At 35.6% G+C, this 288,358-nt stretch overlaps 2 protein-coding genes and 4 long non-coding RNA genes across 29 annotated transcripts in view; 3 read left to right on the top strand and 3 right to left on the bottom strand.

Moving 5' to 3' along the window:
* Positions 1-1,805: 1,805 nt before the first annotated feature.
* Positions 1,806-7,806, bottom strand: LOC147835041 (uncharacterized). Its single transcript, XR_015500987.1, has 2 exons — positions 3,492-7,806; positions 1,806-3,242 (listed from the first exon to the last, which is right to left on the bottom strand). It is a non-coding gene; the product is annotated as an uncharacterized LOC147835041 (long non-coding RNA).
* Positions 7,807-72,252: 64,446 nt separating this feature from the next.
* LOC147842032 (uncharacterized) lies at positions 72,253-76,352 on the bottom strand. Of its 3 annotated transcripts, none has more exons than XR_015500974.1 (6): positions 75,172-76,352; positions 74,976-75,081; positions 74,783-74,853; positions 73,411-73,595; positions 73,042-73,245; positions 72,253-72,608 (listed from the first exon to the last, which is right to left on the bottom strand). It is a non-coding gene; the product is annotated as an uncharacterized LOC147842032 (long non-coding RNA). The 3 variants fall into 3 exon arrangements; XR_015500973.1 differs by having other exon boundaries at positions 76,323-76,352; XR_015500975.1 differs by having other exon boundaries at positions 74,787-74,853; positions 76,323-76,352.
* Positions 76,353-104,809: 28,457 nt separating this feature from the next.
* LOC147835040 (uncharacterized) lies at positions 104,810-248,495 on the bottom strand. Of its 19 annotated transcripts, XM_087270433.1 has the most exons (8): positions 248,194-248,495; positions 238,215-238,400; positions 222,090-222,314; positions 219,869-220,003; positions 217,091-217,199; positions 138,933-139,057; positions 129,875-130,000; positions 127,749-128,372 (listed from the first exon to the last, which is right to left on the bottom strand). In XM_087270433.1, exons 5-8 carry the CDS (start codon positions 217,122-217,124, stop codon positions 128,361-128,363), a joined length of 297 nt encoding a protein of 98 aa, XP_087126559.1. In that variant the 5' UTR covers positions 217,125-217,199; positions 219,869-220,003; positions 222,090-222,314; positions 238,215-238,400; positions 248,194-248,495; the 3' UTR covers positions 127,749-128,360. The 19 variants fall into 19 exon arrangements, 6 of the variants coding, with proteins under 6 accessions (XP_087126559.1, XP_087126557.1, XP_087126561.1 ...); XM_087270431.1 differs by lacking the exon at positions 222,090-222,314 and having other exon boundaries at positions 127,749-128,178; XM_087270435.1 differs by lacking the exons at positions 217,091-217,199; positions 222,090-222,314 and adding an exon at positions 185,116-185,222.
* Positions 165,279-168,373, top strand: LOC147842031 (uncharacterized). 3 transcript variants are annotated; one of them, XR_015500590.1, is made up of 7 exons: positions 165,279-165,408; positions 165,533-165,620; positions 166,459-166,542; positions 166,663-166,717; positions 166,817-166,892; positions 166,967-167,143; positions 167,481-168,373. It is a non-coding gene; the product is annotated as an uncharacterized LOC147842031 (long non-coding RNA). The 3 variants fall into 3 exon arrangements; XR_015500589.1 differs by having other exon boundaries at positions 165,513-165,620; XR_015500588.2 differs by having other exon boundaries at positions 165,305-165,620.
* Positions 248,496-265,835: 17,340 nt separating the features above from the next.
* Positions 265,836-268,018, top strand: ppp1r3c2a (protein phosphatase 1 regulatory subunit 3C2, duplicate a). 2 transcript variants are annotated; one of them, NM_001366731.1, is given in 3 exon segments: positions 265,836-266,009; positions 266,118-266,181; positions 266,529-268,018. In NM_001366731.1, coding segments are annotated over 2 exon segments (1,089 nt in total). In that variant the 5' UTR covers positions 265,836-266,009; positions 266,118-266,167; the 3' UTR covers positions 267,604-268,018.
* Positions 268,019-278,683: 10,665 nt separating this feature from the next.
* The window catches only part of LOC147842030 (uncharacterized), an 11,829-nt gene continuing 2,154 nt past the window's right edge, over positions 278,684-288,358 (top strand). Inside the window, exons 1-3 of the long non-coding RNA XR_015500986.1 lie at positions 278,684-279,499; positions 284,851-285,355; positions 286,151-288,358. The exon at positions 286,151-288,358 is cut by the window's right edge and continues 2,154 nt beyond it. This is a non-coding gene — a long non-coding RNA (uncharacterized LOC147842030). The remainder of the gene's footprint in view (positions 279,500-284,850; positions 285,356-286,150) is intronic.

The raw sequence follows: 288,358 nt of genomic DNA, 5'->3' as shown, positions 1-288,358 counted from the left end.
ATTGCCTGTAAACACAGATTTCTTTTTTTTTTTCACCCTGTGTGCCTGTGCGTTTGGACTTCACACAATGAATGTGGACTTGTGGTACCTCACCAACAGTCAGTGTGGATATTGCAAATTTCAACACCAATGGACCAGTGGCTGGTTTTTGACTCAATCGGCCGTCTCTCAGGAGCCTTCTCAGGCCCCTTCAGAACTCTACGCTGGCATGTTTCTAACAGACACGGATCGATAAAAACTGCAACACTCCAACAAGACGTCACCGGAACAAGCCGACAAGGTAAGAAACGGATTTCACACTGTCACGTCTCAATCTCTTCAAGAGACCTGACGCTGTCAAGACGATCACAGACTTTTCCAAACGTGTCCTGGCGGTCTCCGGCACCAGTTATATCTTCGTATGTTTATCTTGTAAATAGAGAGTATAAAGAAACATATTGTTTTGCTTCTTTTAACACAGAGTTTTGTGCAAAGGACAGAAGCCTCAGCTGTTGAAACGTGCACCCTGATCAAAGAATACGCTTCTAGAGAGACTCGATATGACCCCTCATTTGGAAGATTGATATTTTTCTATCTGCCGTTCCTCATCTCATTAGCATCATAGATTTTCATTTTCTTTCTATCACTCTTCTGCTGACATCTGTTTTGGGGAACAGAGTGATTGATATCAGCGCTCATATATATAAATATATATAAATACTTTGATTCTGTGTGCCCTAACCATTGTGATCCAGCGTTCAGTGTTTTTTTGTTTTATTTTCCTCCCGTTTGTATTTCTCGAGACGCCCCGGCGAATTAAAATAATATCTTCTTGTTCAGTGAGAGTGGCTTGTACTTTGCTCTGAGGCTTCATGCATGATGTATCAAGTATAGGCTTGATGTTGTTAGGTAAATGCTAATAGGGTTACCTGCCCACCGCATTTCAATTCTGAGTAAGTCGCAAGAACTTTACAACCTCATAAAACGCTCCTTACAGCAAGACATTAGCTCAATGGCAGTGTTGCAGAAAATCCATACCACTTTCTGTGTCCTGAATCTGAAAGGCAATGTCAAGCTGTTGTGCAGATGGAAATGGAATATTTTAGTTGAATCATTTTTATTTGTATAATATAATGTTGATTATTATTTAATACTATTACTATATTTAAATCATTATCATCAAAAAAATCACTGTTGGACAGAAACCTTGCTGCTTTTCTGGAATTGAGAAAATCATTATATATATATATATATATATATATATATATATATATATATATATATATATATATATATATATATATATATATATATATATATATATAATTAAACACCATAATCAAAATTTGTAGTATGGTAACACAAATGTTCAGATATACCACAGCGTGGTAGGGGGGTGGGGGGTCAGTTGGTTCGAAAGACCCACCCCTCACCAAACAAAGGTCCAGAATTTTCCCATACATGAGTTCATTTGTCCTTTTTTGACTGCTATGCCATTATAAATATTTAAAATAACCCATTGAAATCCCATCAAATTAAAATTCATTTGAATAAAATTGTTGCTATCCATGAATTTTCAAATGTGCTTTTTTTACGAGAGGCTAGAAAAATTGTGAAGCTCTACATTATTGTTGTTATTTATTATTATAATCATTATTTAAATGGCCAAAATCTGACTGGGGTAAGTTGAATGTTCTGGCAGTTTGTTATTTGTAATCTGCCTAATGAATGACAATAGGCTTGTTTTTAATTTAAAACAGAGTTTTTTTCTTTCTTTCTTTCTTTTTTCTAATGATACATGGTGTAATAAATTTTTATTTTAAAAATGTTTTTTTTTTTTCATATTTCTTTATTCTAAATCTTGGAACAATTTTTGGGACATCAAAAAGTGTGCTCATGATGACCATGCAACAAGCTAATCTAACTAAAATAATGCTTAAAATATATTTAAATCTCATTATTAAATAGAAAATAAGACGTATAACTGCAAAAAGGTCCACTTTCTGAGAAAAACAGAACCAGCCCTTTCACGAAGCTGACATGACCTGCACTCAGTCTTTCTAATCTTTCCATGCATAAATGTAAAGTACATTATGGTATAAAAGCTGAAACAGTATGCAAAGGTTATTTACAGAGATACTCAACCCAAAAATGAACATGTATTCACTCTTTACTCACCCTCTCAAGTGGTTACAAACCCTTAATGTGTTTCTTTATTCCATTAAACAAAAAACACACTATTTTGAAGAAAGGTTAAAGCCTGTAATCATTTACTTCCATGTAGGAAAAATAAACAGTACTATGGATGTCAGTGGTTAAAGGTTTACAAAAAATCTTCCTTTGTGTTTAACAGAAGAAAGAAACTCTAATAGGTTTGGACTAAGTGATGAAAGGAACAATAATGAGTTAATTTTCAGTTTTGGGTAAAAAAAAAAGGCAATCCCTTTAGACAATCCTTTTAAATAAACTTTTCTTACTTAAAGTATTTTATTTACCACATTGGCAGATAATCTCTTTTTTAAAGGAAAACCTCTCTTAATTTGGATGCAAAAATGCTTATTATTATGTAGGTATTTGAACTAAAAACAAGACAAAACTCTAAGAACGAAAAGCATAGATGACAAATGCAAGATAGAGGCACAATTCTGTTCATTATATTCATAAAACATTAGCATATATTAGGCGTGTAATAGTTCAAGCTTCTCAAGGTTTGATATTTTCTGTGATTTTGTGTCATACTTTTGGTGCAGTTTGAGCAGAAGGTATTTCTTTATTATTTTATTACTCTACTAATTAATTAACCATTTAACTAAAACAGCTTGCTTTAACTCAAAAAGGGCTTTTTTTGAATGCGATAGAAAAACCTGCATCTTTATGCCTAGAATAACTATTTTGATAGATATATTTAAACATTGTGTGCAAAAAATGATAAATATCATTTTTTATTAGTTTTTTTAATTGCTTATTATTGTGCTAATTTCTGTTATGCTCCATAATGCATGCATGGCAAGCAAAAAATAGAGCCTGATTACAAATCCTTGATATTATGTCTGTTTATTAATACAACAGCATGAAACGACAGCTAAATTAAAAACAGAAATGCTGTAAATTGGGGAGATTAGAGGAGCCGACTTGGATCAAATATGTCTCATTACATCTCTGACATCCATTGACTTTCTGTCAGATTTGTGCAGAGACCATAGAAATGAATGGATGAAAAATCATAAATGTCCATTACTTCTGTAATAAAACAATAGGTCAAACTTTATTTTAAGGTAAAATTGAAGAGTTTAGATGCAAAAAAACTAAGTGCCGTCTGAAATTTCCATTGATAATGAACATTTTTCTCAGCCTCTTCTGTTTATGTTGATATATTTTACTTTAAAAACCAGGAAAAGGACTTATTTTTTGCCATAAAAGTGATATTAATGAACATGCACACAGCAACCTGATAAAAATGCTCATTTTAGAGAACAATTTCAGATGGCATGTAAAGGTTTTTGCATCTAAACTCTTCAACTCTTGATATTAACAAAATATTAAGATGTAGAATAAGATCATTTTGTACATATAAGAACTAATAAACAAACACTATATTAATGTTAAGCTGATTAAAATCCAGTTGTTAATAGTGGGAATTGGTACTGTGCAATCTAAAATAATCAATCCTGAATGAATGGTAAAGATAAACATTTCTGAAATTATTTATTTCACAAAGTTATTTTTTCCTGCAGCAATATTTCAGTCCAACAGTGGTCTATATTAGAGTATTAGATAGATCTGATACTCCAGTGGAGAAACTGGTATTCAGATGAATGGGAAGACGAAAGCTGAGAGCGTATCAGAACTGCATATAATTTTTCTGCCTTAAAATAATCTAGAAATGCGTAGGAACCATCTGATCCTATCAGCTATTTGGATGAGTTACCTTGACTAGATAATCTAAGCTCTTAAACCATCATTCAAAGCAACAATTCTCCTCCTCCACAAAGTCGCCAAATCATGAAGCCTTATGTAACAGTCTCTTCCTATTATTCTGACAATTTGCTGCTTTACGGTCATTTACGTAAGACTGAGGACGCCCATGCAAATTCTCTTTGCTTGTTGTTTGAGTATTTAACCTAGTTGTTTTTAATTTGTTGAAATGAAATCTAAAAAAAAAGAAAAAAAAAAACAGTTTTATTCATATTTGTGTGTTTTAACACACTTCAGTATTAGGGGAAATCAGTTTTGCTTAATAGAGTAATCCCTAATCAGGGATTCATGAATTATTAATAGATTTCAATGCAATCACATTTTAATTTGCCACAAGGATCATAGTTGGGCACAGTGTCTTTCGACGAAAGTAGGGTTAAATCAAAAACTGGGTTCCGTGATGTTTACAAAGCAAGATATTTGCAGAGGCTTTTACTAGAAAATATCCAAGCAGGTGCTGTTAAGCTGCGGAGAAATTAAATGAAAAATAAATAAATAAGGTAAATGCAAATTCTCCATCTCAGTCTGCAAAAGATGTTCTCTGAAAACAGACGAAGCTAGTGTAATTCGCTAATATTAAGAGAGCACTTTGCAGGAAAACAATAGACCAGTGCGGTTCATTCACATGAAAGCAAAATTACAGGAGAAAATATTCAGAGCTTCACAGAGTTTCCCCCTCCTGCTTGTTTGTCTTTTTTCCCCCTTGTGTTTTGGGTCCTGGTGTCTTCTGGGAACACATTTTTCCTCAAGGGTAGGATTTAAAGGAACAGAAGACTTTTATACTTCTGCGCCGACTCTCAAATGAGTGTCTAATGCAAATATCCAGAAGGACTGGAAGAAGCCTGCGAGAAAAGAAAGAAGAAAATAAAGAAAGTCAGAGGGTAGAAATTTCTTCTCTCTGCCCATATTCTATGGCAGCTGCTGAATAAATGAATCAAAACGGTAATTGCAGCATTTTATCTCAGTTTGTAATTCTGAGAAAACTAGATTGACTTGGAATTCTGAGCTTTTAGTGGAAATTGTTTATTCACAATTCTGAGTAAAAGGTCAGAAATCAGATTTTAAATTGCAGGTTTTTTTCTGAGATATTAATTCACATTTCCTGTGGCGACCCTTGATAAATAAAGGGACTAAGCCAAAGGAAAATGAACAAATGAAATACAGTAATTGATTTACATTTCTGTGGAGGTAGAAAATGTTGAATTCCAAGATCTTTATAACTTGAGATACCAATTTGCAATTCTGAGAAGGGAAAAATCTAAATTGTGAGATGCTGAATTACAATTGTAGCATTATAACCTGCACCAGTGAGGTGTATTTGCAATTATGTGCTTGCAATTATGAGAAGAAATGTTCAAAACGTACAGTTGTACAAAAGTCAAAATAAGTTTAATTGAACTTATCAATTCTGAGAATAAAAATAAAAGTTAAAATTGAAAGAGGATGTTGTCGTTACGGTTTGGAACTTCAGGGGGAAAAATATGAATTCACATTTCACAAATGCTAACTTGGAAAAACAAGTTTGTAATAGCATCCATTAATTTGCAGTTCTGACAAAACAAGTCAAAAATCGCACAAAGTTGACTCACAATTACTAGTTTGTAACTTAAAATAAGATATCAGTTTACAATTCTAAGGGTGCTTTCACACCTAGACTTTTGTTTCCGAATCGTGTTTCCGCGCGGTTCATTTGGCATACTGTATGTGAAACCAGCAATCGCCTTGAAACCAATGATCATCCGAGATCACATGAATGAGGTGGTCTCGGGCTTGATTGAAACGAACTCTGGAGCGAATCGATTGTAGTTAAAAGGCAATATGATCCAGCAAACCAACGAACCAGGCTATATCACAGTGTATTATGGATATAATAGGCATATATGGCTAAATGAAGAGGGAATGATCCCAGCAGACGTACAACATCATAAGACATTTTAATATTAGGTTAGATTTAGGTCATGACGTCAGGTGACCAAAATTTAATGTCTAGTCAGCATCAAACGTTTTTTTGACGTCCAATGATGACATCAAATTACGTTGATATTTGGTTGATTTTAGGTTTTGTTGGAAGGTGACCAAAATCCAAAGTCCGATAGATGTCATAATGCTAACATCCACACAAAGTCAAGGTGTAACATGATGAGACATTGATTTTTGGTTAATTTTAGATTGGACATTGGACATTGGCCTGATGTTTGGTTCTGACGTCAACTCACTTTTCATTTCCAAACAAAATCCAACATCCTCATGACATTGGGGTACAATGTCAATATGACCTCATGTTGATTACATTTAGAAACATTGCAGTATGAAAGCCAACTGCACTAAAAATAAAATGCAACATTCTAACTATTTTAATTCCTGTTTCGGAAAAAAGCAATCCATCTACAGATGTAAAAGCTTCTTAAGATTCCATTTCTAGATCTGTAATAATTTAAATGTTTATTAAATCACAATAATGTGACGTTGAATTGCCAAAAATCTATTGATATGAATTACACTCATAAGAAATAGCATACAAAATGTGGGATTTAAAAAGGAGGTTAGAATTGTGAAGATGCAACTATAATTATTTTAGTTTTTATTGTTTATTCCATGTGGACGCAAGCTTTCATAGCTTTTTCCTCTAATGGCCAGCCATTAAATATGGGGGCAAAAGTCTTGGTGAAAGGAGCTGTATACAGTACACGCACACACACATACACACACACAGAAACATACATCTGCTCATCTGTGCAGAAATTGGAGGAGAAACCCTTCGCTTATCTGCAGGCTTGCACATGGCTGAGAGGTAGCGCTGTTGTCAGTGTGTGGAGGTTGGCCCATGAGGCTCACATCTGCTGCTATTGTGGACTTGGCTCTGTCACCATACTTATTCTCTGTCTACTAAATCTGCCACATTTAACCAGAGCTCCAGCTCACAAAACTATCAACGCATCAAATGTTGTAGTTAACAGCTGAATGTTGGACTAAATGACCAGAATGGCAAAAATTGGATCAAAGAGCCGAAGTTTCTGTTCCAAAATCCAGTGAGCTGCCATTTCACCTACAACAGAAAGAATCCTGGAAATCAAGAATTATCTAGAGTAACCAATCGAAATGCTCTACAAGTAATTGTTTTGGCTAAACTTGACCTTCGGTTGTGGACACTGAGTCTGAATGAAAGACATGATTCAAGTTAGCTGGACAGGTTTAAATGAATGCTTTGTGGCCAAGACAATTATTATGCATTATGTTTTAGAAATGTTTATGTTTTTAAAGTATTTATGTTTTTAAAATCACTTTCAAACACTTTAAAGTGGTTCAGATGTTGACATCTTACATGACAGTAGAAACTAAATGTATTTTAAACTACACACATTGGTACTTTATTCCATTTATCTTTTTGCTGTAATTAGGAATTGGAAATTGTTTTAATTGAGATTAAATATTATTCTGGACACAATATTTTTAACGCTAAATTTTATGAATGAAGTGAATAAAAAAAAAATAGCTGAAATGTTAATAATTTACTGGCTGCAATAATTTACTAGTTCTTTTAATGAATGCAAAGCTTCACAGCAAAAGAAACATGGCTCAAATGGCTGTATGCAGCCTACACTAACCTAATTGTATCATTATTTATTAAGATGGCTTCAGTCAAGATCAGAGGACTAACAGATGTACATGAATATGTTCACTAACATTTAAGGTGATTTATAGTACCTGCATAAGCCTGTGTTGTTAGTTTAATTGGTTGTTAACAGAGAATGTTGTTATTGACCATTCCGAATCAAATATTCCAGAGTTAATATGGGGTAAAGTAATGCCAGACATCTTTTTTGAGATTCATTTTCACTTTAACTACACTGTAAAAAAAAAAAAAAATCAGATTTTCACAACAATGCTGTAATCTTTCACAGTAAATTACGTTAGGATCACTTTACAAGATTAACGGTAAAATTCACAGTAATGTGTTGTATTCATAATGTTATTGTGAAATTATTGCAGGTAGCATGATTACAGCAACTTACTGTAAAAAGGGCTATATCTTTTGCATGCTAGTTATATGAGTTTAAAGGCTGCGAAACCACATACTTCCATACTATACAGTATGCTAAAATTAGTATGCAAGCCAAGTAGTATGTCCGAATTCATAGAATTCGAAAATCAGTATGCGAGAAGTACCCGGAAAACTTATTACTTCCGGTGAGGTTCTAAAGTGCGCATCCCATGCATGCTGCGCTATCCCATGATGCCCCGCGAGAGAATTCATGAATTGGAGTAAAGCGACGCAACTGATGCAGGTAGATCACGTGCCCATGACAAAATGGCAGATGTAGTACGTTCAAATTCCATTCAAACTTTTCACATTCATACTGTATAGAACGTACTTTTCTAACGGCTGAGTAGTACATTTAAATTCAAATGCAGTACCTACTGAGTAGTAGGCGCTTCAGGACGCAGCCCATTTCTTTATTTCATTCAACATAGACATTAATAAAAAGAACTGTTTTGCTAGTATTGGCACTTTTTTGCCGTTTTTTTTTTTTTTTACTGTGAAAGTAATGCATTTATTAGCCAGTAATTTACTGTGAACTGAAGGTCATTTTTTTACAGTGTAAACTATAAAAGAACTAGCAGAAATATGAATCTTCATTGAATCAATTAATTGAATCATCTGAATGAACAATGGAATGAAACAAACAAAAAATGAATCAGGATTCCAGCCTCTGTGAAAAATAATATAACCAAGCAAGAACTGCCGAAATATGCTAGCACAGAAGGATTTAAATACAGCTACTTTTTTTGTTGAATCATTTATTTAAATGAATCGTTGGATGAATAGATTCACTCAAATATACACTTTCTTTTTTTTCTTTAAGCCATCTTAATAAAGAGATTCATTAAAAATAATTTGATCTCCAAAGACCATGATGATCTCTACAGTAAAGTAAAAGCAGCGATTCCTATAAATATTAAAATAAAAGGGTTTAAATAAACGGATGAATCAGATGAATTTGAAGAAACCTTCATTAGAATCAGATATTCCAGTTTATTTGCTCTAATGAATAACATATATTGAATAATAAAGAATTCATCAACACTGTCAACATGGTTTGTACTTTTTCACCCACTGTCTGTCACATTGAATTATGGTATTGTAGTGTTGGTAATATCTTTAAACTGGCCAAAAGCACAGATTTTGGAAAACATCTTGATGCTTTCTACCTTTTGGAACATCTTTCAATATTAGCAGTGCCTTACAATTCTGCCTACATAGGCATCACGCTAGCTTTTGGAACAGAGACCCAATTTCCTCTGAATATAGGATTTCATTACTAATATAAAATTGGCCATAATGCATTACAAAACCCACCCCAACCCAAACATATTATAATCAATGACCAGGAAATTACGTTTTTTAGGCAGAGAAAATGCCAAAATGACAGAAGCATAGTCTGTTCAACGCACTGTTCTCAGATCATCGATTTCCCCAAAAAAGCCATGTTTTCTGAATTCTTCTGTTCTGGAGATATAAATGTTTCATAATCTGAAAAACAGACACAGTTTAAACTGACAGTACTTCTATCCCATGCTGTTTTGTTTTTATGTTTGTGACATTTCCTGTCTTTTTTTTCTTCTTCTGTGTATTCCCATTGTAGTTATCTTTCTGCCACTTTTGAGTGTCATATTTGGGAAAAAGGCAGATTTTTGATTTGGTATTTTGTCTAGTATACAGTTGGCCTATTTGTTGCAGCAGCTCTCATATCCTTTCTCACTATTTTCTGAGCACTTGATATATCAACAGCAAAAGAATATATAAATAAATAAATGCTTTTGTTAAAATGACGTCTGTTTCTCAAGCGCATCCGGCATGTTCAAGGTTCCTAGCCTTACATTATTTGCTTTTTGCTTTGCTGCGTCTGTAAAGCAGAGCCACTTCATGTGAAAGAACAGATTCCTCAAACTCAGTCTTTTAAATGGAAAGTTTAAATCGAGTTTTAGAAGAGAGTTTTAGAAAGATTCGTGAAATCACTGCTAATTGCGTAGATATCAATGATCTGCGGTGTGATGATTTATGGAGAGCTCAAACTAACGATTTAAAGGAATTTAGGCTTTTTGGTTCTGATTCATTTCCCCCCACTCAATCTATTAATGGATTACATAGGGCAAAAACACAATGAAAAGCAATATTGTCTCTCATTTGTATTCTCCCCCTGTGTTTTAACCTTCCACTTCATCCTCCGTGGGCCCATTAACGTCCATGAAAATCATGTTTCTCTGGCTTTGCCTGGTCTCGGGTTATGGGTTATTGTTTTTTTTTTTTGTTTTTTTTTCTGTGGGATGTAAATATGCATTGTTATAACCCTTCTGTTAGTTTGCTGTTGTTTTCTTTTGTTTTCATTCTGTGCGCAGATTGAAAACAGTTTTGTGAAGACCTGCTCCAAATGCAAAAATGTGGCTCTTCTTTGAGTATATTATTGTCAGAAAAAAAATGTTTTGTAAAAATTTTGATGATGAGATCAGAAATAAAGTAATTTAACGATCTAATGTACAGGAGTTTGTCTGTTTGGATGTAATTTGTACCGTGTGAATGCATGATGCACTACATACCTAATGTGTTTTTAAGGATTTTGCTATATTTTGCTTTTCATTTTGATATTATAATTGGTTGCATTTGTTGTGTGTTGCAGTATTTCTAAAAACGCTGAAAACCTGATCTGATACCTGATGCTGAGCTTTTTGTAATCTATTTGGGGTGCGTTTCTGAAAACTATCGTTAGCCATTTAAGGTCGCAAGTTCCGTTGCTACAAACATAGTTCATTGATTTGGTGTTTCCCAAATCCATTGTTCCACTGAAGATTTGCAAACTGCATCGCAAACTTGTACGCTTGCAACCACACCTCTAGAGATGTAGTTAGAACATAGAGTTAGAAGTTTTTTTTCCCAGTTATCCCCCTATGCCCTATTCCTTTCGAACGCTCCAACATTTAAACTTAGAATGATATAAAAATAAAAAAATAAAAAAAACATAAAAGTCATCGCTCATTGGTGTTATTTGCTTTCAAAGTATTTTTTACAGTTCAGTTTTAGCAAACTTCATATTAACAATTCTGTACCCTTCACAGTGCACTTTAAAAACATTTCTGCCATTTTGAACACATCTGTTCATGATGAAAGGTGTAGGTGACCTATTATTTAAAAGTGTAATTTACTTAGTCTCCAAAGCTTGTGAAAACAAAAATGTATAGCACACACCAATGGTTTAAATTTATAGTTGGTCATTTATTATGAAATGTATCTGTACTGTAAATGACATGGGCCTGTTGGTTGGAACATTTCTGCAGTGGATGAAATATGTCAAATTGTAGACTTGGTAGACTTTTACAATAAATAAAAGAAAAATAAATAAATAAACAATATCCTACTTAATAATGATAACAATTTATAATAATAATAACAATAACAATAATAATAATAATAATAATAATAATAATAATAATAATAATAATTATTATTATTATTATAATATTATTATTATTATTATTATTATTATTATTATTAGATAGGATTTTGAAGTATAATTTTTTTCATTTCTTAATAAATACTATAAATTACATCCATTGACAATTTATATGATTTATTATTTAAATTAAAATGTGTGTTAGCTAAGTGGTTTTATGTTTTAGAAAAGAATATGGAATTTTCTCAATAATATATCAATAATATTTGTAAAAGATTCATTGGCCCTATATGTGCCATTTATAATTGTTTCAATTATTATGGAAACCAGGTGCATGTTTTTACCAAAACTAAATGACGGTTTTAGGAAAAGCTCGTAGCTACATCGTTCTTTTCCCAAACAATGCATTGTACTGATAGTTCAGCCGAGAGTTATGTAGTTTGGGAAACACACTCCTGAACTGAACCAATGTAGTGTATTGGAAAATAGAATAGAATTTCTTTATACTCCCCTTAAACTAAAATCATGAACCTAATTACTTTTGCTACTTTAAAGTGTGTGCTAAAAAAAAAAGAGTACATTTTTTACAACAATTAAAACTTAAAAATGTAACTTAAAAATACAATAAAAAACTGTTTTTCACAAAACAGCAGCTGTTACTACTGTGAAAGTAAAAGATCAATATAAAAGGAGCTGTTTGTTTATGTTAGATACTATTAAATATAATAATATTAAGGGGTGGTCCACTATGATATCATATTTTGGACTGTAGTTGATGTGTAATGTAGCTGTGTGAACATAAATAACATCTCTAAATGTTAGACGCTCAAAGTTTAATGGAAAGGGAGACCTTGGCTTTTACAGAGTTAGCTTAGCAAAACCTTCACCAAACAAAGTTTGGGGGCTACACAAAATACATCCGGGCTAGTGAGACCACTAACGCTTCAGGTTTCGTGCATTCACCACATGCATACACCCCGTGCAGCAAATGGGCGTAGAGGAGCTGTAATGTTATAAAAGAGAAAGCTGAAATGCTCTACAAATGCTGTTATTTCCACTGAGCTTCTTCTGTTTCTGTATTTGGGCTTTCAAAGGACATGACAAAGACTGAAGTGCTTACAGTTTTACTTTATTTATGTTCCAGAGAATTCTAAAAAATATATATAGCTAGCATTTGACAAAGGACAGCTTCCAGAATCTCTCCCAGTTCAGTGTTGGATTCGGCTAAAAACTCCTCAAAATAGTGGCAGCTAGAACAAGCAAAAGCTGTCGAATGTGAGCCCCAACCTGTAAGTATTTTTATTTGGATTTTATACATAAGGATGTAAACAATGGGAAATGCTGTTTGGCACCACTAACTATTTAGCTTCAAATTCTTATTTATCCATCAAACCGCTGTTAACACTCACAGTTCTCAGCAGCGCTGCAGTGTCTCTCTATGCAGCCACTTTTCCTGCATTCTACATCTCAAATAATGAACTCGCAAAAGATATGTGAACGTTTCATATTATTTACGCATACTTATTTTGAATATATGTGAAAGACATGTAACCTTGACATGTACCTTGAGTTAGGTAAAAAAAAAAATACAGGATAGCTCGCCTAACTATTGTTGCAGTAGAAAAATTATTCAAAGCTCACACATGTCGCATTCCATATCTTAAGCTTTACTCTCATGTCAACAGCGTCACTGTATTTTACAGAGAAATAACTTAATTCAAGCATCAGAGGAAATTTTAAATAAACAGAGGTCCCGCACACATACGGTTCTCGTATTACATGCGTCTACAGACTGTTCACACACACTTCACTCATCACTATCACTTGTCAGATTTTATTTTAGAGAACAGGCATGAGGTTTTAATTTTCTTTCTAATTAAGCCTCAAACAGATACTGCTAAGAGCTACACTGACTGACAGTATTTACACAGCAGAGGCAAAGCGCGTGTTTGTGGAGGCATGATGCTTTACTGGTGATGTGGAGCCAATCAGTGAATCACAGCACATTATGTTAGCTAACCAATCAGAGTCTCTTGAGGGCAGGCCTTTCGGAGGAACTAGGAAATATGACAGTTGTTTTTATGTTAGCTGAGTAGCTGTATATGAACAGATATATGGACAGAAGATATATGGAAAAAAACACATGATTTTCCACAAATGATGCATGAGCACACATTACTTTGTATCTTACAAACACAACCAAGCCTTAAAAATACACTCTGGACCACCCCTTTAAATAATTTCATTATCATAATTATTACATATGATATATAATTTATAAAAGCACAAATGATGTATCTATCACTTTTCTTATATAATACCCAACAGCAGAGACAGTACAAATAAAAACATCACAATGGCTTTTTTTGAGGCACAAGATTTTTCAATCCCCATTTTGCAGCAAGAGTTTTCTTGCATCTCAATTTGTCCCTTATATATGAACCATTGGTGAACCATTTCTTTTCAACTGGTCCTTTTTTTAACTGTCTCAACAGTGATCTGGTATCAGAGGTCAGTGTTTTCAATGCTCCTTCATGTTCTGTTCCCTTCAAAGAAGAAAGCTGTCAGTCCGCATGTCCTCATCTGCCCTGCACTGAAATGCCGGGATGAAACGGGGCAGAGGAAGTCCAGTGTAAAAGCTCTTCAGCTGAAAGGTTAGACGTCCTGCTGGGGCAGTTAAACATGAACTGGACCCCAGAGAAGCCTTAAGCTGCTTATGTAGTGAGCATTTCTTTTCCTTTGCTCGATTAGCTCAATCAGCACCACAATAACTGTTACCATTTCAGGTTAGCATGAGAGCCATGAGTTCGGCTGCAGTGGAAGGAAGCTTCTTTAAAACTGCTTCTGAGATCATGGCTTAATGTAGCGGCACTACAGACTGTATTATAAACAAAATGTGGATTTTTTATTTTTATTTTGAAGGATTAGTACACCCAAAAATGAAAGTTATGTTATTAATCACTCATCATGCTGTGTCAATCCCCTGAGACCTTCATTCATCTTCAAAACACAAGTAACAACATTTTAGATCTCTCATCCTCATATTGGTCATAGGGTATGTGCATCGTGGTCTGAACAATGGTGAACAAAGTTATTTTTTACAGGTTGTTTTTTCAGCGCAACAAAAGTGTTCCTGCAGTTGCGTATGATTAGTTGGACCAATTAAGTGACATTCATCAATTTGACTGGGATTTGAGCTTTGAACGTCTCTTGACTCTTTATTTCTATAAATAACGAGGAAGCTCATCTACAATTTGATTTGAAATATCTAAATTTGCGTTCAGAAGATGAATGAAGATTGGAACGACATGAGGGTGAATAATTAATTAATACCAGCATTTTCATTTTTGGGTGAACTAATCCTTTTAAAAATTAACTATAAATAAACAGATTTATCCAAGTGAGAATATGATTTCCCAATTCTGTACAGATGCAATTTATAAGCGAAAAAAACATGGTATTCCTAAAAAACATAAAAACATTCCTATAAAGAAAAGAAGAAGAAAAAAGATGCAAAAAATCCAAGTGATTCAGTAAAAATGCATCAGATTTCCCAAGTCACTGAGTAAGACACTCATGTATACAAGTACAGGTAGTAGCCTTACAGCCCATTCACACGGGTAGTCAGCATCAACGCTTCCCATTCACTTTGAATAATAATAAAATTAAAAAAAATAATAATAATAATAAATATAATAATAATTATTATTATAAGTATAATAATAATAATAATTATTATTATTATTATTATTATTATTATTATTGATATTATTAATATGTGTTTTTCTTAGACTCAAAGCACTACAAGGCAAAATACTAACAAAACAAGTCAAGCAGAAACAGCACAACAATAAAAAGATGCAATAAAACAATAAGAATATGAACCATATGATAGAATAAAAAGTTAACAAATTGATCATCTTAAGTTAAAAGCAATGCTAAAACAGTGAGTCTTAAGAAGTTTCTTGAATGGGTGACATCAGGTGTTGCCGAACTGCTTTGTGGGTCTGGAGCCGATTCAGTGGCATTGCTCGCTGCAGAAGTTGGGACTTTCTCAACTTTTCAAGCACCAACAGAATCGTTAGCCAATCAGATCGCTGAATGCAAATACCCCAGCTCAGACTGTAGCCGATTGCTGGCTAATTTAATTGGCTGACGCTGCAATGACGTTCACATCAGCCCCAACTTCTGACACACCCAACTGTAAAGCGTTAACATTGAAGCCCCGTGTGAATTGGGCATGTTGATTGTAAAACATAAAATAGAAAGGGGGTTCTCCTAAAAGTCCAAAAACATGTGGTATAGGTAATTTAGGTAAGCTAAATGAGTATGAGTGTGTGAGGAGGTTTCCCAGTGATGGGTTGCAGCTGGAAGGGCATCTGCTGCGTAAAACATATGCTGGATAAGTTGGCGATTCATTCTGCTGTGGCGACCCCAGATTATTAAAGGGATTAAGCAAAAAAAGAAAATGAATGAATGAATGAAGAAAGGTATAAAGGTATAAATCTAAGAATCCCTTTTAAACCATACGAACCACTGAAATAATAAATCAAATAAATCATTTCGACCAACCCCTGTAATAGTGACACAACATATATATATATATAAATAAACAAGAAACTGTAAAGGTTTAAATGAATCAAAAAATCATGAATGTAATGAACTAGAAATTAATTAACATATTCAATCAAATTGCCTAAGCCTCCATCTAAGGGATACAAGCACATTTACAGTACATAACCAAGTGAACAAAGGGATCACTATAAAATGATAGAAGGGTTTAAACTAATGTTTAAACCTATTCATTTAAAAGAACCACTTGAATGAACAGATTCACCCATATGAATCAAATATCCTTATTTACAACTGCTAATTTACTGCAAGTGAAGCCCGTGTTCCCACATCAAAGTTCATATCAAGTTCATCATTAAGTTCTTTTCCAGATGACCTGCTCTATAGGTGAGCTCATTCACGGACTCATTTCATACAGCACTAAACCATTAAAGCATGACCGAAAAACATATTGCAACTCAATAGACAAAAGCTCATTATTAAAGCGCCATGCTGTTTTGCAAACAACCATGCTCCAATGAACACCACTGCTACTTTTTGTTACAGCTACCTTTGCTTACATTTCCAAGAAAAGACTTTAAGATCCTCCATTAGAATGCATTAAGAGGTATTGACGAACGGCTGTGGCCTGAAATCAGGTTCCCTTTAAGTAAAGCCGTAAGACCCAATAAGCAAATCATAATTGAATTAATGAACCTGGTCATTTCTCTATGTTAAATTAATCTAAATAAATTAATCAGATTTCCCACCTCTATGACAATGACACACACATACAAATGTGTAGAAACAGATAGAGATACACATAGAGATTGGAAAAAAACGATTAATTAATTGGTTCATTGATTGATTGATTAACCAACATCAAAAACAATATTACTACTCGAAAAAGCACCAGTCTGTTTTACAAACAACATGCTCCAATAAACACCACTGCTACTTTTGTTACAGCTAAGTTTGTTTACATTTCCAAGAAAATACTTTAGGTTAGAATGCATTGAGATGTATTGATAAATAAGTATGACCTGAAATCAGGTTACGTAAATCAAGCCACAAAATCCAACAAACAAATTATATAGAATGAAATTATAGTAAACCTGGTAATTCATCTAAATTAAATTATTCTAAATATGAACTCAAACTAATCAGATTTCCAAGCTCTATAACAATGACACAGACTTACAAATGTGTAGAAACCGTATAGAAAACAGAGATCAGTAAAAAATAAAAAAAATGTTGATTGGTTGATTGATTGGTTGATTGATTGATCAACTGACATCAACAACATTATTGCAACTCGATGACCAAAAAAAGCTCATTATTAAAAAGCACCACTCTGTTTTGCAAACAACCATGCTCCAATAAACAGCAATGCTATTTTTGTTACAGCTAAATTTGCTTACATTTCCAAGAAAAGACTTCAGTATCCTGCATTAGAATGCATTAAAGAGGTATTGATAAACAAGAATGGCCTGAAATCAGGTTTTTAAGTAAATTAAAATTCAAAAAACAAATCATTTAAAATGAAATTAGTAAACCTAGTAATTCCTCTAATTAATCTAAATGAATGAATAAAATTGAATCAGATTTCCCAACTTGACAACAAAAACCCATACTAATTGAACAGTGTGTAAAACAGTTGATCTTCAAAAAATGATTGATTGATTGATTGATTGATTTACAACAACAAAAACATTACAACTCAATGAACAAAAAAGTTCATTCTTAAAAGTATCAAGTTGTTTCACAAACAAGATGCTCCAATAAACACCACTGCTACTTTTTGTTACAGCTTCGTTTGCTTACATCTCCAAGAAAAGGCTTTAAGATTGTGCATTAGAGTGTATTAAAAATACTGATGAACGACTATGCCCTATAAATCAGGTTTCAAGTAAATCAAGGCATAAGATCCAATAAGTGAATCACATGGAATGAAATTAATGAACCTGATAATGAACCAGATTTATCTATGTTAAATTACTCAAAAAATGAATGAACTCAAATGAATCACATTTCCCAACTCTATGACAATGACACACATAAAAATGTGTAGAAACAGTGTAGTGATCATTGGAAGTTTAAGTTGGTTGGTTGGTTGTATGGTTGGTTGTTTGGTTGGTTGGTTGACTGACTGACTGACTGACTGACTGACTGACTGATTGATTGAATTGATTGATTAACATACATCGACAACAACATTACAACTCAATGACCAAAAAAGCTCATTATTAAAAAGCACCAGTCTGTTTTGCAAACAACATGCTCCAATAAACACCACTGCTACTTTTGTTACAAACTTTAAGATCCTGCATTAGAATGCATTAAGATGTATTGATAAACGACTATGGCTTGAAATTAGGTTTCAAGTAAATGAAGTCATAAGAACCAATAAGCAAATCATATTGAATTAAACAATAAACCTGGTAATTTTTCTGTGTTACATTACTGTAAATAAATAAATGAACACAAATGAATCAGACTTCCCGACTCTATGACAGTGACGCACACATACAAATGTGTAGAAGCAGTATAGAAAGCATAGTGATCAGTAAAAAAAAAATATTGATTGGTTCATTGATTAATTAACCAACATCAATAACAACATTACAACTAACAAAATCCCCAGTCTGTTTTGCAAACAAGATGCTCCAATAAACACCACTGCTACTTTTTGTCACAGCTTTGTTTGCTTACACTTCCAAGAAAAGACTTTAAGATCCTAATTTAGAATGTATTAAGATGTACTGATAAACGACCATGGCCTGAAATCAGGTTTTAAGTAAATTAAGCCATATGATCCAAAAAACAAATCATATAGAATAAAGTTAGTGAACCTGGCAATTTTAAGTTAAATGAATCTAAAAAAAAGGAATGAAGTCAAATAAATCAGATTTCCCAACTCTATAACAATGACACACAAATCCAAATTTAACAGTGTACAAAATATAGTGATCTTTAAAAAATGATTGATTGATTGATTGATTGATTAATTGATTGATTGATTAGTTGATTGATTGATTGGTTAATTGATTGATTGATTGATTGACTAATATTGACAAAAAAATTACAACTCAATGAACAAAAAAAGCTAATTTTTTAAAAGTGCCATGCTGTTTTACAAAATATATGCTCCAATAAACACCACTGCTATTTTTTGTTACAGCTAAGTTTGCTTACATTTCCAAGAAAAGACTTTGAGATTAGAATGCATTAAGAGGTATTGATAAACGACTATGGCCCGAAATCAGGTTCCTCTTAAGTAAAGCTGTAAGATCCAATAAGTGAATCGCTGCTGAAATACTAAACTCTTCTCTTCTACAGATGTTTGCCAATGGCGAATGCTGTGCGAGCGAGAGGTCAGTGGCTTCATAATTATTCAGAGTGTGTTTTCGCTCGTGCCCTTTAAAGCTGCACGGTTGCCAGGTTCTTCTAAAGGTTTTGTGTAATAGAGGCCATCTGATAGTGAACGACTGAAAACAGACGCTGTCAAGGAGGAATCCAGAGGCCAGCGATTCCTGATGCCCCGCTACCGATTTTCTGTTACAAACATACATAGTTGTTAAACTTAATAATGGTTGCGAGATAAAGCAGGATGGAGGCGCTTCATTTAACAGCCGCGAGCACCAGCAGAAGAGGCCGTTTGAAAGCCAAAATGACCTTTTTGTGAACTTTAATAGTGGAGAGGAGTAGGAGTTGCACACACATGAAAGCATTCTGGAAAAGTTTTCTGCTTCTTGTTGTTAGAGCTTCTTTTTTTTTGTCTCTTTCTGTTCTCGCAATGCTCAACAATGTTTACCCAAAGCAAACAGGCCTACGGTAGCATCCCTGGAGAATCTGTTGTGGTAAATAATGCAGTCGTTCTTTATTCTTACCAGCATGAGCTCTTAACATTGTACATAATGGATTATGACTTTAAACAGATGCAATAACAATACAGGTGGAGCCATTCTCACTTTTGATATATATAAAGGAGGACATCGGAATATCAATGATTTGCTGCTTTTGTTGAGCTGTAAAAAGGCAAACATTTGCTCCATAGCTGAAATGCTGCGCTTCACATACATTAGGTGAAAAATAAGGCAGTTATGCTGCATCAACACTTGTTTCAGGGGTTTTATATAGAGAGAGTACATTTACACAATAATTCAACACTGTGCCATACTTTTTACGAGCCAGATGAAGTATGAAAATTATAAAAAAACAAAAAATATTAAAAAGTCAGCAATGTAATGTAGATTATTATTGCAAAATAACTATTAAATCAAGCTAATTAATATAATGCAATATGTTTGTTCATATTTATTCCTATACAAATAAAACAAGTTACAAACCATTTTTTAGGCATACACTACCTGACAAAAGTCTTGTCGCCTATCCAAGTTTTGGAAAACAACAAATAATACCTTGACTTCTAGTTGATCATTTGGTACTAAAAGTGGCTTATATGAAAGGCAAAGGCCTCTAGATTATGCTTATTTTACCCAAATAAAATATGATCATGCCTTGATTTTTAATTATTAAATTAGGACTGTAAGGTCAAACAAAAATCTTGTCACTTAACAGAAATTATTTACAGTAGAGAATATAAAGTCATGGTGCAGTGGAAAAAGAATTAATATCGTGTTTGACTCCCATGAGCTTGGACTTCTGTATCCATACATCTCTGCAATGACTCAAATAGCTTAATAAAGTCATCTGGAATGGCAAAGAAAGTGTTGCTGCGGGACTCCCAGAGTTCATCAAGATTTATTTGGATTCATCTTCAATGCATATATATATATATATATATATATATATATATATATATATATATATATATATATATATATATATATATATCTTTGGAATAATCTTCTTTGCTTTCAGGAACTCTGATGTGGAGGCTGAAGAATAAGAAGGAGTGCTATCCTGCTGAAGAATTTGCCCTCTCCTGAGGTTTGTAATGTAATGGGCAACACAATTTTTTTGATACCTAAGGCTGTTGATGTTGTTATCCACTCTGCAGATTTCTTGCACGCCCCCACACTGAATGTAACCCCAAACCATAATTTTTCCTTTATCAAACTTGACTGATTTATGTGAGAATTTTGCATCCACGTGCAGTTCCAATAGGTGTTCTGCAGTATTTGAAATGATTGAGTTCAACTGATGATTCATCAGAAAAATCAACCTTTCCAAATGATCAACTATAATATGTTGGGAAACACCAATACATTCTCACATTCACACTCATACACTACGGCCAATTTAGTTTATTCAGTTCACCTATAGCACATGTCTTTGGTCTGTGGGGGAAACCAGAGCACTCAGAGGAACCCACACGAACACAAGGAGAACATACAAATTCCAGTCTATGATTAAGACTCATGTATATGTAGTACAGCACAATGATGCCTAACAGCAGCAGGTTTCAGTGAATCTAAAAAAAATCCTTTTTAAATTACTGAAATGAACAATTTGAATCAATCAAACAAATAAATCATATTGATCAACTCTGTTATAGTTAAAAAATAATCAAAGAATGGTGAATCCAGTGAACCATCTTACTAAACACATTCAATTCTCCACATTCAATCAAAACTCCATGAACAGATACACAAGAAAATGTACATGACCAACTAAAAAAAATGTGATGGAAGGGTTTGAACTAAAAGCTATTAATTTAAAAGAATCAGAATTAACAGATTCATCCTTACAAATCAGATGAGTTTTTCAATGTGCTGTATATGGAGATTTCTGTTTAAATTGAATGTAAACACAACTAAGAATAAAACCTACTGACATCCCAGTTCTCTTTTTTTCTTTGCTCAAGGAAGATAATAGAATGACATTTAACAGAGTGTAATGACAGAAGCATCGCCCCCAGTCACAGCTGCAGAGAGCCCCCGAACGCTCTGGAGATGGACTAATTTATCAGCATAATAGGGCAAATTTATCAAGACACATTGGTCCCAGCAGGGCATGGACTTCACTGGTAGGGGTCTAATGACTCAGGGAAAAAAATAATCACCAACGCAGCATGCGGACGGCCATAGGGAGGCTACACTCCCCTGCACCATTGGTCATAGATGTTGTCGGCTGTCTGAAGAGGAGTCTGAAGCACCGACTGAAGAGATCTCTGTTCTTTAGAAGAATTATTGGAAAAACACTGTTTCAGAGAGCAATTTCCTTTAAGAATTTGCTACCACTTCTCTGCATCTTGACCACGTCCTTCATAATTCCTGTGGTTCATATATTGTATAAGACTTTTTTAAAACATGATTCTTAAAGAACAAGTTCACCCACAAATGAAATTCTATAATGGTCTAATTACTGTACTTTTTCCAAATGTTTATTACTCCCCTTTTTATTTGAAGGAAAAAAGAAGAACTTTTAATGTACACTCAAAAAATGATTTTTTGCAAAATTGTTTTGACCGAGAACACTGAAAAAAATTATTCATTCCTATTTAGTTTTTTTTTTTTTTTAAGTTAACTGGTTGCAAACAATTCATATGGGTTGAATTAAACAAAGAAATAAAATTAAGTAATGTTTAACTTTGTTTAAATTCAGCCCAAATGAATTGTTTGCAACCATATACCTTTTTAAAAAAATGTGTATTAATGAAAAACAATTTCAGTATACTCAGTCACAACAATTTTATCCAGCAAAGCAAATCACATTTAAAATGTTGGAAATATAATAATAATAATAATAATAATAATAATATACATACACACACACACATACACACAACTGTTCTGTCTGGTTCTTGAATCTGATTGGTGACTAATAACCATGCAACATTCTGCAAATAACAGCATGCGTGCAGCCTCTTCACCCTTCACCCTTATGTATTACTCCACCCACAGCGACAAGCAGAGGACACTCAACAGTTTGACAAATATTGCTGCTGTTGGACAACATAATGTATCTTTGAGGCTTTTTTAGGAGATAATGCAGTTGTTTAAATTCTGCTGATTGATGGCATTTCATGCCATTCAGCCTTATCTTAAAATATGAGCAAAAATGACCTGTTTTGTCATCACTTTAGACTTTGTGTCGGCACTGGTGAGGGGCACTGAGGCACTCGACTTGTGGTCTTGGACCAACGCATGCCTCCCAAACGTTCTGATATGCAGCCATATTGCACTGTTACTTGTGTGATATTGTATTATATATATATATATATATATATATATATATATATATATATATATATATATATATATATATATATATATATATATATATATATATTTACTGTATACACGAGTAGCAGTGTGCTATGGCTAAATATCATCACTGGTGGGAGGCCTCAGAAGGCTGCTTCTGGTCTGTGACCCCCTTAAGGAGATGACAAAACACCAAATTTTGCTCACATTTTAAGATTATAAGGCTGAAAGTGACATGAAATGCCATCCGTCTACAGATATTTCTCACCAGACTGCTGTTGTGTTTGCGATAAGGAGGGACAAGGCTTAATCCAGCTTCTTTTTCGCAGCTTAAAACCACGAGGCTTACACTTTCAGCTTTTTATTCGCGCTTAAGAGAACACACAAGGGCTTATTATGCAGTTCTTGTGGATAGACAACGTCAACTGTCTTTGGCCACCGGACAAGCTCTCAGAAATTGTAAATATTTTAAAATAGGCACTATTCTTACAAAAAACTGCATAGTTGCAATCTAAACAACTGCATTCTTGACTAAAAAAGCCTCAAAAGTAAATGTTGTTGTCTAACAACCGTAATATTTGTCAAACCTTAGCCTGCTTGTTGCTTGCTGTATGTGGGCGGAGTAATACACAGAGGTGAAGGGTGAAGAGGCCTTTGTGTGGTGTTACTGGCAAAATATTGCAGATCAGATTCAAGAACCAGACAGAACTATTAAATATTTATTATAATATTTCCCAGAGATGGGTTGCAGCTGAAAGGGCAAGTTGGATAAGTTGGCGGTTCATTCCGCTGTGGCGACCCTGGATATAAATATATATATATGGATATATATATACATGGATGTTTCAGCTATAACTATTATATATTTGCTTCTTTATTGATCCCGACTTATGTATCTAACATGGATATAAATATATGAGCCCTTTATGTATAGTACATATCCTTTAGGTAAAAATATGTTCCCTAGAAAAAGAAAAGCGTATTGTTCCAGTTAATGCTTTTGTATCTTTATTCCTGAGAGTGTACATTGCTGCTCTCTGGTGATTTGAAGTGCTTCTTTTACCCTCATTTGTAAGTCGCTTTGGATAAAAGTGTCTGCTAAATGAATAAATGTACATGTATTTTAGACGCCCCCTCTTCAGTGCTCGTCTGGCGGCGGTGTTGATGACACTTTACAAGTGTAAAACTGCATCAGAAACATTTTGAGCTTGTCCACTTTCGACAACTTCCAAAGGTAGTCCAAACACATTCATTCAGCTTGCTTCCACAGAGCTGATGTATTTGGTAGCATTCAAAAAAGCCACAACAGACCACCTACTTCTTGACAACTGATTTAACGCATTACTGCTATGAATAAAAAGAGAAAGCACACCAACACAAGGTATTTATACTTCACATTGCTGTACCAAAACACACTGATCACAATCACAGTTGCTATCCACATACTGCAACACCAGGTGGAAAAGTGTAGCTATTTGTATATGGAAGGTTACACAGGAGATGTTCTTTCTTTCCAAAATTGTGAAATACATTGCAAAACTTTCTATAACGGAATTACTACCGTTGTAATTTCAGTGTTTGGAACATCAGTGGAGTATATGTTTCACAATGGGGTGCTGAAAGCCTGCAAAATGGGTTTACATTCCTTGGCAGCAAAACAAGGTTTCAAAGCAATAGAAACTAACGGCACTCATGTTCTAGCGACAGTTAGTAATAATGTTTTGGGCTAAAAGCATTTCTCTTTATGTAAAGTTAACTTTGAAAACTTCTCCAAAAGCTTTTACTTTTTTCTGATGTCTAGGTTTTATGCATCAAGCCATGTTTTGTTGATGGCCTTGGGTAAAGTGGCTTTCAAATGTAAGGTCTGACAGAAATTACAGCTTTGTGAAGCTTAAATATGTTCATTTTCATTCAGATTGGTTAATTACCATTTTTTGAATCTAAGGATATTTTTTAAAGCTGCATTTCTATATTATTATTATTCAATAAGCACACCTGAGGCAATCTGCTTGTTGCTTTTTGATTGTTGTTGCTCTTTGTAAATAAAGTTTCACATTTAGCATGAGCTGTTGTTATATACCAGTCCGTTAACCTTGGCGCATCAAATAATTTCTGGTTTTGGTGACCGATGGACCTACGAGGCAATTTAACTTTAGAGACACGCAGTTGCTTCATGATGCTTTTTAAATCAGAAGTCTAATTGTTGGAGTCTTTTCCTGCTGACACATCCTGTTATTACAGACAATCAATTTAATATTGCTCACCTTTACAGACGCATGTGCAATTGTGCTTCAGTTCTACCAAGGTTCAGCTTGTCAGGTGAAATATTACTAAATAGCTTTTGCTCAGTTTGAGCTTTGACGTTAGTCGCTTCAAAAGGAAAGAAATCTTTTTTTTCTTTTTTCTTTATTAGAACCCTTTTTTAACTCAGGTTTACCACTTGTTTTCAAAAGATTTTTGATTTTTTACATAATTCCTTAATGGAAAAAGACCTTTTCAGAAATATTTTAAATAGACACTTATCTTGATTAAAAAAAAATAATAATAAATAAATAAATAAATAATAAAAATAATAACAACTCATAAAATAATAATAATTTTCTCACCTAAGATGAGCCTAGTCCAGAATAAATAAAAAAATGTTCATTCAAAAAAGCAAATCATTGTCAACTAGGGGTGGGACAAAATATAAATATGCCTATGCAATGTAATATTTATCTAAATGTACAAAAGATCCGAATAAATTAATCAGTCTTATGCTGCATTCACACTATGAGCGACTCACATTGACTTAATTTTAATGGAGGGCATGTGACTTCTGGCAACCTCCATCTACATGAGCGACAGCAACCATTTGCAACCTTTTTTCCATTGGATTGGGACCCCTAGGGTCTCATTTTGTTAGATTTAAGATAGGTTGATTTCATGGCACCAGGGTAAATTTTCTGACACCTTTACAACACTCACAAACATTAAAATTAAATACAGGCCTCAACCGAACATAGGGGATAACCTCTAAGTGCTGTTCTCCAAAAATTAACCAAGAAAAAAATTATACTATTAGTGCGAGTCAAGATACAAGATTTGTATATTTATAACCGACTATTATACTTATTATAACCTTGCTCTGGGTGCTGTTCTCCAAAATTAGAACGCGGGGTGGGCAGCGGGACAACAAATGCTGAATGTAAGCGGGAGTGGTCGAGTTTGGACTAAAACCTGGCGGGAGCGGGCAGGATTAAAAATGTAGTCCCATGCAGGTCTCTACTTGGACGCCATAACAATGAAAGTTTTTAAATTATCTAAGAAGAACTGAACTAATTAACAGATTTTAAAAGATAAAAGATTTATTTTAAATTTTTGTTGTTGTTGTTGTTTTGTTATTTGGGAGGTAGTTGGCTCACTCTCCAGTGTAGGTGGCGGGAATGCACCCTAATGTTGGTTGCTGACTGCCATTAAACAAGAAGAAGAAGAAGAAGGCCATTTTAGAAAGTTTTTTTTTTCAAATGCATGTGCATGTAAATCAATATAATTTGCACAAAGAAATTGTTTTTCTTTTTATTTTTTTTAGAAGTTGTTACTTCACCCCGTTTAGAGCGTCATTATGAATTTTTTACATTATAACGTGGTTCAAACGATGAATCCTGCAACAGAGAAACTACGGTTTTGGGAAACACTCGTCACTACATCATTCTTTTCCCAAACGATACATCGTACGATCATAGTTTAGCCGCAAGTTATGCCGCTGTTTGGAAAACGCACCCATGTGGTTTTAAACTATGCAAAAATTTATGTACTTAAGGTGTTAAATCACAAATAAACAGAAATAACTTTCTGTTATTGTGTTGTTGTTGGTGTTTCTAAACTTGCTCAAGTTTGAGTGATATAATGTAGTTTAACCCATGGAACACTGACATGAAGTCAATATAACAGATTACATTTACAGATCACATTTACATGCATTACATATATATATATATATATATATATATATATATATATATATAATTTTTTTTTATATGTACAAAAAAAGATGCAATTCTTAATATAATCAATCATCTCCCCTTGAATGAAAAAGCAAGTTCTCTTCAAAAGCAGATAAAAAGCCTGAAATTACTTCATTTGTTATCGATAAGATGATATTGCAACACACTGTTTTCGGAGTAAACTTGTTAACTTCAAAGCTGGTTGTGTGTTTTAAAGTGAAGGCGCAGCGGCAGCAGAGAGCTTTGCATGAATCCCAGATTCCAATCTCATTCTCCCTGAGAAATCACCAAAGACAAGATAGAGCCAAACAGCTTGATTTATCTGCTTCACTTTGTATCGCATGCCATATCAATAACACATATTTATCATTCTCACCGTGCTCTCTGACATGTGGATGACTGTGCAGAGCAAAATTGAGAATTGCTTTTACTTCTTGACCAATGTTGTGAAAATGAATCAACATTCATTAATGCCGAAGAGTTAAAAAGAAAATGTTTTCTCCAAAAAGAAAATCATTTTCTCATTTCTCATTCCAATCCCACTGGAGCTTTCAGGTTTCTAAAGAGACTTAAAATAAAATAAAATGAACTAGTCAATTATAACTACCATCAAATTATTCAAATGCTTGTTCAATGTTTTCCACATCATCAATATGATAGTTTTGTCTGTACAGGCTAAACGTTAAGAATTCCTCTGCAGAGGGGAGTAAATCATCAGCAGTAAACAGCAGTATCTGCTCCTATGGGCATTTCTGTTTGTTTCATTGAGGGCATCTGAGGTTAACAGCAGCTGTGTTCTCATTTCACTGATGTCCAGTTTTACAGCACTTTCACACTAGAGCTTGTGAGTTCAGTGTGTTTGGTCGGTGCATTGTAAAACTTTCCTGAAAAAGGATTTGATCGTAAATAAAAAGTTAAACGTATTGTGGTACATTTGAAGTTCAACTTTAAAGTATGCTTGAAGAATAAATACAGGTGCTGGTCATATTAATTATCATAATTAATATGTCATAGTCATAATTACAAGATCTTCAAAAAGTTATCATCAAAATCCTCAAAATTAAAAGAAATAAACACTAGCAACTGTCCCATTTAAAAAAAAACTGACTTCCATTTTAAAAAACTGCCATTGACTTTACATTGAACATAACACACCCATTCATGCAAACAATATACCAATCCATATTAGAAACATACTAACATACATACTAATCATATTAGCAACATGCATATTCATACTAAACATACTAGCAACATGCTAATTCATACTAAATTCATACTAACAACATGCTTATACTAGAAACATGCTATCAACACGCTAATTCTTACTAGAAACATAATAGCAACATGCTAATTAATACTAGAAACTTGCTACTGTATGTTAGCAACTGCATAGCAACTACTCAGAACACTTTAGCCACCACCTAGCAATGCCTTAGCAACCGCCTAGCAGCCCCTTAGCAACCACCTAGCAATCACTCAGAACACCCTAACAACCACCTAACAATGCCTTAGCAACCACCTAGCAACACCTTAACAACTACCTGGAATACCCTAGCAAAAACCTAGCAACACCTTAACAACCACCTAGCAAGCACTCAGAACACCTTAGTAACCATCTAGCAATGCCTTAGCAACCACTTAGCAATGTATTAGCAAGCACCTAGCAACCACTCAGAACACTATTGCAACCACCTAGCAACACTTTAGCAACCACCTAGCAACATTTTAGCAACCACCGAACAACTACTCAAAACATCCTAGCAACCACCTAGCAACACCAAGCAAACGCCTAGCTACACTTTAGCAATCACCCAGTATTGCCCTAGCAACACCCTAGGAACCACTTAGCAACATCTTAGCAACCCCCTAGTAACACCTTAGCAATGACCTGCTACGGACTTTACTTTTCTAGTTCATCTTTGTTAAAATTAGTTAATGCTATTTAAGTTAAGTGAAGTTTATTTATAACTAGTAACTAAACTAATGAGCTTATGATTGCTAGCGGCTGAATACACATTATCCAATTCTCAATGCACCAATCAGACGACTCCTAGACTACTACAAATACCCTGGGTTACCTTCCACTGCTATCTTCTTTTTGAAAATTCCCCCTTCCACCCCTACTCCTCCTTCTTCCTAGATGGGTGACACGGTGGCCCAGTCCTTAGCACTGCTGTCTTACAGCAAGAACGTCTCTTGATCCAGGCTTTATCAAACCAGCAGACGTTTCTGTGCGGAGTTTGTACTTTGTCCCCGTGCTCATTTGCGTTTCCCCTGGGTTCTCTGGTTTCCTTCCACCGTCCAAAAACATGCAACTTAATTTAATTGACCAATTCAAATCCGCACCATAGACATGCTCCTATACTGTGAAAATTGCCCGTGATTTCAACGGTAAAAAACTGTAAAAATGCTACAGTACAAATCCGTAACCTGGTTAACGGTATGTTTCCTTAATATATACGGTGAATAACCGTAAATTGACTTCCCCAGAATTCCCTGCATGGCACATAACTTTTTATGCATTTTGTTGACATTAATATAGATCTTTTTAGTTCTTTCCCAATCAGTTATGTACATTACAGATTTATGTTACATCTAATGTTGATAAACAATGTTTATTTCATGACTGTAATTTTATGCGCGTTACCATACTGGTGTTTAGTGGCTGTGTGAATGACACTGAGCATCTTCTATATGCTGATACTCTTTTCTGCTTGAGGGAAAAGAGGATTTGAGCATTGGCTCATTGTGTAACTTTCTCATCACCACCTGCATGTGGGTGTGCTAACGTGTCTAACTGTGTGACAAAAGATGTGTAGATGTTGGTCATTCAAAATATAGACATATTACCTCTATAAATGAATAAAATACGGTAGTTTACCGTAAAAATGAGAACTAACTTTTACGGTTTGTGTCGTGTTTTTAACGGTAAAGTACTGACAACCACAGCTGCCGTTTTTTTACCGTAAATTTTACGGATTTATTTTTTAAATGGTTATCGCTTAAGAGCAATCACTATTTGTGCATTAGTTACTACAGCAGGGGAGTTGAGATCTGAGCTCAAACTCCCCTCTCGCCTTGCAACGAGAGGGAGCCCCGGGCTCGAGGATCTTATGAGCTCAGGGCTCTCTCCCTGGACAGCATGCCAAACAAGCTTATAATCAATCATCAGCTAAGTGTGAACTCTTGAAATAATGGTTGTTCATGTTAACTCACCGTGCATCATCTAATGTTAACGGGCACAACTTTGGATTTGAATAATGCGTAAGTTAATATTGAACTATGATTAATAAATGCTCTACAAGTCTATTCACATTTAGTTAATGCTGGTAAATACATTACCTAACATTAACTAGTGAAATATTATTCTAAAGGGATATAAATAAATAAATAAATAAATAAATAAATAAATAAATAAATAAATAAATAAGACTATTACTAAAAACTGCAATGTTAAGTCAGTAATGCTAAAATAAAAGTGCACAAAAATATTTTGGCATATTAAAAAAAAGGAAAAACAAAAAATATATATATTTTAAAGGCTAACATATTCGCCATATTCCTTATTAATCAGACAATGTCATTATGACCATACTGTGTTTTAAAAAATTGTCAGTGAATTCTAACTAGCCTGTATATTACTTCATGTTTTAAATCTGCTGCTAGTATGGTTCCTAACGGAAACGTTCTTCACAAGACATGCCTGTTTAAAGAAAGCCATACAGCGCACAATAAACAATAAGCCATCACAGCAATCAAAGCACTTCATAACAGCCACAATAGCAAATACGCCATTGCATTTGCAGCTGCATGTTGCAGATTGCCATCGATGCGAGCGGTCACTGCATGAAAAGACTGAAGAGTGCTGGAAAACACAATTGTGCCGCTGAGTGATAGTGTTTCATAGAGAGAATGTGTAGTTTCTCATCTCCTGACACAGCTGACAGTCTGCCTCAATGTTTATTTAGAGGTGTTTGTGTCAGGCTGTTGATAACACTGAGTTTATGACCCCCTTCTCATAAAACCAGCGAAAACATTTCTCTGGCGGGTCGATTTCTGATGCTGCTTCTTCATATTGAGGCAACGGGAGCCAGTTGCACCAGCTGAGAGTAAATAACTAAATAATATTGTTGTGTTACTCCACTTGGCTTTAATTAAGGCTTAGCTTAAAAACTAAATTGATGCCTGATGATACTTTTTTTCTGATTTAGGAAAGATTTAAGGCATTTATTTATGCTTATGTTTCCAGAAGGGTATAATTCATTTGCTGAGTTATTTATTGTGCTTGCAAATATGAATTTTATTTTTGATTAAAATATATATATTTTTTTTTATGTAGGTGTTATTGCATATTATTTGTTAAATGTAATACAACCTACTTTGGCTCTGTGGTGCAATTATGATTACTATAGCTTTACTGAAGAACTAATACTGCAATATTAAAATAGCAAAACAAAAAAAAAAACTGTTACTACAGTTATGGTTTATGTGTTATGTGTTTATGTGTCTTAGTATAACTTAAATATTATTATAGCAAAAGCATAGTATTCACCAAAAAATACATATTTGCTACTATTTTACTATATCAAAACCATGGTTAATTTTCATAAGAAAAGATATTTCATCAAAAAAAATTTAACTTAAAAGTCTTAAGTTCAGCGAACAGATTCATTTCCCATTGGCCCAGTTTGCATTAATGATACAATAGAATTCATTGGAAACTGAATTGTTTGGATTACCAACATTGTTATTTGTGTTTCTTTTTTCAAAGAAAGTCATAACAAATTTGAACAGCTTGTAGGCAAGAAAATAGTTTTTGGTGACATATACAGTTAAAGTCAGAATTTTTTATTTTTTTTTAAACAGATTTTATTCTAGCCGGAATAAAACAAAAGACTTTCTCCAGAAAAAAAATATATATATATATTATCAGACATACTGTGAAAATTTCCTTGCTCTGTTAAACATCATTTAGGAAATATTTAAAAAGAAAAAAAAAAATCTAAGGGCGGCTAATAACTCTGACTTCAACTGTACCTTTAGTATAAGCTTATTCTGAGATGCTGAAACCTCAGGAGAAATAAAAGAGAAACAAATGAAATGACTGTTGATATTCATGGTTCATATGTGTTATCTTGGTGTTACTAAAATTTTACTATAATAAACGTTGTTTTTAAAAAAAACACAATATTCACCAAAAAAATATAAATATATTAAATATAAAAAACATGGTTACTACACAGTAGTCATGTTTGCTACAATTTTACTATATTAAAACCATAAATAATTGTCATTAGAAAAGATGTTTCATCATACCTTTAAACTTAAAGACCACCTTTGATGAAAATCATCTTTTGTAAGCTGTTTGGGCTGAAATGAATGTAGGTATAATGTATCCACTGTCATATTGGACTGATAGAAAGACAATAAGTCTTTTTAAGTATTTAAGTATTTAAGACAATAAGTATTTTTTTTCCTGATGTTATAAAAGGATTTAAATCCTTCCAATTTTGAGGCCCACCGCAAAACTTTCCCACCCACTGAATTGATTGACATCTGCGTAATACAGTTTTTCTCAGTCGCTTTGCTGCATTTCTCACAACACTACTTACATTTGCACAATAGTTAATGCATTTCTCAAAACATACAGTCATTTGTGCACATCATAGTAGCAGTTTCTCATTTCTTCCAACAAATTGCAAATGCCTTTGGACATGCATCAATTGCTTTCATGCAACTCTCTGCTGTTAATAAGATTATCATTTGCATATTTTATGTCAGTCTAAATAACTAAACTTCTGAATGCTGAATAGTCATTCCTTATGAAACTAACAATACTTATGTCATTACATACAAAAATGTTGTCAAAATCTGTCAAGCTAATTTTATTTAAAAAAATATATAATTATTATTATCTTTTTTTTTCCTTAAATATTTTCTAAATTAAACAATTCATGAATGATTTACTGACCTGTGTATGTTGTAGGTTCATTTCGAATATGTACTGCAATATTGTTTACAGTTGTGCACAGCTCTACCCAAAGGACGTTTGTTTGTTGAAAATAAGGGAGTTTTATTCTTTTGCACAATGCTGTGAATGAAATAGAATTGCAAAGAGCAAATGCAGTAAAAATGTGAAACATACATATTCAGTGTCTTGTACTCAGATACCTCACTAAATGCAGTGATGTCTAACTTTACTGTAGTTTTCAAATGCCTGTGCAAATAGTATACAATGCTGTCTTTAGCATTTCCAGGACGTGTCACCAAAATCTGACTTTTTTGCACTGGGAAAACTGTACAGAGTAAACTATCATAATGAAAGCATGACAAAACCATTTGACTATCTTGTTCATAAACAACGGTGTCAGAACTTTTCATCTTGATGACACTGACACTTTCATTGACATGCATACTTGCCTTTGAGGAATGAGCTATCTATTTTGAGCAAGTGACACACTTTTGCAAGTTATCAACTAGGTTTTGCAGTTTGTACTAAATGTTTTGAGAAATGTATTAACTGTTGTGCAAATGTAAACAGTGTTGTGAGAAATGCACGAAAGCCACTGAGAAAAACTGTAACATGTCTCCGTAGTAATGCATATAATTATATCAACAAGATAGGGCGTGTGCAAAGAAACTGGGATTAAAAGATCTGTTCAGCTCTCTGTGATCATCAGTCATCATCAAATGTGACCAAGAATTCTGGAAATAAAAATAAAAAAACAGTGCATGTTTGTAATGAATTACGATTTTATTGTCTTTACTTCATCACCACAGCCACATGTCAGTACAATAATAAAAGATGCTTCAATCCCGGTTTGTGGATATGAAATCAGTTTTTTTTTTTTTGTACATTAACATAAAGGATATCCATACAGCAGTCAGGGCTGACACATCCACAGTCAACTTAGGCAGCTACTTAGGGGGGCAGAGTAATGAGGGTGGTGTCCGCAACACCCCGTCCACCTAATCTGATGGGTTTTTTTGAGCAGAAACTTTACAGACATATTCTGCAGACACAAAAGACTTATCTTAAATCTTGAAAAAGGGGTAATATAGATTCATGGGTATATTTTTGGCAATAGCTAAAAATACATTGAATGAATGTCAAAATTATAGATTTTATTTTCTTTTGCCAAAAATCATTACAATAGCAAAGATTATGTTCTATGGAAAAAATATATGTAGTTAATTTCATACAGTGAATATATCAAAACTTAATTTTTGGTTGGTGACAATTTTTCATTAAAACAACTTTTTTTTTTTTTTTTAAACACATTTTTTTCTCTGATTTTAGATTTTCAATTTTTAATGCAGAGATTCCAGATTGAATAGAATGAAATATTATTTTCAAATAATATGATAAACACTTTTATCTTATCTTAATAGTAATAAAATGATATACATATGCACATAAAGACATATACATGTTTACCACTTATGACTAGCCCAGGGACACAAATAAATAACTCAAAATGAATATTGGCTCCTGATGATATATTGGGGAATTGAAACTTTACATAATTTATTACCTTTTCACAATATATAATTTTCACATTTTGCGCCAGTATATACATCTACACATAGTATTGCTATCTTGGCACTGTGTTACAGCAGTGAACATACAGCAACATGTCAAAAACTGACACTGTAGAGTCTGTGTTTGCCTTCACCTTGAGGGTGATCTATAATGGATCAATGATAAACCAGTGAGCAGTGGATACTGCATTCTCACCAAAGAAAATAAGCAATAAGCTACTGAAGGCTTCACGTCACACTCATATTCCTAGCTCAAGGCCTGTTGTGCTTCACATACCAATGTTTCATATGCCATCTTTATAAAGATAGATTCTTTTCCTAATAATAAGAAGAATATTCCAGATTCTTCCTGCAATTTTATATATTGTAAAAATACCTGTTATTAATAGTTTCTGTATTTAGTTTTGCCTTTATTTACAGTTTTGTTGATGTTGAAAATTCAACTCTACAATTTAACAACATGACTTTTGTTGACATGTTTGTACTTTGAAATAATATAATGTATAAGACAATATATAGAGAAATAAGTCTGTAAAATAACAGAAAATGTACTGGCAGTGTATTACAAAGATTTTGTACCATGGTGTACACGTGGTGTATGAGGAGATTCCCCTTAAAAATGTGTAAAGCACTTTGAGTGTCCAGAAAAGCACTATATAAATGTAAGGAATTCTTCTTCTTCTTCTTCTTCTTCTTCTCATTATTATTATTATATTATATTATATTATATTATATTATATTATATTATATTATATTATATTATATTATGTTCTTTTAGGAGAGAACCCCAGACTTCCCTCTCCCCAGACACTTCCTCCAGCTCCTCCAGGGGGATCCCGAAGCGTTTCCAGGCCAGCCGAGAGAGATAGGGCTCTATTTTGACGATCCATGCGCAAAGTGTCAAGTGCAGGGCGCAAACCCTTTCAGGGCGTGTCAGATTCCACTTTTGTTAATATAAGGACGGAAAAATCAGCTTTGCTCCGTGGCGCATGTTCTAAAAGAGTTGAGCTTATTATCTTAATGAGTTATAGGTTTGTTTTGAGAATAAACCAATCAGAAGCTCATCTCCCATTCCCTTTAAGAGCCAGTTGCGTCGCGCCACAGTGCATTTGCTATTTACATGACGAATTTCAAGTGGAAAAACTGAGCGTTTCACTAGCAAGAAAACATCTAAACAGAGCATCTGCAGCGTGAGAATGAGAGATAAGGATCCTCATCATATACTTTATTTTAGCTTTTGTAGATAGGGAAACCTCGTACGCACAGACATCAATTAGCCTATAAATAATAAATTGCGTTTGTTAAGCACATATATTTGTTTCAAAACTATTTCTAAATTCAGTTCTTATTTCCAGCAAACAAATAAATTAACAATAAAAACGAAGTGTGGTGAAAAAAACTGAGTTATAGCCTAATAAACATGCAGTGCCCCATTTGGTCTTAAACCTGACAGGTGGGCTAATCTAAGCTTGTTTTTATTTAAACACATATAAATATAGATATAATAAATAATACTGCTAATAATAATAACATTATACAAAAGCAAATTGTCACGAATAAACTGAAAAAGCCTCCCGAGATGAAGAAGGCATGGAAGTATGGTTTTTAAATTTATGCAGGCTAGAAAATAATGTTTTGTAATATTTTTATCCTTTATATTTATATCCTATATATATATATCCTCATTATATCCTATATATATCCTTAATATTTTAATCCTTTTTCATATGTAAAGATATTTGCGTATTGCTTTACATCTTGTGTGTATTAAGCAGTGTGTAAGCAAGGCGCACAACTAACACGCTCTGCGCTGGACATTAGACCAGCTGTGTTCTGGTCTATTGAAAAATCCATTATAGTTTCTCAAAATTGCAACGCGCCAGCAATGCGCCTCAGGATGCTTTCCTTTTTAGACCAGAACGTCTATGGGCGCACATATGAGCGCAAATGCATTTGCTATTTAAACAGCGTGGTGCAAAACTTCAAAACGACTCTTGCGCCAAGCTGAAACTAGCAAACAACAATTGCTTATGGGCACCCTTATGCTGGAACATGGAGTTTGTAATGGACAAACTGTGATTAGCACAGGAGTCCAATAACAGAACACCACCCGGGTTCAGATCAGGGAGGCCGTTCCTCACAATAACACCTCTCCTGGTATCACTGTCATTAACCATGTGGGCATTGACGTGCTCCAGTAGAACAATCGAGTCCTCAGTCTGAGCACCTTCCAGCACCCCTCCCAAGGACTCCAAGAAGGCCGGGTACTCTGCTATGGTTTTTGGCCCGTAGGCACAAACCACAGTGAGATACCTATCCCTGACCCTAAGGCGAGGAGAGGCAACACTCTTATCACCGGGGAAAACTCCAACACACATTGGCTAAGTTGGGGTGCTATAAGCAAATCCACACCAGCCCGCCGCGTCTCACCGTGGGCAACTCCAGAGTAGAAGAAAGTCCAGCCCTTCTCAAGGAGTTGAGTTAAAGAGCAACAGCTGTGCGTGTAGGTAAGCCCAACTATCTTTAGTTGGTACCGCTCCACCTCCCGTACAAGCTCAGGCTCCTTCCCTTCCAGTGAGGTGACATTCCATGTCCCAAGAGCTAGTTTATGTGCCCAACAATCGGGTTGTCATGATCTTAACCTTCAAACACCACCCTTTCCACAATGCACCGGCCCTTACGACTCCCCCTGTAGGTGGTGGGCCAGCAGGAGGATGGTCCCACATCGCTCCTACTTACTGAGCCCGGCCGGGTTATGTGGGAAAAAACCCAGCCTCCAGGCGCTCTCATACGTGCCCCAACCCCAGGCCTGGCTCAAGCGTGGTGCCCCAGCTGCGCCATACCGTGGGACATCACGGTCCTCAATGTAATTAAGTTCATAAAGGGTTTTTAAACCGCACTTAGTCTGACCGGTCACCTAAATCCTTTTTGCCTTGGGAGACCCTTCCAGGGGCATTAGCCCCCATCAACATAGCTCTTAGGATCACTCAGTCACTCAAACCCCTCCACCATGATAAGGTGGCAGTTCATGGAGGCGCTGTAAAGGGACATGATGATGGGAAATTAAAATGAAATGGAAAAATTGTATTTAAATGCTTTTTGAGTTCCTCCAAGTTTTTTTAAACTCCGCATTCACTGCATTACATCAAACTTAGTCACTTGCTAAACTTTTGCACCCATGATAAACTATAATTAAGCAAACAATTAAACTTCAGTGCTTTTGTATTCCCTCAGAAATATTGTGATTATTTGCAATACTTTTGAACTGCTGATAAACTTGTTCCCTCAAACACTGTGTGATTATTAAGTAAACCCTTGAGTCCATGACACAGTTTTTAGGAATTTCTAAGCAGCGCATTATATTTTTCTGCTCAAAAAGTATGTCATTATACTACTAATATAATAACAATTCCCCCTACACATCCACGCAGGTTATTTACATTTCAACTCATTAAATGTAAATACAGAACATTGCAGGTTCTAAGTTGTAGTGCCAATTTCTGTTGTGCTAAACATGCATGCATTTATGTGCTGTATTTACATTTTAACATCTTGTTTACAACATAAAATATCCTTACAAAAAAAGCTGTAAGTACATTTTTCATGTTTATTTTTTTTTTTATATTTGCTTTGGTTTGGGCCAATAAAATGGTCCTGTGATGACTTTTTATGCATTTCATCCCCAGACTCTATTCTAAAATAAAATAAAAAAAAACATAATTTTCTAGAGCAGAGATGCCCAAAGTAGGGCCCGCGGGCCAAAATTGGCCCATTGTGACCTTTGAATTGGCTTACCTTCCCATCTTAGAGGAGAGTGAGAATGATGGAGAGGGTTGGTGGGAATGCCTTTAACAGAGTACAGAGATCATCAACACCTCTTTTTGTTGGTTTTATAGCTGTTTTATTGTTTCAATTGAATGTTTGTAAATCTATCTGTTTTTTTAAAAATGTAAATATTACATTTACTGTTGTGCTGTTAAAATTAGTGCGTTAACTCATGTGATCAATCTGAAATATTTAATGTGTAAAAAAAACGCAATTAACGCAGTTACAGTTTTTTTTTTTTACTTCCTGTTGTGGTGGACGTTTGTTTAACGTGCGAAGAAATATGGACAAGACAAAGAAAGCACTTTTTGAAGGCAAGTTTTAGTATAAAACAATTAATTTCGCATCACCAGGCTCTCCAGAGTTTCGTGCAATTTCGAGTGTTTCATTTTTAACTTTCGACTTCTGTTTTAATGGAATTTGATACCGCTTGGCGAACGGAAAGAAAAACATCCACATTTTGTGACTCGGTGGTCCTTTAAAGTAATCAAAAATCGCTGCTTACATGGTAGACTCTTAATAAGACTATTATCTTAATCATATTAAAATCGGAGTATTGGTGTCCATGTACATGTACTCAGAATGTGTCAGATGAAGTCGTGAGTGTTCAAAGACAGCGCATTCCTCTGCCTTTCAGCATGAGCCCTAAAAAGTGTCACTATGTTTGACGAGTTTTAAACGCAATGAAAGCGTATGCTTCACGTTGTTGTGTCAGAATCCTTGTAAAATGTAGCCATACTTTAGAAAGCTTAGTTTAAGAAAATTTAAAGAATGCGATCATGCAAGTTGAATCTGAAGGGAATCGCTCCAGCTGCTCTATCACACTAGTTGACCTGCGCACATTGTGTGTGTGTGTGTGTGTGTGTGTGTATGTCTGTTTGTGTGTGTGTGTCTGTGTCAGGCCCTTGCACAAAGCACAGACCCTTACAGGGGCTGGTGCTCAACGCGATCACAAAGTGAAGAGCAAGTGTCTCCTGAGAGGGGCACCTCAGCCAATAAGGGCAGAGGGGCAGTGGCTCTAGCCACCGCGCCACCCCCCTGTGCACTGCCCTGGTCTGTGTGAGTGCCGCGCTTCTTAGCAACAAACCTGCCTAAATGTCGTTGTCTGTAGCCACTAAATCAAAAAGTTACGAAATGCCATGAGATTGCGTTGCACTTTCAGCTCACATCTTTCAAAAGAAAAGTTTCACATGGTCCCCCGATAATGTCATTAGACTAGACAGTCTTAGCAACTGGATGAATGTAAAGGAGGAATAAGCAAGATGTTTCTACTTTATAATTAATGTTCTGAACTCACAGCAATACAACTTTTCAATGAGTGTGTGACGGATAGAGGGATATTATTTTATATAAGGTGATTAAAAGAAAAAGTTAAACCCCCCCCTCTCACTCTTTACCTCATTTTTTTGTTTTATTCCTGTTCTAGTTCTTATGAGTAAATGAAATGATTCATGTAGTTCACCACCACACCTGTAGAGGGCAGTGTGGCGCGTTAGTGGGTTACCTAGGAGACCGGCAGCTCGAGGTCATATTAAACTGCACTCGAGCAATGCTATAACGTGTCTGTCTCCTTATCATTCACAGGTATGGATAAACACTCATTTAAAGTGGTTTGTGTGAAATATTTATCATCTTTACTCTTAAGAAATGTTAAGAAACTATGTTAGAAGGTGTTAGTTCTATGCATTGATTCGTTTTTGGTTTAATTAGATCGTAAACATTATAGCCACTCGTGGTTAGCAAAAGCAGCCGAAGCTAATGATGAGTTAATGGTTAACTCAAATGATGTGAACGGAGCATGTAGTGATGTATGCATTCAGAAATATGCATTAGATCCTTTTCTAAGCACTTTAATGTTAAGTAATTGTTGTAATTGTTACATTTGTTATGAATGTCAGCCAGATTAGGTTAATATGGGGCATATTTTTATATTGATTCTCTTCTAAAATGTTTGTGAAAGCATAACGCTGTATAGTAGTGTATAGTAACACAATAGTAATAAGTGATAGTACAAGTTTAATGTTTTATTGCTGGATTTTTGGTTTTATAACATAATAATTGGCTTTCTCAATAACTTAGGGTTATTACATGAGTAAAAGTGACATTTATTTAATCCTAAATTGTCGGTATTTCTCATAAATATATTAACAAGTGTTAATATAAATGCTGATGTAATGTAAATTGGAAATGTTGTGAAGGAAAATGTTACATTGAATTAATTATAATGATTAGCATCATTTTTGCATTTATACCAGTAGTTATAGATAGAGTAAGAAATGTATTATTTTAATAATTCTTGTAATATTACTTGAGTATCTCAAAGTAAGACCAAGACTGTATTCTGAGGAGTGTATTCAAGTGTATAAAGTATTTTTGTTCAATGTATTAATGCCTTTTGTTCACAGAGAAAATCTAGTTACATTGCATTGAGTGTGTATTGATATTGTGTATTGATATTGCATTGAGTAATATGATGTATTAATATCCATGACACATTTGAATTTTATATTATTGATATACGTTTGGTTTTATTCTGGAACACTGTGTACAATGTGTTAGCTTTAGCAATGCTATAACGTGTCTGTCTCCTTATCATTCACAGTTTTGTGCGTGATTTGGCTTGTGCCGGTCCAGATTCCCCTAGGTCTGGAGCCGGTAACAATTGGGGGCTCGTCCGGGATTCTGCATCGTCGAGTGGGGAGAGCTGTCACGATACGGGTAGAGGTTGGCGATCGAGCTTCAAGGAAGGCTGCTGTGCCCAGCGTCATCCAGAGTGTGAGCGTCACTGGTGAAAAATCGCGATGGCTACCGTAACCCCACGACGGATGTTGATTTTCCAGATTCACAAAAAGCTTCCTGTTCTGAGTACCAGTCAACTGCAGTTGGCTGCCAGGGCTATTGAAGATGGCAGCGAGAGTACAGAAGGCCTCAGTGAACCTGAGCTTTATGATTTCATCATCGACTACACCAGAAGTGAAAGGTTGAAAACAATGGAAGATGAAGGTATGGCTCAACTTCTCTCACTTCAGGAACTGTTACAGGAACTGACATCAATCGATTCTGGATCTGGTGAGGCCAATGTTCCTGCCGTTCCCATAGACAATGCACTTACCCATACACACAGACAAGTTTCTGCTTCAGCAGAGGACATACACACATATGCAATGGACAAACACAAACATGCACAACCATCACATACAGACTTTCATGCACCACCGTCCCTCAGTCATGATTCGCCTGCCCTGACATCACCTATAGACAGAACTATTTACACACCAGGCCACTTAGGTGACACTGGTACCCGTGACACCCAACAGGGTAGAGCAAGTCTATCTTCATCTGTCACTGATCAGGTTGTGAGACTGTCGGATGTCACAGCTTTGCTTCCTCGTCGGGAATGCAAATTTCATGGGGGTCAAATATCTGATACTGGGTCTGACATTTCTTTTAGTGGTCTCTGTAAGCAGATTGACACTGCTCTACAAGAGGGGTTTAGTGAGGTTGAAATTGTTAGAGCAGTGCTCAAGATAACTAAATCTGGTACGTTCAGAGAAATGCTCACTAATCATGACGGTTTAACAGTAAATGGGTTAAAGAGACTTCTCCGTGCACATGTGAGAGATAAAGGTGTAACCGAGCTCTTTCATGAGCTCAGTAATGCTAAACAACATGACAAAGAGAGTCCACACCAGTTTCTCTATAGACTTATAGGGCTAAAACAACGAGTTCTGTTTGAGTCACAGCAGCCTGGTGTAGAGTTTAACTATGATAAGCGACTGGTTCAAGGTACTTTTCTGCACTCCTTGTATCAAGGTTTAAATGACAAGAACAGTTATGTTAGGCAGGACATTAAACCTTTCCTTGCTGACACACAAGTTAGTGATGACTCACTGTTGGAACAGCTGACTAAGTCAACCATGGAGGAAGAAGCTAGGTTAAAGCGCCTTGGTGCTGTGGCCAAGTCTAGGTCAGTGACTGTGAGTGTAGCTCATTCTGACATAACTGTACCGACTGACGTGACAAAACAAAACCCAATTGATGCTGAGTTGCAGGCTAACCGTGAAGCCATCAGAGAGCTGACGGCTCAAGTGTCCTCACTGACTCAACATATGAAACTGGTGAATCAGCCTGTTGACCGTCCACCGACTGGAAGTTCTAGTACACCTGTTAAGCACCCGCCATCCCAAACAAGTGAGAAAAAGGGTAGATGCCCTGACTGCATAATGAAAGAGATAATTAACTGTCCCCATTGCTTTGCGTGTGGTCAGGCAGGTCACAGAGCAATTGGATGTTTGCAGAGACGGATGTCGGTAAACGGGAAGAGGTCGCTGGAGAAGGGCAGCCAGCGACCGTGAACAGTTCTAAGCCCACAGACATAGCTACCATGTCAGCCACACCTTGCCATTCAGACCCAAAGAAACGGGTGGCCCAGCTCATTGGAAATCGTTGCACTGTTTCCTGCAATATCAATGGTGTGCCAATAGAAATGTTATTAGATTCTGGAGCACAGGTGACAATGGATAGCAAAACTTGGGTAGATAAAGCATCACCCCATGTCAAAATCCAGCCACTTCATTCCCTTCTTAGCAGTCAGTCACTTGAAATTTCAGCAGCTAATGGCACTGAAATACCCCTTGAGGGATGGGCAGAAGTTGACCTACAGATTTCAAGCAGACACTAGGGTCTATAACAATAAGTGTACCCCTTTTAATCAGTCAGAACTGCCACTGTCCCTTGTTAGGTAGCAACGTAATCGCTGAAATTATTAAAGAGCATGGCAACACTGTGGATGTGACCGCTATCCTGACAGATTCTTTAAGTATACCAAAGAGCTCCATCGGAACACTAGTCTCTCTCCTTCAGATACCAACTTCTGTTGAACCAACTCCTTGTGTTGTACGCAGCAGTAAAAAAGGTGTAACCATCCCTGCTGGCAAAATCTATGAAGTTCGGTGTCGAGTTAAGGGGGCACCCGGGAACTGTACCATGCTGTTTCAACCTCTTACTGTGAGTACTTGCCCGGTGGGTTTAGATCTGTTTCCATCACTGGTAGACGTTCCCTTGGGGTCATCAAAATGTGTTAGAATCCCCATTCAGAACTCAACCCAACACACTATTTACCTGACTCAAAGAACAGTCCTGGGTACGCTTGAAGAGATTGCTGATTTGAAGCCTGTACTGAACTCCAAGCACAAGAATATTGAGTCCATTCAGACTTGTGGAGCCCAGTTATGCACTAACTCTCAGAGCTATCACAACAAAGAGCTTGATAGAGAGGCAGTATCAAAGGTCAGAGACAAATGGCACCCTCCAGTTGATGTATCCCACCTAGCAGAGGAGGAGCAAAGAATTGTCAGGCAAATGTTATATGAGGAGTCTATGGCCTTTGCCAAAGATGAGGCAGATATTGGGTGCATCCCAGAGTTGCAACTGAGAATCAATCTTAGGGATGACACTCCAATACAAAAATCATATAATGCCATACCAAAACCCTTATATCGTGAAGTCAAAGATTATGTACAGAATTTACTTAACCGTGGCTGGATTCGAAAGTCAACATCAGCTTACTCATCTCCAGTCGTGTGCGTAAGAAAAAAGGACCAGAGTTTACGTCTCTGTGTTGATTTCCGGGGACTGAACAATAAAACTATTCCTGACCGTCACCCACTGCCACGCATTCAAGACCTGTTGGATAACTTAGGAGGCAACTCCTGGTTCTCGATACTAGACCAAGGTAGTGCATACCATCAAGGTTTTGTTGAGGAAAGTTGCCGTCACATGACCGCTTTTAGCACACCTTGGGGGTTCTATGAATGGGTACGTCTCCCCTTTGGCCTTACCAATGCACCTGCAGCATTCCAGCGCTGCATGGAAGGCGTACTAGTTAATCTCAGGGATGAATGTTGTTTCCCTTATCTGGATGACGTGCTCTGTTTCTCCAAAACATTCCAAGACCATGTTGAGGACCTGAGAAAAGTGCTGTGTCGTCTTCAGGAGTGTGGTGTGAAACTGAGGCCGACTAAATGCGAACTTTTCAAACGTCAAGTGCGGTATTTGGGAAGGTTGGTGACTAATGAAGGTGTTCAGGTGGATCCTAAGGATCTGGAGGCAGTGTTGAAACTAAAAGAGAAGAAGCCAAAAACAGTCGGTGAGGTTCGAGCTTTGCTTGGGTTCTTGGGTTATTATCGCTCCTTTATCCAAGATTTCTCCCGTATAGCACAGCCTTTGTTTAAGCTCCAAGAACATCCTGAAGGGTCTCGCCAACGTCCTAGTCTTGTAAAATCTACCAAAAGGGGAAAGGGTGGTGACCACTTACCATCTAAGACACCTATCTGTTGGTCCTCTGAGCATAGTGCTGTGGTGTCTCGCCTGGTAGACATGTTGGTTAGTCCTCCCATCTTGGCCTACCCCAACTTTGACTTACCCTTTGTTCTACACACAGATGCATCAAATGAAGGGTTGGGGGCTGTGTTATACCAGAAAAAGAGTGGTAAACTACGTGTTATCGCATACGGATCAAGGACACTCACGCCTGCTGAAAAGAATTACCACCTCCATTCTAGTAAGCTGGAGTTCCTTGCCTTGAAGTGGGCCGTATGTGATAAGTTTCGGGATTATCTGTACTACGCCCCCACTTTCACTGTATATACAGATAATAACCCCCTGACTTATGTCCTTTCCACCGCCAAGCTTAGTGCTGTAGGACATCGCTGGGTTGGTGAATTAGCAGATTTCCATTTCACCATTAAATACAGGCCAGGCAAGACTAACATTGATGCAGACACTCTGTCCCGATTTCCAGTAAGACTCACCAACCACCTGAGAGAGTACACTGAAATAGTACAGCCTGAGGTGATATCTACCATCTGGCAGGGAAATAAAGCTGAGAGGGAAGAGCAGGTACCACAGGCTGTGGCTCTTCAGATACGGGTAGAGGAGGATCTCTCTGCTGCATGTATACCTGTATTTACCCCTGAGGATATCAGAGATGCTCAGAATAGGGATGACACCATTTGTGAAGTTGTAAAATTGAAAAAAAATGGATGGACTCCCAAGGACAAGGGTCAAAGTTTGGTGTCTGTTGGAGCACAGCGGCTAATAAGGGAATGGAACCGACTAAAGCTGAGAGAGGGGATCTTGTACAGAGAGTCCGGGCCCAATCAACAACTGGTCCTTCCAACATCACTTACATCGATGGTGCTGAAACATCTACATGATGACATGGGACATGTTGGTGCTGATAAAGTTATTCATCTCGCCAGACAAAGATTTTATTGGCCTTATATGCAGCGGGAAATTGAGGACTATGTTATACGCCAGTGTCCTTGCATTAAGCAAAAACGACCTACGGTCCCTGAAAAAGCACCAATGGGTTCCATTGTCACTACCGCACCTTTTGAGTTGCTCTCTGTCGATTACTTACACCTCGAGCCTAGTAAGGGTGGCTATGAGTACATACTTGTGCTCGTAGACCACTTTATTCGGTTCGCACAAGCTTACCCCACTCGAAATAAGTCTGGGAAGACAGCCGCTGAACGGATTTTCTCTGATTTCATTCCTCGATTTGGATATCCAGAAAAACTCCATCATGATCAGAGTCGGGAGTTTGAGAATACCTTGTTCCAAAGATTACAGCAATTGGCAGGCATCTCTCACTCCCGTACCACTCCCTACCACCCACAGGGGAACCCTGCTGAACGCCTGAACAGGACACTGCTCCAGATGTTAAGAACGCTTCAAGAGGAGAAAAAGGCAGAGTGGAAAGACCATCTTCCGAATCTTGTGCATGCCTACAACTGCACAAGACACGAGGCAACAGGGTACTCGCCATTTTTCCTCCTCTTTGGGAGACATCCTCGATTGCCCATTGATCTAATCTTCAACCTTAACTCAGACCAGCATGTGCGGACAAAGCAACAGTATGCACAGACCTGGGCTTTACGAATGCAGGAAGCATATCGAATAGCCGCAGAGAACAGTAAGAGATCTTCTGAAAAAGGGAAAAGGTATTATGATCAACATGTCCGAGGAGCTGTACTACAACCTGGAGATCGTGTGTTGGTCAGAAACCTGTCTGAGAGAGGGGGTCCTGGCAAACTCAGGCAGTACTGGGAACAAAAGGTCCACAGAGTCATCGAGAGGATAAAGGATAGTCCTGTGTATCGGATTCAGGCTGAAACAGGTGACAGAACTTTTCGAGTGTTGCACCGCAACCTGCTTCTCCCAGTTAGTGACTTACTCGTCAGTTCTGAGGAAGAAGATAAGGGTGTTGGGAAGAAGCCACCCAGACAAAAATGTCACCTTCGACGTAGAGAAACAGCTGAATCAGATATCAGTATTTCCGATGATGAGGAAAACCATTCCTACCACCTTAGACCCTTGCCTGTGTACGAAAGAAAAACTGTCAGACACCATCTACCAGACCCAAAACATCATTGTGGATTAAGGGCAATAGCTCCCGAATATCAGCCATTAAGTCAAACTTCAGAGTGTAACGATGCCACACAAATTGATCTGAGGGATTCACTCAAAACATCAGAGATAAGACCCACACCTACCAATGCTACACCACCACCATTGGTGGAGAGTCAAGAGGTGCATAGTGATAATGTGGTGGAGGATGGAATCTTTGACCCACTGGCAACAGATCCCACAACTGTTCTAGCACCAGTGAGGGAAATGGAACAACAATTAAGGAGATCCACACGGCAAGTCAAGCCCCGAAATCTCTTGATGTATGACCAGCCAGGAGCACCTTCTTACCAGCCTTGGAGATTAGGAGCAAATGCTATGTGCTGCGGCTTTTACCCAATGCCTATCCTACCAGTATCGCCTGAAGTGAGCTATTACCCCCACCCAGTGGCATGGGTTTATTGAAAGATTCCTGTGGATGAGACTAAGTCAGATATTGACATTGTAGACTGACTTTATATGCTGATTATGACTTTATGCAGATTGACACGAGTTAAGAGTGTTTACTGACTTGATAAACAGTTCAGACTACAGACTGATTCTCATTTAATTTACTTGACAATATTATAGTTAATGTGGTTTTGGATGCCAGGAGACATCCCATTAAAGCCGGGGAGAGTGTGACGGATAGAGGGATATTATTTTATATAAGGTGATTAAAAGAAAAAGTTAAACCCCCCCCCTCTCACTCTTTACCTCATTTTTTTGTTTTATTCCTGTTCTAGTTCTTATGAGTAAATGAAATGATTCATGTAGTTCACCACCACACCTGTAGAGGGCAGTGTGGCGCGTTAGTGGGTTACCTAGGAGACCGGCAGCTCGAGGTCATATTAAACTGCACTCGAGCAATGCTATAACGTGTCTGTCTCCTTATCATTCACAGGTATGGATAAACACTCATTTAAAGTGGTTTGTGTGAAATATTTATCATCTTTACTCTTAAGAAATGTTAAGAAACTATGTTAGAAGGTGTTAGTTCTATGCATTGATTCGTTTTTGGTTTAATTAGATCGTAAACATTATAGCCACTCGTGGTTAGCAAAAGCAGCCGAAGCTAATGATGAGTTAATGGTTAACTCAAATGATGTGAACGGAGCATGTAGTGATGTATGCATTCAGAAATATGCATTAGATCCTTTTCTAAGCACTTTAATGTTAAGTAATTGTTGTAATTGTTACATTTGTTATGAATGTCAGCCAGATTAGGTTAATATGGGGCATATTTTTATATTGATTCTCTTCTAAAATGTTTGTGAAAGCATAACGCTGTATAGTAGTGTATAGTAACACAATAGTAATAAGTGATAGTACAAGTTTAATGTTTTAATGCTGGATTTTTGGTTTTATAACATCATAATTGGCTTTCTCAATAACTTAGGGTTATTACATGAGTAAAAGTGACATTTATTTAATCCTAAATTGTCGGTATTTCTCATAAATATATTAACAAGTGTTAATATAAATGCTGATGTAATGTAAATTGGAAATGTTGTGAAGGAAAATGTTACATTGAATTAATTATAATGATTAGCATCATTTTTGCATTTATACCAGTAGTTATAGATAGAGTAAGAAATGTATTATTTTAATAATTCTTGTAATATTACTTGAGTATCTCAAAGTAAGACCAAGACTGTATTCTGAGGAGTGTATTCAAGTGTATAAAGTATTTTTGTTCAATGTATTAATGCCTTTTGTTCACAGAGAAAATCTAGTTACATTGCATTGAGTGTGTATTGATATTGTGTATTGATATTGCATTGAGTAATATGATGTATTAATATCCATGACACATTTGAATTTTATATTATTGATATACGTTTGGTTTTATTCTGGAACACTGTGTACAATGTGTTAGCTTTAAAAGAAGTAATTATCTTTGATATATTAAACTGCACTCGAGCAATGCTATAACGTGTCTGTCTCCTTATCATTCACAGTTTTGTGCGTGATTTGGCTTGTGCCGGTCCAGATTCCCCTAGGTCTGGAGCCGGTAACAAGTGCAATTGTTTGTATTCAATTCTTTATTGTTATTATAATTTCCTATTTTCCATATCTGCAATGCCTGTATTTTGGCATTTTTTGCAGTCCACTAAGAACTTGGAACTTGGAATTAACATGCCTGTGTTTTTATTTCTGTAATAAATATGGCTGTCAAGCCAGGATCTTGATGGTTTATTGTGGGTATGTTGTTTACATGAAGAAATCTGTGTGACGAGTTAAACAAAAATTCTAATAAACAATTATATTTTGAATTTAAATAGTTTTTGTCTTGCGTTTACATTAATATTTGAATAGCCAAAATTACAAGTTTCAGTCTTTTAAATGCGTTTAATCGCGATTAATAGCGATGAATTTTTTAAAAAATGTGATTAATTATTTAATTTTTTTAATTGATTGACAGCACTAGTAACTACTGTAACTCAACAGATGGAGGACTATGCAGAAGACATTGGCAAGCAAATCAGGGCAAAAACCTAGTGTAATTCTAATGATATTGTTTTTGCTTTTACTGTAATAAGTGTAATAAGTTATAAAATACTGTAGAAGCTAATATAAAGCAATCTTTTATAGTCATTTTTAAACATTATTAAATAAATTAGTGAATTACCCATGGAAACTATATTTACCTTCAGTCCTCTAGCTTCGAATCAAGTTTGGTTTTTGGCCCTTGAGTCAGAAAAAGTTTGGGCACCCCTGTTTTAGAGCAATAAACATTCACTGTGTCCACTCGGAAGGGCTCATCCCTAGTCATTAATCCCTTCGAAGTGTTTCTCTGAATGTTTAGGGCATAGGGATGAGCCCTTTTGAATTAAATGCAGTGTGTGATGCCAAACAACTTTCCTACTCAAAGGACCACAGGGGCCCAAAATGTCTATCATTTGTACCCTCCAGAATAATTTCATTCCAAAGGATTCCCTTCACAATGGTCAGGTTTGAGCTCTTTACTTTGGAACGACACTTCATCATGACATCAATGATAGTTTTCACTCTGAAGTGCTCTTCAGAGGGTGATATATACTATTGTGTGTTTTGTTTTGCTGCCTCTAAGGAATTTTGAAATAACAAAGATTATTTGACATACAGTAGTAGTAAAGAAGCGTAATGTATGGTCAGAACCTGCCGGAAATTACCTTTGCTCTGACCTTTTTCATAGAAAAATAAATCCAAATGATTGAACATTCATCAACCAATCAAACTCAAGCATTCTACAGCAGCAAACAGATTCATTTCTCATTGGCCCAGATTGCATTTGGCCATATAATAGAAATCATTGGAAACTGAATTGTTTGGATTACCAACATTATTATTTTTGTTTCTTTTTACAAAGAAAGTCATGACAAATTTGAACAGCTTGTGGCCAAGTAAATAGCTAGTTTTCGGTGACATATACCTTTAGTATAAACTTATTCTGAGATGTTTCTGCTGAAACCTCAGGAGAAATAAAAAAGAAACAAATGAGATAACTGTTGACAGAGCGCAGAGCAATAAAAGTCATTTGTACAGCTCAGATCATTTTGCCTTGCAAAACTTGTTCAAAGACTTGAGATCATATTGAAATCTCCAGACTTTAATATCATGTTTTTTTCCTCTTTTTTCTCAGAAGAAACCTCTGAGAAACTGCAGATTTGAGTACAGCCATTTTCCATTTAATCTTACTGATGTCTAGAAGCATCAAATGAGATATTAAAGTGTTCTTTTTGCGTTTTGACAGTTAGGTTGTGCATTCATTGGCTATTTTACAATACAGCTCGGCCTCCAGAGCTGTATGTGTTTCATATAGAACTGTTTTTCAGGCATGAAATATCTGCCTCACAATAATTGCAGGATCAGTGTCTTAATTACCATCTGTAATCAGCCGATGAAATTACAGTTCTTTGCGCTCATTACCTGAAGTATGTGTATGTCACAATAGATCCCTTTGTGCACTACACGACTGCAATCCATACGCACTCGCTTGAGTTACATAAAAGGCTCCTTTTTTTAAAGTTTGCAAGAGAGTCTCTCAAGACAGGACTGTTGTAAAGTGCCCATTACACAAGTCACTCATGAGAAAGAGAGGCGGCTGCTCACATATATATCCATTTTCTTCGCTAAATTTAGTCTTTACACTGCATCAGGCTGTTAGTAAGACTGTGAAAGTCCATTACGTTTCACCAAATTGGACTGAAGCAGCAGTTTTCATGAGGAATATGGATACTTGGGGATGTGTTCTTGAAATATGAGTGCAGTTACCCTTCATAAAATGCCTCAATAGAAAAGGTTAAATACACTAGTACATTTTTTAAAGAACAAATACTTGCATTAATAATTTCTGTCTTTCATGCTTCAAAACTGTACATTGAATTTAATGGTACTTTTTTTGTTCTGTCACTTTTCGTGATATAAATCTTAGCATGTTGAAACAAGCGGTAGATGTTATAACACTAATTGATTTATTGACTTGTATGCACTTTAACAGAGATCATTTAGTTTAAAAGATTTAAGTCATTTTAAAATCATGTGTAAAAATGCTGTGTAACATATCAAGATTGTGCAGTGATAATGCAAATTTTCACTTTTTTACTACGTCATTTACTAAAATGTTAAAACCATTTTTATAATTTTATATATAACATGTAGATTTTGTGAATCTTTTTGAATAACTTTACTTTTCATGCTCACGTTTCATCATTCAGGGTTATGATTTTGCCATTTGGTGTAATGCAAAATGTGTTACAATCCAGTGTCATCATTACACTGAATTGCAGTATCATTTTAGGAAACAGGCTTACTTTGAAAACATAGCCCTATATACATTTCTGGAAACCATGAATAAGTTAGTGAATTAAATTTTTTTTATTATTACGCTATGGGGCGGTATGACAACGTTCCTTTTTACACTTACCAGCTGACCATTTACTTCCGTATAGATGGCTTTCAGGCTGTTACTAATTTGTCCAGTTAGCTCACCATGCCAATCTGTGCTTTTAAAACTACTATTGGTTGGGTTTAGGGAAGGGGGAGGGTGGGTTGATCGGTCAGTCAGCCAAACAGTCAGTAAACAGAGGCCTCTGGTGTATTACGAGAGAACAGCATTGTTAAGGTACTGTATCTGCTACACTGTCAAAAAAGTGCTACCTTAATTTTTTTTTAGTTGAATGAATTTAACTTTTCAAGTCATCTCAACTTACATCAATCAAACTGACAAAAAATGTTGAGTTAAACTTTGTGTAACTTTAAAAAAATCACTTTTTGACACCTTAAAACTTGTTAAAGCAACATGGAAATATTTGTTGTCCTTATTTTTTTGTCATTATCAAAAAACAGACTAATTCTTAAAATAAATAAATAAATAAATAAATAAATAGGAATGTTTTTGATGATTGCAGTCAGAATAACAGGTTACTGCTGTTTCTGGTCTGAGTCTCTTCTTCCTACAGTCACAAAATTAAGAAGGAGCTGATTTTCCAAACAAAATACCTACCATATCCAGATAACATAATTTCTGTTGGAAAACAGAAAATATTTATAGCAGCAGAAGGTAATTTTTGAAGTACTGCAGAGGCAAAATGACTAGCTAAGCAAACATGAGAGAACAATCAGAAAAGCAGAATGAAATGATTGTTATTTTTCAAACTGGTTAATTAATAAAAAAAAAAATGCAACACAAAAATGACTGGTAAAATACACTTGTGTAGATGTGAAACTAATGTGCAGAAAGCTCATGCACTCTTGACAGCAAAACATTAATATTTTCATGAGTTTTTAACATTTACAGATGGAGGATATACCTTAATTCATGCACTGCAGACAACATCACATGGAAACACATTAAACACCACAAGTAGTCGATTTGTTGAGCTCACATTTGTATGTCAAAGAAAATTTATTTACATTTACTAACATGCTAAAATGTACTAACATGAACAAACACAGAACAAAGCTTTTATTACAGTATTTAATAATCTTTGTTAATGTAAGTAAATGACAACAAATTCGTTCTTGTTAGCAGTAATGCCTTTTGGTTTTAATATTGCATTAATACATTGTTAACCATGATGAATAAGTGCTTTACAAGTATTGTTCATTCTTAGTTCATGTTAGTAAATGCATTATCTATAATTAAACCTCACTGTATAGTGCAAACACACAACTTTACAAGTTATTTTAAAGCACTTAAAAGCAACACTGCTCTTGTTGTATTATGCACATTTTCCACAGCAGATCATTCTATCCTCTGTTATGTTTAAATGCACTCAAACATCAAAACAGTATTGCTGCATTGATTCATGGCTTGTTCTTGTTGTTCTTTCCCTTTAAGAGTTTTGAGCTAAAGGTGACGGGGTGTGTTTCCCCTTTAAGAGTGTGTGTTGGGAGATAGAAATAAAGCAATCGGTCCACAAAGTTTTTATTCCGCGTATAATGTCTCTTCTGTTTATTTTCTCCGCTTAAACGGCCACAGCATGCAATTAAAAATAGTCAGTGTATCAAACAAACTTAACCATACAGTTATATTGTCAAAAAAAAAATCACATTAATCATTTTGTAGTTATGTTTTTGTTATTTGGAGGTCCATACAGATTTTATTAATGCTTAATTTAATGTGATACATAAATGTATTTTCTTCATTTGCTAATTTTGATTTAAAGCGACACCTGTATGATTTGCATCTGCAGAATAGAACAAAAAAAGAATATTTGTAATTCTTGGTGTAATAAGTTACAAAATAACTAGTTGCTGCGCGAGTATTGTATTTTTTTTGCAAAATTTTTTTTTTTAAATAATAAAGGAAGGTAACATTTTACAAAGACAATTTCATATGCTTAAGAAACAATAATAAGTAAGAAATGTGTCACCATGCTATGTACAAAATGTTCTGTCATTAATTTTAAACGTTTTGATGTTGTTTAACATTTCTAAGTGTGTGTGTTTGTGTGTGTGTGTGTGTGTGTGTGTGTGTGTGTGTGTGTGTGTGTGTGTGTGTGTGTGTGTGTGTGCGTGTGCGTGTGTTTGTGTGTGTGTGTGTGTGTGTGGTGTGTGTGTGTGTGTGTGTGTGTGTGTGTGTGTGTGTGTGTGTGTGTGTGTGTGTGTGTGTGTGTGTGTTTTTTTTTTTTTTTCAAATACAAATAAAAAGTCCTGGTTAGAATTAAAAAAACTTTCATTTTATTCTTAGCCAGTTTCTATTGCCAATGCATTGAGATGTATATGTTGAGTATTTTAGGTCAAGCAACTAAATTACTCATTGAGAAATTAAGTAAATATTCTGACAAAGTAATTAAAAATAATTTTAATGCTATTTTAATGATGTCATTAATAATTAATTACTTTCTTTTTGCAATAACTTACCCAATACTGTTACTAATAGCAATGCTATTTACAGTAACTTCAAATAAATCAGTTCAAAATTATTTATATATTCCACAGAATTAGTAACTTCATATATGAGAATTAACAATATTTAAGTGAACTATAAATTTTACGAAACATTGCTATTATGTTGTCTTTGCTTTAAAATGTGAAACTTAATTCAAGGTGATGCTTTATACTTTTTAGGTGAATTTTCCAACCTAAAAATTGTTTCTGAGGTACATCTTTTCATACACGTATATGCAAAACGACTATTGGTTTACCAAAGATCACATGAAAGCTATATGAAAGAATAACCACCCTCTAATCACCTTACCTTGTTGCCATGGCATTAGATAAGGTCTTATGCTATAAAAAATTGTCCACCTCAGTCTTAACACATACATATCCATTTTCTGGGCCCAAAAGAAAGTATTTTCTTAGAGCAGTTATTGTTTTTTTTTCCACAGTAATCAATCAATGCATCAAACCGATCATTTCTGTCAAGACCAAATATTGTTTTGGCATCAATCATGCTTGTGAAGAAAAAAAACAGCAGGCGTATTGAGTCAACAGCCAGTACTGTGGCTTTAAAAGAGAATTTTTTTCTTCTCTTTTCTATTTATTTATATATTTATTTATTTATTTTGTTGCAAAGTCTTCAGAGATACTGTGAATGCAGGATAAAAGCGATCTGTGCTCACAAAGAGTGTGATTATGTTGATGTTCAATTATCCAGGAAATGACTGGCTTCAGGTGGAGATGCTTTTACTTTCATTATTAAAGAGGAATTGGTGTATTTGTGATGGGTTTTTGCAGAATCTTTGAGTTGATTATTAAAAAAAAAACCTTTTTGTGCATAAAATGTGTAATAGAGCATTTACCCACAGTGGGAACCAAACAACCCATTGCTGCTTATTTTGTTAAGTGTTAAAACATTTGTTGAGGGAAATGTTTATTTGATTTTATTTAATAATGCTTTTAGAGTTAGCGTGCCAGATGTTCTTTTAACTCGGAGACGACTTGAGATTTAATTTTTAATCATTAGCGGAGCTTGCTAAGGCACAGATTAGTATTTCAAACACTGTTATTGCTCATATGGGTGAGGTGGTTTTTTTAATATTCAACGTAAGTGCTGCAAACATGACTGATGCCACAAATTATGTGGCTGATTTGGGGAAAGATTTACTATTCATTTTCCAGGCACACAGATTTATGAGTTCTGCTTGGTGGAAGAGTAATCACAAACATTCTGTTGAGACTAGAAAATCATAGAGATTTTTTTATTGTATACTATAGTGCTAGTGCCAGTACAGTGGACATGCTTTAAATCACTGGATGTTTCAATACATGTTATAATCACTGCTGTAATGTAAAGAAAAATGTAATCAATTAATAAAATGAAACAAAATATTAGTTTTAAATCCAAGATATATACATATATAAAATCCTTAATATTAGAAATTAATAATATAATAAATTACTTTGCATTTGGATAACAAAGTGATAGTTTGTTTTTATTAGCATTGAGAAAAATAAATATATAGGCTTTTCTTAATACTTAAAACAAAATAAAATAAAAATATATATTAAAATATTAATTATTAAATGAAAAATCAATTATAAGACATGTTTTTAATTTAATCTTTAATCACCACAGTGGAATGAACCACCAACTACTTATACATATTTTATTTTTTAATATTAAATTCAATTTAATTTAATTTAATTTAATTTAATCATTAATTTTCCTGCTTAGTCCTATTTAGTCCTGCTTAGTCCCTTCATTAATCAGGGGTTGCCACAGCAGAATGAATCACCAACTTATCCAGCATATGTTGTACACAATGGACTGCAGGGGAAAATGGAGCACCTGGAGGAAACACACGTGAACCAGCAACCTTCCTGTTGTGAGGCAACAGAGCCACCGTGTCACCCTAATTTAATTTAATTTAATTTAATTTAATTTAATTTAATTTAATTTAATTTAATTTAATTTAATTTAATTTAATTTAATTTAATTTAATTTAGATTTAGATTTTAAATGCATATAAGCAGTTTTCTAAGAAGTGTTTAGATGCTATTCTGACTGAAACAACAAAACAACAACACACTCCTCTAAAATGTCAGAAATTACCAGTACTGTAAGCCTTACATGTTGCATAAACTAGAGATAGAGAACAAAGGGTAGGAATAGCTTGCAATTTCTATAGATAACTTCTAGAATAATCTAATGGCATCTCTGCTGTCAGTGCACACAGTAACAATGTAGCAACTTTAGCCCCATTAAGATGCTAATGAGCACATTCACAATAGACATTTAGAAAACATGTCAAAATATGAAGTGACATTCTTGTTCTGGATATAACATAATATCTTTTGTGCAGTCAAGTTTCTTATTTTAAATAGAAATAAACAACAGAAAGTGACATGTAACCGGTAAGACATGTTCTTGTCCTTCAAAACTTTTTTTCTAATTACCTAAATTTTTGAGTTCTAATGAAATAGATGTGCTAATTATCTGCATGTGCTCCTCCCTAAATCAGTTTGTAAATCTTCACTTGTATTTAGCAGTTTACATGAGTATGTTGCTTTGTTGAAAATATACACCTGTCTGGTGCCTCATTACAAATATATGCAGCAAATTTTACAATATACAGGTTAAACTAAACTAACTAAACTAAACTAACAAAAGATTAATTTAAACTGACCTTATCCCTCTTCAGGGCTGCAATGAATAAATTTATAATCAGTATGTTCTGCATTTTGTTTAGATGTGAACCAATCAGATGATCCGTGGACATGACAGACAACCTGCTTTACAGAAACTACTCTTCCTTAAAGCCTTACAAAACAAGAGCCCTAATACAGTCAGATCCACAAATATTTGTAGATAAAAAATATTGTCCATTACTTTTGGACCCTTAACAAGTGGGAGGCACAAATACAAACGATTGTTATTCCTACTCTGTTAAGTTATTCAGTGTTAATATGCATTACAAAACAGTCAGGAAAAAAAGTTTTATGTAAATTTGGACCACGAGTCCACATATATAGACACTAAAGATGATACTTAGGTTTTTATTCTAATTAGGTTTTGATAAGTTTAAATAGCAAAGAGAAATAAAACAAATGCATGTAAAAAACACTTTGGGCCTTAAAGCACATCTTGTTTTTTTCCATTTTTTTTTCAAATCTTTTGTATTGGTGTATAAAGCCAAAAATGTTAGAATTGTGTTAATGTCCAAATATTTATGGACCTACCTGTATGTTTAAAACAAGCTAAGATAAACTTAAAAATGACCAAATATTATCATTGTTGTAATCTCACTAAGAAATGTTCGAGCAAATCAAAATCTGCTTATAAAAACCTGTGCAAAATCTGCAATTATTTGGGCAATATATATATAAAATATCATAAAATATTATTTTGATTTAAAGTAATTGTTTCATGTTTAAAATATTATTTTATCTTGTGTTTAAAACATTTGTATTTACGCTACTTTAGTGTCTCAGTAAAAAGTTTTTATTACAACAGTTTTATAAACATGTTTTATACCATTTCAAATATATTTTTGTGCCTGCTGTATAAGTGAACATACAATTTTTACCCATAGTGTTTACATGGTCATAATACAGCAAGTAATACAACAAGCATTTAGTTTGGGCAAGCTTTTGCAGCTGGACATTGCTTTACAATGCGCTTGATGGGTGAACATTAGCCAGTGGGGGAGTGTCTTGTCTTTCCATGTGTGAATTATTCGTGACCATTGTCATCCACGCATACAGTATTCTGACCCAGACAGTGAGTTTACAAAATGTAAATCATTGTAATGTTTCCTTTGCATGAGAGAACAGAATAATTTTCACATAATTGTGAAGTAAATATTCTAGCCTACAAGACAAATTAAACATAAGTCTTATTCAAGCCCATTCAGTGTACTGTATTACTTTTTTTCTCCCAAACCTACTAACCACGCATATATATATATATATATATATATATATATATATATATATATATATATATATATATATATATATATATATATATATATATATATATATATATATATATATATATATTATTCTGAAAATAAGCAAGCATGTACATCAATATTTTTCACATATTATTGTAGCACAGTTTGTGCTGAACACAAAAAAATACATGTTGACCTCAGACCCCAGAAGGTTAATGATCGCATGGATCATCAGAGTTCAGTTTTTGTTCTGATTGGCCTGTTTTTCACAGAGATTTTACACTGAATTCACATAAGATTGAGTAAACAATGATGTTTTAAACAATATAATGTTTTTTATTAGTCAACTATGCCTAGGCATATCCAGATTTTTATTCTGATGTACTGTACCTTTAACACCTTTTTGCTTTATTCTGTATGTGTATTTTTGTACTACATAGCTCTAAAACATCATTAGAATCTTAATGAAGTATCGCTGTCTGATTAGCACATTGAATTACTGATGGTCGAGCTGCAGTTGCAAATCAGTAACATGTTGAATGTTGGACTCACATCGTGACTCATGACATAGTCAAGCCTGCGCATTTCAAAGATCACATTAGCACTCGTTGAATAAAGAGCCCTTTAGCCAAATAGCAGTGAATTGCGTAATATGTTGGTAATGTTGTGGCACCGCAGCCTTATTCAACACAGTTCATAATTAACATCACAAAGACCATACGTTCCTCAAAAACAGAACCATCTGTATGCTTGTCATGAGAATGACAATAAAACAATTAGCATTAGGCAAGCATGGGCTTAAAGAAAAACTAGGCTCTGAAAAAAAATTCAGAATTAATTCAATCAAATCTGAATATAAATGTGACAAAATAATACACACTCCTACTCTTTTTCATAGTGCACCATGTTGCTGTGCAAGAAGTAGTATGACTTAAAATAAACACGCATATCAACTCAGCATGAAAACAGGCGGCAACAAAGAGGAGAAGGATGTCGTTTCCATATGAATGAGTCACACTCTGTCATTTCAGAAACCAAATCTTGCAACATTTGAAAGTACACTGATAAGTGCCTTTGTGATAATGGCTGAAACACATACACTTTCACAAGGACAGGAGTTTAGTTATCCCTTGCGCTGTGCCTCCGTCAGCTGGTTTTCTACAGCAATGTGTGTGTGGCATGTTCCATTGCTAAGCAGTCAAAATAAGCAAAATAAGATCCAAAAAATATTTTAACTGCTAAAAAGTAAAGTGAATACTGCTGTCCATTTCTTCAAACTTCATTGTTGAATTCTGTGTACAAGAATTTATTCACAATTAAAATTTGTAATCATTCTCAGCGAAGTATATGTGTACATTTTTGCTGTATTTCATGCACTGTTTATATTTATTCCATCATAGTCATTTATTTAAGCCAATCTTATTGACATAAACTAATTAAAACTGTTCATACAAATTAGATTCAAGTATATATTTCACTGTATTTGTTTTTATTATTTATTTGCATTTTTATTTTGTAATTATTTGTGTCCACTATCTTTATTAAAACATGTTTTTGTATATAAAAGAAGATAAATATTGTTTTTATATTAACTCTAGAATATGTTAAGTCATCGGTTAAGGAAATCTTTAAACTAGGCTGATTTCCCACCTACATTCTTTTCACGCTTAAGATTGTTTCTTTGCTGTATGTAAGAAAAACTATTGCATAATATCATGCTAGCATCTTTATCATTGCATAACGAAGACAATTGTTTGCCTAAATTCGCCAAATACAATCTGCAGAGTGTGATAACAGAACATCATTTCAAGTGCATTTGCTTATCAATAAATCTAGCAGAGAGTCAATTAACGGAGAGTTGGACATGAATGTGTTTTTCTGTGGGACTGAAGTGACTGCCAGGCGATAAATGAAGCTGCAGAGATATGCATACGTTTATGGTGAGAGTTGTTTATTCAATTTGAAAGATAATAACAGAAGTGGTGAGAGGAAGAAGAGATAAGTAGAGGGGAGAGAAAAGGAAAAAGAAAGTACAAGTGTCAGTCATATTCTGGAAGGTTAATTGAGATGGAAAACATGCAGGAGAGACTGAGACATCAGCAAGATGACAGGACAATACACAGAGATCAACAGCAGAGATCTAGTCAAAATGGCCTTCCTTGTGTTCTTTACCCTAATAGTGTTCATTATTGTCTAAATAGTTCAAGTTTAATTAATAATAAAATAAAGATAGGTCTTTAATCTAGTTTTGTCCTGAGTGAGTGTGTCTGAGCCTTGGGCATTACCAGGAAGGCTATTTCAGAGTTTAAGAGCCAGATATGAAAACGCTCGACCTCCTTTAGTGGACTTTGTTATTCTGGGTACTACCAGAAGCCCTGTGATTTGACATTTTAAAGAGATTGTTGGATTGTAGAGAGACAGAAGGTTGGTTATAAACAGGAGCTTGACTCTTTAAAGCTTTATTGGCAGGAAGCAATATTGTATAATCATCACGGAACTTAATTAAAATTGGGTTGATATGATTATATTTTCTCGAACTGGTAAGAACTCTGGCAGCTGCATTTTGCACTAACAAAAGTAAATTAATAAAGGATACCAGGCAACCAGTGAACAAAGCATAACAGTAATCTAATCTAGTTGTCATAGAAGCATGAACTAGCTTGATCTGTATCTGAGATATGTATATCATGCTTCTTAGCTAAGCTTACGTGTGTGTGTGTGTGTGTGTCTGTGTGTGTATTTAAGAGAGAAAGAGAATATTTTTCAAATATTTACAAATGTAATTAGTTTAACTGAGCAAGGTATTTTTTCACAGCGGTATATATACAATTGGCTACAGAACAAATCACTTTGGTACAACTTGCCTAGTTATCATAACTAACCTAGTTAAGTCACTTTAATTGCACTTTAAGATGAACACTAATATCTTGCAAAAAATAACTAGTATTACGTACTTTCATCATGGTAAAGACATAAGAAATTCAACATAAGCTCATTCTGAAAATGTATCCCTATATACGTTTCTAGAGATTGCGAATTATGTAGCCAGAAGTATGTATGGCTGCATTTTGTCTTTAAAATAAACTCTACTGGGCGGTATGAGGCCGTTTCTTTTCTCACTTACCAGCTGACCGTTTACCTGCATGTGGATGGCTTTTTCACTGTTACCAGTTTGTCAGGTGGCTCAACCTGTACAATCGCAGACTTGAAATGCAGAGCGAAGTTGACCACGACGACAAGGTTCGAGTTCGATGAAGAACGGTGCCAGAAACGCAGCGGCCTCTGACGGATTTGTAAAAACAAAAACTTTAAAAAAAAACATAGCTTCTGGGACGTATTTTGCTCTCTTCAGAAATGTATATAAGGGTACGTAATCAGAACGAGCCTGCATTGAGTAAATTAGTTATTAGTTAGATTAACTAGTTATTAAAACAATTATGTTTAAAAATGTGTTGAAATAATCGGTAACACTTTAGAATATCTGTTATATCCGTTATAACTAGTTAATAGTCCATTAATAAAGTGTTAGTTAATAGGTTATAAACTCATTAACTAACCGTTTATTAATGGACTGTTAACTAGTTATAACGGATAGTTATTCTAAAGTGTTACCAAATAATCTTCTCTTGATTAAAATTATTATAAGCAAGTAATTTTACATTATTACACATTATATTTTGTGGGTCCAAGTACAGCATATAATTTTGATTTTATAATGTTCACTTTATAAAACAATACTAATCCTTGCTCTTTCATATATATATAAATATATATATATATATATATATATATATATATATATATATATATATATATATATATATATATATATATATATATATATATATATATATGTGTGTGTGTGTGTGTGTGTGTGTGTGTGTGTGTGTGTGTGTGTGTGTGTTTTCAATTCTTTTTTTTTTTAAATCTAGTCAAAGTGTGCAATGGTGTGATTCGTCATCTCAGAGCTGCTTTGGTTTGGGTTTTGTTCTTGTCTAGAACTTGAGAAAAATTATTTCGGATCCCTGTGGAGAAAATGAATACAAAAATATATCTGGAACCAAGACTGCTGGGGAAGTAGGTGGTCATTGTTGCGGCGGATTGCAAAAATGTTGAGTTGAAAGGATCTGTTCTCTTTGAAAGTTGCATGGTCTTGTTGTATTGTGTAATAATGGAAGTAAAACCTCTGTGATCTCTCCTCGGACCCTTTGATGCACTGTGCAAGGTCTCCTTCTCTTACAGAGTTATTTGAATAATTTGGGAATGCGAGCTTTTCTAATGCTTGATGGATATAAGTGTGCATTGCACAGATTGGCGGAATGTGTTACACTGAGACCTGAATAAACCAAGCAGCTCTGGCAAAAACAGATAATTAGTTCCTTTTCAGAATCAAATCAATTATTTGTAAAATGTAGAAGTATTTCAGATGAATTTTGAGTTTTCATTTCAGAATAAACTTGTGAGGAAAACAATGCTTCAGGATTGTTATTGGTGCATTATCAATGTATAATGCAGGATTATGTTATTGCTTTCGTGAGCACACACACATACTTTGATGTTTTAAAGGGCGACACCAAAACATATTTTGAGATGTTGACAGTCATTTATGTCCCACATTTGAGAAAACACCATTAGGACACATATATTTCACTAAATGAAGTTTCACAAACTAATTTCGAGAGGAGCACGTGATATGATCGACTACAGATGATCCTTAGCTAGCCTATCAGATCATTCTAAAACTACTATAAATATCCTGCCTAAACTTCATTCCATATCTTCGTTTTTGGATCCCCCCTATCCTTCCCTTCTTCTTCCTCCTTTTTTCATGATCGGGCAACACGGTGACTCAGTGGCTATCGCTGCCGCCTCGCAGCAAGAGGCCACAGGTTCAAGTTGTAATCAAGCCAGTCGGCACTCCCTGCACTGAGTTTGCATGTTCTCTCCGTGTTCGTGTGGGTTTCCCCAGGTCCTCCGGTTTCCTCCCACAGTCTAAAAACATGCACATAAATAAAACATAATAACAACAAGCACTTAACATATTCACATTGAATCAATTGCCACCACAATATTAGCCAGAGTACAAGAAACACCTGATCTCGTATCCCTCCTAATGCTCATTGACCAGGCGGGAACCTTGGGCCCATCTATCTCCGAGCTCAGGGTTCTCTCCCGGGACAGCATGCCAAACCTGCTTATCTAAGTGTGAACTCTTGAAAAAAAAGAGAAAATTACTTGTTTTTACGCTATTTTGAGCAAATTCGTTCTTCCAGTTTGAAAAGAAATTTTGAAGCTACGTCACGGCGATAAGATCATTGTGTAAATTCCAGCATCTGTACCGGCTGGTAGAAGGTGACGTCTTTGAGTTTTTAGCATTAATTTATAACAAACACTTGGTTCGAACCAATCAGTGTGCTCTATCGTGTATGAGGTTCAACTTCATTAATATGTATGATACAGCTTCGAAGACTGTTTGACCTGTTAAAGTGTTCAAATGGCAGAGAGACGACACATTGTGTTGCCAACCATAATTAAATCAAGTGGAAAAAGAAGAATTGTTTGGAGACATGGGTCGTCGGTGTTGCGCTTATAAATGTGCCGCAACAAAGGTTTTGTTTCCCTTTCCCCACGTGAGAGCACATCTGTAGATTACAGTGGTCTGCTAACACACAACAAAAAATATATTTGTAAGAAACAATTTTACCCGGGAGCTTTTCGAAACTGAAAATGCTAGAATCCGGACTCGCTGCTCGTCATCTTTAAAAAAAAAAAAAGACACGGCTCCATTTCATGTTGATTGTCCTGTCTCTACAGATTTGGTAAGTGTGCGATCAATGTTCTTTGTCTACAGTATGTTTATTCAGGTGGCAAAGTTAGTATTGTCTTTTAGTCTTTAAAGACATACCTTAGTCAAAATGATTTAGTTACTACGTTTGCAGTAATATCACTACAATATTATGGTCTAAAAGATTCATTGTAAATGCTGCTCTCTGAATGTAAACATGTAAACACCTTAATCAAAATATTACTGTCGTGTAGGATTTTCACTCCAAAGGATCTTCATCAAACTTTGTGACAGGAAAGTCTATATACATACACCACTCTCTGATATTATTTTCTGCACCTACAGAGTCAGTGAAGAACCACATACCCCTGCATCGCAAAATGTGGAGATCTATTTTTTTCTAAAGATTCCATTAAAATAACACTTTTCCAGCAATTCCTCACATCCAACCCCTCAGTTTGTCACGGAGGGCATGCATTAAATGTTCCTGAATGAAAGTGAAAGTGTCAACCTGCAGTTAAAGTCGACAAATTAAAAACGAATCACCTGAAATGACATGGAACTCCAGAGGAAATGTGGATAGCGTGGTGATGCAATGATGTTAATCGAATTATGTGCTATAACATGTAAAACGAGATCATGAAAGGAACATTTAAAAAGCAACTCATGTAAACACCTCAATCATATTATTTTCTTATTCAAATGAAGGAAAATAATTTGATTACTGATGTCCATGTAAAGGTAGTCACTATCTATCTCCCCAGCATCTGTGTTTGTGTTGCCTTTGTGAAAATCAGCGTGTGCACGTAATGAAACTCCCACTTTTCATGCAAAACCTTTCCTCTTTCACTACTCGCCACCCCATCTAAACAAAGCTGGACTCACCCACTTTCCCGACTTTTTTCAAACTAGAGCTGTGAAAACACCCTGCTGAGACAGGGGGAGGTTTCCTTTGATGGCCCTTTAAATATAAACTTGTTAGATTTATTTATGGGTTTTACTTCAGAAGCATACTTTAAAATAGTTAAGACTTATTTTTATATATATTTAGTTGTATGACTGGACCCATTTTCACTAATAAGGTTTTTTATGCAAAGCTTACTGAATATATTTTTGGGCAGTTTCTGTGTATGTAAAACTGTATTTTGCATATTCATGTTCCCTAAAAGAGTGCGAATTCTGTGAAATGAATATAAAATTTGTATACTCAGTGCAAACAATATACTGATGCATTATTAATGTAATAATTGATTTCAGTTTTTTTACTTAGTATGTGTAACTTTGTAAATAAAAACTTTAGAAACAAGCCACATTTCCTCATTGTATTTCATTACACTACATTGTATTATTTACACAATAACGTTTTTTTTTTTACTGTATCTAAGAAAACCTGCATTTAGAGAAAGACTGTAAAAACAACATTTTGATTTTCAGTCACACTTTACATGATAAAAAAGACTGCAGTCACCTTAAGTTAAACTGCAGTATTGCTGCTGGTTATTGCACATAAAGCTGCTGCAAATGATAAATAAGTGTGTCAGCAGGTATAAGTGTCTGCCATTTATTCTTACTGCATGCTGGCAACCTGTGGACTTCCATCAACCACTCTTGACAAAAGAAATTAAGGTCTTGCGTTGTGTGCCGTCATTTTACTTCAGATATGTTAAGTGCTTGAATAGATGTGGTGAGACACCGGAAATTAAAAAGCGTGCAATCATGCTTGAAGGACTTCTGAAGAGCAGTGAAAGGTTTTGTGGAAGATCTTTGAAGACTCGACTCTGAGAAATTACATGATACAAGTTACGTTAACTTCTGACTTCATATTGCATTTAAAATGAGTAATTCTAATGCTAAAAAGATATCTGCATTTCTTTAGAGGATCCTGAATTAAAACAAAGATGGTTGTGACTCTTACAAAGACAGGCTTTCCTGTATGTAATAACCTTCTTTTTTTCATTTGCATAGGTGCAGTCAAAAAAGCAATCACAGCGAAAACTCATCAATTTTTAATGTCTTGATTCATGTAACCCTGCTCTTCAGATGTGCTATATCATCTTTTCTGGGTCAGAAGCAGAGTTAAAGAATGCATGTGTGTCCGACTTATCAAAATTGCCAGTATAAACAGAATAGCTTATCTAACAATGGTGTTCTGAGTGTTAGGTTTCAATGATAAATGCTCCTCAGAAGCATATTATCATGCTAATATCTGTGCAAGTTAATTGTTTTTCTAACATTCAATGCGAAGGCTGTTGGCTAGTCTTTTAGGTTAGAAAAATAGAGTAGGTGTGTATGTTACACAAAGGGCTTACATTCAGATCTCAAAATATGTTTTTTATATATATATATATATATATATATATATATATATATATATATATATATATATATATATATATATATATATATATATATATTGCTTTGAAGTTCAGTGTACCTAAAAACTACAACATATTTTGAGGTATATATATATATATATATATATATATATATATATATATATATATATATATATATATATATATATATATATATACACACAGTATGTGTGTGTGTGTGTGTATATAAAGAGATACGCATCTCTTTTATATTTAAAAGAGATGAGCTGATCAGCTGAAATGACACCCGAAAGCTTTATACTAATCATCCACCTTTATCTGATATATTTATCCGCAACCCATTGTCACTTTTATAATTGAATTCTTTGTTTTAGGCATGCTAAATCAGTTTGTATATTAACAGCAGATACAGTGAGCTAATCTGCGCATCTCTGGTAAAATAATATGTTAATCGTAAATGTTTTTAAATGAACATTTATTTATAAAAACAAAAGTTTGTCTTCAGACAACATTTTCTTAATTTTCAAATAGATACAGAAAATAAAAATAAGACATTAGCCTTTACAGGTATAGGAACAAGATGACAAAAAGGGTGCCACTTCAGCCTAAACGGCAGCTATGTTGTATTAGTATCTACTATGCCTAAATTCAGTCGATTCCGCCTCACCTCCAAAACGCGGCCAGCTGTACAGAATGAGCGTTTGGTTGCATCGCTTGTTGTAGGAATGAACAAGATTCTCCTCGCAAGGTGCTGCAGTCGTAAAAATAAGCAATCTTGTTTCTCCCAGAACGATAGCAGATTTTCCTCTGGTGACTCCTCTAACAGAAACTTTGAACAGTAGGCTACTCTTGCACTTCATTTATTATTTTGGGCATCTCATCTTCTGCAAATCCCACTCTCTGATTTTTTGCTGGTCCAATGCCATGTCCTGCTACATCTACCCGCAACCCACCCGCAATTAATCAATGTATTTTTTAATTACCCGACCTGCCCAACCCACGGATTATCCGCAACACTCGCAGATATAACCGCGCATCACTACTATATATATATATATATATATATATATATATATATATATATATATATATATATATATATATATATATATATACATACTTTTTATTTTTACTTATTTTTTAATGATTGTTCAAGTCTAAAAGTTTTTTATTTAATATCTATTGATCTAGGCAGTTCAGAGGTTTGCACAACACTGGTTTTCTAGAAATTTAGTGAAATCCCAGGACATTTAAATTTAAGACTTTAAAAAAAACACCAAGACCTACACCCATTTAATATTATTAAAATTTATATTTGTTTGAGTAAAAACCATAAAATTCAAGTAGTTCACCAAGTGTTTTATATTAAATATTTAACACATGATGTGATTGACAGAAGTGGTTTCTGAGGCAAGGTTGTTCAGAATGAGGAGATTTAACATAGTAATGTGATGTGTATGCACAGTATACTGCATGATATGGCAAGGTTTAAGTAGGTGATAATGTACATCAGACTGATAAGTTTTCTCAGAAAAAAAGCCCAACAGGTGTGTCAGTTATTTTTAAAAACACAATTTTAATGAACATTGACCCTATATGGCTGCTACTGTAAATCTGACATATGCATAGTGTTTTACTTTTTTATTTGTATTTTTTGAGCTAAGGATCTCAATAATACAACAAAGTCATTTTGAAAAAATGAATATTTCAAAATGAAAAAAAATTATATTTTTACCCCAAAATGTAATAATATTAAAGGACACCTATTTGACCCCATTTCAATATTTTAAATTATTTATTGAGCCTTTTAGAATATTAAAATTTTCTGCATTGAACACAATGTAGCTGTTTTTGTTGTCTGTGCCTTTAATGCTAGTTCTCCCCGCCCACCATTCCCACATGCCTGTCAGATTGTGCCTCCATCTCCTGCAGGGTCAGACAAATATATCAAATCAAATCACTTTTATTGTCACATCATGATGAGTGAAAAGCTTAATCATAGTGACAGACATGAAGGAAGCAGGTCTCACGTAATGCTTGTAAGAAATACTACACTAAGAACTTTCCCAATAATTATTTGATGTATTTGTTGTGGAGTAAATTCATGTCTTTCTGCAACTAGTCACACACAATGTCATTACAGAGTTCACGCACACACACACACACACACACACACACACACACACACACACACACACACACACACACACACACACACACACACACACAGACACACACACACACACACACAAAGTGCACATTTAACTTTGCACTGTTGCAGCTGCAGTGATAAAGACGTTAAAACTGCTGTAATTCATTACAAACATGCAATGCTTTAAAAATGTTTTTAACTTGTAAAACTCATTCTTGATCACATTTAATGATGACTGATGATCACAGCAAGCTGAACAGATCTTTTAATCCCAGTTGCTTTGCACACGTCCTGTCTTGTTGATATGATTATACGCATTACAACAGACATTTTAAAACGCGGCTGTCAATCAATTTGGTGGATGGGGAAACCACACTCCTACGTCATGTTGCAGTGAGCATCAAAACGGGAGGGATTTGGATCCTATTTTAATCTCAGGAAATTAAAAAAAGCACTACTTTTATTTCTATCACTCCAATATGACTGTGGACACACTATACAGACACAAAGTTTTGTCTAAACAGCTTATAAAAGATAATTTCCATCATAGGTGCCCTTTATTATATAAATGTGGCCCTTTAAAGTATGTTTTGAAGAATATCTTAGTGTTCTGCTATTTATTGTAATTCTGAAAGAAGCACTGAAAATGCAGTATTAGTAATCCCTTAAAACATCCATATGACTCAAATCATACATATGTTCATTTCTGAGGTTAATATCCAATTAATTTTCATACTGTACTATAAACAATTAGTGCTTGGTTTAATAGTTTCCTTGAAAAAATTCCAGTCAAAAGGTTTAGTAAAAACATTTCCGCATCGCCACCAAGCTTTAACACTTGTCGACTTGGACATGAGATAGATCACAGCTTTTGCCATACTGTACAGTTTTCACTCAGGGCAGCTCACGCTGTAATGTTTAATTAGTCAGAATCAACATGATTAATTTCACTAATTAAAAGTTAAACGTATTGATGAATAAACAATGTTGACAGATTAAGACTTTAAATGACACCTATTTCGTGTTTAATTAAGGACATGTTTGGAAATAAGCTACAGTATCTTCATTCACACGAGGGGTTCTGTCAATTCATTAGGGTACCTGCTGCGGCGCCAAGTTAAACACTGGGCTTTTACATTTAGATGGAAAACAAGATTACTAAGAGCTGCTCTCGGCTCGCATTAGTGAATAGCAAATGCTAAAACTAGAGAATTGATTTTGCCTGCGCTCAAAATCTATAAACGTATAAACTGCCATCAACTAATTCAGAGGTCTCAAACTCAAATTACCTGAGGGTCAGTAGCACAGGCCAGTTGAATAGTCACAACAAATAAATGTTTCAAAGACCATGAATTTTTACTATTGGCATAGTAATATGATTATTGATGCATAGATGGGCCTTTTCAGAGCTGAATGCCTCATCTCATTCTCATATACTGCTCTGCATGTTTAGCGAAGTAATGGTCCCTGAGATGACTGCAGTTTTCTTCTGTGGATCAGGCAAGTTGCAGACATATTAGCAAACGAGGAATTCCATTATTCAGCTTTGTTCATTCATTTTTTTTAGGCTTAGTCCCTTTATTTATCAGGGGTTGCCACAGTGGAATGAACCGCCAACTTATCCACCAGGTTTTTTATGCAACGAATGCCAAGGCGGCTGCAATCCATCACTGAGAAACACCCGTACACATTCATTCACAGACATTCTCTATGGACAATTTAGCTCACCTAATTTACCTATAGCGTGTGTCTTTGGACTTGGGGGAAAAACTGTAGCACCCGGGGGAAAGCCACGCAAACATGAACATGAACATTGAACCAGCGACCTTATCGCTGTGAGGCGACATCGCTACCCACTACGCCACCACACCACCTTCCAGCTGTGTTTTTTTTTTCAACGTCAAAATATTTTTCTTGGCACATTTTTTATAGCATAGCATATAATGTAGCAAAGAGCGTGAACATTGAGTCTTTAGGCACCATCCAAACAATTAGAGATGTCCTATCAAATTTGTCAATTTCCAACTTGACCAGTGGCAAGAGTTTAAGCTGTGGCTACTGTAACAGGCAATCTGAGCCTGTGAACGTTTATCTGGTGTGAGGTCATCATGACTGACAGAAAAATTAATGTGAGTTATGAGATTTGGCCTTTTGTCGACATGAAAACACAGTATCAGGAGTCTGAAACCAAAACTTTCTGAAAAACTTTAGCCAGGGTTATGAATTTCCTAAACTCTGGTAACAGTGTGGTCATGTGGCCACTAAAAACAAAGTTTTTTTAATCATGACATCAGAACAAAAAATAAAATATACAAAATGTACAGAGTAGTGGGGTGCGAGGACTAGGATTGAAAAATGTCGCCATAGACATGGACCAGCTAATCTATCCAGGCATACAGGGTTTTTTATTTTTTTGCTGTCGCAATCTTTTTCCCATCAGGAGAAGTCGCATAAAATCACTAATGCTTGTGATGTCATGTGAGAAAAAAATTATGGTCACAAGCCCCTAATCATTTTTAAACATGATCAAGCAGTCAGCTTGTATTCATGAGGTGTGCAGTTGAGCGAGCTGATCTGTCAATCTATCTGAGGCCGACCAGTCAGGAGGACAATCTCTGTATGATTGCATGGGGTGACTGAAGAGAAAACAATAAAAGCAAAAAAATAATAATAGCTGGTTCCCAAATGGTACTGTACACGAGTGTTTCTCAACCACGTTCCTGGAGGACCACCAACGCTGCATGTTTTAGATCTCTTCTTTGTGTTTTACACCAATTACAGGTCTTTCAATATCTGCTGATGATCTGAATCAGGTTTGTTTGGTTAAGGAGACATGGAAAATGCGCTGAGCTGGTGGTCCTCCAGGAACGTGGTTGAGAAACACTGCTGCAGACTTTGCACTTTTGCAATATGTACTTATGCACTTACCCACTCAAAAGCATAGTATAGAACAGTGGTCCTCAACCACGGGGCCACATACAGGTACTCGTTCGTGAATCAATTGCTATCAGTAATGGTATCAATAATTATTTCCATTTTATTATCGGAATGATCTTTTATTTTGAAAAATCTTTTATTTTGAAAAATGACCGTATTCTCTCAATTACATCTCGGTCACTTGAGCACTCAAATTTAGCCTACAAGCAGCAAAATGAGTAAGTAACAGACACCTTTGGAAAGTTTCTTTGCTAAGGGGAAAAGGCCCAGTGAAGGGCCTGCGAAACTGCCAAGGAAAAGATCCACAGCCCACTTGTCAACAAATCAGGTAAATCCACCATGTCTCCCAGATAGCAAAATACACTCGGGCCAGTTCCGGCTAGATTGTCGCCTGCCGAAGACTTACCCCTCGGCCCAACTCCGGCTGCCGGACTCGGGCCGGATGCCTGTGGACTCACTGCCCGATTCCGGCCCGAATCAAGCGGGCCAGATGCGGCGGCCGTAAGCGAGCCGACGCTGCGCATCCGCGCCGAAATCGGCGCGAGGGTAATGTGCGCTGCGGCCCGGAGCTGGCGCGACTCCGTATTTATACACCTTATAAAACCTTTTGGTATTACATTGGTACTTAATATATGGTATTACAACCATTTGAATTTATACAACAGCAAACACAGGCTATAATGTAAACACAAAGTGTAAGCACTGTGTTTAACCTTTGAATAAAGTGCAAACTGCATACACATTCTGTAACGAAAATAATCAGACAAATGACAAAATAAATAAATGTTAAACGTTTATTAATTGCAAGAAAAAAATAGTACTAAAATTTTATAAATAATTTTGTAGTGCACAAGAATATCAATATAAAAACAACAATAAAACAACACATTAAAGACACACAGAAAGATTTAAACAAAAAATCTAAAAATTACACACAAACACAGATGTTTTTAAAACAACCCTGTTTTCCCAATAGACTTAAATTAAAAATTTGTACAAACAGCTAAATTTTATATAAACCTAAATATAGAAACCAATTTAAGATATAGCAAGAAACATCTTAAAAATACCAATGACAATCCGTAAAATATCCAAGTCAAACTTGTAAAAAGTACTGCAGAATTCTGAAGAAACATCTTGAAACATTTTTTTAATAAAACATTAAAATAATAATAAACAAACAAACAAATATATATATATATATATATATATATATATATATATATATATATATATATATATATATATATATATAAATAATTGCAGAAGTATAAAGTCAAACTTATTTTTAAATAAACTTGAACAAAATCAATTGCACAAACAGCAAGACATGAGTGAGATGATTATACATTTAATATATATACACGTCTTGTGCAATTTTATATTTATAATTTTATTTGTATTACGTTTATTAAAAATGTATCAAGATGTTTCTTCAGAATTTGGCGCACACACATACATACATACCTACATACCATACATATATACACACACACATACACACATATATATACATATACATATATATATATATATATATATATATATATAAATGCAAATGAAAGAAACAAATTGTTCAAGTATCAGGGAACATCCTAATACACTTAAAATGTTGTTTAAAAAATAAAACAAAATAGTGATGTAGACATTTGACACATTAGCTTTCTCTTCTTTCTTCCTCCATCCCTGTCAGGGGCAAGTTGTAGCTACCTTGTAATGCATTTTTCCACTTCTTTATCAGTGGCGTGGTATGGACATTTGTCCTCACTCCATCTGTGATTAAAAGATAAACAGATAATTAGTAGTGAACAAGTACTAATGTAAAAAAAAAAAGAAACAATTAGGAAAAAAGTAGGCTACCTACGAAGCAAAAAAAAAAACAATAAAAAAAACAAATAAACTTAAAACACTTTGAAATTAGCAAGAGCTTGAACTTACCAGTTTCTTCATTTGTTCGGGCTGCTCCTTTAGTTGATTTTCAAGCTTTTCCAAATCAAATTGGCCAAAGGAAGGTCAAATGTGTTTACATCTGGAATTTTATCACGTCTGTTTTGGTTTTGTGAGAATCAGGCCCAGCTGCTGCTTTATGACGTTGCATGATTTTAAAACTTCAGTCAGTCGTGCTAAAAAAGAAAAATAACAGATTAGTATAAATCAACCTGTAGCTTATTCTCATACAACTTCTGTAAATACAACAGTGGGTTAGACACTGCTGATATTCTCTAGTTGATCTTTACTTTCTAGCTGCATTAAACCTTAACAAATTTAGTGATGTCTTCAATTCTTACAAAGACATCACGAGATGCAATAAGTTCTTTCTTGATCTCAAACTGCACTAGAACAAAGACTGTAAATGTTCATAGGTGTACTGCAGGAGTGTCCAAACTTTTTGGGCCGAGGGCCAGATGCAAAAAAACAAACGTTGTCGCGGGCCAAATTTTACATACATCACACAGACACACACACACACATATATATATAAATGCAGTTGAAGTCAGAATTGTTAGCCCCCCTAAATTATTAGCCACCGTTTATTTTTTCCCCAATTTCTGTTTAACGGAGAGTTAAACATTTTTTTTCCACACATTTCTAAACATATTAGTTTTAGTAACTTATTTCTAATAACTGATTTATTTTATCTTTGTCATGATGACAGTAAATAATATTTGACTAGATATTTTTAAGACACTTCTATACAGCTTAAAGTGACATTTAAAGGCTTAACTAGGTTAATCAAGTTAACTAGTCAAGGTAATTAGGCAAGTTATTTTATAACAATGGTTTGTTCTGAAGACTTAAGGGGCTAATAATTTTGACCTTAAAATGGTTCATAAAAAAATTTAAACCGCTTTTTATTCTAGCCGAAATAAAACATAAGTCTTTCTCCAACATCATTTGGGGAAATATTTAAAAAAGAAGAAATAAATCAATGAGGGGCTAATAATTCAGACTTCAACTGTGTGTAGACAGACAGACAGACAGACAGACAGACAGACAGACAGACAGACAGACAGACAGACAGACAGACAGATAGACAGATAGATAGATAATAACAAGAACTGCTGCTTAATTGAATGCATGTAATAACGACACCCGGTGGTTATTTATTGAATTACGTTCATTTTTGTATAGCGGGCCAGATTCTATTGATATTTATAAAAAGCCTGGCCCGCGGGCCGTAGTTTGGACACGCCTGGTGTACTGGAATGTACAGTATCTGTGCATCTTCATGGTGGTCTTAAGATTTATGCCATAGTCATTGATGGTGATGGTACTTGTGGTGCTGCATTGATTTCTGAAATCTTCATACCTGCCTTTTATCCAGCCTCTTTGTTCCAAGTAATTTTTCTTCATCATGGTATAGATGCGTCTATACTGTCCCTTGATCAGATACATTTACAAAACAAAACATCACTTTAGTATAGTGCCAGGGCAAAACTCACAGGTTGTAATAGATCAATGACAATGTTGACAGTATGTGTTTAAAATAATAGCAAACAAACCTGTTCTGTCTTGGGATGTATGACAGGCAATCATCGTCCTCATCTGTCTACCAGTCAGAAATCACAGTTGCGTGTGGATGTTTGAGTCGAGCTTCCTCATATGCATCTATAATAAAACATCACATTGTTGTTAACCTCCCGTAAAGAAAAGTTCAAATCCTGAAATACTATCAAAGTTAATTAATGCATATAATACCTATAGTGTAAATAATCAGTACACAGAAGGTTGCACAAGATTTATTCGGAGATTCATGCAGAGTGACAGCCTTATGAATCTGAGACATAGATTTGTAAGATGGTCAAGCACATGCATTATTCTGTACCCATGAAGATTAACCTACCATTGTGAAAAATGTTTGATGATGATAGCCAATAACAATAAACCATTTCAGCTGTTTGTGAAGCAATTAGTAATGTAATGTCTGAAAAGCTCAATTTATGTTGAAAATGTATCAGCAGTTTACAGCTTATAATGGACTTTTAGCACACAAATATAACATGCCTATTCACGTTCAAAAGAGTGTGCCATTGACTTGGTCGTGATGTGCTGCAAAATGATCTCACTAACCTTTGTTAAACAAGAACAATGAGACTTAACCAACAAATATTGTTACCCATTCATTTAAATCAGAATTTATCACCGTCAATAACATAAAAAACAAACAAAAAACATCAAAATCTGCTTTAAGACGTTCAGTTTTACATTAACTGACCATTACAGCTTGAACAAAAGATATAATTGATTCACATAGGCTAACACATATGAATTAAAGTGCATAGTAATATATTTCTCTTGGATAATTTAAAGAGAATAGTAAACAGTCGAGTTTCGATCACTTTTCGTGACTAACTGCATAAACAAGATAAACAATAATATTTTATTAATCCAAAACGATTAGTTTTTATTTACACAATCACAGAATTAATACTGTTGGATAAGTTGTACGCCTGTACAATGATTTTTTCAACATCCACGGTACTTTATAATGTTAAATCAGGAAAAAAACACGTTGCCATGTTAGTTAATGGATTCGTCTACAGAAACTTTCTTTAACGCAAAGTTAGCATACACACAAATTCGTTTCATGTTTCTTTAAAATAATTAAAATAGTTTTCAGTTACTACACACGTTACAATCTAACATTGTGTTAAAGGAAAATGAACTTTCAGGCGTGTTTGTAACTGTTAGCGTTAGCATACATTAGCTCCAGTCGTGTTTCTTAAAGCAAGTTACATTTCGTATCAAACTGTATTAAATTACTAAACGCTGTTACAACCAAACACCGTGGAAATGTTTTAAGCTCTAAATTCGCTAATTATACAGTACACAAGCCGTAAAAAGCTTACCTTTCTGACCGGAATTCACGTGAAGTCTTTAAAAAAAAAACTTTTTCTTCTTGTGATCTTCGTGCCATGGTGGTTGACAACCAGCTTTTTGGAGCATTACCGCCACCGTCTGGATTGGAGTGTGGATCATGAGTTTAGTCACGCATGTGTTTATTATGAAACCAACTTCTGCTTTAAAACAAAAACAGTCAGCACAGGAGCGTGCTATCTCAAAAATAAGCGAATTTTACATAGTTTTTCTCTAGATGACATGTATAATCTATTTATAAATAATATTGTTTTGTTTGCGTCTAAACATTGCGAACATCCACACTAAATATTCTTTTTTTTTTGCTATCGTACCATGAATATTTTCTCAAATTATCATTAAACGTGGAGCTAACAGATTACTAGATAAATAAAGGACTTAATCGGTTGCCATCAGCCTTAATCGGTTGCCATATGGTTGACCGGAATCGGGCCAGTGCTTTACAGCCGCATCACAACCGCATGTGCGCGAGCGAGCTGCGGGCCGCACTCGGCCCGGATAACACTCGCCGATGCCGAGTCGGAGCCGGAGGCGCCGGAGGGCAGCCGAGCTCGGGCCGATTACTGCCTGCTATCTGGGCTGTGCTAGAAGATCTACTGCTGGAGATTGCAAATGATGATGGCCTTTTCTACAGCTGTTCACATATTGCATCTTTTCTAGAGCTCGCGGAAGTTCGCTAATTTTCAATGGAGGTGCACGGCTTGTGTGTGCAGGCGGCGTGACACACTCGTGCCTTCCAGACACACCCAGTTGAATGAATGCAGCGAGTGCACCACGGGTCACCTGACAAGAACTGCTTCAGCTTGTATGAAATATACACATTTTGGTAGACTAATTATCTCAGACAAGCACATAACACCCAAACACTGCAGTGCTTTGTCACTTTCTCCATAAATAAAACTTGTATTAGAGGTGCAACAATGTTTTTTCAGCTTGTCATCCTCTGAGAAAAAAGTTGATGGTCACCTAGCAATTTACGAACGAAGCTCTACACCTTTTTGCTGCGTGAGCAAAGCAGTGGCCGTTGAGAACATGAAGTGTCCACCATTTTACAGCTATTTTTAATGTTTGAAGAAGTACAGCACCCAGGTATTTAAAGTGAACTTTTAATTTTTTTTTTCAGTGTAAATGCACTACCTACACCAGGGATGGGCAAACTTGATCCTCGAGGGCCGTTGTCCATCCAGAGTTTTGCTCCAACACTAGTCAAACACACCTGAACATGCTAATTAGTGTCTTTAAGATCACAAGAAATCTATAAGCAGGTGTGTTTGATTAGGGTTGGAGCTAAACTGTGCAGGACACCGGCTCTCCAGGACCGAGTTTGCCCACCCCTGACCTACACTAATTATACTACAAAATGGCATACAATCGTGCGTAAGTATGCAATTTGGGACAAACCTAAATATCTTCTTCTTCCTATATTTGTGCTGCAGAAATGAATGTGATAACTTTGGATAAAAATAGTGTTGTATTTCTAGAAATTATTATAGTACATTCAACTAAAACTAAAGTGCTGGATAACTGAAGTTTGTTTGTTCGTTTGTTCGTTCGTTCGTTCGTTCGTTCATTCATTCATTCATTCATTCATTTTCTTTCGGCTTATGTTGCAACCCAGTACTGGAAACATTCATACACACTCATTCACACACATACAGTACACTACAGACAATTTAGCTTATTCAATTCACCTATAGCGCATGTCTTTGGATTGTAGGGGAAACCGGAGGAAACCCACGCCAACACGGATGGAACATGCTAACTTAACACAGAAATGCTAACTACCCAGCAGTGACCTTCTTGCGGTGAGGCAACAGTGCTAACCACTGAGCCACCATGTCACCCAGGATAACTTAAGTTAATGTACAGTAAATAGTATTGTGCAAGACAAAAATCACAGGACATCTCAGGACATCACATTTTCCAATGATCCCTCCAGCTAAGCATAGTTTCCCTTGGAATTTGAACAAAACAGTTCAAACAACTTCCTTTTTGAAACTCTTTTGTCACCTGGATTGCTGCACATACTGTAAAACAGCAGGCACATTTTTATATAAATCATAAATATATTTTAAATGCTATCTAATCAGAAGTTGTTTGTTTACTTTCAATAATCTTTTACTCAATATCATTTTAAGTGGTTTCAATATTTAAGCCTCATGTCAAATAACCAAGACAACCGTGCACTGACTCAGTAAAAATAGTCAAAGTTGTGTGTGGCCCAACACCCGAACATCACAGCATATGGTCTTCTGACCATCAGAATTCACAACATGCATGCCTGCCTCTAGGCATACTAGAAACTTCCTAACAGGTGTGTTGAAGGAAGTTGGTGTTTATTCTTCAGGAAATCAGCCCTCCAGGATCTAATTTGGACACCCTAGCTTTAATTAACTTTTTTTATTCATGTGCCCTTTTAAACGCATAAATTGCTCAAAAAGAAAGCTTGCTGTTTATTCAAATATTCACTTTCAGACCTTGTGTATTTTCAGATTTTTAGCTGAAACTGTGTTCCTTGTTGATGCAAAACGATGGCTACCAGCACTTTAAGAGTTATGAAATGGTCTTTTGACACTAAAAAACAGTCTGTGAAGAAGACTTTTAGTTTGCCTTAAAATGTTTAACGAGTCATAGATCACTGATTTGCCTAAAAATCTTTTTTTATAATTTAATTCAGGAACAGTTACTTAGATGGTCTGAAGATGATTCCATTAACAGGAAATGTTCATTTTTGGGTGAGACCATCCACAACATCTCATTTTTGTGTTAATGGTGTGTTTACTGACATGTGAGCGAGATCAAAATGTCACTCATGTGAGATTGACATAGTAAACCACAGTCATCTAACAATTCAATCAATTCCAGTTAACTCAAAAGCTGTCTAACATGTTTACACATCAAAAGAAGAAGAAAAAAAATGTAAGGCCTCTATTTTCATAAGTTTAAGTCCTCCAAAGTGATCTTGCAGGTGGGCTGTGAGCTTAAAATTTACTCTCAATATTATACTAGATTTTTTATTATAGAATAATAAAATAATCATATTCTATTATACTAGAATACCAGAATGTTGATACAAGAATCTTGGGATTCACAATAGGTGGGCCGCGAGATAGCATAAAATTAACTCTCAATATTATACTGTAATGTTTGGATATCATTATGTATATGCTATTTTAAAATGATCGGAGTAATGCACTTTTTCCTGTTCTCTGATTAATTACTTCAAACTCTGCGCAAAAACACCTTCATGATCACGTCTGCAACTAGTACACATGTCTGTTCATTCACAAAATATGCGTGAAGTGAAAGTGAAAGTCTCTCTTTAGCCCCTTTCACACATACAGACCTTTCCGGAGTTACCTGCAATTTAAAAAGGTCTGTATGTGTGAATGGGCTCTTTTTGAAAATACTGGTAAATTCGTTCCGGCAATTCCGATGTTGTAACATTACTGGTAATTTGCCGGAATGCTGCGTTGTGTGATTCCAGAAGGAAAATTGCCAGTAAGATGTCTACTTTAGCCTTTCAAAACACACAGACACATTCTCATCCACGGGGTTTATGAGAATAAAAGCCTTTGAATATTTTTCCAGAAACATTTAGCTGCTAGATGTTAGTCAGATAACGTTTCTATGTTCATTATTAATGCCAACTGTGTAAAAAAATTTTATAAAATGCTGTCTTATCTTCAAGCTATTTCTTTATCTTCAAGCTCTGCTTCAGTTGCTTGACGCGTGTGCATTTGAAGGAGCCAGTGAGTGCCAGCACACACATATTATGTACATTTTGACATGCGAAAGTGTTCCTCCATGTGTTTTCATCGAAGTTGTACACAATACCTATTCATTCACAGAATTTGTAATGTAGTCAAGTGTGTTTAACATTTAGCAGCGGTTCACGTTTCTGCCTTTTGATGTCTCACAAAGGAGCTGCATGAATGACAAAACTTTAAATAAAAGTGAAACCATCAAGAAAATGCCAACCCCTTTTATGTTTACAAAGCGCTGCTGTTAAGAGGTAATTTCCTGTTAATAATGTCAGAATTTACCAGTATTTTGGAATGGATGTGTGAAAAAAATACCGGTAAAAATACCGGTAAAGTCGTTTCGGAAATTTTTTGGATATTTACCAGCATCACTGTGTTAAAGGGGCTTTTGTGTATTATTGTGTGAACTATTTAATATCCGCATAGTTGTCTAAATTTATGTCCAGTGAGTGTTTTATAATGAATATGTGCCAATACAGGAGGATCTAATGAGGCTTCATAGTGTTTCTGCCATTGAATGTAAAATAAACTTGCATATGAGCTTTAGATGTACTCTGGCGGAGCTATTCACTGTTCCTGTTAGTGATCTCCCAATATTATCCAGCTGCAAACTCAACCGCCATCAGATCGATGCATTGAGAAACCCTGCTCTACACTACCTGACCAGAGAAGCAACAAATTACTTAAATTTTACTTCACCAAACTTGACGGATTTCTGTGAGAATCCTGGGTCCATGTTTGTTCCAGTAGGCCTTCTGCAGTATTTGTGATGATTGAGATGCAGTTCAACAGATGATTCATCTAAAAAATCGACTTTCTGCCACTTTTCCAAATGATCAACTAGAAATCGAGTTATTATTTGTTGCTCTTATAAATGAGATCGACAACAAGACTTTTGTCAGGTTGTGTAAATCCTTTTTTTATTTTTAAAATAAGTACACTACTTTGATTTGTTCAGTCAGTAAACAATATATCAATGCTACTTAAATATTTATCTTAATTCAGGATCCTAAATCTCAATTTATCATCAGAAGTATTTGTAAGGAGCTTTCAGCCATGAAGACTTCAGTTCAGATGAATAAAGCATTTTATTGTTCAAAGTGCGCAATTAAAAAAGCGAATCAGTTTTTTTTTGCCAGGGTGGGTTTTTTATGCTTAATCCCTCCTCGCTGTTATCATGATGCAGTTTTTAGTAACATTAGCTGGAACTTTTCAAAGCATCATTTCAGATTTCCTCAGCCATGATGCTTTGTGTATTATGATCCTGAGGGAATCCGCATTTTTTAGACTCAGAAACATGATCAAAGAAGCGGGTCGGTCAGGTTCAGCATTCATATTTCAAGAGAAATGTCTCAGTACCACCTTCAAAGTTACGTTTTCATCAGCATATGCAAGTCTGAACTGATAAAGCCTGTTTTTGCACATTAAAGCCAGCAACAATTACCACTCTGGGAATCATGTTCTCCTCTCTGGGAGTCTTTGTGAACCTACTGTATGTTGTTTTTATTTCATATTATGACACTGATTGGCTAATTATGTCCAATTATAAGTATTGTTTTTAAGATAAAAGCTTCATTCAATAAAAAAAGAAATAAAAAGCTGGACTATCAAATTGGCAAAAATGTGTCCTGCTGTGCCTCACTGTAGGCCAGAGCGAGCATATGACTAACATTTATGTCTCTATAATCAGTTTATTTTCAGAAACTTCCTCCAAAAAAAAAAAAAAAAAGAGAGAGAAATCGAGAGATTGTTCTAGAGGGCATGATGGGATAGCTTTTAATAAGCCAGCTGTTAGGCTATGACAGTAAGCGATCCACAGACTCCGTCCACAGTCATTGGAATGATGAAATAAATCTGCCCTTATTATTTTAATACAGCGCAGCCCCCAAGCAAAGATCAGACTACATGGGGAAGAGAGAGCAGGGTAAGATGTGTCAGTATGGAATCTAGCAAACTGCACAGTGTTTGTCATGCCATCGTTTCTTTGAAAAAGAGCCTTGGCTGAGAATTGCTGGGTTTATATGTGTATAACGTGCTGCGTTAACGTGAGACTCTTGTCGTGCGATAAAAAAAATATATCAGCGTTAATCTATATTCTCAAAGTTGGGTTGGGAGCTGGATCTATTCTACGCAGGCTATGATGACTTTCACCTTGATATTTTAGCACCTACAGTTTGTATACCTGACTGGTGAGACGTCTGACAAAAAAGTGCCCTTCTGAATCAAATCAGCAGTATGTCTGACTTAAACTGCAGTTCGTCAGTTTCACTTTAACTCATGAACATTTCATTCATTCCCCCTTTACAAACTGGGGTATTTGACGCAAATAAAGAGTAAGCACTGATGAGAGTGTTATGGAAAACTTGCGTAATTCACGGTGTGTGTGTGTTTGTGACTGTCAACCCTCCCGTTTTTACCAGGAATCTCCCGTATTTTACAGTTATATCCCGCTATCATCACGTAAAGGCATTTTCCTGTATTTCTCCCAAACTTTCAGTCTTTCTCCAAAGGATGGCAAATAAACATTAAAGAGCCGATCCTCCCTATTCGCAACCCATACCGCCGAACCACCAGGGGCTGCCCCTTGCTCTTAAATGTGAGTCTGTTCTATGCTTTCGCTTTGTTTAGACATGAAAACACTTTGAAATAAATGTAAAAATGGATGGCGTTATGTCTCTCAGCTGACACTCTCCATAGTGATAAATAGACTCTGTTTCCAAACAGATTCTGTACCCGCATTTTGAAGCGAAGAGAAAGTCTTTTTTTGGGTTTTGGGTGCGTTTAAACATATACAAATAACTAATAATAATAATAATAATAATAATAATAATATCTAATGATGTCGATCTTGGCGTTTTTTTTTTTTTTTCCAAACACAACTAATTTCGTACATACACAACAGGCAATTTAGTTTATCCAATTCACCTGTACCACATGTCTTTGGACTGTGGGGGAAACCCACACTAACATAGGGAGAACATGCAAACTCAACACAGACATGGCAACTGGCCCAGCCGGGGCTCGAACCAGTAAACTTCTTGCTAACCACTGCACCACTGTGCCACCTTAGTTTTTAATTACTCTGGATACACACAGACCGACCAACGATGGATTATAGAAGGAGTGTGATGTTAAACAGTATTGTCCAATGAGAACATTAATAATGGGTTTAATGCTGGATTCACAACATATGTAGAGCACCACATCAATCACTCAATACTCACGTTTGCATTGAGTTTGCATGTAATCTACTTACACAAATATACAAATTTGCTTTTGGTGTATATTACATACGTTTTGGGCAGTGGCATTGCACAAATCCATTAATGAATTTTCTGAAGTGAAGGTAAGATTTCATGTGTTCAGGTTAGTAGGGATTAGTGAATACCCCCTAAGCCTGAACACATTGAGAATCAGAATAATCAGCATATTCAGTTCATCGTAAGAATTGCGATTCACTGATGTAAAGCCCTGAAAGGCTTGGCTCCCCAGTGTTTAAGGAAGCTCCTTGTGTAGTATAGCCCCTCACATCCACTACGCTCAATTAATTCTGGACAATTGATTAGAGTACAGCTGATCCACATCTCTAATCATTAGCTAGCTAGATCATTCTAAAACTACTATAGATATCCTGCCTAAACCTTATCTTTGTTTTTGGAAAACTGCTCCGTATCAGCCAGCTACACCCACCACCGCCAACACCACCACCACCACCACCACCACCACTACAACAACTACTCCTTCAAAAACAACAATAACAACATCTCCAACAATAACTTCAACAACATAAAAACCTTTCTCTTTAAACTGCCTCACACAACACATGCGCCGTGTATTCAACTCTATTCTCAATCCAAAAACCTGATCACTGTCCACAAACACTGCCTAAACTCACAAGACGCCGGCAATCTACACCATTGCAACAAAGCCAAAGTCTCACTGCTCTCCTAGCGGTGCACCTGTGGTAACGTATATAGCATGCTTAAAGGAGAAGCCTCCCAAAAAAATTACTAACTTATGTGAATAGAATGATTTCAATGAAAGAAACTCACCTCTCAAGCCTCCCGTCTGTCCACAGATCCATAACATTTCAACAGCTTGTAAATTGACAGCAAGGGTCCTGGCAATTCATAAAACATTAGTCCACAGCATCTTTGTTTGTCGATAAACATCTATGGAAAGCTATGCCATCATCCAAACTAGTCCATGGGGTGCATTCACTAGAATAGTCTTTAAGCATAAACACTAGTGAAGTTTGGTCAACAAAATAGCTGCTGACCTTTTGCACTTTTGATTGACACTCCATTGAACCAATAGCTGAAAGAAGTGCCACCGTCCAATGAGCTACCAAAACTTGTGGTGGTCCCGCCCTCACTCTCGACAGTTATGAGTGGACTCCAAAAGACTTCAAATAAAATAAAATAAAAAAATACGACAATAATAATAATAATAATAATAATAATAATAATAATAAATTAATGAATAAAATAAATAAATAAAATAACAATAAAAAAATAAAAATAAAAGAAATACACGGCTGCTGTCTCGAGTAAGGTAGCATTTCGGGGAGCACTCAAGAAACACCTGATTTCCTCCTAATGCTCATTGACCAGACGAGAACCTTGGGCTCATCTATCTCCGAGCTTAGGGTTCTCTCCCGGGACAGCATGCCAAACCTGCTATCATATTTGAGCATTATATAAGTGTGAACTCTTGAAGTGAAGTTTCACAAACTAATTTTGAGAGGAGCATGTGATATGATTGACTACAGCTGATCCTCATCGCTAATTGTTAGCTAGCCTATCAGATCATTCTAAAACTAATATAAATATCCTGTCTAAACTTCATTTCTTATCGTTGTTTTTTGACACCCAATGCTTCTCCCTCCTCCTCCTTTATAATCGAGCAACACAGTGGCTCAGTGGTTAGCCCTGCTGCCTCGCAGCAAGTGGGCCACAGGTTCAAGTTCTAATTGAGCCAATTGGCACTCCCTGCATGAAGTTTGCATGTTCTCCCTGTGTTTGCATGAGTTTTCTCCGGGTCCTCCGGTTACCTCCCACAGTCTAAAAACATGTACATAAGTGAATCGTAATACAGTCACAAGCACTTAACGCAAACATAAATTATAAAACTGTTCGATAACAACCAGGAAATATTCCTGGCCAATGACATGATCACATTCACATAGTCAATAATATTCAACCAAACTAAACATTTGACTTTTTAGTGGGTACATATATTTGTTTTATTATGGGCCATACATGCCCATCAACACAATTCTGGTTCAATAAATTAAACAAACTACCAACCATTGGAATCAAGATCAAATATGAAGAGATACAAGATAAAAGGATAGTGAGGATTCACCAATCAAAGAACACACACAAGACAAAAGGAATATAGAGAGCTTTGATGACAAAAGCAAAGAGACATACAGCATCGTATACATAATTAATATCTCACAATACTTGATTCATATGTGTGCTAAAATGCTACGGTAAGACCCCATTAATAATGCCTTTTGTTCAGTCCACTCAGATTTTATGTGAATTAGTTGTTTTCTTACAAAATATGAAGCACAATAAAAAGAAAAAAAATCCCTGATGGTCTGTGGACAAAATGTGAATAATGTTCAATGAATGCAGAAATGCAATATTAAAGTGCTGGGGTCAGAATAAAGATGAGATCTACAGTAATTCAGCCTAAAAGATTTGATGCTTTCTTACATTAAGCTTAAGGCGGTTTTCTGTGTTTTTTTAGGTCTAATATGTTACGTAGGCTGATAAAATCCATTCAGATAGGATCATACAACTAGGATATGGTTTATTTGGACAATGTGTCTTGTTCAGTTTCACTCTAAATATTACATAGGGCAGTTTAGCAAGGACTCAACATACATATCTATATAACGGCACAACAGTAAAAATACTGGAAAATCCTTACACAGAAATGGCTGATTTCCTCAGATTGTTAAAGCCCTCGTTCAGTCAGTTTATTTTCTTATGTAAAATGTATGTATATATGTATAAATGTAATATATATATATATATATATATATATATATATATATATATATATATATATATATATATATATATATATATTTTTTTTTTTTTTTTTTTTTTTTAGATTTTAGATAACATAACTGTTAGATGTATAATAAGCAAGAGCTACTGTTGCTTTGTTTACCAAACAATAACTTCTAATTAGATCTACATTGTATACTTTAAATAAAAACTCTTTTTATTCTTTTTATTTTTTTTTATTATGTATGTGTTAAACTCAGCAGGAAACAGAAGGTACAATACTCCTTTTTGAGTTTAAGAAAAAAACTGAAATTAAGGAAGTGCATGATTTTATAATTTGGGAACCAGTTGGATTGATGGAAGATGGACGTTGCTTTCAAAATGCTGGAAGACTGACCAATGGATGACAAATACAGTACATGTTAAAAAGCATGAAGATGTGAAACAACTCACTACAGTGCATGCTTAAGCAAGTGTATCAAGTGTATACTTACTCCCAGATCTGTTCATATCAAAGTTGCTATTTGGCCGCACCATGTTTGTGTTTGGTAACATCACATTTTAACAACACTCAATGCTCAAACCCCAACCTTGAAGACCAGGACATACACAAATACTACAGACAATTTAGCTAACCCAATTCCCCTATATGTCTTTGAAATTGTGGGGAAAACCGGAGCACCCATAGGAAACCTACGGGGAGAACATGTTAATCGCTGGAGAACTACACATCTGCCACTATATAAAACAACTAAAGCTGCGGTCACACTAGAGTTTGATAATGCAAAATTCGTATGGCGCTGCGAAAAGGGGCGAGTATAAACAAGATTATTAGGCATTAAAAAAGCAAGTGACTGCTCTATGTATTAAATTTCTGTCCAGAGAGGTCATGTTTTGATCTTCGGTTGATCTCACACAGTCAAGTGATGGGATTTCGCAGGTCGGAGTTCACCAAGCTTGAACTTTCCACCGCAGCAACCTGCGAAACTTGACGCATGACCCTGCGTTTCCAGTCTAACGCATTTGCGTGCGTATGAATGGAAGTCTATGGAAGGAAAAGGCCAGTGTGACCGCACATCACACATATTCTTTGCTGAGACTTGTTATACTGTAAGTGTGCGTTACAAAGTGTTTCCTTGTCTTGCCTTGCCATGTTTTTAACCTTTGCTTTGTTTATTTTGTTTTGCCTGTCACATCCATTCATCTGTGACTTTGATTATGATTCAGATTACCAGCATGCTCCTGTCTATGCTTGTTTTGACTTTTGCCTGCTTGACATATCTCTTAATAAACTGCATTTGAATCCTCAACTCTGTTGTACTCAATACAATTACTTGACTATACACTAATTATAAATCTCACAGTATTGGAAAAAGTGTTGTAAAAATGTTAATACATACCCATTGTGACAACAAATAAGCTTTAGTCAACAAAATAAAAAAAAATTGTTGTTTTCTTCAGGACAGTGTGAAAAATTCCTTACACTGAAAACAATTGGTCAAACTTTTTATTTTAATTCCAGTTCAGTATGAAAATACATTTTTAATGCCATTTTTAAACAAATTTTAAAACAATTGGCCTATTTTACTTATTTACTTTTTTATTATTTGATTTTTTTCAGACCTGTAATTTTTGTTTTGTTTGTTTGTTTGTTTTAATTTCTATATTATGTATTCGTTTGTTCTTTTTATTCCAGGACAGTACAAAACTTCTCTACATTAAACCCTCTGCCTCATGGTGTTGCCATATAGCAACATGATGTATTTATGTTCATTTGCCTGCCTTTGTTTCTTAAGGACCAACCTTTGGTTAGGACATGCAGTGTTTTTCTGTAGTATGATTTTTGACAGACTGGCATTTATTTTAAGTAGTTGCTGAATGCAAATGTAAACGTCAATTAAATGAAGTTTCACAAACTAATTTCGAGAGGAGCACGTGATATGATTGACTGCAGCTGGCCACTCATCTACACTCATTAGCTAGCCAATCAGATCGATCCAAACTCACTATAATAACCTAGCTGAGATCTACACCCCTATCTTCGTTTTCCGAAGAAGCTGACGACAGGTCCTCTCTAGCTCCTCCGAAAGCTACTCAAGGACAAACTGACCTCCTACTATTTTCAACTACAATACCACACCACCATTTCCATCATCGTCAGCATCTACAAAAACGACAACAACAGTGGACGTCTGAGATCTCAAGAGCAACAACGCAGCTACAGACAAGAAGGAAAGCTCCGCGCTCCCCGAAACACCAGCCCCGCCTCAACAACACCCAGCTCAGCCGCGAAGTCAGCTCGAGACCAAGGCTCCAACAAGAGGTCGAAGGCCTATCCACTCCAGCCAGAACACAACACAATCTCAATCTCCGCCACGTACCTTCCCCAGCATCATCATGCGTCTCTCACATCCAACAAACGACTGTTATTAAATTCTTCCAATCTCCTAGACGCCGCAACCATGATTACAAGCCGCTGCATTAAACCCAGAAAGACCTTACGAATCCACGTCTTCACCGACTCCGCCCCCCTATGACATAACAACTACGCGCTCCTGCTACACCCATATCCCAAACAGACAATATCCCTGCAAAATCTTCCGGGGCAGTAAGGAAAGCATTAAAGCAATCTCGGAATCGGACATCCTGCAGTCTTCACTAATTAAATAAACATGAATAAGACTATATCCGGACATCAACGCAACTCCTGGATTTCCACCTCACCCTTCCAGATTGCAGCTCACCAATCCAGTACAACTCCAGCCCGCCTCTTTCAGCGATCCTGACCTCTTATCTATTCTTCCAAATCTCTTACATTAACCCAGCACTAAGAATTATCCATCCTACCTCGCTATATCCCCGCCTTCCCTCCTTTCACTTCTACACACTTGCAACTACGACGGCGATAGTCTCATGGAAACTGAAATTACTTGTCGAGTTCTGCCTATATGTTTAATCTTTTATTGATTTATGTTTGCACCCTAATCTAATTTTCTGTATTTCTCATTTCAGGTCTGTTTAACGGATCCCAGCCCGGTATCTCGGCGCTCCCTTTCCATACAACCTCACTAGCTCTCCACCAAAGCTGAACCAGAAATCAAAGAGCTTTTATCCGAGAAAGAGATCGAAAATTCACGATCGGTCCCTTTTTTTTTTCGATCCCAGTTTAGCACATTCATCAACCCTACTGGAAAGAGCATTAGAACGTTTCTAAAAAACGTCTAATTACGGCTCTTTAATCACCTCATATATTCCACCCTTTTTCAGTTTTAATAGCATCATTCCGCATAACATGACGCTTAAATTATCACAGCATTAAACAAGCAATCTCTCTGATGAATCTAGACGGCGGCAAATTGGCTTGCAAGTCAACATTTCCTTGTTTTAAATTAAAACCTGATTCGGGCATCTCCTCCGAATTTCGGCATTAATCGGAGATTTTAATTCTATTAAGCAGTCCGTTTAATATGCGGACGCAGAAGTAGCCCATACAGGCCCGGCGCCAGGATATATCCTTTCATTAAGGCCTTATTCACATTTATTATTACTTTGCATTACTGCCTGAGTTACTGACCTAAAGCAATTAAATATTAATATAGCCTACTTTAGTATTAATATTTTGCAGTTTGGCTAATTATTTAGTTATCGAAGGTTACGCAATACCTTAACGCAGATAGCTTCAGCGTTAACAGTGATTTTAATCATATTTTATTCACCTTATTTTCTTCATTTTATTTCAATAATAGGCCATAAACGTTGAAGTTTTAGGTAGATGCCCATGCAAGCTAATCCACGGTCAGATTCGTATAACCGGCAATAACTAATTGTGAAATCCGCATAACCGAGTTATCACGCCTCATATACAAGCCTACAATGTTTTCTGGGGTTTAATTTTGCATGAGCAAATAGCAGTATAGCCTTAAATATTTTATAAATGATCATTTAGCCTACTCACAGTAAAAGTGAGAGGATGATCCGCAAATCCACTTGCGCACTGATTTAATCTATAGCACAGTAACTCGACTTGCAGACCAATCACTTAAACGTAAAGGCATTTTATTGTGTCTTAACTGCTGCTAAATAATGGGATGTTTCTTTACACAACTGTAAAGTGCGCTTTAGCATGTCAAAATGCGCTTCGTCAATTTTATTAATATTGATAATAAAGAAAATAATACATTTAAACAATAATTAAGCCTATAGTGTAGACTACTATGGGATTATAGTGAACTAAACATTTTAATAAGCTACATAACTAAAAACTAATGTACAGAGCAGATTGTCGCGTTTTTGCTTAAATTAATTTAACGGCAATATTATTTTGCATTTCTCTTTAGATCTTCAGAGAATTGTGTTTAAAGATTTAGTTAACCAAAACATGTAATTACTTAGGCTGCCATAGCCTCATGTCATTCACTAGTCCAGTTTTTCCTGCGTGAGTTGAGTGCCCCTTCATCGCAGTGTGCACGTTTATACGGACGCACCTGACCTGATGCGGGGACCACATCTCTGGAATAGGAGCTCACAAATTCACAATTTAATTGCCATTTCATATTATACAATATTTAAACGTGTCTGAAGGTCGGGATGACGGGAGTGTTAATGAAATACTGAAATAATTTTTAGAGTGAATAATCCTTTATGAAAACTGAGGGGCTCAAATTCTTCTGAGGGGGCAATGCCTCCCTTCGCCCCCCGTAGCGCCGGGCCTGAGCCCATTCATCCACGCTTTTAAGCATTCGCTGAATTCTCACCAATAACCACGGCGTTTGCACGTAGTTCATCTATTAGATAATTTCCTTATATCTCCCCCATAATATCTTCGAGCCAAAACCTCGTGACAGGTTTCTAATATTGGCATCCCCATCGCGGATAAACGTCCGGCCAAGCCCGTCTAGAATTCTTAAGCATCAATTGAAATAAAAATAATAATTTACAAGCTTCTTAATCTAATTTAATCGACTTAAATTAGCTCTCTTTTATCCTTGAAGACCAAGTTCACGATAAGCTCAAACTGCTGTCCAACCTAGGACACTAAAAACTCACGTGCAGTATCCCGAAGGGATGGCTTTCCGTCACTCGCCTCCTTCAACTCGCAGCACCGGTCCCTGTAGTAGATGCAGTATCTATCCATTCTCGGCCGTAACAGTCCCGGCCTGAAAGGAGTAGCGCACCGGAGGTGCCGCATGGCGCTGCGACGCGCGCGCTCATGACAAGGGATGGTAGGCCAATACAAACCAGACACACATAATTAATATTTATTTAATGAAACTATTTAAATGTACAATAGCGCTCCGCGGCGCCGTAGAATACAATTGCTCTAAAGTGAGGCTGGGCACTGCGGACAACAGCTGGATATTAATGGCTGACGGCTGCGCCGGAGCACGCACCCCGACTGAACATGTCAAGAATTCCAAACACAAGGCGAGACGCAGCACGTCTCCGAGCGGCGCTAAAAACGCGGGGTCCGCTTCATGTTTTACTTCCTTAGCGCTGGAATAGCTGCCCATTCATTTATAAGCGATCCAATTCATCCCCAGTATATCCTCTTTACACAGCACCGTTACAACGAAGCCGCTGGTCACTACTCTAATAAGGGCGTTATCATTATGCTTAAAGCGGCTTCACCATCGCTGCATTTGGACTTTAACCAAAAACGATTCATTATAACGGCTGTATCATGTTCCTAGTTGCATAAGAATTGCTAACTCTCTTTCTTGCTTATTTCCAGAAACTGGTACCGGAAGCAGAGCCATCCCTCCTTTTGAGATGATATCACATAACCACTGCATACAAATTGGATCAAGATCCATATGTAACCCCAGAACATATCAATAGTTCCTCACTGCCCAGCTCATCCAATATCCCATTCCCCACTCAACACTTCTATTCCTGATTCCCCGCTTGCATTCAGACTATACACCTCATACCTCCACAAACACATCCAAGACAACTCTATCAAGAGTTATTAAGGGGAATTAAAAAATTGCACAACTCGCATACGGCTCCTTTTCAGATCCTATTGCTAATTCACAATGCCACCACAGCTGCACACAAGGGCTATCTTAACAACACATACAAACACTTGGAAGGTGGTCTTCTGACGCCTTTAATTCTTACATTAAGCTGAGCCACAGCCATCTCAAGGAAGCTCTGAGGACCCTTACCAGCAGACACGCTAATTTCAGCGGCCAAGGGCACAGGCATAATCCAGGGATATGACAAGACCCAGCTATGCCAGCTCCCTAGGAGTGGAAGAGCTACCCAACCACGCAAGGGCGCGGGCATGACCCAGCCTCCTAACTGCCTTTCCTTCTTATAGCTTGAGTTGCACTCAACTTTCTCTCCCTAGTCACTCCCCTAACTACAAGTTGAAGTTCCTCCTGCCCAAGCACCCCCCCCATCCCCCCCCCCCCCCTTGTCACCCCGCCCCCCCAGGCCGCTGCCACAGAAGTCTCCACTGCCCCCACCCCATTTTTAGGACTTCTGTAGGACCCCGCCCCAAGGCTCCGAACCCCGTACAATGTTACACAGAGCTTCGATTCCTGCAGGAATCATATTAGCCTTGCCCCAGCCCTAGCTTTTTATATATTATATATCATTTCTTATAATGCTATATAATATAGCCTTATTTATTTATTCTCTCTGTTTGATTTTATTTATATAAATTCATATTCATATGCACCCACGCATATAAATATTAATTTATATGTAGTGCTGCCACCCTCATGCTCTGTTCCCGCAGGAACACTCCCAGAGCACCTATTATGCCCGTCACCCTCCAGTAGGCGTCTCCATCTCCCCCTCATCTCTCCCGACTCCTACTGGAGTTGACCAAAATAGCTCACCCAACCCCGAGCTGTGACACGAGCACGAGTCACGTCACTGACCCTCCCTGGCCCTAGACCATTATTTTTCTTTATTCTTATTTATTTTTCACATTTATCTTTTATTTTTAAATTTATTTATATATCTATATATCTATATGCACCCACGCATATAAATATATATTTATATATAGTGCTGTCACCCTCAAGCTCTAACTCTCACAAGAGTTGCTCCCGAGCATTCGTCCCCCGCAGGGGTCATCGCCCAACTGCCACTCACCCTTCAGCTGGGGCCTCCACCCGCCCTCCATCCTTCCCGTCCCTAGCTGGAGATGGCACTTGCAGCTCTATCTCCCGCTGGAGAGCCCAAAAGAGCTAGACTCCCGCTGGAGTCAAGTAAAATCGCCCCCCCCCCCCAAGGCCTTAGTTTTCCCCATTATATATATATATATATCTATATACCACATATACATATATATTTATATATAGTGCTGTCACCCTCAAGCTCTAACTCTCGCAAGAGTTGCTCCCGAGCATTCGACCCCCGCAGGGGTCATCGCCCAACCGCCACTCACCCTTCAGCTGGGGCCTCCACCCGCCCTCCATCCTTCCCGTCCCTAGCTGGAGATGGCACTTGCAGCTCTATCTCCCGCTGGAGAGCCCAAAAGAGCTAGACTCTCGCTGGAGTCAAGTAATATCGCCCTCCCAAGGCCTTAGTTTTCCCCATTATATATATATATATATATCTATATATCACATATACATATATATTTATATATAGTGCTGTCACCTCACAGCTCTATCTCCGCAAGGAGTGTTCCTCGAGCAATTTCTCCTTTGGAGCCCCTGACTCCCCCCCCTCCCCCAACCCCCCCCTCGTCACCCCCCATCCAGCCAGAGTCCTCACTTCCAACTTCTTATCATTTGACTCCAACTGGATCCCCGTCCACCCCACAGCTCTGACCCCCGCAGGGGTTTCCTTAAGTCTCTACTCCAGCAGGAGTATTCATAGCCCACGCCTACTCTGCTCGGGTTCCCGCAGGAGCCTGTATCACCCTTGCTCCCATCGGAGCCCCCTTCGCTTTCTTTTCAACCACTATATCCAGCAGCCGGATATAGCATTTCAAGCCTTTCGGGGAGTTTCTTCGAATACACGGCTGCTGTCCCGAGTCTCATGCATTTGGGGAGCTCTCGAGAACACCTGACCTCGTACTCCCCTCACATGCTTTATGGACCTGGCGGGAGCCCTGGGCTCAACTATCTCCGAGCTCAGGGTTCTCTCCCGGGACAGCATGCCAAACCTGCTAACTTGCTAACAAGTTGTCAAACAGTATCTAAGTGTGAACTCTTGAAATGAAGTTTCACAAACTAATTTCGAGAGGAGCACGTGATATGATTGACTGCAGCTGGCCACTCATCTACACTCATTAGCTAGCCAATCAGATCGATCCAAACTCACTATAATAACCTAGCTGAGATCTACACCCCTATCTTCGTTTTCCGAAGAAACCCCCCATCCACCCCTTCTCCTCCTTTCCTCTTTTGCTGAGGGGAGCTCTCGAGAACACCTGACCTCGTACTCCCCTCACATGCTTTATGGACCTGGCGGGAGCCCTAGGCTCAACTATCTCCGAGCTCAGGGTTCTCTCCCGGGACAGCATGCCACACCTGCTAACTTGTTAACAAGTTGTCAAACAGTATCTAAGTGTGAACTCTTGAAAAACAAATTATCAAATCATGTCAGATCCATCAAAAAAAAAAAACTGAAACATCACCTCCAGTAAGTTATAACATATTCACAACTCTTTTTTTTTTTCCCCCCCAAGTTAGTTTTTTTGTAAATCGATCAAATGTATGTGTTGCCAAATGGCAACACTGTGCAATAACGTGAAATATTGCAATGGTTTGGCTAGCTAGCAAGGTCAGCTGTGAACTTTTCAGTTATAACACTAACAACATGAATGCTATTAATATAGTGTTTATTAGTTGTACGTTTATGGCATTTGCATTATTGATAAAATCTGGTTTTAATGGCAATACTACAGCTGAATAGATGTGAATACAGGGAACAGTGTATTAGCAAGCACCATGTTCTATCATAAGTGAAAGAAGAAAATGACAGAACTGGCTCTTCCTGCAGATGAAAGTGAGGATGAGATGGGTTTTAGTGATCATGAGAATGATGTAGATTGGACATTTAATAAGAGCAGTGATGGAGACAGTTCAAGTAAGTTAAATCTGAGGCAGATAAGATTTATATATATTTATTATGTTTAAATTTCTTTCCTATTTTTTAAGATCTATCATAATGCATGCAGTAGAGGTTAAAACAATTGGTCTAACATTTAATTTGAATTTTATCTAACTGTATTTATTTATTTTATTTTATTTTTTGCTAAAAAAGTACTAAGAAGTTGCTAAATTCCTTAGCACTGAGCCTTGTATAACATAAAGAATTCCATGTTTTCCAGACATGCAGGCCTCCATGCATGACTGAGTTATGTCGCATTTGGCAGGACATGATAGATTTATGGCATTCTATGATCTCATGTCTTCAGAAATGAAGCTGTCCCATGAGTTTCCTCCAGTTTTGGCCCAAGCAAGCGGAATAGGCAAGCGCAGACAGTGGCTGTTGTTGTGAACTCCCAGTGGTTTCATGCATGAGCAGAACTTGTAGGTCAGCGTGTCTTACCAACACCATCGCTGATACAAGCTTCTGTCTACGTTATCTCGAAAAGAGCAAGACCAGATACCAATAACTCTCAAGCGTCCCATAAATCATGCACAGATAGGTCATCTTTCCTCAAGCACGTGTTCAGTTTTAGTGTGGGATAAATGGGTCTGTGTGGAATATGAAGCACGGTGCATTTCCATATTTCACAAAGTTCCCTTGTGTGTTCATCTATTAAATGCTTTGGCTAATTTTATTGTACGTTCAGCTGCCACATTTTGTCCTTTTTAAATTCTGTCCATGTGTTTCCCCCTCAAATCAGCAGAAAAGGAGCATATTACATTATTGATTGCTTTTGAGGCAATGCTTCTTATTGAATGATGTTGAAATTGATTTGTTGTTAAAGAAATCAACCCTTAAGCTAAATCCTGAAGGTCTATGAAAATATTATAATACATTATATTTATACTATTGCTACACGTATTACTATTATAAATAAATGAGTGAATAAATGCATGTGTAAATGAATGAATGAATAAATTAAATAGAAGCGTAATAATAATAACAATAATGTTATGCGTGTCAAGGTGGCGCAATGGGTAGCACGATCGCCTCACAGCAAGGAGGTCGCTGGATCGAGCCTCGGCTACATTTTTGGCATCTCTGTGTGGAGTTTGCATGTTCTCTCTGTGTTCACGTGGGTTTCTTCTGGGTGCCCAGAGTCCAAAGACGTGGTACAGGTGAATTGGGTAGGCTAAATTGTCCATAGTGTATGTGTGTAAATGGGAGTGTATGGGTGTTTCCCAGTGATTTGTTGTGGCTGGAAGGGCATCCGCTGCGTAAAATATATGCTGGATAAGTTGGCGGTTCATTCCACTGTGGTGACCCCAGTTTGATAAAGGGACTAAGTTGAAAAGAAAATGAATGAATAAATAAAAATGTTGTGAGTGTATATTCTTTTTTAAAAATTATTTTTAAAAAAATGACATTTCATTTTAAATCAATTTATTTTATGTTATTCTAAATGTACAGAACAAAGAAAAAGCAAGAAATCAAGATAGGAATGTATCTTTCTCTTTAAAAAATTAGATTGAAAAAAATGCTATATGTAATAAAAATTAGATATGTAAATATGTACAATGTGCCAACAGTTAATTTAATTTAATTTAATTTAATTTAATTTAATTTAACACTCATGTCATGTTCACATCCTGCCTCTTATTTTAGTGTTCTTGGTCAAAATTGACCGGCCTGATTTAACCACTCTTATATTAGCATAAAAAAAAAAAATTCTCCACCAAATTTTTATTCAATATTCTTTAGCTGTGAACAATGACTCTAAGTAGTGTATAACATGAATTTATAGAATTAGAGATAAAATAACTGCTGTGAAAATACAAATAGGCACTGAAAATGTACTACAAAATGAACAATGGATGACAGAAACTAAAATACTTTGTTTCATTAAAAATAGACAGATAAAAATAACTATCACAAAGTCTGACCATGCAAAGAAATTGAAATTGAAATCCATCTGAATGATTTATCAACCAGTAAAGCACAAACAAAACGGTATTCTTTTCTTGTGTACTGAGTGCTCGAATATTCATTCATTCCTTCAATTGGACTATATTAGTGTACTTATATAGGGAATAGTGTCTAAGGGGGTATAGACGGTGAGCATAGACAGAACCAGCACTAGGTAAACTTTGATCATTTTCGAGAGAGATGCTAATGGTCTAATCTAGTAAAATAATTGATGCTAAGCACAGCTAAAAGTGCTCCTGCTAGACCCAGAGATAGGCTGAAAGAAAGAAAGAAAGAAAGGTTTACACAACAGACACCTGTCTGGTCTGTGTGAAGATATGATACATTAGCCCCTTTCACACAGTGAAACGACTTTACCGGTAAATATAAAAAAGTTGTTCACACAGGCACAGATGTTACTGAATTTTTCCAAAAAATACCATTAACACATCCATTCCAAAATACTGGTAAATCCTGACATCATTAACCAGAAATGAGCTCTAAATGGCCGCGATTGCATTTTAAATCACAGGAGGAGTTCGGTGTTAATAATAATAATAATAATAATATGTATATATGAAAACACATGGAGGAACAATTTCACATGTCCAGATGTACATAATACAGTATGTGTTTGTGCTGGTACTCGCACACAAATATTCAAAGGCTTTTATTTTCATAAACCACGCGGATGTGAATGCGTCCGAGTGTTCTGATTGGCTAAAGTAGACATTTCACGTCAGCACATTTTTTATGTGAATGCGCTCTTTCCAGCAATCTTCTTTCTTTGTTCACACAGCGCAGCATTTCGGCAAATTACGTTAATGTTACAACTTCTCTTTCTGGAAAATTGCCGGAACGATTTCACCGGTATTTTCAAAAAGGTCTGTTCACACATACAGACCTTTCTGGAAAAAGGTCTGTACAGTATGTGTGAAAGGGGCTATAGTTTTATCAGGAAGTTAACTCATGTTGTAGGTTGATTAGAGCACTTAAAATGCAATGAAAGAGGTGATCATCACTTTTATATGTTCAAGTGCACAATGGATATCATAAGGCCTTTATGGAATCATATGTAAAACACATTATTTATGAGTGTTTTAAGTTGTAAATTGATCACATTTGACCTGAACATGACAGGAAGGTTAATGTAATGTGGCATAATTGTAGACCAGCACACTGCTAATGAATTTTTTTTCTGATGCATGTGGCACATTTGCACAGTTCCAGCAGATTCACAAGTTTTTTTTTCCTTTCTTTTTTTTCATTGCTGAACAAGATCTTATATAGAGAACATTTGCAATGACAAAAGTTCACCTACACCATCAAAAGCCTTGGCCTGTTGCATCAATCCCGCGATGCTCTTATACTGAGGCAAGTCACCCACAATCTCCCTTTCACCTTCACAAGCCAGCAAATATGAAGCAGAAAACAAAGCGAAACAAAGAAACATCCTTCCACCAACCACAGAGGTCGATTCCAACTTGAGAAATCATCTTAAGAGGATGAAAAACAGCGCTGACGTTCACCTTACGCAGCCATGAGGACAAATGATAATTTCAGGGAGTAAAACAGCTCGATTTTCTAAATGAGAGTGTAAACAAATGATGGATGGCGATAATCTGAGCAGTCGGTGGAGCAGAGCGAATGGCTGAACGCCCACAATGCCATGTCTGAACACACCGACAACTGGAGCAGCTCACAAATAACCACTGCATTCAAGACAAGTCAAGCTGGAGAAGTGTCTTCACTTTTAAATATGTAGATGAGTAGGAGGTGGAGGAGGATACATTTTTAGGATGTAAATGTAGCGGTGTTATGCATATTGAAATTTGTGGAGCTCATGCACATACCGCTCAAACTTTCACTGCTACTACTGCTACTAATAATGAAATAAATACAGCTAATAATTAATATTAGAGTGATTTCTGAAGTAATGAAGCTGACAATTCATAATTAAAATCACTGGAATATATAATTAAATTAAATTCTAAACTACTTTTGAACAGTTGTTTTATAGTGCAGTAACATTTCACAATTGTACAAGTTGTACTGTATTTTTGATTAAATAAATGCAGCTTTGGTGAGCAGAATAAGCGTATTTTAAAACATTTAAAAATTCTACTGAGCCCAAACCTTTGACTGGTAGTATATGTATATGCTCACACATACATAGGCAGAATTTAACCTGCTTATTACCTATTTTATGATTTTGTTCTTTCACCTGACTAAACTCTTGTTTTTTTTTTTTTTTTTGCCCTGTCGCAGTGGCAATAAAAAATTTCTGAACTACACCAGAATAAAGCCTCACCTCTGCGAGCAGATCCAGACTGGGCCACCAGGATTACCTCAGATCTGCCCTGCTTATAATCACAGAACAATCCAAATGGATATTGCACTGACAGAAAAAAAGTCCATTTGCCTATTTTGTCAATGTTGGTATTAATCACATAAAAAGCCATTATGTGAATAGGGCTTTTTACATGCTTAAAATAATTCTGTTCCTTCCTCATTCATTCGCTCTCTCGCTCTCACACACTCTCTCTAATGCTCATACAGTCTATTCACAGAAAACAGACAAGTAAGGCAAGAATCACTTCATAAACAACAATTCAAATATTCTTATCCACATGCAGTCTTCTAAAGATTTCCCCCTATAAAACAAAGATGAAAAAATGGAAATGAACAGACATTTTGCTATTAGTGCACAAGAGACACCAATAAAGGCAAAATAGAAAGAGGAAAGAAAACTATTTGAAAATTAAAGTTTTAAAAATGCTAGAAACAAAATATATGTAAAGCTATTTGTATTTTTTAAAATATATTTTCATGTACTAGAAATATACTAATTTATAAAGCGCTAATGTCGTGTTATAACATGCTAGTAACATACTGTATTAGCATGTTAATTCATGCTAGCAGTGTGCTAATCATATTGAAACCATGCTAGCAATGTTTTAAACTCACAAAAAACATCATAGTAACATACGAATGTATTCAACATTAAACATTTTTTAAAACACGCTGACGTGGTCATTTATCCTAAAAGGCAAAATGTTTTTAAACCTTAGCAACACGTTAGCCAAGTGCTTAAAGATTTTAGAGACATGCTAAACACAGGCTAATTTATGTCAAAAGGCTAATTCATGCAAGTCATATAAGATAGTAACATGCTATTTCATCATAAAAACATGCTAAAACATTTTAGCAGCATGCTAATTTATGCTATAAATATGACAGAAATATATTAACAAAGTGCTAGAACTAGGATATGTGTTAGAAAACATGTAAAAACGTGTTAGAAATATATATTTTGAGAGGTGTCCAGATTAATTGTTTCTTCGGTGCAGACACGGACAATTCGATATCAGTTCAGTAATGGATTATTACCGGTTATTACACACTGACATCATTTATCTTTCAGTTGCGGTTGAATACTATGGTAATTAAAATGCAGAAACTCTGCACAATTCACTACGTGTGTTTGCTGAACAGTCATTCACAGACATGGAAGTTACAGCAGAAGCCCCTATTTCACTGCGATTTAGAAAACAAAAGTAAATTCCATCTCTCTTTCTCTCTCTCTCTCTCTCTCTCTTTGGCCCTTTGACCTGCTGGCATGACTTTTCCTATCCTCTCAGCTGTTACAGTGTTACTACTGGATCGGGACAAGAGCGTGCGTGCAGAGCAAGTTTTCTACTATCATGAATCAGCTGTGATCGCTGCTGCCGTTTATCAGTGTCACTCATCGGTGAACAGCACCAGAGTGTTAGAGCCAATGGCAGCCCTTTCTGTTGAGCGTGTGACCAATTCACTCGACAGGGCTCATACAGCAAACGCGATATTTTGTTTATTTGCCATAAATGTTTGTTTTTCTGTGCCGGTACTTGAGTTTTAAAAGATACAGCTCTGACTATTTGTATTAAAAGACATAATTGTATTACAAATAATATATAAATCTAAATATATTTATACATTTTAATAGAAAAACGTTTGTGCTTTGAAGTAAAATATAAAATTGTGTTTGGAAAGCATCATCAATGCACCAAGATATCCAATTGAACCGAATTGTTGACATAATAACCGTAACTGAACCAAACTGTTAGACAAGTGTAGGTTAACAGCTCTAATATTTTTACTTAATTTGAATTCTCTTAGTTAAACCTTTAAACATTCAAAGTAATGTTTGGGTGGTGTAAAGTGCAATGAGCTGATTTCTAGGTTTGTGACATCACAAACCCAAACTTTTATATAATCTCTACCCCAAGTTGTGACATCTCCTTCAATAAACTTATTAGGTCAGCTGGTCAATCAGAATCCGTTGTGTACTTCTGAGGGAAAACACCTGAAAGTCTGCTGAAATAGCGGTGTAGAATAAAGGTAAAAAATATGTGCATAATCATATGACTTTTTTTAAACAAAGCGTCAACACATTATAGTGTACCCAATTAACACAACCCAGGCTTCAAAAATAGCCAATTGACCAAGCACTTAATTAAAAAAGTTTTATAGAGATCATACATAACATTCAACTAATTTAAAAGAAGCATATAAAGTTTCAGCATTCCTCATAAGCATGTGGGCTGGGTCAGCAGCGTGTTATTCAAATAACATGCAGATCCTCCTTTGCCTGCTGCAGTCAGATGGTGACCAGACGAAGGAGGCCGCTATCGCTGAGGTTTGTCAGCAGATGGTGGGAAGTCAGACGGATCTGTGTGGGAGACGAGATGTAGAGAGACAGACAGCGAGAAATGCATAATGCTTGTTTTATTTGTGCAGTCTCTGCTGCCTCTGCCTTTGGGGCATCTGAAGGAACTGCAAATCAATACAGACCTCTCATTCACACACTAGAAAGCAGCACTGTTAAATGCAAACAAGAGGTGTTGTAGACATTTTCTGTCCTTTCCAGACTCCGGTTCATTTTCTTCATATACTGTCTTTGAATGATCTGTAACATTTATTAAAGGCCATCTCAACTGTTGAGTGCTACCTATTTTATACCCCTAATTTAATGAGTTTTTTCAAGTTAATAATGATATATTTGTTAATGTAGGATGTGACATAATTTTAGTTATTGTGTTAGAAAGTTGCTGAGACAGTTATTTCAGTATGTTGATGTACTTTCAACTGAAATGGAACACTGAGTAGTTGGCAGGGTTTTTTTTTTTCTTTTTTTTTGCACAACATGCCCTTATAGCAAACAAATAAGAGGAGCATAGGCAAGAATGTTATGGCTGAAGCCGTCAAACTGACATCAACATAGAAGGACCGCCACTTCAGTTGTGGAAGCAAATGGTCAGACTTTGATAAAAGATTACCAAAGCAAACATTTTATTTCAGTGGATTACATTCATGGATTAATTCTTCATATAAAGAATACTAATGTGCTCTAGCAAAATAAACATTGTAAATAGATTTTACATGGATTTTAAATTAGGCCAAAACAGCTTAAATGACTACACATATTTGTTTTATGCTTTTTTAATGAAAGAGTCTGTCTAGTAAACAGTTTATAAAGGCAGATAAATCTACATTGAGGAGAAGCGGCTAGTTTTTAAAAATTATTTAGAATGCGTAAGTAAATGATAAATAAACTATTAAAATTAATATTTATATATCTTATTATGTAGGCATATATCTATAGTTATGAATAAAGGGGTTAAGCCAAAAGGAAATAAATGAATGATTAATTAATAGTGACTTTGTATGTTAATAAATACTCAACTTCATTCAGTTTTGTGGCCTAATCTAAAGTAAGGACTATTTATGCTTTCTAAATCCCTTATAAATGACAATTAAAGGCTCAGTTAAATTCTATAAAGGAAAAAATAAAATAAATGACTTTATTAATTTTTATTCATTTTAAGGTACAAAAATCTGTATCAAATAAAAAATAAAAATTTTCAAGCTTAACTAAAATAAAATCACTGTACAGTTTAAACATTGCTTAAATGACAATGCAATTGTGTTATACTGTTAAATTATTATATTGTTGTTGTTTTATTAAATTTGACTTCTGTTATTCAGCAATGTTTAAACTTTACAGTAATTTTACTTTTTTAAATACGATAGCAAAGATGTATTGTTCACTTGATACCGAGCCTTTAATTTTCATTTATAAGGGATTTATAAAGCTTAAATAGTCCTCCCAAGATTACATCACAAAATTGGATGACATTGAGTTAATAAAGCATTTATTAACATACAAATTACATATTAATATATGCCAGAATAATAAAATATGTAAAGTGCAAAGAAATAATGGGTGTTTATTGATAAAAAATAAAAAGCAAAACAGCAAAACAAACTACCCAGAGAGGGAAAATATTAATAAAACAAATAAACAAATAAACAAATAAACAAACTAGACTGGGCAGGCTGGCAAACTGGAGAACAGGACAAGACAGGAAACGATGACATCTGATGACGAACTGGCACAGGACAGCAAACATGAGGGGTTTATAAACTGTAGGAAATTAACACAAACAGATGAACATAATTAACTAATAATGGGTTAACAAGGAGGGTGGGACTAGACAGTAGACGGGAGAGCGCATGACACAGAGACAAGACAAGCCATGCGCTCACATAACACAGAACAAGAACATGCAGCCAATGAGAGAACTCATTAACCGCATGTTCATGACAACACAAGCACAACACTGAAGCACACGACAAAAGCACGTGACCACAATGTAAACACATCTGCTTGTTAAGTGTGACGTCACGTGGAGCGGCTTCCGGGTCCAAGCGCTCTATTCAACTGAATGGGGAGATTCATGAAATGGTAATAATAAACGTTTACAAAGTGATTTAATACTTTCGAAAGTCACGATCGTGATATATATGTCCATGCCTAATATCCGATGGCCAGAAAGTGATTCATTGTTTTATAAATTGTTAAAATTTTAGTATTTGTTATGCAGCAAGCCCAGAGATTGTTATGTACACTATGACTTTATGTAAAATTAACTTTAACGTGTGATAGGAATAAAAAGTGATCATAAACGAATGATTTCTCCACTCAAGTGAATGGCGGCTTGGACCCGAAAACAGTATTACATACGTCACAAACATGTCATCACTTAACAAGTGAATAGCCACGTGCCTTGACAACAGACGCAAGACACGAGCACACGATGAATGAAAACACTCACCGTGCGCTCACACACGCAGCGTGCATGCTTCATCCCAGCGCCGACCAAAACCGAAACCAACTAGACTGAGACGCTGGGAATGAAACACCACGCTGCAGACAGACGAACACAAACACGAGTACAAGAGCGCGCGCCGGAGGCACGCAGAGCCCGCGCGGCCGCATCAAGCGGGAGTGCGCACGCTCTGCGCACACCCACGAAGGCACGCGCACACATGGAGACACACACAATGAAAGAAACAAGTGTTCGACCCAAGAAAACTTGAGCCGAGCACAACAGGACAGGACTAGACATGACTAGTGTCCGGATTCTGCCACCAAAACAAGAATTTACATGACCAGAGTGGCAGAACCCTGACATTAACAAACAGATTTTCACTGCATTAGTAACTATACAGGTACCTATAAACAAAAGAAGATGCAGCACAACATCAGATATGCTCAGTCCATCTTGGACTTGAACACAGATGCTACTATACTCCACAATGGTGACACAAAAAATGTTTTATTCCGGCAGCTGTGGTTATCTACTGTTTTTAACATTTTACATTAATAAATTCAATCCCCAGAATATTTCTGTTAAACATACATGGTAACACTTTACAATAAGGTTCATTAGTTAATGCATTTACTAACATGAACTAATTATGAACAACACTTAACTGCTTTACCGATCTTTGTACTGTGGGAGCACCCGGAGGAAACCCTTGCTACCACAGATGCTGCACATGCAAACTCCACACAAATGCCAACTGACCCAGCGGGGACTCGAACCAGCGACCCTCTTGCTGTGAGTGCTAACCACTGAGCCATTGTGTTGCCCTTGCTTAAAAACATATTATTAATAATATTCTAAGCCAAATGTTGGGCTGATGCCACATTGTTTACACGATCTCCGAAGTGATCCTCAGAACAGCTTACTTATAGTTGTCTCTGCTCATTACACCAAGATAGAAGAAAGTATTTTACCATCAAAAAAATTACACACTTCACCTTTAACACAGGAAATCGAAGCCCCGTGTGTCTAAAGGCTGCCGTAAAGAGTTAGATGTCTCTTTCTGTCTCGGAGATGCCTGTGGGACACAGTGGAGGACGAGTCGCATTGTCAGACCACACACATACATATATACAGTATAAATATACACCCTCGCGCACCACTGGTCATGTGCCTGGCAGGGAAGACAAGGAGAAAGCAAGGTATAAGCCATTCCCCTGCTACGAAACAGCACACACACACATATCCAGATGCGACTCTCAGCGTATATCATATATTCCCTCTACTGTCATCTTCATGGGCTTATGGATTTATTGAGGCTTTAGTTGGAGAGTTCCAATAAACCGTATGTGATAAGAAGGAATGTTCGACCTCGAGAGGGATGAGGATGAGGAAAGTGTTGCGAATGATAAAGGGGATTACATGCTAAAGGTGATAGCCGTAAAGGAAAGGTGAATAGGTTTCATGTTGAGGACGCTCTTGATGCCTATTTTTATTACGTATAGTCATGTAAATTGGGCTGCTTCATATATCATTTCCATTGGAAATGGGAGACGGTGCTCCCTGTGGAATCAGACCTGGAAGAGTGTGTTCGGATGCAGTTCCTTCCTGATCTAATTCCTCTCACTGGAATTTAAGCCCATTCGTAATCCTAACCTCAGCCCCAACTTGTTTTGTTTTTTTAAGCAAAATTCGCCAGAAAAATGACTGAAAAGACAGAACAAAGATGTGGAATAACTGGGGAAAATGGGGGGGTTGTATGCAAATCAATGTGAATAAAGTAAATAGCATGAAACGTCTTCAGATGCACACAGTAGCAGGTGTCAGTCTCATCCTGGCAGAAGTGTGCGGTGCATTATCATGGTGTTCCACCCCCTCATTGAAGTGTAAATCCTGAGGTAAATATGGATGGGGAAGGGACATATACAGGGATTAGGGAGAAAAATCCATTACAATCCTGGGCCTGAAACATAGTTACACTGACTGCTAAAATGTGTGTGTGTGTGTGTGTGTGAGCACGTGAGTGTTCTGTGTTTGACCTCCTGGCTATGCACCTTGATTTGATTTGATTGTTGTAGATAGAAAGAATTATATCAGTCTTAATCCAAGCGTGTTGTGAAAATCACATGCAGAAGGGTACAAACTATAAGTGTTTCATCTTGTGAAACTCAGACACAGCTTTAATGCTGGAGCATTTTTTAAATATTCATTGCATAACAGAAGCATTTGTGTTATGAGTTGATGCTATCTTTAAAAACATCACATATATCGGCTGCGTCCAAAAGCTTTTCACAGAATTTCAACAAAGGCTCATTTTAAAAACGAAGCCCTACATACATTTTTGGAGATCGCAAATTATGTAGCCAGAAGTACATGTGGCTGCATTTTGTTTTTTAAATAAATGCTAGGGGGCGATATGAAGCTTTTCCTTTTCATGCTTACCAGCTGACCTCTTACCTCCGTTTGAATGGTTTTCCCGCTGTTACCAGTTTGTCCGGTTAGCTCGCCATGTACGCTGGCGAACTTGATACACAGAGAGAAGTTAACAACGATGACAGGGTTTAAGTTCAGTGAGGAATGGTTCCAGAAAGGTAAGTAAGACAAAAATAGAAGGCAAAAAATAAAATAAACAAGTAAATAACAGAGTAAAAATGTAACAATAAAATATAAATGTTGATTTGAATAGTTTATTAATCATTTACTCACTTATCCTAAATGATCTTTAAAACCCCCGTCTACACTGCAAATTTTAGATAGTAGATTTAACTACCTTAGAGTTAAAACTAACACTCTCTCAGAGTTTATATAGGAACCACTATAAAAGTGTTAAAATAACACTTTTGAAAGAGTTAACATTATCAACACAGAGAGAGTGTTAATTAGCAAACTCTTATAGTGTAAAATATATGTTAAATTTACGGAAGAATACCAGCAGCAGTGGTTGCCAGAATGTTTCTGTAAAAAAATAACGGAAGTGGTAAAAAATGTGGTAAAACTCAGTCGAGGGCTTTTCTTTTTTTGGATTGTTTTTTAAATCTGATGATTGGGTTTAGGGAAGTGGGTGGGCAGGTCAATCAGTGCTTTTGAAGCAAAATTGGTTGGGTTTAGGGAAGGAGGAGGGTGGGTCAGCTGATTGGTGAGTCAGTCAATAGTGGCCTCTGGTGGATTTATTTGAGAACAGCAGGTGCAAATGGCACTCACGAGAGAAACTTGAGATCTGAAAAAGTGTACACAGTTGCCTCAAAAAAGAAAAGAAAAGAAAGAAAAACATTCTAGAACGTATTTGGTGCTCTCCAGAGATTGCAGAATTTCATGGTGGAATGTCAACATCTCAGTAGTTTTTATCTGTTTTTTTATGTCTTATTGATTTTTAATAACATGCTTCAGAATATACATAACTCATAAACTACGCTTACAAAAATGCACTTTTACAGCTATTTTGAGAACTTCAAAGAGAACTAAACAGCGACCCCAAAAATGTAGGAACATTTAAATTTTGGTTTGTGCTCTATTTTTAAAGCATTGTTTTGAAGGGACAGTTCTTCCAAAAAATGAAATTTTACTCACAATTTACTCACCTTCAAGTGGTTCCAAAACTTTATAAGTTTATTCTGTTGAGCACAAACAAAGTTAATTTGAAGACAGCTAAAAATCTGTAACTCTTTAGCATTTTACAAAATATCTTCTTTTGTGTTCAACAGAGGAAATAAACCCATACAGATTTGAAACAAGTAAAGTTTGAATAAATGATGACTGGATTTTCATCGTTGGTTGAACCCTACATGGTTAACATGATCAGGTATGAAACATGTTAAATCTTGCCGTTAACATCACTGCCATACACCCTCAAAAATAAAGGTAGAAAAGCTGACACTGCGATGGTAAAGTCGAAATTAAACAAAACCAAACTTGCACATTGCATATTGATACTTTAAAGGAACATTTTTAGTGTACTCTTCTGTACAGTATTTCTAAGGTACTATGTGGTACTCATTTGTACTTTTTAGGCATAAACATACAGCTGAAGTCAGAATTATTAGCTATCTTGAGTTATTAGCACACCTGTATATTTTTCCCAATTTCTTTTTACCGGAAAGATTTTTTCAACGCATTTCTAAACATAGTTTCATTAACTGATTTCTGATAACTGATTTCTTTTATCTTTGTCATGAAGACAGTACATAATATTTTACTAAATATTTTCCAAGATACTAGTATTCAGCTTAAAGTGCAACTTAAGTTAATTAGGCAAGTTAGGGTAATTAAGCAAGTCATGGTATAACAGTGGTTTGTTCTGTAGACAATCAAAAAGAAATATTGCTGAAGAGTGCTAATAATATTTACCTCAATACTGACCTTTAAATGGGTTTTTAAAAATATAAACTGCTTTTATTATAGCCGAAATAAAACAAAAATATGACTTTTTCCAGGAGAAAATTTTTTTTGGAAATAGTTTAAAAATATTTCTTGCTCTGTCAAGTTTTTGAAAAAGAAAATAAAGTTCACAGGAGAGATAACAATTTTTACTACAACTGTACATTTAAGGTAGAAATGTGTACCTATTTTGAATAAAAGTGTACTTTTTGAAAAGGTACCAACACAGTGACAGCTTTATAGAGCCCTTCAATTTTCACGTCATAGCATGCAAGCATATTAGGCTTCGGGTTTGCATTAGAATTTTAATTTATTTTAAGTTTAATAAGATATAATGCATGCGGTCTGGAAGCACTAGTAATGTCTTGCATATAGAGATTTCTAGCCACACGCAATGGAAAACATAAAGAGAAAAATTTTCAGTGGCAAATTAAAACAGAAAAATGCTAGAGAAAAGGCAAAATTCTGGTCAACTTTTCAAATAGTGTTAACTTTAAATAATGGAAAAAAAACTCCAAACATTTACTAAATTATTAAAAATAAAACGAAAAAACAAACTTTCTTTGAAGTCTGGTCTGTTTTAATGGCTGTAACAGTATAAGCTTTTTAGCAGGTAAATAACAGGCTTCGGGTCGGACTCGGGACAAAAGTTTTGACGAGCTGTTGGATAAGGGCCGGGCTACAGCCTGTGTGTCTCAGGCCAGGGGTGGGCTAGGCCTTTGATTTAAGGCCAGTGCAGAGCTCTACAGCTTTGTACCATTTTTTCTGAAAGTGTAGTGCACAAATGAATGGCAGTCAGCCTTGTTTCGCCCTTCAGGTGGTGTCACAAAAACTATAATTGCCATTCTGATCACCAAAGTGGATTTGTCGATTGGCGGTTTGCATAGCTTTATCTTGTTTAAGATGCAGGCCATTTTCATAAATAACAAGCACAGAATCACTGCTGCTCTTCTGAAAGATAATCCCAGTCCTACCACAGAGGATTTGTATACTACTGTTCTTGTACTATATTCATCTTAATCTTCTGTGCTTGTAGTAAATTCCTCATAAGCGTGTATTCCTCACGTTCATAGACTTATCCCACAATTGGGTGGAACAGAACAATGAGATGTAATGTGTAATCTCTTAGCACAAGATACCATAAAAGAGTTTTGTGCAGATGAAAAGATGCTTTCACTGTTTGAAATGCACAAAAGAATCCGGAGAAGGGACAATTGTACCTCCGTTTCATCATGTTGGCATTAAAGATGTGTGCTGTAACCCTTTGGGAGGCCGTGAAGAACAAATGCCTCTCTCTTTCGCTCTTCTGTTGTCTAGCATCTTTGGTCTTGTCAAGTACAGTAAGACTCAAAGAACTACAATGAGTGTGATATTATGTGCTAAAACCTTTCGTACGCCAACCTTCTCAGAACATTTGGTTATTCATTATTTACAAGTACACAAGTTTATGTCTGAAGTGGAAAGCAAAGTTTCATAACTTGCTTAACTATTCAAGAAGAAAATGCAATGGATGAAGCTTAATATTTTCATTGTCCTATTCACTGTAATTTTTTTTTTATTTCCAGACTCTGGATTATTATCTGCATTTACTGTATTTCAATGATCTGCAACATTCATTAAAGTTCATCTGAAATGTGACTGCTACCTATGTTACACCGTATAGAAGCTTTTGAAGTGAAATATACACAAATTACAAATGAAAAACTATGAATCTAACTAATATAATATAATTTTATGTAATAAGGAGTAAATAAATACAACTAAAAGCATTTTATAATGTATAATAAATAAATAAATAATTGTTGTTGTAACATTCCAAATATCAAATTAATAATTCTTTATATAAATAAACCTGGTATATTCAATAATCAACTCAACTCAATTTCTTTCTAGAGCACTTTCAACCAACCACAATAGCCGCATTTCCACTGCCGCGCCTAAAGTGATCGAGCCATTGTGAACCAGGGCCAGTCGCATTTCCATAGTCACTTCCAGGGCCAGATCGGGCCAAAGCGGGGCTTTCTCGGGGCCAATATTGGAGATAATACAAAAGATGAGTACAACAGAAAGACATAAAACCTTACAAATTACGTGTCCACTTTAGTTTCATAGATCTAGATAAAATAGGCTATATGCTACTGAAATCATTTAAAAATTACAAATATTGGATAGAATCTAAATGAATTAAATAAATATAAAATAAACAAAAGCTATGATAATATAGGTATTGAATACAAATAAATCAAACCGTTTTAAGCCATTTTGAACAAAATAATGAAAAAAGATTTTAGATATTTTGTAAAAACAAAAACAATGGAGGAGTTTTGAAATATTATTGTATTTGGACACAATGATTTTAATTAAATTGTGCAAACAGCATTTTTGGGTGAGCAAAATCATCAGAAACTACCTTTCAATTCCTTTCTGTCATCCAGTCCTGCACTGCTTTATAAACGGATTGGAAAAAACGGCACGTAAAAATGTGGCCCATGTCCTCAAACAAGTGTTTATGTTTTTATTTGACTTGGTGAAATTTAAAAAGTACATTTTTTAATGAAGAGCTTTATCAAAGGGATATTTAATATTTTAAATCGTAATTATGCTTCGGGGAGAATCAGTCTAGATATGCCGTTCTGAAATAGGCTATTTACCTTTTATCGAATGTATGAGAGGCTACGTTTATTTATTTTTTTTAAACTGATACAGATTATGGAAACTGCCGTACATGAGCACAACGATATAGTCTAGCTATTTATTACTTGGTCTCCTGAAACACTTAATGGTTTCCTTTACTTAAGATAACCAAATAATAGGCAACATCCTTAATTTGTTATCTTTATAAGTGTCATATAGCCTAGGGAAAGATTTACGTTTTAGGTCTCCCAAGAGCATTTAGGCTGAATGTTTGATAACGTTTACCGAAACAAGGATGTTATAAAAAAAAGGTTTATACTGAGTTATTAATGAATAAATTTTGTGGTTTTATATTATTGATGGTGCGCTGGGTCATCCTTCCGTTAGTGGCGAGACCATTCGATGTACCATGCCAACTGTTGGTCAGCTAGTAAACGAATATAATGAATGAAAATACAAAGGCCTATGCGTATAAACATAATATTGTCATGCTGTACAGTAACGTGTGATTTGCTTGTTTCAGTTGTCTCCATTTTAATCGTTGCAAGAAAATGCAATGGTGTGCTTTGTCTGCCTCATTCCAGCTGAACTGGGCGGGTTGTGTGACGTTTGATTCGGGGGACTCTCTGGGGGCAGGGTTTGCATGAGTTATTGGCCTGACAGTGGAACAGGTTTTTGGCCTCACTGCTCAAGCTCCCGAAAAATTGGCCCGGCTGACCCAATAAAAGCTTTGGCTCACACTGGCCCGACAGTGGAAATGCGACTAATGGGTACCAAAGTGCTGTACATACAAACACATTATACATGCAAACATGCGAGGAACCAAAATACATGAACGCACAACACAAAAGCTAAAGAAAATAAGCATGTAATCAGTGGCCTCTGAAAAGGACTCCAAAATTTGAGATGTTCCTAAGGAGAGTAGAAGATCGTTCCAAAGTCTTAAAGCTGCTACTGAAAAGCGACATTTCAAGCATGAAAGCGGAACTGTCAAATAGAGTCAATCCTTAGAGCAAAATCTCATGGGTGGGTGTATATTAATTAGCTCAGAAATATACTCAGGGGCCAGGGCATGGATGGATGGATTTAAAAACATACAACAATACTTTGTACTGAAATTTAAACTGGATAGGTAGCCAGTGTAGGGAAACCAGTACAGGTGTGATGTGCTCACCGTTTTTGTTCTGGACCAGCTGTAGCTGTGAAATTCTGCATGTCAGTCTTAGATTCATGTAATTCAAGCTGATCACCTTATAGGTTGTGATTAGATCTAATTTAGATGTATTAACCTAATAAATGCTTATTTTCAATTAATGGTTCATTGTTTACCAGAAGTCGCTTAGAGTCAGTATGCTGGCCAGTTACATCTGCTCACGAACACATCCTCGCCAGTTCAGATTCTTAGCAGATAAGCTAATTTCCTTTAAGTAATAATAGGCCGCCCCATGCTTGCTCATACTTAAAGAAAGTTTGATTTAGCTTAGTCAGAGAATATAACTGGTAGCTAATTTCCTTTAAGCAATAATAGGCCGCCCCATGCTTGCACATACTTAACCCTCCTGTCGTGTTCACATCCTGCCCCATAATTTAGTCTATTTTAACTGCTCTTATATTAGCACAAAAAATAATTTTTCTTCACCAAATTTTTATTCAATATTCTTTAGCTGTGAACAATGTCTCAAAGTAGTGTTTAACATGAATTTATAGAATTAGACATAAAATAACTGCACTGAACATAAAAAATAAAACAACTATCGCAGGGTCTGACCAAATAAATTGACATTTTAATCCATCTGAATGATTTATCAACCAAACAAAATGTTATCCTTTCCTGTGTTCTGACAGATTTAATTTTCAGTCCTTCAAGTGTACTAATATACTGTAGGGAATAGTGAATAAGGTATATACAGTGAGCATGGACACAGAACTATAGCACTAGTTATACTTTGGTCATTTTTGACCAAGATAATAACAGTCTAATATGATAAAATAATTGTTGCTAAGCTAAAAGTGCTCCTGCTAGACTCAGAGATTGGCTGAATGGAGATTGGCAGAAAGAAAGAAAGAAAGAAAGAAAGAAAGAAAGAAAGAAAGAAAGAAAGAAAGAAAGAAAGAAAGAAAGAAAGAAAGAAAGAAAGAAAGAAGGAAAGAAAGGACACATATGGATTCATATGACCGACACCTAGTCTGTGTGAAGATACACTTTTTTTTATCAGGAAGTTGATTCACGTTAAAGGATCCAACACTTTATGCCAATTCATAATTGGTTTAGTAGCTAATCCATATAAATTTGCCTGATCTCCTTCATACAGTTTCTTACAATTTGCTTATGCCCAATGATGATTAGGTTTAGGGGTGGAATTGGGTGCCACGCCTCTTTTTAAAAATAAAAAATAAATTCTCATCTGAATTAGCCACTAAAATGACAAAACATAAAATAGTAATGTTTCCTTATAAGATCAGGCTAGAGGATCGGCACATAAGTGCGTAAAGAAAGATGTGGACCTGCAAAAGACATTGTTCAGTCTGAAATGAGTGAGTGAATGAGTGAGTTACTATGGCGGTCACTTTTGTCCGGGAACACCACAGGTGTAACAAAGCTGATTAAAACACTCAAAATTCAATGAAAGAGGTGATCATAACTTGTATATGTTCAAATGCATAGTGTGGAGTATATCATAAGGCCTTGAGGCAATCAGATGTAAATCACAATATTTATGAGTGATTTAAGTTGTAAATTGGTCAAATTTGACCCGTACACGACAGGAACTTAAAGAAAGTTTGATTTAGCCTCTAGATTATATCATAATAAGTCAGTGATTGTCAGAAATTAACAGGTCTCTAATGCTGTGTCCATGCTTCATCCATTGAGCCTGAATGTATGACTAATCCTGGTCGTTGGCTGCGGAAACATCAGCCTAAACAATCTACTAGATTTATATGGATTCAGGAGATATTAGAGTTAAACAAGAATTTTACATTAATTTGCCAGGCAGTAATTGATTAACGTCTCACAATCAAAACATGCAAAAGAAGTACAAAATGATTACACAACAAGATCAGCATAAAACATTAAAACAATTTGTAAAATAAATAATTGTCAAAGAGTCATCATACAAAATTTACCCAAATCTGAGATCATCTATTTCGGTGTATGATATTGAGATAAAACTGAGATCACATTTACACCCGCACTGAGACCTTTAAAATGATACCAAACATGACAAGTTAAAATTAACAAATACTGCAAATATACATACTACATCATTTCACCATAGAAACTTAAAATCTGGTTATTCCTGAGAAACTTTTCAATGACCCAGGCCGTATAACTGGGGAGGGCAAGAGGGCCTGAGGATACGTGATGGGTCAACTGTCCAGATGGCTTTCTCGAGATCCTCTCCGAAGATTAGAAAGTTTATTGTTTTATAGCATGTTAGTTCTCATGGTCTGATCAGCAGTTTTCAGCATTTAATATTATGGAGAAATATAACCATCCTTACAATGCCATGCTTTTCAAAAAGTTTTCCCAACAGAAGTTAATAAAGGGGAAAAAAACAGGACCCAGTATCGAGCCCTGCAGAACCCCACACATTTATTGTATGACAGAAGAACATGAGTTGCCCAAACTAATTGAGAACTAACTAATAGTTCTATCCTTCAGATAAGAAGATAACCAATCCAAGACTAGACCCTGGATGCCAGCGTGTTCTCCAAGCCGATCAATGAGACTGTCATGATTAACATCCAATAGTAGAAGGACAACAGAATCAACCTCCAACAAAACATCCTTTGAAACGCTCAATAGAGCAGACTCTGTGCTTTGACCAGCTCTAAACCTGATTGAAATGTATAAAAAATATTTGTATTAACCAAGAAATCATTCAGCTGTACAGACACAATCTTCTCTAAAATCTTTGGGATAAAAGACATTTTAGAAATAGGGGGAAAATTGTTCATGTCTGATGCATCAAGATTGACTTTCTTAAGTAGGAGCTGAATAACACCATGTTGCTGCTCCTTCAACAGACATTCAACTAACTATTTAAAAAAAACTTTGCAAATACATGTCAACTTACACTAACCCTAACCCCAACCTAACAGTCTACTTATAATCTACTGAGAATAAGTTGGCATGTAGATGCAATGCAACTTAAATTCAACAAACGGACCAACAAAATAAAGTGTGACCCAAACAACTATTAACAATTAAAGCCACACTTGGACCAATTTATAATAACAATATTTGACTGTTTTGTATACAATATAAATAATATATAGATACTATTAATATGAGATTTGTTTTACATAAATAAAAGTAAATTATTAATGTGTAATGTCAATTTAGCCAAATGTTTGATGTCTAAGATAAATTTGTTTAAAACAATGTTTTTATAACAATAACTTTTTAGTATGTTATTATTTTGGGTTATGGATACTTTTTGGATTAATTCATTTATTAACTAATTCTATAATATTTAATAATAATAATATTACAGATTACAGTATTTCATGGTTCATTTATGTTTGGCGCAGAAAAAGTTTCCTCTTTTTAGCAACAATTTGATCATTTTAATATATAAAGAATATATAAAATATTTACATATGGTAATTGTTATATGCCAAACACAAACAGTGCATGCGGGAAGTATTCATAGCGCTTCACTTTTTCTACATTTTTTATGTTACAGCCTTTTTCCAAAATGGATTAAATTCATTTATTTCCTCAAAGTTCTGCACACAATACCCCATAAAGTTTTTTTAAACTGTTGCAAATTTATAAAAAATAAAAAATAAAAATAAAAAATACTTTTCCATAAGAATTCACAGCCTTTGCCGTGAAGTTCTAAATTGAGCTCAGATACATTCTGTTTCCACTGATCATGCTTGAAATGTTTCAACAGCTTAATTGGAGTTCGCCAGTGGTAAAATTAGTTGATTGGTCAGGATTTGAAAAGGCATACACCTGTCTACATAGGGTCCCAGGGTTGACAGTGCATGTCAAAACACAAACCAACCATAAAGACAAAGGTATTGTCTGTAGGCCTCCAAGACAGGATTGTCTCGAGGCACAAAGCTGGGAAAGGTTAAAGAAATATTTCTGCTATTCTGAAAGTTCCAATGAGCACAGTGGCCTCCATCATCTGTAAGTGGAAGATATTTGGAACCACCAGGACTCTTCCTAGAGCTGGCCGGCCATCTAAGCTGAGGAATCGGAGGAGAAGGGCTTTAGTCAGAGAGGTGATTAATAACCCAATGGTCACTCTGTCTGAGCTCCAACGTTCTTCTATGGACAAAGAAAAACCTTACAGAAGGAAAAACCATCTGTGCAGCAAACCACACTGGCCTGTACAGTATAGTGACAAGACGGAAGCCACTCCCCACCTGTAATATGCCAAAACACATCTGAAGGACTCTCAGACCATAAGAAACTAAATTCTCTGGTCTGATGAGACAAAAATTTAACTTTTTAGAGTGAATGCCAGGCGTTACGTTTGGAGAAAACCAGGCACCGTTCATCACCAGGCTAATACCATCCCTACAAAGAAGCATAGAGGTGGCAGCATCATGCTGTGGAGATGCTTTTCAGCAGCAAGAACAGGAAGACTAGTCAGGATAGAGGGGAAGATGAATGCAGCAATGAACAGAGACATCCTGAATGAAAACCTGCTTCAGAGTGCTCTTGACCTCAGACTGGGGCGACGGTTCATCTTCAAAGGCTGTGAATATTTATGCATGTGATTTTTCACTTTTTTTTAATATAAATTTGCAACAATTTCAAAAAATCTGTTTAACATTGTCATTATGGAGTATTGTGTGTAGACTTTTGAGGAAATAAATGAATTTATTCCATTTTGAAATAAGGCTCCAACATAAAAAAATGTGGAAAAAGTGAAGCGCTGTGAATATTTTCTGGATGCACTGTATGTCCACATTTACTGTTTATTTTACAGTTACTGTAGTGCATTAAAAAGAAATAAATGTCTTTCATGAAGGTTTTTTTAAATGCACTCAGAGACTAGAGTCAATGCATGTATAAAACATCCTGATAAAATGCTTTCTTGTGACCTAAGAATGAACCCATAAAACATTTGTCTGCGTAGGTATTCTAATCTGTTTTTTTTTACAGCATTGCATAACAAGCTCACTCTTCATTTGGGCATGAGGTGAAATATCTTGACCGCTTCACTGTGCAAGCGCTTTATGCATAAACATTAGAAGCACGGGCTTACAAATGGACATTAAGCCTTTGCATCGTGATGATATACAGTTTGGGTCAATCGTATTTTGTCACCAAATAGATTCTGACATATTCCCATGGCATTGCCTGCGAACTGCATTGTAAAAATAACCTCTTAAAATATGGCACAGGCATAGATATTCTCACCCTGTGGAGATACCATAACTTGATGCCAGACCAGTTAGCGTGTACACTTCTTGTATTATTATTGATTTAATATTAGACCTCACAACCCAGACCCCATTTATTTAATTAGAGTGCCCTTACATTCCTCTTTGGACGCGTGATTAATTGAATGTATACTATGTGAACTCGTACTATGATTAATGAAGGCCACACAAGACCAACATTTTCCAGTGTTGCCAAGCAGCCTTGAACTCAAGGTAATCTGGGTTTTGCATGAGAAGCAGCTTTGTTGCTTTTTTGCAGGGTTATTTTGTTTTTCTGAACACTACGTCCTTTTGGTTCTTGTGTTTAATTCCTGTCTCCTTACTTGTCATAAAGAACGTCCGAAATACTTTTCATAAAAAATGCTGGGCTATTTTAACCTGATTTAGCATTTTCAGTTTTATTTTACATTTGTTTGGCTTTCTGTTAGAATTGTTAGTTCTCTATAAGAGCTTTGACTGCTAGAATTAAAAGCTTTTTTTTTACTTTCTTGGACCATGTGAACAATGAAAAAAAAAGCTATACCTATTTGTCATTTTCTGTGACCTGAAGCAGCCATGAAAACAAGCCTAAAGCTTTGAAACTGAACACATAACTGACTAGTGGTAGAGCTACACAATTATTATTTAAAATATTGCATTCTCAATTCAAACAATTCATGATTTGGCTATGCCCATTTAAACTTTGACAATGATCACGTGAAACAAACGTGCATTATTGTTATTTTGCGACAAAAAAATTAATTATCAAAAAAATAAGGGGATTAGTTTGGGAATATCTGCATGCCAGGCCAGTGGTTAGTTCTGTTACCTTATGAGTAAATACTATGCGTGGTTCTAAAAAAAATAACAAACAAACAAATTATAACCAAGTTATATTGCAATTGTGTTAAATATTCATTTTTTTCTTTCAAATTAGCTAAAAGTATATTAAAAATACATAATGTGAGATATTTCATTTATGATACAGAGGAATTTTTGCAACATTGTTTCCATTTCAGATTGCACAAATTGAAAGATGAGCACAGCAAGTGTAATATTTAATCACATTTATTGTGATTTATTAACATGTGACTGTTAAAAATGTATTCAAATTCATTAAGTAGTGATTTAAGGCACCATCATACACCCGGCGCAATACAGCACAATACATGTTTGGCGTGACTTGTTGCTATTTTATATTGAAGGTGATTCCTGCTAATTTTTAATAAATCAATTAAACATTGGAAATTAAAAATGAAAACCAGATTAACAATTTCTTATAAAACACTGTTTGCAAAATATCTGCCAAAATTGAAAATAAAATCAAATTATTTATTTTCATTTTCACTTTGACAACACATCATTCCTGTCCAACTGATAAAAAAATTAAGTTGCCGATTTAACATTTCATTTTCACTGCATTTCCCTGTCAAGAATTAAAATGAAAAGCCAAACTGACAAATAAAGTGCAAACACAATTTTTACAAAGTGTGTTGTTAATGTTCACGCTATAATAGTGACATAATTTAAATGAAAATGTCAATTTAAGTTTTCCATTTATTGACACTTATTTCAGTTTTCATTTTCAATTTCATTTTCAACTTCAACCTGTTTGCAAAGCTTAAGCTAATCAGTGGAAGAGGTATGTTCGAGTTAAGTCCCAACAAGTATGAATAATATGTTTACTGTTGAAAATGAAGCTGTTGTCATTGTGATACTTCGTGTCTTTATGTAATTTTTGTTGTTAATATAAATAACTTTACATTTTATGTTATATGAGCAGCATTTACCTTCTTTTAAATATCAACCTTTGTATTGTATTGTATCAGTATCAAAGCTCCTCTAAACTTCAGAAAGACCTGGGTAGCATTACAAGGATCAGTGAAATGGCTGAGCTGACACTGAAGTCGAGAAGCTTTCTGGGGAGAAATCTAGCAGGACTCCGGAACAGCATGGTCATATCTGACTGTCCTATCAGCTTTCTTGTGCCAGCAAGATCACTATCTCTAATACAAACACCAGTACTGTTCTACTGCACAGGTCTTAAGGGATCAGTAATATTAAGAATGTATTAAAATGAAACTGGTAATGATGACCTTGCTTTATTGGATAAGGTAAGAGGCTGTAAATATTACTTGACTAGCCTGACAGTAAATTACATTGAGGGAACAATTTACAAGGCTCACCCTTCAAAAAAAAGTCTAGGGCTGTTAAAAATTGAAAGTCAAAATAAAAATGTGTTACAAGGTGAGATTTCTCACCAAAAAGTCTAGACAAGGTTAAAGGTCTAGGCTTAAAAAAAGGAGCCAATGGTTTGTTCTGACTTCCAAGAATTAAAATAGTTAGATTAAAACTGTCATTAAATGTAGCCATAAAGCTAAAATAACATCAACAGCAGAGGGCTAATGTGGTGAAATGGGAAATTGCATTGTGATTGATAGTTTTACAGTTTAAACTGAGCAATATTCTTTAGATCTTCATGAAAAACCTTTTTTATTTATTCCAGCCAATAGTGTGCAATACACTACCATAATAATTGGAGAAATGAAGGTTAATTGTATAATAATCAACAGTCATAAGCAATAAGTAAAGTTTTACAAAATCATTTTGACAGGATCACATGATGATTGATTGTGGCTGGCTTCTCATCTGTAATAAGGAATAATCTGATTGATTCAAGCATACAATAAAAAGACAGATTTCACCCTATTACCTTATCTTCGTTTTGGAAGAATCTCCCCTTCCACCCTATTTCCTCCTTTTTTTCCCCTTTACCACTTTACCATGGGGAGCTCTCGAGACCTACCAGACGGGAGCTCTAGGCTCAATTATTTCCGAGCTCAGGCTTCTCCCTTGGGACAGCATGCCACACCTGCTAATAGCATCAAGCATATCTAAATAGGAACTCGTGAAGTAACTATGCTGTAACATTTAGCTGAGTTACTTCTAAAACCATGCAAACCAACTGGCTTAAAATTTTCAGACTCATTATTTTTCATTTATTTTTTTTAATAAGTTGATAGAGGTTAATAACACTTTACATAAATATCTATTTTGTATTTTCTATTGTTAACCAGAAAATGTGATCTCTATAACTCAATTTGACACATGTTAAATAGCTCAGCCATCTTAAAAAATATTTAGTACTAAACATATCAAGTAAAACTGAGATCTTGGGTACTAAAATATGTGTTCTGTACTTATTTTTAGGCACAATGCTTTGATGACTAACAGAGTAAATTGTGGAATGAAGAAATTGCACACTAATCGCTATAATTATAGTTGTTATGATTAATAATTGTCTTTTTTCTGTTCTTTTTTGTGACAGCACAGATAATATATTTATAAAAGGTAATTTCTGATTTAATTATTTAATCAGTATACTGTAGTAAAGAATGTTTTACAGTGTCAAGGTAATTTTATTTATGTTATGTTATCTAACTTTGCATGCCTCTACAAAGCAAGCCAGACTGTAACAATAAATAAAATTTAAATAAAATAAATAGGACACCTCTAAATCATTGAGGAGCCCACAGTCTCATTTCCCGTTTAAAAGGAAAAACAACAACAAAGACGATTGACCAAAGAAATAATGTGAAGTTAAATTCATTTGACATTCAACTTTAAAGGGCACCTATGGTGAAAAATCTACTTTTTAAGCTGTTTGGACAGAAATATTTGTAGGTATAGTGTATAGGCAGTCATTCGTTCATTCATTTTCTTGTCGGCTTAGATATAAACACACCCAGTCCTTTTTTTTTTTCAATTTAACAGTGGTGGACCAATTGGAGCAGTTTTTTAGACCAACCACAACTTGACGCATAAACAACAACACAAAGAAAAACTCACAACTTTAAATAAAATATTTGTTGTTATTTATTTGTATTTTTTTGTGATAAATAAATCCTTTTTTTTTTTTTTTTTTTTTTTTTTACAAATTAACGATCTACTTTTTCCAATAACCTTTAGGCAAACAGTTAATATGACATTAAATATTTCATCATGTCTTTTGTCATAAAAAAAAACATAACATCTTATGATTTGCTGATTTGTACAAATCTGTACCATCTCATGTGAGCAATTTGGTTCAATCTGCTCACTCCCAAGTGATGGTTATCTGATGTTCTTTTTTCATATGCAACCCTTGTGATTTGAGTCTGGTTCATTTTAATCAATAATTAATGTATATACATCTTCTCAAAAATAAATAAAAAACACTTCACCAATTCGTTTAGTAACATATTTACTATGATTCTGGTCTGTTTATGAATTGATTACAAATTGATTCCAACATTTTATAATGAATGTATCTATTTAAAGTAGCATGAATTTCAAGTCTCAGATCATTTTCATCTTTTCGAGATGGTGACAAAAGCCAAATGAGCGCACTCAAATTTGAATACCTTGTGCTGTCAGTAATATGATGTAAGATTTTCTGTCAAACTACTACCTGGCATAACCCAAGCCGCCTTCTTACTTTAAAAGACAAGTGTTCTCAGTGAAGCCTGTTGTGCTGGCAAATCTTTTATCAAAAAAACTTCAAAAATCCTCCAAGTTTCAAAAAGGAACAGACATCCACGCAGCCCCCCGCTCACGATTGAACCACCTCGTGTTCAGAAAAAAATCTTAAGCGTCTTTACCATGCCCACTGGGAAATTTGCAAAAACCATCCCGACAAAAGGAGAAAAAGGATGAGCGCTGGAGTAAAAGCACAACAAAGTAGAGGGGGTTATACAATCAATAAATAAATGCTTCAAAGGAGATACCTGGGAGAGCGGTGAAGATCGCTACAAACAAGAAAAAGAGGATATAGAGAAAACGAGAGAAACAAAGAGAGAGAGAGAGAGAAATCGATTTTCTGTAATGGTTTCTGTGCCACACTTTGACACGATTATGATTTAGCTTCTCTTATTGGCACAGATTCAGGCCATGGTCAAAGCTCATCACTCAAATTAATTAAACTACACAATCAATTGCTTGTTTAAGAAAATCACTGTTATCCCGCATTTATTTTCCTGACAGAAGCTTCATGAAGAGAGTTTATTATCTTTTAGCATATGCTTCAGATGGGATTTTATCTCACGAGTCTCGAGTCTCTACTGAAAGTCATCCGTCTTATGCGCTAAAGGATTTGGTTTGACAAATATATCAATTCCAGAGTCAGATTACGCTGTTTGCCGGGTAGAAGGGCGAGATAAACCCAAAACGAATAACATCTGCTTACGGTGCAGTCTGCCTCCTCCGTTGTTTACTTCTTTCACATTCTTCTCATGGGTAACAATTCAATCTGAAAGCCCCTGTAACCCCTCACCTTGCCTAAGGACACCCACCGCACCTTCGCCCAGGAAACCGCTTCGCCCCTCAGGCTGCTGCTGGGATTTTTTTTTCAATCAGGTTAGTCCTTTCCCTCAGACATGCCAACATGACAGCTGACCTTCACAAAAGTATAGCCTTGGCCTTTTTCTCCCCAGAAAGTGGTTTTACTGTTATCCAGTGATGGAACGTTTTAGCTTCCGAAAAAGGAAAGGCGGAATGGACTGAGACGAGGGGTGTAAGAGTGACAGAAAGAGAGAGACCGACAGATGGAGGAAAAGAGAACGGTCTCCAGAATGATTAGCCTAAAACCGGCTTCCTTTTCGGTCAAAATTGGCCACTTGAAATTGCACTTTTCTCAAATTGCTTGACAGCCACTTCTTCTCCTGGGGACGTTGTTTTGAGAGGAAAAATGCACCATACAGTTTTGGGCAAACTGCTGTAATTCCACACCAAGCGGAATTCAGTTATATCACAATAGGTTAAACACTTGTACTTGAGGACTAGAATGGTGGATTGAATGAAAATCTAATGCATCTTATTTACTATAAGCAGTAGCAGATTATCACTAAATTGACTAACAATTGCTCTTTGAAATGTGATGATTAGCTAATCGCAAAAGCTGAGATAAACATATTTACGTACGCATGACCGAGAGCAAATACACGAGTGTCCTTTTTGTGAGAGGCTTACTTTTTGTAGTAAACAAAACAACACAGGCTCATTCTGAAAACATAGCCCTATATACATTTCTGGAGATCACAAATTATGTAGCCAGAGCTACATATGGCTGTATTTCGTCTTTTAAAACTAACGCCATGGGGTGATATGACGTCGTTCCTTTTACGCTAATCAGCTGACCACTTACCTCCATGTGGACGGCTTTTCCGATGTTACGAATTTGTCAGGTAGTTCAACACACATATGTCGGCAAATTTGAGATGCAGAGTGGATTTGATAGCGACAATGGGGTTCGAATCTGGTGACGAACAGTTCCAAAAAACAGGTACAAAAAAACAGAAGTCAAAAAATGAAATAAACAAGTAAATAACAGGGTGAGAATGTGGTAAAATCTGAAAATGAGGTAAAAATGGGGAGGGTGGGAGGATCGGTCGGCCGGTCAGTCAGTGAGTTATTCAACAGCGACCTCTGGTGGATTGATGTGAGAAGAGCAGGTGCGAACGGCACTCGTGAGAAATATTTGAGATCTCAAAAAGCATACAGAGTGGCCTCTGGTGGACATATATGAGAAAAGCAGGCATGAATTGCCCTCGCAAAAAAAAGCAAGCACAGTGGCCTCTGGCGGATTCGCGAAAACAAAAACTGCAAAAAAAAAAATGTAGCTCCTGGGATGTATTTTGCTCTCTCCAGAAATGTATATACAGTAAGGGTATGTAATCAGAATGAGCCTGGGTTGGTAAAAAGTTATCACACCTTCGTTATCCCCAATCAGCAGTGTCTAAACCAACTGTGGGTAACACTCATCATAAACAAATAGAAAAGCTTGGGGAGGAGATGATGGTGTCTCCAGAGTCATATTATTTGTCGATGACTGAGTTTAGACAAATACTTTGACTTTGGTTTAGAATAAGTTGGCACAGATACATTAAAACCCATCTGCTCCTGAACAGACTGAGTACAAAAGTTTCACTGTTCGTTTCTTGACAGTGCAGTTCATATTGATGAATTCACAGCAGACCTGATGGCCCACAAACTCCTTCATGAGCAGGTCAAGACCAAGCAGATCAATTTAACCAGCTACTTTTACCACAAAAATATTGTTGCACAGTAAGTATTTAATATAGGACATGTTAGATATTTCTGGTATAAACACTTCTTGCTATGCAAATTAGACTCATTATGGATTGTTCATCATTCACAAACTCAGCTGGATTACCTGGAAGTGTTGATGTTGTGCTGTTCATGCAGGTGGAACCGTATTACACATAATGTGTGAGGATATTGTTTAATTGTGTCTATTTAGAATATGTGTAATGCCAGCTGTGAAATTAGCCTGAGTAATACAAATAAGTTGGTCATTTTTTTTAAAAAGTACTGATATTTACTTACTTAAAAAAATAAGAGCAATGTACTTATTGTGTTCATATTGTACTGCAGAAGACTTCTGGGGCTATTAAGTTGGGATAGGGGTAGGATTAGGGACAGGTTGAGAGGCAGTTGTGAACTAATTGTTAGTGAGTTGGACTTACAGTATAACCCAAAGGTTGCAGGTTCAATTACCAGTCCCGGCAGGGACTGAAGACGGGGGAGTGGATGAATCACACTATCTCCACCTTCGATACCCAGTGGAGCTGCCCTTGAGCAAGGCACCTAACACGGGTGTTGAAAGCAATAGCTGCCAACAGTGTTTGTGTGCATGTGCTCACATCTCACTCAAAAAAAGTGTGTGTGCACTTGGATGGGTTAAAAGCAGAGGACCATTTTCGAGTATGGATAAAACTGCTTGAAAAGGCTCACTTCACTTCATGGGTATGGGTAATTTTAGTCACATTTAATTTAATTACAGAAATGAATTACAGATGTAATTACATGCAAATACGTAGTAAGTGCATTGTACCAAATGATTCATTTAAATGTACGTACAGTAGCACTTAATGTTACCTAAAATAAAGTGCAAGCAAAATGCACAATTTGAAAATGAAATATAATTAAACTATTGTGACTTTTCTCCAATATTGTGTCACAAGGGGCAGGTAATTTTACCCAAAAGGGAAAGGTTTTTCCTTTTTTATAATCATCATGTCCATTCAAATCTGAATTTCTTTCTGTCTTTCTTTAGATGCTTTAAATATTGCTAGTAGCCAAACATTGTTGGCTGTCATAGTTACGTTTACATGCACCCAAGTAATCTGTTAGTAATCGGATTGACGGATCGATCATATTGAAAAGCTTACATGCAAACATCACAATCGATCTGACTGAGCTCAATCCAAATTAAATTCCGATTGAATTTAAAGTGGGTGGTTTTTGCCTAAAATAATTCAATCAATAGAATAAAATGAATAATGTAAACACTTGAATCTTCTCAGCGAAAATGCACACATACAGTGTAAACACATGCACTGCATACATGTTTAACAGATCCTTTTGTGATAAGCTTTGTTTGCCTATCTCTTATAAACCAGTCAGTGGAGGAGACTGAATATTTAAAGAAGCTCTATTGACCTTTATTAGCTTTCCTGTCAATTATGCCAGTTAATGAAGATGAAGAGACTTTATTGTCATTGTAGTCATATAACGAAATTTGCTTGGTAGCTCTCAAAAACCAGCAGCAACAAGAAATGTATGAACAAACAAAAGAATAGACAAAAGAATAAGCACAATTTAAGCACAACACAATAAATAAATAAATAAATGAAAGTGTATGTTGGAGAGCTCAGAGCTGCTGCACCCACGTGTCACCAGTTAATATAAATTTTAAAATTATTGTACTCACAGGGTAATAAAGAACTTTAAAATTAAAATTTCACATAAATAAACTGGATCATCACATAAAAGACTTGCAAATAAGCAGCGTTTCCATCCAATGAGTCAAAGAGAACAAAATCATCATTTTCTGCCAAATATCAAAAGTAAAAATGAAAATGCTGCGGTAGGAAAAGCTGCGTCAATCTTTTCTTTATTCATCAAAAAATTACTTGCGCCTCAGAAGACAAATAGAAGCCTCATCTTTTGGATGAAACATTAAACCGAGGTTCTGACCCTCTGTGGCCATTAAAAATCCCATGGCAATTCTCATAAAGAGTAGGTGTATAACATCGGTGCCCTGGCCAAAAGTGCCTTCATTAGCCTTCCAACCATCCCCATTCACCAAATTGGCTTTATCACGGTCTCTCCATGCCACACAATAACTGGTGTGTGATCAGCGCACTGGCAATGTTGTCCTGTGGCTGCCGTTGCATCTAAGTGAATGCTACACACTGGTGGTGGTGTAGAGAGAGACCCCCTCATGATTGTGAAGCACTTTGAATGTATGGCCGTACACAAAGCAATATATAAATACACATTACATTACAAATGCCGACATGCGTTGAATGCATAGTGGTGTTTCAAGGCGTGAGACACGGAGCACAGATGCTCTTGACGGTTCAGGAGGCTATTAATAATGGAATAACACTAATACTGAAATGATTAAGGAATTTTAGAATGACCAAAACAACATTTCGGATGGTTTACAATGTGCTCAGGTTTGTCCATTCACACACATTTTTATCATAACATGATCTCTTATAACAAAATCAAATGACTTATTTAATGTGCATACTGGAATTTGTTCAGTATAACATCAAACAGTAGTTTATGCTCATCTTTTCTTATTGAATAAAACGTTTATCCTATTCAGTTATCCGTATGTTTATTATGCGCATTTTCAAAATTTATACGCATCATCATGTTCTCATCAACCATTTTTTATGCACATATCCATGCACATAAAAATAGGTTGACGGAAAATAGCTAGTGGCACTGTTGTCCAATCAAAAAAAAAAAGATAAATAAAATTAATAAAATTTTGTGTTAGGCATACCAGACCAGTAGCTGGCAACATCACTTTGAAAAACAAAGATCTTTTGTTAAAGATCACTTGGGAAAATAGGTTTTAATTAATTAAATTAAATTAATTATAAATGTACTTGAATGTTAAATGTCTTATCCTACTACAATACAAAGATACTTGTCAAATAAATCAACATGGAATATTATTTTGAATTTAAGGTATTTAATTAGCTTGTTTATGAAGACTGCAGAGGTATGCATGAAAAAAAAAAAGACTTCGAAAAATTAAGTAGTTTGTGATGCATGTTAAAGTGTGCCTTCTAAAACTACAAGTGGCCCCTGAACATTAGAGCATGTAAACGTACCTACTAGAAAAACATAGTCTTTTTTAGAATACATCATATAGTGTTTTCATTGTTTGGTGAACTGTCCGTTAGTAATTTAATGACAATTTTGTCTCATTGGAAACCAAGTACAGTAACATTTATATATCTTTGTTAAGACAAAAGGGGTGTCACGGTGGTGCAGATGGGTAGCACGATCGCCTCACAGCAAGAAGGTCGGTGGTTTGAGCTTCGACTGGGTCTGTTGGCATTTCTGTGTGAAGTCCTCCGCCTCCGGGTGCTCCGGTTTCCCCTACAGTCCGAAGACATGTGGTATAGGTGAATTGGGTAAGCTAAAATCGACCATAGTGTATGTGTGTGTGAATTAATGCAAATGGATGTTTCCCAGTGATGGGTTGCAGCTGGAAGGGCATCTACGGCGTAAAAACAAATGCTGGATAAGTTGGCGGTTCATTCCGCTGTGGCGACCCCAGATTAATAAAGGGCCTAAGCCGAAAAGAAAATGAATGAATAAATGAATGAATAAATGTTAAGACAAACCTGTTGGTTGTGGCAAAACTTACACAACAATATATGTCGCATTGGTGTAAACTCCTAAATCTAGAACTAATAAACATATTTAATTACATTCATCATATATTATCTAACTAAAAGACCAAAGACAGAATAGCAAATTATAGCTGTTTTCAGCAGTAACAATTCATTTAAATTCAATCTCCGAGAGACTTTTTATAGCTATTATAGTGCGCACGCCACATTAATGATCTCACACCACAGGGGTCTTTTATTTCAATCAAATACCAATGCTACAAAAGAGGAGTGTATAGATCTCTCTCACTGTGGACACTTGTTAGGGATTAAACAATCTATAGCACTCCAGATGTGACCCTAGTCGTTTCTGTCAGGCAGCAATTCCTGTGCAGAAGATTAAGGCTCTCGGAAAAAAGCATGCCAGTGTAAGGTCAATCGAATCCATCTCCAAAACACACTTACTGTCGCTAAATATCATGCTGAAGATATCAAAACATTGCCCGCAATCTAGCTCGGCAGATGTCTGCTTGTGTTTTGCTTCAGTACGGGGTAGTGGAGGAACTTAGATAATAAGCTTGACTGAAGTGACAACACACATTATGTTCAGCAACTGCACACTTTGGAAAGTTTTCCATATGTCTCAGCTAAATGTGCATTCAGTCCAGAATTAAGGCAAAAGCCGATGCAGGCTGTCGCTTTAGTACAAATATGGGCTGTTACTCATGAAGCTCCCCTTCGGCTATACTTCATTACTGACCTAATGAGCCCAAACAAACGAGTAGAGCTCCAGCCCCGCTACAACATGAAGCACACTTTAACCCTCCGCTGCATGAGTGTAGTTTGTGCTGAGTGAGCTGACTCAGCTTTCTGCAGAATTTGGTTGGCCTTATTGACCTGTTTTGGACTTGTTGCTATCCCATGATCCAGGCACATCTCCAATTGTGTTCCCTAGTGCTCGAATGACCTTTGAAATATGGTTAAAATTCTCATAGAATGCAGTTTTCTGCAAGCTAAGAAAGGTTGCAGTACATTCATAGAGAAACCTGAGGTAAACTGGTAAAAGTTAGCTACATCATACCAGCATAGTTTTGGCCTGTTGCAATGATTAAATAAAAAAAAATTAAAATAATAATTATTAAATCTTTTTTTTATTTATTTAAAATACACAAACAATAATAATAACAGTGGCTGCCAAGTTTCAAGAATGTATTGTTTTATTATATACGGTATCATATTATTCCATTGTCTGCTGACATTCTTGATTCTGATTGGCTAGAAGGTGTGCATTAAAATTGTTTCACCATGGTCTCATTGTGAAAACGTACCCCCGTATATATTTCTGGAGTTTAACAAATTTTATCACCAAAGCTGCATTTCAGCTTTAAAACAAATGCTACAGAGCAAACGACACCGCAGATGGCTTATTTTTCCTTTCATGCTTCCAGCTGACTACTTACCTCAATGTAGATTACTTTTTCTGCTGTTACCAGTTTGTCCAGTAGCTCACCATGTATGTCGGCGGACTTGAGACGCAGAGAGGAGTTGACTGTGATGACCAGGATCGAGTCTGGCAAAGAATGGTCCTAGAAAGCAGGTAAATCCAAAGGCAATAAATAAAAAAAAAAAAAGTAAAAAACAGCGTGAGAACATGGTAAATACATGGTTAAAATCAGGCAGTCGCCAGGGCTTTTTCTTTTTTTTAAATGCTTTTGAAAACACTGTTGGTTGAGTTTAGGTAAAGGGGTGATCGGGTTAACTGGTGCTTTTGAAAAGTTTATTAGTCGGGATTGGAAAAGGGGGTGGGTGGGGTTCAGTCAGTCAGTCAGTCAGTCAGTCGACAGCGGCCTCTGGTGTATTTACACGAACACAGCAGGCAAGAATGCCACTCGCGAGAGAAATTTGAGATCTGAAAAAGTGCACTCAGTGGCCTCTGGGGGAAAAGAAAAAAAAACTACAGAAAAAGTACCTCCTGGGATGTACTTCATGATCTCTCGAAATGTATATAGAGGTCCGCATCAATAAAGAGCCTGGGTTGAATTGTTTAATGCATAAGCAGTTCTGAATACAGTTTAAAGTAAATGTGCTTCCGCCCAAACATTAATGGTCACCATAGTAATGCAGTGGGAGTTGCCAGAACCTGATTTGTCTGTGTAATCTGGAGGACACTGGGGTCTGCTTCACTAGGGAGCCGATGGAGATTAACAGCCTGATGTCACAAGGAAACGTAAGTATTTTACGTTTTGTCAGTTTAGTGGCTAATTCGTATGAATTCGTACGAGTTCAGTCGTCTGAAAATGTACTATTTTAAAAAGGAGGCGTGGCACCCAACCCCACCCCTAACCCCAACCGTCATTGGGTGATGAGCAAATCATACTAAATTAGATTGTACAAATTCAAACGAATTAGCCACTAAATCAGAAAGTTAAGAATTGCCGTGAGATTGCCTTGGGATTAACCACCTTGATAATATACTTTAAAACATTTGCAAAGATGTAGCTACACATTATATGAGCTAGTAAATATTTTCATACATGCACACACACAATCCCTCTCACACATGCACTCTCACTGTCTGCTTTTGACTGTCAATAATATGTGGAACATACATATGGAGTTAATCTAGGGACATAAATACTTGCAAAATAAAAGAAAGTTTTGCAAATAAAAAAAATTATGTATAGACAAAACTATTAAAAATAAAAGCAAATCACCAAAAATCTCAAAGAGAAATCTATTTTTGAGAAATACAAAATAAATTTTGGTAACAAAAATAAAGAACTGCAATGAGAAAATTAAGTTTTGAGAAATAAAAATGAAATTTGCAGACAAAAAAAAAACATAATAATGCAAAATAAAAATCATGCAGTGCAAAAAAAAAAAAAAAAAACTAAAATATTTGCAATTAAAAAAAAACGAAATATATTTGCAAAACATTTTTTATAGCATTGCCTTAACAAAACCTGTCCAGTCAGTTGCAATGCTCTTTTTGATTTGCTTTTTAGTCAACCGTGAGTTTCTGATGCTGTTTTCACTTTGTACTTCAAATTTCTGTGCGTTTCACTTTGTGGTTGACAAGGGGGGCAGAGTCAAGGAAACTTTAAGCAACGTCATCACCTAAAGCAGGGATCACCAAACTTGTTACTGGAGGTCCAGTGTCCTCCAGATTTTAGCTCCAACCCAAATCAAACACAACTGAACAAGCTAATCAAGGTCTTACTTGGTATACTTGAAACACCCAGGTAGGTGTGTTGAGGCAAGTTGGAGCTAAACCCTGCAGGGCACCGGACCTCCAGGAACGAGACTGGTGACCCCTGACCAAGAGACACAGCATCATCGAGGTGGTCTTACAGCCCAGTAGGTCTGGGCCTGCTGTAAATGCCCAAATTCTCTTGACTCCGCCCACTTGCAAATCAGGGCCACAAAGTGAAATGCGCAGAAACAAGTGCAAAAAACAAATCAAAATGAGCATTGCAATCAACTGGATGGGTTTTGTACTCCAAATTTTTGGAGATTTGCATTTATTTATTTATGCTTAATACTTTATTTTTTGTTTGCAAAACTTTATTTTATTTTGCAAGTATATATGGCCCTAGAGTGACTCGTACATGCAGTCTCAGACACATGCATTCAATAGGGACAGAGTCAGGTGAACACTGTAAAAGCATACATGCTTTTTGCCAGACACTTATGTTGATTTTTGACTCAATGCAGGGACTAGGAGATTTAACATGTCAAAACTGACAAAAGTTTTTGATTAATATTGCGCTGCAATGAGTGAAAACTTGTTTATAACTTATTTTGAGTCCTTATTTTTGGTTCTTAGCCTCCACTTTGGGCATTTAATATCCTTTAGCTTGTAGCAATCTGTAGCTGAAGCTGCGTCACGGCCATGAGATCTCAGCGTGAATTCCAGCGAGTATATAGTGGCGAGTATACTGATGCAACGTCGCCTTGGTCCCTAATCTATACACATAGAGAATATATAATATATACAAACATATATCTATATTTGAGTCCTGATCGGGGGTAACGTCCGCTTCCGATCGAGTCTGAAACCGGATGATCAGGCACGATTTCCAATCATGTGATCGGATCTGGACATCCCTGATTATTACAGCATTATTACTACAGTCTTTGAGGTGATTTGATCCTTCCAGATATCAATATGATCAGTTATTATTGGTGCATAATTATTAATTTAAAAAAAATCTAGTCATCAATCAAGTTAAAAGTTTTTTTTTCTTCATATCTCTAGTGCATTTAACTTTTGTAACATTACAAGTTAGACTGTACTGTAGGAGGTAAAAAAATAATAATGTTTACAAGTCAGTTTTAAGCGTATATTTATTAAATATTAAATATGTAACAGAAATTATGCAACAGTTTTTTTTGTTTGTTTAACATAGTCAACCTCTGCTATAACAAAAATACATTTACTGGTAACACAAGACACAATACATTTCTTTTTGACAAGAAACTGTCTTCAAAATACATATCAATCCACCTCCACTTTGGCATAGTACGTAAGTACATTTTCCAAGCAAATATTTTCAGACACCCAAAATTCTCAGCCCTGCTCGCCTCCAGCCCACGTCTCATCCCAGAAGGCAACATTCTTCAGCTCAAGCTCCCAGAAATCCCTTGAAAAAGGCTTTGGTTTCTGTAGTGCTGATGCAGTAATGCTTGCCCTCTGCTCAAACACCGTATTAGCCCAATTGGCATTACCCTCAATAACACAAAGTACAGTGATTCATGTAAAGGGAGTTTTTTTTCTTTGTTTTTTTTACTTGGACTTGCCAGGGCCAACACTTGTTAAAGTGCAAAGCCTTTTAGTGGCTCCTTTTTCATCTTGACTTGACAAGTCAGTAGAGGCAAAGACTCTAGCTGAAGATGTTGGCTACATCAGAAAACAAACTGGTGTTGGCTGGAATGTAATGACAAAAGTTCTCTGACATCCATAATTTAGGCTCGCTCATGAAACATGCACAGTAATGCTAATTAGCTTGTAACAGTTTTCAGCACATTTACTGCTAGCTTTTCAAAATATGATGTTTCCTCTAGTGATTGCGTGTCATCTGAATGTTTTCAGCTTAATGTCTTCATAAACTCAGTACTGCTCTGTATCCCTCAAGAATAGAGGTTTAAAATGAAACAATCAAGAAGGTATTTAAAGTGCATAGTTTCAGCTTTAATGAGTATTATGCTTAGAGACTGTTTTGCATAAAAGCTGCATTTGGTTGCATCTAGATACACAGTCTATACACTTGATTTAAACAGCTGTACTTTTTAAATACTTCCACACTGGATGTGAACACTCAAATTAAATATCTGGATGTCCATATTGGTTACATATCGGTAATTTTGTAAATACCTAAAATGTCACAATTTGGTTCCACTGTATTTTAAGTTGTTTATTAAAGTGTAACTCTTCATTCCTAAGGAAACTACTGTAGTTCAACGACTGAGTATTATTAATTGATTACATGTAATTACTGTAATTGTTAGGATTGGAATGCTGGTTACAATTTGGGTTAGTTGTACATAATCATACATGATTCATGTTAATTACTAGGTGTGTGGAATATGTTTTACAAGAGCACCTTCAAATGAAGTATTACCCAATATTTGTCCCAACATATAGAGAAGTAACTGTAAATTGACACACTGGTTCACTACTGTAAATGACACTACAAAAGATTTGTTCCAATATTTATTTTCATATGATATCATTCATCTATTTCATACAGTTGCAATCAAATTTATTCAACCCCCTTTTCAACCACCTTTAAGCCTTTAAATGTCACTTTAAGCTGTATAGAAGTGTCTTGAAAAATATCTAGTCAAATATTATTTACTGTCAACATGGCAAGGATAAAATAAATCAGTTATTAGAAATAAGTTATTAAAACTATTATGTTTAGAAATGTGTTAAAAAAAATTCTCTCCGTTAAACAGAAATTGGGGGGAAAAAATCAGGGGGTTGAATAATTCTGATTGTAACTGTATATGTATATTCATAACCCAGAGAACAAGATAATGAGATGTTCTAAATTCCTGTTCCCTGTTCCAAGGACACCCGTTGAGATGCTACAGGCTTACACACATACATACACAGCTACAGATAGACTATCACTACCTACCACTACCTATTCCACGCCTTTAAGTGCTTTCACCCACCGGTGTGGGTAGGTTGGGTCTGTGACTAGCGCCCTATGGCTGCAGGACGGCTTTTCCCCCTTGATCTCACACTGCTCTACTTTAAGAATAGTCTGAGACAGGCTTTTTTTGCTTCCCTCTTCACTTATGTATCTTATTCCCTCTTTCAAAAAGCTATACCTCTTGTCTGACCTGTCTTCCCCTGAAATGTGTGATGTTTGTGTTTAGTCGGAGATGTCTAATTTCTCTACATGTAAAAGTGTATGTGGCAAATAATGGATTTTCATAATCATTATCATCGTCAAATATTTCATATTTGTACAATTTAATTTTTTTTAAATAATTGTATTTTTAGTTTGTTTGTTTTTTAAGAATCTAGCGAAATGTGGTTATTGCAGGTCAAATATTCATTTATGCAGCAGTCAAAATTAAATTTCCTCAAAATTTACTAAACTTATTGTATACTATAACATATACAGTTGAAGTCAGAATTATTAGCCCTTCTGAATTTTTAGCCCCTTTGGTGAATTTTCCCCCAATTTTCAACACATTTCTAAACACTGATTTATCTTTGCCATGATAACAGTAAAAAATAAATGACTAGATATTTTTCGAGATACTAGTATTCCGCTTAAAGTGGCATTTAAAGGCTTAATTAGGTTAATTAGGTTAACTAGGCAGGATATGGTAATTAGCAAGTTAATGTGGTTTGTTCAGCTTCTAATTACTTATTATTATTATTATTTTTTTTTTTGCCATGATGACAGTACATGATATTTTACAAGCTAGTATTGTCACGTTTGGGTCTTGGCATGGCGAAGACAAGGGAGGTACGATCCAAGAGCAGCTTAATAATAATTTATTAAAGAAGAAGTATTTGTGCAGGTAATCGTGGACAAAAATAAAAAAAATCAAGACTCAAACAGGTCTATCCAAAATCATAGTTAAAACAGTCATGGGGTAATAAACAAGGTATCGATCCAGAAGTACAAACAAAACAAACCACAAAATTAGACTAAGGCAAAAACAGGAACTATACGTGACAGCAAACAACAAAGACTCACTCCAGACTGATGTGTCTGAATATGTAGTCCAGATCAATAATAACAAGAATCAGCTGTACATGTGTGATTAGGGGAGAATGGTGACCGGTGTGTGTAACTACATGCAGGGATTTGTAGTTCATGAATGAGTTGTGTGACCTTACAAGAAGTGACTGTTGGTGATCATGACAAGTATTTAGTGCAGTATAAAGGTATAGCTACGGTAAGCAAATTAGATTAACCAGGCAAGTTAGGTGAATTGAGCATATAATTAGACAAAAGTTTCTGTATCCAATCAAATAAAAAATAATAATGATTATAAAATAAAAACTGCTGTTATTTATTTAAGTAATACTAACATAAAAAGGGTTTCTCTCTAAAAGATAACAAATTATGGGAAATGCTTTAGAAATTTCCTTGGACTCTTAAACATTACTTGTGAATATATATTAAAAAAAGAATAACTTCACAGGAGAGCTAATTATATTTCCTTGTGCCTTTATCATCAGTTCATTGTTTAGAGCCCATTTGGGTTATATGCTAATCTCTGAATCTCAACTCGTGTGCTTAGACTTTCATCTCGTCTTGAAGTTTCCCCTTGCCGAGTAGATATAAAGAAAGAGTTGGCCGAAAGAGTCGGGCCCAGAGGAGGCCACTGTCAGGATGCGTTAACCTCACCGAGACTGTTGGCTTTTCTTTGCTCTCAGAGGTGAAGGGCTTTATGCCGCAGATATAGTTCTGTTCCTCTGTACATTTAATGAAAAATCCTAGTCGGACAGAAAGCACAAGTATTGCATTTCAGTCCACCCTGGAATCATGAAACCGGGAAATAAAATCACTGAAGCTCCTGAAGTGTACTGTGTGTCACATGCATTCACATGGGAATTCACTAGGAATGAATTGCAGTCAGTCATTTTAGAGGCTGGTTTAAAAAGAACAAATACATTTTGAAATAAAATACAAAACCAAATGAGTTAGCAGCCTAAAAAGCAAAGCATTTGCTTGAAAAAAACTGTGCAGTAAAAACAAACCTTGACCTTGTTCTGTTGTAAATTATATCCAATAAATATAAGTGAAAACTAATTAGTGAAACTAATTTTTAAATAAGAAAAATGGTAGATTTGATTAGTCCTTCCAGAAAGATGAGAGTATGATGATTGCTTTTATTATTTATGAGATAAATTTGATGGATTGATGGATTGATTGATTAACTTGCACAGACTAATTTAAATGTAGACTTTATTTGTTTTATGTTAAAATAGCAGTATTTAGTCTTGTTACCTTCATTGTGACTTTAAAATATTGTTTATTTTTCTATTATTAATTTGTTTATATAATTCTGATTGTGACATTGAACAGAAAACCAGTCATAAGTGTAGACTTTTGGGGAAAGAGATTCCATTATCCAAAAGCTAAATAAACTAAAATAAACATTCCATTCATGTATACAATATTAGAACTGCTGTTCGTTCACACTGAAAGCTGCGAGAGCATCAAAGTAGCTGGAAGCCATTCATTTTCAATGAGAGCTGGCGGCGATAAGTGACGAAGAGCGGCATGAGGAGAGCTAAAATCAAGTCAACTTTATGGTAATGAGCTATGACATGGTTCGGCGGCAAGCAATTGGAATGATGAAGTCCTCTGGTTCAAAGGATTCCTGAGAACACAGTCCTGTGAATTTTGATTATGATCTCAGTTGTACTCAAGGGCTTGATTATTGTGGTCACCAGATTTCCAATTATTTACAATGTTATCTTACAGGGAAATACATTTTTAAAAAGTTACTTGCGAGTTGATGTTTATTATTGTCATATTTTTTTTTCTTTTAAAAAATATTGGACATATTGGATAAGTGGAGCAAAGCCACACCACACACAACAACTTGATCTTCCATAGTTAAATTAATTTGTTAAAGGGCACACAACATTTTCAAGCTAGAAAGCATGTTTTTTAAGCGGATGTTACTGATTTGCTGATATGCTGCAACAGGTCCTTTAAATATGAGATCAGTGCACTGAATAGTAGCTACGTTTCCATCTACCTATTTTTATGCACATTTTGGATATGCACATAAAAAAACAGTTGATGAAAACATCAAGATGCACATCAAATTTGAAAACGCTTAGTTAGTGGAGCAGTAAAGGCAGACAGCATTGTCACAAGGGCAGTCAGAGCGAACTTTGAAGCTCTCGTTTTGGTGTAAATGTACAGTAAGAAAATATTTGGCTGATACACAATTACTTAAAAATCTTGAATCTGGTGGGATAAAAAATGTAAATACTTAAAAAAGTATTTAAAAGTTGTCTGAATTAAGTAATCCACAATGTACATTACTAACCAAAAACTGAATTTTGATATATTTTTGGTGTGAAATTTACAAAATGTCTTCATGGAACAGGATCTTTACTTTATATTCTAATGATTTAAGGCATTAAAGAAAAATCTGTAATTCTGACCCATGCAATGTATTGTTGGCTAATGGTAACACTTTATAAAAGGATTATATTAATGTAAACTGTACTCACATAAATTAACAATGAACTAAACATTCATTACAGTATTTGTTTTATGTATTTGTTCATGTTAGCTAACAAGCATGAATTTGAATGTAATAACACATTAGTAAATGTTAAACAATGATGAATAAATGTTGTACAAGAATTGTTAATAAATAATATTCATTCATTCATTTATTCATTCATTCATTTTCTTGTCGGCTTAGTCCCTTTATTAATCCGGGGTCACCAGCAGAATGAATCGCCAACTTATCCAGCAAGTTTTTATGCAGCGGATGCCCTTCCAGCCGCAACCCATCTCTGGGAAACATCCACACACACATTCACACACACAGTCATACACTATGGACAATTTAGCCTATCCAATTCACCTGTAACGCATGTCTTTGGATTGTGGGGTAAACCAGAGCACCCGGAGGAAACCCAGGCGAAGGCAGGGAGAACATGCAAACTCCACACAGAAACACCAACTGAGCCATGGTTCAAACCAGCGACCCATCGGCCTTCTTGCTGTGAGGTGACAGCACTACCTACTGCGCCACTGCCTCGCCAATAAATAATATATTTTAGTAAATACATTAATTAACATAAATGAAAGCTAATTGCAAAGTGTAACCCCAAAAATGTACCAGTGCAATATAAACAACATAGATTCATTTAGAAAACGTAGCCCTATATACATTTCTGGAGTTCGCACATTACTGTATGTAGCCAGAGTTACATTTTGCCAGAGCCACAAATTGAAAGCTTTGGGGCGGTATGACACCGTTTCTTTTCTCACTCACCAGTTGACCTCTTACCTCCGTATAGACAGCTTTTCCATAGTTACCAGTTGGTCTAGTAGCTCGACATGTACATTGGCGGAATTGAGATGAAGAGCAGAGTTGACCATGACAACAGGGTTCCAGTCTGGTAAAGAACGGATCTAGAAAGCAAGTAAGACAAAAACAAAAGTCACAAAAATTAAATAAACAAGTAAATAACAGGGTAAGAATGTGGTAAAATCTGAAAACGTGGCAAAAATCAAGGGGCTTTTCTTTTTCTGGGTTGCTTTTGAAGTGGTGGACGAGTCAATCGGTGCTTTTTTAAAACACTATTGGTTGGGTTTAGGAAGGGGAGGGTGGGTGATCTGTCGGTTGGTCACTCGGTCAGTCAGTCAGTCAGTCAACAGCAGCCTCTGGTGGATTTACATGAAAACAGCAGGTGTGAATGGCACTTGCGAGAGAAATCCCATACACAGCGGACTCTGGTGGAATGTATATAGGGGTACGTTTTCAGAATGAGTGAGTATAGGACATAATGTTTTGTGGTGCAGGGTCACAATTTAAATGTAACTCAATTTAAATTTATTTAAGTTTTGAGAACTCAATTTTTTGTATACATGTATAATATATTATGTATGTGTGTGCATTTTTGATGTATAAACAAAAACAAAAAGTACTAAAAATACACAGTACACGAAAAGGATCTCTTTTTTGTGTTATAAACACTTTGCAGAAAGGTTAAACAAATGGTTAGTCTTTACCCTGAGCATGACTCGGCATGAGCAGTAACTTTATTGTGGAATAAAAAGATTTAGTGTTTATTTGTTTGCTTATATATTTATTTATAAAAGGTAAAATGATTTCAGTGCACCCACCACCTCTGCCTGTCACCTCATAATTAAAAAAGCAAAACAAATAAATAAAAGTAAAAAGAAAAGCAAAAGAGAAAAGAGGTGCATGTAAAACAAACACACGCACACATAGATACACACATTTCAATCCCAGCAAGCGGTGCATGAAATATAGAGCCGTCCTACTTTCTAAAGGTTGTAATTAATGTAATGCCCCATCCCCGATCCTCCCCGCGCCATTTCCACCCGACAAACGGGAGGATCCTGTTAGCTCTCCGCTAATCCAGCTCAGGGTGGCACAGTTCCCAGATCATCGAGTGGTTGGACACAGAGAGATTACCGCTAACTGAGGAAATGCGGGCCAGGCCTCTGACACGGCCGCTTTTCACACACATTCATGTCTCCTCCTCCTCCCCCTCTTCGCCACCTTTACACTGTGTCCCAACCTGAACTCCTGCATCAGTCACTCAGTCATCATTAAATGCTGCCAGTCTCCAAACATACTCAGGTTTATTTGAAGAACTACAAACGATTACCCATGTTATGATTCTCATCTCCTGCCTTGTGTTATTTGTTCGTCCTTGTTTTATGTGCTGCGCCCCGTCATTTGTCTTCTTGGTTTTTAATTGTGTGCTCCCCTTATTACCTGTTCCCTGTTGTCAGTCTTTTTTGTGTTTAAGCTCCTTTGTTTCTGTTCCTGATTGTTTTTTTGTTCAATGCAGTCATTCTTTCTAGAGTTTTGTCTGATTTCGCTGATGGTGCTTGTTTAATAAATGATCATACTGCACGTGGAGCAGTGTCTTGACGCAACTTATGTCTACAATTCAGTCATTCATTCATTTTAGTCCCTTCATTAATCTGGGGTCGCCACAGCGGAATGAATCGCCAACTTATCCAGCACGTTTTTACGCAGAGGATGCCCTTCCAGCCGCAACCCATATCTGGGAAACATCCACACATACTCATTCACACATACTTAAACACTACGGACAATTAAGCTTACCCAATTCACCTGTACTGCATGTCTTTGGACTGTGGGGGAAACCGGAGCACCCGGAGGAAACCCACGTGAACGCAGGGAGAACATGCAAACTCCAGACAGAAACGCAAACTGACCCAGCCGAGGCTCGAACCAGCGACCTTCTTGCTGTGAGGCAACAGCACTGCCTGGTGCACAACTGCGTCACCACCTATTGACTGCATCATAAACATTATCAGTAATGGAATATTATTACAGTAATTTTGTATATATAGAAGTTCAGTCTATTTATTCATTCATTTTATTGTCGTGTTAGTCCCTTTATTAATCTGGGGTCACCACAGCGGAATGAACCGCCAACTTATCCAGCATATATTTTTACGCAGCGGATGCCCTTTCATCTGCAACCCCTCACTGGGAAACAGTCTATTTATATTTATTGTTTTACTTTTTGATTGTTTGCTGCTTTTATTTATTTATTTATTTACTTATTTATTTATTTATTTATTTATTCATTATGTTGTTGTTGTTGTTTTTTATTTATAACCATGGATGTGAGGTGTTTTTTTCTCTCCATGAAATCAGTTGTGTATTTGTATGTATTGCTAATTATGAAAACGTACCTTTATTCTGGAGAGTGCCTAATACGTCCCAGGAGCTACATTTATTTGCAGTTTTTGTTTTTGTGAGTTTACCAGAGGCCGCTGTCTACGTTTTTTCAGATCTCAAATTTCTCTCGCGAATGCCATTCGCGCCTGACGTTCTCGCGTAAATTCACCAGAGGCCGCTGTTGACTGAATAATTGACTTACTGAATGACTGACCAATCAACTGACCCACCCTCCTCCTTCCCCAAAGCCAACCAATAGTGTTTTCAAAACCACTGATTGACTTGTCCACCCATTTCCCTAAACCCAACCGCAATGTGTTTTTTTTTTTTATTATTATAAAAAAAGCAACCCAGAAATAGAAAGGACCTCACCTGATTTTTACCACGTTTTCAGATTTGTAATTTTTCCTCCATACGTATGTCAAAACTTAAAATTTGATTACTAAAATGCATTGCTGGGAACTTTTTTTTAAATCCATAAATTTAAAGACAATTTCTAAATATTAGATTTTTCTGAACCCTCAGATTCCAAATTTTTAAATAGTTGTATCTCTGCCAAACACTGCCCTACAATGACAAATAGAAAGCTTACTTATTCAGCTTTTGTGGTTTGGGGTCAAAAATGTTTAACAGATGAGTCCTTTACAATTTTGATACATTTTTTTTTACTGTTTTGTCAATTGAAATAAACACATTTACATGACAACTGAAGTTGCCCTCAGTTCTAGTTACCATCAGATGTGCATTTCTCAGAATCAAGACCTGTAATATTATTATTTCATGTCCAGTTCTACCAAATCAGGTTAATCAGCTGTCAAAGTAAAATGACAGATTAGTTGTAGTTTACAGTATGTTGAATAGTAAATGTTTTGACAGAAATATAGTATAGAATAGAGTCCAAGCTGTGCCCAATAGCTGCCTACTGCTTTGTGTGTTTAGTACTGTGTGAGCACTTGGTTGCATTAAACTCAGAGCACAAATTTCAGGTCACCACTTGTACAAATGTCAGGACTTTCCTGTCCTAAATACTGATTAACGGGAATAATTATGTTGCAACTTGTGTGCTCTTACATTTTTTAGTACGCTGCAAAACCCAAGAGTCAACTTTATCAAATGTAATAAGTGTGGTTAACTCAAAATTTACTGGAAGTTAATTCTACTAATTTGTAAATACCTCAATATATATATATATATATTCATTTTATTTAATTCAAATGGTTTGTAGCAATCGGTTTCCTCAAATGCTTTGAGTTGCTTTAACTTGTTGGATTTTACAATACTCAGTTGTTTTAAGGTCTCCATTTATTGGGTTTTACTGTGCTCAAATTGCTTTATTTACTCAAATGGATTAAGTTCACAGTACTTATTAGGATTAGTTTTTGAATTTAAACGGTTTGTTGCAAACAGTTTTCTAAAATGGTTTGAGTTACCTTAACTTATGGGGTGTTACAGTGTAGTACTTCTTAATTTTCAGTAAGAGTCTACAGTGCTCCTACTGTTTACAAGTCTAAAAGCTGTCTATAGTCGTTTGGCTGTATATTCATAAACATTACATAATGTGCTTCTGAGAAAACTCACTTTTTAGTAGAAATATTTTCACCAGCATGTTTTTGAGTCGGAGTTGCTTTATATAAAGTAGATCCATTCTTTTACAGCTGAGTGCCATACATCATAACACTCTTATGTATACAAGAACCCCTTCATTGATTATTTATTGCATAAATCTTTTTTTACGTTTCATGTTAAGTCTTCATACAAGTTTAACTCATATGAAGCAATTTGTATGACATCAAGGCTGATGCTCGCTGTATGGCTCTCAAAACAACCAAAGAGATTTTTTTTTGTACATATTTTTTCCATTTCCCTGCATGTTATGAAGACCACCAAATGTAATACAGCGATAAATAATTCTGCACAACCAGGGATAATTCTGCAGCACTGTGAGCCATAAACTTTTAAAACATTTCCAGGGTTTGATTAAACCGTAATTAGTTACACTAAAATGTAGTATTTTGGAATACAATATGAATGCAGAATCAGCTCAGGCTTGACTATTTTCTGTCACGGGACAGGAAATTACTATAAAAATGACCGTATTTCATTAATGTGCTTCATTTGATGTCACCATTATGATGATTAGCGTTCCCTTCGGCTGGCAAGTTGGACTTGATTCACTTTTAATTTTCAAATTCTCACAGTCGATTTAAGGTGCCTTTTACACAGAATGAGTTTTTGCCTTTAAAAATAATGTGATATGCAGGTTAGTGCTGGGCTGAAAATAAAATAAAATAAAATAAAATAAAATAAAATAAAATAAAATAAAATAAAATAAAATAAAATAAAATAAAATAAAATAAAATAAAATAAAACAAAAAACAAGATGAAACAAAATTAGATAAAAAAATAAAAATAAAATAAAAATCAAAAAACATAATATAAAATTAAATAAATGTAAACAAAATTAAATTGAACATTAAAAAAATTAAATTAAATTAAATTAAATTAAAAATAAATTAAAACATTGAATTTAAAATTGAAATTTTAAATTGAATTTAAAAGTAAAATAAAATAAAAAAATTATATATAAAAAAAGAAATAAAAAATAAAATGAAAAACCTAACAACATAAAATTAAATGAAATAAAAAAAAAAAAAACTAATTAAGATAGAAAATAAATAAAAAAATAAAACAAAACAAAACAAAACAAGACAAAATAAAATAAAATAAATACATTTTAAATTAAAATGCCTTTAACTTGAGCTCTGCTTTTTAATTTCATGCTGGAAATCCTGAAAAAGATGTAAGCAAGTGGTCAGACCATATTTGCATAAAAGATGAAAAATGATGGAAAAGCGGAATAATAAGCACAATGATGATTGCAGTACTTCTCTTCTCTGTACTTATACCTGTCAACAAGGCATGCAGATATATTAATGGTATAATTTATTCATGTTGCAGTGCATGCTGGGAACTCAAGCTCCAGCACATTAGTTTGAACGTTGCACTCATGATTCATGTGAGGCTTGAGTTTATGCAGACACAGCTAATCGTTGTGATTCTGAAGTAAAACACTACTGTACATTACAGTCCTTTCAGCACAGGACTGTATATTATTGAATTATATAATTCACTGTACAATTATAACTTAATTGTAGAAAACCGAATTGAAAATTGCAGTGAAAGCACGACAAATAGTGACAAAGTAAACTCACACTGAAACTTCGGTGACATGAAAACTTTTGCAGTCTCTCTATGCTTTGACTTTTATTTTCAGCCTTTGTTTTTCATTTTTTCATATTCTTTCTAGGCTATTTTATACAGCTACTTCAAGGTGTAACAGGAACTTTTTCCAGCTTTATCTTTTTGATATTTATGTTTCTGTGTTTTTTTCCTGACTGTGCCTCTGACTTGTGACATTTAAAGGAGGCAGTTTTTCAGAGTTTGTTCTTTGTGCTTTTTTACCATAGGTTTGCTGTAGAATTACTGACTGAAGGTTCATTTTTTCATATTTTAGACAATCAGGCACCCAAGAGTGTTTTCTGGTAAAAGGATGCTTTTTTTTTTTACTGAAAGACTGGCTCTTTTCACATCCTGGGGTGTGTTTCCCAAACAACAGAATATATTGTGACTGAACTATCATAGTATGTTGCATCGTTTGGGAAAGGAACAATGCAGTCACGAGCGGACACACACACACGCACGCACGCACGCACGCACACACACACACACACACAAACAATATTAGTTTAGGCAAAAAAAATTCACTTAATTTCCATATTAATTGAAATATATGTAAACAGCACATATAGGGCTGATATTTCCTTTACAAATATTATTGATACCATCCTATTCTAAAACATAAAATCACTTACAAAAAGCTAACACATTCTATTGTCATATATAAATCATATAAATCACTAATGGTTGTAATTTACAGTACACTCAGAAATAAAATTATGTGAGCTGTCACTGGGGTAGAACTTTTTCAAAAGGTAAAAATTTGTTCTTAAAAGATCCAGATACCTCAAGGGTACATATTAGTACCTAAAAAGTACAAAAGTGTTTCTCTTAAATTTTTTAGGTACTAATATATACTTTTTAGGTACCAATATGGACCCCTTACAAATGTGAACCTTTTAAAAAGGTACGATCCCAGTGACAGCTCGCATTTTCTAGGCTATTTATTAAGAAAAAAATATCTACTTAATAATGATAAATATAGTAATAATTATTATTTTAAGTAGGATATTGTTTTTTTTTTTTTAAGTCTACATTTACAATTTGACACATTCAAACCACTGCAGAAATGTTCTAACCAACAGGCCCATGTTATATAGGCCTACAGTACAGATACATGTCTTAATAATTACCTATTATAAGTTAAAACTATTAACGTAGGCTATATATTTTCGTTTTCACAAGCTTTGAAGAAGCTTTTTCAGGTCACCTATAGCTTTCGTCATGAGCCACTGATGTGTTCAAAATGGCATAAATTATTTTAAAGTGCACTGTGAAGGGAACGCAATTGTCGATATAAAGCTTGCAAAAAATTAACTTTGGTGAAGCTGAACTGTAAAAATAGTTTGAAAGCAAATTAGGGGTAATGACTTTTATTTTTATTTTTTGCTTTTGTTTTTTTAAATAATTCCAAGTTTAAATGTTTAAACATTTGAAAGGAATAGGTACGGTGGTCGGGAAGTGCAAAACAACATTACAAAGTTTGAAACACTTTAACAAAGCTCGAGGCAAATTTACATTTTGAAAAACATGTTTACCTATCATCAGACACAATTACATAGGAAAAACAATTTTACCAAGGACGAAACAAATTTACATTTTAGAAAACAAATTAACAAGACGCAAAACACTTTTACAAATCCCGAAACAAAATTACAATTACAGATTCCCTACAGAAAGGGAATGTACCACACCGCGGAAGTGACGTAGAATGTAACACACACCGGTAGTGACGCGGGGGAAAGTTGTTGTTGCTGGTGAGCGCGGTAAATTCAAGCTGTGGAGAACATGGCGTAAACAAAGTTTATGGTGACCAAACATGGACTGCGGTCGAGGGTTGTTTTGCCCGTTTTGTGGCAAACACATGAGCAGCTTAACACGGTTTTACTTTGTGTGTGGTCGGTGTTTAGAGTTTATAAAGGAAGCGGATCAGACGGAAACGCCAGACCTTGCGCCAGACATGCTGCATCAATGTGTTCAAAATTTTAACGAGATCCACTCGTACAATGTAATCATGAACATGATGTCAAGTCTACACGGTGTAAACCTCTGCTTGAGGACTCTTAACAGTAAACTGAAGGAAGCCGGTGTTATGGTTTAACTGGTGTCCGTGTTAACTGAGGCCCCTTTTCAAATGTGCAAACTATCCACGTTTGCTGATTGGTCACTTTTTCACAGCAACAAAACATGCCCATACCGAATGAAGATTCTTATTACTTGGTGTCAGTGTATCATTGTTGATTTAATATTTGTGTGGCAGAACAGCATAAACCAAAATTAATCTAAAGAAATAATTATAATTGACATGTCATCAACGGGATTCGAACCCAAGTCAAAAGGTTCTGCTCTAGTATCAATTGACTTATCCAACTGAGCTACTCCGGTGTACTGGTCGAGTTCGGTTTTGGTATCTTTAATAGTCAACATATGCCGTGCTTTAATTGTTTCCATGTACTTGCATTTACATGTTTCTATGCACTCTTACGCTGATATTTTCTCAGAATAGCTCTAATTTATTTTATCGCAGTTAGTCAAGACTGTTGTAGACTTGTGGAAACCTGTGTGGTACATTCCCTTTCCGTAGGGAATCTGTAATTGTAAATTTGTTCCGGGATTTGTAAAAGTGTTTTGCGTCTTGTTAATTTGTTTTCTAAAATGTAAAATTTGTTTCGTCCTTTGTAAAATTGTTTTTCCTATGTAATTGTGTCTGATGATAGGTAAACATGTTTTTCAAAATGTAAATTTGTCCCGAGTTTTGTAAAAGTGTTTCACACTTTGTAATGTTGTTTTGCACTTCCCAGCCACCGTAAATAGGGCTTAGGGGGATAACTGGGAATAGAGGTGTAGTTGGAAATGTACAAGATTGCAACGCAGTTTGGTGTTTTGGAAAACGCCAAATCAATAAAATATGTTTGTAACAACAAAACTTGCAACCTTAGCTGTCTAACAATGGTTTTCAGAACCCACCCCTTGATTGGTAGTCACTTTTTGACACAATGTCACTAATACCTAAAATGTTTTTTAAAATACATGAAAGAAGATCAAATGAAATTCTAAATACATCTCTATGCTGTAGAAACACTTCTGTGCAAAGACTTTTCACACACACACACACACACACACACACACACACACACACACACACACACAAGCACACACGCATGAACGCACACACGTAAGGTGCTTGTCTCTGTAAGAATGTCTTGATTTCAACCAAAAATGAAAATGACCTCTTCATTTATTCTCCCTCAAGTGGTTTTAAACCTTTATGAGTTTCTTTGTTTTGTTGAGAACAAAAGAAGATAAATTGCTGATTGCTGAGATCCATCGACTTCCATAGTAGTTTCTTTATACCTACTATGGGAGCCGACGGTAACAGAAACCAATATTTTTCAAAATATCTTCTTTTGCGTTTTACAGAAGAAAGAAATTCAAATAGGTTTTGAGCAAGTGAAGGGCAAGTAAATGATGACAGGCTTTTCTACATTTACTTATACATATTTTTTAACCATTAAAACAGTCCAGATATCAATTGTATTGTTTCATTGATTTGACTGTGCTGGTTTGCCCAATAAGATATAGAAAGCTAATTTACTATATGGAGCACCAGAAGATCTGTTTATATTTATTTACTTGTGCCCAAAAATAAACAACACTTTTTTTTATATTTGGTCAGTAAGATCTGTTTTTAAAAATGATTCTGCATCCCAAAACTGGAGCATTCCTATGCTCCAAAGCATGAGCCAAAAGATGAATTTCCTTGGCACATTTCCCTGGCCTTACATGTTAGCCATCACATACAGGACAACTTTATTATTAAAAGCCAGCAAAAGACCTTTAAGCGAATCAGTAAAGTCAGCTGAAACTAAGCGGTGAACATCACATGTCTGCACAGCGTGAAAGCAGTCGTGTTGAAGGAGGTCTGCTCTGCTAGGCCGGCTGTGAGGTGTCGTAATCAATTGAACGTTCCACTGAGGAGAAACCCCTGAAGGCCCTCATACCCAGCCAGAAGTAGGCCGCTGTGAACTTTCTGCAACGCTGCCCTCAAAGACATGTGTCTTAATTAAAACCTGTGAGTTGTTAGGCCCTCCAACTTTCTCCTTCTTCTTCTCTAGAGCGGCATGGACTCTCCAAGGGCCAAAAAAAAGAGGCGCCTCTGGAGGGAACGATACAGTCTCAGTTTGCCAGTGACAGGACAATGCTGTGTTTCCAGTCTCAGTAATCATCTGATTTGGTTTGCAAAAAAGATCACCACAGAGAATGAGTTGATATCTGGAGGTTATGCTTGGATAATATAAATATAATTAAATATAATATAAATATGATATAATATAATATAATATAATATAATATAATATAATATAATATAATATAATATAATATAAATTGAAATAAAATCTAAATTGTGAGATGTGTCATGCACAGCTCGTCAGGGAAGCAATATTCTGTAATAAGCAGTACATCAACAGTTTAAGGCCAGAGAGTGGTTACCACTAATACATTCACTTCTGAATGGCTGATGAAAAACAAAATGAAGGCTTTGGAGTAGCCTAGTCAAAGTCCTGACCTAAATCCAATTGAGATGCTGTGGGATGACCTAAAAAGGGTGTTTCATGCTCGAAAACCTTCCAATGTGGCTGGATGACAACAATTCTGCAAAAATTAGTGGTCGATCTTTTTTTCCACAGTGCTGTGACAGACTCACAGCAAGTTCTCAAAAATCCTTGATTGCAGTAGTTGCTGCTAATGGTGGCTCAACCAGATAGCAAAAAAACTTTTTTTTACCATACATGGCTATTTATTTTTGTATTTTGTGTTCTTTAAAAATAAAAACTTTATAATAAAAAATATATTTTGGGCCAATTTTATTTCTATTTATATAAATGAACTTGATAAAGATGTTGAGTCAGCAAATATACACTTTTATGCAGACGACACAATTATTTACACTATGGCTTCATCTATAAAAGTGGCAATAGACTATTTTCAAAATGCTTTTAATTCATTACAAATCTCTCTTGGTTGCTTAATATTATGCAAAAAAAAATATGCAAAAAGATAACTAAACACATGTTCTTTACATGATCCAGATTATCAATGCACGATTTTAAAATCAAAACTTTAAATGGCACACAGATTGAACAAGTTCCTATAAATATTTGGGTGTCTGGCTTGATAATAAGTTGACTAACAGTTTTCATAATCGGACGACTCAAACGAACATAAGGTTTTTATTTTCATTTAAAAAAAATGTTTCTCCTCTGCAGCTCGAAAACATTTAGTTGAGAGTACACTTCTATCAGTATTGGATTACAGAAATAAACTTTATGTGCACGCACCCCTGAATGTTTTAAAAAAAAAAAATGGACATTGTTTACCATTAAGATTTGTCACAGGTTCAAGTGCACGCACACACATCACTGTGATTTATCACAGAATGGACTTTTTTGGAATGGATATTTTTTTTATTTTTTTTTTTACAAAAAATACACTTAGACATGGTCGAAAAGGGAGCGGATTGAAAAATTACCTTTTGCATTTTATCCTTTTTCAATCACCTCTATTCATTATTCTTTAATAATATATTTTTATACAACTATTAGAATTAATTCATATCCTGACATTGTTTGAGAATTTGTTCTAGACTGTTCTATAATTTTACACCACATAGACATACACAAACCTTTTAAAGTTGTCCTTGTTTTTAACCTCCTAAAATTTTGTTCTTCTCTCAGATTATATTCCCCTTATCTTTCTTCAAAAAACTTTTTTATGCATTTCGGAAGTAATTTATTCTTAGCTTTATACATAAATTGTGCTGTTTTAAAGCTTTAGTTGGTAAATTACCACAGTAAATATCTAATTTGCTGGAGTACTGTTCAAACACTTACAATATCAGATCAGCAGATATACTCTTACTTAAGATGCCATTGTTTCATCCATAGTTAGACCAATCTACATTCTCCAAGTATGCTCCAAATGTATGGAATGAGCGTCAAGACATACTACATATGAAATCCGTACCATCTATCGCTGTATTTAAAAATATTTTAAAGACTGTCAATTTAGAACAATGCACGTTTAACAATTGATTATGGTTTATACCATTTTGTGTGCATCTATGTGTTGTGACATTTATTTTTTTATTTTCTGTCCAATGCTGCCTGTCTTGACCAGGACTCCCTGGTAGAAGAGATATTGTATCTCAATGGCACATTCAGCTAAATGATAATAAAAAAATAAATAAATAAATAAATAAAAAAACAACATTTCTTAATTTCTACAACAACAGTTTGTGTGATGTTTACTTGTATTATCTTTGAATAAAATAGAATATCTTTGAATTAATTTAAATTTGACTGATAATCTGAAACATTAAAGTATTTTTTTATTCTGTGGCACCTTTAATTAAACATAGATTTAATACAAGTGTAGTTCTACAAAATGAGTACATAAGAAAAGGTGTTCATTCCAATACAATATATATATATATATATATATATATATATATATATATATATATATATATATATATATATATATATATATATATATATATATATATATATATATATATATACATATATATTTATGACTAGGGATGCACTGGATTTTTGGTTGCTGAAAATTATTGGCCAAAATATAATTTTCAATTTTCAGCTGAAAGAGAAACATGGATGAAAGCTGTAGTCACTGCATGGTGTGAAACTCTTTTCACACCGAAAATATCTATGAAGCCCTTTATTTTAATGGCTTGTGCTGGTGGTTTGTTGCAGCACCAAGTGCACCGTCAACTAGCTTGCACACATGCCATGACCAAAATTTAAAGTAGCTCAATATTCTATTCTGTGGATATTCAGCTCATGTACCTGTACACTTGTCTATGCATGAACTGCACATGCTCAAATGAAATGTAAAGTTGGCTCAAATAACACTCCAACAGGACATGTATACGCAGTATACTCAGGCCCGTAGCCAGCCTATTAAAAGGAGTGATTCTTTTTTTTATCAAAAAGTGGACCTTTTTGTTAGTTATTCACCTCTTTTTTTGTTAAATCATGAGGATCAAATACTGCATTTCAGTGACATTTTAAGCATTAAATTTTGCTGCATTTGCTTGTGGGATGGTTTTCATTACTACACTTATTGATGCAACAAAAATTTTTCCTACATTTTTGTCAAAATGCTTGGCATACTATTTTATAACTACAAAAAAATAAAACGTTTATTTACAAATGTGCATTTAAACTGTAAGTTATTACAGTTTTGTAAATAATGTAATGAGATTAGAATTTTAAAAATAAGAAACAAAAAACAAACAAACAAACAAACAAAACAAACAAACAAACAAACAAGCAAACAAACATAAAAAAACAATTAAGAATCTGGTAAGATTTATTTTAATTTAAATTTATTAATTCTGTTTTAAATAAAAACACTGTAGCCTGTAGGCAAATGACAGACTAGCCAGCTCATTTTGTCAGTCAGAATATGTCCATTTAAATAATTAAATTAGTCTTAAAGCCTTCTATTATTGGTTATTTTTACAATTTATGATGGCATACTGTCAAAAATGAGACAAATGAGCTCATAGGGGCCAAATTCTGGACTGTATATTTAGAACCACCCAAACCCCCCCTGGCTACCGGCCTGATACTTATTCCTGCAGCTTGCAATAGCACTACTGTCATGGCAACACTGGCAAAACAACACTTCTTGACTTATGTCAATAAAAATTCAATGCCATAAAATGTGGTTAATTATTGGCTTGTGTTTTCTAAAAGCATAGCACCTGCCATTAAACTTATAAAATAAGAATAGAGGTGCTGGTCAATGTAAATGCAAATATAATTCAGCTCAGCATTACAAAACCCATTGAGCTACTCACCAAACATGCAGAAGTTTACTTCTAGAATGATCTAAAATAATAGTTTAAAGATTTAAAATAAAAAATAAAAAAAGTGTCATCTTCAGGGATGGGCAAAACACATTAAAATGTATTTTAGAATAAGATACCAAATACATCAATTTTATGTGTATCAACATAAACCATAACATACCTCAGCCACAAATGTATCAAAATAAAATACTGTATTTTGTATTTAAAAAATACTACAAAATACTTTTACATGAAAGTATAGCATATACCAAACCTTTCATCAGGCATATTCGATCAATTCCTTCACCATTAAATTGACAAAAACAGCAACAGCGCTTCTTTGAGCAAGTTTAAGTCAGCTTTTCTGCCACTTTATTCACTTTTACTCCAGAACATGATGAGGTATTTATAAACGTTTGTTTCTCTATTATTTTAATATAAAATTTGTTCAAATTTCATACAGAAATTGTTTAGATTTTTTTATCATTGTAAAAACCATGTAATGCAGTTAATGAGTTTGGAATATATACTAAATCTGTTTATTGTGTTTCCACCAATTGCATGACCATCTTTTAACAGTCTTATATTTTAAAAGTGTGATATATGAAAGGTTATTTTTTTATTTATTTATTTTTTTGTTCACATAATTTGAAAAAAATAAAATAAAATCTGCAATATTTCATGTAAAAGCATGGTCTCTGAAAACTACTAAAATCTCCAGTTTTAGTTATTTAAGTTGTTATTTTTACTGCTGCCATGTAACAGGGGTCTGGAGTTTTTGACCTGTCTGTATAGACTGGAGTATTATTAAATATTTGTGTCTCATACAGTATACTGTATTGCACAGCATTGACATATTTAGACAGACATCTCTTCATTAACTATACAGTGCACTGCAGATCAGCTAATGGCATCTGAAACAGCCATTAAAGTATTGCAGTCATTATGTAGACTTCTTAGAGTATTTTACAGTATTTTAAAATTACAAAAATACAACACAAAAGTGTTTTGATAAAAAAAAAAATATTAAGCCATTTTTTTATAAAACATCATTTTGCATTTGAAAAACATGTTTGAAATACATATGCAGTTGAAGTCAGAATTATTAGCCCTCTTTGATTTTTATTAATTTTTTTAGATATTTCCCCACTGATAATTAACAGAGCAAAGACATTTTCACAGTATGTCTGATAATATTTTTTTCTTCTGGGAAAGTCTTATTTGTTTTATTTTATCTAGAATAAAAGCAGTTTTGAATTTTTTAAAAACCATTTTAAGCTCTATATTTTTTTAATTGTCTACAGAACAAACCATCGATATAAAGTAACTTGCCTAATTGCCATTACCTGCCTAGTTAACATAATTAACCTAGTTAAGCTTTTAAATGTCACTTTAAGCTTTGTAGAAATGTCTTAAAATATTTGTAGTAAAATATTATTTACTGTCATCATGGCAAAGATAAAATAAATCAGTTATTAGAAATGAGTTATTAAAACTATTATGATTAGAAATGTGTTGAAAAAAAATCTTCTTTCCGATAAACAAAAATTGAGGAAAAAAATAAACAAAAATAATTCAACTGTATCATAAATACTGCTCATATCTGTCTATATTGGCGTAAGCTGTGAAAAAACACACATTTCATTCAATTCACATGAACTAAAAGATGCAAAGTACAAAACTTTTCAGCCTCGGTGAAGGTATACAGTATATTAAGAGTAATTTAAGACAAATAGAAAGAAATTTAATGGAAGAGGTGCGACAACATGGTACAACATAACTTTAAACAACCGTAAGCCATTGATCTCATTTGATAGAACATCCATTTTGATCCACATGATACAACGATATTTCATAAAAAGTGGACCATGGAGCCATTTTAATCTTTTACGATCAAATATCACCATATCGCACAACCTTACTAGAGGTCATTCGGTCTCACATCTCATAGCTTTTTACACAAGAGTAGCCTTTGAAGACAAAGCAGAGGTCGAGCTCAGCGAAAAGGCAGAGGTTAAACATATATACTCTCTTTTGCTTTGCTTTATGAACTCGAAAGCAATAAGCTCCTCCGTGATGACCGCAGCTATGCATGCTGCTGGAATAAAAGAACACATAAATGGAGGCAGTGATGTTAAATCAAGTTGTCAGCAGACATAAAGTTGCCTCTGGTGCTTGAATGAGCCCCGGGCATTTCTGTTGTGGGTTTGAAGAGCTCGCTAGCTCATTTGCTAGCTTGTTAAGTTGTACTCTACAACACACCAATCAGTAAAAAACTTCATTGGCGTTGAAAGATCATTAAGTCCTGTTAGTCGACGTAGGTGTTCGGTTTCGCTACAAAGACTAAAAGGCTTTAAAGCTGCGGCTTCTGAAGTTCAGCGATCAGATTATCCAATCCAATAGGTCAATGCACCATGCTAGGCTCTTTTTTTCCCTTTGTAAAGCAGCGTGCCTGTCAGGAACTCATAATGCTCTTTTATCCCTGTAGATTTTCATACAAAAGGCTTTCAATAGCAATTAGCCTTTGATTAACACTATAAGCCCTTGGTGAGACAAGCTTTGATTGTAGCTCTTTTGAAAGATTTATTTTATTTTATTATTTATTTTTTACTGTTATTACAGCTGTTGCATGTACAGTAGATTCAATAAGAGATCTGTTTTTGTTTTAGGAGTTTAGCTTTAGTTTGTTGTCATGTATATATTTTTTTTATCTGTGCTAATTTGCTACAAATAATAATTGGTGATATAAATACATATTGATGATTAAAAAATGCTATTAGTCATCAATCTTTCTTTTCTTAATCTCACTAATGAAATATTTCAAAAAGAATTAAAACTTCACAGGAAAGCAAATACAGGTAATTGTGGCTTAAACTGTTTATCATGATACCCTTAATCACATTTTTTTATTATATATTTTTTTAAATTTTATAATTAAGATCGTCATTTGTAACATTGCGTACAACAGCCTTATCCACAAAAGTAAATGACATTTTAAATGTCTAATAATCTTGTTTAATCCCGCCCCTTTTCGCAGCGCTGCACGACAGAATATCGCACACACACACTCTAGTGTGACCGTAGCTTCATGCTAAGTTCACACCAGAGGTGGATGAAGTATCAAGCGTGAGTGATTTACATGTTAAGTCAATGCAAAGACGCAAACAGACATCCAGCGGTGTGCGGATAAGGTGATGCGTATGACTTATCGATTGGGTTGAAAAATCGGACCTTCAGCAGACATTCGCGCCATTTTAACCAAGCATGAGCTTGCTTTTGTAGGGGTGTGATTATGACATAGCACCTGTTGTTGGTGTCCCGAGGGGAACTCTTCTTGCTAACAGTTCATTAAACTGGGCTCATCTCAGTCAAAAGCACAGCTGAAAGCTTCCCTTATCCAGGTATAGTTTCTGGAAAAGTTGATAAACTTACAGAGCTGGGTGCACCTCTGAAAGGATCTAGTGCGCCGAACGAATATATACACTGTTTTTAGCCTTCTTAAAGTGCATAAACACAGCTATTCTGTCAATAAAATCTATGGTAGCTATTTACCAACAAAGCTAGAGTCACCGGGCAGACAAAAGCCCTGTCCATGACACAAAAAGTCTATTGTGAGTTTAATTTGATACATAAATGAAGCGAGTGAACTCAAAATGGTCAGACATCTATTCACGCACAAATAGCACGCTTTATTTGCGCATTTCATCGCTGTTGTGAACACAGAATTTGAATTTACCAACTGAAACTAAATTAATTATTAATTAATTATTTACATTTTTATGATTTTTTTATTAGAATGCAATGAAATTTACATTTTAATTAAATGCATATACCTGAGTTCACAAATATAATCACAATCATTGTTACAAAATAATTAACATAAAATCAACATAAATACTGTGACAAAACTCTCTTTTCTTTTCTAAAAGGATCTAGTGCACTCAGACACGGCACCAAACAAATATATACGTTGTTTTTTAGCCTTCCTATAGTGCATAAACACAGCTTTTCTTTTAACAAAATCCATGTTAGCTAATTAGCAACAAAGCTAAAATCACAGGGCAGACAGAAGCCCTGCCCATGATGCGAATCCCCAGCGCAACCTCACGGCAATTCGTAACTTTTAGATTTAGTGGCTAATTCGTATGAATTCGTACAATCTAATTTGTACAATTTAGTACGATTTTCTCATCACCCAATGACGGTTGGGGTTAGGGGTGGGGTTGTATGCCACGCCTCCTTATTAAAATCGTACATTTTCGTATGACTGAATTCTTACGAACTCGTATGAATTAGCTACTAAACTGACAAAAAGTAAAATACTTACGTTTCCTCGAGAGATCAGGCTGGAATCCCAGGTGAATTTGGTGCACAAATGAATCAAAATTTTCATAAGTCTATTTACGCGCAAATAGCATGATTTATTTGCACATTCTGTGTCTGTTGTGAACAGAGAATTAGACATTACTAACTGAATCTAGTTTAATTGTTAAATTAATTTGATTTTCTAATGAATATTTTATTCATTAGAATGCAATTTATTAATTGTTTTGCATGTCACTTCAATTAAATGCATATACCTCACAAATATTAGTTCACAAATATAATCACAATCATTGTTACAACACAATTAACATAAAATCAACATAACTACTGCGACAATACTCTCTTTTCCGTTTTTGTATTATATACACAAAGATAAGTGGAGTGCAAATAAAAAGAAAATAAAACAATTACAGAGCCCAATGACCTATTCTGTATAATTTCTACATGAAAATAATTAATCATCAGAGCAAATTATGGTTAACAAAGACTTCCAGTGATGCAAGTCTTTTAATTACAGGGTTGTGAAAACGTGCTTTCCACATTAGTGCAGCAATATGGAAATAATTCAAGCATATTTATCAAAGTGATAAGCCATGATTGGTTTAAATTGGTTTCACAGCCTCTCTCATCTCTTTCCCGACATCCCAAAACTATGTTCCAAGAATAACTCAAGTAGTTAAGACAGACAACAGCATCTTACGTTTGATGGAATGATTATATGTTTGATTACAAGACCACAGTGATGATTTGACAGAAACAAGAGAAAAATTCTGTTTCTGCTTTGCTGCTTGTTGCTGGATCTATTTTATGGTGCCCTGATGTGAGAAAAACAAAGTGAGGGCTGAGTCACAAGCTGCACAGATTAAAAGTCAACAAGATTCCTCTATTCTGATTGGACAGTTCGCAGGTGATTAGCAAAACATTAGAAACACTCATGTTTGTCGGCTGCAGCACACGGCCATGAAATTCATCAGTTTCCTTGTCCACATAAAGGAGGGGACTGAGAGTGACATTGCCAAAAAATACCATTAATAATAACAATGACTTGGTGAAGGAGATCAGCTAACGGCCATTTATCTAGAGATGACAGCCGAGGAAGCGCTGAGGAACATAAGTTTTATGAGCCTGGATGGTATTTTTACACAGATGCTACTTGGCATGCAGTTCATGGTGAGGGATCGCCCCGGACCATCAAATTATGTGGCTATTCTTGTAATCTTCAATTTCTTCATGCTGCCATCTCTGCAAACATGTCATATGCTTTGAGTTGCAAGCATGAAGACAAACCTGTATGCCGTTGCAGATGAATTATGAATCATTTCGGTAGAATAATGAGAAATTAGCCATTGGCATTTTCAATGTAGCTCATACTGTATATGACGTAGCATTTGACGTAGATCACATCAGTTATTATTATGCACATATTTGGATATCACATATATACAGTAAATGGAGACAATGAGAGAAACAACTGCGACTGTGTTGCTGCATGTCTCCAGTTGCCCACAGTTTAATCACTAGTGAGGGTTCCTACTACTGATTACCTAGTTAAATTTGTGAATTATCTTTCTGGGTTCACAAAACAATTCAGGCTCGAGTAAGTACAGCGAGTACAACGATTTGAAAAATTATTGGAAAAAAATAATTAAACAGACCATCTGCATCATGAGAATAAATCTCAGGATAATAACATCCATTCAGTCTCTTTACTTTTTTCTTTATTTTACTTTTACTCCTTTATTTTTGTGGATAAGGAAACAGTGTTGTACGCACTGCACTTTGTTTGTTAAGCGCAAAGATTTGTTTCGAAACATTTCTAAATTCAGTTCTTATTTCCAGCAAACGAATAAATGAACAATAAAAACTAAAATTGGACAAAAAAAAAAATATATATATATATCCTAACAAACGTCTTATTCTTATGCTCAATATAGTGATGCATACGACTCTAAAACCTGACAGACGGACAAATCTAAAAAATATATATATACAATTTAAAAAAAATAGAAACTTGCATATAACAATTAACACTGCTAAAATTAATAACATTATACAAATGCAAATTGTCATAAATAAACTGCAAAAAGCCCCCAAAGAGAAGGCATGGAGGCAGTGGTTTTCATATTTATGTAGAAAATAAATTTTTTTTTGTAACATTTTAATCCTGTATTTTTTCTTATATGCAAAGATATTTGTGAATCCTGTGCATCCTGTGTCTATTAAGCAACATGTACACATTTTGGACCTGCATACGTGCATAACTAACAAATGCTGTGAAGGACTTTAGACCAGCTTTTAGTTGGTCAATGGTGCAGTATATTTCAGCTCCACCAAACAGCAACGTGCCTTAATATACCTCTATATTAAACCAGCACACCCATGAGTCCAAAAAGTGGCGTAAATAGATTTGCTATTTAAACAACATGGCACAAAACATGACAATTACTGTTACACTGGTCTGAAAATAGCAACAAATCGGGCCAAACACCTCTTGCGCCTTATTGCACCCGGTGTACTATAGTGCCTTTTGTATAGTAACCTCCAAGATCTTACACAACCACTTCCACTAACATTAGGCACCTGCTTAAAAACACAAGATTACATGACAGTTGTTGTCATCTGCAACTCTGAGGTGCAAATTATTTACTTTAAAGAAAAAGATAATAATAATCATTTTTGTTATTCATATATTTCACAAATTTTCCAGGGAGTAACTATTAATTCTCTTGAAAACATGGGGTGGAGATTGTGATTTATTTTTTGTTCTTTTTTCTCCAAATCTTTTATGCAAGATGTGCATCTTTTGATGAGAACATTTGTCAATGAGCCTTTTTTTTATCTGCCAACAAATCCTGATTGGTCATCAGTGATTCTTAGTTTAATCCTGTAATCCATGGTGTGTTGAAAATAAGGTATGCTCATTCAGATGCAGAAAAAAGATGGAGATGTCTGATTGTCCAGATATCAAATTGAAAAAAAAAGAGAGAGTTCATGGTTCAAGCCTTAATTTCACATTGATGATGGTGATATGCCACCCTTGCCCTTTGTGGTCTTACTCTAACAAGTCATTCTGGAAGTTGCGGTGATAAGTCTTCCCTCCAGACACTGGGGAACAGATATGGATCTCTCCTCCTGGTATTTAGCTTTTAGCGGAAAAAAAGGGATTACCTGCAGTGGCCCAAAAGCTCTCCGGCTCTTCAGAGTGATTCCCCTTCTAATCGTCCAAATTGAAAAAGTATTTATAGTCAATCTGGCGGCCTGTCTGGGACCAGATAATCAGATCTGGGACGTGCTTTTGTTGCAATTTGTTTTAGGTTGGAGTCCCTTGTGCACATGCACCTGCTAGTTTGGATTAAGTTTGAAATTTTTACTCTGATATACTGTAGAGTGTGGAACCGTAGTGAGAATAGCTGGAGAAATGGACTGATTAATAAGATCCCTGAGCTCCTGAAACGCTGAAACACCAACTGTCATTTAAAGTAGGAGCGATTTTAAATGAAGAAGATGTGAGTAGTCCAAAACCCAATCTGTTTGCTAACACATAGGTTGGTGTTTACTTGTGTCACTACTTTGATCCTACCGATGCCTTTGCTCTGTTAGGCTATAGATTTAATGGATTTCAGATTTATACTGTAGATTTATCTGCCTGGGGAGAATTTTAAGTTCAATAGCTCAGAAAATTAAAAGCATACTTAACCTGTTGGATAAATGCCCACAGGATAAATGTAGGCTATCAGTGAAAACGTAATAGATGACTAACACTAGTGCAAAAATACACTAATAATCAAATAGACTGATTAGGTAGACGTCACATGGGCCATTGATAAGTGACTAATCTAGTTTTGTACTATTGTTAGACTATTAGATTTTCACTGACAGCTCAAATTTAGCTTTGTTTTAGCAAATACATCTATGTTTGGACATTTACTAGATGTCTTAAAAAAAATTCTGGGAAGGCACTAAAAATAGATTAAAGGCACTATGTTTTTAAGTGTTTCCTTAGAATTTTTATAAAGTTGAACAGATGACAATTTTGTCTAAAGTGATCCACAATAAAATACCATATTATGCATGCCAATTCAGTAGTTGTTCATCACACTTTTATATAAAGACAGGTAACACTTTACAATAACAGTACTTCAATAATGGTGTGTAAACTAAACATTGCTTTTATTAAGTTTAAGCTAAATGTAACCAACATGACCTCATAAGCTGTTAATCTATAATTATGTCATGATAATCACATTATACTTGGAGGGGCACATCACTATTAACTCATCCTTAACTACTCACAAAATCCTGTGTTTAAACTGTTTATGTTGATGTTGACAAAACACTTTTTTTATTGTTATTCAGAGTAAATGCACGAGACGGATGTGCTTAGGGAGTTTATGAGTAGTAGTAGACTGGGTTCACCAGGCTATGATGTGCCTCTTCAAGTAAAGTCATGATATAATTATACATTAAAGCGCCCTTATTTTCCATTATAAAATGTCAAATTTTGGTTTTGGGGGTCTCCAACAACAGGCTGATAAGCATGCAAGGTTAAAAAACACTTTCATTGTGTTATAATATGCATTTATTTTTACCTAATTATCCCAACAATTCCCATATGATAAGTGATTCACTTGTTCCCAAACCTCTCCTTAACGTGTTGCTAATCTACTGTGATTGGACTGAAGGGCCAGCCTGTTGTGATTGGTCAACTGGGTTCAGCGCAAGACAAAATAGAAGTGCCCAACATGGCTATGAAGTAGCAGAGTATGTGAGAGCCCAATGCAGTAATGCAATAAAGAAATGCAGTTAAACACCAGCATATTACTCTACTCTTAAACCTAACCCCAAGTAATAACAACACATATTCAGTATTAATTCACACAATGGCAAAAGTTGAACTGTTTTGAAAAATGACCGCGCCACATATGTGATGAACAGTTGATGGTGGCCATAGCAAAGACAAATGAAAGAGGATCGCGGGTTCAAAAGTTAAATAGTAGGGATGTAACGGTATCAGAATTTCACGGTACGGTAATACCTCGGTATGAATGTCACGGTACGGTATTTATTGAATCATTTACAGGAAAAAACAAAACTTATGAAAATACTCCAAAAAAGTGCCAAAAGTGTCAATGACATACAAATTTGTCATCTATCTGTAAGCTTTGAAACAGGAACTTCAATTTTAATAACAAAAAAATATTAAACCATGTAAAAAAAATTAAGTTTCAATTTAGTATTGTTGAAAACTCATCACATTCAACATTTAATCACTCACTTACTTAGATAGAGATGGCTTTAAAGGAAAATTATCATATAAATATAATCTGGTAAAAGCTGGTATCTCTGGGTATTTACAATGTCTCCTGCAACAGGAAAAAACCCTCTCATTTGGGACTGAGGTTTCAGGGACAACAGAGATATGACTTGGCCCAGGTTGACAGCAGTGGGTAACGTTGTGCATTGTCTTTCCCCCACTTGAGAGGACAAACCATGAGTGAGATAGAGATCTCATGTCTGCATCAATCTGAACAGTGTGCTGTGTTTCTGCAGTCCCCATGACTGATTATTAGTCGTATTCCCCAACTTGCAGGCACGTGCACACACAGTGCTCAACCTGTGCAGTGCACATGCCCTTTTTAGTCTTGGATAGAAAGTTCCCTTCCAAAATGATCAAAAGTGCCCCTGCGACGCGACATAACCTCCGTCCCTGCTTTACAGTACGCGCGCAACAACACCACTATTCAGTACGCGCGCGACAACACAGCTGATAAGAACTCGCGCGACAACACCACTATTCAGTACGCGCGCGGCGACAACACCCGCTTTAGGGTTTTCCAGCTCCTTTTGATCCCCGCTTCTAGCAGCACACTCCATTTCCGCATTACTGGATCTGTAGCGACATCAGACCGCAAGGGATTATGGCCAAGCCTGGGCTGATGGGAATTGTAGTTTCCGGTACCTCCCGTTCGCTTCATTCGCCTGAGCAAATTTTCTCAGAAGACCTATAGTTTTACCGAGTCATGCGACTACGGTAATATAGAAAAAAATTAATATTGCGGTATGACGGTATTTACAATACCGTTACATCCCTATTAAATAGGTAAAGGAAGAAGCACGCATCACGTTTTCAACATGGTTTTGGACACAATATGTAAATAGTCCATAGAGATTTAACCTGAGAGATACAGTACAAGCACTGATTGTAATAGAAAAGTGATTACGTACCTTGATCCCCCACACTCTGCTAATGTCTAAAGGGAAAGGGTTCACATTTTACCGGATCGGGTACTACATTTTTAGTGATGTATCATATTGACTTTTTCATTCATTCTGTGTTACACACACTGCATGGAAGGTCATTTTCAAAAAACCCATAATAGGGACGCTTTAACATAGCATGAGTTCATGATGGTTAAATTAAGCATAAACTAATGTGTTAATTAATACATTATTTAATAATCAAGCATGTACAAACAAGTAATTAAGATAGCCGTTATTCAAACATGAACTTATGTGACTCACGTTAAAGTTAGTTCATGATTAGCGCATAAATTACCTTATCATAAGTTCAAAACAATGTAATGTAATTACATCAGTAAACACATCAGTATTCATGTACTGTTGTGTTACCAAAAGACACAATGCACCTGCACATATAAGATCCTAATGTCTCTGAAAGTATGATAAACCTATGAATACAAACGACTAGAACAAGAAATATGAATTGGCATGACATCACAGTTTTTGCAAAAACATTATAGCAGTACAGCTTTCAATAACTTATCCCATTTGCAACCCATTTTCAAAACACAGGACTTCACTGTCACTCACTCTCTCCAGGACATTGTATATAATTTATGTGCATCAAAGAGATTCTATTAGTATGCAAGAGACATTGAGACCTTCTGGGAGAGGTGTTATGTCTGTCACTATTACATTTCAAATTTCCACAATGAAAAATTCTTGAACATATTTGTAGAATGCACATTAGTGCTGCTTGTTAACTCACAGACTGGAATGCAAAACTTTGTGGCTGAGTGCCAAAGGAGTGATGCTACTGCCTACTGGTGTGTACTGGTTCAATTTGAGCACTGAACCATCCCTTATATCAAATTTGTTTTCTTGATTTTGATGTCACAACTTCAACAGTATAAATGCTGTATTTTATACTGTGGATAAAAGTGAGTTTATTTCAAAAAACAAATAAGAGAATTTACTGTACACATTCTCCCCTAAAGCCCCTAAAAGTTTATTTCAGCTGTTTGTGTTATACAAATGCACTCTCCTTCTGACATAATTTGCATCAACAGGAATTTCAGCGAAGTCAAGTAAAACTTTATTTATAGAGCACTTTAAAAACACAGAAGTGAGCCAAAGTGCTGTATAGTAAATATACAACATAATTAGCATAATAGTAAATAAAATACAACATGAACAAGATAAAATATAGCTAAACTTCCTTAAAAAGGCATAAAAAAGTTATGTTTTACTTAATACTGTCACCGATGGAAAGAGAGCAATGCAGACATCGGCAAGCGGATCAAGGCAAAGGCAGGTGCAGTTTACTGTATTCAGCATTAAACATTATATTGATGGGATTGTTTATGTTTTTACTTTAAAAGTCATCATACTTTGTCTTAAATATTTACTGAATTAGTTAATACAATTTAAATCAATGTTTTCTAGTTATCTTAAAATACATGAAATTACTCAATACATGAAATTACTCATGGAAACTTTGATATAATACAGTTTGATATATTCAACTTTGGCCCACAGCCCACAATCAAGTTTGGTTATTAGCCCTTCATTAGAAAAGGTTTGGGCACCCCTCATTTAAAGGTTTAAAAACAAATAAAATAATGTTAAACTGAATTATAAAGTTCACACACTCTCAGAAAAAAAGGTACAATGAGGGTACAATTTTGTTCCTAAAGGGAACAAAATATAAAATTGTACCTTTAAAGGTCCCATATTGGTCTTTAGGGTACAATTTTGTACCCAAATGGGCTATAAAGGTACAAATGTCCAGATTTAGGTTTGAAAGGTACATTTTTGTACCTTTTATAGGACATTTGGATACAAAATTGTACCGTAAAGGACCAATTTGGCACCTTTAAAGGTACAATTATATATTTTGTTTCCCTATAGGAACAAAATTGTACCCTCAGCTCATGATAAGATCAAGACACTATATAACACTAATTTAAATGTATTAATACTAAACATTAATACTAAAATACATAATTTAAAAATATAATAAATAAATAAATTGATTGAATTAAATATTTTAATAATTAAATTTTTTTTCATGTATTTAAATTACATTTTTTCTCAAAAATGTTAATAATTTAATTTATAATTGAATGTAATTTTAATCATTAAAAACGTAAATACTGGTCTTTGCTTACTGTTTAAGACCCTATAGTTTATGGGATGTAGAAAAAGAACCATGCAGAGTGACAGCATCTTCATACAGGTGGTGATGTTGCTGTCTCTTTAAGAATTTGGCTTGTTGAGACGTTATAGTAGTGTTTGTTACTGAGGCGGTCCGTCGAGTATGCTGGCTGTTTACACAGAACTTCGCACGCTCTTCAAAGAAAAGTCTATTTTGGAGTCCACACTTTTCAGGTAAGAATGTATTAAAGATATATTTTCAGTCTCATTTTTACATGTGAAGCCGTGTTCTGTTGATTTTGTCTGACTCTCGGGTCTCGGCTTTCCCCCGCTTTAAGTGCTCCGGGCTGGCCTGCAGGATGGAGTTTGCTAAGATGTCTGCAGCTTATTAAAGAAGTTAATACAATGTGATATCGAAGTCACCGAGGGACATAACGTTATAGACGGTGAGTACTATATGCTGTTAGTTTTCTCGGTGTAAAAGTTCCCTTTGTCGCCTACGTTACGTATTCGCGCCTTATATCTTAAGTTACGTTAACGTTACTGCTTTATTAATAAGTGTTGCCACGGCGGAATATAATCGCAACCCAATTAGCAAAATACACTCGGGCCAGCTGCGGCGGCAGAAGCGAGCCGACGCTGCCGTATCCGTGCACCGGAATCGGGCCGTGACCCGTGAGTAATGTGCGGTGTGGCCCGGAGCTCGCGCGACTAACGTAAAGTCTTCATATAAGTTACCTTGATATAAAACCTTTTGTTATTAATACTGGAAATTTGTAATTATCGATAATGTTTTATATTTTGAGGCCATTTTTCTAGCCACGGTTGACCGCTGAAATGTAATTTTAGACGGTTAACTTTATATAAGTTATACCGCCATTTTGTGAAGAAAAATCACAATTTTGTCACCGACAAAGTGACTGATTATTTAAACGTGGCTAGTTACAAACGTGGCGTGTGTATGCTTGTACATATCTTCGTTTCAGTGTCTAAGTTACATTAATGTGGAGGAGTGTCCACAAACTCTCATGTCCAGAATTGTTGGTGCTTTACTATCGTTTAACGTTATACTTATGTTAATGTAGAATTATTAACATACCATGTTGTATTAATCGACGTTTTAAGTTATACTTTGTTCTTTAATGTAATAATTTGTCTTATCTGTTCTGAAACTGGTACCTTGAGCTATTTTACCTATTTTATTAATATCTCAAAATAAGTAAATAGTTATTGCTTTATCTTATTGCTTTCCAGAAGTTTTTGAAGTTTCCAATTGTCTTTCAGGACAAGATTGAACAACAGAATGCAGCCTAACAGCATCAGACCAATGAAGGCATGTCATATGAAAGCATGGCTCAGTTATAAGATGTAAGTATGTCTCATTATCTATACCATGGTTTTAATGGCTTACATACTATTTTAAAATTTTAGGTTTTTACTTACAAACAACAATAAATGTACACCCACGTGTTTAAAATTATTTTCTAGGTTTTCATCGAAAGATGAGAGATCAACTGAAGAATGCTATGGTCCTGACTCTAAGGTACTCTTTCTAAACTTTCTCCACTTGATTAATATTATTAAATTCTAGCTTTGGATGGATTCATTCATATTTGTTTGTATGCCACATCTTATGTTCCAGGAATTGATTTTACAGCAGCACTTCTCATGTTGCCAGCCTTGTTAAGCGAGACACTTCAACATTTCGTTGTGCTCCGGTGCGTATGTTGTTTTCTGTTTAGTATATGCTGTGATAAATGCATTTTATAATGCTTGATATTCTTTATATTAGGATGACGGAGTGGGTAGTGCTGTCACCTTACAGCAAGAAGTTCGCTGGTTCGAGCCTCGGCTGGGTCAGTTGGCATTTGTGTGAGGAGTTTGCATATTCTTCCAGTGTTCGTGAGGGTTTCCTCCAAGTGCTCCGGTTTCCCCACAAGTCCAAAGACATGCGCTATAGCTGAATTTGGTAAGCTTATTTGTCTGTATTGTATAAATGTGTGTGTGAATGAGTGTCTGGATGTTTCGTAATACTGGGTTGCAGCTAAAAGGGCATCTGCTGCATAAAACATATGCTGGATAAGTTGGTGGTTCATTCCACTGTGGCAACCCCAGATTAATAAAGGGACTAAGCCGAAAAGAAATTGAATGAATGAATGAAAATTATATTAGTCTTTTAATCTGTGATACTTTTTTTTTTTTTAATCAGTGAATATTAATTATTTTACTTTCTATGCATGTTGATTTTCTCTTCATCAGTGATAGAGTGACTGATATTAATGTAATTATTGTTTTGTCATTTACAGTGAATCATCTTCACCACATCCAACAGTTCAAGTTCAGGAGGACACCACCGACTGGACAACTGTGTTAACAAGACGAGTCACGGCAGTCTTCAGAGTTGATGGGATTGCGATTGGCCGGGCTAATGATGTGGACGAATATACATTTTTGACATATCCATCTTATTAGAAGAACACCTTGATGTTTCTGCAGTTGAATGTTTTGAATGAACGGTGGACGGTGACAAGCCTCGATCTACTCCAGTTACCAGAGTGATCAACCTTGTTTTTTGTTTCTCTACATGCTCTTGGGATAATCACAATCATCAAGTTAATCCAGCACACTGCTATCATTCATGCATAAAGCAAATTTTTAAATAATTTGTGCTCCTAATGACTATCAAAGAACATTTTCCAGATATGAGTGTTTGACTTGTCATGTTTATCAAAAGCATAAACACATATTGTGTTACAACAAATTACAACTCCACTTGAGGATGATGAGGAGTAATCTACTGATGTTGAGGAAGAGGCTACTGATGTTTTTGATTTTCTGCACTGTTGAAGCAATTTATAGAGAAACATTGCCTTCATTCTGAAATACAGAGAAAATTTTGATGACAAATTATTTATTATGACCGAGTATTCTGACTCAAGACAAATACTTTGGACTTTATAAAGTGCAGTACTTGTTGTAGCCTGTGTAATGTGTTTATAAATCTTAAACAGTATTCTTGTGGTCTTTGTATTAAGTGTAGATTATTCAGTTTTTATTTGTTATCTAAATTGTTCTTTTTACTGTTTTACATGTCTGCTTTATACTTGCTGTGTAATTTTATTTCTTAACACATTCAGTTGTGAGTTGTAATTAAATATTTCTACATTAATAAATAAAAATGGACATCTGTGAACCAAAATATTTTATTTATTTATTTGTGCATGCAGTCACCAAAGGATCAAAATGCCTGGGTCAGTACCCTGAAAATACTATATAATATAAAAAGGTACATTTTTGTACCTTCAGTGTCTAGGGTACAAAATTGTCCCTTAAAGGGTACAAATGTAGAAGGTACAATTTTGTACCTTTAAATAGAGGTACAAATTTGTACCCTTAAGGGTACCACCCCAGTGACGGGCCATTTGTACCCCAAAAGGTACAATTTTGTACCTTTTTTTCTGAGAGTGCAGGTAACCAAAGAAGCAAAGCTGACATGGGGGAAATGTGGTCATATTTGCAAATGGGCAATAGCTGACCCGCTACTCCCCACATACAGTGCATTAATCTAGCGGAATCGTTATGAAAACATAGATTACTGTCTCAAACTGCTGTTTTGGTATATATTGCTTTATTTTTGCTAGTTGTCTTAATTGAAAAAAGCTAGATTTAACCACCACTCTAATCTGATTGTCAAATTTAAAAGTCAAATTTCACCACTAAATTTGTGACTGTAGGCTTAATATGCTGAATTTATATATATAGATAGATAGATAGATAGATAGATAGATAGATAGATAGATAGATAGATAGATAGATAGATAGATAGATAATGTTCACTCTGGTTGAGTATACTTTATACGTTTTGCAGACACAGCTATGCATAGAACAAGTGGAACATGGAATGAGAAATCATCTTAAATATCCTAACTTAACCTTAAATGTTAAATTTAAATTTAAATTTCAGTTATGTTTGCTAACCTATATTCAGTTTGCTAACCTTTATTCAGAATCATACAGCCTGTTTCATTGAAAAGCACAAGCAAGCCTCTCTTATACTCGACAGATGTGTAGCCAGGATAGCTGTATCACTATTTTTCTAGCACATATAAATATGGTATTAGACTAGAATGAAAAAAAATACAGACATATGTGGGGAGGAGATGTGAGTTTCCCACCTATCTTGTTTACAGTGGATAATTTTCTTTGTAATTATTCACTCTGAAGCAGAAACAAGTTAAGAGTTCTGTAATCTCCACCTACCCGTGTCACCTTCTCTGCACCTCCACCTCAGATGCTGTAAAATATGTATATCTTTTTTTATGTTCTGCACTCATTATCCACACCGCCATGTTTTCCATGTGTCATTTACACCTTATATCCTAATTATTCATCGGTGTGACTAAGCAGAGGCACAGCACTCCTGTTTCCATCAGTGTTGGCGTGCGCATTTATTTCTCTGGTTCCTTCCATTACTGTTGGTTGAGAGATTTGGTATAGGGAGTCTGTTTTGCATAACATGCCAGCTGCTATTGTTCATCTGTCTGCAGAGCTTAAATCAAAAACCCTTCAGTGGGGGTGTGCGATGAAACCATGGTCTAAATATGTATTCATATTTGTATGAGTGATAAAATTAGCAGTTTTTGGGTATGGGCAGTGATTAAAATAGAAGTGTGTCTAAATTAAATGAATGACAGTACCGGCTTAAACCCCTTTGACTTCAGAGCTGTCCTAATTCTTCAAATCATAGATTTAAGGTGCAGGAAACATTACACATTATTGAGATTTTGGTCCATATTGATATGACAGCGTCACACAGTTACTACAGATTTGTAGATATGATGTGAATCTCCCATTCCAGCACATCCTAAAGGAGTCCTATTAGATAATAATAACCTTTATTTAACCAGGTAAGTAAATTGAGAACCAGTTCTCATTTGCAATAAAGACCTGGCCAAAAGACAACATTAAAATCAGATACATTACAAAGCAGTAGGGACAAAATACAATAACAATTTCACAAATGCAGATAATGACATATAAAAACAAGCACAGTGATCTTGTACTATTAACTGGATTGAGTTTTTAAAGGATGATAGTAAATGAAAGTGAGATCTGGGGACTGTGAAGGTCATTAAACAACAGTTTGAGATCATTGTGACCTGGCACATTATCCTGTTGAAAGTAGCCATCACAAGATGAGTATTATGTGGTCATAAAAGATGTATAATTCAGACACAACATCCATGCTAAATAAGATAATAGATAAAGGGCAAGGCAGAAACATGCTTCAAATTGTTTACACCAAATTCTGACCTTATCATCTTTATACTAAATAAAGTTTTTATTGTTCGGTTTTGCCTAATTTTAAAATTTTTCTGCTTAAAGGTTGAGCTTTTTGAAGATTGTTTGAACGTTGAGATGTTTGTTTTTTTCTTCTGACGTCAATTGTAACAAGTAAAAACACTCTTCTTTTGGAAAATAGGCTGATTTTACAATTCCCCCTTGAGTTAAACAGTTGAGTTTTACCATTTTTTTTTATCCATTCAGCCAATATTCGGGTCTAGTGGGAGCACCTTTGTCCTAGATTAGCATATTAGCATCTTGATAAAAAATTACCTAATATTTCCTATAATTTTCCTATTTAAAGCTTGACTCTTCTGTAGTTACATTGTGTACTACGACAGACAGAAAATAAAAAAGGTGCTATTTCCTAGGCTGTGATATGTGATATGTTAGTATACTTCTGTATACTCTCATTCCAGCATAATAATCAAGAAACTTTGAGGCCAAACCATGGCTGCAGCATGTGCAATGATAAACTAAGCTTAAAGTGCTACCACCAGACCTAGAGATCAGCTAAACCTCAAAACAGACCTGGATATCAGCTGAATCTCAAAACTGTTAAAACTCTACAATTTAACTCTAGATGAGCTGTAAAACGAGACGATTTTCAAAAAACGGTGGAGTGTTCTTTTGATGGTGTCTTGTGAACAGGCTAGATAATTTCTTGTCATTTACCTCCGACATTTTCCATTTGGTCAAAAATCTAATTTGATCAGCAGTTTCTGAAATACTCAGTCCACACCATAATCCGTAATTTGATGCTTGGTTTGAACTTCAAAAGATCATCTTGACTATGTCTACATGCCTAAAAGCACATAATTGCTGACTTGTGATTGGCTAATTCTATATTTGCATTTGCAAGCAGGGGTGTGTCTAATAAAGGGGCTGGTGAGTGTAATTGCGCCACAGTTCTGCACAAATCAGTCTTTAAATTTTACACATAGGCTCAATCCCAATTCTACCCCTTAGACGTTCCCCTTGTCCAAATTCTCTTTAGCTTGAAAGGGCAGGGCTAAGAGGAAGGGCTAGATAGCCCTCATAGGGGGCTTTTTTCAGGACCACACTCAAAACCAAGGTGTAAAAAATGTAAATGTAAAAATGTAATGGAAGGAGATGCACAAATTAGTATATTTTGTCATTATTATGAATTTTTACAACAATCAAGCATATATTTTAACATTAATAACAGTGTTTGTGTTTTACCGTCATGCTTTAGAAAAACTAAATGGCAGCTTTCGTGTGTTAACATAGATTACTATGGCCACGGTGCAATGCACAATACAGTTATGAGTTTATATCATTATGATACATGATATTGCTGCCTTCTGTGATTTCCTGAATATAAATACCAATAAATTACACAACTGGTAGCACAACTAAAGCAGCCACGATTGTCTGATAGAATATAAAGCAAGAGATTGTGATGACATATGATGACGTGTGCAGGTGTTGTAGAACTGTCCCATTTCTTAGGGGTAAATGTTAAAGCCCTTCCCTTCGCTTCAAGGGCCAATGAGAAGGGAAAGGGTTAAGAGTAGAAAAATAGAATTGGGCCTTTGTGTGCCAGATTTCTTCATAACACAATTTGCATACAACCACAAGCAGATGACAGCACGAGTCAGAGATCAAACTAACCTTGCACTTGCACTTCAAATCTCTTTTTTTTTTCTCCTGAGGAGCTTCTGGTTCTCTTTCTACTTCTTTACATAAGCCAATAAAGGCATAATGAGGCGACACCGTGCTGTCAATTAAAGGCCTAGTTATCTCCTCAGCAGGCTACTTGTTGCATAGCCGCAAGCACTGTTGTTTAATGCACCCGTGATCATTTTAATTCTCTTGAGAATGCAGGACCTCTGCGGAGACTACCAAAGGATAAGCTCTGATTAACTTTCGAGCTCCTGCCATTGAGCTTTAAGCTCATGTAAAATGCACACGGCCTTGACCACTTTTTGTAAGCGTATGTACGGTCACCATGGCAGCCGGGGTGTTTTGTCTCCAAATGCATCCTTTTTACTCGCATTGCCAGATAAAGGACGATAAAGTGGAAGTTTGTGTTGCTATGACGATTAGATTTCAAGCACTCAAAGGAGAGACTAATAGAAGGGAAAAGAAAAAACATAAAAGCTTTGCAGGGAGGATCTGGGGACGCCGTCGACAACATGCCTCTCCACATTGGACCCGGGGCCTTTTTCCCAATTACGCCGGCATCCAACGAACCCAAGCGGACTGACAAGGATCTTGATGGGCAAGGTTTAATTAAGCTAAAGCAAGCTCATTAAACAGCCAGGCTTAAGCAATGGCAAAGCTCTAAAGGACTTGGAATCGACAAGAGACTTGGAAGTATCCACAACGTCTTTTGAACTGCCTCCATTTTTCGCAGGGCTCATTTAAAAGACCTCCTGTCTGACTATCAATGCCTTGCTATACTCCCACACTTGGCATGTCAGGAAATTGAGCTCTCGAAAAAAATAAAAAATGAAGGAAATCTGATGAGAGAGTGGTGAAATTGAAATCACTGTTGTATCAAGCTGAAACGACTCCCTCCCGTTGCTTTTGTGCTATTCCCACGATAAGGCAGCTGAATAAGTTTCCAGACATGAAATTGTGCTTTGATCAGTAACTCTAAGCCACGTGAGACTGTATGATCCCATCATACATTTCTCCTGGATTGTTTTGTGTAAGAATGGATATGCGAGAAGCCCATACGAGTCTGAACGTGTCGAGGGACGTCTCCTCTGTCGCCCTCTTGGCTGAGAGCAGCAATGCAGTGGCATTTTGCACTATATGAGTGTGCGCGTCATTGTGAAACAGCGAGAGGTGATTAATCACACAGAGGCTCTTGGTCCCACAGCAGTGTCCACACAAGTTCCACTGGGGCTACAGCATGGTTCTGTGGGACGTCCAGACTGCGTTTGACACCAAAAGATAGTAGGCAGACACCTCACTTAAATCCCAGCTGTCACTTCCAGTCTCCTTCAACAACTCACATCCCCACACACAGCCTCGACAGGTCTGACACAATGCCTTACAACAGGCTTTTAGGACAAAACATATCTTTCAGAGGTGAAATTGAAAACACTGAATAACCGTCTTCTCGCTAGGCTAGCTCATATCATTGCTCCATCTTATCTCAGAGAAATGCTAAACTGATGTTTGAATATGCTTTTTAATAACGCCTCAGGGCACACAAGAGAAGGTTCTTGAAGAGATGCTATGGGAAGGCAAAATAAAACGAGGTGATGTCAAAGGTTTAATAACCTCCTCATGGTAGACAAACAGGTATGAATGACTGAAAATAACAGTGAACGTGAGATCTCATCCTTTGCTCAGAAGACAGCAGCCAAAGTGAAGTTATTCCAAGCAAACTGATTATTGCATTTCTGAATTTAATATGCTTCTGCATGTATGTAAACTGCATTATTCTATTTAAAAGAGAAAATACTCCGCAATTATTAGCCAGATCCTATTAATATTTATAAACATTTCAGTGATATTTTACTTGAAGGGTTCATGAAACTCTTATGACACCTTTATAAGCATAAAATTACATGTTACAAATATAAATAATATTTAATGAAATTTCATGCATACGATCCTACCAACATAGACTTATTTTGAAAATGTAGCCTTATATATATTTCTGGAAATTGCAAATTATGTAGCCAGAGCTACGTATGGCTGCATTTCGTCTTTAAAATGAATGCTACGGGGCGGTATGATGCCGTTTCTTTTCTCACTTACCAGCTGACTGCTTACCTCCATATGGACAGCTTTTCAGCTGTTGCAAGTTTGTCCGGTAGCTCACCATGTACAGTTGAAATTTGAAGCATTGGCCCCCCTTTGAATTTTTTTTCTTCTTTTTTTAAACATTTCCCAAATTATGTTTAACAGGGCAAAGAAAAAAAGATTAAAAGCAGATTATAAAAACAAAAAATTAGTAGCTCCTTTAAATTATATATTTGTTCAATAGTCTACAGAGCAAACCATTATTGTACAGTAACTTGCCTAATTACCCTAACCTGCCTAGTTAACCTAATTAGCCTAGTTAAGCCTTTAAGTGTCACTTAAAGCTGTATAGAAGTGTCTTGAAAAATATCTAGTAAAATAGTATTTACTTTTATCATGGCAAAGATAAAATAAATCAGTTATTATAGATGAGTTATTAAAACTATTATGTTTAGAATTGTGTCTAAAAAAATGTCTGTTAAACAGAAATTGGGGATAAAATAAAAAGGGGGCAAATAATTCAGGACTGTAATATATACTATATATATATATATATATATATATATATATATATATATATATATATATATATATATATATATATTAGTGTGTGTGTGTGTGTGTGTGTGCGTGCATGCATGCATATATGCACATATACGTTCACCTATATATTAGTACATTTATTAAAATCCATAGTTGCTAACCTAAATAAAAAGCCCATGTGCAAATTTAAATTTTTTTTTTTTTTTGCTTAAAAACAATTAAATAGTACAAGAAAAAAATATATAGTACAATAACAAAAATAAGGCAAAGATATTACCAGAAAAAAATGACATACCATTTTGTTATACATTTACTTCTTTTCCACTATCTTCATACAAGAAAGAATTGAGAAATGTTTCAGGAAACCGTGTAGACATCATAGCTGTCCATCTACTCTCACTTATTTACCATTGTTAAATTCCATCACATGCTAATTGCATGTAATACCAATTTCAAGTGTTCGCACATACATACGTTTATTAATTTTTTTTTAGTTCTTAGGTATTACCTTAATAGAAAATATGATGTAGGCAGCATGCATGACAGTTGCCAAAGTGAGACATGAGCTATATAGGAGACAAATGTTGTATGTACATATAGGGCTAATATGTGGATATGAAGAAGCAATACAGGAGACCTATTTGGCCTATATATGCGCATATATGCACCTCAATTTTGCCTATATATGGCATATATACACATATATATATTATCATATATATATACTGCATAGTTTCATATATCCGCATACATCCTCATATAGGTTCTTTCCATGTGGGTTTGAATTTGTCAGTAAAATGTTTCATCAAAACTCAAATAATTTAGATCATTGATATTTAATAACAAGTGATGACAATTTAATGACAAATTCAATTCACACCACTCGATTTGTGGTCAAAAAATATGTTTTATGACACAATTGTAATCATGTTTATGACACATTATGTTGTCTTGATTATGTGAGGTTGTCAGCTTATAATTCATTTATGTCAATTAGTCATTACAGACATTTCAAACAATGTCACCTTTGCCTTTAAAATGATTTAACTCAGTGAATGACACTTAACGGTAGTTGTCATAAGCATGCATTAAATCTCATTCACATTTATGGCATGTCGTGTCATGGTTATAAAGGTTTCAAGGTTTCTTTTGTGCACCTTCTTGAAGTCTCTTTAAAATCAACTTTCCCCAACACAGTACTGTCTCTAAAAACATTGACACATAAAATGCTTTAATTTTAGATGCTATTAGTGCTTAATGTGCATTTTAATGAAATGTGTTTGTGCTAAACACATTTCATTTTTACATATGAATATCTACCTACAGCAGAACTCATGCATTAATGTAAATCTATGTGCCTGTACAAAATGGAGAATATACTGTAGCTTTAAATGTAAGTGACAGTTATGTAGGAGTATGTGTGATTTCATTTGGCCTCAGCCTTTTAAGACCTATTAGCAGATTGAGAATAACAAGTTTGCAACTTTCTGCAATTACACTAATAACAGCCCATGAACACAAAGGCAAATGTGAAAAGGGCTGCTTTATGATATGTGCTAAATGTGACGTTATATGGTATTTTTTGCCGCCTGACACATTTGTTGAGTGTTGACTGCAAGTGATACACACATTAGCAGGTGGTCATATAAAAATAATTACAGAGAGCAAATAGTAGGTTTATAATGAAAAAGTTGTGAGATTTTGTTTCATAAGCATCCATTTTGTACCACAGATAATTCTCCAAAAACAAAGATGAACGTGAAAATACACTATGAATTATTTAATAAAACAATGTTCAAAATTACGGAGACTCTATGAAGACCCAGAAGGGGCGTAATGGTAGGGAATAAAAATAAATGGATGGAAGGAAATAAAATGGGTGGAAGACAAAAAATGGGTGAGAGAAAGAAAACTGTGTAATAGGAAGTCGGAAGATAAATATTTTTAAAGTTTTTTCATTATCTCGCAAACATGTTTTGCGAGGGAACACAAAGATGTTTTCCGTTCCCTGTTGTTTGACAAACACTTCCTATTCACTTCATACACGTCAACCCTCCTATTTCTGGGATTTTCCTGTCATTTTACCATTCTATCATCCTATCATTAAATATTTTCCAATGACTGTAAAAAAAGTATTTTCCCATATTTCTTCCATATTTTTAACCTTGAAAGAACATTGAAATTAATATAACAATGTCTTCATTCACTTTCTATTCATTAAAACTGTGAGTCGATTATCGGCCTTCATATGCAAATGCATGTACGAGCGCTGACTGACGGACACGCTCCGTATGATAAACTGATCCCAGATCATGCCATTTAAAGAGGAGCTAAAGCGCAGGACATGTCTAATTTTCCTTTAAATGAGCACAAACAGTTACTAAGGTAATGTTTTCATTATAGATCTGTGCATTCTTAAAGTGACACCTCTGTTATCAAACAAAACACAACGAGAGATTCATTTGCTCCTCTTCGGTTGTTTGATAACAGAGTTGTCACTTTAAATGGCATGTACAGAAGTTGACCTGGGATCAGTTTATCATATGGAGCACGTTCGTCAGTCAGTTATACAGATTATACATGCATGAATTAATGAAGAGTGAATGCAACCATTTTGATATTAATTCCAACGTGCTTTCAAGATTAAAATTATTAGATAAATGTGGGAAATATTTATTGATAAGATGATAATGAGATATAATGATAAAATACAGGAGAATCTCAACAAAAATGTGAGAGTTGGCATGTATGTAGTGAACAGGAAGTGTTTGTGGACGACAGTTTTGCAAGGGAACGCAAAACATTTGCAAGGGAATGCAAAAACTTAATATATTTTTCTATTACTCAGTTTATTTTCTCCCACCCGTTTTTTTTTTCTTCCACCCATTTTTGTGGAAAAAAAATTAGGTGGAAGAAAAAATAAGTAATAGGAAAATATTTTTTTAAGTTTTTACATTCCCTTGCAAAACTGTTGTTCAACAAACACATCCTGTTCACTTCATACAGTACATGTCAACTTATACATGTATTCTCTGATTCAGAAGTGCACATGAAGGGCGAAGATCGAAGAACAGCTTTGATGAATAAAAAGTGAATGCAGACATTTTAATATTAATTTCAACGTGCTTTCAAGATTGAAAATATATAAAAAATATGGGAAAATACGTAATGATGGGATGATATCAGGATAGAATGGCAAAGTACAGTAGAATTCTGGCAAAAACGGAAGGGGTTGACATGCATGTAGCGAACAAGAAGTGTTTGTTGAACAACAGTTTTGCGAGGGAACGCAAAGTCTTAAATATATTTACCTATCACGATTCACTTTTTTTGTCCCACCCATTTTTTTTTTCCCCCTCACCATCACGTCCTTTCTGGATCTCAGAAGAAAATAACAGCATTATTTATTGTTTTTTTTTCACTCTTTAACAAATGAATGCATCATTCATTAATAAAGACATTTCATAATAGTAGTTTTGAATGAACTGTAAAAAAACTACTTTCAACTATGATAATAAAAAATGTTGCTTCAACAACAGAACATATTAGAATCATTTTAAAAATAAATTACACTGAAAATGTAAAATTAAGCCACAGGAGCAAAGCAAATTTTAAACTATTTAATAATAAAACTATTATTTTAAATTGTAAGGATATTTCACAATTGTAGTAGTACTGTATTTTCGGTCAAATAAATGCAGCCTTGCTGAGCAAAACAGGCTTTTTTTTTTTTTTTGGTCGGTATACAGTATATACATATCTTTTATATCTGTGAAACGTTAGACTTTTAGTCTTGGTTCATCTTTTGGAGGCAGTGGATTCTTCATTAATCTGTTTGTCTGCAGTGTGAAATGAACTTATTATAGCCTGTATTTTCTTTTGTTCTGGCATATCCTCTAGATTATTAATGTGAAAGTCTGCCCTCTGGCACACAGAAAAGCTTGCCAGGAAACTTGCCTTCTTACCAGGGATCATTTGCTAGCTGGTTGCAGTTGTTGTTCATTTTTGGAAAACTCTTTCAGTATAACATGAGTTCCACAAGTGTCTGCAGTGTTGATTGGGACTAATTTTATTTATTGGGTTTTTTGGTCCATGGAGAAAAATGAGCTTAATTATAATGATTTATTATGGAGGCTTTGTAGGCCAGCAGTGGATTTATTTTTATTTTATAATTATGCATTATATTTAAATCATCCTTTGCCAAATCTTCACTTGTTTGGCTGATGCTATAATTGTCTTTTTGAAATATGAGCACTCGTTGTGTCTTGAGATATTTACTCTACCTGATATTAATTATGAGAACAGCATATTTTACATTGAAATTAATCACAAGAGTGTTCTCCTACCGTACATATACACTGCTGAATTAAAAGGATTTTCCATTTGTGCTCTAGTAATTAGTAAATATTTGGTGATATATCACAGTTAATAGTAATAATAATAATAATAATTATAATAATAATAATAATAATAATAATAATAATAATAATAATAACAATAATAATAATAATAACAACAACAGTTTTATTATTATTATTATTATTTTATTATTATTATTATTATTATTAATGTTGTTTTTGTCTTCATTATGTATACGTTTAAATAATTATTTTCTAATTACTAAATTTATTATTATTGTTATTATTATTATTATAATTATTGAATTATTATTAGTATTAATATTATCTTTGTTTTTTATTTTTGGTAATGTTATGAAAATGTATAGGTATTTAACAGAGAAAGTTGCATACTCGCATACATGTTATTTGTCATCACTATAATACAGTGATGTATTATGTAAATGTGTAAATGTGCATCCTGAACTAATCCTAAAAACAACAAACTTTTTAATAAAGTTGTCATTTTTGTTTTTGTACATACAAAGTAGATAAGTATTCTTGTAGCTTCAAAAAATTACAAATGAACCACGAAGACACATGGACTGTTTTGAAGATGTTTTTGGTACCATTCTGGGCTTTGAACATTTCAGAATCCTATGGATGATCAGAAATCGGATCTTAATTTGTGTTTAGAAGATGAATAATCTTACAGGTTTGGATTTACATGTGGGTGAGTATTTAATAACTGAATAAAAAAATGTATGTGAACTATACCTTTAAACAATTATCTACAAGAACAAATGCTACTGAGCATGAACAAAATGCCTAAATCCATACTCAGAAAAAAAGAACCGCTAGGAGCCAAAATTAATCCCTCCATTTAAAATGGAGAGGCTATTAACAGCTTGAGGGGGATTTGAACTGTGAGATGACATAATGGCTGATTTATTTGTTGTACGCCTAAGTGTTGTCGTGCATTTTGAACTGCTGTAGACCTTTCTGTTGGTCCTTGCATTATCTGACGTTCAAGCTAGTTTTACGCTGATCTGATCGTCATTCATTTGAGATGTTTCGCTGGAAGAATCCCCTCCCTCCTCTCTCCCCGTCCCGCTAGCTAAATAGAACAGAATTCACTCTGTTCCGCTATGAGAACCGGCCATCAAATCCTCTTCTCACCATCCACATGGCGGAACTATCGGACAATAGCACTCTATTCAAGGGAGCTTGGGCAAAAATGGTGTCAATGCCATCAAATTGATTCAACAAACCTGGAAAGCTGTAAAGGCAAGACACTGCAGGCAAAACATTGTTCTTTCATACACCTATCAATTTTAAGATGTTGTGCTTTTAGATTTATTTTACATTCTAAAGAAAAGATAACAAAGAACACAACAAAAATCTTTTGTGGCACTTTATCAATTTGTGTTGGTTGATTTTAATTACATTTTTTTTTAAAAGTGGTCCTCTTAAAATGAGCTTTTCTACTGCACACGTCCACTTTAGCAACACTGTTAAAGGTCCTACATGGGTCACCCTGATTATTTACAGTATTTTATTTAATTAAAAAATGGTTGCACTTTAGTTTAGGGAACAAATCAGACTATTAACCAATGCTGCGTCTCGATCAGCACCCTAGCTTCAGAGGTTGCTCAGGTTGTATCCACTGGTAAGGACAGTGATGAGATTGGTTCACTACACATTGGGACACACTGCGTGTGGCATAAGAACATCCTCATCCTCACAACATCAAAACTGGAGTAAATAAACAACATCAGAACTAATAATTTTCATATATAAGTTTTACAATGCTTTTAAAAAGTACATTAGAGTGAAATAATTTATCTGTTTCATATGTCCTTTTTATAAATGTAAGCTAGATTTTTGCTAACTCATCTAGCTATGTTGTTTCATGTTAAATTAAATAAATAATTGCTTTAAAAAACATCTGTCATTTGTCATTTTGTTTGATGATTTGGGTCATGTGATTCATATTTCGTGCTTCCAAACTTCCAAGGACACATAGTGCACATTGATGTGCTCTAATTTTCACGGTACATGCAGTGCACTGGAAGAATTTTGAGACAGTTCTTAAAATGGCTGATGCCCTGATTAGTACTGATGCTGATTGAGATGGACCCCAACTGTTTCTGAAATCAACATCCTATTTGCCGTTTATTAACAGTTAATTGGGTGCTGATGAATTTAAATATGGGCTAGAATAAAGGCATCTGAATTTGGTCATGACGAATAAAACATTAATTGGTCCTAATAAACAGGGGGTGTTTTAGAAATATTCTGCTAATAAGTGGTGTAAAAACAATGAAGTAAAGAGATTTCTAAAAAAAAAAAAAAAGTCCACTCTGCAAAACCCTTTGACTAATATGTCCTATATATAAGTCCTAATATGCCCCATATATATTTACATATACCTTCAGGTCTCCCAAGGTCATGAATCAGTGTGCACAGATGCAGCCACTGGTAAAGAGTGAAGGAGATCACTACATTGTTGTCCTGGTTGTAAAGCATTTCAATTAGTATACAAAAGAACTGAAATATATATATATATATATATATATATATATATATATATATATATATATATATATATATATATATATATATATATATATACACGCAGTATATTTTTATGCATTAAATAAAACAACCTTTTATTGTATGTATGTGTGTGTATATATGTATGAATGTATGTATGTATATATATATATATATATATTTATATATATATATATATATATATATATATATATATATATATATATATATATATTTATATATATATATATATATATATATATATATATATATATATATATATATATATATACATACATACATACACACACACACACACACACACACACACACACACACATACACATACACATACACATACAATAAAAGTTTGTTGATGCTAAAATATTAATTGAACCTTTCTTTTCTTTTTTTAACTGTGATATCACATGTAATGTTGGCAAGCTGATTGTGATTCATGTTTCAGGCTTGGAAAAATCAATTAAGGAAACATGGTCAGCACTAAGGATTCGTAGTTTTCATGATGTACTGTGAGATATTTCAAGGATTGAACACTTCAATGCATTGGAAGAATTTTGATTGAGGCAGCCCTGAAAATAGCTGACTACTTGATCAATGCCATGACCACTGAATAGGGAAATGATTGAGAAAGTTGTGGACAATATATGGACAGGGTCCAATTTTACTCAGCTAAGAACAATAAGAAAGAGTTAGGAAGAGTGTTAGCTAGTGCCATTATTAGCCATCATGTGGCAGCCCCCACACCTGCCACTCGAAGCGTCCATACTAGCTGGTCACGCAGACGGAGTGTGGGCGACTAATAACGAGAGGTGACACAGAGGCTATGTGAAGTGCCTGCTAAAGCTGTGCCATTTACATTCTCAACGCTAACCGCCAATCCGAAAGTGCTAACTTTGGTGAAACCTCCTCAACCGCCACATGGAATCTTACTAATAAAGCGTTTCAGCCTACATGCTAAATGGAAGGATAATTGCAGGAAACATTATTGCTTTGAAAAACATGGTGCGTTTTTGAAGGTGTTTGCAGAGAGTTTGACCCATTAATTAAGGCTCAAAGCAATCCTCAAGTCTGTGTGTGTGTGTGTGTATTTATATAATTTTTTTTTCTTTTTTCCTTTTTTTTTTTTTACAAATGTTTTAGTAGATGATGTGATTTCACCTGTTGCTAATTAAGAAAGAAAAGTCGGATTGGCTTGAGGAGGTAACTATAGAAACAGTGGGCTGTTCTCATGTTCTACTTCACAATCACTATAGATGTTAACATGCTAAGTGTGCTGTCATTAATAATGACATTATTAATCAATGACAAACAAATATATTAAAAAAACAAATGTAATTTATCATTTTCATTTAAAAAAAACATACATTTCCTTACACCTTAATAAATGTGCACATCTCTCTCTCTCCTTCTTTCTTTTAGTTTGTAAACATTTGTATTTGTCATCCATTTGTAAAAACATATAGACATTCTCCACAACTATCATTAATTCTCACTTTATAAATATATACTATGACGCAATATTTGCTTTTTTTATTAAAAATAACCAATTAAAATAGGAGTATGTTATAATTGAGAACAGGAAAATGTTTAAGTTGTATTTGTATATATGGTTTATTAATAATTAATTAATTCATTTTTATTTTCAACTTAGTCTCTTTCTAAATCAGGGGTTGTCACAGTGGAATGAACCGCCAACATATTCAGCATATGTTTTATGCAGCAGATGCCCTTACAGCCACAGCACTGGGCAACACCCATACACTTTCACACACATACACTATGGCAATTTTAGCTTATTCAGTTCACCTATATCACATGTCTTTGGACTGTGGAGGAAACTGGAGCACCTGGAAGAGATCCACATGAACACGGGAAGAACATGCAAACTCCTCACAGAAATTTGCCAACTGACCCAGCCGGGGCTCGAACCAGCAACCTTCTTGCTGCGAGGCAATCATACTACCCACTGTGCAACCATTTTGCCAGTTATCAATTCATATAAGTAAATAAATAAACACATGTACAAAAAAACAATGGTGAATCGGATAAATGCTGACCACAATTTCATCAGCTATAAATATTACTTGGGTTCTCCCTTGTGTTTGATTAGCAAATGTTTTCCTCAATATGCATATTTCTTCTTTGTTATCATAAATATTTTCACTCACCAAACACTACTAATATCCCTAGGAAAATTACTGATTCACTTTAACATCAGTATGTTTGAATAACAAACAAGTATATTCATTTCTTATGCCTGAAATGACTTTAGGCGCAACTGTGTGTTTTTAAGAAAGTAGCACCATGTAAAACTTGAAGTTGCCAAACATGTGCAAACATTTAAAATAATATTTAGTTTCCCCATATATGCTAATATTTATTTTATCGTGTAAAGTTATGTCTTTAAAATTTTAAAGTATTGTCATTTAGATCAGTGGTTCTCAAACTTTTTTCATTAAGTACCACCTCAGAAAAAAAAATGTCTCTCCATGTACCACCAAAATGAGCAGTATTGAAATACAGTAGCAACAACTCTGCACAGTTAAAAAAAATGTGGCAGAAATATAGGCTAAATGTCATATATGGCATATTATTAACATAATTTTTGGTCAATTTTGAAATGTGTGTAGCATGACATATTTCATTCCTCCGTGTACCACAAGAAGGAAGCCCGCGTTTGAGAACCACTGATTTAGTTCATTATTCTCTTTAGACAATGACAGTTGGTCAAAATAACACGTTTTCATATTTTGTAATTTAAAAAAAAAAAAACAAGGTTATTTCGCATGGTGGCACAGTGGGTAGCAAAATCACCTCACAGCAAGAAGGTCGCTGGTTCAAGCCCCGGATGCGTCAACTGACATTTCTGTGTGGAGTTTGCATGTAAATTCTCCCTGTGTTGGCATGGGTTCCCTCCAGGTGCTCCGGTTTCCACCACAAGTCCAAAAACATGTGGTATGGGTGAATTGGGTAGGCTAAATTGTCCGTACGGTGTGTGAATAAGTGCGTATGGATGTTTCCCAGTGATGGGTTGCAGATGGAAGGGCATTTGCTGTGTAACACATATGCTAGATAAGTTGGGGGTTCATTCCGCTGTGGCGACCCCAGATTAATAAAGGGACTAAGCCGAAAAGAAAATAAATAAATTATTTCTTAATTCTGAATTTGGTATTGTGCCATCAAAAATCAACAAACACAGTACATGTCTTGTCATGTTATATAGAAAACAAAGCCTGTAATTGACAACAGTTTTATTTAAAATTTGGAAGATATGTCATCTGTAGTTTACCAAATAAAAAAAAAAAGAATAATTTAGCTAATAAATGTCAAGGGGCATTATGCGTGGGCCATGCTCTTGATAAGCCAGCATACCACGCCATTCATCAAATTGTTCTCATATCGTGATGAATCATACCTCAAAGAGAAACTCCATTATGAAGCCAACTTCCAGCTCAGCTAGCTCTCCGCTCCCTGACATCGAAAAGCCACAGTATTGGACTTCCCTGCTGCAGCCATCTGGCCCTATATCAGAGCAATTTCCAGAGAATATTCCTGAGCAAATGTTATGTGTAAATTTCCAATAAGATTGCTGCAAATGTCATACAGTAAGTGTTTATCATTCAGTATGGCTGCATGACAATGATGGGCATAACGAGTGTGTCTCAGTCAGTCCCACACAGAGATGACACTCATCAATGCTTCATGCCCTCATTGTGCCCGGCCTCCCCGTGGAGAAAGAAACAGCGGAGCAGCATTCCTGTAATGCTGGTTCTTATTGAGCCCATTGAATTGCTAGATAAGTGGTAACTGCAAGGAGGCCAAAAGAGTCTTCCTCACCAAAGACCTAGCACCTTCTTGTTTGTTGTTCACTATGATCTCAACAAAACATGACATGCCTCCTATCCAGTCACAGAGGTGTCTCATTTATGCCTGCCCTCACCACTGTTGATGGGACCAAACAAATCAACTATTCCAAGCATTCTCTACTAAAACAGGCTGCCCATTCATATTTCTGCTTGTTTTCCACTATTGGCCCACAGTTCACACACCTCCATGCCGTACAAGACCAGCTCAGCACTTGTAAACAAGGCTTATGCAGAAACTGGCCAGGCTGGGCCAACAATGTGCTCCACGTTGGTACTTCAAGGGTTCCAAGTCAAGCTCCACTGGAATATGGTTGACCCTGAACACCACTATCAAGATGCTTTCAGCAAGTTCTGAACCGCCACATTCCTGGCACACTGAGCTACTAAAGCAACATTCCAGGTAATCAACAAAACAATGACCATTGATTTGTTTGTGCTCAACTTTTCTGAAGAAAATGATACAGAGAAAACACAGTTTCCTAATTTGCCTGTCTTAGAGTGTTTACAGAGAGGTTCTTAGAAGCTTAAGTCTCACAGAGGTCTGCCCAATGGTTCCTTATTCAGAGAACCCCCTTTAATTTTGGTTAAAAGCTTGTGTCTCCACCATGCCTGGGACAAGCTCCTATACAGATTAAACACTATTCAAAACTCAATGTGCCAATGCTGTGGTGCCCTGGACACCTTTTCTGATTGGTTATCTTACCAGAGGAAGGTGGTGATGACAGATCCCAGCTAGAAAAATGCATGTGGCCCAGATCCACACCAGGCACTTACATTTGGATCACATACTGAATGGAATGATGGCTCTAGGGCAGTCTGCTCCTGTTTGTCAGATCTGGGCCACAAATAAGCCAAAGCAATACCACATATTAGCCAGAATTCAACCAAATGATTAAGAACTGACCCTTTTCTGGGCCACAGTTTGCTTTTATTCTGGCCCAGATCTGGCCTACACCTTACACTTGCTGGGTGTGGCAAAGTACAACAATCCCAGCATTGCAGTATGAATACATTCTTTAGCTTATTGATGCTCCAGTTTTAATTATTTGCTGTTGATTCTGCAGTTTATGTTGACATTGTTGACTTTGTAATTTTTATTTTCCTTTTTGTGATATTTGTGAGTTTTGTTCATCTTGTTAATTGTCGTTGTTGAGGTTCATATGCTGATTATTGATTATTGATTACTGATTATTGGCCACTTCAGGCTTACATTCATTATTCCTAACCAGTATTCCTAACAGCCTAAAGTGGCCCACATTCATATGCTATCTGGGATGCCTGTTTGGGGCACTCTGTTAAAGGGTCAGCTGCCATCTTGTCCAGCATGGCCATTTAACAGAGTCTGCATATCAGCTGCCTCAAGATGATGACATTCTTTTTTTGTCTGGTGACTCAAAGGGGGTGTCTTATATCAACTTTCAAGGAGGCTTGAGGAAGGCTCTCCACACTACACAGAATACGTCTTCTTCTGTGGACACATTGCAGACTTCTTTCACTGAACGCAAAAATGCTCCCAGAGGCAATGTAGCCCAAGGCAAAAGGAAGCTATGCCTACAGACAGTTCAGCAGATCTGGTCTGTCTTTGGGAAGGCAGAAGATGATCTACCCCCCTGCTGGATGCTTGATTTGCAGAAACAACCTGGTCATGAAAATTCAGAGCGATACATACTGGGACCATCATGCCAACATGGGACCTCTCGGTGGTCCTGGAGGCCTTAAAGTGGCCTCCTTTCGAGCCTCTTCTCCTTAAGGTTAAGCGAGTCAATGACCTGAAATGCTCTCAGTTAGAGATTTTTTAGCCTCTTGTTTGGACCTTATGACTGTAAAATATTTCTTAAGCAAAAGCTTGGCTATTTCCCAAAAGTGCTCTCAATAAAGTTTATCACTTTGCTGATCCTTATTATTCTGGGAATAGCGATCAACCCTTTCTATGCAATTAGGACACTGAGTTTATCTGAATTACTCTTAGTCTTTTTCAGACAAAACAGCTCTTCATCTTATGTCTCGGGGGCTGACAGTCTGTGTAGGTATGTGGAAAATGAGTATTGGAACCATGTCAGATATTTCAATACTGATATGTTTCAAAAATAGATATTTTGTTAACACTACCATAGTTCTCCAATCATTCACCAGTCTGAATTCAAGCTGCCAAAGGAGTCGCTTTTTCTGGTAAAGATATCAGAGCATTTATTGATCAGATATCTACATTGGCTACTAAAATGCAAGACAAAGGTTTAATATGAATTCCAGTTGTGGGCATACTTATAGCAGCAAGCCATGATTTAATACAGTAGTAGTGGCACAAAATACTTAGCTTAATTTGTATTTCAAATAAAAGAACAGATTTAAAAATATGCTCATTTACATTTACATTTAGACATTTAGCAGACACTTTTATCCAAAGCGACTTACAAATGAGGACAAGGAAGCAATTTACACAACTATAAGAGCAACAATGAATAAGTGCTATAGGCAAGTTTCAGGTCTGTAAAGTCTAAGAAGGAAAGTATTGGTAGTATTAGTATTTTTTTTTTTTTTTTTTTTTTTGGTACAGTTAGTGTGATATCCAGAGAGGCAATTGCAGATTAGGAAGTGAAGTGGAGACTAAATAGTTGAGTTTTTAGTCGTTTCTTGAAAATAGCGATTCACTCTGCTGTTCTGATGCAGTTAGGGAGTTCATTCCACCAACTGGGCAGATTGAGCGTGAGCGTTCGCGAAAGTGATTTCTTCCCTCTTTGGGATGGAACCACGAGGCGATGTTCATTTACAGAACGCAAGTTTCTGGAGGGCACATAGATCTGCAGAAGTGAGAGCAGATAAGAAGGAGCAAGGCCAGAAGTCACTTTGTAGGCAAACATCAGAGCTTTGAATTTGATGCGAGCAGCAACTGGCAGCCAGTGCAAACGGACTAGCAGCGGAGTGACATGTGCTCATTTAGGTTTATTGAAGATGTACTCAATGTACAAAAACTAATTAGTAACATTTTACACAAAAAACCCTACCTAATAAATACTGAAAAACTGAGCATTTTTAAATGGTTTGCTTTTTTGTATTCGTAACTGACCCTGAAGCATGATTAGTTCGTGAAAACATTTACTGAAAACTTTTTCCTTCCCATCTTCAAGGACTTCTTCTGTGTAGATCATAAACTACATACAAATGCGCAGAGAAAACTCGAACGAAGAGCTTCCTAAGCAGCAGATTATAAGCCATGCATTTTCTGCAAGTCTGTCCCTGTCGGGCACAGAAAGGCTTAGTAAGAGAGAAGATGTAGTCTCTGACTGCATAACAAGATCAGGACAGAGTTTATGATCCTGTGGGACTCTCCTCATTCCTGTCAATGACGCGGAACGCTTGATCCCGTGGCATTAGACCTCCCTGTTTGAGTTAATACCTTGGGCAAAGCTGTTTTATTTTGGCCTTAGAGTATAGTGCCAGTGTGTGAGGTTGAGGCCTGGGACCGCAGCTGGTCATCGAATCTGTCTTTCGTAATCCTTTGTGTCTGTTTTCCATCAAATATATATCAGTGTCTGTGTAACAGAATCAAAAGGACATCTGAAACCGTCATAGATTTAAAGGCGAGACAGAGCAGCCACAAATACTTTTCATGCATCTGTCAATTTGTGAGGTTTTTGGCCTTTTTCAGGTGTTATTTTTTAGTCTAATGTAAAGAAAACATCTAAAATACACTTTACAGGTTTTTTCTTTTGTCACACTATCAGTTTGTCTCTGTTGATTTCAGTTCCAATTCTTATTTTTAAAGGCAGTTTTTTTACTCTCCTGCACTGAGCCATAAATCTCCACTTCACAGCACTTACAGATATGAATAAAACTGTGAACTGTGGTGTATTCTGAAGGGTTTTAAAGAGAGAAATACAACAGATCATGTAAAACATTTTTTTTAAATGTTAATTGTAAAATTGTTTATTGTATGTCAATTATGTAGTCAATAAAGGGGATAACCAAAATCATCTCTGAAAAAAACTCAAATCTAAGATCGTGGAATACAGAATACTGGAATATTCTTATGACACAGGGCTATATTTTTGGCAATAGTCAAAATTATACTTTTTTTTTTCTTTTGTGTCAAAATCTTAGAATATTAAACAAAAACCATCTTCCATGAAGATACTTTGTGCATTCCTACTGCAAATACATCAAAATCAGGGTCAAATTTAATCAATAATCCAGGTAAGTGGTCGTCTTGAAGTCTGGGGACCCACAATAAATACCTAGAAATTTCTATAAATTATATATACTGTAATATCATTTTCTATCACACTTTGTAGTATAAGGGTATAACAAATGCAAATTTACTTTAAATAGTACATCTGTGCAAATGTGTCCCCCCAACCCCAATCATGGATCAGTCCAGCAGTCAAATTAGATGAAAATTTTGTATTAAAAAAACAAATGGTTTAATAGTTTATTCATTATTTTCAGTTGTGAATTAATTTTAAGCAAAGAAAAATTTCAAATGTAAAGATTGTGTTAAGATAAAATGTAGAAAGCAAGAATGAGTGATGACTGAGTGAAAAAGACAGCTTAATAAATAAATAAAAAGAAATATAAAGTGCGCATATTACTGTACTTCTGGGTTTCGTTGCTTAAACTGCTTAGGTCCCAAAAATCACTAAATCCTGATCAAAAAATATATATATATTTTTTTTATTAGTTTTGATTAGATTACATTGCAACAAAATTATAGGCAATTTTCTGAGTATTTAGATTTTTTTAAAATATATATATATATTTTTTTTCCAGATAACAGATTTTAAAATAGGTAATAAAACATAGATCAATGAAAAACATTTATTTTGCTTACATATGCTAAATAGACCTCAATTTCAGAAAATGTATGCTTGACTGACTATCATGACTGATTTTGCAGTTCAAGGTCACATATGTTTGTGCTACAAAAGTATGCAAATTAGCACATATTCAATTTAATTATCTCTCATTTACATTTAAAGAATTTGTTTGTAAAATAAATAAAAAAATTGTAATTAAAACAAATGCCTAATTTAATCATTCATGTTGATACAGTATCTCGGTTTTACACTATAATCATCTATACTGTCTGGCCTTAAAGGAGTAGTTCACTTGAAGAATGATTGGTCACCAATCACTTCCACTTGATAGTCAACAGAAGCTGCGTCCAAAATGGCACACTATGCTTTACTCTTATTCACTATGTACTTAAGCACTTACAAACTCAGCAGCACAGCATAAATGTTGTGTCGTCCAAAATGGAACACTAACATTTTTTTTTACTAAGCAGAAATTCAACCTGTTTCCCATATGGCATTTGACGGTTACCAAATAAGTAAAATAAATGTACAAATTACCAAATAATACCTGCTATGAGTATAACCAGATTCACCATCGGGAGGTGGTTTAAATCCCTCTTGTAGGAGAATTTCACTTTCATAATCCAAAATAAATCTAATAATCCAACACCAATACACAAAAGCTCCACCCCTTCCGTGAGCAAAGCTGTGGCTGTTTAATGCGTCAAGTGTCCAACATTACACACTTATTTTCATGGTTAAATAAGTGCATCATCCATGAATTTAAAGTGCACTGTTTTCAGTGTGAATGCACTACTTACACTCTTTATACTACAAAATGGCGGAGAATAGTGCACAAGTATGCAATTTGGGACACACCTATTGATTCTATGATATTTTTCCTATACTGCAGTATACTACTATATAACAAACTATGTAAGTTTTCAATATAAATATTTTCCAAAATATGCTTTTGTATCGAAAGGAAAGAAACTCATACAGGTTTAAGACAAGTTGAGGGTGAGTAAATGACAGAATTATCATTCTGGAAGTGAACCACTCCTTTAATGTTCGATTCACAGAGGGGTCCATCTGGCCCTGGGTTTGAATGGCAGGTGATCTCTGCATGTTCCTGCCACATATTTCTCCTCCCATATGGATGTGGCTGTGGCCCTTTGAAAGGGTTCATGCAGGGCTTTGGCTCAGTGGCTTTGCTTTAGAAAAAAACTGTATCTCTAGAGAACTCAACTTCACAAGGTTGTTTTGTTCTTCCAATTCCAGCCATCAGAGTGACCATTAATGAGATGGAAGCCACAGAAAGGTTTGAGATCAGATGCATTTTGCGGGTGAGAATTTACAGCATCAACCAAATGGATTGAAAATGTGTGTAACAGGCTTGAGTTTGTGTGTGTGTGCACGTGCGTGTTCACTCTTAAAGGCCGCCCAGTAAGGGCCTTTTTGCAGAGTCAGACCCCAGTCAATTCACCTCCAATTACTGACAGTCTTTACCCTTTGCAGGGAAAATGTCACAGTATTGACTCAACATTGTTTCTCCCTTGTGGGTTGCTGGGCAGATTTTCTAATGCACTTCTTTAATTTTTCTTCTCCTCTTTCAAAAATATATATGACATTAAAGTTATGAAACATTAATTAGCATGGTTATTCCAAATGGATTTTGTGCATGTTTATTTTATTATATGTGTCCTGTTAAAACCAGTAAGGATGCACAGAAACCCACCGGTCATTAATAACGGTGTTATTCGTTTACAATAACTGTGTGCACTCCTTAATGTTAGAGGGATTTTGGCAGTGCATTTTCAGGTCACTCAACTGTAGCATAAGTAAATAATTAAAATATCAGATGCACAGAGTAGTCTACACAATGTAACGCCATAAAAAAAAAACAGTATGAGGCAAGATGCTTCCACATCATGTCTGCCATGTGCTATTATTGACAATGTCTCATTTATGTACCACTAATTTATTTCCCTCTTAATTTCTGTCATAGTCTTTTGGAGATTTTTTTAAAAGCCTTCCAAAAATGAACGATATCAAAAATAATAAACCAGTCAAATGTTTCACATTGGGATGGACGGATTGGGATAGGGTGGAATGGATGGATGGGGATGGATTGAGATGGATGGATGGATGGATGGATGGATTGGGATAGATTGGGATAGATAGATTAGGATGTATAGATGGACGATGGATGGATGGATTGGGATGGATTGAGATGAATGGATGGATTAGGATGGACAGATTAGGATGTATAGATGGACGATGGATGGATGGATGGCTGATTGGATGGATGGATGGATGGATTGGGATGGATTGAGATAGATTGAGATTAATAGATAGATTGATATAGATTGAGATGAATAGATGGATTGAGATAGATTTGACTGGATTGGAATGGATGGCTGATTGGATGGATGGATGGATGGATGGATGGATGGATGGATGAATGGATGAATGGACTGGGATGGATTGGGATGGATTGAGATAGATTGAAATGAATAGTTGGATTGAGATGGATTGGATTGGAATGGCTGGATGAATGACTGGATGGATGGATGGATGGATGGATGTATGGATGGATTGAGATGAATAGATGGATTGGGATGGATTGGATTGGAATGTATAGATTGATGGCTGATTGGATGGATGGATGGATGGATGGATTGGGATGGATAGATTGGAATGGATGGATGATGGATGGATGGATTGGGATGGATTGAGATGAATGGGTTGATTGGAATGGATGGATTGGGATGTATAGATGGATGGATTGGGATCGATGGATTGGGGATGGATGGGTGGATAAATGGATGGATGGATGGATGGATGGACTGGGATTGGGATGGACGGATTGAGATGGATTGGGATAAAATGATAGATTGGGATGAATGGGTGGATTGGGATGGATGGATGGATTTGGATAGATGGATGAACTGGAATTTGGATGGATGGATGAATGGATTGAGATGGATTGGGATGAACTGATGGATTGGGATGAATGGATGGATTAGGATGGATAGATGAATTTGGATGGATAGATAAATGGATGGGGATGGATAAATGGATGGATGAATGGATTGGGATGGATGGAATGATGGACTGGAATGGATGGATGAAAAGATAGATGATCTGACAGATAGTCAGACGGATAGACAGATATAGATAGATCTACCAGTAGAATGCTGGCTTTATATCTTATTTAAATACTTATAATGACTTATTCTGTGAATTTCTTCACTACTTTCATAACAGCTATTGGTTTGTGTTGTCATTAAAGTACATGCTCCAAGATATGAATAACCATCTGAAGCATAAACAGTAAAATGAACATGTTTTTCACAGAACTTCCATAATGTCTGGACTGTACATTTTCAATCTAAATGTTTTCTCGAGATCATTTAATGCACAAACAAGTTGTTAACACCCATGTGTGCAAGTAAATAACCAAAATTATAGAAAGAAAAAAATCTTCTTGTTAACTTTAGCTTTCATCGCTTGTTTTCCCTTTTTTTGAAGGTTTTCCTTCAGGTCAAATTTAATGGAAGGTATAAAAGTTATTTAGTAGTGATGGCACTCACCCATGATTTTTAGGGCTGCTCAAAATTCATCTATGGATATAATTAGTATATGGCATATCATTTAATTTTAACATCAAATGACTCATATCACCATCACCCTAAGTTGACATTTTTAGAGTGAAGTTTTATACTTAATTGGTAGAGCAAACCACCCATCCATCCAAGTTTCTTTCCAATTCTTAAATCACTCTACACCACTATATAGTTCTTCGCAGATTAGTGCACTAGTTTTGTGGTTTCTGATGATTGCAATTGTTGCCTGTCAATACAGCATGTATACTTTTACAATGGAACACTAAAGAGTGAAGACAACTGACCTAAAGCCCAAAAGTGCAAAAGTTCACCAATCGAGTGCAATTGTTCATCTCCACCCCACAAATATTTATGACATTGGCTGCTCTGTTGGTTCTCACACTTTGTAGATTTCACTTGGCAACAGTAAAACCTAAAGTGATTCTGTCTGCATGTTTGCACGTTGACAGAAGCACTGGAGCCAAACAAAATATGCCCCCTCATGATTCAGAGCTGTAAAAAGAGAACAATTTACAGCAAATGCTCTGAGCCACTGTGATCTTGTTAACATGCACCATCTACTTAGTCCGGTCACGATTCCAGCCTGATTAATTCGTCACTCTAAAAAGAGAAGAGAGGAGGAAAAAAAGACAATGATGAGCGCTGCTGACAAGGGGTGGTGGGGTATATTTCGCTAGAGATTTGACCCAAGATGAGGAGACGGGTCACCGGTGTGCTGGTGATAGGTATGGTAACCTTGGACAAATTGGGAAGGACAGAAGACGGTTGTCCTTCTGAAAAATCCTGAAAGACATGGACTTTTACTTTCTTGAATAGTCATTTAGTGTTTGAAATACACCAGATTTTAGGCCATCTAAATGCTAATGTACTGCTAAACCTTAATGATATTGATGACTTAGCTTAAATGCTCACCCTAAAATATTGGCGAATCACACTGCATTAATTTTTTTGTCCAATAAATGGTTCTTGTTCTAATAGCCAGCAATTAACAATAGCAAGTAGCAAGTCAGGGTCCGTTTTGAAAGATTTAGCTGCTGGTAAGCACTTTTTTCACAGCAGCTACAAGTTGGGACTAAAATGACAATGCTAAACAGTTTAGTCTTAAGTATGGACCATGCTGAGGGCAAAAGGCCTCTTTCTTCATTTTGATGTTCAAATCAGGAGCCTTTTTCTAATACAGTAACACAGTAAACCTTATTATTGACTGAATGCATTATGTAAAATAGTTATAGAAAAAAAATAACTTTGTAACACATAAAACAGCACAACAGTGTGATCAGTCTAGGCTGGTTCCTGGAGCAAACGATCACACCGGTGTGATTAGAACAATCAGGGCATCATTGATCAGCTGCTAAATTCAAATCTGCTCTGCCAAAAGCAGCACATTGCTTGTCAAAAATTTTAAACTCATGATTCACTTAATGAAATAATGTTTGTTTTTTTAGATTGCAGAATTTTTATACACAGATTTTCTAGCAAATCAAAACATCTGCATGCTGATCTCTTTGGAATATAACAAAAAAAATTGTATAAAATACAGTATCCCCTGACAAACTGAGTTGTTCACAACAGATACAGTTGCAATCTTAATTATCAAACCCCCTGAATTATTAGCCCCCTGTTTATTTTTCCCCAATTTCTGTTTAACGGAGAGAAGGTTTTTACAACACATTCCTAAACATAATAGTTTTAATAACTTATTTCTAATAACTGATTTAAATTATCTTTGCCATGATGACAGTAATTAATAATTGACTTGATATTTTTCAAGACACTTCTATATAGCTTAAAGTGACATCTAAAGGCTTAACTAGGTTAATTAGGCAGGATAGGTTAATTGGGCAAGTTATTGTATAAAAATGGTTTGTTCTGAAGACTTTTGAAAAAAGTATATTTAGCTTAAAGGGCTAATAATATTAAAATGGGTTTTAAAAAATTAAAAACTGATTTTATTCAAGCCAAAAATAAAGGAATAAAGACTTTCTCCAGAAGAAAAAATATCAGACATACTGTGAAAATTTCCTTGCTCTGTTAAACATCATTTGGGAAATATTTAAAAAAGAAAAAAAAAATCAAAGGAGGTTTAAAAATTCTAATTGCAATTGTACACAGAGTTTAGGTAAATGGAACATTACTCTATTTTTCTACCAGTAAAACAGCTATTCATTTCCTTTCAGTTTAAGAGAAGTTGATGAATTGACGTGTAAATTCAGCAGCTCTAAACTTTTCTGCAGTGTCATTTCATAAACCTGACACATTGCCATGAAAAATAAAAGTGATGTGTTCTAAATAACTCATACTGTTATGAGGTCAACTTAAGTATTTCATGAAGCTGTGAAAGGGTTCAATTAAATAAGGCTGAACAAAAACCTTTCCCTCACATCCAAAAGTATTTTCTAGACTCATACTCAGTAAAATCATGTGTAGCTCTTTTGAAAAGCCCATAAAATTTCCAGCCTTGTTTATAACCATGAGCCAGGCTCTAAAAATTTTTAAAATAAAATAGTTACGACCCAAAAGAAATACTCATCCTTCAACGTCCAAATACTTTTTTTTTTTTAATTGACCCATGCTTGAGTAGAGTCAAACTCTTTAACATTGTAAATATGCATGAAATAGCATTAGACCATCCTAAGTATGTTGTGTCACTGGAGTACAGGCTTTGGTAAAACAGATCTTTTTGCACTTCTGGTATTTAGATTTTTTTTTTAACTACAGCTATTTCTATATATTACAGTTAATGTTTTGCCAGTGACAGCATTTTTTGTAGGGCAGCGAAGAGCAATGATGGTAGAACTCAAATTATGCTTTTCTTTACCCCGTAGGAGGACAAACTTGGGAAAAACAAAAGAGAGAATGTTTGTCCTTCTGGATTCTAATAGACAGGGGCCGTTAATTTCAAGAATAAACCGCTTCTGTTTGAAGTACACTTTAAGGTCATGTACTGTACACGTATGAGCCAAGACCTTTTGACCACATGTCCTTGGAAGAAGTGTTTTATTGACTAAACGTGACACACATCTAAATCCTCCTCCCCCTTCACATCTGCACCAGTTTGTGCTAAATACAAACACAAATTAATGTGAATATTAGGTAAAAGACAACAACCTCGATATTTCATCGTTCTTCAAAAAAACTAGTAAAAATATAGACAAATACAGAGTTTTGGAGGTTGAATCTGTTATAATTTCAGTTTGTATCTCTAATAATCAAGTAGTCTAATGTGAAAGCAAAATCCAGTAGAGCATTATGATTTGAAGCAATGCAAAAGGACATTAAAATATATCACTTATAGCTTGATTCAAGTGACTCTTCGCTAAACCCTGATAGATTAATTGTTGTGCAATGAAATATAGCGTTATTAACCGATAAGGAAACACACATGGACAGTGCTTCTACATCATTCATTCATAGAAAGAACAGCGAGAAAGAAGAAATTGATGGATATGTGCTGAATATTGGTATCATTGACCCACAACAATGTACCTGTTACTGTCAGTGTGTTTGTGTGCTCTTTATAGAGTTTCTAATTTGCAGTTGTGGAAGAAATAAATCAACTGAAATGCAAATCAAAGAATAAATAACAGAAGTAAACAAAGAGATTTTCCTTACCAGAAAATATTAATCGGACACCAAATATAAAAGCAGACACTAACCTGCTACAACATCATCACCAATGACTAAATTTCCAAAAGACTGACGAAAACATAAGTGATCGCATATTGATGGCAAGTGCTCAGTTTGTAATGACATCTCAGTTTTGTTTTATTGATATGTAACGTTAATTTCAAATACTCGTAACTTGAAACAGATGGAAATATGATCGCTATTAGTATGACTACTACGGCGAGGGCTTAAATGGAGCAGTGCTCATAATATTGAGCAAAAAAAAAAAAAAGAGACAGCTGGAAAACATAACCTGCTTTGTGTTCTTATAGGAAAAACACTGTTTAGATCTTTTTAGGGAAAGAGGTGTGTGAGTTATTGCCGTCTATCACTGAATGTGCCAGGAATATCAAAACAAAACCAACTTAAAGGGGTGGTGCAGAAAGTAATTTTAAGGCTTGGTTGTGTTAATTAGATGCAAAGCAATGTGTGCTCATGTTTCACTTGAAGGAAATCATGTTTTTTTTTTCATATATCTCACTTTGATTATACACAGCTACTTAGCTAACATGAAAAATATCATATTTTTGGCAAAGTTGACCAAATTTAAATTGCATATAGTACTTTTTTATTCTCTTAGTAGTAGGACAAACTTGAGAAGGACAGATAAGGACGGTTGTCCTTCTGAATCCTGACAGACATAGGCTGTTAGCTTCTACTTCTACGTAAAGTATGCAAGTTTTTTTAAGGTCGTGGCCTAACAGACAATGATTAATGACCTGGTGCTGTGTTTGTGAGAGGATTTTCAGTCAGCTCAACTCCTTTCTGTCTCTCTTGCGTGCACTTTCACTCTCTTTCCATCAATCTGTCTGAGCTCTTTGCATGCGCAGTCTGACTAAAAGTTAGCTAAGGCTCTGAAAGAAGGTGACTGTGTGCTCGGTAACTGAGAACACAGGTGACAGTTCAATAAAGACTGGATTGCACAGTGCCTTTTAGATTAGTGCAGGAGTATACTTCAGATTTGGACTCGTGTTGACTTTTTAGCACCGTGCAAGTTAAGTTTTATGACTGCCAGTCAAATACTTCTCTGCAATGCCGCTCCTGTGATGGTTATTAACCTGTTCCTTGATGTTTATGTCATTTTACATCATTATTGACAAAGCTTCTATATTTTTATGGACTTTTCCCACAATCCATGTTTACACTGATATACATAATAAAAATTAAATAAAACTGCTTCTGTGTACCAAATGGCATAAGTGAAAACCATAAATATAAATAAATAGATAGATGATACTTATATTAATTCAGACATGCCATTCCATGTTTTCCAGCATTCATCAACAATGCACTGCCTCTTTGTAAAAAAGAGGCTACAGTTTAATTCCTGATCAAATGAAATAATGTCAAAGCTGAGAACCCCTTCATCTTGTTGTTGTTTTAATAATTTGCTGTAGTCTATGAGTGATATAGATCAAATTTAGATATAGATTAATGACTATGGTTGCAGATGGAGTCAACTTGCTCTTCAATTGATGGACTTTTTCAACAATCCACATTTACACTGATATACATTAGGGGGCGCTATTACACATCTTCTAAGTAGATGAATAGCTCTCATACATGTAGGCTAACCAATCATCAAACTGCCCAAGAAGAGTTATATGACTGTGCAAACTTTGATAGTGATGATGGATTATGTTTACACATTAACATACACATTCTGCACACATTAACACCTTAAAAGAGCCCTCACTGTGTGTAGTAGAAAATATAAAATATTTAAAAAAATAGCGTATGACCCATTTCCCATTTTATAACACTTAAATAATTAATCAGTTTCATTACAATGAAAGTTTAATAACCCTATTAATGGTGCATTGATTGCCATTTATAGCCACAATTTAATTACAAAAACCAAAATAAAAATTGTGATTACCATAGTTTAACTACAATAAACAAGCATGTTACCAAGCTAGCCATATCTTATTTTCTAACACTTACAAAATTAATCATATTGTTATTGCAATAAACGTTTAATAAGCCTATTTTTGGTTCTATACCATTTATAACCACAGTTTTACTACAAAAAACATGGTTAAAATTACAGCAGCAAAACCATGGTTAATTTGTTATTACCATGGTTTAACTACAATAATCTTGCATGTTACCAAGCTAGCCATTTCCCAAAATTAGCAATAGTTATATTATACAATAAAAGTATAATAGCCCCATTTGTGGTGCATTAATTACCATTTATAACCACAGTTTTACTACAAAAACTATGGTTAGACTACGTTAAGTGTAGCAAAACCATGGTTAAATTGTGATTACCATGGTTAAACAACAATGACCATGCTAGTTTCCAAGCTAGCCATTTCCAATTTTCTAACACTTACAGTAGTAAGTTTTAGTACATCAATTACTACTTTTTACTACAAAAACCATGGGTAAACTATGGTTAGTGTAGCAAAAGTATAATTAAATTGTAAATGCCATAATTTTGCTACAATATACAAGTGTTTAGGTTTAATTTATAGCAAACCCCATTCAGAATGCTTACTGAAAGTTTAATAACTATATTTTTTTGGAATACTGATTACCACAGTTTTACTAACCATGGTTAAACTATGGTTAATGTAGCAAAAGTATGGTCAAATTGTAATTACCATGAATTTGCTTCAATAAACAAGTGTTTTTTGGTTTAATTTATAGTAAATCCCATTCAGAATGTTTATTGTCAGGTGCAATAGTCAATGTGTCAGATACTTAGATTATGTCTAGATAACATCTTGACATATTGTGGGTACCAATATGCTACATGTTGCTTCGTAATCAATAAAGGGGAAAAAATAACGTGCTAGACTTTGTCCATTAACATTGTGAAGTGTCACAGAAATGGCATTGGTGCTTGTGTTCTATGACACACTGCACACTACTCATTTATCATTTACAAATCACCCTACATCCAGCAAATCGAAATCTGGGGGGAAAAAAAAGTTATCTGAACGAGGCTTTAGTAATACCATGATTATATTTTGTAATGGAAGGTTCACTTTTTTTTACTAACAAGTTCACATTGGCTCTTTGTAACTCACACATCATATCTAGACAGTGGGTTTTCAATCATCTCTAGACAGCGAGAGAAAGAAACTTTGCTCTTTTACAGGAGTAAGTGAGAATGATAACCCGAGCACCGGAGCCACATCTCTCCAGCTAACAGCGTCTCAGATGATCGTGAGGTGATATCTTACTCCTCGCATAACACTCATCTCTAGCACAAACAGCGCCTCAGAGATGATATAGCAGAGCGATATCATCATAAAAAAACAGCCAAAATGCCCTTCTGATAGCACTACTCTGGCCTGTCTGGTTCTGTGAGTCAGTCACAGAAGCGGAAATTGTGCCAAGGGTGAACTAAACGAGGAGATATTTTCATTTGAACAATTTCTAATTTTCTAACCAAGGGAGTAATTGTTGGTTTTATTCAAGGAGATCAGACACTCCTAATAATCTAGCTATCATACAAACAGTTTTGGAGAGCACAAAAGAGATTAACAAAATGTAGAAGCTGCTCTGTCCTACTGTATAGTGTAAAACTGCTGTCATGTTAAAAATGATATAAATAAGAACCACTATAGGTTGTTTCCATGTGACGTCATTGATGATGCGCGAAATTCAGATGGAGGTGATTTTTCTACATTGAAATCGCAATCAGAACATCTAAATATTTCTGTTTTAAGTTGTTTATAATTGTTTAAATCAGACAAAATAAGAAATTCCGGTCACACTTTACAATAAAGTTATTTAGTTAATGTTAATTAATGCATTTATTAACATGAACAAATAATGAACAAAACATTTACTACTGTATTTGTTCATGTTAGTTAATGTTAGTTAATGAAAATACTGTAGTTTATTGTTAGTTCATGTTAACTCATGGTGCATTAACTAATGTTAACAAGCATGGACTTGGATGTTTAATAATGCATTAGTAAATATTAATTATGATTAATAAATGCTGTACAAGTGTTGTTCATGTTAGTAAATACATTAATTAATAAACCTTATTGTAAAGTGTTACCAAAATTCCGAACAGTTTTTATAGACTTCCAAAGGTTTTTGCTCATAAAGGGGGAAAGTTCAAGAAACTGGCTGAAAAACGGAAGAAAAGGCAGCATGTAAAAACTTTTTTTCAATACATCCATGTGTACAAGCTTTTTGTCACTTTAAGCTGTATAGAAGTGTCTTGAAGAGTATCTAGTCTAATATTATTTACTGTCATCATGATGTTATGTTATTTTTAACACGATAATTCGTTTGACAGCACCAATAAGGATTGTATACAGGCCTAACTATGCAATGAATATGTTAATGTGTTATATAAAATCAGATGCAAACACCAACACACTTATATAAAATCCAGAAGAATATAAATAATGTACCCTGCCATGTAACTGCTGGCATAAAATCTCCATCTTGTTTTGCAATAATCCATGTCTTTACTGGCGTTTTGGCAGAATAAACAACCGTAACATGAACAACAAAATGTGCATTCAAAATGTGAATGTTTGTTAATGTTAAATTTAACCCTTGCGGCAAAACTAGACGTTAATAATAACGTAAACCATTTTAAAAGTGAGGGGACAGCTGAATGAGTTCCAAAATGTTATATTCATTTTTTGATTAAACACCTGTTTATAAATGAACTGTCTCTAAAAGTGAGGGGGACGTACAAAAACAGAAACATAATTAGGTACAAATAATTGCTGTGGTCATAAAACACTGTAAATATAAATATAAAATATAATATAGTTTAACAATTTTTTAGGACATGTAGGTTAAACTCTAGGATATATAGGTTAAAATTTGTCTGAAAAAATAAAAAACAGTTATATATCTAATTTTTTTATTTCTTTTGGTCATCGTTTCACAACAAAACAAGGTTGATGTCATGTGAGAATGCCTGCACAACAAAGTTAAGGATCAAATAGCAGTTTATTAAGAGAACCATCTTGCAATTAAAGGTTGAAACAGGCACAAGCAGGTGCATACAAATATTCCCAAGGGTAAACGAGGCAAACAAAATATAGTAAGGAGGTCAAACGCAGCAAAGCAAGGGAAAACTCGTTGTAATGCTCACTGAGGGCGGGATCACGTTAGCTGTAATGAGGCAATGCAGGACAATCCGTACCAGTCCTTACTTTTATACGGATTACATGGTAAGAGATTATTTGTTTTCGATTTGAATTAGTTGATGCAAAAGTAGACATATCAAGCTTTCTATAGATGTATCTCTCATGCCTCTCATCTCTCATGTGTTGAGTATTTGCTGAGTTTCATTTTAATGACGTATTTTTTTTCTCACCAGTCTACATGTTGTGTGCATCTCTTTTAGACGATCGTAATTACAAAGCCTCATGGACATGGTAACAATAACTCTAATGAGCTCAGACTAAAAAAAAATAGACATAGAGTTGGTTTCATACTGATTGCTTTATCAAACAATTTGTTTTCAACATGCACTTGCTGTATTTAAAAGTAGACACTTTAAGCTTTCTTTAGATATGTCTCATGTCTGTGTGTTTTGTTCTTGTGGATATTCATTCATCATTCATTCATTTTTTTTTTTTCGGCTTAGTCACCTTATTAATACGGTGTCGCCACAGCAAAATGAACCGCCAACTTATCCAGCACGCGTTTTACGCAGTAGATGCCCTTTGAGCTGCAACCCATCTCTGGGAAACATCCATACACACTAATTCACACTCATACACTACAGACAATTTAGCCAACCCAATTCACCTGTACCGCATATCTTTGGACTGTGGGGGAAACCGGAGCACCCGGAGGAAACCCATGCGAACACAGGGAGAACATGCAAACTACACACAGAAACGCCAACTGACCCAGCCGAGGCTCGAACCAGCGACCTTTTTTTGCTGTGAGGCGACAGCACTACCTACTGCGTCATTGCGTAGCCCTCTTTGCGGAGTTTCAGTGGTTTTTTCTAAAAACAGTTGACATAGACAGAAAAGAGAAAATTTCACACTGTTTAATATCCATTTTTTCGCAAAAGCACACACGCTAGTTATCATTGTAAATGCACCCATTAAAAACTAGACACCTAACAGATTTGATTGATGTATTGATCTTATCTGTACGATCAAACCTGAAAGTGTAATTGAATCTAATTTCAGCATTATGAGAAGATGCTTCAAAACGCATATAAGCCGTCTTCAACCCCTTAAGACTCAGCAACATTGTGTCTGTTTATAGTCCTTGAAATCAATCCATAATGATCTTCTGACTGTGTGTGTAATCAGTCAGAATTAGGAACACGGGTGTTCGAAGTGCATGCTGGGAGTTGTAGTTCAATATAGTAGCACGTGTGTGGTTTACTTATGATCGTAACATTGTTAGAGTAGTAAAATATACATTTTATAATTTACGGTGCATGCACTATATGCAGCCTACTAACAATAGGCTATTATTTAACGTTATTATCCTCATGTTAATCTTCATATAATTACTATCTTCACTAAAAACAATTTGACTGAATTTTTGTTTCTCTATTTTTACTAGAATAATCTGTAAATATTAACGTAAAATTACATGTTACTCTGTGAAAATACAGAAATTTGAAAAAACTGAAAAATAACTTAATACCAAAATACAAGCAATAACTGTAAATTTAATGTTAGAATTTTTATTAAACAACATTTCTGTAAAACAACAGCTATTTCACTCTATAATGAAAAAACTGGAAAATTCTGTCAAAAAAAATACAGACATATATCTGTAAAAAACATTTATTTTTTACAGTGTGTACAACTCTTTGTTAATGAATGCTTCAGGATACTGTAACGTAGTAAACTAATAAACTGTTAACAAACACTGTAACGTTAGCGCAAACTGCGCATTGGGATTTTAGTGTAGAAAACTAAGCCTATATTGAATTAGTTTATTACTAAAATTGTGTTGCACCACAGCAACAATATAATTACTACGACAGTTTAACTTAAGTAATTATCTATAGTATAGTTATCTATAGTATAGTATAGATCTATAGTAGTTTCAAACACTATAGTATTTACTATAGTACTTCTCATGTAACATAATTATACAATATGTACCGCTTCGATTACAGGCAAATATATTTTAGCTCAGTAGAAAACTTGACCCTCTTTATGATATAAGAATTATGACCAACATATGTGTTTATCTTTAATTATATCTCCTTTGAAATATGGTATAAATTGCAAAAATACGGACTTTCCTTTATTCCTCCCATTCAGTTTTTTTCTGTCTGCCCTCCATCTGAATTTTGCCCTTCACCAGAACTATGTGATTGAAAACAACCTATTGTAAATGCTATGAATTCCAATTGTATTACTTTAAATATCATATATGTATCCATGCAGCACAAAATATAGTACAACACATCGTAGGGGCTTAAAGAAACGTGTATTAATAAAAAATATTCATGCAGGACATGGATGATATTAAAATGGCTTTTTAAGCATGACAGTCTTGGAAAATATCTCAATTTTGCTCAATTACATTCATCATTATTTCTAAAGAGCGTTTAACAGTGTAGATCTTGTCAAAGCAGCTGTTGAGAAAGCTGTGAATGCATTCAGATGTGTATCTGCTAATTAAGTTTTTTGTGATCCACAAGTGTTTTCCGTTTATTTACGATTATGAATTGCAATAAAGAACCTTGATCTGTGCTCTGTCAACTTTTAATGTTGAAAATACAGTTTAACTAAGTGACTTTAGTTGACATTTTAGTAGTTTGAAATAACAGAATGTATAAGAAATCAAATGTAGAGAAATAAGTCTGTAAAATAACAGAAAATCTACTGGCAGCTTATTACAAGGTTTTTGTATCATAATGCACAACACCAACCTAGACATTATATCACTTGAAACTATTAAAAATGTCAATAAAAAGTCACTCTTTCAAACTTTTCAAGGTAAACGTTGTTGGAAGGAAGATCAAGGTCTCATAATGTGATTCAGAAGCATAAACAAGGAAAAGTTAAGAATAAAAACACAAATCACAAAATCCGAAAATCTGCAGATTTACAGATGTTTTTCACAGTGTAAAGTCAGAATTTCTAGCCCTCTTTTTAAATTTCAATTATTTTATATTTTTCCAAGGGGGCTAGTAATATTGACTTTCATATATATATATATATATATATATATATATATATATATATATATATATATATATATATATATATATATATACACACACAGTTGAAGTCAGAATTATTTGCCCCCCTGAATTATTAGCCCCCTGTTTATTTTATCCCCAATTCTGTTTAACAAAGCGCAGATTTTTTTTCAACACATTTCTAAACATAATAGTTTTAATAACTCATTTCTAATAACTGATTTATTTTATCTTTGCCAGATTTTTTCAAGACTTGACTAGGTTAATTAAGTTAACTAGGCAGGTTAGGGTAATTAGGCAAGTTATTGTATAACGATGGTTCGTTATATAGACTATTGAAATAAATTGCTTAAATGGGCTAATAATTTTGTCCTTAAAATGGTGTTTAAAAAATTTAAATGCCTTTATTCTAGCCAAAATAAAACAAATAAGACTTTCTTCAGAAGAAAGAATATTATCAGACATGCTGTGAAAATTTCCTTCCTCTGTTAACATTATTTGGGAAATATTTATAATTCATATAAAAACTTCATAAATCTATCTATCTATCTATCTATCTATCTATCTATCTATCTATCTATCTATCTATCTATCTATCTATCTATCTATCTATCTATCTATCTATCTATATATATATATATATATATATATATATATATATATATATATATATATATATATATATATATACACATGTATATATATATTACAAAAAACATTGTTAAAAGGACTGATTTTATTCTAGCCAAAATAAAACAAATATGACTTTCTCCAGAAGAAAATAATTATCAGGAAATACTGTAAAAACTGTGGAAGTCCTTCCTCTGTTAAACATAATTTGCGAAATATCTGAAAAAAAAAAAATTCACAAAAGAGCTAATAATTTTGACTTCAACTGTATGTAGTTTTGTGTCATTGTACTGGATCTGTTCAGCCCTTTAAGTGGTGACAGACTATTATGGGCTCTGTATCAATTAGTCTTAATCAAACAAAAGCGTGAAGAAAAAAATCACTCACTGCACTTTAGAAAATCATAGTTGGAGCTTTAATGATAATCAGTATTTAAACTATGCATTGAATATAGTCAGCATTTTATTTTGATTGCTTCATGCAATTTCTATTGTATTTCTTCTTGAACAGTTAAAGGGATCGGTTAACCCGTATGTGCTGTTAAGGATGTTTTCATCCATTCTGGGGTGATTTTGAGTCTTAATTTAGCCACAACTTTTTTTTTTTTTGTTTCAGCTAGCAGAATAATTTTTGGTCTCGACTCTTATTTTGACACATATTTTGAGAAAATGCTTACTACACTTTTTATGTTAGGGATAAAAACTTACACTGAATTAAACTGCTTTAAAAATCTTCATTAGATTTTGCAAAAATCTGTTGATCAACCTCAGTACTGATCAAAACCAATAAAATGCTTAAAAATTTACATTATTTTAACTCTTTAATTGCCAAGTTCACAAATGATATCTCTGACTTGGTGAAAAAACACACAAAATGATGTATTTTCAATATAAAAAGTTATTATGGACTGGATTTTTTTACACCTTTTATCAAAGTCTTGGACGAGTGAAACAACATTTCCTTTGATGCATTGTTTTAAATTGATTTTTAAATTTGTCTTCCTAATTTACTGCTGGTGCCTTTTTTTGCCCCATTGACTTCTATTATAACTAATTTTTTTAATCTCAAAACCTTGAAAACCATGACACCATATAATCATTGAGGGTAGTTTTCCCAGTTAGGAAGAGGTAAAACTTGTCATTTTTATTGTTGATCATCAGTTGGCACTATTAACCCTTTAGATAGAAAAAAAAAAGTTTAGTTCTAACTTTTTTTATGAAGTATAACAGCAAATAAAGTGAGTGTATGTGTGTCTGTGAGTGTGTGAGAGTGACCTTTGCGCACTTACCTTGATGTGTCTAAGAAAATCAAAATATGCATCTCAGGCCTCTCAGAACTACTTGGAGTAAATAAAAACAAAGACTGTATTCATGCACCATCAAATGTGGTTATAATGAAGTTAATGGAGCAAAAACAGCCACCAACAATAAATTTGAAACATTTAAACAAAGAAAAAAAAAAAAAAGAAAAATGAGAAAATCCAACAAAGCATCAAAGCCAAAAAATCCAGTCCACAACTACTTTTTATATTGAAAATACATCAATATGTGTTTTTCCCCAAATCAGACATCATTTGCGAACTTGGCTTAAAGAATTAAAACCCTGTCGTTTTTTTTATTTTTATTATTATTATTATTATTATTATTAATAAGTTTGGATCAGGACTAGATCAGAATGTAAATTAGTTGGTGACTGTTTTCATTTTCAAAGTTTCAAAAGTCAGTCAATAGCTGTTGGAACAGTTTTATTTTGTTTTACCTTTTGAACTAATATTGCAAAGATCTATTTGTAGGTTAGACAGTACAATAGGCTATGCCTGCCCATCATCAGCCAGTGGCACTGCCATGTGATTTTTTAGATTATTTAAAAATTGTGATAAAATAACATACAAATTAATGTAAAGATTGCAAATGCTGGTAATAATGCTGGCATTGTGATAACACTAACAAGAAATTTTGCTCTCATTAATATTTATTTACATATTAAATTTATCGTACATATGATGCAATAGAGTCCCCTCTTCATTCATTTGAATTTCTCACACTGAAGTAAATGTGAAAATATATTTTTATTATATTTTTAAATAGATTTTTTAAATATAGCAAATAAAATTAAATAAAATTAAACATCTGGTGCCTTTTAATACACCAATGCTATTTTAGAAGAGCAATGATTGATTCTGTGGACCCAATATTTTACATGCAAAAATAAATAAATAAATAAAATAAGAGCCATTAAAGACACCCACATGCACACAGCAATCAGAAATGAAGTGAGCGATAAGGCATTTCTGTTAAACCTGTTATTAAGGTCACTAAAAGTCTGCTTTGTATTTTGCCCGTGTGAGTGTGTTCGCGATGGAGTGACTCATGTTTGCAAGGCGTCTTAAGCGGGAAAATAAATACCGCTCCGTGAGGAGGCAGAGAAGTGAGCATTTATTTATTTCTTTTGGCTTATTGATTTAGTCTGAAGAGGAAGAGCTCAGCTTCCAATCATCCTTTTGAATTATAATGAAATGCGGTGGATGTGAGCGTGCAGCCAATCGCCATGCACTACTAAATGAGGGCAACCACTGAGTGATCAAAGTAATAAATTTAACCAGACGAGCGCTTCTCGCTCTCTCTCACCCTTAATTCACCCAGACGACAATCATGTAAATGCATTCTTGCTACGTGACTTAAATGAGGGCCCTGCTGTTTTGTCCCAAATCTTATCGGTATGCACAAAAGGCCACAGTGTCCCCGTGCTCGTAGTATGTAAAGAATCCTGCATTCATGGATGGTCTCCCAGCAGTTTAGCGATTCAGACCAGCTCCTGTGGGAACGGGTTAGCCTACAGCTTGCTATGCAAAAGGCTGCTGCATCCCTTCACTAAACACAAAGCTTCTTTTATGCAGACATACATTTTAATGTAATCTGGTTTGTGCAGGTTCCGCTGCTATTTTGATGTTTATGTATAATTTAACCTCTGTTGTTTACATGTGAGTCTTCATTGTTTCATAAATGCATCTGAGATGGAGGTTTGCGTTCATTCATTTTTTATTATTCATTGTAATTGCTGAGGCAAGCAATACTGCTGCAAATTGTGCATACCTAGTGGATTAAATACATCTCTGACTATAATGATAAACTTTTCAGCAACTGCTCCTGCTGTGGCTAAAAGGGTCAAGCTGTTGGCATTCATCTGGACAACCTGCTGTCAGAGGGTTTTTGTCACTTTACAAAGGCCCACTTTCATGTAAAGTCAGTGAAAACTGTAAAGTTCAGCTGGCAGTTAAATAAGGTTTGTCCAGCCTGATCTCACAAGGAAACGTAAGTATTTTACATTTTGTCAGTTTAGTGGCTAATTCGTACAAATTTGTACGAGTTCAGTCATACGAAAATGTATGATTTTAAAAAGGAGGCGTGGCATCCAACTAGAGATCTGCGCGGGACTAAATTTTGAATCCCGCTCCCGCCCGCACCCGCCAGGTTTTAGCCCGAACCCGACCGCTCCCGCTTATATTAAGAATTTATTGTCCCGCTGCCCAACCCGCCCCGTTTTCTGCCCGCCGCGCCCGATCCCGCTAAAAAGCGGGGGAGAACAAAACCGAAAATCCCCCAGCTATACAGTCCAGACAGCCAAGCTGTCTGTATAAACACACACACAGCACCAAGCACACACACACAGACAAATCTCTCTCTCTCTCTCATACGCGCGCGTGCGCACTAACACACACACAAGCACCAAGCAGACACACAGGCGTTTGCTGTTATATCAACTCCGAGTGTATTTTGCTATCTGGGAAAGCTCTCTTTCTCTCTCTCTCTCTCTCTCTCTCTCATTCGCACGCGCGCACGCACTAACACACACACACACACACAGGCAAAGCTCGCTCGCTCTCTCTCTCTCTCTCTCTCTCTCTCTCTCTCTCTCTCTCTCTCTCTCTCTCTCTCTCATTCGCGCACGCGCGCACTAACACACACACACAGGCAAAGCTCGCTCGCTCTCTCTCTCTCTCTCTCTCTCTCTATCTTTTTCTCTCTCTCTCATTCGCGGTCGCGCACTAACACACACACACACAAGCACCAAGCACACACACAGGCAAAGCTCGCTCTCTCTCTCTCTCTCTCTCTCTCTCTCTCTCTCTCATTCGCATAGCAATATCCGAGATATTGCTAGACAGCCCGCTCCCCGTTAAACCCGTTACCGACCGCTCCCGCGATTTATTCGGAAATTTATTCCCGCGCCGCAGAAATCTGGTCGAGGGAATGCAGAACTCTACATCCAACCCCACCCCTAACCCCAACCGTCATTAAGTGATTAGCAAATCGTACTAAATTGGTCGAATTAGATTGTACGAATTCATACGAATTAGCCACTAAATCAAACAAATACTGTGAGAACTTAATTGTTGACAAACTGTTCAAGTGGCCTCCATTTCCCAGGTGTGTGAAATTATTTCATAAACAGCCTTGCATTAACTAACATACAGTATTATATTCAACATTTTATACTATTTATATTTATACAATTATTATACTATGTTTTAAGTATTTAGAAGTAATTCTCAATTTCCACATTTTTGCTCCTGTGTTTTGCCGGGTTTCTCCTTTTTTTCCGCGCTTTACTTTCGCGCTTGTCCTCTTCTTTTTAAATGGATCAGATGACGGAGACACTTCAACAATCACATACACGTTATTATCATTAGCTCAAGAAGTTTGTTATATCAAATAAAGACGCAATCACGCGCTCCCGGAAGAAAGCGAATACCGCTCACACTTTTAGACGGGCTTGTAAAGCAACAACAGGACACGGCAGATTTTGTTCTTCTTTGCATTGTGTCTGTTCATCAAGAAGACGACACAGTTTGTTTAAGCTTGGGTCATACATGGCTCTTTATGTTATGCATATAGTATATCCATGTAATCTCTCGGCTGTGTATTACAACATGGCGGATCCTTTGTTTACATTCTGTCTAGCTCCACGAGCTTGTGACGTTTCTCTGTAACCAATCAGCGTTCGGCTGCACGTGTAGCTCCACCTTTTGGTACCCTTTCTCATTTTTGGTACCCTTTCAAAAGGGTGCCGAAAAAGTGGTACGGTACGGTTTGGTTCGGTACGCTTATTGACAGTGGAAACGGCCATAAAAGCGTACCAAACCGAACCGTACCGTACCACTCAGTGGAAACGAGCCATTAGCATGTTTCTTAAATATCTGCAAACATATTATGGTATTTCAATACTTTAGAAGTGTCGAAAACTTACATATAGCACCTTTAATAAACAAAGAACAGCAACCAAAACTGAAAGAGTTAAATGGAAAACAAAGACTGACATTAAACGTAAACAGAAACAACACTTGGAAAACAATAAACGACAAACAGAAAGTGAAACAAAGAGACTTCTATGATAACAAGGGGGTGTGAAACAATAAACAATCATGGTGACAAAAGACAGGGCGCAGTACGTGTAACAAGGGAATAGTACAAAGATATTACAACGAACACAAAGAACAGTGGATGAGAATCATAACACAGAAGGTGATGGATTTCCAGCTAATGAAAGCGAGTCGTGTACAATGTTTTGCTATTTTATAACCCACTGACTTCCAATGCACGGTATGGGGAAACGAGCCTGTTCTTTTCATTCTACAAAAAATATCTTCTTTTAATCGAAAAAGAAAACTAAAATATCCTAATATTTCATTTTCCTTAAATAACATTTAACATTTTCTTTTGTAGCTGTCAAAATGAAGCTTTCTTACTGCACCTACTTTGTTTATGTGTTTAACACATTAAACTTGAGATTTGTAAGACACGTTTAATTTCCATCAAGAAGTTTTCATAGCTTAATTAATCTCTCTGGCTTGCGGCTCCCGTTCTAGCACCTTGTCACTTCACTCCTCCAGCTGAAAACAAATGCCTATTTGTTAAATCAATTATTCCAGGGAGGCATTTTTACACACACATACGGTCAAGGAGGGAGAACTGGGATATGTTACATGTAGGACCATCAATTAAATGGGTGATGTGGAGTTAATTAAAAGAGAATTCACAGGTCTTAGGTTTCACTCAAACGGAATGCGTTTTTCTATTCCATTGTGATACTTTTCAATTGTTTTTCGATGTTTGATGGACATGCATGACCATTAAGGTCGCGTCTCCCATCACATGAGTGTCGTGTTTTTTTTTCAACTTTTACACAGAGTGGTGCATGTCAGTGTCAGTTCCAAAGCAGTGGACTAAGGCGTACTCACACTAAGAACTGTTGCCTTTAAACATGCCAAAGCACGCTTATCCTGCCTCCCCTCTCCCCCTCGGCCTTCACTCACATTGCAAATTTTACCTTCCGAGCCGCAGTATGCTTACGTCATCAATGATGCGACTGTTCAGTTTAATAGAAGAGAAGCGCTCTCCCTCAGCACAGTGGACATTGCTTTATTTATATTGTTTTGTATTATTTTTTGTTGTTTGGGATGCAGTGACATGCAGTCAAATATTTACATAACAGATCCAGCACTTTTGATGTTCACATTATCATAAAAGTCCTCGTGCTGAATGTTTTAGGAGGTTTGCTGAAGGTGTAGCTGATGTGCAGTAAGGAGATTGCATCTTTAATAAACTATGACAGTTTAGTACAGCGTAGTACAACCAGGAATTGTGCCCTGGCATGGTTCAGATAGCCTAGTGTGAGTGCATCCTAATGCCAAGTTCAGACTGACTCCCTGACAGGTTTGAAGAAATCGCAGACAAATGCCTGAAATCACAGGCAAAATGCTGCTCGGTCCCATAAATACAATCACACATTGTGAACCGTCAAGGAAATGATATGATACAATCACAGATGAGTCGCCGACACCCATCAGATATTTGCCATGTTAAATATCTGGAGCTGTTGCTTAACCAAATCATGCCGTGTGAAATGTGTTCTGATTGTTGTGGAGTTGAAGAAGAATTGCTAATTCCCTACAAATGCCAGGTGAGAAAAATACTGTAAGTACATTTTCTACCCCACAAGAGATGGGAAGTACCAAAGTACAAACACTTCGTTATGGTACTTAAGTAGATTTTTCTGGTATCAGTACTTTACTATTTATTTTCCTGACAAGTTTCTACTTTTACTTCTTACATTTTTACACGAATATATGTACTTTCTACTCCTTACATTTTTAAAACCATGGTCGTTACTTTCATTTTTATTTGTTTGGTGGTGCGATCTTTATTATTTCTTATCATTGCGCAATAATATGAGTGCCTTTTTGATGCAAGCAGGAGGCTCAGATTGGCTAATCGGGAGGACCGGGAGAATTCCCGGTGGGCCGGTCCGTTTTTTGGCCGCAAGGGCCGGTGAATCTAGCTGCTTGCACTGTCAGCAGTCGCACTTTTTTCATTTATTTATTTATTTGGCAATAGTCTCTCTCTTTTTATTCATTATTTTGTCGCAGCCCTGCTCTTTTCATTTATTTTCTCACAGCCCTGTGAGCAAAATGCAGCCTGCAGGTTCATGAGGATGTAGCTATCATTCGACCCAAAACAGCGGCACCTTAGTGAATATAAGAATTTGAATAATTAATATTAATGAATATAACACCTGCTCAATGAAAATCAAATTATTCACTACATTAATAAATCTGACATATCTTGATCAGAAATCTAAAAAGGGGAGAAAAAGATTAAGCCATCAATAGAAAGTTAAGACTCTGGTCAGATAAAAGTGCAATATTTATTCTTTATTCTGACCGCAGCAGCGTAACAGTGCCATTGTGGTCCAGTGGTCAGCACGTTGCGTTGCAATGCCGCCGACCCGTGTTCGAACGTTGCCTAATAATTATTATTACTTATTTTTCATTTTTATTGTTAAGACATATAATACTATTAGGGTTGTTGAACATTTGAAGTTCTAAAGCATCTGTTTTCTTGGACAAGACATGATCGTCTCATTAGAAACTGAATTGGACACTACGTTAATTTAATATAGTCAGTTTCTAACTGAGGTGGACCGGTCAAAGGCTTAAAACTCCAGGGCTGAAAAGGAGTCCCACTCAGGCCCTGGCAAGCAGTCTTCAGAATTTTTAGATCGAGTCAACATGGATGGCAGCTGTTGTTTTTGATCTAACAGCCAAAAAACTACATACTAAAGCTATGAGTTTGCATTGGGATGATGATCGGCCGCGTTTTTAAGCAACGTTGTTACGCTATATTGCAGAGTTTATTGCTGCTTGGCTACTTTCATAAATTTGGCAACAAAGATTTTACATAATAATTGGAAATGTCAGTTATTTTATATTAATGTATTAATAGAATGTGAGGACTAGTTACCTACTTATCCTCACTCACTATCCTTCAGCTTCGTCCCTGATTTATCAGAGGTCATCAGCAGGATGAACCACCAATTATTCCAGCATATGTTTTACACAGCAGATACCCTTCCAACTGCAACCCCGTACTAGGAAACACCCATACACACATTTACACACACATACATTTATAAACTACTAGTTACCTATTATTCACCTATCCTATGTCTTTGGACTGTGATTGAAACAAGTACTTTTTACTTTTTTAATTTTGTACTTTTGCTTGTTCAAGCTACTTATTTAAAATGAGTTAAAACAACATAATTCTTAAGTTTTTGGGAAGAACAACTTAATTTTTATGTTCAATCCACTTAAATTTGTAAAAACAATTAAGTTAACTTAATTGATTTGTGTTACATGAAGGAATTGTGTGGAACCCAGCAGTTTTTACAGTGTATGTAGTTAATAACAAAAAATATACTATGTGACCTTGTGTTGTTTTCATGTCACTTCTCGCGTGTGTTTGGTTGTGAGAGACGTGGTTTGCAGACCGAGACAAAAGTTGTCTGCAATTTTTCCTATTTTAAAGTCATGCAGTGTGAAAGCCCCTGTCGCTGATCCATCTTGCTGTGTAAACACAGCACCGACGAAATGCTAGTCCAGATATTCATGCAGTGTGAAAGCATCTGTGACGTGACTACTTTAAAAATCATGCAAGAAGAACTGGTAAGAAGTGAGCAAGTGGTGCAAGTTTCTGTTTAAGGTCACTCAGTGGTTGTGTTTATATACCTGTGCATTTAAAAAAAAACTGTGCTCAGGAATTGTTTTTGAAAAAGTGCAGTATAGAGTGCAAAGACCTAAGTGTGTATTTATGCAAATAAAATTGTATAAAGTTGATGCTCATGAAGTGAGATGCTAAAATGTATGTTAAAATTTTGCCTCATGTTGTTTCATTACCATAAGCCTTTTATTGTTATTTGAATAGTCAGTTTACCTTAATCTCTGACACTACAAAATCTTTGCAAAGATTTTTTTTTTTTTTTTAAACACACTAATAATAATGATGTCTTTAAAAAAGACAATTTATGAGTGCTTAGTGCTTTCACACCTAGACTTTTGTTTCGGAACCTGTCTCTTTTACCCAGTTAGAGCAGTTTGCTTGGCATATGTAAATCCAGCAATCGCTCTCAGATCCGAGCCTGGCTATAGCACAGTGTTTTATGGATATGTCATAGGCATATGGAGAAGATAGAATTATGAAAAAATTATGAAGAGAGAATTATGAGTAAGGCGGGAGAACATTCCAGACATCCCAAGTGCCCCGCAAATGCACAGAGACTCCCGGATGCCCGCAAAGAAGTGATAATCTCCCAGAAATCACACATCTCAAATACGTCGCGTCTGTCCTCGCTCTTCAGACACGACGCGCACACTTTGCCAAACACCACCAAAACACCACCCCCACTGACGGCTGAGCGGGACTCTGCAAAATAAACCGTGTAACTGACCTATGTGAGGGGAGTTTACTCACACGTGACTTGTTTTAGCTCTTTTGGTCCATTTAGAAACTTTGCCTTGTAAAAGCGAACCACTCCAAGAACAAAGAGCAACAATGTAACAGTTTTAATTCCTGTGAGGGAACAACTGAATTGATTCACAGTTGTGAAAGCACACTAATGTTGTCTTTTATTCAAATATAGTATAAACACTGACCTGCAACAGTAACAAATGTTCTGCTTGAACTAGGTTGAATATGAGGCTTGAATATGGTTCTTGCATTTCAGTTAAACATCACTGAGCTTCCATGACCAAATTTGAAACAGTAAACATTGTTCATGGTTTATATTTATATGTGAATAGAAGCCTAAACACATCTGTTTATAATTTAAACCAGATATATGCCTTCAGAAGACTTAGAAGACTAAACTGTACAATTGACTTGGATAATTTGTGTTCTATCTCTATTCATTGTGAAGCATCATAGTTTGGATAAACAGACTTTTAATGGAGGGACATAAATTTTACTTTAAAAAAAACTTAATTTATGTTTAGATGATAAAAAAAGGGTTTGTAACAACATAATAGCAAGTTAAAAAAAGTCATGATTTAGCTCATAAGGAAATCAATTAAACTGACTATTTACCTCTTCAGTGACTCACTTGTCTGCTATAATAATGCAGATTCCAGGCCCTTTCTCATCAAATATTGATACAAAAATGCTATTAATCACACTAGAATGGATTAATAGCTTGTTATATGTCATTAGCAAAGAGGCTTGTTGAGGGTGAGTGTTTGTGAAGTGTGGAGTGGAGTGTTAGTGTCTCTTTTCTCAGGGCAAGCAGCCACATGAAACAAGAAAACAAGCAGCGTGGATTAGTAGTGGAAACTAGGAAAAGTGGGATTTACCCCCATGGAGCTGTGGAGCAGAATTTGTAAACATCAGTGCTCTCGAATGTTGTCCTTGGCCCTTTCTACCTCCGTCAGTGCAAACAGAGCCTTAGGCCCCTCTTGAGACCTCACCATCACACAAGGAGAGAAAGGAGGAGAAAGGAAGAGGCGTGCAAAAAATGAATCAAGAGGTTTGAGGAGAATAGTAATCAGTGTTAATCTTGACAACAACACTGCTGATAGAAATGTCTGGTGTTTTTCTTTTGTAATGTTTCCAAGGATAAAGAAAACTAAGCAAAATAAAAGATGTACCAAGACAAGGTTTTAATCAGTACATGCCATTCATAAATAATGAGAAGATTTTTAACCTCATTAACAATAGTTTTCACAAAAGAAAAACCTACAGATAATTAATTTATATTATCCACTCATTCTGTAGAACTGACCTGCATGAACTGAAAGTCAAAGGATGAGATTTGTTAGCAAGTTCACTGTCATTCACACATATCTATTTATACTGAAAAACATAACACTTATATACATATATGTTCATTATGTTACACTAAAGACTAGAGCAATTGCGGCTTTTAAAATGCAGTTTTGATGAGCATGAGACTTCTTTTAAATGTGATTATAAAATATAGCAGCTGATTAATCTAACAAAATCTTAGAATGATTAATCAACTAATTTTCTATAATTTTAATAATTAATCAGTAAGATTATTCAGGTTGATTGTTCAGTTTTTCGGTTAATTAAAATATTGAAGCCTACCTAATGAAACAAAGAAATCACTTCAGCTTTCAAAACTCTTCAAACGAACTTGAAGATCATCATCATGGTATTAGGTTAGTATTAACTGATTTGTACACTATTATAATGCTGTCTTTTAAAGGTACTATAATGGTAATAACTGCAATAATACAATTACCACAAAATCTGAATATGATAAATAGTCTTTTTTTTTTCTAGAATTGATTTTTTCATTCTTGCCTGGTGTTCTCGCGTAAATTCACCAGAAGCCGCTGTCGACTGACTGACTGACTGACTGACTGACCAACCGACCGATACACCCACCTACCCACCGCCTTCCCTAAACCCAACCGCAATGTTTTGAAAAGCAATCCAGAAAAAGAAAAGCCCTTACAGCAGCCTGATTTTTATCACGTTTTCAGATTTTACCACATTTTTACCCTGCTAAATAATTGTTTATTTATTCTTTGGATTTAGTTTTTGTCTTACTTTCTTTAACCGTTCTTTATCGGACTTGAACCCCATTGTCAAGATCAAATCCACTCTGTTTCCCAAGTCCTCTGATGTATGTGTTGAGCTACCAGAGAAACTGGTAACAGCAGAAAAGCTGTCCATATGGAGGTAAGCGGTCAGCTGGAAAACGAGAAAAGGAACGGCATCATACCACCCCGTAGCGTTCAAAGACGAAATGCAGCCATACTTGGCTCCAATCTTCGGAAATGTATATAGGGCTACGTTTTCACAACAAACCAACGTTGAAAGAAATGGCTTCTGGCTTACTTGTAGAAAAAATAGTAAAAACATTGAAAATATATAATTAGCCTGCCATAGTTAACTTTAATAACCATGTTTGTACAATATGGTTTTAAACAGTGTTGGGCAAGCTACTTGAAAAATGTAGTGATCTAAACTATTAGCTACTCTTCTTAAAATGTAGCTTAACTTCACTAAAAGCTACCCTCTTGGAAATGTTGCAAACTTAGCTAAAAGCTACATGGCAAAAGAAGCTTAGCTACATCTAAGCTAATTTTGCAATTTTCATTTTTAAATCAAAGCAACTTAAATCCAAGTCAATCATATCTTAGAGATCAATAAAACTGTCAATGAAACATACGAGGCATATAAGTTAAGTTTACTCTTATTGATGAATTACACTACAAAATGTAATATCATTTATAAGTATCATGAACTAATAGTAATTACCATATTATACTTTAGCCTTTACTACAGTAAACTAACATATATACAGTATATAACTTCTCTCCCTCAGTCATCTTTCAATCAAGCAAGTTTCTCGTGTCAGCCATATGATTGTTTGGCAACGTCACCAACCAGTAACACACCAAAAGGTTTGTCGTTGACCACCGTAATACAGGAAGAAGGAGAAATCATCATTCTTGCCATCATATGGATTTACTTCCAACAGTTAGACACCTGTCTTACAGCTCCGTGATTGTAAGTGCCGTCACTTATTGATCCACGATCGGTAAATATGTGGACGCTATGCTACTTGCTTAAAATAATAGCTTTGCTACAGAGAAGCTATTTGATTTAGAAAATAGCGACGCTACCGCCAAGCTACTGAGAAATGTAGTTGAGCTAGTAGCGTCACTACTTGTAGCGACGCTACAACCCAACATTGGTTTTAATTATAGTTGTAACCATGTTTATTCATGGTCAACTATGCTAATGTATGCCAAACCGTGTTACTGTGAGTAAAACAACAAACATATTTGTTATGCTTGTTAATATATACAATATATTCATATCCATTCGTTAAGTCGTGACATATGGAATACTGCTTCCGGGTCCAAGATACTACTCATTTGAATTGAGAAAATATTTGTTTGCGACCACTTTTTAGTCATATCAAAAATTATAAACTCATGGTGTACACAACAGTCTATGGACTTGCTGCATTACAGACAACTACATTTTAATAATTTATTAGAAAAATAATCACTTTCTGGCCATCGGATATAAGGCTTGGATAAATACATTGCTATTGTGTTTTTCAAAATCATTTTGTAAACGTTTATAATTACCATTTGTAGAGTCTCCCCATACAGTTCGATAGAGCACATGGACCCGAAAGCCGATTCGTGGGACATCACACTTTACAAGCAGATATAGGATCAGGGTGGAGCCAAGTCGGAGCGCTCACTCCAATCCCCCGGGCTCTGCATTGGTTGGGGAAATTCCAAATAGAATCAAAACAAAGGATTACAATTGGCAAATGCAACTAGCAGAACCTGGAAATAAAAAATAAATAAATATGTATTGTTATATAATAGAGTATTAATACACTTACCAATGAAAAAAAAACATCTAAAAAATCTGTGTAAACGTGGTGGTAGTTCTACAGAATTACAGTATCTTTTATGGCTCTTTATTTCTCACTTGACCTCTCATAAATGTTTGGTCGGTGCTAACATTAGCAAACTCTCTCCTTAATTTGTGTGTGTCTTTAAGTGCAATTGTATAGTAAGGTCATTTCTTTGCTACTTGGCATTTTTAGCTAGTCGTCCCTGGTGAACACGTTTCAATGACTCAGTGACACTTTTAATCATCTGCTTATTCGTACAGGCTGACATATACACTATTGGAAAGTACGGCTGAGACATGAAGACTAAATGAAAATGTTTTTCACATTTTTCTTGTCTCATTTTCACCGGAAAACACACAGTATGATAATACTTCCCCAAGACCCGGAGGCCAAATTTGATAGTACTCCATAGTAGAGCATGTTTTCTGACAGGTGAATTAAAATATCAAAGCTTCATTCACAAGTGCTGTGTGTGTGTTTTTGTCACCTCTTGTTTTTTTGTTTTTTTTCTGGGGTTTTTTGTACTTATTAGGTAGTGTATTCAAATATCTAACAGCTTGTCAAACACGGAAAGCAATTTTCATTTACTTTATCTAAATATTATGCAGAATCACGTACGGGATGTACACTCTGAAGTGGGGAAATAGACAATTTCTAGGCTCATTTGAGGTAGAGGAAGGCAAGCCTGGCTAGTTCGGTTTAAATCACTTTGCTCTATCTTGTCATGGGACACATTTCATTAAGCAGACCAGCTGGGGCAACGGCGTGCGATGCATCCGCTGATCCGTCACACAAATACATTGCTCTCTCACTCACTCACTCACTCACTCGCTCTACCCCTCTCTCTCTTTCTTTCTTTCTCTCTCGCTCCTTGCTGGCTCACTCCATTTCTCCCACTGACAGTGTGTGAGTGATCGCTGTCGATCCGTCTGATGAGATGATTGACTGCTAGGACATATTTATTTCCCTCTCACCCTCCTACTCGCACCGTCCACCTTCTCTTTTGCTCTGTTTATTTGTCTATCAGAAGTATGGTGCTTTTTGAAAGCAGAGCACAAATAATCTTGTTTTTATAATTGTAATCTGTGTTTTCTAGGACAAACCTCTCTTCGTTTCGCTTACACTACAGGGGTTTAAAAATACTTTAGCTTAATGAAATATAATACCTGTTTGTGCAACAGGCATATATTTTTAAAATTACTTCCTAGTGACTGAAAATTCAAAAAATTCTGGAAAATTCCTCTAGCCTCATGGTTTAATAGTAGATGTGTAAAAAATGTTAGGAACAACAAATAATAATTTGACTTTTAGTTGATCTTTTGCTATCAGAAGTGGCTAATTTGAAAGGCAAAGGCCTCTAGATTATGCTTATTTTACCAAAATAAAATATGATCATGCCTTGATTTTTAATTATTTTATTAGGACTGTAAGGTCTGACTCTGCCAAGACAAAAGTCTTGACACTTAACAGAATAGAATTAATAGAAATAGAACTGCTAGAAATTGCAAATGTTTGCATGTTTTAATAATGCTTAAATGTGTGTTAAATTAAATTCCCAAGAGTCTTAAGAATTAGGTGGAATTAAGTTTCAATATGTCCCATTTGAATGACATTAAGCAACTCGTTCAACCATCTCTGATAGCAGGGAGCCTTTAAAGATTTCTAATAAAGTCATCTTTTTATCTGCAATTATGGCAAACATCAAGACTTATGTTAGGTTAACAGAAAGGTGTCTGTTATATTAGAATATCCAAAAATAGCCAAATTGTAGTTCATTCATTAATTCATTTTCTTAGTCCTTTTATTAATCCGGGGTCGCCACAGCGGAATGAATAATTTATCCAGCAATTTTTTTTACGCAGCGGATGCCCTTCCAGCCGCAACCCATCTCTGGGAAACATCCACAAACACACTCATACACTACGGACAATTTAGCTTACCCAATTCACCTGTACCACATGTCTTTGGACTGTGGGGGAAACCACATGTCTTTGGACTGTGGAGAAAGGCAGGGTGAACATGCAAACTCCACACAGAAACGCCAACTGAGCCGAGGTTCGAACCAGCGACCCAGCGACCTTCTTGCTGTGAGGCGAACGTGCTACCCACTGCGCCACTGCCTCTCCCCCAAATATTAGTCAGGTTGGATATTGGTTCCATAAGCACTGGAAAACAATTCAAAAATGTTGGATCAAAACTAATAAAAAAAGTCCCTTCTGCCCCACCACATCTGTGACATTTAGAAGATACAGAGAAACAGGAGATTTTTTTTCTTAATCTGGTTTTAGAGAAGTAAAGGCGAGGTAAAACTTTGAATTGGATTAATTTATGACTTAAATTTATCAAACTTTTCTTTATTCTTGACAAGGCTTCTTCACCAGTTCTCATCAGCCACTTCTTCATTCAAATACAAGCCACATTTTAATGTGCTTAGTGCATATAGGTGCAATAAAAAGCATGAACAAAGCTTGATATCAGATGTCCAGTATTAGGGCTAGAGGATAGAAGATTCTAAATAATATGACATTCTGGTTTATTTTAAAATTGTGAATTATTTTCCCTTATATAGTTTCTAACCTGCATATATAGAAAAAATAGCATCATTTTATTGATACACGATTTAGATTTTTAGATCCCGTTAATGTAAAAAATATTAGTAATTTATTGGATACAAATGAATAATTCGATTCACAGAATTCTGGTATCCTCAATGCAATGCAAAAATTACATTCAGGAGGAGCGCAACAACTTTCATTTCCTGATTAGATTTTTTATAAGTAGCTGATATAAAGAGGTGGAGTTTAGTGGAATTCATCACTTGTCAATCATTCTTGTAAATATATATATATATATATATATATATATATATATATATATATATATATATATATATATATATATATATATATATATATATATATATATATATATATATATATATATATATTGTTTTTCCACAATATCAAAAATTGTATGCAAGAAAAAGTAATGGAATAATACATATTATGATTTAATTAACACAATAGCACCAAAAAAAAACCTAAACACTTCCACGGAACTGAACAATTTCTATAAAATATGTACATTTAAAGAAAAAAGACATTCTGTGCATTCTAACTAATTAATTAATTTGAAAAATACTATGTAGAAGTGTTACCAAATAATATTAATATTTTTATATTATACATAAATGTTATCAAAACTAATCTAATTGACCCTTCGCAAATTGTATCTGCTGTCTTCATCCTGTAGTTTTATACAAGCACATTTTCACCATCATTCATGTTACTCTACTTTGCATGGTTAAGCTGACTGTTCTGTCAGAGAAAGTGGTGCACAGTGACAGGAGCACAGAATATTGCCTTTATGATTGTCAAGTCAAGATTACTTGACAAGGGTCAATTGGCATTATGTTGCAATCATAGTATTCTCTGACAGAATACCTGTTTTTTGTGTAAGGTTTAGAGCACAATTTAAATTGTTAATCAATGAAAATAAAATTCCAATCCACTCAGCAGCGGTGCACATTTTTCATTTAAATACACATAACCTAAAATACGACGTGCAGCAGTTTGTCAAAGCAGATGCGTGAAAATGAGAGCTTGATTTTACTGCCATAAAACCTGTCATAAAGCTTCTTTAAATTTGTAGTGAATGGGTGTTTTGTGACAAGCACAGACAAGCACAATGAGCATTTCACTTCACTGCTGTAAATCCTGTTGTAAAACTACTTGAAGGGTCAGGTTTTTCATTTATAATAAGCATATGAAATTTAAACATTTCATATTAAGCAAATGAGTGTGTTTAATAAGCGTGATTAAAACCATAATGCCATTAATATGACAACAATGTTAATGCCAGCTTCTGCATTCATCATAATAATTAAGTCTGTAATTAAATATTTTTAAATTACATTAATATTTAAGTATTGTACATTCAGATGTTGTTAATATCAACAGTTTCCGTACATATACGATTGGTAAATTCCCACTTTATATAATGTAAAATACATACAAATGTTCTATCTGTCACATTGATTCTTATAGTCAACGTTTATTTACAATTTGACTTCACAACCTTCACCAGAGGTCACTAGAATTTTAGCCACAATCAAATAGCCAACCTAACAACAATAACTTGCTATTTGAAAAGAGAGGACTAAAGATGCCTCCACATGGTCTTCCTATCCAGTCGCACTATATTTCAGTAGTTTATCAAGGTACTCAAGCGTCAGATGGTATTTGGCCTTTGTGTCATTGCTGTTTATTTTTTATCTTCCTCTTGTGTAAGACTGTGTGTTAAGGTCAAAGACAGTTCAGCTGTGAAAAGCATGTTTTGAGACCCTTGTGTTCTGTTCCTTTCCACTGCTCTCTGTCTAACTGTTTCAAATGCAAGAAAGCGTCCTGTGTGAGAGACTCTAATAGACCAAAATGTCATGGCTAAATACCAAGCAGAATACAGCTACTGTGAGACAGAAAATTCTGTTTTATCTCTGTAAATTCAAGAGGAACCAGATCTAAGGGTCAAATATCAAGTGTGTGCCATTCAGAATTTAATTCCAAATTTGAACTACAGGTGTAGCAAAGAGGAGGCAATGTGTAATCGCTTTAGAGAGGTTTCAACACAACTGTCATACTCTGATGATGAATTCTGCATCAACGAGCACCACTGAAATGTTCTTTAAAGCCAATATTTTGGAGGTGGATGCTGTTACTCCTGCAACATCATTCTGGTCCAGCACATGGATTAGCACAGGTAACTTACTTTAATCTAATTGGTTCAACAGCAGAAGAGGGATGAACTTTCAGGCAGATAGCTAAGAAAGGTCATTAGAGGTGAACTGACTAGTATGAGAATGAAAGTTTTATGGTGACCAATTAGAGAATCTCTGAAGCAAATTTTTTTCATAAGGCACTTCATGTAGTTTGAAGATATTATGGCCCATTTCCACTTAGTGGTACGGTACGGTACGATTCGGTACCGTTTTATGACCGTTTCAACTAACAAAAGGTACCAAAAAGAAAACCGTACCGGAGCAAGATGCACAGCTAAACACTATTGGCTTACAGAGATACGCCACTGACTCGTACAACAAGTCAGGAAAATGAAAACAAAGGAAGCGCCACTTTCACATACTCAGCTGAGACATTACACTGTAATAATACGTACATATAATACTTACCCAAGCTCAAACCACTCTTTATCGTCTTGATGAACAGCCACAAAACCATGAAGAAGAGCACAATCTACTCTGTGCCCTGTAGTTTTTTAACAAGGCCGTCTAAAGCGCAAGCAGTTTCACTTGTGCTCACTGCACATTTATTTTTGAAATAATGAACTACTTGAGCAGATGATAATAATGTGCGTGTGATTATTGAAGTGCAAGCAACCTAAAACATGAACAAACTGCCACGTTTAACTATCATCACCACCACCTTTTGGACTATTATGAACTAGGAATGGTGAAATTACTTTCTAACAAGATGTTACAAGTGCTGGTGAAGATTAAACATACAGAGAGGTTTGCACTAACTGGGTTATAAGTTGCGTGTTGTTTTTGAACCCAAATAAGGACTTCATGTATGCTGTGTGTAGTTTGTCTGTAATTGCTAACATATCGGAGACTGTGTCTATATGTGCTCATATATGTTACATTTATTTACTTGTCTTATATAATTGCAGACGTTACAGTAGACTATTTCGCACTGATTCATCATCAATCTGCAGTTTTAATCAAGTCCTATTCATAGAAAGGTTAGTAATGAACATTTATACACAAGTATTTATGTGTGTTTTGTGAGAAGTGCTTTTCATATGATATGTGAACGAACCGTACAGCTTTACTTTGACATTTCCTCGAGCGAGAATGTCTGGGTAAATGTGACCTGTACCCACCCATACCATACCACTCAGTGAAAATGGGCTATTATACACAAAAGGCCACATCTGTTGCAACTGTAAATGGTCCTCATGAAATATCTGATTCCAAGTCTGACATGTAACCAGGGATTAGTGTTAGTATCTTTAGACATGTCAAACAGCCTTCTGAGGGTGAATGGGAAAATGGCGTTCTGCACCCTGTGCTCCGATGGGAGCAAACACACAGTGAGCCCTCCCATTTAAAAAAAAAAAATGAATAAGCAATGATTTCCCTAAAGGTACCACCTCCTGTACTCTTCCTTATGGAGAATGCCATGCTAGGAGACATGTGGGAGGGGGAATATAAACAGAGGAGAGAGAAAATATGAGTCACTAGCTGACTAGAAGAGAATTCTGTCGGAAGGAGGGACTGGGGAAATGGGAGAGGTGAGGTGAGATGAGGAGAAAATGAAATTGCAAGTAAATCCCTCACCGGGCTGGCATGTCACAGGGCAGAGGAAGAGGAAGGGTGGGTGGGACAAAAAAGGACGGTGCGCGGGATGGATAGAATGAAGAGAGAGGGAGGGGTGTGATCGAGAGATGGTGGCGAGACTGTTTCCCGAGCCAGCTGTGGAGTTAATCCGTTTAGGGGCCTGGAGATCGGGGGAATTGCGTAGAGGTGCGTCTGGGTCAGAGAAAGGCTTCTTCGGCAGTCCTGCAGGTCTCCGACACACTCTAGTCTGAACCTGACCCTCCTGAAAATTGATGCCACGCTGCCTGGCCTTCGATCCAAAGATCTTGAGAATGAAGGCCTTTGTGTGTGTGTGTGTGTGTATGTGTGCACTGCCCATGACCCTCTTTAGTGGAGTATAATCCAAAAGCCTCAGTGGGTCGACTCCTCGATAGCACCAGATGTGATATTCAGCAGCCCGCTAAACACTCACATGTTAACTGACTCTTAGAGGACATCCAATCAAATGCCAACATCTAGGTTGGTTCCTGCCAGTAGAGTATCTGTCAAAATAAGCCAGCTGCATCAGTGAGTCAGTGTTATGTGAAGTCCAAGTACACAGTCTGGTACTGACGCATTAACGGGATAGTCCACCCAGATATGAATATTTTGTCATCATTTACTCCCTCTTATGTCTTTCCAAACCTGTACAACTGACTTATCAGGGGTCATCATAGTGGAATGAACCTCCAATTACTAAGGCATATGTTTCATTTCTCAACCCAGCACTAAGAAAACACTAACCCCCAGTGCTGGGAAACACCCATACACTCATTTTCTCTCTCACACACACACACACACACACACACACACACACACACACTCATACACTATATCTATATACCGCATATCTTTGAACTATAAGAGAAACTGGAGCACCCAGGACTCGAGCCAGTGACCTTGCTTTGAGTACTAACCACTGAGCCACCATACCACCCAAACAGAAATTGGAATCCATTAATTCATGCATTATAACTGCTTTTGTATACCAATTTAATTCATTTTTATTTCTATAGCGCTTTTACAATGTAGATTGTGTCAAAGCAGCTTAACATAGAGGATTATAATAAATTTTTATTTACTGTCAGTTCAGTTTTCAGAGTTTAAGTTCAGCGTGGTTTAACTTTCACTGCTGAAAGTCCAAACACTGAAGAGCAAATCCATCAATCTGCAGCTGCACAAATCCCAAACAATGCAAGCCTGTGGCGACAGCTGCGAGGAACAAACTTCACCAATTGATGAAAGTGAAGGGAAAAAAACTCAAGAGAAACCAGGCTCAGTTGGGCACAACCATTTTTCCTGTGGCCAAACCTCTTGTGCAGAGCTGCAGTCTAGGCGCTGAAGTCTAGTCCTTCAGGATCAATGCAAAGACTCATCAGATACAGGAATCAGTCTCATGCTCTCCACTCCTCCATGATCACTACAGCAACTGATTAGAATACGGCCTTGTCCAGGATTATGGAAACCTCGGGAATAATAACATTTAAGCGCAGATGCCGTTCAAATTATAATGTCTTTTGGGAAGTGCTCCCGGCTCCAGGTGCCCTAAATAATGCAAACTAACAATCCTTTAGAGTATTTGTATTTTAAAAGCATTTGTGTTTTGTGTATGCTAATACAAAGAGATGTGTCTTTAATCTAGTTTTAAACTGACAGAGTGTGTATGCCTCCTGAACTGTGCTAGGAAGGTTGTTCCAAAGTTTAGGTGCCAGATATGAGAAAGATCTGCCACCTACAGTTGGTTTTGATATTCTGGGAATAATCATTTATCCAGAATTCATTGAGCATTGTGGACATGAGGAGCTATAATACAGTGGTTCTCAAAGTGGGGGTTGGGGGGGCGAGGGATATATATATTAATGTATATATATATACACATTAATATAATGTATAATTACATTATATTAAAGACACAGCAATAGCGTCAGATGCAGCAGTTTGATTTTATAACATCACGTTAAAATTTCTGGCATATTAACAGCACTCACATACATTAAAAAATTAATAAAAAATTCAATAAAGAAAAGACTTGGTTCTATTGGCGTGTGTGCACCATTGCATGCAAAGTTTCTGTATTTATAACCACCTCAGAAAATATTGGGGCTCACAAGTCACTGGCATTGTCATTTTGGGGGTCGCGGGCTGAAAAGTTTGGGAACCCCTGCTATAATACACCAGGAACTCCCTCAAATACTGGGGAGCTAAGCAGCTCAGGGCTTTGTAGGTAGACAATAAAATGTATTTTTTTGCTAAATTTAATAGATTTAATAAAATCAGACATTGATAGCACATTTTGAAGTTTGGCAACATTTTTAAAATGAAAAAAGGCAGTTTTACAGATGCTTGAAAACTGGCCTTCAAAAGGCTCTCAAAAATCACCTGCAGATTTTTGACTGAAGATGAGGACTAAACTAAGAATCCATCAAGGGTTAGACAGTGTTCTAGGTTTTTGTGTGTGAGGTTTTGGGTCCAATAAGCAAGACCTCAGTTTTATCTGAATTTAATAATAAGAAGTTATTAGTCATCCATTTTTTTATATAAGCTATACAATCTGTCAATTTCGTAAATTCATACAAATTATCAGGTGGAAAGGAGATTTAAAGTTGTCTATCACCAGCATAACAAGCGAAGTTAACTCCATGTTTTTTAATGATATCGCCTAGAGGTAGCAAATACATTGTAAAAGTAAGGGAGCAAAAACTGAGCCTTGTGGTACCCCAAAGTATACTTTTGATTTGTATGATGCCTCTTCATTAACTGATACAAATTTATTACGATAGATAAGACCTGAACCAGGCCAAAAGCAGTTGCTGTAATACCAACAACATTTTCAGATGAAAGTAAGTTATACAGATTTATAAACATACTTTACCTCAAAATGGCCCAGTGAGTAGAACTATCACTTCACTACTAGAGGTTCCTGATTGAGTCAAAGTTAAACCACCTTCCTCTGTGGAGTCTACATGTTGGCATGTTTTTTCTCTGGGTGCTCCAATAACCCCCACAGTGCAAATCCAAAGCCTATGGCCGGTGATGTTGGGAAAAACTTCAACATCCCTGACAGGCAACATAGGACAAGAAAAATAGATTTGAAACTGCATTTCATATTCACTTTAGGAAAGCCTTTATTGGCCCTGTGCTGCAGGGAAACATTAAATCAAACTTTACAGCCAAAATTGTGTTTACTATTGAACAGACATACTTGGCCGCAGAGGACGTCTGCTTAACATAAGAAGTGCGGATGAAGCAATCATTGGGGGTAATTGAGAAAACATCTAAGGCCAGTGGTGCTTAATGGACATATGATTCTACTCGCGAAAAAGGCTAGCCTTGCTCATTTGCAAAATCTCTCTCTTCTCTGGTTTGCTGTTTACCCCTGAGGTGCCACATCGCTCCCAATCTGGTTGTCTTAGTCTAGGGTAAACCCTATTAAAGGCATTCAGTCCCAGAGGGAATGCAGAGCTCTCTGCGTGCTAACACACAAATTCAAAGACAGACACAGCCAGACAGCAGACTAAATCTCTTGAACACCTCTACTCACCAACTGGGCTGCAGTAATGCAACATCCTATTCAGTTGTTTTGACGCTGCTGTCAACATACTGTTAGTTCCCCTGTGAAACTTTGACAGTAAATATCATTACGTGGGTAGGCGAGAGGTCTCAAAACCCATTCCCTATAATTAACACATGCTTTATCTTCGTTAGCAACAGTAGTCCACAAAGAGTTGATTGTGTTAAAAGAACAAATCAACACAAGCAGTCTCTTGCAGAAACAGCATAGAACTGCAGGGAATGGTGAAAATTGTTCCGCAGCTTCAGTTTTATACTGATAAAATCTGATTAAACAGTGGTACTGTTAAAAAAATTACAAGGGGTGATGAACAGTCTTTATTCTGGATGGGTTAAATACATAATTCATATAAACATAAAAATTAGATGTAAGAAATTACTCATGGCGACACGGTGGCTAAGTGGTTAGCACTGTATGGAGTTAGAGTCCTCCCTACAGTCCAAAGACATGCGGTTTAAGCGAATTGGACAAACTAAATTGCCTGTAGTGTATGTGTGTGAATGCAAGAATGTATGGGTGTTTCCCGGTGTTTGGTTGTGGCTGGAAGGGCATCCGCTGCGTAAAACATTTGCTGGATAAGTTGGCGGTTCATTCTGCTGTGGCGACCCCTGATTAATAAAGGAACTAAGCTGCAAAGAAAATAAATAGTTCAACATCATATTTACATGTCTGATGCTCGGTGACTTGGCAGTCCACCATGTCAGAAATATAGTTGAATCAGGCAGAGAATGTGGCTTTATTGTTTACTGCATGTGTGGTATCAATGTATAAGGATAATTACCTAATGAGGTAAGTAAAAAAGCACTTAGCTTTACTCATATCATATATAAAGAAGTGGTATGGTGTTGGAAAATTTGCTTATTTCAATGGGGAATATTTTCACATATACCAACCATACATTCCTCAAGGGGCAAGAAAAAAGTGTTGTGGTACTGTTGAGGAACAGGGATAAAAACGGAATTGGGCCTTACTAAGAAATTGAAAAATGTTTTAATAGAAAAATAAAGCTAATTTTCCATTTGATAAACATCAAAGGCATCCAGTCTTGTTTTAAACATTACTGAAAAAGCTGTACATTTATAGTTCTCAGGCCCCATCTACTTTCACTGTAAACCTTCAGTGAAACCTCTTCTTTTGTGTCAAAGAAACGAAAGTAAGTCATACAAGGAAGTGTGCACAATAACCTGTACATTTTATTGCAGTTTACCTACATTACCCAATGAAAAGTTGCTGTGCTAGGAGATCTGAGTTCTTTTACACATAAAAGGGATGAAGTACAAATTTTAAAGTCTTTTTCCTCAAAGGAAAATGGTTTGTGTGATTGGAAAGAAAACTCATCTCGGCTTGCCAGCAGTCCTATGGTGGAAGGTCAAGTCTCAGCCAAGGCAATCCCAAAGACTGCGTTTGGCTCATCATCTCGAAACACAATCCTCAAATAAGCAAGGGTCTACTGCTATTGCGGTTGATCTGCGGCAATGACCAAAGTCATCATGATGAGGGGCAGGAGAAAGAAAAAAAAAAGGTATTTACGAATCCAATTACTCAAAGAATACTTTCTTTCAAGAGGTGAGGGGTTTTGAAAGTGGCCCTGCTTGTGGCAGAATCAAAGTGGATGATATTCATTCCTGGAGCCAATTGCATTTTTGGAGTCTGGTCTGTGCCAAAGACCGCTGCTGGCCAGGGCGAACAATCACTTGGCATTCTTGTCCTGTGACTGATCGCTGTGAATCATTGTCTTCGGCCTTTAGATAGTCAATGCATTTGTCACACATAATGTCCACACCTAATTGGCCTGGGCTGCTACGCAACAAAAAGTGTGAGTCATAGCAAATATATCTTCAACCTAAGCATGCATTTTAGGAACATTAGTGGGACATTACCTCCTAGTACTCCTTGCCATGTATTCACATTTTCTAGAAGATCGTGTTTCGGCTTTATAGTGCATTGTGACAAAAAATTGCATAACAGAGAAAAGTGCATAATTCTAAAGGATCACAAGGTACCAGAGCTTTCTTTGTGTCCTCAATGGCTGATATGTGCTCACAAAAGAGCTTTCTGACAGAAATAGTGTGCTTTCTTTCTCTTTATTCTATACCTTGACTCGCCTTTGCTTTCAGAGCGTATTGACGTACTGTACTGTGATCAGGTTCTGCCTGTAACTGCCGTGATTGGCATGTTAAGGACAGCATGCCTCCTGTTGTTCGCTTCATAGATCAGGTCTGGTTAACTTTGACAGGTTGCCAATTTTCAATATAGGCCATGGGCCTTTTTTAAATTAGCTGACAAACAAACCAATCCCGAACTGAGCTGTAATCCTTCTTTTGATGTTTGGTCAAGGCTAATGGCTTTTGTATGTATTAGCTGGCCTTATTGTGTGGTTTAAAATAACAAACTAACAGCGAATTACATAAAGGTATTGATTAAAAGCACTTAGTGTTCCTTTAAGATACTTTTTAGGTTCAGGTGTCACAAAACTAAATGTGCTCGGTTGCAAAGTTTAGAGAGCTGCCAACAGGGGTGGTATTTTGAGGATTCATAACTGTGCAAAATCTGAAACAAAAAGTAGGTGTTTGGAGGTACCACATACTTAATTTGAAGGCAGTATCTGTATGTGCTTTTTAGCAAAAACAATCTTTCTCAGGTAAAAAATTAAAGCTTCTTAGGAGTATTAGTGGAATGTTTAGTTAGGGTTAGAATCATTCAAAAAAGGGCAAATACTCCAACCTTTAAGTTCAACTAAATAAATAATAGTTCAAACATATATAGTCCCACAGAAAATTGCAGTTTGTCAAAAATGATAAATGTTTTTATTTTTGGTAACTGAAAACTACTGTATTTCGCAAATTAAAAATTGGAAAATGCCTGTATTGTGTTGTAATTTAATTTAAACATCTGAAAGCATGCCAATTTTTATTTTGATTACTTTTAAAGGTTTAAGAACATAATATATTAAAAATAATGTATCTTCATTGGGATGTTATTATTTTCTGTAACTTCATTCTGGGCAGTCCTTGAAGAAACAATCATGATTTTCTGAATAAAAAAAAAAAAAAAAGATTTTATTTTTTTCACTCTAATTGCATTGTTTCTTATTCTGGACCTTCAGTAAATGTTTGAACCTTAGTTGCATTTGAGTCCCTCAGTCTTCTGTGTATGGATAGCAAAATAATAGTCCTTTAGAAAAGAGATAAGTGAGAAAACCTTATCCTGTTCACACTTAATTCAAAATGCTGCTGCAAGGCTTTTAACTGGTACCAAGAAACATGACCAGATTACACCAGTTTTACGCTCTTTGCACTGGTTTTCTGTGTACTATCAAGTCACTTTTAGAATTCTTCTCTTGGTTTTTAAATCTCTAGATGGCCTGGCACCTTCTTATCTGTCAAACATGTTGATTGAGCATCAGCCTGGTCAGCCTCTTTGGTCATCTAACCAGAGATTGTTATGTATCCCCAAGTCGAGGCTGAAATGCAGAGGTAACCATGCCTTCACAGTAGCTGGTCCTACATTGTGGAATGCTCTGCCCGTTTGTATTAGATCTATTTTATCTATATCTGTTTTTAAATCTACAGTAGGTTAAAAACGTTCCTCTTTGATTTGGCATTACCAATAAAAATTGTCCGTTTTAGCTATAATTTTATGTTTTTCTTAGTTGTGATGTGTATTGTGCAGCACATTGGTCAACCTCTGGTTTTGATTAATTGTGCTATATAAATAAAATTGACAATGATAAGAGTTCAAACACACACACACACACACACACACACACACACACACACACACACACACACACACACACACACACACACACACACACACACACACACACACACACACACACACACACACACACACACACACACACACACACACAAAACTGAAAAACAAAAGTAGGGTTACTACTTGTTAGTGTTAAATGATTTTTTAACGAGTTAAAAGTGAGACTTAGAACAACACACTGGAGTACTATACCTCAAATATAGTGTGCATTTATGCTAATAAAAGTACAACGTTGCATCACATTTAGAAGCTCTTGGCAACATGCGACAGGGGATAATAACTTCATGAGCTGTTGTGACTGCTATATTTCGTTATTTAGTAGCAAAGCATTTTCTTGTGAAAACTTCAGGTCCTCTGGCATGGTGCTGGTTTGCTTTTCCGCAGGAGCCCCTTGTGAAGCTCCTTTAGGAGACTTTTTAATGGAGCAACAGCTGTGCTGTAGCAGTTCCTCATTTAGATCACTTAGGGCCTGTTTCCTCACTCAGCCCTGGAGTACACAACAGAGGAGCTGTTTTCTCACTGTCTCCTGCCCCCTGACCTGATTGCCAAACTTTTGTAAATAGGTGGAAGTGGATGATATTCTTCTTCATTTGTCACGTTCCTGCAGTAATGAGGACACCATCTAATACACTACCAAATAAAGGTTGGTTGGGCCTGTCTAAGTGAGTAATTCAGTTCTATTGTAGCTACTCAACTGCTTCATATGTTTTATTTAGTATAGTGTTTCCCATCCAATGACTAGGAGAACCCATGAAAACCAAAACAGACCAATTTTTGCAATATTTTGACATATACATTGCATACAAGACATAATTGTATGTGCCCAATATTGCTATACATCAAATTTCCATTTTGTTGTGTGTTTAACATTAGTTTTGTAAATTTTTCTGGACACTATATTACTCTTTTTTCTGAATTTATAAATAAAATAATAAAAAGCAGATGCACAAAACAAACTTGCAAAAAACTGAAATACATCTGCTTGAAAGACTGGAAAACAATTGGGAAATAGGGATAAGCTATTAAAAAAAAAAAAATTAATTAATCTGTCAATGACTTGCATGAACGTCCACGAAGCCCAACCATGTGCTGGACATTTTATATTGATAACCTTATGTTCTTTAACTTTAAGTTTTTCCACCCATATTATGTCCCAGTCTACATGTAGGTGATCTCATGACATGCCTCGTCTTTTTGTGGATGTGTATATCAAAGACATTTCAAATTGGCAAAAATGTAGACAGTGAACTCTAGTGGATTTGTCATATGCATCAAAATGCTCTCTGAAAAGTGTAGGCTACTGCATATATTGTCGATGAACCTGGGTTGTAGTTTGCATTCATACAATGAATTTCCAGGTTACAATTTGTATCTGTACATAAAAAAAATGCTTAAAGGTCTTCAAATTTTTAAATGACATCATATGTATTTCTCTGGTGTACTTTTTCACAGCAGCATAAAGGTCTGTGCAGACTAATTTTTTCAGGTACTGTGAATCTCATTCCACACCTGCCCACTCCCACAGAGTGGCACACATGGTCCCAGCTAACAATACATTTGTTCTCAGCTGAACCTGCTTATTTTAGGTCTCATTACTGCAATCTTTTTTTCACTTTGCCAAAAAAAAAAAGGTTACTTTCAATATAATGTCAGTCAAGACTAATGGCATACTAAATAGTAATCTGAATTACAGTCTGTAGTGCCCTAATTATGCTTTTTCCGACATACTGTAGGTTTCAAACAAATTTGTATAACGTCCATCTACAGTTGACCACTAACAATTTCCACTTTGACCCCTCAATCTCGGTAGTTCTGTCAGAGGCCTGGAAGAATTTGATTTGTGTTATCAACATAAAGAGTTCAGATGAAAAACCCTTTAAATCCATCTTACCTCTTTTCTTGGAAATTAGCATTTTCTATCAGGTTCAGATTAAGTTCAGAGGTTTAGTTTTATATGTAATGATAAGTTTATTAGCTAGCAAATAAAATAACTTATCTTCAAAAATGTCACTCTAGACAATTCTTTGTTTTTTAACAGGGTAGATCAAGGTTGTTTTTTAACAGGGTAGAGCAAAACCAGCTAAATCCACTAGTGCTTTTTTTTTGCAAAAAAACTCTAAATCCACCTATTGGGACAAGACAGTGTAATTAGTTGAAAATCACTAAAGACGTGATTAGAAATTCTTTTACCAAACATGAAACACATTACACAAACCAACTAAAATTAAAAATGCATAAATATGTCAAGTAAGTGGCGGTTCATTCCACTGTGATAAACCAGGGAAAAAGCAGAAGGAAATTGAATGAGCATTAATCAAAAACATTAAAATTGACATTAATTAAATCTCAACAATCTGTTGTCATTTCTGATATTCGGGATTGAGATTTAATTTGAGTAAAGCAACGTAAACATTGTAAACTAAGCCTCTTAGAATCAAATAATGTAGTGTAAAACATTTCGTAAACGCAGTTGCTGTTTAATGTATAGTAAATCAGACTCAAAGTAGTATCGCTGCGCAAAAACACTTTGTGGATAATTGTTACATTTCCGTCTGTACAGTGTTTTCCTTTTCTTATAATGCACAGAATTTTAAAGTAAGGCATGTTTTCATTTGCCATTCACAAGCGCATGCAGTTCATTAAACTCCATTATTTTGTTTATCGAAATCGAAAGCAGAATAAAACACTCTCCTAATAAAAGCTTATCAGCGCACCGTTATATTGAAAACATATGATTCGATTCACGCCTTCTGATTGGTTCTCAGGATATTGCATCTTTTGCTGTCAAAGTGACGTTTAGCGACTTTTGTCAACAAATTTATTCCTGAATGAGCTGACCCTGGGATTCAGATGATTTGAGGCAAATAAATTTGTTGAACATGTACTACGTGCCTAAAGCATTCACTCAATGTCATTATCTCATTTTTGTTTAGAGGCTTTTGCATCTGAACTCTTCACACAAAAAGCAAAAGCAAAACATACTTTGCTTCTATCCCTTTAAATCTGTATGGTTAAACCAATTCTATTGTAACCGTTCAACATCAGGGTATTAAGGGGGTTTTCACACCTGCCTTATTTAGTTTGGTTGAATCAGACTTGAGTTCGTTTTCCCTCTAGATGCCGTTCATTTGGGCAAGTGTGAATGTAGCAATTGCACATCAAAAACAGACCAAAAAAACATAGAGACCTCCTTGAAGGTGGTCTCGGTACGCATTCTAACACTTTTTGGACTAATCTAGCTGCCAGAGTCAGATCCGCTGTCCCATCTTTTGGGGTGTGGAGGAAATATATTTGTTGACAGCGCTTTATCTTCAACTTTTAACAGACAGGGAAAAGCATTACCTTATGGATCGTTGCTAATATTTCCGGAAGATGGCCGTTTCGAAGTTTAGCAAAATTAATGCACGCCTCCTCCTGCATTTAAACATTGTTATATATTTTTGTAGAGTTATGTTATGTATAATGTACAGTTTGTCTAAAGTGATGTATACAAAACTATATAGTATACTATAAATAGAGATAAAATCAGCCTGCGCAGACGTAGCTCAATAGTAATAAGCGACATTTTGTCTCTGCCAGTTTGTTTACTTTTGGGTGTTCCATTGGCATTTTCCCACATGTTAATTCTAACCAATTGAGAAGCAATTTAGGAAATACATTCAATAACATCTGGCTGTGTGTGAATGATGTGGATTTTGTCAGTTGACTGCATTTTGGGTCTTTTCAACTGGTTCGGACCAAACCCATCAATGTTCGGAGAAAAGGACCCAAAAATGGCCAAAAAAAAGCTGCAATGTATCAATTATTGCCTTTGGTCTGGACCAAATGAAACAAACCACAGATGTGAAAGCTCTAAGTCTGGGTTGCCAGATCTGGATAACAAAACCCCAAATGCTAATAAATTGCTATTACTCTACAAAAAAGTAACACTGTTGCAATGTGCCTAAAAACAAAAACATGTAAATTATTTTAGGATAATTATTTTTAAAGCCAAGGGAACACAAATGGGTGTCAATGCATTATCTGTTTAAACAACGTGGTGCCAGACACAAACATTTTAACTGCACTTGGCTAAAGCTGGCAACAAAGGAAAAAATAACTATTCCATAGCACCACACAATGACTCCATAATGAACCATAGTTTCAGCTGCTGATAAAAGAAATTCCACACATCTTGGACGGTGTGGGGATAAGTATATTACCAGAAATTTTAAAAATCTGTGGGTGAACTATCCCTTCAAGACCACTCAAGCCCCAACAAGTGTGTTTTCAAAAAGATTTGAGGCTATATGTTATATATGCCTTTAAAAAACATCACGAAAAAAAAAACATTATGGCACTTACCAGCTGTGCACGCTATGAGACCTGTTATCAAGCATTGTTGAAAGGCATTTTAAAGGGATTGTGCCCACTCGTTGAAAATGATTTTTGTCCTGGAGCTGTGGATAACTTGTTGTGAGCCTCTCTCTGTGTTACACATGCCTCTCAGCGCATCTGTTTGTCTGCCCATGAGAACAGTCTCCTCACCTGCTGCAAGTCAGAAGTGAAGGATGAATGAATGTTAACATGAATATTTATGTGTAGGGGTAAAACCAAGGTCACTACATCACTATATTAATGTGAACATTTATTTTTAAGCTTTTTCTTAGGTAGCTTATATATTCTAAATGTACATATTGTACAGTCAAATTTAAGTGTATTCTTTTTTTCCAGTTATTTGACATGCACATTAATAGTACATACATTTTTAATGTGCCTTAATTAGCCATAAGGGTATATTGCAACTGGAAAATAGTCACAAAAATAAATAAATAAATAAATAAATAATATATATATATATATATATATATATATATATATATATATATATATATATATATATATATAAAATATATAAACATATATATATACATACACACACACATATATATATATACACACAGTTGAGATCAGAATTATTAGCCCCCCTGAATTATTAGCCCCCGTTTATTTTTCCCCCAATTTCTGTTTAACAGAATACAACAATAATTTTAATAACTTATTTCTAATAACAGATTTATTTTATCTTTGCCATGATGACAGTAAATATTACATTAAATTAATATTTTACTAGATATATTTTAAGGCACTTCTATATTTAAAGGCTTGACCAGGTTAATTAGGTTAACTTGGCAGTTTGGGATAATTAGGCAAGTTATTGTATAAAGATGGTTTGTTCTGTAGACAATCGAAAATATATATATAGCTTAAAGGGGCTAATAATTTGAACCTTTTTTTATTAAAAACTTGTTTCATTCTAGCCGAAATAAAACAAAAATAAGACTTTCTCCAGAAGAAAAAAATATTATCTGACATACTGTGGAAATTTCCTTGCTCTGTTAAACATCATTTGGGAAATATTAATAAAAGTAAAAAAAAATCAAAGAGGGGCTAATAATTCTGACTTTAACTGTGTATGAAACAACCAATCAATGCAAGCTTGAAAAATGCATATAGTTCAAGTTAAAGTTCATTTATTTATAAACCACATTTAAAAAAAAAAAAACCACAAGACTGATCAAAGTGCTAGAATAGGACAGAGTAAAACAAAGAGACAGATTATATAAACTGAAAATAAACCAAATGAAGCGACTTAACAAATAAATAAAACAAATTGAAGAAATTGAAAAGACTATTAAAATAATATTAAGAGGCCAAGCTGGACAGGTACGTTTTAGGAGTAATTAAAAAACGGATAGTGATGGAGCCATTCTGATCTTAAGGGGCAAATGTTCCATAACTGTGGACCTGCCACAGAGAATGCTCTGTCCCACTACGTCTCAGTCTGGATTAGGGAACTAAAAGATTTTGATCACTTGATTGAAGAGATCTTACAGGAGTGTAAAAATGGCACAGCTCAGAGAGTTCTTTTGGGGCTCATGAAAGGATATATACAAGTAAAAGCACTTTAAAAATCAATTCTGAATAGAGTTGCCAAATTGGGCGGTTTCCCAACCAATTAGCCGGTTTTTAAATTTATTTTGCAGGTAAAAAAGGGCATAGGTGGGTTACAAAATTGTGGGCGGTTTTGAAACGTAAATTTTAAATGCACTTTATGTGCCCCTACTCCATTCAGTTAGTAGTGGCCAGTGCATAGCACAAACCACCTGGGCCCAGCCGCAAGAGGAGGTGAAGGAAAGTTGTATCAAAATCTGCCTGCAGTTAAACTCAGCGGTTTATTAAAGCACTTTAAGCAATCTTTTTTTCCTGCAATTGACAGCAAGAACAAGCACAGAAGTGTTGTCTGATTGTCAAGCAGCACCTAATTATGTTCAAAAGAATTTAAAATGCCAAATGGGACAAATTTATACCCCATTTCAAAAGTTAAACATATAGGTAGTGTAATCTATACAACAATAGGTGCAGTGTGTGGGTGAGAGGGGGCAGTGTTTCAATGTGATCTGGTTATGTTGTGGTTCTGTGACTACTGGTGTTGGTTGCTGTATGGTAAAAAAAAAAAGCTGTACAGCTTTTGGACAGCTTTTGGGCTAGAAAAAGTCAGCTATATCTGGCAACACATTCTGAATTGGATGGGCAGCCAAAAGAGGGGGTAATAGAGTAACATTTACACCATTCCTAAAGAATTAGCAATCCAGCAAAAAAAAGTAACTACTGTACCCAAAACCAACAGATCAATATCACACTCATCTTACTCAAACACATGCAACTGTCAGACAAAATGACTAGTACAAATCAAAGTGCAGGCTGATGTTTAGCGATTAACAATACAGTAGATGCTTTTATTTTGTTCATTCATAAAACAATCTTTGATTACATTTGAAAATGAACATTTCAGGGCACCCATTTTACCATTCTCAGGATTACAGAAGAGTCTTTTTTCTCTCCAGAATGTGTCTGTAAAGTCTTAGCTCAAAACACCCATCAGATTATTTATTATACCTTTCAGAATATTTAGATTTTCTGCTCTGAACACAATGTAGCTGTTTTTGTTGCCTGTGCCTTTATTGCTAGCTCTACCCGCCCACCGTTCCCATGTGCCTCAATCTCCGCCTCGGCTGCATCAGATAAACAGCACAGTGACAGACATGAAGGAAGCAGATCTCACGTAACGTTTGGGAGAAATGCTGCAGTAAGAACTTTACTAATGATTATTTGATGTGGAGTTGCAACTATGAGTCATACACACACGATGTCATTACAAAAATCACGCACGGGCACATACAGCGTGTGCGTGCATGCATTTACATTTTTTTGTACTCAAATGTGACAAGATGCACGTTAATATCCACTGCTCTATGGATATCCATTATGCTAATGTGCTAAACTAACCTGATTTAACAACCACAAACTGGGACTGAAGCTTCTTTTTTTATAATTGTCCTGACATGCGGCTGTGGTGATAAAGACGGTAAATCACTGTAATTCATTATAAACATGCACTGTTTTAAAAACGTTTTAAATTTGTAAAACTCATTCTTAATTAAATTTGAAGATGATTGATGATCACAGAGAGCTGAACAGATCTTTTTAGTTGTTTTGTGCACATCCTGTCTTCTTGTTTTGATTACACGTTACTATGGAAACATGTTAATAGGAAGCTGGCAATCAATTCGGTAGGCGGAGAAATTACAGTCCTACGTCACGTTGCGGTGGGCCTCAAAATGGAAAGGATTTAGATCCTATTTTAATGTCAGGATATTTCAATAAAGACCCTTATTGTCTTCATATCACCCCAATATGACTGTGGACACACTATACCTACACATAGTTCTGTTCAAACACTTATCAAAACAAGATTTTCATCATAGGTGCCCTTTAAATGATTGTTTATTGCTAGTTGGTGGTATGAACATATCTGATCTTAAAGACACCTTTTAACTTCATATGTGAAACAGTATATCATCTTGTTTTTTCAGCAGCAGGTAGACTAATGAGTCACTGAAATCAGATACAATCTACTCAAATGACCCTCACAGCACAGATGTACAAAATAGAATTCAATGCCAACATACAATAAAGACAAATCCTTACAAAAAGCCAATTTCTTCTCAAAACTCCTCTGCACTTGGCCTTTTCAGCTCCAATATGAGCGCCGGAGACTCGCAGCCCCTACTGAGCTTCACCTGAACCTTTAGTCAGAAACCCTCAGCCGCGGTTTCATTCACAGCCCTTGAACACAACCCTCAGTTAGCACTGAATGGCAGTCTCTCAACAGACACAAGGGAAGTGCCTTCAGAAAGAGCTTTCACACTTTGCAGTAGTAAATGGAAAGAACTTCTGTTCCTTCTTGACTTTTCCTTTGCTTCCGTTTTTAACCTTGAGTCCACTGAGTGTCTCAAAATCCATTATAAACACCAGCCTTACAGGCAAAAGCTTCACAAAAATGAAGTAGCATGCATCCGCCAAAGTCCGATTAGCACATTTCCCACTCCATCAGCAGCCCAGATGTTCTTATCCAAATGAATTTATGCGTATTATCAATCCGGTAATGTTATAACAAAGATTCGTAAGAGGAGGTTTGCAAACGGGAAGCAGCTGGAACGGTTCTTATCAAATTACATTTCCCAAATAAACACCTCTCTAGTTTCTCAAGCAATTAAATGCTTCATCATTTAAAACCAACAGAATGTGATTTCAACGATATCAATGAAAATTGAGATGAAATTTCTGGTCCCACTGGTTTTGAGACTCCTTTTGAGATGATCTCATTACCTTTTCATTTAAACCTTTTGAAAAACTCTTTGCAGGAAAGCGAAAAATTGAAAGCTATACCTCTGAGGATGAGACTAAACCAGACTTTGGATGGCGTCAAGCAGCGTAGCTGAAGATAAATGGGCTTCTCAACCATAGATACTATATACTGTACACATAGATGGCTCATTAGTGAAAGCCAGTCTCTGAACTTTTGTGAGCAAGATGACTGTGCATCTACATCTGTAGTTAATAAATTAATTAGTATGAATTAGTGAATGATTCGTAAAAGACAATAACAGCTACTAACATTACTTTAAACCAGGGGTGCAAAATTTTTTTAGGGGCTAAAAAACAAACCAGAAGTGAGTGGACCGAAGTTAAATAAAGCTGCCATGGGTACTTCCTAATTTATTTAATAATATTTAAAAATAACTAGAAAACTAATTCTGTAATCAATTTTTTTATGTTTTTATAATGAACTTATTACAGAAAACACAATCTCATTCATAACAGAATAGAGTTAGGCTGGTTTTTTCCTTGATTTTGCTCGCAGATGTCTGCATTGTCCTTTATCTGCTGAGTGACAGTGTGTACATTTTTACAAAATATTTATTTATCCATTTACAATTAACATTTAAGTGAAACACTTCATTTCAGTTGGCCTTTTTAGCTCAGCAATAAAAAAATAAATAAATAAAAAGATTATTTTAAACTAGAAATAACAATCTCTGTTAAAATCATTCATCCCAACCCTGCCCATCATTCATACTCTTTCTCTGATGGGATGGTGGGCCAAATCAAAGGTTACAAAGGGCCAACTTTGGCCCACAGGCCTTAGCTTAGGCATTTCTGCATTAAACAGTTAATGAAGCCCACAAGTCAAGCCACATTAATACAATACTACTCTAGGGGGAAAAAATGTTGAGTAACTTAAAATTCTGAAAGGAAAAAAAAAACTTTTTTGAACCTATGTTCTGTCACACACTCACAAGTTGAGAGGATCTCTCATTTTTGACTCATTTTGAATCAGTCTGTATACATTGAAGATTCACTTAGAATATCATTTGAATTGAGTCAAGAAATGTAGACTCACTCTGAACAAATCATTTGAATCAATTCAATTCAATTCAGCTTTATTTGTATAGCGCTTTTATAATGTAGATTGTGTCAAAGCAGCTTCACATAAATGGTCATAGTAACTGGAACAGTGTAGTTCAGTTTTTAGTGTTTCAGTTCAGTTCAGTTTAGCTCAGTTCAGTGTGATTTAAAATCATTACTGAGAGTTCAAACACTGAAGAGCAAAATTTATCGATGCCTAGCTCTACCAATCCTGAACCATGCGAGCCAGTGGCGACAGCGGAGAGGGAAAAAAAACTTCACCTGATAGGAGAGTGAAGAAAAAAAACCTTGAGAGAACCAGACTCAGTTGGGCACAACCTTTTTAATTTCTCCGCTGGCCAAAAGTCTTGTGCAGAGCTTTCAGTCACCGCGGTGACTGAATCATTTGGCTTAAGACTCTAGTTCTTTTGCTTATTAAAAAAAAACAAAAAAAAAACATTTGATCTCCTGTTGTGTCAGTCACTTTTACATTGTATTGCCATAAAAACTGGATCAAATTAGATTAGATTATTTGCGGTAGCAGAGAGCTTAACATGCTGCAATTTAAGAAAACACATGGAATTACAAAAAACGCCAGCAAATTGACAAAAGATCTTCATCTGTTTGAGAGCACACATGCTGCAAATTCTCACAATGCTGATACATTTTCTTAAAACGCACTGCATTTTCTTAAAACGCAAACCTTTTACGAAAATGCGCTGCATTTCTCACAAAAACAAGAGAAATGTTTCAAGAAGACCCTAAAACGTGATGGACCCGGCTATTTAGGTCAATAAATTGACTCGGGTTACTTTTCATTTAAGGCCCTACTCACACTATGCTATCCGAACCGTGCCCAGGCCCATTTCCTGGATTGTTTGAGAAGTGTGAGTGCGCTGAATCAGACTCACGGTTCACTTGGCCGGCCCTAGCCTGGTTGAAAGAGGTGTGCCTGAGCACCGTTCGGGCTTTGGCGCAATATGCTTGTGCGAGTGCAAAACGCGCCTAAGCCCGAAACTGAAAGCGAGACATGACTTTTAAGGGACTGTTTCATATGGATTTATTAATCATTTTTACCGTTTAATGAACACAAACTGTCGTAGTTTATCAAAGACACAAACTCCTCACTGCACCCCAGCTGCACCTTCAGCAAACCTCCTAATTCCTGCAGCACGAGGACTTTATGACTGTTTATGAGCGTCAAAAGTGGTGGATTTGTTCGGCGAAATATTTGACTGTGTGTCAATGCATAACAAACGATTAAAACAATATAACTAGAGAAATCTCAGTGTGCGGAGCGAGAGCACTTCTCTACTGAACACTGAACAGCACAGCATCGATAATGTAAGCGTGCCTAGGCCCGAATATAATGTGAGTTCGGGCCGTGGGGGAGACGGGAGGGGGGACAAGGGTGCTTTGGCGGTTCAAAGCAACTGTACATAATGTGTACATAGTGTCAGGCAACATAATACAATTCAGTCAGAACTGTGTTTCTCTGTCCGTCCGTCCTTCCTTCCTTCCTTCCTTCCTTTCACTTTTTACTTCACAGTCTATGCAATAGAGCACCCTCTCTGTGGTAACAGCTCACAGTCAGCAGCTTATGTAACGTGTGATTTTCCGGCCACAAATACATCATTAAATGAAGACAAAAATGACATTTTAAGGTGAATTATACCTTATAAATACAGTATGTGACTCTTTTAACATTATTTAAATGTGTCCATGTCGCTGATCAACATGTGTGAAACAATGAGAAGACTCGTGCATCCACCTTTGCTTCTCTCCTGAACTTGAAAATATGATTGGCAGAATCGTAAAAATGCTGGATTAAGATCATCTAGGGGGTCGAATCGAGATAGCGATCTTTTCTCGATTTATCATACAGCTCTAGTTTGAATTTGATGAATATTTAGGATGCAAATTCAAAATAAAAACATACAAAAATCAGCAAAGACCTTTACTCTGAATGCATCATTTGAATCAAGTTTAGAGAACCAATCTGTCCAAGTCACAAATCAATTGTTTAATGCCATTTGTTCATTTGAACTGAAAACTGTTTTCACATGATGGTGTCTACAGGTCATTTATGATATTTAGTGGAGTAAGAGTACAATATTTTTATAATATTTATTTAGTGAGGTTTCCTAAAATTATTATTATTATTTTTTTTTACAAATTACTCAAAGTACATAAAATTTGAGTAACTATAAAATGTAAAATAAATAAAAGTTATTACTACCTTTAGGGACAGCATGTTCACACTCTGAAACTCTGACACTCTGACTGATTACAGGGACTGGGAGCATCTTGAGGTTAAGTGCCCTGCTTCGAGGGTTCAGTGGTTCATAGATCAACTCTTGCTTGGTTTGAACCTCCTGCTCTTCTGTTAGATCATTATCTGCTAGGCTTTGCTAATTCCTTTGACCTGTTGCTATGTTGGCATCCCTGCGCTGCTAATATTGTACAAAAGGAGACCAGTCACGGTGATGTAAGATTTCCTTTCAAACACAAGCGATCAAACAGCTGCCAAGGTTTACATAAAGAGTGAGGGAGCAAAATGAGCTGTGATTTCCCAGAGTGCTCCGCTAACATGCTAATGAAGGGCAAATTTCAAATGGCATTTCTTTATTCATCCACAGAAAAGCACTGTGGTTTTCAAACAATGGAACGGGCCTCATACAGGGCCTTTTGACAAGGCCGTGCTGAGTCTGCTGACACATTTGCTTTAAAGAGCAGATGAAAGCAGCAGCTATCTTTCCTGCGTTGACATATTAGGACAGGACAGGACATTGGGACTAAACGGTGTGTTGTTTAGAGTTAATAAACAGTATACAGCACATGCCAGCAGTGAATCATGTTAGTTAGGCAGGCTGTATTACAATAGCGCGAGGGACATTTTTATTGGGAACATTTGATTGGACAAAATTGTAGACACAGCCACAAGTGCAGGATGACTCATCAATATTTTTGGTTTGTTTCCAGCAGTGGAAAGACATTTAAAATGAACAGAATGAACATTTACTCATTCTGGTGCTGGTCTTTCTTTTTCAGACCACAGAAGAATAAACTCTTGCATCATAACTTCAGGTTTCTTGGCACCAGAAGCAACCATAATTGGGTAAACTCAGACCGCAGTGAATGGGAGAGTACAACAATTTTCTTCTTACAATCCTATTTGCTCAAATATTAAAAGAAGAAAAACAATGGTGTTATCAAGACTTTCAGAAAAAGAAACAAAATAATGTGAGACTGATAAAGACAGCCAGATGCAAGAACATCAAATTTACTGTCCCACTTATAGATGCTGTATTAGAAACACCTCATTAAGGCAGTAATTTGTGTTTTGGTATTTGATCCAAAGATTATATAATACATATGTAAATACATATAAATGTATATATTAGGGCTGGGCGATTTGGCCTAAAACCAAAATCTTTATCTACTATCTATGATTATTTATTGAACATTAATGTTAAACAACTAAAAATTTAAACACACTTTGCCTAAAACCAACTAATAAATAACTTGCACTTTTGGAAACAAAAATTATTTTCAGTGTTTTTCATATTAAAAGTAAAAAATAAACAGCATCTCTTCTAAGCAACATAACATATTTTTTATGCTATAAATAATATTTTTAACAGTGCATTTCTTGCATCATCTGTAAATAAATATTTTAATGTAAATAATCATTTTAACGTAATATAAAATATGGCGTCTCTATGCATCTCAGCGCAGCTTCAAATCATTGTCAATGAAGTGCAAAGTAAGGCTCAAGAATGGGTCCATCCTACTTAGCCAGAGATCAGATGTGGCTGCAAAGTGTGGCTAACAGATTGGGGTCATGTGACTCCACACACAGTAGGTAAGTAACTGGAAAAAAAATAAAATTTACAAATCGGCCTGAAAAAATTGGATCATAAAGGGAAAATAGGGATATGTCTTTTGAAATAAAAATTGTAGCACATTTAAAAGAAACCCTCCATTTTGAAGGTAACAGTGCATATAAATGAAATATATATATATGTATACATATATACAGTATATTAAGCAGATTAAAATAAAAGGCACCATTTAACATTATCATATCGCATGGACTGGCTAGGATAAATAAATACTATTGTGTTTGTCTGACAGGGGAAACAAAAGTCATATAGAGGATGGCTTGATTAAGGTAGTGTAAATTAGTACATTTCATTTTTGGTTGAACAATTGGCCTAAATAGTTTCAAATATCTTCAATGTTAAAGGTTAAAATAAGATAAAAACATTGCTTTAACCAGCATAACATCTTTAAAGATTCACGTGAAGCATCGCATTTACAGTTCACTCATTATGAACTTGGGGGAAAATGCAAGGCGTTGTTTGCAATTGCATCTTCTTTTAATCCAATATATTAAATCTGATTCCATCAACTTTCCAGTTGAGATGCAAATCCAGTCGAAACACAACACAAACCACCTCTGTGTTAAATTTCAAAACAGCCAGCGTCCAAGACACAATAATCTCGCTCCTCAGCTTCTATCACTTACCCCTTATTATATCACAGCCGTGAACATATGAATTCATTTTGTGATGAGGCACATCTGTGCTGAACCACCGAGATGTGATCCACTTTTCACAGGGTGCTGCAATCAATCAACTCGTCCAACAGATCTGTTCTCTAAAAATGGATTGTATAACACAGTTCTCCTTCTGTGTGGCATAATTTTGCATGCTCGGATTCACAATGAAAGAAAGAAGCAACAGCAAGCATATTTAAATCTTGATTAAGATGGTGTAGTTTAAAGACAGCTGATATTGTGCTTCCTGTTACTGCAGTGCAGATTGAAATGAGCTTGCGAAATTGAACGTTAGCTGGTGCGTTGCTGCCATCATGTGGTTAAACATTCATATTTGTTGGTTAGTACAACTTTTTCTTTTTATTTATTTATTTTATTATTTTTATTTTATTTAATTTTTTTGGTGTGTGTGTGTGTGTGTGTGTGTGTGTGTGTGTGTGTGTGTGTGTGTGTGTGTGTGTGTGTGTGTGTGTGTGTGTGTGTGTGTGTGTGTGTGTGTGTGTAATGTCAGATCCAGAGGCCCTGATGTTTTTGCAGGGATTTGTTCCCTCCTTCATACTAATGTTATACTAGTATACTAATATAAGCTAAACATTTCTAAAATATGCAAAACATTATGGCCAGTTAGAGATAAGGGGAAAATTGACTGTAACAAGGCCACATAGTGAGGTCAGAAGGCACATTATACATCGCATATAAACACTGTCATGAAAATCATAATTTATTTTCTTTCAGCTTAGTCTCTTTATTAATCAGGGGTTGCCACAGCGGAATCCGGAATCTTCCAGCCACAACCCAGCACTGGGAAACACCCATTCACTTGCATTCACATACATACACTACGGACAATTTATTTAACTCACCTTTATTTCCCAGAGATGGGTTGCAGCTGGAAGGGCATCCACTGCGTAAAACATGTGAAGAATAAGTTGGCGGTTTACTCAGCTGTGGCGACCCTGGATTAATAAAGGGACTAATCTGAAAAGAAGTGAATGAATTCACCTATAACCAGCGGCCTTCCTGCTGTGAGGTGATAATTATAACGTTGAGCCACCGTGTCATTATATTTCTGAAAATAAATCAGAGTGGAAACATAACTTTAGAATTAATTTAGATTACTGAATTCTTTATGTTCAAGCTAAATAAATTTGTACACATGTGCCATAAATGCGCAATTTGCATGTTTTTCTTTTGATAAAAGTTAATTATTAAAGTTAAAATAACTATCTCTTGAATTTACGGTAATAGTTAGAGCCCAACCGTTAATTTTTAATCGTTAACAGTATGCTAGTATACACGTTAACAAACTCTCCATATTACAACATTAGCTGAGACAGATTTTGTAATCTAAGAAAACTTTTTAAAAATGTATTCATAATAAAATAAAATACATAAAGATACCGAACCATGAATTATAACACCAAGATAAATGCTGAACCTTGATGTAGAGAATATTTATTTTATTTTTTTAAATATCAGCTGAAAAGCAGCTATCAACAGCCAGTCAGGTTTCACCAAGCAGCATATGAAATGGAAATGGCTGAACAGCTCTTCATTAATTAATACTTTTGAAATATCCTCCCTACATCTTACCTTTTTATCCTCACTTTCATCTGCAGGAAGAGCCAGTTCTGTCCTTTTCTTGTTTCATTTACAATAGAACATGGTGGTGCTCGCTAATACACTGATGTATTCATATCTACTCAAAAGTAGTATTGCCTTTAAAACTCAAATCAAAACTAGATTTTATCCATAATGCTATAGCTTTCATGTTGTTATTGTTAAAACTTAAAAGTTCACAGCTGACCTTGCTAGCTAGCTAACCCACTGCAATATAGCATGTTCCACTATTGGACAGTGTTGCCATTTAGAAACACATACATTTAATTGTTTTACAAAAAACTAACTTGATTAAAAAAATTGAGTTGTAAATATGTCATCATAACTGTTTCCGTTTTTTTTTTTTTTTTTTTGTGGATCTGACATAATTTGATCTTTATTTATTTATTTTTTTTATTATTATTTTTTTTTTGACGTTTACATTAGCATTCAACAACTACTCACAATAAACACCAGTCTGTCAGAAATCGCACTACAGAAAAACACTGCATGTCATGTGACAATCAAAGCACATCATTGGCTACACTAAGATCTGTTCCAACAACAACAAAAAAATTAATGTTGGTCTTAAAGAAACAGTGGCAGCGAAATGAACATAAGAATCATGTTGCCATATGGTTAAACCGTGCGCTAGAGGGTTAAATACATCTCAAAGCATGAATTACAAACATTTACTAGTCACATCACTGCTACCATCATTTATATAAATTTAGATATACAGTTGAAGTCAAAATTATTAGCCCCCCTCTGAATTATTAGACTGATTGTTTATTTTTTTCCCCCAATTTCTGTTTAACGAAGAGAAGATTTTTTTTAACACATTTCAAAAAATAATGGTTTTAATAACTCATTTCTAATAACTGATTTATTTTACCTTTGCCATGATGACAGTAAACAATAGTTTACTAGATACTTTTCAAGACACTTCTATACAGCTTAAAGTGACATTTAAAGGCTTAACTAGGTTAATTAGGTTAACTAAGCAGGTTAGGGTAATTAGGCAAGTTATTGTATAACGATGGTTTGTTCTGTAGATTCATTCATTAAATCATTTTCTTGTCGGCTTACTCCCTTTATTAATCTGGGGTCATCACAGCGGAATGAACCACCAACTTATCCAGCTTTTTCCAAGTTTTTACGCAGCGGATGCCCTTCCAGCCGCAACCAATCTCTGGGAAACATCCACACACATATTCACACACACACACACACTCACACACTAGGGACAATTTAGCCTACCCAATTCATCTGTACCGCATGTCTTTGGACTTTGGGAGAAACCGGAGCACCTGGAGGAAACCCACGCGAACACAGGTAGAACATGCAAACTCCACACAGAAACGTTAACAGAGCCGAGGCTCGAACCAGCGACCTTTATGCTGTGAGGCAACAGCACTGCCTACTGCGCCATGCTTCGCCCCTGTTCTGTAGAATATCGAAAAAAATATATAGCTTAAAGGGGCTAATAATTTTGTCCCTAAAATGGTGTCTAAAAAATTAAAAACTGCTTTTATTCTAGCCGAAATAAAACAAATAAGACTTTTTCAAGAAAAAAAATATATTAACAGACATACTGTAAAAATGTGCTTGCTCTGTTAAACATCATTTGGAAAATATTTCAAAAATATAAAAATATTGAAGGGCGCTAATAATTCTGACTTTAACTCATTCATTTTCTTGTCGGCTTAACCCCTTTATTAATCCGCGGTCGCCACAGCGGAATAACCCGCCAACTTATCCAGCAAGTTTTTTATGCAGCGGATGCCCTTCCAACCCATCTCTGGGAAACATCCACACACACACACTCATACACAGACAATTTAGCCTATGCAATTCACCTGTACCGCATTGAATGGAAACCGGAGCACCCGGAGGAAACCCACGCGAAGGCAGGGAGAACATGCAAACTCCACACAGAAACGCCAACTGAGCCGAGGTTCGAACCAGTAACCCAGCAACCTTCTTGCTGTGAGGCGACAGCACTACTGCGCCACTGCCTCGCCTCTGACTTCAACTGTATTTACTTTATATTATTCATTGTTAATGTGTGCGTATTATATACATAATAAATACATATAATACACACAAATATTCTATGTCAAAACAATTGAAAAAGGTTTTAATTAATCATTACTTTGGAATTATAAGGTTCTATCAGCGTTCTGAATAATTACGAGATACTGAGCTTCAAAGTTTTAACATTCCATATAGGAAACGTGTGTAACATTTGTTTTTTAAATAAAAAAGTCTTAAAATGTAAACAACTTATAAGAAAATCCCATATAGTAAATAAGCTTTTATTTAATAAGAATTTGTCAATAACTCAATTTTGACAAAAATGTCAGATAGAACCTTATAATTCTAAGGCGGTGTACTGTAATGAAGACATTAATTTTGGCCCAGCACTAATATATATATATATTTTTTTTTTTTATTTTACATTAGGAAATGTGTGAATGCCTTATTCAACTGTAAACTGTATTGTTGCTTAGTGATTTTACGTTCTTTATGGCTAGACGGCAAATCTGTTCTCTTTCCATTAACAGCTGTTGCTTAAAGTCCCTAATTATGAAAACGAGCTTCTGTGTCTGCACTCTTTAATTCACACACTGTCAGTAGGTCACAAAACTTTCACTTCCATCTGCTCTTTTATTGAATTGTGCTTTTCTGCTAATTTGACCTGTTCTGTAAATCTGACTACTAAACTGTCTAGTGATTAGTGAGTTTTCAGGGAGAAAGAAAGAACTAAATGTAATTTTTATAAATCTATCTTCACGAAAAGCTGTCAAAGTGCTTCTGATTAATAGATAATTAATTGCATGAATAATTTTTTGGGCATGGCTATGTTGACTAAGTGGACTATTTTTTTATTCTAAATGCAACAATCAGTCATTTAGGGCACTTTGAGGACACAACAATTTCTGCCTAGTGTATTTACTTACAGCTTTGTGCTGTACAGTTTATAATGGCCCTTTATCATTGTTGCTTGTCAGACAGTACAAACCTGTTCCCGCCTGTCACACTGTGCAGATCTCTGTTGTCATTAATGCCAGTGTGCACAACAGTTAATAGTTATTAACAATGGACACACGCAAGAACTAGTCTGGTATTTTCGTTATGAATCTACAACATCTTTTGTGTCAGAGAACCATTATACCCTGACTTGCAGTGACATCTAATAATTAAAAATATTTTTTTAGTCATGACCTGTCTTAACCCTTTAACAGATTTCCGAACTGACCAATTGACCTCTTCTACATAGCTTATTAAAGAAAAAAAAAAACTTCAATTGTGAAGGCTTTCCCAGTACTGGGTTACAGCTAGAAGGACATTCACTGTGTAAACATGTGCTGGATAAGTTGGCAGCTCATTTCACTGTGGATCCTTGATGTACAAAGCAACTAAGCTGAAGTAAATTGAATGAATGAAATTGTGAAGGCTCAAAGGGTTAAAAGAATAGTAAAAAAATAAATAAATAAAATGTGTGCATGTATATAAATATACTTTTTTGTTTAAAATGTTTAAAAAATATATGTATAAAAACTGCTTCTCTGACTTTTGTTTCTAGTACAAATATATATATTTTTTAAATCAACCAAGAAGCATTTTCTAAACTAGTAAATAAACAAAATAAAGTTTTGTTTTCACAAATAAGTCAAAGTTAAGTGAGTTTTACCTTTGGAACAAGTAAAATAATCTGCCAATAGGGTAAATAAAATAATAAAATAATAATAATAAAAAATAATAATAAAAATAATAAAAAATTTCTCCATTTGAAGACTTATTTCTAACGAAAAAAAAATTACTTGTCTAAAATGCCTCTTGATTAAAAAATTTTGATATTTGGACTAGAAACTTCTTTTTTTCCCTTTCTTGCAGTGAAGAGATAAAGGCCACTTTTATTATATGTTTAATCCAAATAAAATAACTTTCAATTATTATCAACAAAATCTGTTTTAATTAACTGTAACTATAGATTGTTTAATTAAGCGGTAACACTTTAGTTTAGGTCACAATTCATGGTATTAACACACCATTAACCAACACTACTAGCTTAATAAAATACTAATTAAACATTTATTGATAGTTAGTAAGGTAGTAGTTGGGTTTAGGTTTAGGGATATGGAAATATTTCATACTTTATAATGTAAATAATGAAAAGTTAATATCTTGATTATAGGCAGGTAATAAGCCAGTAGTTAATATGAACTGAGACTTGTAATAAAGTGTAACCAATAAAGCTAAAAGTGAGTACAAAGAAAAGTGTATACAAAAAAAGAATTACTCTCACATTTGATAGGTCAATATGGAAGAGATATTGACCTAAAAACCACAATCTCCTTATCAGCTTCCAATCAAATGTCAGTGCTGTTGGGGGAATAATAACCCACAGGGTGTTTATCCAAAATGCAAATATTCAAAGAACTTTGTTGCCATAGCATGGCTGCACCAGGTACAATGATATTCTACAGCCTCTTAAAAAAGTACCTACAATGCTGTGACTGTCACACAACACTGTGCAGGCAGGCAGATGGTCATATTGGCTAAATTGACAGACGTTAGCTGATTTCAGGCACTGCATATTATCATTGAGTCAAGCAAGATGCTAATGGTCTAATCCAATTCAATGACCTATGCTAAGCTTAGCTAAAAGTGTTCCCACCAGACTTGGAGATCAGCTTATTCTACAACTTAATGAGCCTCTAGTATGAGCCTATTTAAAAAAAAAAAAAAAAAAAAAAGGTGCAGTGTTCCATAAAGGTTCTCAAAATTTGTGACAGCTCCACATTGTTTATCAAAAAATCATACAATGTGCTCCCAGCTTAAATTTGCAGTCTTAAAACTTTTATACAGGGAATGGTGATGATTTTCCTTTCTTTTTTCAGTAGCCAGCACCTAGTTACTGATATTGTGTTACTAATTAAAAAAGGAACAGAATGTTATATAATCTGACCTCCAACGCCTATCCCAACAAACCTGTTCTGCATAATTATCCACATTCCAGACGCAGGAGTGATAAACTGATTATATAAATTATAGGACGCTTTCCCAAGGCTCTCAGAAAAAGAAAAGAGAAAGTTGCAACACAACATTAATGTGACACTAATATGCCTTTTGTTTCAGCGACCGCACACAAACACAAGGGAGAGCATTAACCTTCCCGTGTTCTTGCTCCAGTCTAACTGGGAGACTGAAACCGATCAAATGTGCACAAAGGTCCAGCAGCTGCACAGATCAATGCAGAGATTAGTAGCGGAATTGGAGAGCAGAGATGGTGACATTTGCTTTGCCACTGCTGCCTTTCCAATAAATGAGAATTCCCAGATAACCGTCGACCTGTTGAGGAGAATTGATCACCTGAGTTTGCTGAGGCAATCCTTATTGATTTCGTTCAATCAGCGCGCATGCAGTGGTTTTACAGAGTAAGATGATAGATTCAGTGAAGTCCACACAGCCAATTACCACTTCGATTCAGTGCGTGTATGTGTGTGTGTGTGTGTGTGTGTGTGTGTGTGTGTGTGTGTGTGTGTGTGTGTGTGTGTGTGTGTGTGTGTGTGTGTGTGTGCTGTATTATTGTTAGACAGAGCTGCAGGAGCAGGTGGAGGCACATATTGGTGCCGACATGAGAAATATTACAAGACGGGCACAAAAAAAAAGAATGATGACCTGATAAAGGTTTAATAAAAGCCAGGCTCACCCCACTCTCCTAATTCATTGTCTACCTTTATGCTATTTTCATATTCTGCATCTATTTGGATGTGAAAATGGTTAACATAATATTTTTCAGCCAAGATCATTATTTTAATAAGTGAATTAGAGAATTTATAAAAGAGGGAAATTCAAAATTCAAAAAATTATTATTATTATTATTATTATTATTATTATTATTATTATTATTATTGAAATTATTATTATTATTATTATTATTATTATTATTATTTTATTATTATTATTATTATTATTATTATTATTATTATTATTATAGTTGTTGTTGTTGTTGTTGTTGTTATGGAAATTGTTATTATTATTATTACAAATTGTCATTAATAATATTATTATTATTATTATTATTATTATTAAAAGTATTATTATGAATAAAAGTATTATCATTATTGTTATTAATTTTTGTTATTATCATTTTCATTATTGAAATTGTTATTATTATTATTAATAAAATTCTCATTTATATTAGTATTATTATTATTAAAAGTATTATTATGAATACAATTATTATTGTACTTAATTTTTTGTTATTATTATTTTCATTATTGAAATTGTTGTTGTTGTTGTTGTTGTTGTTGTTATTATTATTATTATTATTAATAAAATAATAAAATTGTCATTATTATAGTACTATTATTAAAAGTATTATTTAATTAATAAAATTATTATTAATAATAATAGTATTTTTATATTTATTATCATTATTGTTATTATTATTAAAATTGTCATTATTATTATTATTACTATTATTATTAATATTATTACATTTTTGTTATTATTATTTTCATTATTGAAATTGTTATTATTTTTATTATTATTATTATCATTAATAATAATAATAATAATAATAATAATAATGAATTGTCATTATTATTACTATTTTTACTATTATTAAAAATTTAAATTATTATTTTATTAATACAATAATTATTAATAATAATAGTATTTTTATTATTATTATTATTATTGTTGTTGTTGTTGTTGTTGTTGTTGTTGTTGCTAAAGTTGTCATTATTATTATTATTATTATTATTATTATTTATTATTATTATTATTATTATTATTATTATTATTGTTATTATTATCATTATTATTATTTTTATTATTGAAAATTTTGAATTACCAGTATTAACCAATTTGAAATAAATATAATTTAATTCAATTCATTTGAATTATACTTATAATATATCTTATTGCTCAAAATCATTCCATAATGCTTATATTTATTTTGAACAAAATAACATCAAAATGACATACAGTTAAAGTCAGAATTATTAGCCCCCCTTTGAATTTGTGTTGCTTTTTTGAATATTTCCCATATTATATTTACCAGAGAAAGGAAATTTTCACAGCATGTCTGATAATGTTTTTTCGTCTGGAAACAGTCTTATTTGTTTTATTTCGGCTAAAATAAAAGCAGTTATCAATTTTTAAACACCATTTTAAGGACAAAATTATTAAGCTTTAAGCTAACTTTTTTTTCGATAGTCTACAGAACAACCCATCGTTATACAATAACTTGCCTAATAACCCTAACCTGCCTAGTTAACCTAATTAACCTAGTTAAGCCTTTAAATGTCACTTTAAGCTGCATAGAAGTGTTTTGAAAAATATCTAGTCAAATATTATTTACTGTCATCATGGCAAATATAAAACAAATCAGTTATTAGAGATGAGTTATTAAAACTATAATGTTTAGAAATGTGTTGAAGAAATATACTCTGTTGAACAGAAATAGGGGAAAAAATAAACAGGGGTTCTAATAATTCAGGGGGGCTAATAATTCTGACTTCAACTGTATATTTCTCTGGAAGGGTTTCATGAGGCGAAGGTTTGTCGATAAGCTTACATATTTTATGTTTCATTTTATTTTTATGGAAAGTATTTTAGCCATTTAAATGTGCACCCTACACGCAGGGATTAGTACTAGTTACTGTGAGATACATGTATGTCAAATATATTCCAAAATAAAATAGTATTTTGTCATTTGTATTTGAGAGGATTAATAGAAATGGCTTAATTTTAATATCAAAATACTTTGTAGTTTTAAAATACTGTAATATGTGTAAAAAGTCTACAATACATGATGAGATCAAAAAAGTGAGGCCTCTGACTGGTGCTTTCTCAGTCGTTTGCTCAATTAGTTTTTCTTGAGATTAAAGAAAATTGCTAATGCTTAGAGTATAGATAGAACTTTTGCATCATATATACTGTATATAGAACTAAGAGGGGCTAGATTGGTGTTTTTAAGGAGGTTGAATAGAGATCAATTAAATGTAATCAACTAAACAACATATTTTTTTAATTAAACATTTGTTTTGTTGTCCTTTTTGCTATTAGTGCAAACTCCAAAAAATCTCTCTGAATTATTATGCTATTATAATATCAAACATGGGTTAGAAAAGTAAACTGATACTTGACACTATAGTTAAAAAACAGACTTGAATAACTGACTTAAAAACATTTTATGTTAAAATTCTGGTGTCCTACCACTGCATCAACAATTGCCTGCCATATAATATATTAAGGTATGTATGATTAATAATCAAATTAATAATAAGTTAGAAACTAGTTGATATAAATTCAGGTTGTATTAGTTGTCTTATCAATGAATTGTTTGTCATTGAGTCAGAGATGCTGATGCCAAATAGGTCCTTAATTAACTAAATTAGGACACAATTATGTGTCATTAGCAAACTAAACTAACATTCGTCTGGGAGATTACATGGATATGTAAATATTTGATCTGATAACCGGTTGCATAGCAAAGTTTTGAATGACTTGGGCAGAAAATTTGTTTCTCTCAAACATTACTCCACTGAATCACTGTAATAATGGGATTGATCAAATAGGCCAACTGATGGAATGGTTATGCTCCCTTGTAAAGGTAATGCTCCATTGTAAAAATAATAATAATAATAATTAAAATACATAAATACAGTATTTTATTTTGAAACATGTTGTGACTGCTGTATTTTAGAGTTTATTTTGGACACTTTAAATTTGGGTATCTAAGGTTTTGTTCGCTCAGTGAATACTATATTGCACTGATGCAAAAGCAATATTGTAAAGTGACTTTATGTAATTGTAACAAAGTATTAAATAACATGAGAGCATGTGAATGTGAAATTTATTTTTAAGAAATTAAATGAATTCTAAATTATTTATATAAAAAACTGTAATAATCAGTAACAAATGTAAGAATAGTACTTGCATTCTTTCATATTTAATGGTGATGTGACTTATCAAACCAAGAGTCATTCCGACCTTACTGTATATCAACGTCAAACGGAAAATTGCAAGTAATCTGCATTCCTAAAGGCTTACAGAAGAAGCTATTTCATTCTTTTGGGTGTAAAATTTGAAGACTAATTGGATCATCGTACAGATATTATAAGGAGTGACTGAAACCCATTGGATTGGAACATACTGTAGTTGCACTTAGTTGAATAACTACGCAAAATCCACCTCCTTCATCTGATGATGTTACAAAGCAAGAATGTACACACACCCCAACTGAAGTTGCAGCTCTTGTTTGGTTGTACGCTGGACACTTTTACTATGAACATATAAAAGCTTTAAAATATTTTAATTTATCATCAGTTTTTTTGCAAGTTAGAAATATGCTTCTATTCAAAATTTATATTTTTATTTTCTAAAAATAAAGTACAATTTCTTTTTTTTTAAATACATTTATTCAGTAAATATGCTTCAAATTAATAAAAAGAGTTTCAAAGAAAAAGTGAATGTGAAATAAATGCTTTCTGACAAATATTTCTGATCACTGCTCAAAATTCACCTTTTCCATTGAATTTTGAAATAAATAATATTTGTTCTATTTTATCCAATAAATGCATGTTTGATTAAATTAAGTATGGCAAAAGTATGGCTATTTTAATTCAGCTTTTCACACAAAAACTCATTCCAAGGCAGGTGAATAAGTCTTGCAGACACCAGTGAGCAACTTACAAAAATAATGTTTTTAATTCAAGAAAGCTTTAGTAAAAACAGATCAGAGGCTCTTGATTTTCAACCGTGGCCTTGTTGTAATTCTGCACTGCCTACACAATAAGAGACACACCTGGATGAATTCACTCAGTGTTTCTATTTGTGTTACACTGATACAATGTTGCTAGATCATTTCATAATAATATTTGCAATATGAAGAGACACCCCATGAATCATGTTTCTATGGAGGCATATCCCAATGTCTTCAGTATAGCCACCTATTCATAAGGCCCCAGGCCCATGAAACCCTGTTAAGCGCACTGATGACATGCATTTTTTTTTCAATGTATCTTACATTGTTAAGTGTTAACTGTTCACTATGGGATGAAGCCTTTTTATGAGTCTATAATTCACCACACCACTCTATATAAATATTTAATATTTTATAATTTATTATACCGTGATGGATTTTTTCAAGGTTTTAAAGTTACCAAGCAATTTTAATTAGTGCAATAACTGTTGGGTCAAATATGGACTAACCCAACTGTTGGGTTGAAAAGTATTTCCATGTTTTTTAATTACAAATCAAACTAAATAATTATGGCAACACTTTACAATAAGGTTCATTAGTTAATGCATTTACTAACATGAACTAACCATGAACAGCACATGTACAGCATTTATTAATCATAATTGAGCATTTACTAATGCATTATTAACATTCAAGTCCATGCTTCTCAACATTAGTTAAGGGACCATGAGTTAACATGAACTAACAATGAGCAACTGTATTTTCATTAACTAACATTTACTCACATTAATAAATATTGTAGTAAATGTATTGTTCATTGTTTGTTCATGTTAGTAAATGCATTAATTAGCATTAACTAATGAACCTTATTGTAAAGTGTGACCATAATTATTTTGTTTAGTGAACTATAGTAACCACAAATTAACTATGGTTTTGAAACATGAGTTAAATGTGTTTTAAGGTAATCTGTTATACAAATGGTGATCACTCAAAAACAATGGCTACACTTTTGCTACAATAAAGGTTCAGAAGTCAGTCTGACAATGCAGTTTGAGAAAATTAAAACAAGGCTAAATGTGTACATGTCAATGTAAAGTAGCAAGAATAGTAATATTAATAATGTATGTGTCAGACTTCATATCCTCTACTGAATAAAGCTGTGTGTTGTTGTTTCTTGTGAGGTAAACTCTATTTATTTCTCGCTGCAAATTTCTCTCAAAAATGACAAAGGAATGCTGATAAAACTTTTCATAGTCCTGATATTTTTCTGACAGAAAAAATATCTGTGAAATAAATTAACAGTAGGCTCTGGCTCAACAAAAAAGAATTTATATTCTGAATAAATTAGCTTTTTGAATAAATCAGGTGAACCAATGGCTTACTAATTAATTAACTGATTAATTAAAAGTCATTTAATTCATTCTTAAAAGAAACAAATCAAATAAATAAATGACTCTGTTACTTGATAATATTATATTGAAATTGTCATTTATGTAATAATTGATATTTAAAAAAAACATGAAAATATCGAGAGATTTATTGGTGTCGTGCAAATAAATAAGTTCTAAGTTTAACATTGCTTTACTGTAGAATGTTGCTTCTCAATAAAAAAAGTCATCCTCAAATACATATTTATTCAATAAGACTTTTCAATTAAACTTTTCATCAGTTCATCGTTAACATTTTATGTAAATCTTGCTATCTAGTTTCATAACAATGTTGATATTACGTAAAATTACAGTATGCATTTATGCAAAAGATATTGCTAACAATTACAGTATTATATAACCAAAACTTAACAGCCAGTTTCTGCAGTAAACAGTGGAAAAATCCAGAACAATTAGTGTTTAGATCATCGGCCTACATTCTCCTTCTGTTAGGGCGTGTTTTTTTTCTTTTTCTTTTGGAGATTTCAAGGGATTAAGAGTCGTCTTTTTATAGGAATATTTTCAGCAGGCAACTCTATGACACAATTCATCCAGCTAGTAAATTTTGTAACTCACCTAAGTGTTGTTTAAACTAAAATGACCTAATTTCAGCTTTCAAACAAACAGGTATTCTTTAGCTTGTGATCTGCAATAAATTTTTGAACTTATTAGAAAACCTTTGACCACAAAATGTGTATTGCTTTTTCATATCATGAAACACACTGCTGCTTATCTGTATTCCCTTTGCCTTAAATATACATCAGCTAAATCATATAATCAAAATGTTATCTGTCTGATATATATATACAGAGTTTTTGCTAATTCAAAGAATGCAACATTATGCAGTCATTCCTTCTGTGTACTGTAAATCTAATGGCCTATTGTGAATTTGAAAAGTCAAGATCCATCATTTTTAAAAAAATATCTTTCATATACAGTATGTTCATATAATACTGTATATGCAGCGTCACATACACTCTCAGAAATAAAGGTAGGAGCTGTCTCTGGGCCAGTACTTTTTCAAAAAATACATGTTTGTACCCAAAGAGTCTACAGTGGTACTCAAAGGTGCATTATAGTGCCCAAATGTACATAAAAAGTACTTTTGAGGTACCATAATGGACCCTTTAGGTGCAAATATGTACCTTTTGAAAAGGTACTGCCCAGTGGGTGACAGCTCCTGTACAATTACTTCTGAGTGTATAGTATACTCATATACAGTGTGTGTGTGTGTGTGTGTGTGTGTGTGTGTGTGAGTGTGTGTGTGTGTGTGTGTGTGTGTGTGTGTGTGTGTGTGTGTGTGTGTGTGTGTGTGTGTGTGTGTGTGTGTGTGTGTGTGTGTGTGTGTGTTTGTGTGTGTTTGTGTGTGTGTGTGTGTGTGTGTGTGTGTATACAGTTGAAGTCAGAATTATTAGCCCCCTGAATTATTAGAACACCTGTTTTTTCCCCTGTTTCTGTTCAACAGAGAGTAGATTTCTTCAACACATTTCTAAACATTATAGTTTTAATAACTCATCTCTAATAACTGATTTGTTTTATCTTTGCCATGATGACAGTAAATATTTTATTAGATATTTTTCAAGACACTTCTATGCAGCTTAAAGTGACTTTTAAAGGCTTAACTAGGTTAATTAGGTTAACTAGGCAGGTTAGGGTTATTAGGCAAGTTATTGTATATTGATGGTTTGTTCTGTAGACTATCGAAAAAAAAGTTAGCTTAAAGGGGCTAATAATTTTGTCTTTAAAATGGTCTTTAAAAAATTAATAACTGCTTTTATTTTAGCCGAAATAAAACAAATAAGACTTTCTCCAGAAGAAAAAACATTATCAGACATACTTTGAAAATTTCCTTGCTCTGTTAAATATAATATGGGAAATATTCAAAAAAGCAACACAAATTCAAAGGGGGGCTAATAATTCTGACTTTAACTATATATATATATATATAGTTTTGCTATATATTTTTGCTATATATTTTGCTATATATTATTGCTATATATTTAAACCACAACAAAAAGCAACACATAATGAAAAATTACACAGAATTTATCACAAAATAAAAAATTGCGGTAACTCCTAAAGACTTTGCAATAACTATACAGGTAGGTGCTATTACCTCTGGATTGTACATTCTTTTTAAAAACAATACAGTATCACTAGGAACCATCATCATTCCAGAACCAGTTAATACGCTTACAAGTAAAATTTGTTTTGCTATAAAGAAAAATAAATACTATAAAATAAGAGCTCCGTTCCTCAAAAACACTATTTCTACCCTCCTACTATCTCACATTGCAACAGTCTTTTTGATCATTTAAATTGAGAAAATATTTGGTGTAAACAGCAGAAGTTTTTCCTTACTGTAAAGAAATATATTTTAAATCATTATATAACATTTACCCTGTCAATAACTTGTCAGAGACCCTGTCAAAGACTTTGATACAAATTGCTTCTTTTGTCAGAATAATGCTGAAACTCTTCCTTACTTATTTTGATCATGCAACTTTGTGTTCCAATTTTGGCAAGGTGTTAATTTATTTATCTAAAATATCACTTCACAAAATTTTTCTGTCGCTTTCAAAAGTCATTATTTTGGGGATTTTTACACAAATTTTAATGTTCGCTTTATTCATTCATTCATTTTCTTTTCGGCTTAGTCTCTTTATTAATCTGGGGTCGCCACAGCGGAATGACCAGCAAAGTTATCTAGCATATGTATTACACAGCGGATGCCCTTCCAGCTGCAACCCATCACTGGGAAACAAACACACACAGTCATTCACATACGGTCAATTTAGCTTACCCAATTCATCTGTACTGCATGTCTTTGCACTCGTAGGGAAACCGGAGCACCTGGAGGTGGATCGTGGGGAGAACATTCAAACTTCACACAGAAATGACAACTGACCCAGCTGAGGCTTGAACCAGCAACTTTCTTGCTGTGAGGCGTGTTTGCTTTATAATAAACCTTATTCTTTTTTATGCAGATTTTATATTAATAAATGAACATTTTCAAATTGCAAGGCAATATTTACAGCATTTATACAAGAGATTAAAAATGATTTACAATTCCAGATTAACGTAACAAAAAAGCATGCAATATAGGCCTATATACAATTTGCGCTACCTTCTTTATATGTATAATTTTTTTAATCTCTAAATTGCTATTATTTTCTTATATTGCCTTTTCACTCTCAATTACTTTATCTATTATATACCTATCCACATATCAGATAACCTGATATTTCTTTGTTTTTTTATGTTTGATTGATGTTTTTTTTTTTTCATCTTTTTCATTCTTTATTGGCACTATTGTAAATAATCCAATTATTTTTATTGTAAATTATGTGTGCCAAATGTATCGTTCTGTTATACAATAAATGTTCAAAAGCAGGGGGGTTTTGGGTAGTTTGATGTGCAATTATCCAATTTTGACAGTATGCTATCATAATTTGTGAAAATAATTAATAAAAGATGGCTTTAGGAATAATAATCAATAAAATAACCAACAAAAGAAGGTTTTTTATTATTTAAATGGACAAATTCTGAGGAAATGAGATGGCCACTTTTGGATGGCTAGTTTTTAATTTAGCTTAATTTGACTATTTTTTAACATAATTCCACTTTTTTGATGTTTGTTTTTTTATGATGGATAACAAATTTGCATTAAAAAATTTAAAATTAAATTTTTTTATCTCATAACATTATATATAAAATTGTAATAACTTACTGTTTAAATGCTCATTTGTGAATAAACACATTTTTGTAAACAAAAAATGGTATGATAAGCACTGGCTGCATGGTGGTGCAGTGGGTAACACGTTTGCCTCTCAGCAAGGTCGCTTGTTCAAGCCTCGGCTGGGTCGGTTGGCGTTTCTGTGTGGAGTTGGAATGTTTTTCCTGTATTCAAATGGGTTTCATTCGGGTGCTCCGATTTCCCCCACAGTCCAAAGACATGGTACAGGTGAATTGGGTAAGCTAAAATTGTCTGTAGTGTATGAGTTTAAATCATGTGTATGGATGTTTCCCAGTGATGGGTTGCAGCGGAAGGGCATCCGCTGCATAAAACATATGCTGGATAAGTTGGCGGTTCATTCCACTGTGATTAATAAATGGACTAAGAATCAAAAAGGGACTAAGCTAAAAAGAAAATGAATGAATGAATGAATGAATGAATGGATGAATGAATGACTGAATGAGTGAGTGAGTGAGTGAGTGAGTGAGTGAGTGAGTGAGTGAGTGAGTGAGTGAGTGAGTGAGTGAGTGAGTGAGTGAATGAATGAATGAATGAATGATCATTTAATTGACAAAAATGTTGTTGCATCAAAAAGTGGGGTAATAACTATTCGAAAAGCTAATCCAGCACAAATTAGTGCTTGTCACTAAAATGCAGTATTTGAACCTCGAATAACTGCCACTTTTTGCTAGAAAAAAAAGAACCACCCCTTTTAATTGGCTTGCTACGGGCTTGCTGCCATGCAAAAATTCGTAAATAAATAAATAAATAAATAAATGCGTATAATATTTTATGCTCTCAGTTCAGTTTCAAAGATATTCGAATTAATGTTCATGAAAAATTATTTTCCTTTCATTGACAATCAGCGTTAAATAGTTGACTAAACTCACTAAAGCATATAAAATGGCATGCCTAACATGCCTTCCCCTTCCCTCTCGTCACTCATTCAATAAAAAGTGATCGCCAACTTCAAACGCATGGTGGGATGGGATGATTTTACTTTCGTTGAGACTGACATTGATTCATCAGCTGTACTGTACATGCTGTCCTAACGCTCAAATACACGTGACGAAATAAAACCACGCCCTCTTTGAATGCGCTTTAAAAGCATCGAGAAGCGAGAGAGGGGTAGAAAACACACAGCTTGAGTGAGAGAGTTAGAGCGCGGCTTCATTGAATGACAAAGAGTGATGTTTACTTCCTACAACTACTCATGTCGTGTATTTCCTTGGCAATGACCGCTTTTCTACATTAGGACGCTGAGGACAACTTATTTGAGCACTCATTTAAAAAAATAAAGGTACGTGAAGGAACCTTATTTAGATATTCTGCAGGATTTACAACCACAAGTCGTTTGTAAATAGGTTTAATAACCTGATCTTAACTTGTGTTTTTTTATTTTCAGCAGACATTCCATTTCACCATCATCCGTATCTGAGGTTCATCTGATAACCAAAAATGAGCATCACAAAGTAAGTTTAGTTGTTCACTGCACACAATAATACATGTGATATCACAAAAAGCAAAACAAATATTTTTGTTCTTGTTGTTGTTAGGTTACAATATGATTTAAATATAATTTATTAGTTTTTTTTTTTACATTTAATATATTTTAATATTGTTTATAATTTAATGACCTTGTTGTCATAACAATAATAGTCAATCATTCTTAATTTTATATCATTATATATATATATATATTTTTTTTTTTTTTTTTTTTTTTTAAATCAGCTTAAATTTAGACTATATTTTGTGACTCTTGGAAATTATTGCATGTATTCCAAATTGTCTAATTGTATTTTTCCTCTGTGTTTTACAGGCAGTATGTTTTAAGTAGCAACCCTTTCCCTGAGCATGTGATGCCAGTTGATCTGTCCATGAATGCACAGATCACCTCTTTCGCTTCCAGGTCCTCTACAGACAGGCACAGATTTTCACCATCTTCACCTACATCTTCACTGTCCTCATCCAGCTCTGGCGGCTCCCTGTCCTCCTATTCTTCGGGTACAAGCACACTACGCAAGAAAAAGCAAGTTGTATTTGCTGATTCAAAAGGTCTCAATCTTGTATCCATCCGCATCTTTATCGCTGACCCTTCAGAGATGGAAACAGAAGATGCAGCACAGTCCGAGGAGCTTGTGAAGCCTAGAACGCCAGTGCAGAACGTGAGATTTAAAGTGAAGCTTGGTTTTTCACAGCCTGTCCCAGACATTGCAAGCTTGATGAAAAACTTTGTGCAGTTGGAGAGCTGTAGAGTGAAAGGAAGGTTATTGAGTGGAACTGTACGGGTCTTTAACCTCATGCTTGACAAGACTGTTTTTGTCCGCATTACTTATGACTCATGGCGGAGCCACAGAGACATCCCATGCATTAATGTAAGAGAGCCACACTTATCTTTTCAGACTGCTTTGTTTGAATTTATGGAATATCTACCATCTGATCTGGACCCAAAGGAGCTGCTAGAGTTTTTTGTGGTTTTCTGTCCTGGTAATGTCAAAAAGCAATATGTGGACGACAACGAAGGTAAACAATACCAGTTACATGTGGAAAATGTGGCTGCAGAATCTCGTCTGGGGTCATCGGAATCTCGCCTGGCACCATTAGAACACCGTCTGGTGTCATCAGAATCTCGCCTGTCACCATCAAAACATCGTTTGGTGACAACAGAGCATCGTCGAGCACAATCAGAGGCTCACCGATTGGCAATAGAGTCTCGCACAGTTACGCTAAGGCGGCGTTCCTTCATTACACCAAGTCCCCAGCGCTATTCTGCATGGCCTGCAGAAAGAGTTCTTGACCAACAAAGGATGACAAACATGACATGCAGAGCCTCACCAGACCATCGGGTATCCAAGAATTTCAGATCGACAAGTGTTACTCAAGTAATATGTTAAGAACGCTCTAATCCAAGTTAGATTCAGTTGCAGATTCGGCCAAGTATGAATACAGTGACTTTCTGCACCTCATGAATTATTGAATGGACTTCTGTTGCACAGTACTTGCGGGTTTGCACATGCTGCTGAAGCAGTTTAATGTTAATGTTTACCATGCACATGTAAATATGTTTTAATTTGCACTTTACGTATTTACACTAGCTTATACAGGGTTAAAAGATAACTGGTTCACTTTCCCTATCACCCATTTTTTCAGTCTTGAAAAGGTGAAAGTGAAGTGTCCTATGTCACATTTAAAATCCTGTGTGTGTGTGTGTGTGTGTGTATATATATATATATACAGTTTGTACAGTATATATAATAATTATGTATTTATTTTTCAACTTTTTTATTAAAAAAAATTAAATGCTTTCAATGAACCTGTGCATAATTTCTCATTTCACCTTACACAGCAGGAAATGGAATTGTGCCATTCAGTCAATGGTTTTTGAGGCCAAAAACAAATGTTGAGCAGAAGCTGGAACATGCCGGGGGCGTTGTCATGCCTACACTGGTCTTATGACTTAATCCTGTCAAGACACTCCTTATGTCTATTATTTGACTGAAACCGCACCTAGCAACCACAAAACAATTAGTTTTCAAGAATGTTCCAGCTGTTCTCATGGACATAGAACATTTCATACCTAAAGTTCCAAAGGTATTTCACAACACTGCATGGAGCTTTATTGTCACAACAATGTAAAATAATAAATGTAAACTAAATAAATAATATAAAATAATTAGATCTTAAAAACAACATATTTTTAATGAAGCCATCATAGAATTAATAAATGCATAGCATTTATTAGTGTTAAAAGATGTCAAACATGATCCCAACACAAAGCACAACCTGGTCAGTAGGTGTGTGATTATATACAGTATACATGAACATTATCATAGCACATTCACTACAGTTTAAAAAATGGTAATAAAATATGACAAAAAAATCTTCACAATCTTCATAATGTCATGTTAGTCTGACAATATGCACATAAATCAATATTTTGTTGTTTCACCAATAGCCTCAATGTCAGCCTGTAGTCTCTGCTGTCAACCAGCTTTATGCAAACCTGAACTTCAGTATTTTTGCAGACTCACTGCAGCAGATTCTACAGCGCCTGTTGACTTTTAGTCCACTGTATGGAGAATTCCCGGATACAATTTGTCACTCATTCAAACAAGATGACCTCAGTTCAGTCAATTAGCTATGTAGGAAACATGAGAAGATATTGTTAGATACACATCTTTGTTGTTTTTGGCACAACATGTTAATATATTCATTGCTGTAGGGTTGAGGTCAGAGATTTACACTCACTGAAAGAATGTCTTTAGGGTTAAGAAAAAATCATGTCAAACTTATAGTAAACAACTGGCAGCTGTAGTTGCCATAAAAGAAATCAAGATAACTTTTCTGTGGTGGGATGTTAGAGTTTTTACTGCATGTAGTTATAACCACATAACTAATACAAAAGCCTGGATGAGGCCAGATTTAGGGAGACAGTGATCTGCCCAAAAGAGTGAATGAATTGCTGCAGTTTGATAAACATCTCGATGTTATTCAAATGTGTATATCTATATTAATCACTGCAAAAAAATTCAAATTTTCTTAATTTTCTATTGTTTATGGTTTTTATTGCACGGGAGTTATACGGCAGATGGCCGTACGGGAAAGTTCCGGGAAAAACTTGAGCGTTGGCTGGTATGGTGACGGTCCTTCTGTTGACGTCAACTTGATAGCTCTCATAGCAATTGTTTACTACAATTGCCGTGGACCGGTACCAGACAAAAAAAAATCATTAATTATTCCCGTTTTATTTATTATTGGAGTCTGAACAATCTTTTAATTTGAAAACTCTATTATTTTGAAAAACGACCGTATTCTCTCGATCTTACATCTCGAGATTACATCTGTCTTTTGAAAGTTTTTTACTTAGGGGAAACAGCCCAGTGATGGACCCGCGAACTGCCAAGGAATGAATCCGCAAACTATTTGTCAACAAAACAGGTAAATCCACCTGTCCAAATGCACCGTCTGTGCAAGAAGAGGAGTTACTGCTGGAGATCCCAAATGATGGTGGCCTTATAGGGGCCGTTCGTATATCGCATCTTTTCTAGAGTTCATACAAGTTTGTTGTTTCCAATGGAGGTGTGTGGCTTACACGCACAAGCGGCATGACGCACTCGTGCCTTCCAGACCAGACGCATTCAGTTAAATGAATCCCGCCAGAGCACTGCAAGGCACATGACAAGAACTGACCGATCAGCTTCAGCTTATATGAAATATACATATTTTGGTAGACTAATTATCTCAGACAAACACAGAACACCTATTCACTGTAGTGCTTTGTAATTTGTTCCATAAATAAAACTTGTATTAGAGTGACAGCAATATTTGGTCAGTTTGTCTTCCGCTGAGACGAAGGTTGACGGTTGCCTAGCCTTGATCATATAGACCATTTCAATGTGGTCATATCATGGGCTCATGAACATTTCCTACTTGTTATCAACTAGGAAATGTTCCTTTTCTGCATTGACAAATTTTTCCTTTTCTGCATTGACAAATGTCTTTATTATACTGTGATAATACTGTGTATGTTTAAGAACATGTATTTCATCATTTAAACATTTTAAAAATGCTCATATTATATGATCTATGATGGGTTAATCTCACGACTCCATTTCAACAGAGATTAGAGCTGGATTTCAACATGTTAATTCATCGACTTCTTCCTCAATGCATGAAAGCCAGTGGCTGCTTAACTGAGCGAATATTACAATAAACATTCTAGTGACCTAAACAGTGTGTATCTGAATTGAATAAAGCACATATTATGGGTAAAATGATTGTAATAGCTGTCTCTATAGATTATATATATATATATATATATATATATATATATATATATATATATATATATATATATATATATATATATATATAGCTTATATTTATTAACCATAAATGTTGTGTGCTTGCTAGTACTTACATTTTGTGTATTTAAATGTCTGAAACCAAAAATTATTTAAATTTAACAGCTTTCATACTGAACATTCAAATCATTGGTGTGATCAGGTACCAGAAAATGCTGATCACATCAGTGTGGTTGTACACATCTAAGGTTTAAATTATATTTTTCCATAGAAGTTTTCAAACCCAGGAATCACTTTAAAGACTTTTTGGCCTGAATGGCCTTCCATATTGGGCTGCACAGAGTTGTCTTAAGCAATTTGTGTCCTGAGAATACCTCTGCCATGAGTCTGCCCTCAGTCACATTCTTTCCTATCCAGCATGTTCTGTTCTGAGGTAATACTAAGAGATAAAATACCACAAGCACAGGAATTAGAGGTTTCATGAACTGTGCTCAACACCTCTCTCTGTTCTTCACCTCGACCTCAGCCCCAGCCTTGATATCGTGATCTTGTGTGATTTATCCAGCTCAGAGGGAGTGAAACGAACACACACACTGGAATGCTGGAGGTGTGATGAGAGTCATGCAAACCTGTCACTAGTTTATTGTATCTCTTATATAAAAACCAGTTCACACACTTTAAATTATGTAAGAAGTAAACCAGTGCTATCTGCAATTATTATCCGCCACCTCATTTCACCTCTGAGCACATCAATGCATACTGTACAATAGCATTAGACTTCAAAATCTATCATACACTCAGCACAATAAGGCGCAAGATGTGTTTTGTAATTTGTTGCTGTTTTTAGACCTTTCATTCATTCATTTTCATTTCAGCTTAGTCCCTTTATTAATGTGTTGTCGCCACAGCGGAATAAACCACCAACTTATCCAGCACGTTTTTACGCAGCGCATGCCCTTACTGCTGCAAACAATCATTGGGAAACACCCATACAAACTCATTCACACACATACACTACGGACAATTTTAGCTCACCCAATTCACCTGTACCGCATCCCTTTGGACTTGTGGGAACCACCTGGAGAAAGCAGGGTAGAACTTGCAAACTCCACACAGAAATGCCAACTGGCTCTTGCTGTGAGGTGACAGTGCTCATACTTTACTTGTCAAAAAGTATTATAACAAATTAAATGGATTCCTTGTTAAATGACAATCTATTCAACTGGTGTGGTAAAGAGATTTATTTTAGCTAGGAGTGACTGAGTTATCTTTATGCTACAGAGTACTAGTTTGCTCCTGAGTTGTGTCAGTCCCGACACTCTCAGAAATAAAGGTACATGAGCTGTCACTATCTTTTCAAAAGGTACAAATTTATACCTTAAAATAGCGGCTCCCAACAGAGGGATCCTGGCCCACAACGGGGCCTCAGCGAGCTTTGTGTGGGGTGGCGTCATATTTTAAATTTCTTAGCATTCTTATGTTGCCTAAGTTTATTTTATCCCCTAGCTCATTGGTCCTCAACCTTCAGTCGGTGTATCAATTGGTACCAGGCTGAACAAGAAATCATTCATTATTTTGGTTTTATTATTATTTGAGTCTTAACGAAAATAATAAAATTTTATTTTAAAAAGTCTTTTTTTTTTTTGAAAAATTACTGTATTCTCTCGCTTACATCTCGGTCCCTTTAGCACCCAAATTTAACCCAAAAGCAGCAAAATGAGTAAGAAACAGACATATTTGGAAAGTTTCTTTGCCAAGGAGAAAAGGCCAAGTGAAGGACTGCTAAGAAATGGATCTGCAACCCATTTGTCAACAAATCAGGTGAATCCAGCATGTCTGTGCAGGAAGATCAAATGATTGAGATGACGGTTGCCTTTTAGGAGCCGTTCCCATATCGTGTATTTCTAGAGTTTGCACAAGTTTGTTGTTTCCAATGGAAGTGCGCGGTTTGTGCACACAAGCGGCGTGATACGCTCGCACCAATGAACCCCAGGCCGCGAATGCACCGCAAGTCACGTGACAAGAATAGACAGATCAGCTTCAGCTTGTATGGAGTATTTACATTTCGGTAAGATTAGTTTTCTCAGACAAACACAGAACACACCAACACTGCAGTGCTCTGTACTTTTCTCCATAAATAAAACTTGTATCAGAGGGACAGCAATGTTTTTTCAGCTTGTCATCCTCTGAGAAAACAGTTAAAGGTCGCCTAGCAACCAACGAAAAACCAAAACTTGTAATCCGTCCTCCACAAAAAAGACTCACTGATTCGCCTGACAGCAGTCCTCACATTATTTGATAGAGCATAACAAATAACATGCAAGTATTAAGTTGCAATAGCCTATATTGTTTTTTCCCTTATACACCAGTGTGAATAGTGCTGTTTTTGTTATTGCATTTCAAATAGGGCCAATTTAAAGGCCAAAGGCTTATGTTTTTTAGTTACAAAAGGCCTACTGATGTGTTGCTGTATATTTTACATTAGGCTATTATTTGTGCATAAGCATATCTAGATATAATAATAAACACACTGTTTGTTTGAAAACAACATGGCCTCGCAATATTTTTCGGGGGAAAAGAGGGTCTTAGGCAAAAAAAAGGAGGGTAACCACTGCCTTAAAGGACCATAGTAATACCTCAAGGGTAAATATTAGTACCAAAAATGTACAAAAGTCTTCCTCTTGAAATTTTTAGGTACTAATGTATACTTTAAAGGTACCAGTATGGACCCTTTACATACGTACAAATGTGTACCTTTTAAAAAGGTACCACCCAAGTGACAGCTCGGGTACCTTTATTTCTAAGAATGCACTAATCAGATTTTGAGACATCTGACCTGTTTCATTCAAAACTCAGAAATTAGACATTGAAACACCAAATCTGTTTTGCACATTCATTGACATCTAAAAATGCGGTCCTTACTAATCAGACATTGGGACTCTGAACCTGTTTTAAACATGCTTGATAAGTTTAGGCTGGTGCAGCCGGATCTCACGAGGACTTGTAAGTATTTTTCGTTTTGTTAGTTTAGTGGCTAATTTATACGAATTTGTACGAGTTCAGTCGAACGAAAATGTATGATTTTAAAAAGGAGGTGTGGCACCTAATCCCACCCCTAACCCCAACTGTCATTGGGCGATGAGCAAATCGTACTAAATGGTATAAAAATTAGATTGTACAAATTAATATGAATTAGCCACTATAATAAAAAGTTACGAATTACCGTGAAATTGCGTTGTCTGGTGAAATTCATCTACATCTTAAATATTGGTCACATATTTTTGGTTACTTCTAAACAATAAACGTGTAGCACATTATTTATTTTTTACCAATGCAAATATTTTAAGAACAATGCATTGTATTTTGAATGCCAGCTTGAATCCAATACACTTGTATTTTAAAGTGTGCATAATATCGTTAACATTTTTTTTACAGATGCACAGAGTGAAGCAGGGAATCTCCATGCTATTTCTTACTAATAAGAGGTTGAGATAGCAAAACTGTTTTGCACACCCACTAACATTCAAATTGTCCATTCACGTCCAAATGCTGTCCACTGATATCCACTGACATCTGAAAGGGGTCCACTCACATCCATTGATCCAAAAGTGGTCCCTATTAATCAGACAGCAAACTTGTTTTGCATAACCATTGATGCCAGAAATTGGTCCCTAATCAGATGGCAATACATTAAACCTGCTTTGAACATACAGTAACAGTACACTGTAAAAATATCCAATGTTTTTGTAATTTAAAGTCTGCTATTTTACAGTTCATTTGTTATTTAACGGTTGTTATTTTATGTTTTCTTCCAGCACCCCAGCTAAATAATGGATATTTTTTACAGTGTATTTTCTTTAAAAAAATGGGTGAGATGTTACAATAGTATCTGGATGCAGCAGAGGCTGCATATCTCAGAGATGCAATGTCAGACACAATGCACTTAATGGAGCTAGGGGCATCACAGTAAAGGGTAGGGTTAGGGGTGGAGTTAGGTGAGGGCATTAAAAACAATTGGATGCTACTCAGATTGCACTTCACCAGGTCTGCATCCAGGTCTGACCTCTCCGATATTATACAGACATGATCTGAATGTCTCCCTGTCTAACATCACATTTGTCAGCCTGATCTCACGAGGAAACGTAAGTAATTCAGTTTAGTGGCTAATTTGTATAAATTCAGTCGTACGAAAATGTACGATTTTAAAAAGGAGGCGTGGAACCCAACCCCACCCCTAACCCCAACCGTCATTGGGTGATGAGCAAATTGTACTAAATAGTTTGAATTAGATCATAAGAATTAATTCAAATTAGTGACTAAATCTAAAAGTTACAAATTGCTGTGAGAATACAATGCATTTGTTGGCTCGTTATCCAGATTTAATTTTATGGCACACTCAGTTGTGTTTGCACATAGTAAGTTAACATTTTTAAAACAACATACAAAATGTGATTCCAGTGTAATTATTATAAAGAGTCAACCATAATTATCATCCAGGCACCTTTTTTTTCACTATGATGCACTATTGTTAATGCAAGACAGCATGACAAAATAAAGTGAACTGCGACATATTAAATACAGCAATTTAACATACAGTGAACTAAAAGTCAATGAGGCTGAAGAAGCTTCTGCAGTGAGTCTGGATATATTGCAAGTTCAGGGTTTTATATAGTTGGTTGACAGCAGAGACAACAGGCTGATGTTTATGCGAAGAGTGAACCACAAAAGTACTGCTATTGTCATACTTACATTTGTTTTAATTAATTTTGCTTGATTGTAATCCACTATACCTTTATCTGACACAATCAAGATGAATTCGTTCTGGCCATGTCATACAGTAATGTCCTTTACTTTTCACTATGAGTAGGTCACAGTAAATCTCTCTCTTCAATGGGATGTGAGTCATTCCAAGCTAAATTATAATCTCTGTACAGCCAGTCTTCATGACTGTCAGCAAAACCAGCATTCCTGCCTGCAAACAGTCACCTAATAATGTGAAAGTGAGTTCTTAGAAAGAATATAAACATCCAGCAACATGTGACTTTTTGGGAGAGTCTTTTAGAAATCGAGAAAATGAATCTTGGTCACCATAGTCACCCATTTATTATGATGTCGGACGTGTAAAAACTAAATAAAATACAAATATATTTAAACACATTTTCGAAAGCATGCATTTATTTATTTTCCTTTAACTTAGTCCATTATTTATCAGGGATTGCCACAGTGGAATGAACCACCAACTATTTCAGCACATGTTTTACGCAGTTGACGCCCTTCCAGTCACAACCCAGTACTGGGAAACACCCATACACACACTCACATTCACTTATACTCTACGTCCAATTTAATTCATCCAATTTACTTAACATGTGTTTGGACTGTGGGGGAACCTGGATCACCCAGACTAAACCCACGTCAACACAGGGAGAACATGCAAACTCCACACAGAAATGCCAACTGGTCCAGCCAGTACTCGAAGCAGTGACTTACTTGCTGTGAGGCGACAGTGCTAAACACTGAGCAATTGTGCCGCCTTACTCGAAAGCATAAAAAATATTAATAAAAACTAAATTAATGTTAACTAAAATTTGTTTATATGTATATATATATATATATATATATATATATATATATATATATATATATATATATATATATATATATATATATATATATATATATATATATATAGGATGGGCCATTTATATAGATACACCGTATTAAAATTGGTGGCATTAATGTCCTGTAAATGTGAGAGGGGGCCTGTAAACAACCTGTAGGGAGCATGTAAACAACTCATGAAAGAATAAAGTTACGGTAAAACCAAGCACACCATTGTTTTTTCTTGTAATATATATATATATATATATATATATATATATATATATATATATATATATATATATATATATATATATATATAAATTATTGTCAAATATTAATATGGTCACCAATGTCATAAATACCACTTTATTATTATTATTGTTGTTACTAATACAACGATGATGACGACAGTGACCTTAAGAGGTAGATTTATCTCTATCATAATACATGTTTGTCATTAAAAATATCAGAAAAATAGCCAAAAGCTGAGAGCTACTTCTCTTCAATTCACGCATGTAAATAAATGGCTATCCATACTAATCATGTTGACCATGTAATAGCCTTTCAGCCTTTATGAAAAAAAATAAATAAATCAACCCTAAAAAAATGTCTTTTACATGAGTCTCTCCGGTTTCCTCTCCTGCTATGCATGAGACTTGGCATGAGAGGGCTAACCCACTCGACTCAATAGCAATATTGCGTAAACAGATACTCCAGGCGTTTGGTGTCTGGTTCGTGTGAATGGAGCTCCAGCGGGTAAACGGCAGGGAAAGCCTCTATCTGTTGTCCAACACCCACAGATCAGCCTTGATTTCATGCTGAGTTCTTGTGATTCATTCGGCCCGGCGGACTGAGGCCATCAGGCTGGAATGTGCTTGTCTCTGTGGGAGTTTGTCATTCATATGTCTCCCTTGTCATTGTGGTGATTGATGTATTTCAGAGGTGTCTTCCCTACAGCGGGTTGTGAGCAATGATGAACCAACTTGTTTGGCTAACGCAACACCTGTATCCACAACTACATCCATCTGAACTGTCACACTCACATGCTTTGCTTGGGTGTCTACCGATATATGTAAACATATACGCCCTAAATATTCTGGGTTGTTTTAACCCAACATTATTATATTTGACCCAGAAATACACTGTAAACATGCTTGGTTCCACACAAAACTTTCATGTTGTCCCAACACAAATTGACTAAATTAAGTTAGTTGTTTTTACAAATGTAAGTAGATTGAATATAAAACAATTAAGTTTTGAGTGTAGGTTAAACCACACTCCCAACAGTTAGGTTTGTCAATGTATGACCCAACATTGGGTTGCAACATCCCAGCATTTTAAAAGTATAAGACCCAACGTTCACACAAAAACAAAATGCTGGGCTGTTGGGTTAAAACTGATTTTATTTTATTTTGCTTTATTTTATTAGGGTGAAGAAATGTTCTTCAAAGAATCATTTAGATTTTTTTTCCTTGTGAGTTTTATGGATAATAAAGATATGATATTAAAATAATGTTACAATAAAAAAATGTTTACTTAACTGTTTACTTTATAGTATGATTGTACAATCTAAAAAATTGCTGGGTGTTTATAGCTCATTTTTCACACAAAATTCTAGAGTGAATATTGGGTAAAATCTGGACAAACCCAGTGATTCACTCCACACTCTTAAAAAATCCTAGGCTGTTTTAACCCAATATTTTGGTCAAAAATAAACAAAACCAAAAAGAAAATTTAGTTAAAACAACCCAGCAATTTATTTAGAGTTTTAGTGTCAGTCATTCGTTCATTTTCTTTTTGGCTTAGTCCCTCTCTTTTTTCCACTACAGCAGAATGAACCACCAACTTATCCAGCATATCTTTTACACAGTGGATGCCCTTTCAGCTGCAATCAATTACTGGGAAACATCCATACGCACTCATTCATACTCACATACTATATGGACAATTTAGCATAGCCAATTCACTTACATCGCATGTCTTCGGACTGTGGGGGAAAGCGGAGAATGCGGTGGAAACCCATGCGAACACAGGGAGAACATACAAACTCCACACAGAAATGCCAACTGACCCAGCCGAGGCTTGAACCAGCGACCTGGTACAGACTGTGCTACCGTGCCGCCCAGTTTTAGTGTTAAATATTGTCAAACCCAGTCACTTGACTTAAAACTATTAAAATATGGACAAACAAAAAAGTTAAAACAGCCCAGGCTTTTTAAGAGTATATATTTTAACAGAAAGTGTCTATATATTTTGATCCACAGACTTGTTTCATGTTTCGGAGACATTAATTAATGCTTTCAGATTGTATTACAGAAGTAATCTGAGCTTGTTCTCTGCTCTGATAACTTTTCTTGTTGTGTAACTTTTTTATAGTTCATAGTTATAGCTTTATAGTTTACTGTTATCTATTGTTTGGTTTGGTACAAATAAAATGGGTAATAGGCTGCCAATATTTTTTATAATTAATGATTTTTTTTACTATGGCAAGGATGTATTAAATTGATCAAAAGTGACAGAAGCTAAACAAAGTCTATTTCAAATTTAGTTTTTTTTTTTTTTTTTTACAAAATATCTTGAAAAAGTGTATCATGGTTCACATCTTAAATAGAAGAACATTAATATTGTCATAAAATGTGTTGGCCTGTTGACGTTTAGTTTAATTTCATTGAATAACCTTTCATTGAAAACATAAAAAAGAAAATACAGCCTTCAAAATTCCCATATTTAGAGTAATTTTGTCCAGAAGCACAAACCCAAGTCATTTTTGTCTCATTGTTTTCTCTTCTTGTCACACAGCGTCAGAGAGTTTGATCTGATTCACATGCTAATCACCATGACATGACATGATCCAAGAACATTCCTGCACACGAACACCTCGTCTACTCTCGTCATTGTGTAATTTCATTTCTTGATGGAGATCAGCCAACATCAGGCCTCATGATGAAATATATTACTTCGTCATTTCATTACTCAACTGCGACTATCATGTTGAAATGATATGTGTGAATGAACTAATGAATTAGAATGCAAAATATGTGGGTTCTTTTTTTTATGATCAGAAACTTTCATAAGACCCAAACAGATGGTGATTTAATCCACAATGTGTGAAATGTGTGGAGAAACAAGAAAAAAAAACATCCTGGTGAATGATCACTGATACCCGTATGTGTGAGGATTTAGTAGAGAAGCAAGAGTTGTCAATCTGAACAATCAGTCTAATCTAGAGTCTCTGCTGCTGTAAAACAGTCTGTGAATGGTCTTTACACATTAGCCATTCTATGGTTGCATAGAGAGAGCTAAAACCTACTGGATGAACCACATGCAAATAGAAAAACAAAAAAATTAAAAAACACTAACAAATTGAGAAAACACCATCAGTGTAACGGGGAGACTGACACGGAGGGATCCATTTTGCAGTATTTATTAAGTCACACTTAAACATCAACACCTCGCACGGTTGTGCGAACATACAACATACAACTCAACGATGATTAGCAGATAACAGAGGCAGAGTGATTACCAGGCTTGAGTCAAGGGCAGGCAGCGTGGTTCAGAGTCCGTAATACAGGCTTTAGTCAGGGGCAGGCAGCGAGAATCAGAGTCCGTGTAATCAGGCTTTAGGTCAAGGGCAGGCAGAAGACAGAGCAGAATCGAGGAACGGGCTGAAGTGGTAAACGGGAGATCAGGCAGAATAGAACGCTCAGAAATGCTGGCCGGGGCTAAACAAGACTTCGCAATGAAGTGTGTGTGTGAGCTGCTTATATGTGGTACGTGGGTCATTAGTGAGATGGAGAACAGGTGTGCTGGGATCTGAGTGAGAAGGATGACGTAATGGTTAGAAGTCCGGAGATGGTGACCTCTGCTGGTCAGCAAGGGGAATGACTGGGACCGAGTCGGTGACAGAGCCCCCCCCCAACGAACGGCTCCTGAAGTGAGGCAATTCTCGACGCCGGGGTCTTCCACGGGGGCGAGGGGCCGGCATCTCCGGATGTTGTGAGTGGAACTCTTCCAGTAGTGTGGTGTCGAGGATGTCCTTGCGGTTAATCCAAGATCTCTCCTCCGGACCGTACCCCTCCCAATCAACGAGATATTGGAGTTGACCGCCCCGGCGTCTGGATCTCAGGATCTCGTGGATCTGGTAAGCCTCTTCGCCATCGATCATGAGAGGCGGGGGACCCTGTTCACCGGCTGCCACCTCCCTATCCGTCTCGGCTGGACCAGCAGCAGGCTTGAGCAGAGAGACATGGAAAGTTGGGGAAATACGAAAATGATTAGGGAGTGTCAGTCTGAACGAAACAGGAGATATTTGTCTTTCTATCTGGAAAGGACCCACGTACCTGGGACTGAGTTTCTTGCAGGGCAGCTTGAGGCGTAAGTCGCGGGTGGAAAGCCATACCCATTGTCCTGGGAAATACATGGGACCAGGACGTCGGTGTCGATCGGCTTGTTCCTTGAAACGCCTTATGGCGTGAGAGAGGTGAGTATGAGCTGCGTTCCAGACCTCTTCGCAGTTTTTAAACCAGGTATCCACCGCAGGGAGTTCAGAGGTCTCGCCGGACCAGCCAAAGAGCGGAGGTTGGAAGCCCAGCACGCATTGAAATGGGGTTAATCCAGTAGATGCCTTTCTGAGGGAGTTCTGAGCATATTCTGCCCACATCAAAAATTTGGCCCATTCGTTCTGGGTCGAGTGACAATACGTGCGGAGGAATCGACCGATCTCTTGGTTCAAGCGCTCTGTCTGCCCGTTGGATTGGGGATGATAGCCGGATGTTAGGCTGACGTTGATTTGGAGATTTTTGAAGAATGCTGACCAGAGTCGGGATGTAAACTGGGGACCTCTATCCGATACGATGTCTTCGGGGAGACCATAGTACCGAAACACACACTTGCAGAGTAACTCAGCCGTTTCCATGGCTGTGGGCAGTTTGGAAATGGGAATAAGGCGGCAGGATTTCGAAAATCGGTCCACTACTGTGAGGATGGTGGTTTTGCCCTGAGATATGGGTAAATCGGTGATGAAATCTATAGCGATGTGTGACCAAGGACGATGTGGCACCTCCAGGGGTTGGAGTAATCCAGCTGGACGTTGACGGGAGTGTTTGGACATCTGACAGGGTGAGCATTTGTTAATGAAGTTGATTACATCCTTGTGTATGGATGACCACCAGTAGCGGGATTGAATCATTTGCACAGTGGCTGTGCTGCCTGGGTGACCGGAACTGGGGTGGTCATGTACCTCGGAGATGAGTCTTTCTCGAAGCGACGAGGGAACAAAGATTTTATTCTCCGGACAGGGCTGCTGAGAAGGATTACTTTCGGCGGCTTGGAGGATCTCCTGATCTATATCCCACTGGATGGGAGCGACAATTAGAGGACTTTTGATTATGGGCTCGTCAGGGATTTCAGAGGTCTCATCGTCTGAGAGGCGGGACAGAGCATCTGCTTTGATGTTTTTCGAACCAGGGATATAGGTGACTTGGAAGTCAAATCGTGTGAAAAACAGCGCCCATCTTGCCTGTCTAGGATTCAGACGTTTACAAGACCGGATGTATTCTAGGTTCTTGTGATCAGTGATGACGATGAAAGGGTGTTTTGCGCCCTCAAGCCAGTGTCTCCATTCCTCTAGCGCAGCTTTCATGGCGAGGAGTTCTCGGTTTCCCACATCGTAGTTCCGTTCAGCGGAGTTAAGCTTGCGAGAATAGAAGGCACAGGGATGGAGCTTCTTATTCACTAGGGATCGCTGGGACAGGATGGCTCCAATTCCAGTGTTTGACGCGTCAATTTCGACGACAAAGGGTTGTTCGGGATCAGGATGACGCAGAATGGGTGCACTGGAGAAGCGAGTCTTTAGCTGGGTGAATGCTCGGACAGCGTCGGGGTTCCATTTAAGGCGAGCATTGTTGGCTTTGACCATGGCGGTCAGTGGGGCAGCGACTGAACTGAAGTTCCGTATGAAGCGCCTGTAGAAGTTAGCAAAGCCCAGGAATCGTTGTAGTTGCCTGATGGTTTCGGGTTGCGGCCATTGTGTCACAGAGTCAACCTTTTGCTGGTCCATGGCCACGCCTTCTGGACTGATAATGTAGCCAAGGAATGAGATGCAGGTCTGGTGGAATTCGCACTTGGAGCTTTTTGCATACAGCTGGTTTTTAATGAGACGTTTGAGCACTGCCCGAACGTGCTGGATATGCTCAGATAGCGAATTGGAATAGACCAGGATGTCGTCAATATATACTATGACCCATTTGTTGAGCATGTCTCTAAATATCTCATTTACAAATGCCTGGAACACGGAAGGACTGTTTGCTAGGCCGAAGGGCATAACGAGATATTCATAGTGGCCGTCAATTGTAGAGAACCCGGTTTTCCACTCGTCTCCCTGTCGTATGCGGATGAGGTTATAGGCACTACGGAGGTCCAACTTAGTGAAATACTGGGCGGATCGGAGTTGTTCAAGGGCGGCAGGAACCAATGGTAATGGGTAGCGGTATTTGACTGTGATCTCATTCAATCCTCGGTAATCGATGCAAGGGCGTAAGCTGCCATCCTTCTTCTTGACGAAGAAAAACCCTGCTGAAGCGGGAGAAGTAGATGGTCGAATAAATCCTTTTTCTAGCTCCTCAGAGATGTACTTCTTCATAGCCTCAGTTTCAGGTTGTGAGAGAGGGAATATGCGACCACGAGGGGGCGTGGTGCCGGGTAGCAGCTCAATGGCACAGTCATTATCACGATGAGGAGGGAGCTTAGTAGCCTTCTGCTTATTGAATGCTTCAATTAGATCGTGATAAGCATCAGGAACATGATGGAGTTCAGAGTCTTCGGTCTTGTTGATTGTGTTGATCTGGATAGGGGAAACAGGATGCAGACATTGGGTAAAGCATTGATTGCTCCATTTTATGATCTCACCAGTTCTCCAAGAGACTTGAGGGTCATGCTGTTGTAGCCATGGTAACCCGAGAATCACAGAGTGTTTAGGGGAGTTGATGGCAAGAAGGGAAATTTCTTCTTCATGAAGAGAGCCTGTTTGAAGCAAGACGGGCAGGGTCTGGAATTTTATACGTCCTTCTCCCAAAGGGCGCCCATCTACAGCAGTGATGGCTATGGAGGAATCACAGGAGGTTAGAGGAATGGAGTGAGTGGTGGCAAACGTGTAATCGATAAAGTTACCAGCGGCTCCTGAATCGATCATGGCCATAGTCTCAATCTCGTTTCCATCATTTCTCAAAGTGACAGGCAGATTCACAACATTATTAGTGGTAGTGAACATAGTGGTTGCACTCACCGAGAGGGTTTTAGGGAGAGGCTTGTTGGGACATAAAACCTTCGTATGACCTGGAAGTCCGCAGTAAATGCACAAGTGATTTCTTCTCCGTCGTTCTCGCTCTTCTGGGTTCAGACGGGTTCTACCCAATTGCATGGGTTCAGCGGAGGTTTCAGGGGATACAGGACTGGAAGCAATTGAGCAGAGCGGATTGCGAGTGCGGAGGAGAGTGTCTAACCTTATGGAAAGCTCGATTAGTTGATCCAGAGTTTTCCCATCGTCACGACATGCCATCTCTCGCTGCAATTCTGGCTTTAGAGCCCTTCTGTAGAGCGTGACGAGCGGATCATCAGCCCAGCCAGTTTGCGCTGCCAAGGTGCGGAACTGCAGAGCGAACTCAGCTGCGGAGCGATCTCCCTGTTGGATACACAGTAGCTCCTCGCCAGCGTTACGACCACCCTCCGGATGATCGAACACAGTGCAGAAACGTTTGAGAAAGTCATTAAACGAGGGAAATATCGGGGTACTGTCTGGCCAAACTGCAGTAGCCCAGTCTAGCGCTTTCCCAGTGAGCAGTGAGCACACAAAAGCAATTTTCCCGTTCTCGTCCTTAAACAGATGGGGTTGTTGGGCGATAAACAGTTTGCATTGCAATAGAAAGCCTTTACATTTTGCTGAGTTACCTGAGAACTTGTCAGGAAAAGCCAATCGAACTCCGGAAGTCATCGGGGGTTGTGCAACAACAAGTGGACTTGGAGGGTAGTTGGCGGTGGGTTGCGCAGTGGCAGCAGCTTGCAGGTTTTGGAGGGATTTCATCAGTTCATCTGTTAACTGAGTTAGGTGTGTTAGTTGTTGTTGGTGTGTTGACAATACCTGAGCTTGTGTGGTGACTTCGTGAGACAAAACCTGGATGGCTGCGGGATCCGTGTTGGGCGAAGTCTTCTGTAACGGGGAGACTGACACGGAGGGATCCATTTTGCAGTATTTATTAAGTCACACTTAAACATCAACACCTCGCACGGTTGTGCGAACATACAACATACAACTCAACGATGATTAGCAGATAACAGAGGCAGAGTGATTACCAGGCTTGAGTCAAGGGCAGGCAGCGTGGTTCAGAGTCCGTAATACAGGCTTTAGTCAGGGGCAGGCAGCGAGAATCAGAGTCCGTGTAATCAGGCTTTAGGTCAAGGGCAGGCAGAAGACAGAGCAGAATCGAGGAACGGGCTGAAGTGGTAAACGGGAGATCAGGCAGAATAGAACGCTCAGAAATGCTGGCCGGGGCTAAACAAGACTTCGCAATGAAGTGTGTGTGTGAGCTGCTTATATGTGGTACGTGGGTCATTAGTGAGATGGAGAACAGGTGTGCTGGGATCTGAGTGAGAAGGATGACGTAATGGTTAGAAGTCCGGAGATGGTGACCTCTGCTGGTCAGCGAGGGGAATGACTGGGACCGAGTCGGTGACAATCAGATTGACAACATATGCACATGAAAATTCTTGCACATGAAAACACATGCAAATATACTGTAGAAACGCACAGTAAATAACACAGAATGAAACGGGGGACCCTAAAAAGTGACAAACCGGGCTGCTTCCTGTTTAGTGCTGTTGTTAGAGATCTGAGATGTGAATATTTTTGTCTGTTTTAATATCATGCTCATACGATTTCTTGATGTTTGTACATTTTTAGAACTAAAGGTTTTAGACCTATGCTATACGAACCATTTCCGTTTCCCGGTCCGTTTAAGAAGTGTGAGTGCTCTGAATTGGGCTCAGGCTCAGTTCAGTTGGCTGGCTCTGGGCTGGTTGGAAGAGGTGTGCCAGAGCACGGTTCATTTTGGCTTTGGTGCTGTACACTTGTATTATGAGTGCAAAGTGAGCCTGAGCCCGAAACTAAAGACGAGACGTCACTTTTAAGGGCTTGTTTCATATCGATTTTTAAATCCTTCTTATTTTTTTATTAACAAAAACTGTCGTAGTTTAGTAAAGACGCAAATCACTCGCTACACTTCTGCTGCACCTTACCTGCAGCACAAGGACTTTTATGATAATTTATGAGCATCAAAAGTGGTGGATCTGTTCAGCAAAATATTTAACTGCATGTCACTGCATCCCAAATGACTTAAAATAATACAAAAATGATATAACTAAAGCAATGTCCACTGTGCTGAGAAAGAGTGCTTCTCTTCCTGTTAAATTGAACAGTCGCATCATTGATGACGTAAGCGTGCTCAGTTCCGGTAGATAAAAAATGCAATGTGAGTGCAGGCCGAGGGAAGGAGGGACAATCACACTTCAGTTCAAGGCAACTATTGTGAGTACTCCCTAAATGAACTGCTGACTCTGAGGAGGATGGGTTTGGTAAATTTTCGGGTCCCCCGACACATTTCCGTTATGGTGCGTGCAATTTGCAGTACAATTCTGTATTTGCATGTGTTGTGAGAATTTGTGTGTGCTTGTGTTGTCAAATTGATAAAGATGTTTTCTTAATTTGTTAGGCCCTTATTTTATTTTATTTATTTTTTTTGCATTCTTAGCTTTAGATTTGCTCTGTCGATTAGTGTACTACCCAGTATCCCACACATCTTACCTGAGATTTAGTTTCTATTGATAGGTCTAAATAGATGGGTTCAACAACAAAAAACTACTATTGATTAACAACCTCAACAGGTCTGTTTGTAATTGGAAAGATTTACCAGTTACTTCAGTGAAAAGTTGAGAAATTGTTTTATCTCCAAAAACAGACTGTACTTGTGCTCTATTCATGTAGCATATTTCACAATCTGCATTAATTTCAGTTTTATTTATTTTTTCCAGATCTTTAAAAAAAATATTACTTAGATCAGGGGTAAATAATTATATAAATCATTAAATCACAACTTATATAAATTTATAAGAGCTATATCAATGTATGATTACAATTATAAAAGTCTTTAACATTGTTCTTATTACTTATTATAATTATTTTTTATTGTTCCTTTTTCATTGAATGCCTTATTTTTTCATTCAACTATTATACTTTCAATAGCTTTGGAGTCGTTCTTTTTAACTCTGGGAAAGCTCTCATTCACCACATTTCTCTCTCACTGTCATTCCTCCACCACCTCATGCTCTGATTTCACCACAGGTTTAGCAATTTATTCAGTTCAGTGAATGAAGTAAGTGAACCGGAATTTGGTGAGTTTGTCATTCCTTTCCTCATCTGGATTGATTTATATCATTCAGATGTGTCTCCCTCCCAAACCAGTTCACTTTTTAATGTTCAGTCTCTGTGTGGACTGAATTAAACAACTCATCAAATATATGACTCATAATATGATGAGTCTGAGCAACAGCTGCACTGTGCAGATTCTCAGTCAGAAACATCTTGTCTAGTCTTTTTATGTGTAATGCGTCTCTTAGACTGAGTTTCATTCAATATTGCGGGATGTCTTCTGCACTCCAAACAAAATTATTGGTATAACTGAATATAATTATAACACAGTTCTGCACATTCAGATGTCATTTCAACTTAATATAGGTAAGTGGAACTCAATAGCAAAAACAATTGAATCAGTGCGATCAAATCAGTTTTGTTTGAATTATCTGTGAATTTGACTTGAGCACAGTTTACTATTGAGACAAGTAAACTTATTTACTTGATTTGGACAACTTATTTAAGTTCATTTAATAAATATACTTTCATAAAGTTTATTGTTTTTATATATACCATCTGATTTATACAAGAATGGAGGGGACATTTCAAGCATTTTCCTTGAACTGGAATGATATGCAACGAATGCATAGTTTACAGTAAACCGCAAACATTATTAATGTAAAATGTGAAGGCAATCATGGACATAGCCTACAGTTGGATTTATACCCAAATGTTGAATAAATGTGCCTGCTAAAATGTAAAAACAATTTTTTTTAAATGCTTACATGTGATAGGGAACATTTGATTCCTAATTGTTGCTTAACATGTTATCATTTATACTAACACAGTTGACATTTTCTACCATTTTGTGAGCCCAAAATGCAAACCTCAAACCAAGACCATGTGGCATGCTTAAAACTGAAATTAATGTATTTTTGTCATATTATTATAGCATTTTTAAATGAATTCACTGAAATATCTCAATAGTAGTGTTAACTATTATTATTATTGTATCCTAAAAGCTTTTGTACAAATGAATGAGAGAAGAATAATGCCTACCAGAGTCTCCTGCCAAAGGAAGTGACATCACTTGGAGCAAGTCACATGTTTTTTTTTTTTTTTTTTATCAGTGCTGTAAACATTGTTATGCCTTTTTGTAAAATATGTAATTGACCAGAATTGATCAGAATGTATTGACCTTATTTTTCAATGCGGAAGTGCGCTCATTTTTGCAATTGTTTTAGAACTTCCGATTCAGTCGCCTATGGGAGAAATGACTATAGGAATAATAAACGGCAGAAATGGTCAAACTACTTGCTCTACAATCAAGTGTGTGCACGACTATACAGAAGAAGTAGAATAATATAATAAAAAAAATATCAGTTTGTAACATTAAGCTACATAACGAGCTGTTTAATGTCTAAAAATGCATGGAGGTGAATGAGACCGGAAGTCTGGAACCAAAATGATTCTAATGGCTGTGCCCACTCATTTGCAAAGAATAAGGTGAATAGGGTCAGACACAAAATGATTTCTAAAATTACAAATAAAACAGAAAATGTACTGAAATGTATAAAACACTCCAAAAAAAAAATCAATTGGACTTAACATTTTTATGATAAGTAAAGTAGAATCAGGAGGCAGAGACAATCAAACAGTTATAGTCAGCGTTGGGGGTAATGCATTACAAGTAAAGCAAATTATGTAATAATATTACTTTTCTAAGTAACGAGTAAAGTAACGCATTACTTAAGAAATTAAGCAATAATAATTTCATAACCTTTTAAAAAAATATATGTAACATGAGTTACTTTTCAGCTTAATTAATTACCTTAAAAAAAA

Source organism: Danio rerio, chromosome 10 (genome assembly GCF_052040795.2).
Source record: "Danio rerio strain M-AB ecotype USA chromosome 10, GRCz13ab, whole genome shotgun sequence".
NCBI classification, from domain to species: Eukaryota; Metazoa; Chordata; class Actinopteri; order Cypriniformes; family Danionidae; genus Danio; species Danio rerio.
This window is presented reverse-complemented; position numbering and strand designations above follow the sequence as displayed.

Bases quoted from the DNA above. Each gene is read 5' to 3' on its own strand.
- LOC147835040 (XM_087270431.1), bottom strand. From the start codon at position 217,124: ATGTTTACAAATTCTGCTCCACAGCTCCATGGGG. The intron at 139,058-217,090 runs GTAAATCCCACT...CTTGCTTTCTAG, and splicing joins TGCTCCACAGCTCCATGGGG to ATCCGTTCTTTACCAGACTG. The intron at 130,001-138,932 runs GTAAGAGGTCAA...CCTGCTTTCTAG, and splicing joins GAAAAGCTGTCTATACGGAG to GACCATTCTTTGCCAGACTC.